This window comes from Podarcis liolepis (genome assembly GCF_965112155.1).
Source record: "Podarcis liolepis genome assembly, chromosome: 11".
Lineage (NCBI taxonomy): Eukaryota > Metazoa > Chordata > Lepidosauria > Squamata > Lacertidae > Podarcis > Podarcis liolepis.
The window spans coordinates 45,106,553-45,394,910 of NC_139565.1; the positions used below are offsets into that span (position 1 = coordinate 45,106,553).

A 288,358-nucleotide genomic window follows, 5' to 3' on the forward strand; every position below is an offset into this window, starting at 1 on the left:
ACCACACCTGGAGTACTGTGCTCAGTTCTGGGTGCCACAATTTAAGAAGGATATTGACAAGCTGGAATATGTGCAGAGGAGGGTGACCATGATGCTCAAGGGTCTGGAAACCAAGCCTTATGAAGAATGGTTGAGGGAGTTTGGTATGTTTAGCCTGGTAAAGAGGAGATATAACAGCCATCTTCAAATATTTAAAGGGTTGTCACATGAACCAATAGATTCAGGTTACAAGAAAGGAGATTACGACTAAATCAGGAGGAACTTTCTGACAATAAGAGCTGTTCAACAGTGAAACAGACTCCCACAAGAGGTGGTTCCTTGGATGTTTTTGGGCAGAGGTTGGGTGGCCATCTGTCATGGATGCTTTAGTTGAGTTTCCTGCATTGCAGGGGGTTGGACTTGATGACCCTTCCAACTCTACAATTTTGTGATTCTATGATTTGTAAGCAGGAGGTTGCAGGTCTGAATGCCTAACACCTACTGTTAAAGAAAATATGGATCAAGTACCACTTGTTTGGGAAAACTTTTCAGCTAGATGACCACCTTCCCTTCTGGGCAGCCAACCAAAGACTATATGCCAGTGACAAAAGTGAGCAGAGCAATGAATGTGAATATTACATTTGTGCAGTTGGCTGGTTTCTATTCATACTCCCTCACTCAAAAGCAAGTGGTATTTATTTTAATGGGGCTTTCTCCCAAGTATATGGGTAGTACAGGACTGTAGCCTAAGATATGATATAAACAAATGCAGCTATATTTCATCCTTGCTAATCATTATATAGCACCCAAATGTTTCCTTGTGTACTTGGCATCTTCCACTCTTCCAGCTTGAGGATATTGACATTTAAGAAAAGAAAGCTATTTCACTGTGATAGCAAATCAAGGCTTCATCTACTGTAAACATCTGCAGTATATTAAAACATTGCATTGTTCAGACCATTGCTTTCAGTGTGATTAGTTAGTTTCAAATGGCTGTTGGTGGTGATTTTCTGTTTGGAGGAGGTTCAGAGGAGTAAAATTCTGTATCTGATTTATAACTCTTAAAAGTGAAGGTTGGTCTGCAATAAAGATTGCCTGGCCCATCCAGCAAAGGGGTATTGGCTTCCTGGTGAATTATGACTTTATTATCTACAGCTACACACAAAAAAGCAGAGTCAGTATGCATCATTTCATGTCTGTGTGACATAGTTTATTTGTGTTCCAGTAGGCTGCAGTACCAAAGTTAAGTAACTGATAGGCTGTCACGGCTTCAATGAGCTTCACTAATTCCCATCTTCCAGCACAACCACTCCTATTTTCTTGGATTGTGCTTCCTAGTCATGAAGAAGTATGGGGTGATTTGGTGTACCAGATAGGCAAGTCTTTGCTTCCTTTCCCAGAAGAAAGTAGAAAGCTCCATTGGCTGGATAAGTTCAGACATTATTTAGTTAGTTGTTTTGTTGCCAGTTTAGATGACTGTTCAGCTTGGATTTTTTATTTTATTTTAATAGGGATAAAAAAGATTAGGAAGATTCTTCTGTAAACACCTGTCTGTACTGGTAGATCTCCTTCATGACTATTTAATGCTTTCATTTATCACATTTATATCTTGCCTTTTTTTTAAAAAAGTGTTGAAACCCGTTTATATGATTCTCTTCACAACAACCCTGTAAAGTAGGCTAGGCTAACAGACAGTGACCAGCCAAAGGTTATGCAAGGAGGTATTGAACCCTTCATAATATCAAGATGCATATGGAGAGACACCACATTCATTCACTCATGTAGACAAAATACTTGGTGCTAAAATCCTATACTGTGCAGTGTTTCACAATTTGCCTTCTGACATGCAGCCCTTGCCACACTGTCCTTGAAAAAGAAGCACAGGACTTGAAAAAGTGACTTTCTTACCTCACTGACTGATCTTTTAACATTTCTACAATCTCATCTCCAGACTGTCAATTGAAAATAGAAAGTTGGATTTAATTTATTTTGTTAGGATCCAATGGAAAATGGCTCCAGTATATATGCTTTGAAAGGTCATATTACTTGTTCACGTTAATACATAGCTCATGCATTCCATATACTTTATAGTCTCATTTGAGAATCCATTAAGTCTCTAGTCCTCATAAAAATGGAGTAGAAACAAAGAGACGATGAAAGGGATAGCTTTTAATCATCGTTTTTATCATCGTTTTGATATTTCCCTTTCAGGAATATCAGTTTCACTACGGAAACCATGAAATCATGCTAACGGCTCTGGCAGCTTCAGTAAGGTAGATGCCAGTCTCACAGACACTTAGTGGTCTTATCCAGACTACCGCTGCCTCTTCTTCTTCTTCTTCTTCTTCTTCTTCTTCTTCTTCTTCTTCTTCTTCTTCTTCTTCTTCTTGCAGGCATCTACTCTTGATAAATCATTTTGTTCCTGTATTGTCTTTGGGCGAGTGACAGAGAGGATTGTTGACACAAGAAGTCAAATTATAGAAAACACGGGGCATTTTGGTAAGGCTCCATCTGCATTACACGCAGGAAGCAGTATCATCATACCGTCCAACTTTTGGAAACCCAAAACCAGAACTCACATCTTCCAGGAGGCACTTCCGGGTGAGTCACCTGACCTGCACTTTTTTGGGGAGGTGAGATCTTGCATGGCACCCAAAAACACACATTTTTTGGCACCACGCAAAACTGCTTGGGGGGGGGGGAAGTGCAGTGTGAGACTGTGCGAGGCCATGGCACTCAAAATGGCCACTGCAATCTTGCATAAGAAAACAGGATGCCCCAGTTTATTCTAGGGCACTTGTACCATGTCTCTTTAAACAGGCATGGCTTCTCTTAGAAAATCGTGGGAACTGTAGTTGATTAAGGATGCTGAGAATTGTTAGGCAACTCTGATTCACAAGGAAACCTATAGTCTCCAAAGTACCTTGGGAAGAAACTTAATAGTCCTACATGTGTCCCTCTGAATGTAATGGTCAGTGTGTGTTGGACTGTGTGTTGAGCTTCTTGACAGCTGTTGTTATATGTGCAACACATCAATGTTTCTGATGCAACAGTGTCAAAACATTCATCATTTTTTCCTAGACCACAATCCCTTGGACCCCAACCACAAAAGCTTGGTAAATATTTTCAGTGGAATATTGGATAGCAAGGAAAATGTGAATGATGAAACAGAAGATATAGGAAAGACCACTTAACAGTCAGGTTCCCCCTACCAATAGTGTGACAATGAGAAAATTGCAGCAAGCTATTACAATCAAAGTGTTAACAGAAGGTGTCTGTCGCAAGCAAAGCTCACCACATAGATACATACTCGTTCAGGCAGAAAATGCTGTTGCTTCTTTCAGCAGACAGAGTTCCAGGGATCAATATAATATTTTCAGCATGAGCTATGCAAGTTGCCACCAACTGTGCTTGATTCAAACACAAAGCTAATGAGAAGGAGTGACAAGCCCATTCTAATCACTGGGAAGGTAGAGCTGCTCAGGCTGAAGGCAGAGCTAATGTGCTTATTCATGATCTAGAAGGAAGACTATTATGCTACCTAATATCATCAAAGTGGAATTGGTAGGATGGGCTTTTAGTATGAGTCATAAAAGCAGAAGAAATCCTTCAAAAATTGGGCTTGATGGGGCTTAAGCATGGGTAGGCAAACTAAAGCCTGGGGACTGGATCTGACCCAATCGCCTTCTCAATCCAGCCCACGGATGGTCCAGGAATTAGCATGATTTTACATGAGTAGAATGTGTGCTTTTATTTTAAAAACATCTCTGGGTTATTTGTGGGGCATAGGAATTCGTTCATTTTTTTCTCCAAAATATAGTCCGGCCCCCCACAAGGTCTGAGGGACAGTGGACCGGCCTGCTGCTGAAAATGTCTGCTGACCTCTGGGCTTAAGAAATGAAGGATAGCATATGAGAACAAACACAAACTATCTTAATGAGCGAACTCATCTCCTCGCAATGCATTTGCTCATTAAGGCTGCATACAAACAGGACCTTCTTTTATGAGTTCCCCATTGTGCCCTTGTGCAGTTCATATTGACAGAGGAACTGCTCATTGATTTTTGATGGGTCACGGAAGATGCCTTCCCTGCAGTACATGTGAAGAACCTGGTCAGACTGGTAATTAACTCTTGCTTAAGCTCTAGCAATGGAACAGAAATCTCTGGCTCCGCCAAACCCGAGGGCAGCAGGCTAGCTTAGGGAACAGAAGGCTGGTTTGATTTCATTTGATTATTTAATTTCTATTCCACTTTATATATTAAAAATATCTCCAAATGGTGTGCAAAAAAACCTGAACTAACAACAGACAACTTAAACAAATTATTACAAAAGTACAGTTATTTATAAAAACGCTACATTACTACAAAACTGCTAATATATAAAAATCAGTATCAACTCAGGCATACCCTCCCTCTCAGCCTTCGGGTTCTTGCTCAGGATCCAACAGTTGTGACTCATGCTTTCTAGGCACAGGGAAAAGTGGATGAGCCCTAGGCAACACAGCCAGCCAGCAAGATGAAAGCATAGCAGGTGCTAGGGCAACAAGGATAGGAATGGTGAAAATGAAGCACCTGAATGCAGAGACTTTCCAGTGGCACCCAGGAACATGCTTACGATTTCAAAATGCAAGACGTATTTACTATAAGATATATTTTCCTTTCTCAACGTGGTTTTGGACTACAACTCCAATCAGCCTCAAGCCACCATCTGGAAGGCCCCAAGCTAAGAAAGGCTGAGATATGTAAAGGTGTTATGTCACTCATGCTGTAACTTGTTACAGTGGAACCTTGGTTGTCAAACACTTTGGAAGCTGAACAATTCGGAACCCGAACGCCGACAACCCGGAAGTGAATGCTTCTGTTTTCGAATGTGCCTCGGAAGTCAAACGGCTTCTGAGGCGCATTTCTCCATTTTAAAAAAGGAATTTGCTGACCTGCAATTGCACCTCAGTTGTCAAATGTTTCAGAAGTCGAACGGTCTTCTGGAACGGATTACGTTCAACAACCAAGGTTCCACTGTTTCTTTTGGAATTGCTATAATAATTCCAGAACTTCTGGAATCATCTGGTGGGTGTTGTAACATTCCAAATTGTATTTGTTTCTTTTAAAAATCCATTGGGAAAAAATCCGATTTATATCACCCTTATGCTAAAATGGTCTCTCTTTCCTTTCTCTCTCCTTTTTTTAAATAATAAAAAAACCAACACTGTTTACCACCCAAGTGTAAAATGCAAACTATGAAAACAGCCCCAGACAAATTTCCCCTTACTTTGCATAGTTTTCTGGAAGCAGTATGGAAGGGACTTTGATCTGAAAAAAAGCAATCAAAAGGAATAAAACAAAGGTTTGTTCAAACTGACATTGTGAGCTCTGAGGCAATATATAGGGAAAACATGATTAATTTTTAAATGGAGTAGAAAGACAGAGGAAAGCATGGGAAAGTTTAGTAGAAAAGCAACCTCCTCTTGAGGTAGGCTGTGCCTGCCTCAGTTCTTCTCTCTGTGATTTTGGAAACATAGAATCATAGCACTGTAGAGTTGGAAGGGACCCCTTGGGTCATCTAGTCCAACCCCCTGCAATGCAGAAAACTCAGTTAAAGCATCCATGAGAGATGGCCACCCAACCTCTGTTTAAACACCTCCAAGGAAGAGGAATCTACAACCTCTTAGGAGACCATTTCACTGTCAAACAGCTCTTACTCTCAAACTTCTTTCTTTCTTTCTTTTTAAAAATTATTAGGAATTTCAACATAACAATTTATCAAAAATACACCATCCTCATTGCCCCCATTTTTTCCCACCCCCTCCCCCAAAAAGAAAAACCTACCCCCCCCCCCGACTTCCCTCAGCTCCTCTCTCTGGTTTCTCAGCACATGTTATTCTCTGCATATTATAAAACTGTAAAAATCCTTAATTATTCTATCAATATGTTACCAATAAAAAATTTCTGTATGTTTATTCAAAACCTGCCAAGGAGTCCAGTTCATTTTGTTGTTTCTTTAAGTACTTTGTAAAAACTCCTTTTTTGTAGCCTGATTCCATTGGTTTCATTGTATCCTATTCACTGAATCCATTGTAGCCTACCCTCCAGAACTGAAATTGTCCCCTATCCCTATGGTGAGATGGTAAAATAGTAATATTGCGTGAAATGAGTCTAGAAAGGAGAAGGGCTTTGATTTCTAGGTTGCAATTCCATTTCAAGGGGGGGGGGTTGCATTATTTGTGTGTGTGTATGTGTGTGCGTGTGTTTAAAGTGTGACTGCCAACTGGCCAAAGGCAGGAAAAAAAGTCATAGTATATCAGGATTGGCAAGCAATATTTTATGTATCAAACAATATTTTAAAACGCACATTGAACCATAGCGCTGAGTCATCAGGTGATAGGGTAATGAAACCTCTCTCCCTTCTTCTCGCACTGCCACAAGAGCAATGAAGGGAAGAGGGAGGAGCCTTGGAGGTGAATGGAAATGAGGCTGGGGAAAGGGCTTGCCCCTCTCTGCCTTGGATTAAAAATTAATCCAGTGAAGAGCATTTGCCTTCTATTTATGTGCATGCTGAGATTCATATTTCTGAGCCAGGAAACATGAAATTTGGCAAGATCTCAGGAGACATCTCACCATAAGCGTATACTGAGAAAAAGAAACACCTCGTCAAACTTCGTGTTGAATGATACAGCTAGCAGTGAGTCTCCAACACTTCAGAGAGAGGTCTTTCCTTTCCATATCCTGGAAATAACATAATGACAGGAAAATAGCCTTCTGGATCAGGCCAATGGACCCATCTAGTCCAGCATCCTGATCTCACAGTGTCCAACCTGATGCCCGTGGGAAACCAGGGAGCAGAATATGAGCACAGGAGCCCTGTCCCTTCCTGTCGCTTCCAGCAACTGCATACCCAGTCAACTGCCCCAGAAAAAATGGGACATCCCGTTGTTTCTCCTGAGAGGATGGCGGCCAAATTGACCACTGCAGTGCCCTGTAGTTTTGGGCCTCACTCTCTCGGGGCAACAATATTGCATGGCTCCCAAAAAGCCCTTTTTTTTCATTTTCATTTTATTCACATAATATACATTCTTTACAACAAACAACTCCAAAATAAGCAGACAACTCCAAAATAAAATCATATGTAACAAAACCATAAGTCTCTTGTTTTCATTTAACACTGATATCTCTGATACCTTTACTTGATATTTCTTGCTGCTTTCTGCTTTCCTTATAGAACCTTTATAAAAAAATTAATCTCTTAAATACTATACCAATCTTTAACAATTTCAATTAATCCCTTCACCTCCCTCCCCCACAGCCCAGTACATCCCTCCACCCAAAAGCCTTTTTTGTGGGGGGCATGATCTCATGTAGGTCACATGACTCATGTGGGGGTGTTGCCACAGAAGACTGTGTCCCGATTTTGGGCAGCTTTGTATTGGAGGGTATAGAGCATAGCCATTGTGACTAGTAAAGGTAAGGTAAAGGACCCCTGGACCCCAGTCAAAGGCAACTAGGGGTGCGGCAATCATCTCGCTTTCAAGCCAAGGGAGCTGGTGTTTGCCCACAGACCGCTTTCCAGGTCATGTGGCCAGAATGACTAAACCTCTTCTGGCGCAATGGAACACTGTGACGGAAGCCAGAGTGCACAGAAACGCCGTTTACCTTCCCGCCACAGCGGTACCTATTTATCTACTTGCACTGCTGTGTTTTTGAACTGCTAGATTGGCAGGAGCCAGGACAGAACAACGGGAGCTCACTCCGTCTCGGGGATTTGAACCGCCGACCTTCTGATCGGCAAGCCCAAGAGGCCCAGTGGTTTAGATCACAGCACCACTTGTGTCCCATGCAAGTAGCTATTGATAGAGCTCTCCTCCACATATTTTTCTAATCCTCTTTTAAAGCCGTCCAAGTTGGTAGCCATCACTGCCTCCTGGGGAGAGGGCGGTTCCATGGTAAATATCCTTCTTGAGATTAGGTGAACAGAGCTGTACAAATTACACCAGACGTGGTTGTACCATTGAGTTGTATAACAGCATTATGATTTGGACAGTTTTATTTTCAATTCCTTTCCTAATGCTCCCTAGCGTGGAATTTGCCTTCTTCACAGCCACCCCACACTGGGTTGACATCTTCATCAAGCTATCTACTATGACCCTAAGGTCCGTCCCCTCCAGCTCAGGCTCCATGTCCGTGTCTATGTGAAATTAAGATTTTTTGCTCCAACGTGCATACTTTGACTTTCCTTTTATGTAGGAATAGTAAGGGAGAAATAGTATTGCTGCATCTTAAATCAGCTGAAGGAACAGAAATGGGCAGAAAATCCAAGCAATCAGCTGTGAGTGGAGGGGGTGTCCTATCTGCTATCCTTGAGACCTACTGGGAAACCTATCAAAACCTGCCGTCAACTGGAACTGGGTGTGAAGAGGGCAGCTGGCTGTAGAACAGGACACAGCTGTGGGCAGTTTGAGGAAGCCGCGTCAATCTTGGTGCCTGCCCATCAAAGCAAGTCTGGAGGGAGAGACTAGGGTGAGGTTTGCAGGCTCCAGAAACCCCCTTCTTTATGATATTTTCTGGGTGAGCTGCGAGTTTGTTTGGGCACTGGGAGGCTGAGAAGAGAGGTGCGTCAGAAGGAATTGATATTGGTCTATAGTAAATTTGTATTAATGGAACATTTGAATATGCAACGGTTTGGATTTTTGAAACATCTGCTGCTGTTCAAGTTGCCTGTTGCTGCCGCTTTCAGAGATATTTTTATATATTAAGAAATGTTCCAAATAAACCGTACAGTCTGCTGGACTTGGGTTAGATATGAGCAGCCCTTTTGGCAGAGCGATCCAAAGAGGACAAGGGAGAGAAAATCTTTGCCAGTAAAACTGCCTTATCCAGAGCTGGCAAGGGCAGAAAGTGGGGGCCAGCTGGAGATTTTAAAAAGAAGATGAAGGATTAGTGTACATTTCCCTCCATCCCATTGGTGGACCTGGGAAATGGAAGGGCTTTATACCCAGCAGATCCAAAGCCTTCCCCAGTCTCTCCTCAACACATCCCTGGGAAAAGTCATTTTGGCCTTTTCTGCCCTCAGAGTATCTATGGCAGGTGGGTGATGCCCCCCAAAAAGGTGGGAGTGTGGAAAAAAAAATTTTATCAAAGATTTATTGGTTTACAAAAATAAGTTTACAAAAATAAGTTCATTGTTTCTTTTTTCAAGTTGTGTTTTTTACAGAACAGTGGTTGTTGTGAGACAACAGTGTTGCGTTCAGTATTAGGTTGGGAAGAAAAGAGGGGGGAAGAGGGGAGGAAGGGTGTGGGGAGTGGGGTGGGGTGGCAATGCTTCTATTCTTCTACTTAGTGTATGTGTAGGGTTTTGTGTCAGCGTCACTTGTGTGGGTTTTCTTTCTACTCACTTGCTATATTTTCTTGGTGGTGAGAGAGGTTGGGGTGGCCTAGGGTGTGGTTGGTTGCCTTCAGTTGGCTGTAGTGAGATGTGCTTGTAGTGATATGTGCTTGTGGGTCAAGTTAGCCAGATCGATTCATATGTAGTCGGTGGATTCTTGTTGTTGTCATGTTGGGCTAGGCCCGGAAACTAATGTCCCCACTGTGGAAGGACATGTTTATCCAGAATTGGCCTCCACAGTGACTTACGGACTCATTGTTAAAACCGTGTTTATGGAAGACAATCTTACTCAGCTACGAGTGATCGCCAAAGAAGAAAGGAAGGAAGGAAGAACATACTGGAGTGAAGGCGTCTTCTGCTATTGTCCCCGTGTCAGTTTCAGTTTATTGGTTAGTTTTTCTAGTAAGGCTGTTGCCCATACTGTTTGATATCATTGGTCCATGCTTACTCCTGACAGGTCCCTCCAGTGTCTGGCTATGATGCTTCTGACTCCTCAGAGTAGGTGGGTTATGAGCTCTTTATAATGTGAGTGGGCATTGTAATCTTGGAAAATGTTCAGTAAGGCCAGTTCTGGGGTGACTTCTAATACTTGCTTAGTTATTTTGCACATTTCTTGTATGACTGATGTCCAGAAGAGTTGGATTTTGGGACACTCCTACCACGTGTGGAGGTATGAACCTGTGGAGGTGCATCCTCTCCAGCATTTTGGTGAGGCTCCTGGGCGTATCAGCGCTAGTTTCTGTGGTGCTAGGTTCCACCTGTAAGTGAGTTTCAGGGTGAGTTCTTTTCTTTTAGCTGAGATGGATTTAAAGGGAGGTTTAGACCACATTCTAGTGCATTAGGTAAGGTTAATTTCATAGCCTATGCTGTCCTCCTATTGTTTTTAGATTTCGTCGAGCAGCTTTGTGGGTTTTTGGAGCAGTATTTTGTATATTGTGAATACCATCCCCTTGCCATGTCCCCAAACAAGGGAATTTGCACCATCAAAAAACAGGACACCACTTTGCATAAAATATGCATATAGTAATTTACATGTACAGACACAATTTGGAAATAATTCACATGAATTAAATAGAAGCACCAGACATCTCACCATGTCTGGTTTGCAACGATTTTGCAAAGTTTTTTGCAGATAAAATCACTCATATTCGGAAGGAGCTAGACACCACCGTGGGAGCAGGGCTGGGGCGGGAGAGTGCTAGAGCTCTGTCTGGTCAAGTTGCATGGAATCAATTTCAATCCGTTACCCCCGAGGATGTGGACAGGCTGCTTGGACGTGTGAAACCAACCACCTGTCTCCTTGATCCTTGCCCATCCTGGCTAATAAAAGCAAGCCAGGAAGGGCTGGGCGATGGGCTGTGCGGGGTGGTGAATGCTTCCCTCTGTGAGGGAACATTCCCAGATCCGCTGAAAGAGGCGGTCATTAAACCGCTTCTTAAAAAACCATCTTTAGACCCAGCCAGTATGGCCAACTATCGCCCAGTCTCAAATCTTCCATTCTTGGGCAAGGTGATTGAGCGAGTGGTTGCTGAACAACTCCAGGCACGCCTAGAGGATGCGGACCATTTGGATCCCTTCCAATCGGGATTCAGGCCTCATCATGGGACTGAAACTGCCTTAACTGCCTTGGTCGCGCTGGTTCATGATCTCTGGCGAGCTAGGGAGAAAGGAGAGAGCTGTTTCCTAGTTCTGCTGGATCTCTCAGCGGCCTTTGATACAATCGACCATAACATCCTTCTGGACCATCTAGAGGGGCTGGGAGCTGGGGGCACTGTTATACAGTGGTTCCGCTCCTTCCTCCTGGGCCGTGTTCAGAAAGTGGTGGGGGGGGATGAGTGTTCAGACCCCTGGGCCCTCACTTGTGGGGTACCTCAGGGTTCCATCCTCTCCCCCATGCTTTTTAACATCTATATGAAGCCGCTGGGAGAGATCATCAGGGGGTTTGGACTGGGTGTCCATCAATATGCAGATGATACCCAGCTCTACCTCTCTTTCAAATCAGAACCAGTGAAGGCAGTGAAGGTCCTGTGTGAGTGCCTGGAGGCGGTTGGAAGATGGATGGCGGCTAATGGATTGAGGTTGAATCCTGACAAGACAGAAGTACTGTTTTGGGGGGACAGGGGGCGGGCTGGTGTGGAGGACTCCCTGGTCCTGAATGGGGTAACTGTGCCCCTGAAGGACCAGGTGCGCAGCCTGGGAGTCATTTTGGACTCACAGCTGTCCATGGAGGCACAGGTCAATTCTGTATCCAGGGCAGCTGTCTACAAACTCCACGTGGTACGCAAGCTGGGACCCCACCTGCCCGCGGACTGTCTCGCCAGAGTGGTGCATGCTCTAGTTATCTCCCACTTGGACTACTGCAATGCGCTCTACGTGGGGCTACCTTTGAAGGTGACCCGGAAACTACAACTAATCCAGAATGCGGCAGCTAGACTGGTGACTGGGGGCGGCCGCCGAGACCACATAACACCGGTCTTGAAAGACCTACATTGGCTCCCAGTACGTTTCCGAGCACAGTTTAAAGTGCTGGTGTTGACCTTTAAAGCCCTAAATGGCCTCGGCCCAGTATACCTGAAGGAGTGTCTCCACCCCCATCGTTCTGCCTGGACGCTGAGGTCCAGCGCCGAGGGCCTTCTGGCAGTTCCCTCATTGCAAGAAGCAAAGCTACAGGGAACCAGGCAGAGGGCCTTCTCGGTAGTAGCGCCCGCCCTGTGGAACGCCCTCCCATCAGATGTCAAAGCGATAAACAACTACCTGACATTCAGAAGACATCTTAAGGCAGCCCTGTTCAGGGAAGTTTTTAATGTGTGATATTTTAGTGTATTTTTGGTTTCTGTGGAAGCCGCCCAGAGTGGCTGGGGAAACCCAGCCAGATGGGTGGGGGTACAAATAATAAATTATTATTATATTATATCACCATAGTGAGAAAGCCACTAGGTGACAGCTAACTGTTGAAGGGCTGGGGAAACCCAGCCAGATGGATGAGATATAAATAATAAAATTATAATTATTAAGAATCCTGCTCTCCTTTTTATGGTGCTTTATCTTTAAGTTAACTTGGACTGGACAGATTACAAATAAAGGACACCATCAAACAGAAGACTGTCTTCTGTAAAGTAGGACACAGGGCCACCCAAACTGCAAGTATAAATTGACACATAGACTGAATATGCGGTTATCGGAAAGATTTAATTAGTTTATTAGTTATCAGAAAGGTTTAATTGTTTTGTTTTATTATTGTGACATTCTGTTCCTGGGTTGCTTCTTTTATCTGTCCCTAAGCAGGCTGTTAAAACAAATTTATTTGGACAGTTACAGAGCTCCAGAATTTGCCTTGCCTTATTGTTCCGTTGCTGTCTGTTTGGGGCTTGTTTTATCGACTTCTGCTTTAACTGATGGTGTTGGCTGATTTTAATGGTGCACCACTTGGAATGCACATGTACAGGAAAAAACTTGTGTGTTAACCAGCAGCATCTGGGCTTGAACTAAACACTTCACTTACAAAAAAAAAAAAGTCTACCAACTTCTGTTCCACTTGAGTAACAGCTGCTGTTCAAAATATTATGTCTTGCATTCAATACAGATTTCTCAGCTTAGTCTACCAGTTTCTTGTATACAGTAAGGAGCAGAGTAAAAATGATTATCCATTTATTTCAGGCACTCTAGAATGAGGGTATATCCTGAGATTTAGGGATGGAAACTGCGGAGCTACATTGGTCACTTATTTTCCTGAAGCACAGCAGAGGCCCATCCATTAGGGTAAATGGGGCACTGCCCCCCACCAACCTTGGTTTGCCCTTGGCCAGCCCCACCTGCTCACCTTTGAACTCACAACCAGCCCATACCCTACAACATTTCTCCGATGAAAATAGGGACATACCATTCCATAAAGGTCACTTTACTATTTAAACCCCACACAACTTACTGGGTTGCCCCAGCCACTCTGGGCAGCTTCCAACATACCGTATATAAAAATGTAATAAAACATTAAACATTAAAAAAATGTTCTCATCCTGAAGCAAAGTTCTTAACCCGAGGTACTTTTTCTGGGTTAGCGGAGTCTGTAACCTGAAGCGTCTGTAACCCGAGGTACCACTGTAATAGTATATATACATGCAGAATATAACAAACAATGTAACAACCCAGAAGGGGAAGTTAAGGGAAGTCGGGTGGGGAGGAAGAAGATTGTAAATGTAACTGTAAGGTAGGATTGGATATTGGCAGGTGATATATGGAATTTGCAATTATAAAACCACAATAAAAAATTATTTTAAAAAGAAAAAGAAAATAGGTACTGCACATAATGAAGAGAATAGAGTTCGGGAAGTGTTTGCGCAACTGAAATTTTGCAACAGTTTTTCTTTCTAAAGATACACCAAATATGAATTTGGTCTTAGGAGTGGTCTTTGGTCAAAGACTCTTCTGAAGAAGGAGTATTTGATTTCCACATACAAATGGCTGTAATGTAAAACAAACACCCCCTGCCCCCAGGCGGGAAACCAAAGAAAGTCAAATTGGCTGTATGCAAATACTTATGAGCAAAACAGGTGGTGAACTCTTCTGCCCCTGAACAGAGCCGTTGCTGTGAGTTTGACGTTATTGAAAGTGACATGCTCAGCTTCTGCTGCACATTTGCTGATTATTTACAGTCCATCATGTTTGCAACAAGTCATAGGGAAATTAGAACGTTTGCCTCCTTTGTATTTCCTTTGCTGATGTCTTTTGTATTCACGCGTGTACTCAGTTTTTTCTCATTAAAACGATTTAAAACATTTGTTAAAATGTGCTCAGAGCCATCCTTGGAGGTAGCACATTTCCTTCACGCATTTGCTTGGGCTGTAATGGTGTCGCAAGTCAATTTCAAAGTATGAGAAGGAGTGGCAGTCAAGTGCACTTATTGGTGTTTTATTTATCAATTCATTATGTTTTTATTCCATCCTTCCTCTGAGGATGAGAGGGTGGTAGCTCTCTATTCCCCCCTTTTACCCACACCACCACCTGTGAGGTAGCTCAGGGCAAAAGGCAGTAGCCATCCCAAAATGTATTTATTTACAGTGGTATCTCAGATTAAGTACTTAATTCGTTCCGGAGGTCCTTTCTTAACCTGAAACTGTTCTTAACCTGAGGTACCACTTTAGCTGATGGGGCCTCCCGCTGCCGCTGCACCGCCGCCACACAATTTCTGTTCTCATCCTGAAACAAAGTTCTTAACCCGAGGTACTATTTCTGGGTTAGCGAAGTCTGTAACCTGAAGCGTATGTAACCTGAGGTACCACTGTATTTGTTAAATTTGCATACCTCCCTTCATCCACAGATTCCAGGGTGGCTCACGACAGAAACGTACAAGATAAAGCACAGCTGCCCAGTGATCTGCTTAGCTAAGTGGGCATTTGAACCCGGATCCCTTGGCCTGACTCTCTAACCACTGCATCTTACACTTTGCCTTGGCACAGTCTTACCTGTAGTCTCACAAATGTGAGAGCAGAGTCTGCCAACAGTGCAGCATGGGAGAAGCAGGCAGGGGTATATGCCCATAAGGCTGTTCTGTAGTTAGGCAGGAATGTTCCAGAGTGTTCCAGAATGTTCTTTTCTTTCCCTGATCGGGGCGGGGTGTCCTTCTAAACTGGAAAGTGGTTGTACTCTCATTAGGTGTAAAGGGGTAACTCATGTTCCTGCAATTGGTTATTTGCAGTGCCTTTTTTCTTTAAAAAATGTTTAGGGATACTCTCAGTGCTTTTTTCCGTGGGGGGGGGGGGGAGCAGGGGTGCACATACCCCTAAACATTTTGTGAATCTTTGTAATTTTGTCCATTTACTATTTATTTTTCCTGAGTTGAACTATAAAATGTGATTTTTCTGGAGTCAAAATGAGAGTTCCCCTAAACTTTTTTTGTTGTTGTTAAAAAAAAGGACTGGGTTCTCTCATTTTCCTACTCAAAATACTGCCCCTCAATGAGACCAAACTTAGATTCACAAAATGTTTAGGGGTATGCATACCCCTGTGTACCCCCAGAAAAAAGCACTGGTCATAAGCAGCTTGCATGTACAAAAGGACTTAGACCAGGGGTCAGCAACCTTTTTCAGCTGTGGGCCCGCCCCCTGTCCCTCAGACCATGTGGTGGGCTAGACTATTTTTTTTGGTGGGGTGAACGAATTCCTATGCCCCACAATTAACCCAGAAATCCATTTTAAATAAAAGAACACATTCTACTCATGTAAAAACATGCTGATTCCCAGATCGTCTGCGGGCCAGATTGGGCCGCATCCGGCCCCTGGGCCTTAGGTTGCCTACCCCTGACTTACACACTAGTTTATACTGATTAAAATACAGTGGTACCTCGGGTTACATACGCTTCAGGTTATATACGCTTCAGGTTAAAGACTCCACTAACCCAGAAATATTACCTCGGGTTAAGAACTTTGCTTCAAGATGAGAACAGAAACCATACTCTGGCGGCGCGGCAGCAGCGGGAGGCCCCATTAGCTAAAGTGGTGCTTCAGGTTAAGAACAGTTTCAGGTTAAGAACAGACTCTGGAACGAATTAAGTTCTTAACCCGAGGTACCACTGTACGCATAATACTTTTCAATCTGGTCTAGCAGAATGATGATGAATATTCTGGCATGATTCCTTTATCTTCCCCCCTCCCCTTGAATTTTTTCATTGAACCCAAAAGAGAGATTTTGAATTTCCAGGGGTGTTGTGGAGGTCAGAATAATTCTGTTTAACACCTAAAGTAACAGCAAGGAAGCAGAGGTTTCAGTATAGACATGAAAAGAGCTAGCAAATGCACTCTCCTTTTTTTCTTGCTCAAGTTTTCCCCAGGGAGTTTGTTAAATATATTGTTCAGATGTCCTGCGTAGTACCTTCGCATTTTTATTGTTATTACAAAGATACTGGACATCCAAGACGGAACAGCTTCAAAAAGCCATATTTTAAAAGAAAGAACAGAACCAAAGGAGATGCACTGAATCTTGGCTGTTGGATCACTTTGGAAGAGATCAGATGTCGAAAGGGAGTAATGAGTGACCCTTTTTAAAATACTTTAGAATGTTGCATGGGAAATTGATTTAGCAGCAGGGACAACAGAGTATGGCATGTCATAAAGTGTGAACAGAAGTGTACCCCCTAACCCAAGTATTTGGAAACTGAAGTCTTTTTTACTAAACGGCTCAGGAGAATTTAGTGCTTGTGCCTAGGACAAAAAAAGAAGAACTCTGGCCAGCTATTTGGCTCTATAATATTCTCTTAGCACAATTTAATGATTTTAGCATCTAGCATGTCTTTGCTTGAAAGAAGGATTGAAATTACTATCTTTGAAAAATCAAACTGTTGAGTTGCTACTGACAACTCAAGATCACACTTTGTAGGTTCTGTATAACTGTATAATAATCTTTATGCACATTAAAAGCATTTCTTCAAACACTGTCCCTTTAAAAGTGGTGTGTGTGTGTGTGTGTGTGTGTGTGTGTTTGTGTAGGGTGATTTGAAATTTGATGGGGTGGGGACAATGCAAGCACCCCTTGCCCATTTATTTAATCCTCATGGAGAGTCCCTGAGGAGGGTTCTTGTTAATGGGAATACAGAAGGACTGGAACACTCACTTGCCCCTAAGCACAATTATCCTATGCAAATATATTTCTTTGGGGTGTGAACTGGAGGCCAATGGCAGGCATCCTTGCTAAGGAAGCTGGCAAAAGGCACAATGCAGTGGAATCAAATCTGCACTTTTGCTAAATGGCTGGTTTTTTCTGTTGCTCCTGGCTAAACATGTAAGTGCCTGCAGCTTCTTTCTGTGATGTTGGCTCCAGCAAGCAGCTGCATTAAACAGAGTGCCAGAGAGTTGGCAAGAACTTGACATATCTCTCTCGCGCACCCACACAGTATCGCACAGAAGCATTCTAGAATAGCAATTTCAGTGAGACCCCCTTCACAGCTGGGAAAAAAAAACCATAATAGAAATTATTCTATAGTGTTGAAATGTGCATTTCAAATAGGACAAGCAGCTGATATAGGCTGTGTGTGTGTGTGTGTGCGTGCGTGCGTGCGTGCGCGTGTAAAGCTGTAGCCCCTCCGAATCTTGCTGGACTACAGCTTCAACCATTCCTGGTCACTGACTATGCTGGTCCTCTTCATTATTAGTGGAGTTAATTATGTTTTTAATGTGGCCTACCTCTGAAACAATGGGTGACAATGCTCTCTTTTGGGAAATCCATTCATAAAGGTTCGCTGGACAGTTTAACACTTTCCTTGTTGCCCTCTAATATGCACTGACACTGCTTTTGCCACTGCTACCTTGTTTATTGTCACCAGTTCTAATGAAATCCTCATGTTTATTAAGCCCAAGCATTTAACACCCACAGATCCAGAACAGTGATTCTCCTTTTGAAAATTCGAGAGCAAATGTATCAACAGGGAACCTCCTTTACTCATGGAATATCAGGATTCTAAAATGCATAGGAGCCTCTCTATGAGTTGTAGGAAGGTGATACCTAGTGTCACCCTGAAGACTAGTCGTAAGTAAAGACGTTGGTAGGTGGGGGGTTGGCTGAGGAGAGGCAGAGCTTGATGGGCAGTTATGCATTTGCCCTACTAGACTGGGGCTCCATTGAAGATTCAGACCAAACATACCTGGAAGAGATTCTGCCCCCCACCCCACTGGACAAAAAATATAATGTAATTTCATTCAAAGAAACCCTTCTCCCAAGAATAAGAATACAAACCCAGGCAGATGAGCTCCAAGATCAAAGTGTACTACTACATAGGTAAAGGTAAAGGGACCCCTGACCATTAGGTCCAGTCGTGACCGACTCTGGGGTTGCGGTGCTCATCTCGCTTTATTGGCCGAGGGAGCCGGCGTACAGCTTCCGGGTCATGTGGCCAGCATGACTAAGCCACTTCTGGCGAACCAGAGCAGCGCACAGAAACGTCGTTTACCTTCCCGCCAGAGTGGTACCTATTTATCTACTTGCACTTTGACGTGCTTTCGAACTGCTAGGTTGGCAGGAGCAGGGACCAAGCAACGGGAGCTCACCCTGTCGCGGGGATTCGAACTGCCTTCTGATCGGCAAGTCCTAGGCTCTGTGGTTTAACCCACAGCACCAACCGCGTCCCTGTACTACTACATAGATGGATGCTATTATTTCATTCAAAAATAGAGGTGCAGTAATCAGTATGCAGCCTCTTGGAATGGCAATGTGGTGAATGAACAGAAATAGAAGCAAAGTATTTAACACACTCGTTAGATCAGGGGAGCACATGAATGCCAATTGCCACCTAATTGCCAGACATCTGAATCTGGGAGGCATCACTGAAAAACGGATGTGAACGGTCCTGTCTGAGACAAATGAATAATCTTCCCCATCCTTTTCATTGGCAGATCGCTAATGTGTGAAAGATTTTAAGGGAACAATCTGTCACGAACTCCTACAACAGAAGCACCATTGAAATGAACACAACTTGCAAAAGCATATGCTCCAAGGCTGTTTACCGGGGGCATATTTGTTTTTCCTGATAAATCGCTCCAAACGACATATAATGCTAATATGTAGCAGGGAATGACACCTGTCCCCCCATTGTTTAATTACAGATACAGGGATAATTTTCATTGGGACTGAACATACGGGAAGGAGATTTATTCCTTCCTGCTCTAGCCACAATCCTGGCAGAAATCCCTGCCCCTTGCAATTAGCATCAGAAAAAAAGTCTCCGTTGGTGCTGATAGGAGATTCTTTTTCTTAGCCACATCTAGCCATGGAGTAGATTTATGTTGGGACTGCGGCTGTGGATTTACCAGCCATATCTGATTGGTACGGCATTGGAGTTCAGTAGTCAGCTCTCCCAACTCTTTGGGTGGTAGTCAGCTAAATTCTTGTGACAGTGTAAGGATTATCCCCAGCACAAGGGGATTCCCCCCCCCGCCCTATGTGCACCCCATGCCGCCCTGCGATCTGCTACTGAGTGATCAGAGAAAACAGGTCCGTTTGAACTGAGGCTTAATTGTAAGTAGTTACTGTATATAGTAAATTTTAAGTAGTTACAATGGTAAATTGTTACATAGATGTGCACTGCTAGTGTGATAATAGGATCAGCACAAGTACATGACAGTCCCTGCTTATGTATATGAAAACCTAAAGAGAGCCTTGTTCATATTCCCTTCGTTTTGTGTAGCAGAAATTCCCGTCAGATTGTGTCCATAATCTTCAGGAAGTTATGGAGAAGATATCTGAATGTTCAGAATGAAGACCATTCTGGGGTGGGGGTGGGGAGAGAGAATGGGAATGTATGCCTCCCCCCCCTGATTTGTGTAATAGAAACATGCTAGCATCTATAAACACTCGTTCATCAGCAAGTGAAATCTTTATTTAAAGTGACTATCTACATGGGAGAAATGAATTATTCATTTCCTTAGCTAGCTTGATAAATTCCTCTCAGCATCGTTTTTCAGATAACAGGAGCTGTATTTCATTAGAACTAACTGTATCCCTGGTTTCTTTCTTTTTTTGGAAACTACTTTATTATTGGATTTGAAAGGCGACTTTTTAAGAAGAAAAATCCTTTAAATAGCAAGTAGGGTAAGCATCAATCAAAAATGAGAAGCAGCTCTCATCTATACAGCTTTGGCCCTGTATACCTGAAGAAACATCTCCACCCCCATTGTTCAGCCCAGTCATTGAGATCCCTCACCAAGGGCCTTCTGGCAGTTCCCTCATTGTTACAAATAAGGTTAAAGGAAACCAGGCAGAGGGTCTTCTTGGTAGATCTACAAATGAAGGGCATTATAAAAATTTAATAAACAACAACAACTAGGGTGTGAAACCTGTAGCACCTTAGATGTTGGACTCCAACTCCCATCAGCCTCAGCCAGCATGTCCAATGATCAGGGGTGATGGGAGTTTCTCTATGCTTGTCACAGAAGGAGATGCACAGGACCAGTGCCAACCATGGCTCTTGGATTCTGGGTGGTAATCGTGTAAACCAGCTCTTAGAAATAACAAACAATTGCCTTTCCTACACACGCACTGAATTCCACCGTCGCTGTCACCTCTTTCATACATTTCCAGTGGAACAATTCTGGCAAGAATGATTACCAATCATCTCATGTCTTAGTAAATTGGAGCAGGAAAAAATATATATGGCTAATCAAAGAGTTTGTCAGATGAGCAGCTCTTAGGCTGCTCCTTGAATGCTAAATGGAGTTGCACAGATGGCCGAGGGAGCCTAAAGACGAGATGGAGAAAGTCATTAAAGGCTGCAGAGGGACCAGAGAGCATTAGGAAAATGCAGACAGCAGTGATTCAGCAGCAAGAGAACTGGAAGCCTATTAGCTAATTACGTTGGAGACGACAGTCGTGTTTTCTTTTTACCAAGGGCTTGATCCAGCAAACGTGCACAGGGTGAGGAAGGGAGCAGTGGGTGCCCTAGAGAACATCAGCAGTGTCAAAACATGTCAGCTGGGATGTTTGGTTTAGATGGCTGACCCCTAAGCTCAAGAGCTGGATGAGCATATATGCATCATCTCCTCCATTTCTGATGTTCAGGCTTCGAGTGACATTGCTCATTAAGTAGCCAAAGCAGCAGCATCTAAGCACAAAAGGGAGGAAGTTTAGAAGGGCAAGAGTTTTCCTGACTCAGAGTGATTCACCTGCTCTGCTGTTTTGAAGTTTCAGGCCAAACATTTAAAGTGCTATTTACACACACACACACACACACACCCAACAAATCCTGGGAATTGCAGTTTTTTAAGACCCCTGTGAGGTGACAGGGGCCTCTTAACAACTCTCAGCACCCTTAAAAGGCAACAGTATGCCCCACGGTATACCCCAACGGAGAGCCTCAAGGTCCATAAATAGCAACACCCTAGTGGTCCTGAGCCCTAAGGAAGTTAGATTGGCTTCAACCAGAGCCAGGGCCTTTTCAACACTGGCTCCGGCGTGGTGGAACGCTCTGCCTCATGAGACTAGGGCCCTGCAGGATCTGATTTCTTTCCGCAGGGCCTGTAAGACAGAGTTGTTCTGCCTGGCCTTTGGCTTGGAGCCAATTTGATTCCCTCCTCCTCTTTCTTTTTTCTTTTTCCTTTCTCCTTCTGTGATGAGGCTGCATTTTAATATTTGAATGTTTCAATATTTTAATGTTGTATTTTAATCTTGTTTTTAAGTTGTTTTCATTCAACTTGTTTTTATTATTGCTTGTTAGCCGCCCTGAGCCCAGCCTTGGCTGGGGAGGGCGGGGTATAAATTATTATTATTATTATTATTATTATTATTATTATTATTATTATTATTATTATTATTAACAGAGCCAAGGATTCTTCAGGGGAAGCCATGACTTGGATAAAATGGTATGACACTGCTTTAAATGTATGGTGCAGATGGGGTCTTCGTATTTTCTTCAGGTTACACATCCCCATCTCCTTCAGTCTTTCCTTTGTTTCCACCACAGCACCTTAGTTTGGGACTCCACCATCCCCCTATTTTCAAGTGCCCCTATTCTCTCTGGACATTCACGGAGGCATTTCCCTGCTGGAGCGGAGGCAGCGGATGCGCACAATGCTGTTGCCGGGAAGGGTGATTGTCTTCCCAGGGGTAAGGACCACTGGTAGGGCTGGGATAGTTGGAGGGAGGCGGGAGGCTCAAGCTCAGTAAGCAATGGAGGCAGTGTGACCAGGAGCATTCACTAGAAAGGGGCTGGGGGGGGCGAGGAGTGGAGTGAAGTAGAGGGATGGGGCTGGAGTTCAGCAGGGTCCTTGGCAGCTGGGAAAAGGGAGTGGGCAGCTGGGTGAAGGGGGTGAGCAGCAAATGTGGGTGCAGAGGGGAAGGGAGAAGATGGGTTGGGGGTGGTGGTCCAAATCAGGCAAGGCATATGTGTGTGTGTTGGGGGACACACACACAAATCTGGCCCTTCAAGGGGAAAATTTGATGATGGATGATGAGCTCAATTTTCATCACCAGGATGTTGGACGGTATGTTCCTCTGAATGCATTCCAGTTTATCAATCTACTTCAATTGCCATAAAGAATTGACCATAAAGAAGGCTGAATTGATGCTTTTGAATTATGGTGCTGGAGGAGACTCTTGAGAGTCCCATGGACTGCAAGAAGATCAAACCTCTCCATTCTTAAGGAAATCAGCCCTGAATGCTCACCGGAAGGACAGATCGTGAAGCTGAGGCTCCAATACTTTGGCCACCTCATGAGAAGAGAAGACTCCCTGGAAAAGACCCTGATGTTGGGAAAAGATGGAGGGCACAAGGAGAAGGGGATGACAGAGGACGAGATGGTTGGGCAGTGTTCTCGAAGCTACAAACATGAGCCTGACCAAACTGCGGGAGGCAGTGGAAGTCAGGAGTGCCTGGCGTGCTCTGGTCCATGGGGTCACAAAGAGTCGGACACGACTAAACAACAAGGGTCTCATGCAGGGGTATATCAGGAAGCCAGCTTCCTTCTATTTCCTACCAAGCTCCCCTCCATATACCATCCTGCTGCTGTCCAGAAAACTGGGAGAATATTTCATGCAGAGAGGTCAATGGCTGAAGGAAGGGGGGAGAGCATTACGTCCCTACATCTTTGCTGGGATCTGGAGGCCAGTCGGGCATATGTCTGGGTATCCAGCTTAGGCTTAGGGTGTGCAATTTCAATTCTCCCCCATTTTGTAATGCCATTTATGTAGGTTTTAAGCCATCATGTTCATTATTCCCTCGTAGAAATTGCATTTGTTTCATCATTCATTCATTAGATGCTTCATTTCTCCAATTCATTTTGTTTTCCTTAGATTCCCTCCCCCCTTTGATTATTGTTCCGTTTTTCTTTTTTCTGAAGACTGCTGTAGCAGCAGCTGGAAAGCTGATTTGGCAGGCACTCCTGGTAGCTTCTTTCCCTCTTACACACACACACACACACACACACACACACACACACACTTCCACAATGCCTCTTTAATTCACATTGGGGAAAATGTTGATTGCCAGGAGAGGCTGCCAGTGTCAGCTCCTGCTGCTCTTGAGGCCCCTCCCAGTCCTCAATGGTACATGGGTATGAATGGAATCATGAAAAGCATGCTCATTCATAATTCCATGGAAACAGTTCAGAATGAAGATATATTCAGTGAACCCATTTGGTTCAGTTTAGTCATTCATTCTAAACTGAATGCACACCTCTTTTAGGTATCACCTGCTGAGATAGCACTTGTCACATCCCACGTGAAGAAGCTAGGGCTGCTTCACATATAAATGCACATTACTTGATGATTGCAGGACCAAGTCACTACTTGCATGCGGAAATGAGTCATCACAGTTCAAATGCCGCAGCAAGAAAAATGCTCATATCCTCACACATCATCACCAACACAATGTTTTTAAACTATTCAACCATCTATTCAATTGCAAGTCGCCAAGTATTGACTAATCAACTAAGAGCCGGCCTTCTTTGTGGCTGTTTTATTCTGATGGACTTTGAGGAGTTGAATATTTTGAAGGAAAGGGCTTTTAATAGTGCTTTGCCATTTTTTACTATCTGTGTTTTATTAGATGTGTTGTTTTTTTAATTCTATTATGGTTTACTTTTAACTATTACGTTTTGTTTTGTTTTTGTTGTTTTAGCTTTCTGCGATTTATCCATTTGTTTTAATTTTGTAAGCTATACAGTGGTGCCTCGCAAGATGAAATTAATTCGTTCCGCAAGTCTCTTCGTCTTGCGAGTTTTTCGTCTTGCGATGCACGGTTTCCCATAGGAATTTATTGAAAATCAATTAATGCGTTCCTAGGGAAACCGCCTTCAGACCAGGTCCGGGGACAATCTGTCCCCGGACCTCTTCTGAAGGCTGGGGGGGGGACAAGGGCTTTTCTTACCACCCCCAGCATTTTAAAAAACCCCGGGACAGCGGAGGACTTCTCCGCTGTCCGGGCGATCTTAAAATGCTGGCGGGTGGCATTTTAAAATCGCCCCGGACAGTGGAGGACTTCTCCGCTGTCTGGGGCGATTTAAAAGCCCCTGGGAAGGCAGGCAGGGGGGACAAAGACTTTCGCCCCCCGCCCACCTTCAGAAGGTGTTCCCGCCCCCCGCCCCGCTTCGGAACAGCGTTCCGAAGTGGGGCGGCTGGGGCAGGTGTTCGCTGCCGATCCCCAGCATTTTAAAATCTCCCCCTGTCCTGGGGAGATTTTAAAATGCTGGGGGTCGGCAGCGAACGCTTCGCTCCCGCCCGCCAGCATTTTAAGATCGCCCGGGGCGGGGGGGGGAAGGCAGGCGGGGGGAGCAAAGACTTTTGCCCCCCGCCGGCCTTCAGAAGAGGTCCTCTTCTGAAGGCCAGCTGTGGGCGAAAGTCTTTGCTCCCGACCGCCAGCATTTCCCTATGGGCTTTCGTCTTGCGATGCAAGCCCATAGGGAAATTCGTCTTGCGAAGCACCTCCAAAACAGAAAACCCTTTCGTCTTGCGGGTTTTCCGTCTTGCGAGGCATTCGTCTTGCAGGGTACCACTGTATTGAGTCCTGGTTCTGGGAAGAAGACATAATATAAGTAAGTATAAGAAGGAGGAGATATCAAGCGATACAAGTGCCTGCAACAAAATGTTGCGGCAAGATTCTCGTCACTCTGTTTCCTTCCCTTCTCTTCCCTGCCAGTTTGATGTACCCCGCCCAACAGTATTCTGTCAGCATTCTGCAGCCACTGAGTATTCTATGCCTTCAGTGGGCCCCCTTTTTTTGAAATGGGGGGTGAAGGGTGTTCTTATCCCTAAAGGTTTTCCTCCCATTAGGTATTGTCATAGTCTACTTTTCACTATAGTAGGTCTCAGAGCAGGGATAAAATATTGGGAAGCAGATGCATGCAAAATCAGCTTCACAATAAGAAAAGCAAAGATATATGATTAAGGCCTCAGAGATAAATAGAAAATTCTTGGAAGTAATAAATAGGCCTGGGGTAGAATAAGAATATGTGGTAGTAAATATTAAGGATTAGAATACCAACAAAGGAGAAGAGGTTAGTAAATGAAAGGAGTTAATTTTATTAGAAACATGAACTTGGAGAACTGTTATACAGGAGATATAATGAAATTCAGTTAGAGGGAACTTGAGGAAGTCAGTTATCAATGTGATGAGAGCTGGATATTTGAAGAGATATCCTTTTTTTTGTGTGTGTATTTAGTTTGTTGTAGTGTAGTGTGTTTTTCTTTGTTGTGTGTTTTGTTATGTTATTTTTGTGATAAATGTTGAAAATTAATTTTAAAAAATTGAGGAAAAAATAACAAGTGTACTATGCCTTACAAAAAACACACCAATTTCAACAAGCATAACTGCCACCCAAAGAATTCTGGGAACTGTAGCTTGTTGTGAGTGTTGAGAACTGTATTTCTGTGACAGCGCTACAATTCTCAGAGTTCACAGGGGAGAGGGATTGATTGCTAAACCACTCTTCAGAATAGGATCTGAACCAATGGGTTAAAGTGACAAGAAGGGGATTTAGAGTAAACAGGAGGCAAATCTTGGTGCTACAAGCTTGCAGAACATGACTCCTTAATGAAACAAACCTGAAGAGTCCCACACAGTCTTCTCCATCACTGCACCTTCCAGATTTGCAACTCCCTTAAGTCCCCTCCAGTCTTGGACACTTTGCCAGGGAACTTAAGAGTTTGTCCTAAGGTGTTATAGTTACACTATAAGTGATACATTAAATAGACACGCTATTATACTTAAGTTGTGATTTTCATAATGTTTGCTATTCAGATATTTTATATTTTGGCTTATGGGATTTTATATTTCTAACACTGAGAACCACCCCTCTCCCCAGTGACTGTTGGGAAACTGCCAGGGAGATAGTGTCCATCATGAGCCCCCAAGCCGGAGTTCTGGACGATCCATCGGCCTCCCGTAGACAGGCAGATCCAGCAGTTAGCGACACGAAGCCTCTGGAAATTCCTAGCCACATTCCAGGGCTGGGTGTACACTGTTTATCAGCAGAAACACAGCCAAAAGCTTGCACCGCAGAAGAGCATAATTTTCAGACTTTATTAGCGTTTAACAGAACAAAAGAAAACGTGACCGTTCTGTGTCAGCATCTTCGGCCAACTGAGAAAACGAAAGGAATCTCAGCAAGAACATAAACATCCTGTGACTAGGACATGCGCAGACTCTGTTACTCACAAAGCCTGCTCCCTTTAAGGTGGAACGGAAATATCCTAACATCCTCCCCCTTTCCGTGTAACCTGTTGTACCTGTGGTTCACTCAATTGCAACCTTTGTACATAAACCTTATGTTGTTCTTTGTTAACAACCTTAGACAACAGATCAGCAGGAATTTCATTTCCTGCCATGTAGGACACCTGAATCAGTCCTTTCTGAATACACTCTCTTGCACGATGTAGCTTAATCTGCAAGTACTTGGTTCTCTGCTTGCAACTCTCGGAGTTCAGCAAAGCCAAACACGATCTATTGTCTTGATACACTTGTATAGGACATTTCACAGACACCCTGATGTCCTTAAACAGTTGCATCAACCATTCACAATCCATGAGTGAAAATGACAGAGCATTGAGTTCTGCTTCACAGGAACTTAGGCTCACTGTCGTCTGCTTCTTGCACAACCAGTCAAACAGGCAGTGGTTGTACATGTAGCATACTCCAGAAGTGCTTGTACCATCCGTGGTGTCACTTCCAAAACTTGCATCTGCAAAGATTTCAAGACCTCCAGTCTTCTGACTGGTGAACCTCAGCCTGTAGTGCATAGTCCCTTTCAAGTAGCGGGCTATGCGCTTCAGAGCTTTCCAATCCTGAACCGTAGGATTGTTGGCATGTCTGCTAAGCAGATTACAGCTTACAGCTATGTCAGGTCTTGAACATCTGGCAATGAAATTCAGCTTGCCTAGAATGCATCTGTATAGCGTTGTGTCAGAAAACGCTTCAGCAGTACTGTCTACCTGGTAACCTGTCACCATCGGTGTGTCTGCTGGGTTTGCATCAACCAAATTCAACCTGGTTAACACATCAGCAATTTTCTGTGTTTGGTGTACCAGAAAATTACCTGCTTGGTCCTTCTCCACCTGCAGAGAAAGATAGTTGGATACCTCACCAAGATCCTTCATGTCAAAGTGCTCCTTCAGCTGAGCTAGGGTGCTTTGGTAAAAAGCCTGATTCTTCCAAAACATCAGAAGATCATCAACAAAACATAAACAATACAGTTTGTTTTGTCCCTCCTCCTTGACAAACACACATGGATCAGCTTTGCCCTGGTGAAAACCTAGAGAAAGCAATGTCTCAGTGAGTTTTGTGTTCCAACACCTGGCACTCTGCTTGAGACCATATAAGGATTTCCGCAGTTTACAGACCATACCCTTCTGTATCTCCATCCCATCAGGTGGAAGCATGAACAACTGTTCATTCAAAATCCCGTACAAAAAAGCTGTATTAATGTCGTGGTGGGAAACATGCAGTTTCTCCTCCGCAGCGACCTTGAGCATCAGCCGAATGCTCTCATATTTGACTGTGGGAGAGTAGGTCTCGTGGTAATCCTGTCCTGGTACCTGTGAAAAACCTCTGGCAACCAATCTGGCTTTGTGTCTGACTACCTTGCCATTCTGGTCTGTCTTGGCCTTGAAGACCCATTTGCTGCCAACCAGTCTCATTCCTGGGACTACCGGTACCAGTTCCCAAGTTTGGTTCCTGTTCAAGGAATCAACTTCAGCCTTCATGGCATTAAGCCAAGGCTCAGCATCTTTAGAGGTCAACTCCTGAACCTCTTTGAAGCTTGAAGGTTCCCATACCTTCTCTGAGCTACTAAGAACAGCAGTTGCTGTCTTAGCAAACTCATCAGCATACCTCTTTGGAGGTCTGCCCTTGGTCGCCCTTTCAGATCTGCGTACTAGACGCAAGTCTTCTGGACTCATCTCCTCTTTCTTAGGAGAAAAATGACCAATGGTGAACAGTGGTTCTTCCAGTTCATTGTCAGACGCATCAGATGGTCTGACTGAGGCCTTTGCGCTCTGGTAGTCTGCTGTGTCATCACTTTCACTGACATCAGCAGCCGCGCCGCCCACTGAACTGGAATCCGAACTCTGATCATCATCATCCTCATCCTCATCATCCTCATCCTCATCATCAGCAGCTTTCTCATCTTTAGCTGCTTGCTTGACATCACCTCCATCCTCCTCTGGGTAACTCTGGAAAATTCCCACATTTTCCCCCCACTTAGGATTGTACTCAACACTCCTTGTGAACTTAATGGACTTAGAGTCAGTCATCCATACCCTGTATGCACCTTTTTCGTACCCCATGAACAAACCATGTGCCCCACGCTTCCCAAGCTTGTTGGTTTGTTGTGTGCGTACCCACATGTCCGAACCAAAGATTTTCATGTGTTTGGTGTTGGGTTTCTTGCCAAACATCTTCTCATAGGGGGTACAGCCAATGGGTGATGACAATCTGCGATTAACGGTATAAACCAAATTCCCCAGAGCCTCCCCCCAAAACTTATCAGGGAGATTGGCATCATGCAACAAGGTCTTGATTCCTTGCAGCAAAGTTTGATTTGCTCTCTCCGCAAGCCCATTCATCCATGGCGATCTGGGCGTTGACATGTCATGCTGGATTCCCTTCTCAGTCAGGAAAGCTTCAAACTGCTGAGAAGTAAACTCCCCGCCCCGATCAGTAAAAAAACAAGAAATACGTTTACCGTGCACATTTTCCAACCAAGCACAGAATTCCTTAAACTTCGGAAACGCTTGCGATTTCTGTTCGAGCAAATACACATGAATGTACCTGGAAAAAGAATCAATTAGAATCATGAAATACCTTGCTCCTCCTAAAGAGGGCGCAAGTGGCCCAACCAGGTCTGCGTGCACTAGCTGGTAGGGCTTGGAGGCCTGCCTGCTAGACTCCTTGCCTTTTGGAGCAACCTTCACCTTGTTCTCTGCACAAGATACACATTTCATGTGAAATTTACAAGGTTTGATGTTCAAACCTTCAACCACCTCTGGCATCTTGGCCAGTGCCTTCCAAGAGAGGTGACAAAATCTTCGATGTGCATCGTGAATGCAACCTGCATGAAGAACATTGTTAGTTTGTGCAACACAACAAGAATCAGCATTAGATACAACAACAGTGTCATCATAAGTTATATGGAACAAACCATCCATAAACTTTGCATGCAAATAGTCCTCTTTGCCTTTACTGATGACACAGACGCTCCTCTTGAAGGAAATCTGAAAACCACGCCCAGTAAGCTGTGGGACGCTCAACAAGTTGCTCGCCGCTCCTGGAACATATAAGACACCGCTGATGGTTGTGTGCAAACTTGCAAGTTTCACAGTCCCTTCTCCAGCAATTTGCAACGTCCTTCCATCAGCCAGGTGGATCTCACCTTCCTGAGGCTTGAAGGAGATAAAGAGATGCCTGTCCTTGGAGATGTGGCGCGTGCAGCCTGAATCCACAACAAAGTCGCCTTTGGCTGTTGGAGCAGTCTTTACAGCAAGCAAACCCTTGTTTTGCACTGGTGTGGGCTTTTGCAGCTTGCCCCCCTGCTGCTCCTGGCCAGCAGACGTGCCTTTAGCCTTTGGTGAAGCTGTGCCAGCAAGCAAAACCTTGCTTTCCACTGGCGTGGGCTTTTGCAGCTTGCCCCCCTGCTTCTGGTCAGCAGACGTGCCTTTAGCCTTTGGTGAAGCTGTGCCAGTAAACAACGCTTTGTTTTTCCCTGGCGCGGGCTCTTCACCCTCCCTCTGCTCCTGGCCATCTGCAGACGTCTGTTTACCTTTGCCTTTCCGGCCTCTGCAAAGGCGATGGCCTTGGTTCCCATGAGAACCAGAGCTCTCAGCTGCCGACTCCTTGGCTCCCCCTGGAGGCTGGAATGCTGCCTGGGACGACGTGACGGTCAGCTCCCCCTGCAGCTTGCAACTGGTGCCCTCAGCATCCCTGCACTCATTTGCAGTCAAACTCTGGGCTGGGATTATTGGCTTGTGAGCTTCTTTTAAAGCAGACCACATTGCACGTGCAGTGGTGTTGCCAGCCAGCGTCTTAATTTCCTCAAGAGATACGGATAAGACTATTACGTCAATGGCTTTCGAATTCTGGCCTTTCCATCTCTCTGTCAGAGGAACTGGGGGGGGCTCACTCACGACATGCCATACCCCAAACTGACGCAGTAAACTCTCACACCATTTTGCCCAGGGTTCATAATTCTGCCCATCCAACTTAGGACACGGAGCAGTTTCAGAAGCTTGGAAAAATTCCATTTCCAGCTTTTTGCTTTAGCCGTGAGTCTCTCTATGCCTTCAAAGACTCCTTATCTTGGCAGCCATTAATCACGAAGCCTTTCTGGCTCGGCTCCCAGGCCAATTTAGCCTTGCCGGAGTTCAAAGGCTCTTTGCCGAGGTATAACAGAAAAAGCGTCCCTTTGCTTTCGCTCTTCCCCCCTTCATACCTCAAACGCAGTCTGTTGCAGCTTTACTCTCCTGTAGGTGCCGTGAATCTGGGCCCGAAACCTTGTTGTTGGGAAACTGCCAGGGAGATAGTGTCCATCATGAGCCCCCAAGCCGGAGTTCTGGACGATCCATCGGCCTCCCGTAGACAGGCAGATCCAGCAGTTAGCGACACGAAGCCTCTGGAAATTCCTAGCCACATTCCAGGGCTGGGTGTACACTGTTTATCAGCAGAAACACAGCCAAAAGCTTGCACCGCAGAAGAGCATAATTTTCAGACTTTATTAGCGTTTAACAGAACAAAAGAAAACGTGACCGTTCTGTGTCAGCATCTTCGGCCAACTGAGAAAACGAAAGGAATCTCAGCAAGAACATAAACATCCTGTGACTAGGACATGCGCAGACTCTGTTACTCACAAAGCCTGCTCCCTTTAAGGTGGAACGGAAATATCCTAACAGTGACATCTACAAAAAATGCTACCTGGGCAATAAAAACCCCCAGCATGATCTCTACCACCCATCCATTCTACAGCAGGAGGGAAGCAAGGCCAATAAATCTTCCAGAAGCCATGGCCCTGTCTCTTTCAGTTTTTGTAAAACTCACCAGCTGTTCAGAAGTCCCAGTCCAACTGTTTGGAAGAAGCACAATTTTTACTGAGATTGTGCAGGAAGCAAATCTATTTTATGGAGCGCCTCTGAAAAACCGCTTACAGACACACAATAGAAGCAATAAACAGCAATAGAGCGGCATATTAAAAATGAAATATCCGTCCTTTCATTACAGCCCAATCCTATGTTGCCAGCTTTAACAGTTCTGTCACAAGCAGAGTTCCCTGCAACTATGACTGAAATAGCATCCTATGCTAGGGAAATGGAGCAAGATCAATGGAATCTTTTTGTTTTATCTCTTGCCATTTGAACACCTGTCCTTCTTCTGCTTCCCCTGGAAAGGATCCCAAAGGTAATCTAGTCTTAAGTGTTTCCCTACGCAGGAAATATACTGTTACAGCATCCTTGGCATGTGGCCATTCAGTCTCTGCTTCAGAACCTGATGTCTACCAATGACCAACTACCCATGGCAGGGACTCGCTCTGTGGAGAAAGAACTGGAGGCAAAGGAGATGGCAATGGATGGCAATAATGAAGCTAAATGCCCTCTCACTGATCTGCAGGAATGAAATGGAAGAGGCCTGGATGGAATGAAAAGAGTTTGTTCCCTCCTTTTGCAGACCAGGGAAAGGAACAACAACAACAACTTCTTATTTCTACCCCACCCATCTGGTTGGGTTTCCCAACAGAATATTAAAAACACAATAAAACACCAAACGTTAAAAACTTCCCTAAACAGGACTGCCTTCAGATGTCTTCTAAAAGTCAGATAGTTGTTTATTTCCTTGACATCTGATGGGAGGGCATTCCACAGGGCAGGTGCCAAGAAGGCCCTCTGCCTGGTTCCCTGTAACCTCACTTCGCAGGGAGGGAACTGCCAGAAGGCCCTCGGAGTTGGACCTCAGTGTCCGGGCAGAACGATGGGGGTGGAGACGCTCCTTCAGGTGTACTGGGCCGAGGCTGGAGGAAGCTGGAAGGGACTGGACAAACATCAACAAGCCTTCATAGGCTTATTTATTCATGTATTTATGTATATCCCATTACACAGACTTTAAAATATCCATAAGTAACATGCACCATAAAGCTACCCCATTGATACCACACAGCGATTAAAGCCCATGGAATACCAAGATGGGGCCTCACATATTTCATCAGGGAGTGCATTCCAAAACACCAGTGCTCTCTGTGAAAAAGCCCACCTCCATGTGACCACAATATGATAATCATCAGGCCATGGCAAGGCTCATCGGGTTCCAACTGTTGGTTGCAATGGTCTTACCAGGCAATGATGTGAGCTCCTTCCATCTACAGCATCACAGTGGGTCCCAAGCTTATGTATGCCATTTTGGGCTGTATCACCTGAGGGTCTCTGTAGTCCTAGAATGTGGTGATACAGCATTTTAAGACACATACAACATGACTGACAAAGAGCCAAGGAAGCTGATGATGTCCCCATAGCACCACACAGTTCTGCCAAGCAGCAGATTATGCCAGAATTGTCCATAGACAAGGAGGCATGATGTTTTTTGTTTTTGTTTTATTGCGTATATTTTGTGTTCTCATTTTGTATATTTATGTTCTGATGCGCCCTGTCATTGGCTGTATACAAATTTAATTAATTAATATTTTTTAAAAAAAAAATAATGATAGGGATGGCATTTCAATTCCAGTTTACAAGAAATGTGGCTCGATCATACCAAGTCATTAGACCTACAGCCAAATTAATGTTTTGCCATCCTGGAAAGTGCATTCTTGGCTTGTTCCCGTCTTGCTTTGGTGCTATGAATCACCTTGAAGAATATATTTCAGTGTGCAGCACACCAAAGGAAAATGAAAAACCGTCTGCGGTTGGGAGGTTGCAGGAGGGAATATTCAGACAGGCAATAGTAGCCAGAAATGAAAAGAGGAATAAATTACAGCCAGATAAAATGGGAAAGACCTATGAAATATAGACTTTTTGCCTCTTGGGTGCCAACATTGGTAGTGACTACAGGAAGGCATCCCAGGGCATGAATTTCTCTCTGAGGACAGACCTCCTATCTTTCTTTAAACTATTTTTTTAATTTGCTCAGTGACCAGTCGCTTTGCCCTAAATCCATCTCTGCCATCTATTATGGATACTTTAGTTGAGATTCTTGCATGGACTAGCTGACCCTCAGGGCCCCTGTGGCGATCACACAGGGTCCCCGGACATTTGACGGTCTATTGATCCCTGTGCCACCACTGTGCCCGCTTTCCCGCTGCCACCAACCCGTTACTCTCGGGTACACACTGAGTCCAGACAGTTGTTTAAATTGAACCAAATGAACAAGTTTATTTTATAAGTATTAACAAGTTTATGGTTTCTCAGATAATATTCTGGTCAGTTTCTTAACTTTAGCTTCTTTACTGGCCTATACCTTCCTAATACCTTCTGACTGATCTTAACTTTTTGACTGACTCCTCTTAACAGATTCTCTCACTCTCTCACATCAGACTGGCCCAACCCACAGACTTATCCTCTCTGTCCCTTCTCTAACCCCAGACTGACTACTTAACAACTCTAACTCTAACTCTAACTCCTCCCCTTGGGTTTCTATTGGTTAGTCATTTTACAATTAGTTAACCCTTTCTTTATGAACCCCGTATGATGTCACATACCTAGGAGGGAAAATGCCACAGCCCCTTCCAATTCTACAATTCTTTGCTTCTATGATGTCTTCCCTGCCTTTGGTGCCTTTGAGTGATACATATTGTTGATTTACACTGTAAGAAAGATGACCATTTTCAAGAGAGCTCATCTCAAAATATATTTGCATATTTTGAGCTAGGTAATTTTCAGTTGTGAGCCAGACATGATTAAGCAGTAATTCAATTCCTGTTTTGAAGCAAACACTCCAGTCATCCAGCCTTTGACAGATTTGGAATTTTGACAGTAAGGTGGAGAACCTTCTTGGAGGGTGCTGTGATTTTCTACAGTGACTCATATTTTATGGAGACGTCATTCCATGGCAGGTGACCCACGCGGTTGCATTCTTATCATGCTCCTTTTCCACCAGCAGGGTCACTTCATAGCTCAGTGAACCGTTCTGATCTGAGAGAGAGAGAGAGAGACCCAACACATTTGTACTAGGAAGAGATTTTCCATAGTCCAGTGGTCAAAAGACTGATTGGATCTGTTTGGATGCCTGTCATGGCACATTATGTGATTCTGCAGCCTAGTGCTTCCATGCTGCCCAACTCCACATCACACATCAACTTCAAGCAAAAGCCATATGGAAACAGCAAATCAAGGGTAATCTAAGGCCCAGGACTCAATTTTGTTGTGTGGATTTGGAGGGTAGGGTAGGGTATCATTTATTATTTATCCTTCCTCTTACTCACTTGTGTGAGTTGAATGTCTAGTTAGCAGAGTTTAAAATTACCATCCCTTTGCAGAATCAAATGTGGGGACAAGGTTGCTTAACCTTATTAATCATTATCCAGGATGCTTTAGCAGACCAGATCTCTCCCCTTTTTGTGTGGCTTGAATGTACCATACAAAGCCATTTCCATTGCACCACCCACTTTTGCCTCTGGCCCCACCTACCTTGCCCTTTGACCTCAGAAGGTTGCCCATAAGATAGCATGGTCCTCATTCTGAAAAGGGTCCCACACTGCCATGGTAAATCCAGATGAAGTCGTGTGTGGACTCTGCAAAAAATTGCATGCCTGAGCAGCACTGAGTTCACGATAAATTGCCATGTGGAAGAACCCCCAAACAAGACTGTCTGTAGACTATTCCAATATTTCAAGGTCATTATCTCGTTCCATGTGTTTTGTGCCTCCTTATAAGCCTGTATGATCTGTCAGCAGCTGGTGTTATATTCTCAAGCAAAGAAAAAGTTGTGACAACTTGTTCACATCCCTTGCATCTGACACTGGCTTCAGCTCTTGACAAGGCAGGGAATCTGTGAGTGTTGGTGTGAAGAAGAGACAAGGGTGGTTGGCAGAAAAAGTAAACTCTTTTCACCCAATTTCTCTGTCTAGTGTTATTGTACATCACCAATTTTATTCTGAAAATTAGAAGTCGGGAGAGAAGATCTGGATGACCTTGGAAATGCTCTGCTGGGAAATGAGCAATCCATAAAATTCCTTCCTCTTTTGTACATGCATTTCTGTCTAAAGTATCCTTGCGCCTCTGTGCTTGCATCCTGCTTTTGGGCTTCCCATAGGCATCTGGTTGGCCAATGTGAGAAGAAGATGCCTGTGGCTTGATTCAGCAAGATGCTTCTCAGGTTCCCATGTTCTATGGTAAGGAAAGCATCTTCCCAAGACAATACTTAACAAGAAAGTCAAAAGTTGTTCATAATTCCACATAGCTTTGGACTGTTGCCTTGGTCACGCTCTGCAGCTTGTTAGAACTTTATTTCTGGCTTTCAAACTGGAAGATTGAGCTTTTAAAATATATATCTACAGGGACTGTGCGGATGACATAAATCATCTGAATAGCCAGCCAATTGACCAACAACTAATGGCAATTGCAATGCACTCACTGGGAATATAGCAAAACAGCACTGTCACATTTGTAATGTAAATATGACCTAGATTAAGTGTTTGAGTGTCATTTAATTCTAAGGGACCCAAATGGTCTTGCTTTATTATTTATTATTTTTTTAACCTATCTCATTAATCAATCACACTAGACCTGGAAATCTTTCTACTGAAGGGCAGGTATATATTGTGAAGTAAATCAGTCAATAAATAAATAGACCAGTAATGAGCCTTTGTGAAGTGCACTGCTCTTAGTATCCTGCAACCCCTTTCTTTCCATTTTAGAGATAAGGAGTGATGAGCAGGTTAACATGGCCAGACTTGTAGTAAGTAGGCTAAGATTATGATATGGACCTCCAGCCTTATCCAGTGGACCACTGTGGCTTAGAAATGCAGCTCATCCCAGTACTTTAAGCCATTCTTTGCACTAAGTAATGACACCAAAATATACTCGGAGTTGAGTGAATTTCATGCTCTTTATTCAGCTCATAGTAGCAATGAATGAAACTTTCCCCCAAATGTCTAGCTATATATACATTATGTACACAATGGGCTAATTCTGGGCTTCTCCTGTGAGCCAATCAGGTTGTGGATTCACTTCCACCTGGAGCTGGATTGGGTGGCTCCTGCGGGCCAATCAGACTGCTGCATTCTGGATCCTGTTGTTCTAGGATTCAGCTCAGTACATAACAGACACTAAGGTGGTTCAGATGAAGGAAAATCCTCCACACAGAGCAGCACCACTGGACACAGTGGTATGGACAAAGTACACTGGGTCAGTGCATCTGGCTGTTAACCAGAAGACTGGTGGTTCAAGCCCCACCAGGGACGGCTGTGAGCAAGGTTCCTACATTGCAGTGGGTTGGACTAGCTGACCCTTCGTGCACCAACTCTACAGTTCTATGGCTTTGTAGTGTCCGCTTGCAGAAAGGGGATAGACACATTTTTCTTTTCTTTTTTGCATCTGGATATGACAGGCCAGATGCTATTTCCTCCACATAGTTATGCCCTCAGAGATGTTCTGGATGGTGAACCTTCTAAGTACTGAGTCAGCTCCCAGACAGTGGGGCTGCTATTTCCAAAGAGCAAATTTACTCTACGATCATCTCTGCTGCACCAATGATTCCTGTAGTCCAGTACCTAAAGTCTGCTGCTACTTCCCACTGCCATAACCAATTATCACATCAATAAAACACAAACCTCGGTGATTTCTCCTGTGACTGAGCCAGGCAGCTTAGCTGTCTTAACTTACTCTACTCTTAGAATTATTATGAATTTTACTCATCCATACTTCAACTCTTCTGCAAGTATTTCACAGGAAATAAGAAGGTGCAATCAAAGTGAATCTCCTGCTGGGACTACTCCAGTTAACGGGCCAGGATGGCTGATAATAAAGTTTACCTGGCTTTCCAGGACATATAGGAAATGTAGGAGAAATCCAGGCTGGCTTGGAAAGAATTTGGAGATTTATAATTCAATACCTGTGTTGGATCCTTTATATGACATGTTGCTGTCTGGATTTTAATAGCCTATGTGGTTTTATTGTTCTTACTGGGCTGAATATTGATAGCTACTAGGGTTAGCGCTGATTCTCGTTGACCATTTTCTTATTTTATTTATTTATTTCATAAAAGTTACACAGCGCTTGATTGTAAAAAATAAAGAAAGATTTATAGCCGTACTTTAAAACACAGAGAAGTTAAAATGCTAAAACAGATTAACATTCTAAGCTTCAGGATAGGTTTGTCCAAAAAGGAATGTTTTAGCAGGCGCCAAAAAAGATTAGAGTGAAGGTCCCTGCTTCATCTTGATTGGCAAGGAGTTCTGAAGTGTAGGTGCAGCCACATTAAGTGACCAAGTCCTTACAAATGTGGAACAGGTATTATGTGGCACCTGTAGTTGTGACAATTCCACCAATTGAAGCAGTCAAGTGGGCACATGTGGGGTAAGATGATCTTCGAGGTAAACTGATTTAAAGTTGTTAAGGGCTTTATGAAGGTAAAGGACCTCTGGACGGTTAAGTCCAGTCAAAGACTTTCAGGCTGAGGAAGCCGGCGTTTGTCCACAGACAGCTTTCTGGGTCATGTAGCCAGCATGACTAAACCGCTTCTGGCACAACGGAACACTGTGACGGAAGCCAGAGCACATGGAAATGCCATTTACCTTCCCGCCACAGCGGTACCTATTTATCTACTTGCACTGGTGTGCTTTCGAACTGCTAGTTTGTCAGGAGCTGGGCAGAGCAACGGGAGCTCACTTCGTCACAGGGATTTGAACTGCTGGCCTTCTGATCAGCAAGCCCAAGAGGCTCAGTGGTTTCAACCACATTGCCACCCATGTCCCACTAAGGGCTTTATATACTCATAATAAGACATTGAACTCAGTCCAGTAGCCAATCAGCAGCCAGTACAGATCTCTTAGTGCAGGTGTTATATGCTGACAACAAGGCCTTGCTCTTGTTGGCAGTTGTGCTGCAGCATTCTGCACTAACAGCAGCTTCCGGATTAATGACAGGTTGCGCTGATCTCCCTTGTTCTACCATTCCACTGAATCAAAATGCATGCTCTCTACCTATGTTTCTGGACTGGCATAATGATCAGCTGTCTTTCTCCAGCTGTTCTTCCTCATGGTGCAAAGGAAGTGATAAGTACCATTCAGTGGCTCAAGTTCAGGCTGGTGTGTCCAAGCAGGGATCTTGATAGGAAGCTTTATGTGCACCTGAAAATCAAACACTGTGAAGCAAAGACATCATGAAGAGGCATCAACAGTCACACTGGCTGTGCATTGTTCTTCCTAGACACACAAAAGGACCAGAAGGTCAACCACTCCAAATCCTGTAGTGAGACAGGATTTTAAAAAAATATATCCACAGACATCTAAAAAACAGACTTCCATGGTTGTTTGCCAAAACTAGAGCCCCAAAGCAAGCCAAGAGTAGGTGGCTTTTTATTAATACTGTAGAGCTAAAAACTCCTGGAACATCTAGGTGTGGACAGGCTTGGATGAGTAATTGGTTTGATGAAGTATCCCTCATTTTTCTTTCCTCCTTATGCCAAAACTGGCCCATTCATTTCAAGCAAGCAAAACATAGCACAAACCACAGGATCTCTTCATCCAGCAGGTATTAATGTCTGGGTAGGAGGCTCACCCTAGCTGCCTGCCTTTTCTGCCTGACTTGGATTATAGAAACAGAGGCAGCATTTTGCCAAACATCTGGCAGCTGACAAAATATAGCTGATGGGCTGTGTTAACCTTGGTGGGTTACAAGTTTGCAAACTGTTCTACTGTCAAACAGACCCTACTATTAGGATCCTTCTCCCAATACTCAGCTGGATTCCATTTCCTTGCAATTTCTACCCTTCTGCCTTTGGAGAAACAGAGGAGAAGTCTTCATACAACAAGAGGCCACTGTGAGATGCTGCAGTGATGGCTGGTTGAATGTGCCTCATGTGCTGGGAAGATATGGGCAACTGCAGCTTCTCTATGTATGTACTGTACATGAAACAGCAGAACAGATTGGGAGTGCAGGGATGTGCTAAAATAGACCTGAGGTCTAACTCAGTATAAGACAACTTCCCATGTTGTTCCTATGTCCTGCACTGAATGTGTTTTGTGTGCATGTGCGCTGTCATTTTATGAGAGGGGCGAGACTTAAGCACTTGTTGTAAATAAACTCATAAATGAACCCCCTTCCCCGGAAAGATCCGGCTTTTGCGATAGGGGACAGGAACGCTTGCTGGGAACTGGCTGTGCGCGCGCGACGCTTGATGCGACCTCATCTAACCTCATCCCAAGCAGGCGAGTGCTCATCAGCGCACCAACGTCGTCTAACGTCCCTCGCTGCGGACAAACCGGGGAAGTGAAATGCTTAATGAACTGCTGGTTCCGGGGGGAGGGCGCCCGGTTGCTACAAACGGCACCGAGCGGACGCCCCGTCTGCGAGGCGAAACCCCCAGCTGGCTATCATCTCCATGCCTGCGCAACCTCGGAAGCCGTCCTTCGTGCTAAAGGCACCGGGACCGAGGAGCGATCGTGGAAGGCAAATCTGTGCAAGCGAAGCCAGCTTGGGAGCCCCGGTCCCTTTCTTTGGGTAGCGGCGATGTGAGGAGGAAACGCTGGCTCAGGCCAGCTGCCTAACGGCGCGCTCCATCCTCCCTCCCTCCTTCCCTCCTCCCGGGCTCGTCCGGGTCGCTCAATGTCAAGCGAAGGGAAGCGGGCCCAGGCGCGCCGCTGCGGTCGGCAGAGGGCGCTCGAAGGGAGCCTGCCGCCCGCCCGCCCGCTGCCTCTGGCTCGGCCCTCCTCCCCTCTCCCGTCGGTCCCCTTGCCACGCGAGGCGCGCCAGAAGGGGCTGAGGAGCCGCTGAAGGGCGGGCAGCAGTCGCAGCAGCCGCCGCCGCCGCCGCTGCAAGACGGAGCCGGCTCGCCTGGCCGGCGCTGCCTCCCTCGCTCGCTCTCCCGCGCCACCTCCCTTCCTCCGCCTCCCGGCCGCTCGCTGGGCAGAGGCATGGAGGGCAGCAAGCCCGGCTCGTCGCCCGGCAGCCGCGACGACGGCAGCCCCAGCGCCAACGCCTGCTTCCAGGGCAAGGCGGCGGCGGACAAGGCGCTGGGCAGCCCGGGAGCCGGCGGCGGCGGCGGCAGCCTCAAGGACCATGGCAACTCGGTGTGCTTCAAAGTGGACGGCGGAAGCGGCGGCGGCGGCGGAGAGGAGCCGGCGGTGGGCTTCGACGATGCCGACGCTGCCGGGCGCCAATACGGCTTCATGCAGCGCCAGTTCACCTCCATGCTGCAGCCCGGGGTCAACAAATTCTCCCTCCGCATGTTCGGCAGCCAGAAGGCGGTGGAGAAGGAGCAGGAAAGGGTTAAAACTGCAGGCTTCTGGATCATCCACCCCTACAGCGATTTCAGGTGAGGGGCGAGCGGGGTCGTCTGGGGTTGTTTTCTGGGGTGGGTCGGGGAATCGATTTTTCTGTTGGTCACGGTGCGCGCGCGCGCGCAAAAACCGGGGCATGTGTCAGCTCTGCCTCCCCAAAGATCAGCTTGTGCTGCTTGGGCATTTTGAGTGTCTGTGATGCTCTGGTGCCCAATTTTGATGCCAGTCCCTGAAGTGGGTAGCCGAAGTTGAACCCTCTGGAAGAAATAAATATTCCTATCTCCTCTGTCTGTCTCCACTCAACCTGCCTCAACAGAAGCTCAGAGTTCTGAAGAATGACAATTTTCCTGAGCTTGATGCCCTCCAACCTATTTCCTCTGCCCGCCCCCTTTGCAAAGTCTTTGTTGGTGTTCAGGAAAAAAACATGCCAAATGCTAGCATGGGGAGCATTGAAGAGGCTCTGCCCACAGAGCTTTGAAAGTGCTCACACATATGCGTAGAAGCCCAGGTTGGCTTCTTGTTTCATTGGTAACATTGCTCAGAAGTAAGTTCCACTCCACTCAGGTGCGCTGTGCACAAGATTGTAACCTTAGACTTCCCCCAAGTTCTTGGAACCTCAGGGTCCCACAACCCTCCATTTTTGGAAGGACAGTGAGCCAGTGGCCTTCCAGAAGTTGTTGGGCGACTATCGGCCATCCTGGGTGCGGCTGATTGGCGCTGGAGTCCAACAATGGCTGGAGGACTGGAGGTCCCTCACTCCTAGACTAGACTTTCTTTCCATCGGCTGTACTGAACACCATGAAATAACTCACCCCCAACTTGTTTCCACTGAACTCTCGTCTATATAGAAGAAACACAAATGCTACTTACTGCCCAACTTCCAGTCTTGCCCAGGTGACATGTCACTGACCTTCAGAGATGGAGGTTAGATTATTTTCCATTTGCACTTAAAGACAACTCTCACATCCCTTTTCCAGGTGGAAGATATAAGGGAGCCCTCCCCTCCCAGGATGCTGCAAGTTTCATGGGGCACTTTTTGGCATTCCAGTAAAATGGAGCTTTGCACAGGGAAAAAATATATATATAACTTTGGCAAGCCAAGCATGTGAAATGTGGCTTGATTCTCTCCCCCTGGTCCCTAATTTAGGGAGTATAATTTTTGAATCTGCAAAGGAAAAGGTAATCGTTTTGGCTATCTTGGAAGAACTGCGTGGAAACTGGGGCAGGATAAACTAAAATTGAGGAATACCGTTTTCACTCAAACCCAGAAACTGCAAACATCTAAAATACGTACCTTCCTATTTTAAATATCCAAAGTCATGGTGACTTATTCCCTATCAAGCTGTCCCAGGAGAATAAACACCCTTTGCTTCATTTAAAAAATCCTTGTATGGTGCTGGCTACGGGAACAGTGCAACTGACCTTGACTAATGTCCTGTGCAGATGTTCTTCTCTATACATCGTTGGGGCAGGGGAGAAGATTGTAATCTTGTCAACTGGCTCTGCCTCCTTGGCACACCCAACGTGTTGCATTTATTGTCTCTGAACGGTGTATGCATGATTTTTGCAAATGGGGCCTATATGTTTAAGTCTCTATGTGGCTATTCTGTCCATTGTGTGGACTAGAGTTGTGTCAAGGGGGTAGGGTCATCTGGCACAATCTCCATCTACCCCTTCTATATTCAGGGAATAATGCATTCACAAGGCTTTAGGTTCTTTTATTAAAACTTTGGTTCCTTCATGCCTCAGTCTGTCTTAGTGCTGTATGTCAGAAAAAGACAAGAAAACGAGCAAATCAGAAAGACAAAAGACAGAGAGAAATAGGACGCTTTCTCTCTCTCTCTCTCTCTCTCTCTCTGTGTGTGTGTGTGTGTGTGTGTGCTGCCCTTAAAATGAAAGCTTTTATGTCTTGAGTCATGGTATATCCATGGGAAGTTTAAAAACACAAACATGTAAGATTCGGGCTCTTAGTTAAAATTTGCACTGCTTGTTATTGTCGCTCAGTCTGATATGCGTGTGAAAGCTTTTTTGTCTGACAACTGCACATTTTTAGCTCTCTTCCCAGATACTTTTGGAAAGGCTGTGCTATTAGCTTGATAAAAAAGCAGGAACCTGAAAAAAAAAGGATTACATGGATTGAGGGCAACTGGGATTTTGCTTAATGATTTTTGGCCAGAGTGGGGTTTGTCCTTATTAATTTACCTGGTGCTTGAAAGTCATCCAGAACGCGATATCTCCTTGAGCTATACTATTTTGTGCTGGAGGGATGCATGTGGGGAGAAATAGCATTAACTAGTAGAATTTATGCACCATCCTTAACTGGGAGCTATCCAGGGTATTGAATAATAATGCATCTGGAAATCCCAGCTTTAACCTTGGAATCTGTGTCCTTGTCATTTCCAGAGTATACATCATGTCTGCTCCCATATATCCTGTAGCAGATGTAGTTTTCCCTTCTCATGTGTGTAAAAGAGGATGTCATAAGGGAGAAAGCAGTGTTAAGTTTCATTGACCTTCTGAGACAGACCATTCATAGTTGGCTTGGAACAGTCTTCATATTCATGAGATCTGTCAGGTAGATGAAAAAGAATCAGTTGTGCCTTGCGTGAGATAGATTGCAGGAAGCGTAGAATGAGATGGGCATGAAGGCCATTTAAATCTGAAAAAGGATAGCTACACACAATATAATAGAAAAATGCATCTCCGAAGATTGTTGTATCGCTTTATTCAAATGTATATAGTTTTACACAAGATGCTAATACAATTAACCATTGCATATTGTTTACTAATTGCAAGGTGTCATATGTTTAGGTCATGAATTTCCATACAAACATTGTGTATACTCAGAGCACCATGGCATCTTAACATACTAAGGGATTGTTTGCTTTGGAATCCTTTCATGTAAAATGTATTTGTAATAAATATTGAGTTGCTTACAGATGCTGTGAAAAAATGCTCCTCTATAGGACCAAGCATCTCGTGGTAAATATATATATATATATATATATATATATATATATATATATATATATATGAATTTGTGGAGGTGATGTGAGAAAGTGGTGTCTAGTAAACAGTCCTTGCTTGAGCTTTACCAGTTGGTGGTAATTCAGTGCCTGTCTCTACTAATCTATGATAGTGCTGGCATTTTAATATATACTAGTCAGTTCAGCTGTCCTTACATATTATTATTATTATTATTATCATCATCATCCCAGGGTGCTTCACAACAGAAAAATACACAATGAGAATACAAAATACATAATAAAAGAAAAAGAAAAAGAAGCAAATTTGAGGGGAAAGCTTATTTATGGCCTGTGCTTTGCAGAAACAATGGATACATAGTGTATTGGCATGCTTAAGAAATTAAGGAAATCAGTACGTCCTGGTGATTGTGGACAGAGACAAATGGCCACAAAATACTATTCCAATGAGCTGCCTTACCTCTGGGAGTCTCACTGAAAAAATGGAAGTGAGCAATTATGCGGAGAGATTCTAAGGGCTGAACTATGGTTTTCATTCTGGCATGCTATTTTGAAAGTGTGTGTGTGTGTGTAGTGTTGTCGGTTGTGAATGCTATGTATGTGTATGCTAAAATGATCAGCGTTTACTGTCATGAAAATGGAATCGGTACCCAGTCATGTTCCTGATCAAGCCAGCACATCTGTGTGGTGGTTGTTGCTGCTGATCCCCCCTTCCCTTCCCATCCTTATAAGGTCCCAAAGTGAGCTCCAACAGCATAAAAATACAAGATTAAATTAAATTTGAACAATTTACAGTCAATTGAATAGGGTGGGTCAGGTGTCAAAGGCCAGGGTATAGACTTTATGTCACCACACGTATATCTTGATGGTGGCACCATGTATTTTGCATGTGTACAAAAAGGAACTGGAGTATGAAATAGTTCTGCCCTTGCAATTATTTGGAATCTGCTCTGGGCTGGCAACAATGAACTATTCAAGAAAATGAATGAATGGGAACACACAGTGAAACAACAAGTTTGGCATTGTACTTAACCTGCTCAACACTTCAGAACTGAGCACTGTCAGGAACCTGGGTCCATCTTGCAGACCCAACACTATGGAGCTTTTTGAGAACCACTTTTTTATTTGTGAATGAATCTTTTGGTATGTAGTTCCATTGACAGTTCTTGTGTCTCATATAGGCACGAAGCAACTGTGTTTGGATATAGCCTTAGTCTTCATACTAGCAAAGTTACCTTCATGCATAATCGCCAGATTAAATTTCTACACTTACTATAGAATGTAAATCAACCTGGATGCTATGTTTATGAACTAAATGAATTTTGATAGAAATGAAATGAGTTGTGCTGATGATACATACTGTGCTGAATAAAATCAGGTCCAGATCAATCTACGTCCCCTGTCTGTATTCTTCCAGCTTTCCTGCCAACCTGGTTTTGATCCACCTGAAGCTCCATCTTGCTGGGATGTCATTGCCAGTGCTAGAAGGTTGATGGGACCTGCGTATGGGTTTAATAGGGCTTCTTAGGAAATGCATAGTTTTGAGTCTGAGAGATGAATGGTGAGAGAGCAAGGTTGTATCTGGATGAGGGCAACAATATGTCTGTCTGTGAAGGGTGGAAATTTCCATGGGTTCCTTGAAGTGGCCTACTTGTGCATTTAAAATTGGGAATGTGGCTTCCTAAGAAAGACGTTCCTACACCTAATAGGCACTGGTATTATTCATGCACATGAGAAAGGATATATTGCAAAGAATAGAATGTGATCTTCGCATATCTTTGGACATTAACTGGGCTTGCAGAAAGGAGGATGTGTGGCTAATTCATGCTTCCTCTTTCCATGTTTCCATGCAAGGGTGTGAAGTGGTAACATGCATATCTTCCCTAAGCTAAATGTGTACCTGGACTTGCACAGATCCTCATGGGAGAGATGCATGACTTGTGACCTCAGATGTTACCTGGGAGGAGTGGATATAGCATAGACTTTTTGTTCCCCTCCATAGCCACAGACTTCCATCGTATCATTTGGTTTCATTATACAGTGTTAGAAACTCAGATACATGAGCTAGGCGCCAAATGGCTCTCTAAACCAGGATTACAGTTGCCAAACAGAATGTCTAGTTGCCATTATGGGGTTAGCTCAAAATTCATATTTTTCAATACTTGGTTATTGAATTTCGTTATGATTGTACAGATAAAATATCATAGGTAGAATTCTACACAATGTGTTGTGAGTATGTGAAAACAGTCAAGATCCAATGATCCCCAGGCATGTACCTCCAGATGGTGGAGACTACAGATGCCATAATGGTGTTTGGGCATCTTCACTGGTTTCATATAATATTTGAAATAACTAGCTCTGCCCCCCTGAAATTTGATGAATGCTGATTCATAAAACCTTGCAACTCATTTTGCTGTTAATACAGATTTGCTCTATTGTGGGGTATTTCTCCTGGACACTCCGTTAGTAACTCTTAAGTGAAACCACCCATTCCATCTTGTTCGGGTCCTCTTAATTGGTGGGCGCAACCCAACGAATTGCACCTACAGGAGCAAATCTATGTGCCACATATCTCAGTGGAAGATAACTGTATAAGAAGCACTGAGTCCCATTGAAACCAAGACAATTTAAGAAAGACCTGGTGTGTGCCATGCATTTATTCCCTCTCAGATGCAAATCTTGCAACACTTCATTGTTCAGGCTGAACCATGGTTAATGTTAAACACCTTGCATCAGTGCTAATCCATGGCCAATGCTTTCCAGAGCTGGCTTCTTAATCAGGTTGGGGAAGCATCTGTTTTGCATGCAGAAGATTCCAGGTAGGGCTGGGAATGTCCCTCCTAAAAAAAAAAAAAAATCCTGGAGAGCTGTTGCAGTGAGAGTCAACAATAGCTAGCTAGATGTAGAAGGCAGCTTCCTCTGTTCCACTGCTCTCCCCAGAGCCTGAAACAGCTGAGTACTCCCTCCATCTGAGCCCTGAGCAGCAGAGGCTTGCGTTGAGCTGGTGACCAGGCATGCAGGCCTGCTTCATTTGTTTCCATCAGCATAACATCCCCTGCTGTATGCGTTAGAAGTGATCCTGCTCCTGAAGAAGATGGTTAAGCGAGGGGCTGGTGGAAAGCTCATGCTACTTCATTTACCAGCTCAATCCAAGCATCAACTCATCATCTTAGGGCTGAGCCTCCTGACCACAGAGCAAGCAAACTGGTATTTAATTCATCTGCTCCTGGCTATCGCTCTCTGGGCTGGCAAATGGGATGAGGAAGAAGAAGAAGGAGCCATGAGTAGGATGAGGATGTGGAAGAAACATAGAAAATAGGGCCTATATGTGAGGGTTCCTTTTTGTGGGAGACAGTAGGAGGTGTGCCTGTGCACTGCGGGGTGTTTGGCTTCATGTGTGACAATTCACAGGGGGCTGTTTTCAGGAGAGGGAGGCAGTATTGTGAGAATGGAGTAGAGCAGAGGAACAAATGTTCCTTCTGTAGCCCCTGCCCCACCCCATTTCCAGCAAGTTTCCACTTGCTAAATTATTAGCAATTGGAAGGAGAGTGGAACCACAAAATAGTAAGAGAAAACCAAAATAATTTACATAGCACAAAGTGACCATATATAGTGGTTCCTCGGGTTACATACACTTCAGGTTACAGACTCCGCTAACCCAGAAATAGTACCTCAGGTTAAGAACTTTGCTTCAGGATGAGAACAGAAATTGTGCAGTGGCGGCACAACAGCAGCAGGAGGCCCCATTAGCTAAAGTGGTGCTTCAGGTTAAGAACAGTTTCAGGTTAAGAACGGACCTCTGGAACGAATTAAGTACTTAACCCGAGTACCACTGTATTTAACAGTGTACTCTAAGGAAACATTTCAGGCTTTCTTGGCTACAGGAGTACAGTAAATGTATGTATAACATACATATTTTATAGGAATTGGTGGTATTGAAATGGGGGAAAAATGTTGTCTAGTCCAAAATACCTAGAAAATAGTCACCTGCAATTATATGCATTTTGGTTATATATAGGCTGTGGTCCTATATTTCCTGTGTGTGGTAGTAGTAATATTTCTTTGGTTGTTTGATAAAATGTATACACTTCTTGATTGTAAAAGAAAAAAACAAACCCTCAAAGCAGTTTATTGTGCAAAGATCAATGACTAATGTAGCGGCCGCTGCTGGATTACTGTTTTCTTTTGGCATCCTGGTGGCTTTTAAAAAGATTTATAAACCACTTAATCCATAAGCTCTTTTAGGTGGTATACATAATGGGTTTTTTTTTCTTGTGTTGTAGTTCTTCTTGTGCTTTGATTTGTAGCAACTTTGCTTTGCCTATTTTGCTGCAGGGCTCCTGTGCTCCGTCACTGCTTTGTGTTCTGATGGAACAAGATTTTGCAGGTGTTATATAAGCTGCACCATCAAAGGCCAGTTTCTTTGTCCCCTGGTAGTCTGCTCAAAGGAAATATCAAGAGTCTCCTGGGGCGCCTTAAAGCCTAACAATGTTTGTAGCATGAGTTTAGGTGGGTTTCGGATGCCCGAAATAGACACCCGCGTGCATGTATGTATATGCATACATATACAGGGTGAGTCCTTTAAAAGTGGCCCCCTGGGTATAGAGTACACATGTTCCATGGGGCCTCTTTTAAAAGACTCACCCTGTATGTGCACACACCCTATGGCAGAGTGAATAAATTGATTCTATTTATTTGTTTGCAAAGTAAGTCCAAAGAGAACGTGCCATTCTACAGGGAATTAATGTCCAATTAAGAAATGATTATGTAAGCGGCCTGACAGATCTTTTGTCTGAATGGCTCCACGTATTTTTTCACAATCCAGTTGTGCCGCTGGAGCTGCGTGTCTCCGTTTTCTCTTGCACAAAGGCTCCCCTGTGATTTTCTTGTGTGACACTACTCACTGGTACATTGTGATGGTAACCACAATGATACTACCAAATTATGAATACCGACATCTCGTTATTATTATTTCTACTTCTACCTGTGCGAGTATTTTGGTTTCAGATGAGTGCTTAAACTGGTTTTGCTTCTGTTGCTGCCAGAAAATTGTAGATGTATCCAGAAGCTGACCATTGGTGGGTTCCATTCATATGTTTAAAGGATATTCCTTTAGGCAACTAGACCTTAATACAATAATAGTAATAGTAATAGTAATAGTAATAGTAATAGTAATAGTAATAGTAATAATAGTTTTATGATTTATACCCCAGCCATTCTCAACTGGACTGAAAAGCAAAATACTCAACACACAAGTTTGCATGTCTTAAACCAGGAATGTCGACCCTTTTTGCAGCTTGAGCTGCACATTCTCATTTGGGCACTTCTGAGGGGCGCATTTTACCTTCATAGTGCAGGCTGTTGTCTGCACACACCCTCCATCTTCCATCCAGGCAGGCAAGAAGCATTAACAGAATTTAAGGATGCATTCTACTCAGGCATGTGCTTTTCCACTAAGTCGTGGTTCCTCCTTTATCACAATCAGCCTTATAAGAATCAGTTTATTTATGGCTTAAAAGGAATACTTTTCTGGCTTAAACTCATGCACATTGATTAATAGCTTATCCTTAGTTACTGGTATTGGTTTGAAGAGTCTTACCAATTTTATCTGTGTTTTTAATGATGCATATTTCCTTTTTTTAAATTGCTGTGTGGATTGTATCTGTGTTTTGTCTACAGTTAGTTTTGTGCACCGCTTAGCTCTTTTGATCAAGCAGTCTGTGCATCTTCTAAATAAGTAAATAAATAAAATTTAGAAACACTTTGTGAGAATGGTTTTCCTTCGTCCTCGCACAGTCCTCATTAATAATTTCAAAATGTTGCATTCCTTATGTGACACTGCCTGGTGCAATAACTCTTATTAACCAAGGCCCAAAGAAGTGTTGTCTGTCCAAGAGTTCTTTAGATTTAGGTTTCCAAACTGCATTGTGATATGACATTGGAGCTAGCTGGTCAAAGAAAACTCAAGTTTAAATAATTACTTTGGGCAAGTATATGCACTTGTGTGAGCATAAACTGGATTTGGGCCTTGACTTCTTAAATACCTTTTCATTCATGGTGTTGTTGTTGTTTAGTCGTTTAGTCGTGTCCGACTCTTCGTGACCCCATGGACCAGAGCACGCAGGCACTCCTGTCTTCCACTGCCTCCCGCAGTTTGGTCAAACTCATGCTGGTAGCTTTGAGAACACTGTCCAACCATCTCGTCCTCTGTCGTCCCCTTCTCCTTGTGCCCTCCATCTTTCCCAATGTCAGGGGCTTTTCCAGGGAGTCTTCTCTTCTCATGAGTGGCCAAAGTATTGGAGCCTCAGCTTCAGGATCTGTCCTTCCAGTGAGCACTCAGGGCTGATTTCCTTCAGAATGGATAGGTTTGATCTTCTTGCAGTCCATGGGACTCTCAAGAGTCTCCTCCAGCACCATAATTCAAAAGCATCAATTCTTCGGCGATCAGCCTTCTTTATGGTCCAGCTCTCACTTCCATACATCACTACTGAGAAAGCCATAGCTTTAACTATACAGACCTTTGTTGGTAGTAGGTTTCTAATAGAACCATAGTGCTGGAAATGCTGGCTGCCACAGCATCCCTCATTGGTGGTTTCCCAGACTCAGGTTGAAAACCTTAAAGAAGGCCTTCCAATCTTCCAAACCTTCCAAGGAAGTTTGTTCTGCTGTCAACATATGCAGAGACTTCACAGTTACTCAGAATGTTTTGGAAAAGCAATGTTGATACACCTGTATTACTGTTACTTACTGAAATAATAATACATTCCTGGTCTCCTACTACATCAATTAGTATGCACGTAGAGCGATAATCAGAAAGCATAAAAGCACTATTGTTCAGTTTCAGAAATGACAGGGATTATCTTGTGCCTCACAACAACAGCATGTGCTGCAAAACGAATTTTAACTTAGAAAATCCCCCTTGCTCATGCCCTTCTCGCTTTCTCCCCAAGGAGAGAACAAGGAGTGAGGTCTGCCTTCAATTAACATTTCCAGCTTATATTGATTGATATTGCGCTACTAAAAATGGCCATGACGCTATAAATTAGTCTGAGACCTTCAGACAATTTATACCTGCAGAAGTCCCATTAATTTCAGTGGAATTTAGCAGGGAAAATTATCTAAAGGGCTGCAGCCTAAGTGGTTAACCTAATAGTTAGTCATAAAAATAACTGTGCGGATCATAAAAAGGGTAGGTATCAGTGCTGCTGGATCGCCATCTTTCCCCGACACTGTAAAATGTGAGAATTGCACCTTTCCTATATTACACATTCTGTATGAATGGCTCTTATATTTTTATGCACAGAAATGTGGTTTGTGAAACATGTTTCTGGACTTAGTCCACCAAGGACACAGTAAGTTTCCTTGGAAAAGTGAGTACAGCAGATTTAGTTGCAGAACCCTCTTTCTGTATGCAGATTGTGTTTGCTGGAATGGGGCATTGATGTATGTCAGTCTAAGGGAGGATGGGGAATATTTGTGGCTCTCTACATGCACATCTGAGGGATGTGGTGGCACTGTGGGTTAAACCACAGAGCCTAGGACTTGCCGATCAGAAGGTCGGCAGTTCGAATCCCCACGATGGGGTGAGCTCCCGTTGCTCAGTCCCAGCTCCTGCCAACCTAGCAGTTCAAAAGCATGTCAAAGTGCAAGTAGATAAATAGGTACCGCTCCAGCAGGAAGGTAAACGGCGTTTCCGTGTGCTGCTCTGGTTCGCCAGAAGTGGCTTAGTCATGCTGGCCACATGACCTGGAAGCTGTCTGCAGACAAACACCAGCTCCCTCGGCCAATAAAGCGAGATGAGCACCGCAACCCCAGAGTCAGTCACGACTGGGCCTAATGGTCAGGGGGTCCCTTTATCTTTTACATGCACATCTGGAACTAAATTATGTGTGCATTTGGGAACATTCATATGCATGTTCCCCAAACCTCTAGCTCCTCCTTCTTCCAGAATATTGAGCTTTCTAGATTTGGATAAATCTATATGCTGTAAATGACCTTGCCAGGAACATACGGATGAGCAGTTGACGTTGCTTTTGAGATTTGCGGCAGGTCTTTCAGAGTTTGCAGCAAATGTCGTATCCTGGAAGTTGGGTGAAAAAAGAACAACCTGAATAAAAAAAGAAATGCCTTATCTACAGCAACCTCCTCCTCATACCCCAAAATTGCCTATGACAGGAATCTACCATCAGACATGGATCTTTTTGTGTGTTGAGCTTACTTTGTATTTCAGTGAAAGTTCAATATCCTAACCTCAGAGACAGGCAAACACAGGAAGAGAGGGAGAATAACTGTTCATGAGGACTGTGCATGTCTCCTTAAGGGGGAAGAAGGGATTCCTGAGAACGGGAGCAGCTCAGACTGGTACTTATCAAAGCTAGAGAGATAGTGTCCCAAATCTGCTCAGGAGGGTGTTGGTGAGAAATGACAGCATTGTATGTTTGTGGGGTAGGACAGAGGAGGAAAACAGAGATGGCTGTAGTATCTGTGGGCAGGCCAAGTTTGTTTCAGAAAGAGATGAGGAAGGTATGAGAGAGAACTAAAGCCAAATTTGGAGGATGCCCGTATAATGCCATAATGTGAGATTTTGTTTTGTAAAACTAAAAAACAAACAAACAAGCAATCTGATCAATATTGATTTTATATTTAATGGGCAGGCCAAAGCTGAAATTGAAAAGGAGCTCTCAGTTGCTTTAGCCCTGAAACTTAGCAATATAGGAAGCTACCTTATGCTTGGGCAGATTATTTGTCCATCTAGCCCTGCTTTCCTGTTGTGTTCCAGGTGTTTTGGACTTCCAGCAAGTTGGTTGGGACTGATAGGAGTAGAAGTCAAATATATTTGGAGGGCAACAGAATGGAGAAGCCTGACCTCAGCTAATCTTTTCTATGTTGACGCGCAGGGCCTCAGACTGAGAGGTCCTCTTCCCCTATACCTTTAACTGGAGACACTAAGATTTAACCTTCTGGACTCAAAACCCATGCTCTACCACTGAGCTGTAGCCCGTTTCCTACTTATCACTGGCTACAAATCAGACAGAAACCTATGGTTTTGATATTTTGTAACCCACTGAAAACATTTCTGTGCTGCCAAGAGTTTTCAGAGAATTAATCTGATTCCTCTTTGGTCATGTGTTCCATATTTTATGATGATTATGATGTTTTAATGTTTTTATTGTACACCAACATGATTTTTTTTAAATGAATTGGCGGTTTAGAAAGACTCTCATATATAAATAATAAACAAGGTCTGCATTTCAATTGTACAGATTCTGTACACATATTTTAAGAAAAATATGTGTTCTGTAATATATGCATTCTGAATGCAATTTAAAAGTAAAGTGTGTGTGTGTGTGTGTGTCCATGCTTGTGTGTGTGTGTATTGCAAATCTGGCTAAATGTGCAATGAGAGCTGTGTCCTCATCTTCAAGCAAGTTTGGGAGCTTTAGATCGGGTTGGTCTACTACTGCAAAAAGCATGCCGAAGAAATTCCTCCTCCATACTACTGGCAACAGCAGTGATACAGAGGTCTCCTTGATGCTTTAGAGCAGAGGTTTTCAACTTTTTTGAGTCCACGGCACCCTTGACCAACTGCGTTCTTTCTGCAGCACCCCTGTGGGGCTCAGGAGCCCAGTTATATCACTCCTTGCCTGCAGGGCTGGCACCCTTTTTCAAACACCGTCCCTTGTGGAATGTTCCCTCAGCCTTTTCTCCTCTACCCCATCCTTGGGAGTCCTCTGGGCAGCAGCTGATGCAGCCCCTGCCCCAAAGAGAGGTGCCTCCTCACATTGCCCCACTGGGGCCTGGGAAGCACTCCCTGGCTTGCCCCAGAGGCATCATTTGCCTGGGGAGCTGGTAGCCAGGGCTGCTGCAACAAACAGCTGTGCAAATCTTTGGGAAGTAGCGACACAAGAGACACAAGAAAGGGAGGGAAGGAAAGAGGGACACCTGATTATCGTTCAGGGCACCCCAGGGTGCCACGGCTGACTGGCTGAAAACCACTGTGCCTGGGTTCAGTTATCATTTCTGAACACATCCATGGTGAATAACAGGCATAGCAACCCCTGTTTCATTTGAAAGTACAAAAAAGTCTTCTTCTACAGGTCCTGTGTTGCTTATGCATCGTGTTTTGACACTGCAAACACCAGTTCTCTGTTAGTTTGCTGACACACATTGAAGCATTGACACAGAAAGTGCAATGCAGCAATTGCATATGTTACCACTGAGCCTGCCCCTCTACCAACTTTTCAGTAGTGGGCGGAAAATACTACTATTGCTAATTTGTGCACACAGGGCTTTTTCTAGTCCCTTTTGCTGCTGGAGCTCCACTATTAAAACTTGGTTGGGCTTGGAAAGCAGTTTTGCAGCTCTGTGTGACGAGTCCCTTCAGAGGTAACGGTTAGCAGACCACCAACATACATATGCTCCTCCTTGATTTATTTATTTTTAAAATCACTGGCTAAGGATTATTTGATGAAAACAACCAGTTCCTTCCCAACCCTGCAGTCCCACATGCTGTTTAGAGAAATATGCTTCATATGAAGGTTTGACCCATAGTATCTCCAGTTGAAGGCTGTCTAAATCAGAGGGTGTTTTGGTGCTAAACCGGTGTCAGTAATGGACTGGATAAGAGTGAAGCTCGACTGAGACAAGACAGAGCTGCTCATGGTCAGTCAAAAGGCAGATTGGGTTATAGGGATCCATCCCATGCTGGATGGGGTTACACTGCCCCTGAAAACTCAGGTTCACAGCTTGGGTTTACTCTTCCACCACCACCTCCTCCTTCTCCCGTTCTTAATAAAAATACAGTCGTGCCTCGGAAGTTGAACAGAATCCATCCCAGAAGTCCGTTCGACTTCTAAAACGTTTGGAAACCAAGGTGCGGCTTCCGATTGGCTGCAGGAAGCTCCTGCAACCAATCAGAACCTGCGGAACCCGCATTGGACGTTCAGGTTCCAAAGAACGTTCACAAACCAGAACACTCACTTCTGGGTTTGCGGCGTTTGGGAGCCAAAATGTTCGACTTGCAAGGCGTTTTGGATCCAAGGTACGACTGTATTTGTAAGCAGTCTTGCATCCGTACGGATAGCAGGACGGGATGCAACAAATAAAGCCCCACAGAGCTCAGCAATTCAATACCTTAAGGACCACCTTCCCCCACACAGACCGACACAGACCCTGTGCTTGTCATCTGAGGCTCTTCTCTATGTCCCCACTCCCTGAGAGGTTTGAGTGTGTGTGTGTGGCAACACAAGAATGGGCCTTTTCTGTGGTGGCTCCTCAACTGTGGAATGCCCTCCCCAGAGAGATGTGCCTGGCGACATCATTAAATGTCTTTAGGCACCAGGCAAAAACATTCTTCTGTACCCATTAAATAATTCTATGTCCTGTTAAAGCTGTGGGATAGGGGTGGGGGACTGGTACTATGATTATTTTATTATTATACTGTCTGTTATTACACTTTTTATTACGTTTTTATTATTGTGTTCCATAAAATGTGTTCTTAATGTTGTACAGCACCTTAGGATCTTTTTATAAAGGGTGGGTCATCATCATCATCAAACACACCGTGAGAAACATACAGTTTTAGCAGAAGATAGGTAGCCGTGTTGGTCTGCCGAAGAAGTGTGCATGCACACGAAAGCTCATACCAAGAACTAACTTAGTTGGTCTTTAAGGTGCTACTGGAAGGAATTTTTTTTAGTTTTAGCAGAGTAAGGCAGCTAAAACCAATCAACAGTAGAACTGGTTAAACAATTAAGACAAATTTGATTAATTAAGGACACATTCCAGCCTACAAAGCAGGGCCAGTGAGGGGGTGGTCAGAAGGGAGTTTGAAGCACCATTCAAAGAGGCCTGGACCCAGCCTTTCTCAAGCTTGCCCCCTACCCCGATATTCTTGAACTGCAACTCCCATAATCTCTCTAGGGATGGCTAGGGATGATGGGAGTTGTAGTGAAAGAACATCTAAAAACCCACAGTAGACAAAGGCTGTGCTAGGCAATGGAACATGGAGAAAAACCCAAATACAGGGGCTCCTTCAGGTATTTGCTTTCCAATCCACTTAGAGGTTTAAGGATACATATTGGCACCACCAAACCTTTTGAGAGAAATGCTCAACCCAGTTTCATTTGTGCATGTGTTTGGGTGTGTGTGTGTGAATTAAATGTACAGCAGACGACTTGTTAATTGTCTCAAGCCTTTCAGCCATCTTTTCCCTGGACCTGTTTTCCCTGGAGGCTGGAACTCAATTTTGAAATTCATCGTGTGTTCAGTGCTAATTCCTAGAGGTCTCGTGCTAGACGTAGCAAAGCAAATTAAAGACAAAAATTATTGAGTGTCATTTCTACCATTCCCAATGTTACCAATAGATAGTTTTCATGAAGTATATGCTAACAGAAGATGAATTCTAATTTAGACACCCCTGTGGCACCTGCCAGCTTCTCTGTCCACCCCAATTTTATTTTTAAAGTGGGTTTTTTTTGGGGGGGGTTGTTGTCTGTCCCTCCTGCAATATTTTATTTGGATTTGAAGGTGTTTTTTTGTGTGATGGTTCTGAATTTTGTCAACCCCCCCCCCCCCGTAAAATGGGTATTTTGTGATGCCTGCAACCTTAGAATTCCAAATGTGCCTCTGGCCCCCAAAGGTTCAGGAAATCCTGAATGAAACCCTGATACAATCTATACAATGAGTAGAGTAGGTTCAGACAAAATTGCATAGGTGTGCCCAGAACATTATATTAATATACATTGCTTATGCTAAAAAATACCAGCTATAATTATAGTTCAACCATTTCCTCCCCTGTGGTGGTTTTGATGAAAATTGCACTTCCAAAGGCAACAGCAGGAAATTCCTCATTTTATTCATTTGTTCGTTCTGTCTTTCTGCCATTTCTAAAACATATAAATAATATAAAATGTAGAGCAACAGAGTCTTCTCAAGCTGACTGGTGGTCTTTTCAGGAGCTGAAGGTACAAGCTTAGTGACCTGGACATCTTGCCTTCTACCTTCCCTCAAGATACACAAGTCTTAAATAGCCTCAGGGAGGACCACATTTTCTGAGGTTTATATGTGGAAGGTGGAGAAGTTGGGACGGGATGGAGGTGGTGTAGATTTTCACCATGGCAGAGGGCAACTTCCAGAGGAGAAACACAAAGTGCTTTGGGAACTGGAAGGAGAAGCTTCTGGTAACTGGACCTGAATATCCTAATGCCTTCATACAACAATAACAACAACAAGCATCTGTATTGCACAGTGATGTTGGTGTCATTAAGAAACAGTGCACTTGTTAGGGATGCAGAAGTGGCCATATCCATATTGTTAGTGTCTTGGCAGGTCAGTAGGTGACTCTGACATATGTGGAGAAGCTCTAAACAGATGTTGCTGGTGACGACATCTTGCCTCTTTCCATTTCCCACCCACCTATGCAGGAGGCATTCGCCAATAGGAGATTCCCCCCCTCTTCAGGTGAGGGATTTTCCTCAAAACCACAGCAGGGGAGGAAAGGATTCAATTCTCCCTCCATAGCCATGACTGTTCATCTTTAGTGCCATGGGAGCTGCTCCATGGTGGCTTTTTTCCATGCTTCTCATTAACACTGGAGGTCCATGGTCACCAGTGAACGTCCACTATTAATTATAAAATTTAAAAATACGCCACCTGTACTTCTGGCATTTGATTTCCTCCTGACCTCACAGTTTACAGTCTCCCACCTCCAACCATTTATATGCGTACCCCAAACTCAAGATCATGGCATCTGATGAAGTATGTTCAACAAAAGCTAGTGCCATAAGAATATCTGTCAAGTCATTAAGTTGCCACAAGTCTCTTGGTTGATTTTGCTGCAACAGCCAACACAGCCACCTCTCTGGAACTGTGAACTCGAATGTCATGACTCTGTAGATGTGTTTTGTTGAAGTGGTACTTGGAATAGATTGCTCTGATGTAGGAATCGCAGGGGTTGCCTGCCTGGCAAGTGGGATAAATGCATTTTGGCATGCTTTGACTTGAAGCTGCAATCACATCCTGCACCAGAGCTTCTTCAGGGTAATTTTTGCCTTGATTGACTGCCCCGTCCCATCAACAAAAAAGAAAAAAAAGTTTTATGATGCTTCACAGATTTAGTGATTCCAACCAGACCCCTGTCACAATTTACTGGCTGCATTCCTCTCCCGTGCAATGTTTCAGTATCTGATTACCGTGCAGAATTGCATTCCACCTTTCTGCAGGCACAATAGCTTCGCAGATAATATTGTCTTCATTTGGGCAAGTTAGCTGTTAATTTAAATGTTGCCATGGACCAGTATTTGAAAACCAAATGCACACGCTGCAAATTTAAGTGCTCCTGCCGAAGGGTAAGGCCTGAAACTACACATTGTTTATTTTACTTGTTTACTTCATAAAATTAATACACTGATGGTAAAACAACAAAACCTCAAAATGGTTCACAAAGAGAATGAAACAATAAATTTATCAGTAAAACGGTTTAAAACAACTACAGTGGCACCTCGGGTTAAGAACTTAATTCGTTCTGGAGGTCCGTTCTTAACCTGAAACTATTCTTAACCTGAAGCACCACTTTAGGTAATGGGGCCTCCCGCTGCCGCTGCACGATTTCTGTTCTCATCCTGAAGCAAAGTTCTTAACCCGAGGTACAATTTCTGGGTTGGCGGAGTGTGTAACCTGAAGCGTCTGTAACCTGAAGCGCCTGTAACCTGAAGCGTCTGTAACTCGAGGTACCACTGTATTTAAAACAATTTTAAAAATAAAACCAAAAATAAACTAAAAGCAGATTGAAATGCACATCAACATTCTGCATGTCTGGGTAGGGTTCTCCTAACAGGAATGCTTTTAGCAGGTGCTGAAAAGAGTACAGCAGCGATGCCTGCCTGATATCAGTGACCAGGGAGTTCCAAAGTGCCGATTTCTTATAAATGCAGGTATTATTTGGCACCTGTAACTGTGCGAGTTCTGCAGATTAAAGCGGTCACGTGGCATATAGGTGTAAGGCGATCTCTCAGGTAAACTGGTCCCAAGTTGTTATCATCTGCAGTATTCTGATGTTCTATGCCAGGGGTCAGCAAAGTTTTTCAGCCGGGGGCCGGTCCACTGTCCCTCAGACGTTATGGGGAGCTGGACTATATTTTGAAAAGGAAAGGGAAAAAATTCCTATGCCCCACAAATAACCCAGAGATGCATTTTAAATAAAAGGACACACTCTACTCATGTAAAAACACTCTGATTCCCGGACTGTCCGCAGGCCAGATTTAGAAGGTGACTAGGCTGAATCCAGCCCCCAGGCCTTAGTTTGCCTACCCATGTTCTATGCTTTCCCTTCTTGTGGTGATGAAACACACCCTGCTTGTCAATCCACTGACAGACTTGTTAGCTGCCAATCAGGGAATTTAAATTAGTTAGTTAGAATTCTAGAGACTTTTCTGTCTTAATAAGCAAACTTGGAAAATTCAAGTTATGCATATCTCTGCATAATACTGCATCATGTTTAGGACTTTGATTGCTGTGATGTGATTATTTCAGCCTATGTATTTAACTCGCATGGAAGGGGAGGGCTGCTGGTGGCGCTGTGGGTTAAACCACATAGCCTTGGGCTTGCTGATCAGAAGGTTGGCGGTTCGAATCCCCACAACGGGGTGAGCTCCCTTAGCTCGGTCCCTGCTCCTGCCAACCTAGTAGTTCGAAAGCACATCAAAGTGCAAGTAGATAAATAGGTACTGCTCTAGTGAGAAGGTAAACAGTGTTTCTGTGTGCTGCTCTGGTTCACCAGAAGCGGCTTAGTCATGCTGGCCACATGGCCCGGCTCCCTCGGCCAATAAAGCGAGATGAGCGCCGCAACCCCAGAGTTGTCCGTAACTGGACCTAATGGTCAGGGGTCCCTTTACCTTTACCTTTAAGGCTGCATGGAGGAGATGATGGGAATAGGTGAATTGAGGGACAAATCCTAACATCGCATACCTCCAACGTAGTGCATTTATACAGCACCTTTCCTCCAAAGCTTTGAAGGTGACATACATGGTTCTCTTCTCCATTTTATGCTCACAACTGCCCTGTGAAAGAGGTAAGACTGAGACACTGACCGGACCAGGGTCACCCAGTAACATCATCATATCATTATTATTATTATTATTATTACCCCACCCATCTGACTGGGTTGCCAGTGAGTTTCATGGCAGGACAGGCATTTGATCTCAGGTCTCCCAGGTTTTCTGGCTTTTCTGCCTGTGGCTCTAATGAGTTGGAGTTGCTCAAGTGGAGAGTCCTGCAGAAAGAGGAAAAATTGAATGTGGTCAGATGAAAAGTCCCTAGAGGGACCCTCTGCTAAAACTCTACTTAATTTTAAACCTTATTAATTTTATTTAACGGTCTTGACTGTTGGGCTTTGTTTCAGGCTTAATGATTTATAAGAAAGAAAGAAAAATCCTTCCATGTCTCCAAGATACAATCTATCCTTCCGTTTTGTTCAGTGGTCCTGCAAATCTGACATTTAAGTGTGTTTGATATTTCTGGTTTAAAGTCTGCTAAAGCCATATTCAGTAGCGGAGGTGCACCAGTTGCTCATCTTTTAAACACACACTTAAAGTGCTGTCCTCATTTTGATACAGAAGAAAAGGAGCATAGCAGCGAAGCAAATAATCTATGTCTGTTAGACCATTCTGAGATTCGAACGTGGCACTGCTGCTGAAATAAATGTGATGCATTTGTATTCCTTTCGTTTTGGCGATACTTTCTGATACGTGTTATAAAAATGCCTTTAATTCTCCCTCTCAGCGTTCATCTCCTTTTGTCTGCCCCTGTCTTACATAAAATAGGAGCCATTTTTGGCCACGGACCTGTTTTTAGATTTTGTTTTCAGTGCTGCTCAGGCTGTAGAAAGGGGGGACCCCAAATAAATAAATGTAGATAACTAGCTCTGCTCAGTAAACCAGAAATATGCAAAGTGGCTAAAAGAATATTGTACTCAGTTAATTTCATTGTACACAGGTTGTACATTGACAATAAAGGTATTATTACTTGGGGGGAAAGCCGCTAAATATGAGCACTTAACTGAAAATCTGTGGATGCAATCGTAAGTACAAATTAGAAGCAACATCCTGATTGGGAAGCAATATATCTTGCAAGTGTCGTTTGAGGCTGCCACTGTAATTGTCCCCAGCTTCTGATAATAGTTATCAGAAGTGTCTTGGGGGGCGGCGGCGGTGGGGAGAGAAGTTAAATGGACAAGAATTGCAGGTTCTGTATGTGACAAGTTCCTAAATATTAAGAGGAAGTTGGGGTAGTCCACATGGTTCTCTGCATATGTTGTTGGACTTCAGCTCTCAGCAGCCTTGACCAGTTTGGCTAATGGTCACAGAGGATGGGAGATGGAGTCCCAAATCCACTTGGAGGTTTCCATGTTGGCTGCCACCTACATTTAATTTGTTCTACTTAATTGTATTACACCCTATCTTTCCTCCAAGGAGGTCAAGATGGCATCTGTGGTTCCCTCACTCCTCATTCCCACCCCCCAACAACCCTATGAATAGGCGAGGCTGAGGGGCAGCGATTGGACCAAGATCACCCAGTGATCTTCATGGCTGATCAGGAATCCTAAGGGCCCAATGCTCTAACCACTAAACCAGACTGGCTCTGCCAAAACAAACCTGACTCAGCTCCTTTCCTAAGCGATGAAGGTGGGCAGCTGGCAGAATAGCTGCATTTTTTCTGAATGCCTGGTGCAGGATGGGGAATCTGCGGCCTTCCAGATGTTGTTGGTCTACAACCCTCGCATTGTTCTGGGACTGATGGGAGGTTGAGTCCAACCACATCTGGAAGGCCGCAGTTTCCCCTTGACTCATTGGATAACTGTTTGCCAAACATGGAATGCAACCTACCATTTCCCCTTCGTTTTAATTTCAGCGTTATTTGCACTGTTACCTGCAAAAAGGTCCTTATTAGCTTCCCCTGTTTTCTCTCTGTGCGCTTGACGTACTGTTTTGATAGAAGCATTTTTAACGGTGATGATGATAACGATAATAAAACTGTCTGCAGAGACAAGAGACTTGAAATACAAATTTGATTTAAAGTGCAGCAACTTCATATGCCAAGATGTAGAAAAGGGAAGTTTTAACTACTGAGGATAAAGTTGTTTATCAACAAAATAAAAAGGAAGAGACGTATTGGGTCACTAGTGCCGGTGACCTAAGGTTCGCCAAGTGCTTATTTTAAGTGCAGCTTATCAGTTAGCGGCAGCTATGGGCAACTTACTTTAAGGGAAACACTTTCCACGGCCACCTTTAACCTGTTCTTTGTGCGTCTGAAGCAAAGGAACAGCTGTGGCAGTGCTGTGCAAAGTCATTAAGGAACTAGGTATACTTTGAACTCTCAGGGATCAGAGAGAATTTTTGCTCAAAGGGTTTCAGAGAGTGCAGACGGCAGAGCGGAATGCATTTCCAAAATACGTATACGTTGTGCTGGTGGAACAGGATTGTGTGAAATAATTCCGCTTTGTTCCTGGTGTATATATACATATATGAATTATTGATATTTAGAAACCTCTTTTTGCTTGAAGAGGGGATTAATTTTGGGAGGGGGTGTAGGGCAGATGGCTATAAACGTGATTGTATAGTTAGTTGCTTGAGGCATAGCTCAGTCCCCAGAGCATGAGACTCTTAATCTCAGGTTCGTGGGTTCGAAACCCACGTTAGGCGAAAGATTTGTGCATTGCACAGGGTTGGACTAGATGACCCTCATGGTCCCTTCTCTGGAACCCACAGAGGGGAATATGTTCTTGTGCTCAGATCCTGCCTTTGGCTTTCCCACAGGCAAATGGCCACTGTGAGAACAGGATGCTGGACTCGATGGGGCAGTGGCTCGAGACCGCAGGCTCCTCTGGGACCGTTCATGAGCACTGGATCTGTCTGTCAGTTCTCCCCCTCAAATGTCTGATAACACGGCTCTTAAATATTTAGCTCTGAGCTGTAAAAATTACCACGTCGCAAACTGCGACTCTAATCAGATGTAATAATGGAGCGCGTAGTGCTTTCTGCTTCTTAATGGTGTTTTATAAATTGGCAAATCAAATTCTGGTGTCACTTTCCTTATGCAAACATCCATTATTTGCCCATGCATTTTGTGCTTGATCTGATTTAACTTTGCTTCATCTTCTTCACTCTCTTCTCACAGAACTGAAGCAAACACGGAGTTGTACCCTTTTGCCCAAGCAAGTTTCAGGCATTAAATAATGCTCGATGGTGCTAATGAAGAGCAAATCCATGAAGAAGGGGAAAATTATTAATGTGCATGTAGCTACTAAGAAATTACATTTTGATTTTTGTTTTTTTTTTAAGTGTGGCACATGGCCAGTGAAGGTTGATTCTGCACTCAAAATTATGTTATAAATGATTAGCAATGAGCTGCTTCCCCAGTTCTGATTCCACTTGCTCACTTTTAAAAGACAAAAATTAATGGAAGCATTTGCATATCTGAGACTTTAGTACTTCGCTTTAGGGATAAATATTCTTAAATGGAAGCTAAATGCATTGGCAATAATGGTATTTGTAATGCTAAAGCTTGCAAGGTTAAATGGATAACCGCTGAGTGCCATAATCTGTACTTCATGGAGTGCACTGAAGGAAAGAATGGACAGACGTCCAGGTGATTTTGATTTGTTTTTATCCTTAGATTATCCTTAAGTAGAAATGCCCATAGTGGAAATTACATACAGGTGCCAGGTTTCAATGTCACAGTCCTAGTCTGATAAAGCATGGCTCATTGACTTGGGAATGTATGGTCAATGAATGGTCACCCTCCTTGCCCATCCCTCCTTGTGCCATGATCCAGGGCAGCTCATGCAGTGTTTTAAACCACAGAAGTTCATACTGAGAAACTGTGATTTAAAGGCTCCATCCAAACTAGAGCAACAGACCAAAATCATACTCTGGTTCCATATCCTTGTTTGAACTGCGCCTTTAAATCAGTTTCCCACTGATTTAGCCTATGGGATACAAGGCTTTAAGAAACAAAGAGTGTCACTGAAGTTGAGGAGGAGGGAAGAGTGAGAGTAAACTTGGGTGGTGATGATCTGTGCAAATGTGCACATTGAAAACTTGTTTGATATCTGAAAGCAGCTTCTCAACTACAGTTTGTACTCAAGTAGTGGCTCAGATTCCAGAGTAGGGCTGGGCGATATCTGGTTTTCAACATTGTGATATATCACCAGGTAAACATGTCAATATACTGGTATATCACAACGTCTATATCATGGGATGTAACTGTGTAGAGGTGAACAGCATAATATCCTGGCAACTGCTACTACTTAAGGGTCTAAAACGGATTCATTTTTACTGTTACATATTGTCAGAACTGTTGTTACATATTGTACATACATGTTACTGTTACATATTGTCACAACTGTTAATGTATAGGACAGAGCAACAGGAGCAGCAGGAATCATGAGAGAAGTAATGACTGGCTTCAGAGTTTTCCCCATATTGTAATTTTTTTTACAAAGCACATACACATTGTGCTTCGCGATATATCGCTATGCCAAATATTATGAAACCGTTAGCACAATGTGGACTTCAAACTGATTTTGGATGATGTATCAATACATCGCCCAGCCCTACTGCAGAGTCCAAGACACACGTGTTATGTGCCATGCCTGGCTTTATTTTCTATGTACCACAGCTTCTGCAAGAGCCATGGGAATGGACCAGGAAATGAAAAAGCGGTGGCTGAATTCTATACCAGAGTCATTCAGGCATTTAATATGCTTCTGCCTGCAGCCTGTTGGCTAAGGAGAAATTTCACTCTAGACCAAATAGAAGGGAGATAGACATTTGGTGACATTTTCTTTAAGATGATTTGGTTGTGCATATGTGTGAGAGAGATAGAGAATATTTGGGCAACCAAAAGGCAAAATGTGCCAAAAATCTGGTTCCCCCCTCCCCCTGTGTGACTCTACGGCAGGTAACAGGGTTGTATCTGCACACGTCTGGGCACATATTGAATTTTGTTGCAGGGACCGCAGATGAACTGCTGAAGTCCAAACCTAGAGAAAATGCAACACAAGAGATTCGAGAGTTAAAAGGACTCCCCTACAGCATGCCATGAAATACCATATTGCATTGAGATGTGAAATAATTTGATCAATATTGAAGGACAGTGTAGTATCTACAAACCCCCAGAAATAATTTGAATGTCAGTGCTGATGAACAAAGTTGACATTTTACCAGTTCTTTTTCTCTATACATGGCCTTGCAAATAATAAGCCTACATTCCTTTAAAATGCACGTTTTTAAAAGCAGAAAATTGCTTAGCGATGAGACATCTCCTTTCCCACTCTGCAATAGTCATGAAGTGGCAAGCTTTGGCTCGGAGCTTGACAAAGCTTCTTTGCATTCAGATACATGGCCCACACCATAGGATGTGCGAGTTGGCAATATTTCTGCAGCATTTATTGAGAACAGGAAGTGTTGAATGCAGCCAAGTTAAAATAATAATAATAATAATCCAATTAACTTAAAAATGTCAGCACTGGGTTGCATCCATAGATGTTGCTCAGCTAATGGCAAGGTTTCTGTCAGCGGAATAGGGTGGAAAGCAATTGCCTGCAATTCCTCTCACTCTGCAGCCCCACATTGTATACACATTCATGCAGGAGTAAGGCCCATTGAACTCAATGGATATTGCTTCTAGGTCAACATGCATAATAGCATTATATTGTAAAAGGGACAAATGTTACTGCTTGTGGAAGAATGTATGTGAAATGCTGTGAATACCTTAAAGCACTATGTAAATGTACTTTTTATTATTAAAGTAAGGTGTGAAAGACAGTTCTCTCCAGCATAAAAGAATTTGGTAGGGATAGGAAAGTGGCTCAATTGTTCTAATTCAGGCACCCCCAAACTTGGCCCTCCAGATGTTTTGGGACTACAACTTCCGTCATCCCTAGCTAACAGGACCAGTGATCAGGGATGATGGGAATTGTAGTCCTAAAACATCTGGAGGACCGAGTTTGGGGGTGCCTGTTCTAATTGGAACTTCAAGTGTAAAGATTTGGCTTTAGGAAGGAAGTAAACTATAGGAAATTGATCTGAAAACCTTCCTGCTTATGGGGTGTGTGTGTGTGTGTGTGTGCGTGTGTGCGCGCCCTTCACTAATGTGTTCTGTATTAATATAATGTCACTTGGGGTTATGTAACACTTCACAGTATAGTGAACGTAACAGCATTAATTACTTGGTGTTTGTTAAGCCCTTGACTGTTATTTAGATAGGCCCCGATTTCACATTAGCTATGAGTGGTGTTCATTGCTAAAGATACACTTGAATACTGATGAGTTGAAATTCCTGAGTTTGTGCATGTGTCGGTGCATTTCCCTTTTGTGAGAGAGCATCTTTCAAGTGAAAACAAAAAATTCACGAGAAGCAGAAGCCTTGTCTACTGACATTGCAGAGGTTGAAAAGGGGCAAGCTTTTACTTCAGCCCCTAAATGTTTTCACATGTTAATTAAAATAATGTATATGAAGTGTATCGATTACTTGAAAGGTGTTTCGGCCAATGCCAACTTTTATTGTGGAAATTATTGTCCTCCAGGATCATGAGAACAATCGTGAATTTTTGGTATAATGAAATAGCTTGTGATGGACTACTGATGCAGCAGATCTTGTTTGTGGATGGGGCAGTTTGTTATCAAAACCTTTTTTAAACCCCTGTTTCTATTAAAAATGCCTTCCATAAACTGCCCAAATGTTTCTACAATTCAGGAATTGCTTTTGTCCTGCAATGCTTTTTTTTTTTTAAATGGCTAATGTATCCCAACATTATAATATAATTTGTTTCCATGCAGTTATTCTGAACACAATTCATTATTACGCCACATTTCCCTCCAAGGACATCAATATGGCATAACTGGTTCCTCCCTCCATATTATCTTTTATTTACTGCTTGCATGCATAGATAACGTTTATTCCAGTGAACATTATCTTAATTGCTTGTTTATATTTGCAACTTTATATTTCATGGTTTGCAATTGCTTATTGTGAACCACCTCGAGGTACATCTGGGTATAGGATGGAAATTATTGAAATTGAAATTAAACAATGTGGCCCTTAGGTTTTGGTGCAAGGATGGGCAACATTGCCTAGCAGGCTGCTTCCCAGAACTGAGTGAACCTTGTCTGTTGTGGCCGTGGGGTTAGTGGCTCTTTTAGACATCATGCACATTGGCAAACATAGCACAGCAACATTATAATACTCTAAAAAGTGTGTCATACATGCTGTGTTTCACAGCATGGATGATGGCCACAACACCTTCTGAGGACAGGCCATAGCTCAGTGGTAAAGTGCATGAATTGCATGCAGAAACGTCTCAGTCCCAGCATCTGAAGGTAGAGCTGAAAAATATTATTGCTTGAAATACTGGAGAGAATATGCAAAACTAATCTAGGCAGACCACTGGTCTGATTTGTATAAGGCAGTGCCTATGTTCTCTGTAAGAGCTTTCCACTGAGCACAGGTGCTTCATTTTCTCAGTGGACAGGCTATATATTACCTACTCATGTGTTATGGGCTGGAAAGCAAGAAGAAGAAGATACATAAAAACGGGAGCAGGCTATATATTGTCCATTTGTCATTAAGCTTATTCTGGTACATTTTGGCTTTGCATTTGGAGGGAGACCAAGAGTGAATTTCATTGGGCTGCCAAAGTGTTCATGATTAACAGCAGGCACCAGTTCATTTTTATGTAAACACATTGATAGGTTTTGACAGGAAGGCTGGGGAAAAAAATCTACCAAATGCAACTCATCCTTTCAAATATGCCATGGAATGATAAGCTAATTCTACAGCACAATGCTGCATTTATTCCATATGCCAATCAACTGGTAGGAAGGAATGGCAGAACTTGCTTATACTCTCTGGATATAATAGCAGAAATTCTCTCCCTTTGTCTTAACAAGTAATCCCCATCAAAAAGATCTCTCCTAATCATATGACCAAGAAAGTGTGTGTTTTGCAATTGTGCTATTCAAGGAGAGAGTTTTACAGTGGGTGAAGAATTCAGTATTCTGATGCCCTCTGATTAGTTCAGATCACACATGGATGTCAGGGATCCTTATTTTTAAACAACAGTGTTCCTTTAAAGCTTATTTCATTGAACAGGAAATAGCAGTAGAATTCAATCCACCAACCTGTCATTCAAAGGTCTTCTGAGATTTTTTTTTTTAAAAAAACCCCACACTTGCTAAAAACCAGTGGTATTCTAAGCAGAGTTTTCCAGAAGAGCAGCAGTACTAAGAGAGCGTTGCTTTGTTTAGCCTAGTGGCTGAGTCAGGTAATTTTAGATTCTGGACATAATGTTTCTACAGGACCCCTGGACTCTTGAGATGACCACATGTTTTTTCTTCATGTGCCCTGCTGCACTTGGTAGTTCTCCTGCTCCTTCTATTGAGTGGGGCCTGGACTTGTGCTCCCATGCACATTTATACTGAAGCTAGCTACCTTCACTTAAAATTTAGTCAATGGGATTAAAGCTTGTGTTTTTTCCTCAATCCAACACAGACAATCTGATGTAAATGGCAATGTTAAATGCTAGCCTTTCCCAACTTGGTGCCTTCCAGATGTTTTGGACTAAAACTCCCATTGGTTCCAATGAGAGCCAATAATAAGATCTTATAGGAGTCGTAGTTCCATAACATCTGGAGGGGACCGCATTGGGCTATACAATGTTACCTCGGGTTACATGAACTTCATGTTACAGACTCCGCTAACCCAGAAATAGGACCTCGGGTTAAGCTTTGCTTCAGGATGAGAACAGAAATCGTGCTCTGGCAGCGCAGCAGCAGCTGAAGGCCCCATTCAGCTTCTCTCCCTGATGCTTTTTAACATCTTTATGCGCCCCCTCGCCCAGCTTGTCCGGAGATTTGGTCTGGGTTGCCATCAGTATGCTGATGACACCCAACTCTATCTGTTGATGGATGGGCATCCTGACTCGGCCCCAGACACACTGACCAGATGTCTGGAAGCTGTGGCTGGATGGTTACGTGGGAGCCGGTTGAAGTTAAATCCTTCGAAGACAGAGGTCCTCTGGCTGGGGCGGGACAATATGGGATTGAGGGGGCAACTCCCATCTCTTGCGGGGGTGCAATTAGTGCCAGCACCGTCCGTTAAGAGTTTGGGTGTAATCTTCGATACCTCCCTCTCCATGGAGGCGCAGATTGCAGCTATAACAAAGGCGGCATTTTTTCATCTCCGCCAAGCTAAGCAGTTGGCCCCTTATCTCTCTCACCCTGACCTAGCCACTGTGATCCATGCGACGGTCACCTCCAGACTGGATTATTGTAACTCGCTCTACGTGGGGCTGCCCTTGAGACTGACCCAGAAACTCCAGCGGGTGCAGAATGCCGCGGCGAGACTCCTTATGGGGTCTTCGCTGCGAGATCACATTCACCCGGTACTATACCAGCTGCACTGGCTCCCGGTGGAGTACAGGATCAGGTTTAAGGTGCTGGTTTTAACCTTTAAAGCCCTATACGGCCTAGGACCCTCGTACCTACGGGACCGCCTCTCCTGGTATGCCCCACAGAGAAACCTACGGTCTGCAAATAATAACATCCTCAAGGTCCCAGGCCTCAGAGAAGTTAGGCTGGCCTCAACTAGAGCCAGGGCCTTCTCGGCTGCGGCTCCAATCTGGTGGAATGCTCTGTCACAAGAGACTAGGGCCCTGCAGGACCTGACATCTTTCTGCAGGGCCTGCAAGACAGAGTTGTTCCGCCAGGCCTTTGGTCAGGGGGCAGCCTGACGCCCTCCTCTGGCAACCTGCACAGAATTTTGCTTAATTGGTTGCCATCAATTTGATTTAATTAATTTTTATAATGAAATATTTTTAGATTGTGTAACTATTTTACTGTTTGATTTTTAATTGCTGTTAGCCGCCCTGAGCCCGGCTTCGGCTGGGGAGGGCGGGATATAAATAAAATTTATTATTATTATTATTATTATTATTATTATTATTATTATTAAGAACGGACCTCCGGAACAAATTAAGTTCTTAACCTGAGGTACCACTGTACCGTCCGTGCATTTGACCAAGAAAAGTCTCTTGCCTTTTTGAAGGTAAGGGCACTTCATTCAACAAACATGAATGTAGTAGATATTTACCAATATGCTCTGCTGCCTAGGACAGCATGTTGATGGTTATCTGTGTTATAATCACATCTCTTCTAATTTTTAAAAACCTTACAATATACAATTTAATTATACTGCAAGAAAATAGTATTTTTTGCTTTGTTCAATTATTGTGTTTTCTATCTTCTCTTAGGTTTTACTGGGACTTAATAATGCTTATCATGATGGTTGGAAATCTTGTCATTATTCCTGTTGGGATCACATTCTTCACAGAGCAGACAACCACACCGTGGATTATTTTCAATGTAGCATCAGATACTGTGTTTCTGTTGGACTTGATCATGAACTTTAGAACTGGCACTGTTAATGAGGACAGCTCTGAGATAATCCTGGACCCCAAAGTCATCAAGATGAATTATTTAAAGAGCTGGTTCGTGGTTGACTTCATCTCATCAATACCAGTGGATTATATCTTTCTCATTGTAGAAAAAGGGATGGACTCAGAAGTCTACAAGACTGCTAGAGCACTTCGTATTGTAAGGTTCACAAAAATCCTCAGTCTGCTGCGTTTATTACGGCTTTCAAGATTAATAAGATACATTCACCAGTGGGAAGAGGTAAGATTTTCCTTTTGTATATTCATCAAATGGATGCTTTTTTAAAAAAAGAAAGAAAAGATCTTACGTTGAGATGTTGCAGCCAACTGAGACTTCATAGTTCTGATTACACATAGGAAATGGTAAGGTTACTTTTTGGGTGCGGTGTAGCATTTTATCTTGTCCACTATTGTTTACTTTGTGCTATTTTGATGATGTCTGAGCAGTATTATTAAAAACTAAATAAAGATTCAGGATACGTGTATTAAGGCTACAGGAGCAGGGTGGGGGGACTTTTCCAGAAAGGCTAAAATGAGCAGTCAGCACTCTTCAAGGCAAGAGCTTGATTAGTCTGACTGGTATTTGTTTCACGGAATAATTCTACTTTCTGTAGTGGCTTGTCCATGGTTGGCGGCTGTATGCTTTTGAACACCAGTTGCTGGAAAATGTAGGGGCGGGGGGGAGAATGCTGTTGCACTCCTTTCATCTGGTTGGCCAATGTGAGAATGGGATGCTGGACTCAAGGGCGTCAAGTTGAATAAAATATTGAGGGGAAGAGGTAAGCCCTATACATGCACCATTTGAATGGCAATACCCATCAACTGGCAGAGGGCGGCTTAAGTGTTTCATTGGAGGGGGAGAAGGGACTTTGGCCTTTAGGAGTTTACTCCTATGACTGAACAAGATGGGCTTCTGTTCTGATCCAGCAGGCTCTTCCTATGATCATATTTATAATAATAGTCATTTCAAATATCACTTTAGTAATAAGCTAGTGGCAATCTTCCCATGATCCCTTTGAACTGGTCTTGTGTTTGTGTTTGTGTGTTGCGGTAGTAGCCCTAAGCCAGTGGGGAGCACAGTCCTTTCTCATTTTCTCAGTGGATCCTCCTCGATCTCTTCAGTAAGAAAAGTGATGAGTGTAGTGAATTGAGGTGAGCCATATTATTTTAACTTAAGCAGATAGAATTGTGAATGTGCATTGGAGCAGAGTCGTGTGCAGTTGCTTCGCTGTCCCCATGGGGATACTGTATCCTTGAGGATACTGAGCAGGACCAGAAAATAATTTCATCAATACAGTGATACCTCAGGTTACATACGCTTCAGGTTACAGACTCCGCTAACCCAGAAATAGTGCTTCAGGTTAAGAACTTTGCTTCAGGATGAGAACAGAAATCGTGCTCCGGCGGCACGGCAGCAGCGGGAGGCCCCATTAACTAAAGTGGTGCTTCAGGTTAAGAACAGTTTCAGGTTAAGTACGGACCTCTGGAACGAATTAAGTACTTAACCTGAGGTACCACTGTATGTAGCCATTGTGTAAAAGAAAAGAACTGTGTAATGTATGTGGTCCCATGAAATGTAACTGAATTTTGACAAGCAACTCTAATGGCAGTAAATAAGATTTGGTGAAGATCTTGAAGAAGTGAAAAATATTCGTGTCCATTCACTAATTTGAGGTAAATGGCATTAACCAGTTTGCCATGCTGAACCCCAGTCAGCAACTTGGATCAGTTTTGTTTCCTTCTTGAGTCTCATAAATGCAGCCTAGATAATAACTACGTATGAAAAGCATGTTTCTGAATGAAAGTTGGATGAGAGGTTCAGTATGTTGTTGTTTTTTGTTTATTTCTCTATTGCTATTCCATGCTGCCTCTTTCCCTATTCCTTACATGGTTTTAATGTCTTCTTTTTTAATACATAACTTTGATCTTATGGGAGAGGAAGGGAATTTATAGGTGCTATAAATAAATGATTCAAGGTTAATGCATGCTTTTGACCAATACAGACGCAAGAGGTGATATCCAACTAAGGCCCCGTCTGCACTATGTATTTAAAGTAATATCATACTATTTTATAGAGTCATGGCTTCTCACAAAGAATGATGGGAACTCTAGTTTGTTAAGTGTGCTGAGAATTCCTTTTCTCCTCGGAGAGCTGCAATTGTCAGGGTTCCCTGAGAAAAAAGATTGATTGTTAAACTACTCTGGGAATTGTAGGTCTTGGAAGAGAATAAGGGTTTCCTAACTCACAGCATCCTTAATAAACTACAGTTCCTGGTACTTTTAAGGGGGAAGCCATGACTGTTTATTAAGTGGTATGGTACTGCTCTAAATGCATAGTGCAGATGGGGCCTAAGTCATACCTGAAGTTGCTGTAATAAAATAATAATAATTTGATGTTATTGATTTCAGTGGATCTACTCTGTTTGCTTTGGTGATACGACTCAGTAGAGAAGTTAACTTTTCCATACAACACTTACATATGTGGTTTATTTTCCTTCTCTGCCTCATTTAATATCAAGCTGTTGACAGGGGTATTCAGAAATTCCAAGGTATTAAAAAGAGCAGCCTTGAAGCCTTTCCCCTCAGATTATTCATTAGCAAAAGGGTGCAGCTGTAGCCCTCAGCATATTGAATATAAATCTGAACTGGCATAGGTAATGCCAGCCTATGTTAGCCGCTCAATCAAGCAAGTGGTTGTCAAAAGAAATGAGAGCAAAAGACATGTAAAATAAGATGTTGTGGATAATTTGGCAGGACTTATAAGTACTGATTTTACAATTTTGCACAAGGATACTCTTATGTATTAACATTATGAAGGACTAAATGTACTATAGAATATCAAACAATGATGAATTAAGGAATACATAAATGGGTATCGCTTGATCTGTCTGTTGATAAATATAACTTTCATTCTCATAATCTCAGGGTCATGGGTTCAAGTCACACTTTGGGCAAAATATGCCTGCAGTGCAGGGGGGTTGGACTAGATGACCCTTTTGGTTCCTTCCAACTATACAATTCTATGATTCTTGAAATCCTGTGGGGGTTTGATACGAGGGGAAATCAGTAATAGGTAATATTCCCCATCATTTTATTGAGGCCAATGCTCCTTTTGTATATTGCCCCTCCTCCGATGAGATCTTTTTTATTATTTAATTGATGCATACTTTCAGTTTGAGAAACTATTAACACAAGGTGTCTGTTTACTCTACTGTCTGTTTATGGCTGAATTCACGATGAACGCTTCCCTTGTTCTCTTAGAATGGCAATGGTGCTCACCTGAAAGATGCCAGAACTGAGTTCTGGTTGAAAAAAAGAAGCCCTAGTAATAACCAAATGTCACACATGCCCTGTATTTTAGCAATAAAAATGAAAACAAAGGGATTTACATTTTGTTTCCCATCCAAAAAACAAAACAAACAAACAAATCACAATGATTTGCTTGTCTGTTTGTTCTTCTTGTTAGATTTCTGTTACTTATCCACATACCTATTACAGTAGTACCTCGGCTTAAGTACTTAATTCGTTCCGGAGGTCCGTTCTTAACCTGAAACTGTTCTTAACCTGAAGACCACTTTAGCTAATGGGGCCCCCTGCTGCCGCCGCGCCACCGGAGCACGATTTCTGTTCTCATCCTGAAGCAAAGTTCTTAACCCAAGGTATTATTTCTGGGTTAGGCATGTCTGTAACCTGAAGTGTATGTAACCCGAGGTACCACTGTATTGTTCTGACATCCCAGTGTCCCTTCGGTTCTCCTGCTTTCTGATTCTGCCAAGAGTTCTGGATTATTATTTTTTTATGTTAGCAGCGGAATAGATGCTGCACATGCACCCAGCCAAAAGTTCTTGAAAATTAATGTACAGATAAAGGTGCAGTTGCAAAGTTCTGCCGAAGTTTTGCTCCCTGTGGGTTGTGTTGTTTTTGGTGTTCTGTGTTGGCTCCAGCAAATGTTAATCAGCAGCACAGCTCTGCCTGAACACAGTGCATATAATGTATCTGAAATACTTTTTTTTTGCCCTATATGTCTGTTTTACCATTATGGAACACACAACATTATTTGGCAATGTGCAGCTGATGAATCTGCTCAGAAAAAATACACATAATTAGTCCCTCAGTTAAAATCCCATATGGGTAAGAACTCTGGGGGGTGCATGAGAAATCCTCATGTTATTGTAAAGCCTGACAATTTAAAAGGGAAAAGGACACATTTTTAATGCCATCTGAAATGCTAAATAGCACTGGCTGACCTTTCACACAAGAAACGTAAGACACTGCCATATACCAAGTCAGAATTTTGGTCCATCCCACTCAGTTATGTCTACTCTGGCTGGCAGTGCCTTTCCACAGTTTCAGACAAGAGTCCCCCCCAGTGCTGCTTAGAGATACAGGGGACTGAGCCATGGCACTCTGCCAGATAGGACTTGATTTTGGCTTGTATCGTTAAGGTTGGTATTTTTGTTTTATTGAATTTTCACTGAGATATTGTTAGCAGTCTTGAATATTTCTGGCAACAATATTTTCCATTACTACTTAGAGATAGCGGGGATTGAATCTGGGGCCTTTTTGCATGCAAAGCAGATGCTCTGTCATTGAACGATGGCAATTTTATCTTGAACGTCTCCTAATTTACTGAATCAGGACAAATTACCTCCAGGTTTTCTGATTACCTCCAGGTTTTCTGCTAATAATCATTTGGAATACCTTAGTTAGTTTATTAAACAACCACCACCACCACCACAACAACGAAATATCTAAGTGTTTTTCTTTGGGCCTGTTGAGAAAGTCCGTGTTTGAGACTGGTTGAGAGCCAGTAGATTGAGCATCCACCACTCATGTGCCTTGAGGAATAGAGTTTAGCCTGTTTTTGGATGCAGTTGCACTCGTCCAGAAGGTTCAGGTGCCCAGAAGGTTCAGGTTCATAGTCCAAACATTTAGAATGTTGCCACATGTTTTAAATAGGTTGAGAGTGTCGGAGATACTGTACGTGCAAATGTATATGTGAACCCGGTCTTTGGGTGGGTGTTTGATTTTCGTTGTTGTGTATACTGTGTATATACGGACAATGACAATAAATTTATCTTATCTTATCTTATCTTATCTCTTAATCTGGTTTTAGTTTATTATTAACTGTTTTTGGATGTTTTGGATAGTTTCTTTTTTTTTGCTGATAATTTCAAATTGTGTTGGGGTTTTATTGCAATCAAGCCGTATACAAATCTTGTGAAATGAAATGAAATCCTGGAGGTGCTATTGGAGCCTTTATTTTCAAGAACCTGCTATCTAAGATTGGTGTGCCAGCTCTGACCGTAAGGGGACCAGTTATGCATCGCCACAAAAGAGGGCCTGAATTTGCATAAAGTGTGCATATGGTAATTTATATATAAATTCAAATTTTAAATGACTATAATTGAAATTTAAATAAGATATATCTCACTGGTAGTGGGGAAGGCACAAGGTGTTTTGTGCCTGCTCAGTTTTCCTGATCTTGGACTGGACAGCTCTCAAATAAAGCATGTCTTCAGGGCATCTTGAATCATTGAGTCGTAGAGTTGGAAGGGATCTTAAGGATCATCTAGTTCAACCCTCTGCAGTGCAGAAATACGCAGCTGTCCCTGATGGTGATCAAACCTGCTACCTTGCTGTTTTCAGCACCACACTCTAACCACCTGGGTTATCCAGCTGATGGCTCACCACCCTCAACTCTCAATCCATTTCCAGCCTCAATTCAAGGTGCCAGTTTTGGCCTATAAAGCCCTCTCATAGGATGGGGCTGGGTTGCCTACAAGACTGCCTTCTCCCACACAAACCTGTCTAGCTACTGAGGTGCTCCTCAGCAGAGGTGCCAACTTGTGAGGAACATGGGGAGGGGCAATGTTGCACGTGCAATGTCCTGACATCGCTTCAGGATGTCAGAGGAGCCAGGGGGTGGAGCCAAATCCAGTTGCAGCACAGATTCAGTGGCCAGTGGCTCCTCCTGCTGTTGCGGAGGCAGGAAGAGGAGGAGAAGGAGCTGGCCACTAAAGTCATGCTGCGCTTGGCTCTGTACTTGGCGCTGATTTCCCCCCAAAATTTGGGGGGCTCAAAGGGTTTGGGTCCCCAGCAGTTAGCGCCTTTGTTGCTTCTCCTTTGAGCTGCTCTACCAACTCAGGTCAGGTGATTGCTGTCCTTTCCATTGTGCTGTCTCATTCTGCAGTGCAGAAGACTCACCTGACACTGAGATTCATGTATTTCTGATGTTGAGTGAAGACTCTTTGATTTGTCTACTTCTTGTGTTGTTTTTTAAATGTGGAGTACTTCTTTAAGTCTCTTTGTGGCTCTTGGCTTTTATCTCTGCTAACATAAAAGTTATCAAATCTCATAGGTTTTTACATGAAGAAAAGTGCAGAAACACATTTAAACAAATGAGCACTATTTTATATCACCAGACTGCTGATCAGAATGAAATGCAGATGTGCCGAGGAAGGCCTGTGTTATGCAATGCTGATGCCCATGGGATGTTTCTGTTTTTTTGAGTGCAGTTGTTTTTTTACTGAAACACATCCAGAGGTTTATTCACTTCAAGAAAGCCGGTGTGTGTGTGTGTGTGTGTGTGCCATTTTGGAATTCGGTAAAGGGATTTCAAGATGCACGACACAGTTGAAAAGTTAACTCTGTGATATAGAAATGCACTGTTTGGATCTCAGTTTTAGAGCATTTCTTGTGGTTTCATTGAATTATCCATTTTCAGGGGACCATGCATTTGTTGTTGTTATTTAATGAATTTCTATCCCGCCCATCTTCCTAAAGGAGCCGAAGGCAGCTAGCAACGAAGCAGAACAAACACCAAAGTTCAAAATAAAACCGATTGTAAAGCTATAAAAACAATGAAGGACATTAACAAACATTTTAAAAAGCCACATGCCCTCACAACTAATTATATCAAGGTTGCTAGGTACAGAATCTTTCAACCATCAGATGCCTGGGTGAATTGGAATGTTTTTAAATCCCACCTGGAAGTCCATGATGAGAGAGACAGGTGCACTTCACCACTTGCCACCTGCTTGATGAAGGGAAAGCAGAGCCTGAGCATCTTTAACAGATGGCTACCCAGCCTCTGCCTGATGACCTCCCAGGAAGGAGAGACCGCCACTCCTCTTGATAATTGATTCTATTGTTGAACTGCTCTTACCGTCAAGAAGTGAATCAAAATTTATCCCCCTGTAACTCAGGAGATCTAGTCCTGCAGTTGGGAGCAGCAGGGGGGAAAGTTCTTCTGCTTTATCCTTAACCAGATAAGGGAGTTCTTTGAGGAATAATGACAACTTGCCTGAAACATAGTGTAGCGCATGGAGATTCCCATGGCTGCTGCCTGATTATACTGAACCCACAAAGTTTGTTCAGTTTGGATGTAGGTTTCTGTCGGGTTAGCTGAAGCAGTCCCACGAGTTGCAGTTTGCCACAAATTGTATTTTATTTTAGTTGCCATGCGAGCCAAAACATATTACAATCTTTTGTAGGTTTCAGCCTACCAGCTGAGAATGGTGGTTCACAAGTTAGAGCACTTGTGTTCACAGATGTATAACATTTATTTAATATATTACAAAAGTTTCAAGATGATTGTGATAAATCAATATGTATAAATTGAAGAGACCACAAGTATATTTGTACATTGGCTTCAGTACTGTTGATATTTTATAGGTTTTCTATGTGTAGATTAAAACATTTATTTAAAAATAAAAATAAAAAACACTGTATATGAGCATCAGTTGCAATCTCTCCCCCTTTTAACACATTCACTTAAATTGAGCAGTTGGGGTTCACCAAATGCTCTGATTTGTGTGTGCTGCATCTGTGTTTATATAAGCTTGTTAAGCTTGAGGATATGGAGAGGTCAAACAATTTGGTGTGAGATCTGACACGGAGTGTCACTCCTCCAGATTTCTGTCTAGACTTCCATCCTGATCCTCAGCAGTTTCCTGTAATCTTGAAACCACAAATCTTTTCACAAGCAATCTTGACAGTATCTTATTGCTGTTCTGTTCTCAGAATAAATATGGCTTACCCAATATAAGTAACACTTCAAAATACAAAATTGCACCTCAGCCACTAACCCCTATGACAAGCTGTGGCCTGATGGAAACAGAAATAGGAGTGTTGCTTTCTCCTGAAATATGTACTTAGCAATCAAAACAGTAGGCTGCATATCAAAGGCAGTATCATCAAATAGCATGAAGGGCAAATAACAATGGAGCATTAAGTGATAGGGCTTGAAATAGATAAGAACGCAAGCACTGCATTTCTGGACCAGTGCAATATTGATGTAGTCCAGGGATATCCAATGTGGGGCACTTCACATGTTGGGCTCCAGCTCAAATTAGTTAGATTCTGATTTATTTTGGCCCACAGATCCATATTTCTCCCCCAGCCCTAACTGTATGTAATGCAAAGTATTCACTGTAAGCATGTTGGTTTCCTGGCCCAAAATGATGTGTATTATTTTCACAGCAGTTTTGAGTACAGAAGCATTGACTAATAAGTATGCTGCTTGTCATCCTTATCCAAAAAGATAACAATAGAAACAAGATCATATTCCAAGGACATGGGAGTGGGCGTTTTGCATCATTGCATCATTTGCACTGATGCCCTTCATCAATCACCAATGCCGCACAGAACAGGTGAGAGCAGCAGACTGTTCAGATGTCAGAGGGAAGAGATCCTCTGCTCCCTCAGATATGCCCATCAAATATACACCAGTATAGATAAAAAAATTCCTTCCAGTAGCACCTTAAAGACCAACTAAGTTAGTTCTTGGTATGAGGAAAGACCTGTAAGACCTATTACAGTCGTTAAGAGTCGTCAACAGGCTCATCTCAGCTATCTGCCAATCTCCCATTCCCACCACCCTTCTGAGTAATACCCCTCCCCACCTTCTCACTATATAGAAGGATCTGGCAACTTCTGTTTCAGTGTATCTGAAGAAGTGTGCATGCACACGAAAGCTCATACCAAGAACTAACTTAGTTGGTCTTTAAGGTGCTACTGGAAGGATTTTTTTTTATTTTGACTATGGCAGACCAACACGGCTACCTATCTATAACTGACACCAGTATAGAGGAAGCCTAGGCAGATACAGCCCACTGAATTATGGCAGTTCTGAACCCAGGAAGATAAGAAAATCCTTGCTGGATTTTGTGTTCCAGCATTTTGTTCTCACCGCGGTCAACGAGATGCCTATGGGAAGTCCACCAGCAGGACACAAGCATAATAGCACTCTCTGTCCTTTATATTGGAGGATAGGGGGTGGCTGTAATATACAGTATAAGCATACTGATTCTGTGGAGGGAGGGATAATACTAGGAATGGATAGTCACCTGCTTATTCAGATATGAAACTATAAAATGACAAAAGAAATGCAAATATCTGAAGTGCTGGGATTGTTTTGATGTAAGTACAATAAATAGATGGAGAGAGTCCATCCAAGGCTATAATATAGAGTTTATATGAGTGATTCTGGTAGGGGAAGGACAATGTTTGACTTAATGCACTGGTGTGTTTATTTAAAAACAAGAGTTGTAAGTCCTCTGTGAATACATTGCTCTATCAAGCCATTCAGATATTGATCAGGTGGTTAAATTTAGCTCATAAAGATTAGTTCCTTATGGGCTCAAACCTTAACTTTTCTTGCACATGAATAAATCTACCAACCTTAGCAGTGGCTCACTTAGCACACTGATTAGATGTGCTTGCATAATTGACTCATTCCATTTTTCCATATTTCTGTGAAGCTTTTCTCTACAGAGTTAATTCACATTAAGCAGAGGACACAAGAAGGGAAAGGCAAAATAAATGTGTTTCTTGATTTATTTAGCTAATACCATTTCAGGTTAAACTTCAGTAAAATTACGTGACATGTAGTTTTGTTAATTATTTCACCTGCTCTGTGTACTCAGATAAGCAGAAAGAGCAGTGAAGTGCAGAGGGGACAAGAAAGCAAAACAGGATTTTCTTTTTAGTGCAACTGATTTGGACTGGTGATGCAGCTGATGCGAATTCTGAATGGCCAAGAGAGACATGGACACCCAGCGTCAACAAACGAGCCCTTGAACCCACAAAGGCCTTGTCTTTGGGGATGGGCATTGGCAACAATAGTGTGGATAAAGGGTGATAGTTCATTTAGAAATAAGCCCCACTGTGCAAAATGGGACCCATTTAAATTAATGGGCATGACTAACTTGGGTCCATTAATTTCAATGAGTCTGCTCTGAGTATGTTAGTTGGATGTAACCTAGCATTCATAGGATTATAGTCAGAGGTATTTGACTATAATGTTTCCACCCTGTTTTTTTTGAACTTCCTCTGCAGGGAATCTTGCCAAGGTTTTTTAGAATCATAGAATCATAAGAGTTGGAATAGACCACAAGGGCCATCGAGTCCAACCCCCTGCCAAGCAGGAAACACCATCAGAGCACTCCTGACATATGGTTGTCAAGCCTCTGCTTAAAGACCTCCAAAGAAGGAGACTCCACCACACTCCTTGGCAGCAAATTCCACTGTCGAACAGCTCTTACTGTCAGGAAGTTCTTCCTAATGTTTAGGTGGAATCTTCTTTCTTGTAGTTTGGATCCATTGCTCCATGTCCACTTCTCTGGAGCAGCAGAAAACAACCTTTCTCCCTCCTTCTTCATTTGGTTTTAGAAAACAGCTAAATACATTTTCCTTTAGTTGAAACTTGATTTTAATCTGGGTGTTCTATAACCTGCGCTAATTCAAATGTTGGAAACTGCTCTGATTTTGAAAAAGGCAGGTTGAAATACTTTGAATGAATAAACTGAGTATTTTTCTGTTCACAAATGGAACTTCTTTTCTGAAACCACAGAGCACATCAGCTCAAACCTTTTACATTAAGGAAACCTTTGTGTCGATCTCCAACAAAATAGAGTTGCAAATAGTAATTATCTCCATATTAGTCACATTATTATTCAAAACTAGTCATACAAGTGTACAAAAACAAGATCTTGAATTCTGCTCTCTGTAGGTCCACCGAATGTTCTATAGGCATTCCCTGTAGAAACCACTAGGATATAATTATTGTTTAATTGTATGACAGTATTGGATAATACTTTGAACTGGAATTGTTCATCAGTTCTACTCCATTTCCCCCTTTTACCTCGTTGCTTAGCTGTTTTGGGTTCTGCAAAACCTGCAAGAGTTGTTTGGAAAGTTCATACCTTAGAAAGAACTCTGCATACCAATTCCATTAGAAACTATACTGTACTATTATAGGTTGTGGTTGACATTTCTTAAATTAGGGAGATGACTGGCATGCTGTGCACAAACTCACATTGAAAACGCCAAATTCCCCAATATCTGACAACCATCACTATGGATAAATGGTGTAAATTTGGTGCTTTAAGGGAAAAGTGCACAATTGTGGTGAAACCTTGAGCTGTGCTTCCACACTAAAGCTGAAATATGTGTGGTTAATTCAGTTAAATCTATTGACTACTACATTTTGTTACATTTTGACATTTGCTATGTAGGTCCAAGCTATGGTTCATTCTAACTGCAGATATGCTTAGGTACTCTCCAGTCAGCTGTTTGCATGAAGCAAAATATGCCAGCAGACATTAATTTTGCAGCATCCTTCTGCCACCCAACCTTCCGTCCTTTCCTCGATTTGCCAGATATATCTTGGAAAACCGAAAGTCTCTTCTCGATGCTTAAAGGCAAGAGTTGTGAAATGTCAGTGCTAATGTTGAACATGCTGCTGAATTTGTTGCTCAGGGTCTTCTGATCCCTTTTCCAGGGCTGAAAATACAAAGCAAGATTGGTTTTCAGTGACAATGTCTTTTTTGACTAGCGTAATAAAATATATGCTTACAAGACATCTTCTCGTTTTGACTTTGAGGAAAGGTGACCCGTAGTCATTTAGGAAGCGTTTCTGTATGTGTGTTTAATATTTGTTGAAAGATACAGGATTGTTGGGCGCTGTATATCTGATGAAAATGACGAAATGAGTGCCTGTCATATACAAACACAAACCGACACACACACACATAACTTACTCAGTTGTACTTGCGAGACCATGAGCAGGGTGATGCTTACTAGGGGCTTCGGCAGATGAATAAATTCGCCGGACCTGTTTATTGAGCATTCATCCTAACTTGCTTTCACAGAGGTTACACTATGCCCAATCTTTGCTGAGTATTCATTCTGATTTAATTGTGGGGTGGTTATACGGCAATTAGCATTAATCCTTGTTGCCCTTCTGCCAACAGGTAAGCAGTTTCTTGTTCCAACTGAGTTTCATGTGGGAGACTTTTGCAGAGCTGTCTGGATGGGCCAAAGATTAAACTGTGATTTTTTTCCGCATAAGCTCTGATGCTGAGCTGCAGCCTTTCCCCCAATGTCACAAAGGAACAAGGTGCAATGTCATGCGTAGGAGTCAAAAATCTTTCCTTTATTGCAACTTCTATTTTGAGTCAGATTTGAATCCTAGGAACAATGGACTAGAGCTGTTTTGAGGAAAATGTGCATTCTAATCTGTCTGCCACAGTTAATGAGGATGAGAAAGACAAACTTACATGCAGTGGCGTAGCGTGGGTTGTCAGCACCCGGGGCAAGGCAAGTAAATTGCGCCCCCTAATCCGTGGATTTGTGCCCCCTAACCCGTAGATTTGCACCCCCTAACCCGTGGATTTGCGCCCCTAACCCTAACCCCCAGATGTTGCGCCCGGTGCGGCCGCCCCCCCCTGCACCCCCCACGCTATGCCACTGCTTACATGGAATCATCCATACCATTTAGGCTCTTGAATAGGGCTTGGTACTGCTTCACCTCCATTCAGGGCATTAATTCAATTTCAAGATGTTACAATAAAAAATATTTACCGGTATGGAAAATAATCCTGGATGGAACTCTGCCCCCTCCAATAGCAATCTTAACAACAAAAAATCCAATAGATGAACTTTTATTATTTAGACCAGTGTTTCCCAAAGTGGACTCTATGACCCTCTTGGGTGTGTGTGCTGGAATGATCCAGGGGGGTGGTAGTAGCCCCGGGTGCAATTGGGGGGCATTGAATAAAAATAAGGGGTCAGTGGAAGCAGAAAAGAAGAAGAGAAGATTGAGAAAATATTGAAATTGTTGTTTAATGATGCTTACTGATGTAACACAGAGTTAAAGTTGTAGTGATTACTTTATTTTCCAAATAAACACACAAAATGCAAGTTATAACCAACCAGTGGTCAAGTCTGCTGATAGATCTTAAGAAGGTTGATTTCCAGGCGGGCTCTGAGTAATTAATATTATTTTTGGAAAGGGGACAGTAGGCCAAATAAATTTGGGAACCTCTGATTTAAACAATAAGAAAACTATTGAAAAGTTCTTTTTCTTGTTAGTTGGTTATTGGGGGGGGGATTAATCCTATTGATTCCCCCTGGATGCAAAGACAGGCTCCAACGGATTGAGTGGATGAGACCAATAGTGGGTCCAATGGTCAGGAAGTGTGGTGGTCCCATGGGTTACCCGAGAGGCGAGGTCCAAGTCCAGTCCGTGGTCAAAGGTGCAATGTGGAGGCAGCTGAGCTGGGTGCAGGGCAGGGAGTCGGGTGAAGTCAGGAACAGGCTTGCAAGCAGGGAGCCAGGGCGGGTCAGGAGCTCTGGCAGTAAAGCGGACCCAGAGGCAACCTCCGCTTCCTCTGACGGGGCTGCAAGTGGAGCACCTGCAGGCAATGGGTCCTCCATCACCTCAGGAGCCAGAGCAGACTCAGCTGATGTCTGCGCCTGAGGACCCAGCACAGGTGAAGACCCTTCAGGCTCATGCCCCAGCCCCGGCTCAGCTGGTTCTGGAAGTGGGGAATCCTGTGCAGGCTGAGATCCCTCAGGTTCCAGCATCTGAGTCTGAATCCCAGGCCATCACAGGAAGGCAGTTTCTGCATGTGCTGAAGAGAGAAGTGAAGGGCGGGTGAAGCTCATCAACCTGGGAAGGTAGCCTATTTAGGAGGAGGAAAACTCTGATCCTAAACCTCCACTGCCTTGCTGGATATCTTCGGGAGAAGAAAAGACCAAGGAGTAAAGCCTACACAAATTCGGAGTAGAGTCCCTAAGACGGCTGGATGGCACCTTGTGTGCCTCTTTCCAGCAACTCTTGTAGCCAAGCTGGTGCCAAACGTATTTCTCTGCCTTCCTTTGGACCACATCATTGAGGCCAAGAAGGGGTTCTTGTCATCTGGGCAGCCCTGGACCTCCATACACACTGCCCAGGCTTGTGCCCCGGAGAAAACACTTTGGTGCTGCTAACACAGCGGTTTGACTTCACCCCTAAAGGCGCACGCTATTGTCTCTTGAGACAGATGGATGCCAGCAACTGTTTCAGTGCTAACATTGTTTTGATTGATTGATTTGCTTCTTATTGTACTCTTGTCTTTTGGCCTTTGTTGTATTTGCTTTGAGTGTCTTGTTGAGACTGTTCTGCATATGTGGGAGATGTGTAGCGGCCATTTGGAGGTGCAGAATTGAAGCATGGATGAAATCTGAAGAAGAGTTTGGATTTGATATCCTGCTTTATCACTACCAGAAGGAGTCTCAAAGCAGCTGACATTCTCCTTTCCCTTCCTCCCCCACAACAAACACTCTGTGAGGTGAGTGGGGCTGAGAGACTTCAGAGAAGTGTCACTAGCCCAAGGTCACCCAGCAGCTGCATGTGGAGGAGCGGAGACGCAAACGTGGTTCCCCAGATTACGAGACTACCGCTCTTAACCACTACACCACACATGTTGCTTCCGTCAGCATGTGCTTTACATGCAAAAGACTATTTAATTGTATGCAAGGATTGTATGAACTGAAACCTCCCTTCCTCAATCACTGTGCCCCCTTTCATGAACTGGCTGCAGGACCACATGGGGAAACAAGACAAGAAGGGATCTGATGATGGAAAGCTTGCTCTCACTTCATTGACTCATTCCCTCTTCACGGCGAGGGTGAAGTTCAACTTATGAGGGTTTCAAAAAGTGAATTGAACCAAGTCAAAGGGAGTTTGACCTTGCTAGTTTCTAACTCCCTGAGAGTTTCCACAAATATTACAGTGAAAACATGGAAAGCAGCTATTCAGGCCACTTCAGCAGTCTCTCAAGCAACATAGAAGTAACAACTATGAGAGGAGCATGATGTAGCCCAGATTTTTGGCAACATGGTCCTTCCAGATGTTGTTTGACTCCCAGCTCTCATCAGCCTCAACCACCATGGACAATGGTCAGGGCTGATAACAGTAGTAGTCCAACCAGGGGTGTAGTATGGGGAGTGCCAAGGGGGCCATGGTCCCAGGTGCACAATTTTTGAGGGGGCGCAAACCAGGCACCCCCATGCAGGTGCTCCCAGTGTGGCCTGGCCCAGTGCTCCTCTCTGACTACCAAGAGCTGCATCGGCTAGCTGGGCTCGCCCAGCCAGTCTAGAGTTAATGGGCTGCAGTTATAGGAAGGTATTGCTCAGCTGAACTTTGTGAAAAATAACTTGATGGCAAGTAAGAGCAGTTGGCCGATGGAACCAATTACTTAGTGGAGAGGTGGGCTCTCCCTCACTATTGGTCATCAAAGAAGATAGACAGCCATTTGTTGGGTGGTTATAGGTTTTACTTTGCAGAGGACAGTCCTCTATTTGAAGGACCGTCTGTTCTTCATTTTTACCTTGGTTTAAAGGTAAAAATGAAGAAGAAGGGAGAGCTAGAGGGCTCTTGAAGTTGCCCATCAACAGTCAGCACCCAGACTGCAGACTGAGGAGATTGTCAGCTGGTCACAGTCTTCCCTGCTGTGGTGAGATGCATTTCTGTTTAAATTATAGTAATCATTTCTAATTTTGCTTCTCTCTTCCCTACTAACATTATCATAGGCACACTAACATTATCATATGCAAATTTTATGTGTAATTGTGTGTTTTGTGTGTGAGTCTTTTGCGTGTGATGATGATGATGCACTCTGTCATTTTGGCGATGCATCAGTGGCCGGCTGTTGCTCTACTTTTGGATTTCCTGTTTTGAGCAGGGAGTTGGACTTAATGGTCAACATGCCCCCCCCCCCAAATTCTATCACTCTATGTGCCTAAGAATGGAAAATCATATACTGTACATATATATATTTGCAGTCTTTGAATGATGTATATTCCGTTAAATGTATATCTGTATAGGTTTTTGAACTGCCCTTCGTAAATTGATTTAAGTGGACATAGAACAACTTTAATAACTGATTTTCTGGAAGTGCCTGCGACAGTTAAAGCAACTCATTGCCTCATCTCAGATTTCTGTCTGTGTTTGGAATGGAGAAAAGGCCCGAAATGCTCCAAGTGACAGCAGCTTTTCTGTCCACGCTAAATTTGGTGAGCATGGATTCTCTATAATAGGCCATTTCAGGAACAGCTAAAAGCATTACAGTGCCTGGAACAATTATGATGCTGTTAGAGCTTTCCACATTTCAATCACTACTTCTGCTGCTTAATGGTGTTCTCATTTGGATAGCCAGATATTACCACTGGTCTTTGCTCGGAATATAGCACACAGGGAAACTCTTCAAAATATTACATTAAAAGAGAACCTGCTGCCAATTTCCCCACCCCACTCGGTTTGCTGATTCAGAGCCTCTTGACATTGGTGATTCAGGCATGGCAGAGGGAATAAGCATGTACATATGGTTCTGTAACAGACAGAGGGGGTTATTGTGAGTTTCTTAGGATAGGCAAATCTTTATTTCGTGCCTTCACTTTCTCGTTCTTACTGCTACTGAGTATGGAAGAAGAGTCTCTTTCTTTCTTTCTTTCTTTCTTTCTTTCTTTCTTTCTTTCTTTCTTTCTTTCTTTCTTCTCCCTCTCTCTTTTCTTTTCTCTCTCTCCTTCCTTCTCTCTCTCTCTCTCTCTCATCCATGCAAAGAAAATCTGGTGTGTATCATTGCAGAAAGTGGAGTGTGTATCATTGCAGAAAGTGAGGAAAATAGCAAAAAGTATATGTTAAGAAAAAATTACCACTGCCAGTATCTTTACCAAATCAATGTTGCCAATTGTAAAAGTCACTGCTACAAAAACTCTGTGCTGCTTCAGCCACATCATTTGAATGTCTAACAACCATCTCTTCAAGAAGGTATTTTAAGGAGAACTTGCAAATGGAAAAAGGCCTCGAGGTGATCAGCATAATAGAGATGGATAATCTTTGAAGGAACGGGACTTCGTTGTTTCTTTGGAAATTTATCCATGTATCTCTTATGTTAATCTCCTCAAGGTCTTTTTCTGTTATCCTTAGAATATGTTCAGGAGGAGCTGGAGATGATTATTAGGCATTCAAATGATGTGGCTTGGCTATAGCTTACAAGAAAGAGCTGGGATAAAGCTAAGATAATTTGAACATTTTGAAGAGAAATGCAAAGTGCGCTAATGCAGTTGGATATTTTGTCAAAGCTGCCTAACACTTGCACTTTAATCTCTTCAATTTATAGTAGAACATTTTGGGCAAGACTTGGACTTATCCTAATGGCTTCAACAAGATCTAGTTGAATAATAGTGTGCCACGGCCATAACTTTTGGTAGCAAAATACTTTGGTGATTATGTTTTATTGACCACTGAGCTTTCTGCTGGCTGAGTAAGTGGAATATAAATGAATATCCTTTATCACAAATGTAACTTGTACGTGGAGAGATCCCCTTTCTTGTTCTCAAAACAATCCTTCAGGGTTGATGATGCTGAGAACTATGACTTGCCCATGGCTGAACTCAAGTTAACCTAGTCCAAGCCCAGCACTCTATTTAGAGAAGGGCTTTAGCTTAGTGGTATGCTTTGCATGCAGAAGACCCAGTTTCAATCCTTGGCATCTTCTGGAAGGGTTGGGAAACACCTCTGGCTGAAACCCTGGAAAGCCACTGCTATACTCAGATAAAACTGCATCAGATGGACCAGTGTTCTGACTTCCTCTGTTGCTTCCTCTGTTGCTTCACATCATATCCTGTTGGCTTTCGTTTTGATGTAGAGATACAGATATGGATCCAAGTGATCATAAACAAGTGGATAATCAGTTACCGTATGCAGGAATTGTAGACGAGACCCAGTTCTGATCACTTGTCAGGATTTGGATTAATTACATTGCTAGACAAGTAAGTAGTGCAACTGGTTTATGCCACATAACTTCTCAAAGTTTATTGCATACTCTCCAACATATTTCTGATAAAAATAGGGATGTCCTATTTAATAATGATTGTTGTTGTTTAGTTATTTAGTCGTGTCCAACTCTTCGTGACCCCATGGACCAGAGCACGCCAGGCACTCCTGCCTTCCATTGCCTCCCGCAGTTTGGTCAAACTCATGTTAGTAGCTTCGAGAACACTGTCCAAACATCTCGTCCTCTGTCGTCCCCTTCTCCTTGTGCCCTCAATCTTCCCCAACATCAGGGTCTTTCCCAGGGAGTCTTCTCTTCTCGTGTGGTGGCCAAAGTATTGGAGCCTCAGCTTCAGGATCTGTCCTTCCAGTGAGCACTCAGGGCTGATTTCCTTAAGAATGGATAGGTTTGATCTTCTTGCAGTCCATGGGACTCTCAAGTCTCTCCTCCAGCACTATATAATGATTACAACAACAACAAAACAGCGATAACAATTTTTATTACCTGTACCACAGCCATCTGACTGAGTTGTCCCAGCCACTCTGGGCAGCTTCTAACATAAATAAAAACATAATGAAACATTAAACGTTAAAAAACTTCCCTATACAGGACTGCCTTCAGATGTCTTCTAAAGGTTGTATCTGCTCCTTGTATCGCCTTGGCTTGAGGGTCACATAACTCCGTCCAACATTTCTCTGATGAAAATGGGAATGTTTTAAGGAAAAGCGGACATTATGGGATCAAATCAAAAACCAGGATCCTTCTGTAAATCTGGAACTGTCCCTGGAAAATGTTGCCCTGATCCACCAGCCTAAAGCAGGGCTCGTGGGAGTGGTTTGGGGCAGGTATATGTAAGAAGGATGTGAACAAACGAGAGAGTGATCGGTTCTAGTGCTTTATTAGAAGAAGGAAATGTAGATTTACTGCACGGCCTGTAGAGACACACAGCTTTTACAAATGGACACTGCAACACTGAGAGGTCCACAGCCATGCAAACATTCATACCTTCTTTATACATAAAGCAGCATATGTCACTTAGGCCAGGACTTTCCATTGCTTCACCTGACCAGATGAGGGCATAGGTGGCAAACGCCCAAATCTTATAGATAGTTCCCCTTTCTGGGCTCAGAGCCCAGCACCCCAAGCCCACAGATAAGCATAGCATCAAACCAAGCCAATTAGCATGTCTTAAAGCAAGTGAATCATTCTTGCAACAACTGCAGTTAGTTTGGGGTTATCTGGACTACCAAGATGGCATTTGCAGACCTTTAGGAGCATTTCACCTTTGGTTCAACACAGCTGTAAAATTAAATCTCCAAATAATACCCTTCCCTTCTCTGACCTCTCCCTTCCACTTAAGCAATTTACTGCTTATGAGTGGTCATTCTTTGTTAATCGGCCATCCTATTAAAAACTATCCCTGAGCCTTTTCAACCCATTCATGTACAGTTGACATTCATGTTCAGAACACCATATATTTTATTCTGTTGATCAGAAAATAATAACAATAATATAGAGTATAGTTTGAGACCAATTAGGCTTATCCTTGCAATTTTGTTTCTAATATTCCCAATTTGTTTACTGTATAATCTCAATACACTGCATTTCTTTCTCCATAGCTTTAATGTTGCTATCACTATGAACAGCTGGCAATTGCTAATTAAAAATATCAATCTTTAGTTTACTGCAGTTTAGGATTAGCGTACCAACTTAACAGAGAACTGAGCGTAGCTGAATACTAAATAAACAAAAAAGAACTTTAGTGAGGAATTATTGACTCATTTTAAAAATAAAATTTAATTACAGATACATAGTTTAGATTTGTTTAAATATGCATGTGGACTCCTACTGTCAGTGAAACCAAGATCAGTTTGTGTGCTTAACTTTTGAGTGGTTATTTGTTTTATACAGCAATATAAACACCCCAGTACAAAAATAAGCCATGATGTATCCTTGAATCCTCTGTCCATGATTCCTTTTCCTTGGAAGATACCTTATAAAAAGTAATTTCTCCTCCTATTCTCCTTTCACACTGAGTTTGTACTTTATTCCCACTCCATCAGTTTCTTTCGTCCTTCCTTCCTGGTCCTTTTACTCCCTTCCCTTTCTATTTCCTGTTTGTTGTTGTTGTTGTTGTTGTTGTTGTTGTTAAATGTATGTATGTATGTATGTATGTATGATTAAATTTATATACCTGCCAGCAGGATGCCACCAGGTGGGTTCTTGTGTAATGGTGGAAAAGCACAAAAGCTCTGGCTTTCTGTGTTTTAAGAGAATAACACAATTACAAATTGTAACATAACATCCAGCCCACAACTAGCTCTTCTAAAAGTATTTGAAGATAGTGATAAAGGACCAAATATTTCTTACTGGTACACAAATATATGGGAAGCAGCCCTGCTTTTTTTTTTTTAAGGCATATAAGCTGAGAACCTCTAGAGGAATAAAAAAAGAACAAATTTACAGTATTTTTGTTTGATATGATTTTATTGGACACATTACGAACATAACCAATCTCTCCCCCACTCCTTCATCCTATAAATGGTTGTGGATAATACAATAAAACAGGAATACCTACAGAGCTTCAGAAACTTGCTGGCCCACCCCCTGGGAAATGAGGGACATCCATGCTAATGGTGCTTTTATTTTTATAGACTTGTTATAATTTCCATTATAACAAAAGTCTGGAATGTATTACTAATATCTCTGGCCTCCCTTTTATCTCTTCTTCTGTATTTGATGCCTATTTTCTGTGATGATTTTGTTCTATGCTTGATTTTGCATTTTAATATAATAGTTGTCTCCTGCCAACCTAGCAGTTCGAAAGCACGTCAAAGTGCAAGTAGATAAATAGGTACCGCTGTGGCGGGAAGGTAAACGGCGTTTCTGTGCACTGCTCTGGTTCGCCAGAAGCGGCTTAGTCATACTGGCCACATGACCTGGAAGCTGTACGCCGGCTCCCTCAGCCAATAAAGAGAGATGAGCGCCACAACCCAGAGTCGGTCATGACTGGACCTAATGGTCAGGGGTCCCTTTACCTTTTTATAATAGTAGTAATAATTGTTTTATTTTATTATTAAACATATACCCCACTCGTCCTGCCAGAGGATTCTAGTGCAGCAAACACACAAATGAGAAAACACTTTAAAAAATAATAATTCAGGAACATATTAAGCTTTTATATCACTTTCTAGTTTCCTTCAACAACTCCTTTGGCCTTTGGCCTTCCACCCCGTTCCAACTCCTTTGTCTTCCAGCCACCTTTCCTTGGAATACAAGTAATTGCTGATTCTGGCATTGGTCCAGTCAAAAGGCTATGTCATGACTTGGGAGCAGGGCAGAAGTGAAAAGACACTGGACAGACTGAGGTCTACCTAGCTGAGGCCACCCGAAAGTGGCCCAAGGCTCACTGTTTGAGCAACGTTCTTGTATAAAACAAGAGGAAATAGTATGATTCTGAAAGTGTCTGGGTGGTGGTGGTGGAAACAGAACTGTGAGTGGCAGATGGGAAAATGTTATTAACAAGGACTGCAGATCTGAGGGAGAAGAATCCAGTGGGAGGAAAAGTTAAGTCCTGGTTGAACATTCAAGCCAAAGGCAGAAAGGGATGTTTTGCAAAAGCTGCCTATGAATAAATACCCAAAGGACCTTGTTTTCTTAATTTGTCTTCTGTCGTTATGTTTTGCGTTTCTTTAAAGAAATATTAGAAAAGGAGAGAGATGCTTTAGATAAGGTTTTGTGATTATCTATTTGCTTTGGTTGTTTAAATTGGTATTTTTAATGACTGCATTGCCCGGAGTTATTGATGTGTTCAGGAAATTATGGCAAGATTGTAAAATTCATCAATTACAAAAAATTTAAGTAGCCTTGCCGATAAGTCTTTCCTGCCCTATGCATTCCTCCTGCTTTCAGTTATTTCATGGCATGTTAATGGCACCGGAGAGGGTGGGGGAAGGAGCAAGCTAAGCCTCTAACAGCTTACAAATGCATCCCTGCTGGGTCACCTTGAGGTACCCCTTGTTCACCATAAGCAGCCAGGTGAGTGGCTTTTTAAGAAACCCGATTAAGAAAAATGGGATAAGTACCTGCAATATTCCTGCAAGGAGAAGGGCAGCTATGCATCAACGAGAAGACATAACAGAACTAAGAAAGCAGCTGAGCACCTCATCAGCCTTGCATATCCCTCTCCACGTAGCAGTGACATTTACGTTCTTGCCACAGGAAAACAGCCACGTAGATACAAGAGGGTTGGTTGAAGCAAGACAAAGGACAAGATGTTCTGTTCTGTTGCTGCTTTGCGAACAAATCTCTTTGTAATGCACACAGGCAAAGTTCCATTGTATCTTGTTGCTGTGGAATTTTTGTGTGAAATGTTGCAGAAGGACAAGGATTAAACAAAGGCACCAAGTAGCCTCTGGCATTTGGGCAGAAGGTGAAGCCAGTATTAAATAGGGAAAGATCAATTGTTTCTCTGTTCTATTTGCCCTTTGAGTATATATGCTGTACAGATTACTTGACATTTTCCTCCTCATTGTACTATCAGCATGAAAATTGTCAATGTCCAGCTAAATTAGAAAGGCAGAAACCTAGATGAATGCAAGACGGAATCTGAATAGGAGGGAGTTGCTTTAGAGTGGGATGAAAAGAATATCTTAGATTGTAATTACTGTTCCATATCTTGACATCTATTGTCTGGCCTGTGTGCAGCCATTTAGGATTTCAATGTAGTTGGCTTCAATCTTGGTTGTTCTGACTTTGTATTGATTTTTGATGTGGTGTGTGACATATTTCACATTTTCTTACTAGATTTTGATTTTAAGCTATGCATATTAAATGCTTTGTAAACTGCTTTTGAGAATCTGATGGACTGGCCCCGTCAATAAAAAGAGTAAAGCAGATTTTTAAGAACAACAAAAAGCATAGGGTGGGATGTTTCATTCCCTTGCATTATAGAACTTTTCTACCCATTACTTGCCCATCCCCCCTTGCATCAAATACCCTATGAGTGTAGATGTAGTGCAGTGGTTAAGGGACTGATCCCTGCATCAGAAACGCCCAGCTTTGAATCTTACCTCACCATGAACTCACATGGACTAGGTGTTATCATAGGAACATAGAATTGTAGAGTTGGAAGGGACCCTGGGAGTCATCTCGCCCAACTCCCTGCAATGCAGGAATCTCAACTAAAGCACCCATGAAATATGGCCATCCAACCTTTGTTTAAAACCCTCCAGTGAAGGAGAGTCCATCCACAACCTTCCGAGGGAGACCATTCCATTGTCAAACAGCTCTTATTGTCTTAAACCTCTTCCTGATGTTTACTTGGGCTCTCCTTTCTTGTAACTGGAAGCCACTGGTTCGGGTCCTACCCTCCAGAGCAGGAGAAAACAAACTTGCTCCATCTTCCATATGACTTCCATGTGCTGTTGTTAAATTGGTATAAAGTGCTGTGGATATCTTCCATCATTGGTTCTGGATCTACCTGCTGTTGGCTTTCTAGCCCTCTGCCCTGCCAGTCCCAATGAGCACCAGCCACCACTGTCAGAATGTTCTCACAAGCAATGTTTTCTTTAATTTTAATATATATATTGCACCTGACTCTGGTTGGTAGATGCTGGGGTTCTGTTGAAACAACAACACACAAGGTAAACCCAAGAAGATTGAAGACTGCCTGCTCTTGGCTTGCGTAACTATTAGTTCAGATGTAGATCTGAACATCTAAGAACAGGTGGTCTAGGATGTGGATGAACAGTGTCAAAACACACATCCAGCCAGGTCAGCAGTATTAGGATGAGCATTACAGCGCAGATGGGGATGAAATTATTTATTCCTTTTGCTGTTCTCTCAGTCCAGTCTGCCCTGCCTTCCAGCATGTATACTAAGGCTAGGTCGTAGGTACCAAGAAAAGATCCAAGGACAAAAGTGGGAGTATTTAAAATGAAAAAACAAAACAAAAAACCTTTGGGATTCAAAATAAGAACAAACTGACTAATGGGTCATGTTTGTTTGATCTGATCTGGGGCTTTTGCACCGTAATACATTAAAATCCTGTCTTCAAAAGAAGCTTCAACACTTCATGAAATAATGTTGTGCATTTGTAACTGTGAAGACTGATTACTCAAGAGGTTCAGATGATGACTAGAAATAACTGTTTTCAAGAAATAATTTGTGGAATTAGATTGCACAGGAACATTGTTGGATATCGTTTAGGGCTTTTTTTTTTTTTGTCTGGATCTTTTTACCTGAAGTGCCTTGTTGAGTGATTAGATTTAGTTGAGTAGCCTTCTCAGTCTGTTTCCCTGGATAAATTTCTTTTCTTCATTTTAAAGTATTCTTGTTAAAAATTTGTCTGTGTTGGTATCTTACTTCCAACTGCCCCTTTCCCCCCAGGGACAGTCCTTTCTGGAACCTGTTTCTGTTTTTAACTGGCTGGGGGTGGGGACCCCTCTGTCTTTTGTCCCTGTTTTACCTCTTGAGAAGAGATTGGTGCATGTGTGTGCACACTCAAAAAATCCTGTTATATCTTGATTTGAGTTCCCATGCTTGTAAAATGCATGCACACAAAAGACCTGCCAGCTTCCAGTGCCCCTCATTTGAACCTGGGTCTCAGCCCAACATCTAACCACCACCAGACTCAGTGGGTCATTTGTCTGGACACAGAAAATCCTTTCTTCAAAAATGAATGCAGGACACACTTTCCCTGCTGTGCCACCTCACCTGGCATTGTTTCTGGAATTAAGTTGAGCAATAGGCATATTCATCCATCCATCCATACATTTTGTTTCGGCAAATCACTGTTTAGGATGGACATGTTGCTGCTTAGACACCACAACTCTGCTAAGTATAAGGATATTAAACCTGTGCTATAGGCAGAAATTCTGGTGTGAAAGTTTGGGATCCAGATATAGTTATGCAATTTAGCTCACGCAGCCTCTTGAATATTTTACATGCTCTTCCCTTTCAGATCTTCATTTGAAATATTGGCAGTCAGAGTCCGGCTGCATCGACATTGTGTATGCTGGCAAATAGTAGATGTGGCTTTCATAGCTTATTAAACATGGGGGCCAGAGATAAGCCTGGTTTCAATTATCATCGAGGCTTCATAAACCATGGTTTATGAAACTGGAAATGAGCATTGAGGCTAAGAACCTCTCGCTTTGCTTTCTCACTTTGTGTGCTGGCTTCAGTGTGAAGATCCTGGCTTGTGTTAAGCCAGAATTTCTCATTGTGTCCAAATGAATCCTGTCTTATTTTTCTGGGTTGTTAACCGACATGTCAAAGCTCCACTGTTAGGCTGTTATGTGTAACTTTGGCCAGGATATTTGCACTGAAATACAAATCAAGTTCTTTGTAATGGAAGTGGGGATAGGAGAAGTGGTTTGCCCTGATGCTTATTCAGTTTCATGAATCGTGATGTATGACTCTTCCAGTGAATGGGAGGACCAGGCTGCTGTTGTTTCTTCTCTAGTATTTCCTTAGGAGTGGGGAAGATGTGATTCTATTCACATTTAAAAGTGAAGCTGCCAAATCCGTATTTTCTGAAACGGTACACCAACCAAAGCCCAGCCATTGTTTGAAATTCACACTTCTCTGATTTTTTTGCAATGCAATTCTCCAGCTAAGTAATGCACACAAATATGCATATACTAGGATAAAATGTGCATAAAACAACCATGTGAAATGCATTGTATTAGAGAAAATTGCTTTGTGAAAATGTGAATATTAGGGAAAATTGCATACAAAAAAAGAAGGAATGTGTAAGAAAAATTCCACACTAAAATGCCAATGGATTTTCATAACAGCTTTAAAATGAAAGCTGATGTGGTAATGGGGAGAAATGAACTTAAGTTTGGAAAAACAAAAAACTGTCATATTCACTCATCTCTCTGTCTCCTACGTAGCATCAAGCTGTTCCCCTTGCCACTGATTTTCCCAGGAGGCTTTCGCTTGTATTAGTCACCATTCTTTTCAATAATGCTAACAGGGGGCTGAAACTGCATTTCATTTTATTGCTGGTTACTTTATTTTTTGTTTGTATTGTAACCAACTCACAAGATTGCAGCCACTCTTGGCATTCCAGCAAGTCTTTCAGTTGTTTGCAATGACCAACTAAAATGATGGAATGGAAATGTAACCAGCTGAGAGATTCTGGTTGGCTGACACGGTGTGATATCAATCTAAAAATAATAAAATGGGTACAATTGATTCTGCATGTCTTTGTGTGGTTAGAGGCTTGCATTCCTTAAGACAGCAATCCCGCTGTGCCCCATAGCAAACCATTTTTAAAACTGAGATAACGTACATAGGCAATTATTTATTTTTGGCATTCAAAGGAAGGAGTCTCACCGGGCATGCCCAACCTCTCAGAAAATGGTCACGCGAACCCTGGGAGTTCCAGGTTTTCTTTTAACACAGAAAATGTGCACCTTTTCCATTGGAAACTTACCCATTTCAATTCAATTGGTATATTTGGGGAGGGGGCTTCCTTTGGCTAAGTAGACCAACATAGCTTCCACATAGCATGGCTACATTACCATTTATGATGGCTCCAGTGTGCTGTCACCACACAAGCAAAGCACGCATGACGTTAGCCACAATCCATCTGTATCCCGTTGCTTTAGGAGTACTTCTGTTTGATGTGCTTTTGCTCGAACTTAGTTTCCATCTGATTGGGAAACAGAAGCCATGGTTCTGTTGCTGTGTGAACAGCTCAGGCTGCTTTTCTGCACGCACAGGTGACAGCTTCACTTGGCACAGGGAAAAACATAGTTGGGTGAAGGAATCCTTACCTGTGCTCTGATGTGAACCTGGTGGCAGGAGAAAGCAACTTGGAAACATAGCAGGCTGGTGGAGATGCAGGAAATGACCACACAGCATTGCAAGCCACTAGCGTGAGCATAGCCTATTATAGGTAACAATCAAACATGGATAAGGCAGTATGCTTTTGAATACCAATTTCTAGGAAACAAAAAGCATTTAGGTCCTGCTTGTGAGTTTCCTTGGTTGGCCACTGTAAGGACAGGTTGCTGAACTAGAGGGCAATTGATCTGATCCAGTGCTGCTAAGTTACTGGGTAACATATGGATTTTATATTTTCAAAACGAGGGATCATCAACAATCCTAGGGGCAGCGCTAGTTGCAACTTGAAACCTGCATAACACACCATGCAAAAGCCTAATCTAGTTAAGTTTGCACTCTTTGCCCACACTCTATTTTAAGAGACTAACTGCAGACTCTGCAGTTTCAGCCTCCAGCCACCCTTTCCCTCTCCAACCCCACTCCTGCTTTGTTTAACGTCTGGACTGATGCAGAATTCTGGAGGAGCTGAAAGCTTGCTCATTATTTTGTGGCATTTTGGTTGCTCTTTAATAAAGGTATCACCTGAACATGTAATTTGTGTGTGTGTGTGTGTGTGTGTGTGTGTGTGTTGTTGTTGTTGTTGTTGTTGTTTAAAAACGTGCATTTACCATTGGTTAAGGCACTTTTTAAATTTTTCATTTTAAATTATCTTGCACTTCATCAAGAAGCATGCAAACGCAGGCCTTTGGATTTCAATAGGTAACCCATTAAACACACATTTACGAAAGCACACAACCACTATTTTTATAGGGCGAGTAAAGGGATTTGTTTAATCTGTTCTATTTTAAAGCGATACCAGCCACGTGACACCAGGGTATTATGGTTAAGAGAACTAGATAAACACATTAGAGTAATTAACCTGCCTGGGAAGGGGGAGCTTTTGAAACTTAAACACACTGTATTAAAAGGTAGGCAGTGTTGAATTATCAGCAGCTGCTGGATCAAAGCAAATTATCTCATTATCATTTCTTGCAAGCAGTGGTGAATTTATGATCTGCAGGCTCCTGTGTACAGGCCTTTTTGGAGAGGAGGCTATTCATTCAGCTTAACAAATGTGACTATGTCAAAATTAGAGGTGTATGAGGGTATGGTGTTATTAATGTTTCTGCTTTTGTACTGTGTTGTCCCTCCCCAAACAATGTCAAGGACTGGCTGGATGAAAAGGAGTAGTGGGAAGCATCAGCTGGGAAACCCCCAAGGGAAAAAGGCTCAGAGCCCAGGAATTGGTGGTGGAATGATGATGATCAGTCAGATAGTGAAGAGGGAGAAGTCTGGGAGGAGGAGGTGTCGGAAGCTGAAGGGGCCGGAGGGTTTAGTGAGTAGGAAGAGGCTGGGGGCAAAGAGTCCAGACTCAGGGGCAGAAGAGAAGACTGGAGAAGAGGGGGCCAAGAGGCAGTGATGAGATTGGCTGCTGAAGAATCCAGGGAGTCTCCCCTTCCTGCCGCAACCAGCTTCCTTCCACCCTGGTCTCATAGAACACAGAGAAATGAAAAGGGCAGAGGAGAGGTTGGCTGTGCACAGATACAGTCTACTGCTGCTTGGAGAGGAGGGGACTTAGGTAGCTGTGGGAAGGTCCTTTTAACTTCAGTCCTTTTAACTGCCTCACTGGGGCAAGACGTACTAGGAAGAGTTGCTGTGATCACTAGGCCTGAGTTGTTTTGGTTGCTTTGAATAAAGAGTCAACTTCACTGTATTTTTATTGCTGGCCTATGCTTGACTCCAGCTCCTGACACAATTTGGACACACACACACAAAAAAAAACAGAGTGCTGTGGACCAATCTGGAGAAAAAGGTGATGGTAATAACGATGCCTCTGAAATGGATTCCCCCACCCTGCAAAATCCTTGGGAACAATCAGGTTTTATTTTTTGATATAATGATGCTGATGATGGCTCAGAACACACCCCAACAACTTTGGGACAATTCCTGCTGTATGGCATGCAGCAGAAACAAGAAAGCATTACCATATCCTCTCTCCACCCTCATATTCAACTAAGGCCCCTCTTAAGTAGCTGTGTGCCCCACATGCCGGCAGGCAGCAAAAGAAACACAGCTAAAACAGGATGACTACCGTATGTCTTTCTCCAACCCTGCCCTCACCTCACTTTTCAAAGAGTCCCTCAAACAGCTGCCTGTCACATGACATGCAGGCATCAAAATGAGTGACAGGTGATTTATGTGATTTCTTCCCACCCCAACACACACACTTTGTTTGCATGAACATCATTTTGAGAACACAGTATTGAATACAAGCCAGAGTAAAAATAAATTGCATGCACAGAATCAAATTCTGACTATATCAAATTGTGGCCTGTAAGGATGAAGATCTTGGACCAAACAAACGGTGATCTCTGGTTTGGATCTAGTTCTAAGCTGGAGATTGTGGTTTGTTTCTCCCCAGTGCTATCAGGGAGGAGTGAAGCAGCTGTGATCAGATCATAACATCACAGTGATGTCTTGCTATTCTGTCTCTCTTGATTTTGTAAAAGCCACACACAGGTTAAATAAGTGCAGACTTGTGTGGAAGTTTTTCAGCTTTGGCATTTCACACTCAAATATCTCCATGAAGGTTAAGTGCATGTCTGATGGGAGCTGATGATAACTTGCTACTTCAAAATGAAAACAAACAAGAATAATCTTAAACTCTTGGTGAGAAAGGCTATAGCTAAGTTTATTAATTTTGGTGGGCCTGATCCAAGTAAAACTTAGTTGAGGTCCACCCATATTATTATTACTCTTTTCTTAAAATGGGAGAATCTGAAGAAATATAAACCTGTGAAATGTTGTGATTATAGAATATGGTTGGAGTTTGTTCTGTGGAACTGAAAGCTGCCCTGGGCTCCCATAGAATCTCCTCAATTAGGTTAGCTGTAAAGATAACTCAGTTGGTTAGAACATGGTGTTGACAACACCAAGGTTGCAGGTTCGATCCTGGTAAGGAAGAGCTACATACTCCTGCATTGCAAGGGTTTGGATTAGATGATCCTTAGGGTCCCTTTCAACTCGATGAGATGAGGTGACATTATGATGATACTCATTCCTCTTCTTTGCTGTGCAAAAGCAGCATCTCCAACAACACTTACATATTCAACTTGTCCTGCCTAAAGTTAGGGGGAGATAATGGAGGTGTAGCTTCACAATAGCACGAATGATGGACATAGTCATGTATTCATTTGGGTCAGTGCAAGGGGAGGTACCCAGATAAACATATGCTACCCATCTGTGAGGTCTCTTGGAACCATATTCTTCCTTACTGCCCACATGAAGAAGAAACCCAAGGATGGACTGTGGGCAATAAAGGAAAACTCAAATCTTTTTGTTGTTGTTGCAATGCCTACATGCTGTGTTGTAACTTTGTACTGTTCAAAATGTCTAGAGGGCTTTTTATACATTCTTTTTTTTAGTATGAAGTCTAGTCTAAACTTTGCTCTCTGAAGAAAGTCCAAAGATTTTTATTATGCTAAAGCAGAGTTGTCATGCCACACACGATACATAGTGCCATCACCACATGTGGAGGAAGATTCCTTTCATGTAGCAGAATGAAAGCATCTAAAGGCCCGTGGTTGGATGTGTGTCTTTGCACAAGAAGGTAGAGGAAGGGAGATTGGCAGAGTTTTAAGTGGTGCGTCCTGGTGTTTTTCAAAAGGTGCCTACAGAGAGTGAAGGAAGAAGGGACTGACTATGTCTTCCCCATGATTCCACAGGAAAAGGAGAGGGTATGGCATATCAGATGGAGGAATTTGTGAGGAGGATAACTGCTTAAAGTACATGCAAGTTCTGCTGGCTCAAATGGGTAATTGGGTTGATCTAAGACCCAGTATTTGCCAGCACTGTTACACTAGATTTCATATTCTTTCACAGGATAGATAAGACTAGGAACCTGCTGTATATTGAGTCAGATCATTGGTCCATCCAGCTTAAAATTGTGCATCTCCCAGCTGTACCTGGAAGTTTTGACCTGGGACCTTGTATATGCAAAGCATGTGGGTCAGCTGGGAAACTATGCAAAAGCATCAACTGAAATAAGTCTCAGCTACTGAGCTGTGGCCCTTCTCTGTCTGCAAATGAGGCGACCAGTTTGCATGATGCCATCGTATCAGGATATGGCTTAATTAAAATTGTTTCTTTGGTTGCAGCTGCTACAAAGGGGTTCACGTCTATTAGCTCACTCTGTGCTCACCTGCCCCTTAATAGATGTTGATACAGCATGTGCAATTAAATAGCTGATGAGTACAAAACAATTAAAATAACCCTCTCACCTCTCAATAACAGCAATCCTTCTCACATTAATAGTGGGGGGAGGGTTCCCCCTCCAGGTAACTAAAAGGAGAGTTTACTTGCCCAACAGAACAATTTTAGCAAAGTGTGTTACCACTATCCATGGTGGTCACCTTTTCATGCTTGCTAATGTTGGACAGCTTCCATGTTTCATTTTATCCACCAACAAAAGAGTGCATTAGCAATTTGATAGGTATAATTGAGACTATATCTTGAAAAACAAAAGCCTTTCAGCAATAATTTAACGTTAGTGTTCTCTCAGAGCAGTCATCCAGAATGTCCTTCTCTATGTATAACTCTGTCCCTACCATGACATTGTGTTATGGCTTGCAAAATTGTCCATTAGTTTATATTTAATTAAAATAATATGCTGTTAAAACTGAACAGTTGTGATATTCCTTCCATACGGTACTGTCTGAGATACTTTTATTTTCCAGCTGGTGGAACTGTTGATTAACAAACGCCTCTCAAACATACATCTGTCAAACTCCCATTTCTGTGTTCTCCTTCCAACCTAAGTGAATGTAGACATCTGCGTATGTGCTGGGTTTTTTAAAAAAATCATAAACTGTAGTGCAGACTTTCTGAACCTGGTGCCACCCAGATGCTTTGGATTCTATAACACCCATCTTCCCTAACGATTGACTATTCTGGCTGGAGTTGATGAGAAATGGGGAGGAATTCAAAGCAGTGCTAAGCAGACTGTCCCATCAAAAGCAATCATTTCTGCTTGCCTGAGTGAACAATGCCTTCTGCTCCACCTGTGAGCCAATTGTGTTTTGGGGGGGCATGGGGGCATACGTGTGGAAGGGGGGAGAGTCCCAGTACACTAGCATAAGTCAGGCTTCCTCTACCTCGGCCCTCCAGATGTTTTTAGCCTACAACTCCCATGATCCCTAGCTAGCAGGACCAGTGGTCAGGGATGATGGAAATTGTAGTCTCAAAACATCTGGAGGGTTGAGGTTGAGGAAGCCTGGCGTAAGTTCTTCTGCAGGCTTATGCTGATGGGGCTAGTGAGTTGAACCCTGTCCACAGAGTCCAAAACATCTGGAAGGCATTGGGTCGAGGAAGGATGTTGTTTTGGAAGTTTGGGTATTGTAGGCAAAATATTGATATGCATCAGTACATGTGCTCAACACACACACACACACAAACATACACAGAAGGACTTATTTCCCAATGAAGTCTACTTCACACCTCTCTGCTTCTATCCACTTATTCCTACAGCTGGGCTAGCACTTGCTTTGTGCATAGTGTAGAGTGGGAATGGGGGAACCCCAGATGTTGTTGAACTACAAGTCCCATTATTCCTAGCCATTAGCTATGTTAGCTGGGGCTGGTTAGAGTTCAACAGTGTTTGTGGGGCTACAGATTTCCCATCCCAGTCTAAAGGCTTCATTTCTGAACATTATTCCACCTCTCAACAGCTTAGGTTTGTTTCTTGGAAGTATAGCTGCTTGACAGCACAGTGCAAACATACCTCATCAGTTGTGTGAACACACACACACACACAGAGAGAGAGAGAGAGAGAGAGAGAGAGAGAGAGAGAGAGAGAGAGAGAGAATCAGTAACCAGAAAAAGGATCATGCTCTCCCTTCTGTGAATTTCAAGGAAAAGCAGCAATTTCCCCTTCCACAAGTAATTTGCTCTATGGGTAGCGTTTCCTCTTCTTTTTTTGCTTACTGTTTTTATTCCCTCCTCCTCCTCTCCCTGAGCCTGTCTTCATCAACTTATGTAAGTCTCGGGATTTGTAAACTGGCGTATGGTGCTTATTGGCCATCTTTCAATCTCCTCCCACGCTAAGATCATCCTCCCAGTAACCGTGTAACACATCAGGCAAAGATCCCCTAATGCCATGAGCCTCTTCAATTACTTAGGTCTTCAATTATACTTCTGGGATTCTGCGACTTGCAAACTCCTTCACAGATGGTGCATACAGTGTAGGAGTTCGCGCTGCATAGAGTGGCGCAGACTTCTAACAAATTTATATTCAGAACATTTTTGTGTTAAGCGCAGTTGGAAAACTTCCTTCCAGTAGCACCTTAGAGACCAACTAAGTTTGTTATTGTTATGAGCTTTCGTGTGCACGGAGCATGGGATCACTTTGGCTCCCATTCCAACTTCCCCAGGGGTCGAATTCTTCCACATTTCCAAACTGTGCATCTATCTGTCATGGACTCGCCTTAAGTTTATGCATTAATTTTGTTTAATAAATAAATATATTAAATTGTGTATTTAATTATATATATATACTGTGTATATTAACTAATATTAACTATATTGCAAACACTTTAGTTTAGGATATAGAAATTTAATTCAAAGTGTAGCCCGTGGAGTCTCTGCCAAAATACCGTATTTTTTGCTCTATAAGACACACTTTTTCTCTCCTAAAAAAGTAAGGGGAAATGTGTGTGCGTCTTATGGAGCGAATGCAGGCTGCGCAGCTATCCCAGAAGCCAGAACAACAAGAGGGATTGCTGCTTTCACTGCGCAGCGATCCCTCTTGCTGTTCTGCTTTCTGAGATTCAGAATTATTTTTTTCCTTCTCCAAAAACTAGGTGTGTCATGTGGTCTGGTGCGTCTTACAGAGCGAAAAATACGGTACTTTTTTGTGGCCCACCTGGTCTGAGAGGTGGTACCACCCTGATCTAAGCCATCTAAGCCAGTGTTTCCCAACCTTTTTTGGGCAAAGGCACACTTGTTTGATGAAAAAAAATCTCGTGGCACACCACCATTACAGCCCCGTGACGTGAGCGCGCAGCGGCACGCCGGGAGGGACGCACGAAAGTGAAAGTTTTCAATTTTTTTCCCTCCCCCTTGCCGGGGAACCTCCAAGCTATGGGGGTGGGGGGGGAGGAGGCAGCAAAGCGAGGGACTGAGGGACGGCGGCAGCTGAGGCGGCGGTGGCTGTTGTGGTGGTGGCGGCGATAGCGGGCGGAGGAGGGGGCGGCGGCGGGTGGAAGAGGAGGGCGGCCGAGGCCGGTGAGGGAGTAGGGTTGCCCGGGGCTTGAGGAGCCATCGCCGGGAGTTGTTGCTGCTGTTGTTGCTGCTGCTGCCCGGACATGCCGGCCTCCTCCTCGTCCGCTGTCTCGCGCTCCTCCCTTTTGCACGCGCTGCCCCGCCGCCGCCCCATTGGCTGGGTCCTGTCAGCTGATCCTGTGTTATTTTCTGTGTGTGTGTGTGAGGGGAGAATGGAGAGAGAAACCTCGGCACCACCACCGCGGAGCCGCCCCTGGCTCGACGCGGATCCTCGCTGCCGCCGCCTCTCACCGCCCGACTCGCCCGCCTCCCTCCCACGGCACACCAGCCAACGTCTCACGGCACAGTAGTGTGCCGCGGAACACCGGTTGGGAAACACTGATCTAAGCCATAGCGTCTAGCTGTACAGCAGCAACTACTTGCTGTATGGATTTCTAAACAGCGGGGATTGCCAGTTTTCTGTTGCTTTCAGCATTTCTGTCTATATTTGCCTTAATAAAAACTCACCTGGTGGTTTTCTTTCTCCTCTTTATTTATCGCAGTCTTAGCAAATGTGAGAGCCATATACAGTAGCATCAAGAATGGGGTGGTGGTAATCTAAATATGTATCATTTCAAACTACAGGTGAGGTGTGCATGGAGCAGATTTTTGAATGCTCCTTCACATAAATGGCCACATGAACTAGCACTTCAGAGAGAAGACTATGCAAAGCATTTTTTTCCTGCCTGAGGGGTGCTAACTGCAAGCAGACACCTTCCTCTGACTGAACTCTGGGCAGGCTGGGACAAGTGGAGTCATGTAAGCAAGCAAGCAGACAAACAAAACCACATTTCCTAACCATAAGCAGAAGATCTCAAATACCCTGCAGCATTTCTCTGATGAAAATAGGGACGTCCTATTCCATTTATTATTATTATTATTATTATTATTATTAGCAGTAGTAGTAGTATTAATAATAATTTTACTATTTATACCCCATCCATTTGACTGGTTTGCCACTCTGGGCAGCTTCCAACATATATAAAAACATAATAAGACATTAAACATAAAAAAGCTTCCCTGTGTAGGGCCGCCTTCAGACGGCTCAGGGGTCGGAAAACTCCATACTCTCCAACAATTCTCCAGTGAAAATACGTTCCATCATTTCTCTGGTGAAAATAGGGATGCCCTAAGGAGCAGCGGGACATTCTGGGATCAAAACAGAAACCAGGATGGCTTCTGTAAACATGGGACACCCCTGGAAAATAGGGACGCTTGGAGGGTCTGATCTCATACAGACAATCAGTGCTCCCCCTCCCCCATAAAAATGATTGGGGTACTCTCATTTTCCTACTATTGAAATACTTCTCCTCAATGAGGCCAAACTTGGATGCACAAAATGTTTAGGGGTATTCGTCCCCCCTCGTCCCCCCAGAAAAAAGCACTTAAGCAATGCAGTGTGGCTTTTATAAAAACAGATGGCAAATGTGTTTCATCTGCCTGAATGCCCAGGATTTGACTCAGCTCAGGAAATGTAATGGCATAAGGCATTTGTACTTTAGTAGGGTTTGGGAATTGTCCGTTAATTAATTAGTTAAATAATTAAGTTTGTTAGTCGCTTTATCTTCGAATCATAGAATTGTAGAGTTGCAGGAAACCCTGAGGGTCATCTAGCATCCTGAAGAAGAACAGTTTGGATTTGATATCCTGCTTTATCGCTGCCCGAAGGAGTCTCAAAGTGGCTAACATTCTCCTTTCCCTTCCTCCCCCACAACAAACACTCTGTGAGGTGAGTGGGGCTGAGAGACTTCAGAGTAGTGTGACAAGCCCAAGGTCACTCAGCAGCTGCATGTGGAGGAGCGGAGACGCGAACCCGGTTCACCAGATTACGAGTCCACTGCTCTTAACCACTACACCATACTGGCTTACAACCAACCAACCAACTAGGCAAACATAACCCCATATAGATACCTTAAAACCAAGGCAGGTTGGGTGTGTGGGGGTGGGGGGGTATATTTAAATCATCCTGTCCTCTTCTAAGAGTCCACAGATAGTTAAAGGCCAAAGGTCTGGTTATAGAGAAAAGCATTTGCCTTGCGTCTAAATGTATGAAGTGAAGATGGCAGATGAGCCTCTCTGAAGAAAGCATTCCCCAAGCAAGGAACCACCAGGGGAAAGGTCTGTTCTTGTGTTGCCGCCCTCCAGGCCTCTTGTGGCACATGAGGAAGGGCTTAAGATGATGATCTCAGGGTCCAGGCTGGTCCATGTGGGGGGAGGCCTTCCTTGAGATATTGCAGTCCTGAGCCGTTTAAGGAAGTTGGCCTTCGAACTCTCTTCTTTCTTCCATTTCTATAATATATACACTATAATATGGTTCAGCTCAGCCATGTGAATTCATTGGCTGGCCTGAGGCCACCCAATGTTTGCTTTTTAAAATATTGAAGGAAGAGCACATTAAATATTTCCCATTCTGTTAAAAAGCCCGATTCTTGCCTTATGCAAGTTTCATAGATGCTCTTGCCCCTACTTTCCTATCCATTGCATATTTAAATACTTTACACTAAAACTGTCTTAGAACTCATATAGCATACAGCTTGTTACCAAACGTTCTGGGGTAGCTTCTTCTCCTCACGCTGACTTGCAGTTTAGCCTTTGTCTGGAATAAAAATTCTAAAGGGCAGAGATTTATTTATTTATTTATTTATTTATTATTAGCTTGCTCGGCCCAAAATTTAATTAACAGACCAAAATGGGTTCATAGAATCATAGCTTAAATGAAACCAGGTTTTTTCCCCCTAATCCAGTCTGTTTCCTAAAACATACAGCTAATATAATCCTGTCCCAATTCTACAATTCTGTGATTCTTCAGCCAAACCAGCTCCCAGCTTACAGATCAGTAAATAAACCAAGGCAGTTCCTGCCCTTAGGCTTATGGTCTAAAAGACACAACAATAATTTTTTTAAAAGAGTGGGTGGGGTGGGGAAAAGCGAATTCAAGCACCAGTTCTTAAAAGTTACAGTTCTTACCGTGACCAGCTAGAATGGAAATGGTTCGAATTAGTCTGATGGAATGGCCAGTGCTGATTAAAACATTTTATTTATTTATTTATTTATTTTTAAAAGGCTTGCACACACACATAATATAAAACCACCAACCAAGGAGACAGGAATAGTATCTAAAATCTTGTGTAAAACCATTATCTGACGTGTTGTTGTTTTAAAAAAGCTTGCTGGAATAAAATGGTGTTCGGTAATTGATGCAAAATAGTGAGGGAGACGTCCAGCCATGGTTCATGGGGAAAGGTGTTCCATAATCTGAATGCAGTGATAGAGAAATCCCTGGGCTCATCCACGCTAGAGTTTAATGTGGATCTGGAATTTTTTGTGTCTGTATTGGTTTTTCTTCATCCGCATGATGCAAGTGGCAGCCTGCACTCCCCCCCCCCCACTAAATTTGGATTTCCCTGATAAGCCAATAAGGGAGCAAAATCCAATATAGAATTGCATGCTACCTGATTGTGGATGCATTAAAGTGCATTGTGTGAGCAAAGTTTTTACCTGTGTGGTGACGCTTCTCTGGGTGCAATACCCTCACTTCCGTTTTGTTTCCATTAGCCCAGAGGAAAAGATGCAGCCTGCCTTCTTCCACCGGTTGTTGCTGGAGGCACACTTTTTAACCTTTTAAACAGCTACTTTGCTCTTAAAAATCAGAATAAAAACTGCCCTTGTAGGTACAGGAGGTGGGAAGAAAGACACTCGTAGCCGATCATGTGAGTGAGTTGAAATCCTCTTCTGGTTTGGAGTGATACACGGCCTTATAATTTTACTGCTTTTTTGTGATACAGTGGTACCTCGGGTTACATACTTAATTCGTTCCAGAGATCCGTTCTTAACCTGAAACTGTTCTTAACCTGAGCTACCACTTTAGCTAATGGGGCCTCCCGCTGCCGTTGCGCCGCCGCCACACGATTTCTCTTCTCATCCTGAAGCATAGTTCTTAACCTGAGGTACTATTTCTGGGTTAGCGGAGTCTGAAGCGTATGTAACCTGAAGCGTATGTAACCCAAGGTACCAACGTAATCTGGTTTGGTATGCCAAAAAACAACTGTATTTCCATTGTTATTTCTTATACAATTTCCCCCCCCCCCCTCACACATTGGACAAATACATCCCATCAAGCACTGCTTACTAGCAGGGACGGAGGAAGGGTGTGTGGTGGGGGTGGGCCGCCCTGGGTGTCACCACTGAGGGGGGTGACAAAATGCCAGATGACACTCACCGCGGGGCCTGCAGCGCGACCGAGCCACGCATCTCTCCTAGGAGAGATGCGGTGGCTTGGGTACGCACAGGCTCTGTGCTGCCCAAACGGCCCACCTGCTGCCTACACCCCCCCCCAGCTGAGTGGGAGGAGGCAGGCAGACTCCGGAGGCCCTGAGGTGCGACCTGCCCCTATAGGCAGCTTGCCCCGCCCCTGGGCGCAACGCTGCTGCTTACCAGCATAGATGGGAAACACCCAGGATGGATTTCAGAGGCATAAAACTGAAAGCACTAATGTGTAGATGAAGGTGCATGCAGAAACAGCAGTCCACATACAAATCAGCTCCCACCACTGTTCCTCATCCAATCAGTCCTTGATATGGGAGCGCCACTGCCCTGCCATGCCATCTGCTACTGCCACAGTTTAAGGAATTGCCCCTCTCTGCTTTGCAAGATAAAGAAACTTCATGCTCCCAATAACCACCAGTCTAATGATCAAACAGTAATAACTGGCAGGCTTGCAGGAATTTCACAAGTCTTATCTATCGCACAGTGCTGCCATACAGCCTTGATAAGGCAGGTAGATTTGGCCTCTCCTGCACCAAGTGGATGTTTAGTAAATAGGGCAATGAATTATTGAAAGAAGAATCTGGATATCTGATGCACTTAGCTTCCAGCCAGCAAGAGAACTGGAACGAATAATAGCATTATTAATAATAAAAACAAACAGGTCGGATTTAGCAGTAGATGAAATTACTAAGAAAGAAGATGGATTATGGTTGCTCTGATATTTGCACAAGACCTACCCTTTTGTAATTAGAAGATCAAATATCTGTGTAAAACAAAGACGTCTGGGACAGCACAATACCTTTCACCAATGTCTCTGTTCCTCATGCCACAAAATACTTCGTTTGCCTTGTAATTACCTAGGTCTCTAAGTTTTTCAGTATGTACTTCAGCTCATCAAGCAAAACTGTGTAAACAGTACCCTGCCTCTGAAAATTGAATGCTAGCAGATAAGGGCTGCTTGAAATATTAGCCCAAATCGTCTTGATGCACACTTTATTGCTAATTTGCACTTCATGCGAACCAAATTTTAATTTGCTCCTTGTCCTGTGCTGGCTCTTATTATCCTGAAAACTTCTTCAGCTTTTGAATTCTTGGGAACGGCTTATGCTACCTGCCTGTCTTACTTGCTAGCTATGTTCAGACACCACATTAAATCATAGTTTAGTGTGCAGTGAACCTTGTGCTTGTTTCTTCTTCCTCCCTTTCCTCCTTCGGTGCAGCCACAAAGAGGATTTTGGAAAGGTTTACTTCTGAATTTGATCAACCACAGATTGATATCTCATCTGAACCTGACATACTGGCTTATTTGAAACAAGCCTAATTCAAATGATTGGTTATCCGGGCGGCACACCTAATGGATCATGGTTAGGAAGCAGAGAACTTAACCATGGCCCCAGGTTTGGAACACATGCTAAGCCAGACCTTGGTTAGTTGCTCCACCATAACAATCTAAAAGGACCAGGAAGGAGCAAAATGGATGTGAGCGCCTATTCATAAGCTAGCACATTCACAAGGTCCTGTTAAGCCATTGTTTACTGTGACATGCAAACCTGGTCATTGTTTATTTTTATGTTGTAGATCATCTTGAGGCCAGAAAAGCAGTTAAAATACTGTTAGTAAATAACATCAACAACAATTTTTATAATAATGATTCTCAGCTCTAATTCAGGGAGCAGGAAATTTGCCAAATGCTGATTTTGGAGGCGGGACAAGGATTTGCTGTGCAAAATTTCCTTCAAGTAAGTTTACATTAACAGTTGGATCTGAATCCAGGAATTGCTGGTTATGGGATATTCATGGTTTAGTTTAGGAAACAGTACTACACCAGGAAAATAATAGGGGTGGGGTTTGCACAGAAGGGCCAAAGTATACTTCTGATTGAGCTATGTCTCATATATTAAGATCACTAAAAGAAAAATAACATTATATGTTAATGGCATAAGTCCAGTAATTTGGGAGGTGGCAAGTGAGGGCAGGCAAGATTCTGATTGAGAGGGTTCTGATTGCCTCTCCCCTGGTGCTGGCCATAAGTTTGGATTTTTTCCGCTTTCCTTTCTTGCTGCTTGTAAGTTTCCTGTGTCCCAGCTGCATCGTTCAAATTGTTAAGAAGAAACAAACAAAGGTTGGGAGAAGGGAGTGCAAGACATTTAACGAAAATTATTCATATATGCCCAGTTCGGAAGGAATAATAAACATTTGCAAATTACTTTAGAAAACTATACGGGGGCTTGTGATAAGTATGCTGAACAGTAGCTGGGGGGGGGGGAGAGCCAGCATTAATGCATGCTGCAGTTTTTCAATTAATTCACCACAGCATGAGTCTGCACGCATGTGACATTTGCACAATGTGTACGCACTTCTACTCTCTTTTGCCTGACTGCTTCTTTAGGCAAGTATAATTTGACAAATCAGTTTCTTTTTGAGTTCCAATTTTATTCCACTCAAAAATAGGTGCCCTTCACATACAGCCATGTGTGGTAATCTCACATGGCTTCGGTTTTGTGTGTTAAAAACAGGATGCTCCCACCTGCAGAAAGAGGAGAGATGATTTTCACCAGTTCTCCCTGCTGCCCATTGTACGCCCTGAACATAGGTTTCAGAGGGATGGAGGAAGTGTTCATAGCTGGAGGCGGTAGAGTGGCCGGTTCTCCATGGAGGGGGGTGGGCGGGAAAGATTTGCATCGTGAAAAAAGAGGGCAGAAGAAGACACCCATTTGCATGAGGCAATTTATATGCACAGTGGTACCTCGGTTTACGAACTTAATCCATTCCGGAAGTCCGTTTTTAAACCGAAACCGTTCTTAAACTGAGGCGCGCTTTCCCTAATGAGGCCCCCCGCCACCGGTGCCCTTCCACCCTTTGACTTCCATTCTTAGACTGAGGTAAAGTTCACAAACAGGGACACTACTTCCGGTTTTGCAGAGTTCTTAAGCCGAATAGTTTGTAAACAGGGCTGTTCTTAAACTGAGGTAAAGGTAAAGGTAAAGGGACCCTGACCATTAGGTCCAGTCATGACCAACTCTGGGGCTGCAGTGCTCATCTTGCTTTATTGACTGAGGGAGGCGGCGTACAGCTTCCGGGTTACGTGGCCAGCATGACTAAGCCACTACTGGCGAACCAGAGCAGCGCATGGAAATGCTGTTTACCTTCCCGTCGGAGCGGTACCTATTTATCTACTTGCACTTTGACGTGCTTTCGAACTGCTAGGTTGGCAGGAGCAGGGACTGAGCAATGGGAGCTCACCCTGTCACGGGGATTCGAACCGCAACCTTCTGATCGGCAAGTCCTAGGCTCTGTGGTTTAACCCACAGCGCCACCCGCGTCCCTAAACTGAGGTACCACTGTACAGATACAAATTTTAAAATGATCGGAGGAGGCTCCTTCATTAGGGCAAGTAGGGCACTCAAGTATCTCTCACCTGCCTGCCTTAGAACAGTCCAGAGGGTAATTCTGGCTGTCAGCTTCTTCCTCCTTAGTCTCAACTGCAATACGTGGAGCCAGAGCCAATGACAGGCAGAGCCAATTAGTTTGAGATTTGTCCCCAACCTTCTTGTAGAACTCAGCAAGGAGGAGGATGGGGAGAAAACTAAAATTTGTTGGCTCTTCCTGTCACTGGCTCTGGCTGCACCTATTGCTAGACCCACCAGTTCCAATGAACACCAGCCACCACTGGAAAGAATTACTATAACTGAAACAGCAATACAAGTTGTTGCTGTTGGTAAACAATGTCTTCTGCTCTGCCCTTGTTATGGTTCCTTATTTTTAAACCAGAACCGGACCAGCCAGCTGTCAAATACAGGACACCTTCCAATAGAGGACTGTCTCCTGGTAGCCCTTCAAAATTTTGGATTGTCCTCTGTAAAGTAGAGCACATGGCCACCCTAGCAGGAGGAGAGGGAATCAACAAAATTTTTCTCCTTCCTTCCATTCCACTGGATCCCACTCTCATCTGTGAGCAGATTCTTGAAGCATAGTTTTGATGCAAGGCAGGAGCAGATCTTGCTAATATGCCATCTTGTGCAAGGTCAACATTTGACGCCCTCCTTCCCAGCCCTCACAGTGCTGGCTTAAGCTGGGCTTTGGGAAGGAGACACAATACTCTGGCAAGGTCCTAGAGCTCTTCCACCTCATTTCCAAAGCCCAACTTTTGGAAGAAGGAAGGCAGATTCTGGGACCCTCACAGGCTTTGAGAAGGCACCCTCCTCAGCTGCATACCCAGTGCTGGTCAACCAGTTGCACTGCCATAGATCCAATAGTCCAGTAACAACTTAGCTCTACTGTGCCACCAAATACCAACCACAGCTTCTTCTTTTCTGTGGTGTGCATGCTAAGCAGAACAAGGAGGCTTTGGAAGCTGTTAGGATTGGCCAAACTCAGAAACTGGGAGGTTGGGTTTGTGGAGTCAGTACTCCCCACTCTAAAACCATTCCAAAGATTCCCTGCTGGGGAATAAAAAGAATTTGAAACTTTGGTTTGTGAGACGTCCTGAAAGCCCTCTCCCCATACCCTTTCTGAAGGTAAGAGGATTGCTGGTGGAAAGTTCTGCAGCCCCCTGAATATTCACCTTTGCAGGAAGGTATCAGGTCTTGAGCAATGCTAAGCATCCTCGTAGGAGCATCAAGTCCAGTTGGTATATAGAGGTCAATCAACAGCAGCCCATGAGTATGTAGCGTAGGTGTAATGCTCCATGGTATTTCAGTTTCATCCTAGCATTTCTGTTGTGGTTTGCACCCAGGCCTTAGGTTGGCAGACACCAAGTGTTTGTTCGTTTGTTTAAAACAATTTCTATCTCCCCTACCAGTGTAAAAACACCATGCAGAGCAACTTGTAGCATAGAACACCACACTGTAGAGAAACAATATAAAATCATTAGAACAAAGAGACAGGGTCAGCAGCATTAAAAAATCATTATCTGCATCATAAAATGAAAGCCTGCTAGAATAATAAAAAAAAGATCTTCAGTAATAGCAGGGGGGGAGGTGAGGAAGGGAAGCAGCCACACTCAATGAATAGAGGTGTCCCCATAATGTGGGTGCAGCATTTGCACCCAGATCCTTTCTCCCTTCCCTACCCAGTCATATACATCCTGTATCTTTGGGGGGAAAGTCAATACATTTATTTCCTGTGCAAACTGTAAATGGTTCAGAGTTAAAAGCAGCTTTAAAGGCTCTGTAGCAGGCATAGGCAAACCCTGGCCCTCCAGAGGTTTGGGACTACAATTCCCATCATCCCTAGCTAACAGGACCAGTGGTCAGGGATGATGGGAATTGTAGTCCCAAACATCTGGAGGGCCAGAGTTTGCCTATGCCTGCTAGCATCTATAAACCCATTTACAGTTCCCCCCTTCTTTGATTTCTTTATTGGACATTGAAGAGCAGCTTTAACCAAGGCAGAGAGCTATTTCTTTTCTTTTTCTTCTTTGCTCAGCAAGGGACTCTTATTTCTTCCAATATATTCCTTTCTCAAGACTACATCATAGGTCATGTTTTCCTTCTTTCAAATGTATAAAATGCTGGTGGTGACTCCCTCCCGCCCCAAAGACATGGGCAGAGCACATTAATATCCCACTCTCTCCATGTAGCTACACAGAGCAGAGTTGTTGACTAACATGAGAATTCGCTTCTTTTTTTAAAAAAGGACACTACTTAATCTAGCAATATGTCACTTTAGCAGTATGTTACTGTAGCTGCAGTAAAAATAAAAAATAAAATTCACTGAATTTCATTGGAGAGAGGGAGTTTCCAAATGATTTTAAGTGTTCAAATAAAGTTACTTTAGCATCTAGTAATACTTACAGCTGGAGGGATGTGAGTGGCACTGTGGTCTAAACCACTGAGCCTAGGGCTTGCCGATCAGAAGGTCGGCGGTTTGAGGAGCAGGAGGTGTGGGAAGTTTATAGGTAGTAATAGTAGAATCTGTCCCACTATGTCTGTTTGTTTTTAAAGTCTGTTGATTTGTGGCATTTCCTTACAAATATTTTATATAATTTTGCACAAACTGTTTAGAGGGTTTTAGTTGCTGTTGATTAAAAAAGTTTATAAATCATGTTAAATCAAACAAATAAATAGTTGCAATGGACATTGTAATGGCAGCATTTCTGAAGAATTCCATTTGCCTCTAAAAATAGTGAACGTCCTTCATGTTGGTGACTGTGAAGTAGGACACATGGCTACCCTAACGCTTCTGTATGTGGGTGTATCATATACATTCCATGTTTTGGAAAGTTGTTTGTTGTGCGTTTGGGGACCTCTTGAGATACTCTAAACAAATCTTGCATGATATGGTCAAAGTTTTGGTTTATGTTTGAATACAGTTGGGTACCATTTTGAATCAAGATGGTGGACTGAACAATCCAAAACTGCACACATTTCAACCACTGATTTTTAATTTTTTTTAATTTTTAGGATGCTATCCAACAAAATTTTGGCTAGCATAAGGATTTTGGCTGCACAATGAATAGGCCCTTGCCCCCATCTACTTTCCCTATGCACCCATTAAATCTGTTCTGGAAGTCCCATCTCTAGTCTTCCAGAGCTGATTTGGGAATGATATGGGGAGTGGGAGGTGATGTTGCATTGTGTAAGCAGAAAAATCCTTGTGCTAAAGGAACTACACCCTTTTATTTTTGTGTGCACAATAATATGATTTTGTAACTACCGGTCATCTATCACAGGGATTTAAGGACCCAAATGTAGGATTAAAATGTGTTAAATGTCTGAAAATCAAATAACAGGAGCTCGAAGGCAGTCCCCAAATGCAGCCTTCATTACAGTTGTGACCATGGCACTTTCTATAGTGCAGTCAAAACATAGGAACCCAGTGGACAATTGAGACTGAAGGTCAGTGTTTTGTATTTTTTTTTATAAAAAAACTCCACAAAAAACCCAGTCATTTGCTGAAAAGTACTCGGAAAATGAAAACTTGGACTGTGCATTGATTTTTTTTTTAAGCAACATGACAAATGGCTCAAATGCTTTCTTTTGACATGTATGGCACGTTTCCATTTAGTTCATGGGGGGACAATGCAATTTAGAAAGAAGAAAAGGTCCTGTCCTGTATTGTTTCCATCGGCTGCCAAACAATGCAGAATAAAGTGTGAGATTTTGTAGTGCTGCAAAACAATTGGCCTTTGCTGTCAATCTGATCCCCTGCTTTATATATGCTATCATCTATCTATCTATCTATCAATCTATTTTTATTTACCAAAGCGTGTGTGTTTATTGCTCTATAAAGCTGCTCTATAATTCTGGAATTATATGCAGTGAAGTAAAGATAAGTATTCAGACAAGCTGCAGGCAGGATGAAATTGTGGAAGATTAAATGAAAGTTAGAACTTCAGAACTTCAATTTAGGTCACTGACATCTGTTCTCTAAGGAAAAACTTAGAATTTAAGGTGGGCTATTTTTTATTTTTTAAAAATGCTACATACATTAAAACCCTACTGAGGTTTATTGCTGTGAGCCAATGTTAAAATGTCAAGCAAGTGAGGAAAAAAACATAATTTACCCCTCTTCCTAAATTTGATCACACTGTGTACCTTTAGAAATGCATAACAAGCCCTGTTGGGTATTGGCATGGAGTACTGATGGAGAACTGCGTGATAAGAAGGGGAATTGATAGAACTGAAGAATCGTAAGATTTTAGAGCTGCAAGAGATCTTGGAGGTCATGTAGTCTATCCACCTGCTCAGTTCTGCAATACAGTGGTACCTTGGGTTACATACGCTTCAGGTTACATACGCTTCAGGTTACAGACTCTGCTAACCCAGAAATAGTGCTTCAGGTTAAGAACTTTGCTTCAGGATGAGAACAGAAATCGTGCAGCAGTGGCACGGCAGCAGCAGGAGGCCCCATTAGCTAAAGTGGTGCTTCAGGTTAAGAACAGTTTCAGGTTAAGTATGGACCTCCGGAACAAATTAAGTACTTAACATGAGGTACCACTGTACTGGATTCACATGCAGCATTCCTCACAGAACTTCCTGTAAGCTTTCTTCCTCAGCCTCAAAGTTATAATTATTATTATTAAATTTGTTCAATTCTACCCTTCATCAGAAGATCAAAGTGCAGTTCACAACACAAAAATCTGAAATATGAACACAAAATACATAACAGAAAGCTAAGTAAAAAGAAACCAATACCCCCCTTCCACAAACACATTTAAAAGGCCATAGATGGTTTAATAAGCCAAAAGAAATGTTTTCATCTGGCAAATAAAGATATGCAATGAAGGGAGCATTCCACAAATGGGGGGCCACCGCAGAAAAGGCTCCTTCTTGTGTTGCCACCCTCCTGATGTCTTGTGGAGGAGGCACATTAAGAAGGGCCTCAGATGATGATTGCAAGGTTTGGGTCAATTCATATGGTGAGAGGTAGTCCTTGAGGTATTGCAATCCTGAGCTGTTTTAAGGCGTTATAGGTCAAAACCAGTGCTTAACTGGCCCTGGAAACCAACGGGCAGCCAACGCAATTGGGCCAAGATCTGTGTAATATGCTGAAGCCATCTTGGTCCGATGAGCATGTACCCCCAAGCTACATACCAGCTCCTTGAGTGGGAGTATAACCACATCAAGAGCAGGCAACCTCCCAGCCATAAGGTCCAGGGAAGAGGGATCTAGTTGCCATTCTGGAACTCAGCAGGGGGAACAAGATGGCAGAACTAGAATGGGTTGGTTCTGCCTCTTACTGGCTCTGGCTCCACCTACTGTTGGTCTTCCTGCCTTCCACCCCACCACTATTAATAGGGACAAGGTGGAAAATCGGTAGTTGGGTTGCCCTCACCTGCCCCACATCTCACAGCATTCCTGAGACCTTTAGCAACAATTTTGACTTAATAGGGAATGCAGCAGAAGGAAAAAGACTGCAAAACTCTGTTCCACAAATTACCACCCACTCTCAGTGCACTGACATATGAAATGCTATGACCTTTCCCTTATGACCCCCAGCTATGGTGGCTGGGACTCATGGGATTTGTAGTTTAGAATATCTAGAAGGCACCCATTTGCCAAAGCCTACCATAGTGCTTGAATAATAATGTCCACATATTTTGAAGAAATTCTCTTCTCTCTCTCTCTCTCTCTCTCTCTCTCTCTCATCTCTCTCTCTCTCTCTCTCTCTCTCTCTCTCTCTCTCTTTCTCTCTATCTATCTCTATCTATCTCTATCTATCTCTATCTATCTATCTCTATCTCTGTCTCTATTAGCCTTGTAAGCTTCTGGAGGTAATATTGAATATTAGAGAGCTTGGGAGTTGTCTGAATATTCATTTTGCACAATCATGTTATTATGGTGACAATAAGTCACGCTGCAGAAAATGAATGCCATTTGCCGCAGATCACTTAATAGTTCCAGTGATTTTTGCTTTGACAATTTTAGCATATAGGAGCACCCCTGATGCATTTGAGTTCAGAGATGAAAGCTGCAGTGTTTCCACAGATTGCAACTTAGAAAAGAGAACTCCAATATTAAACAGGAACTGTGGCACCAGCGGACTTAATGGAATGTCAGGTTTAATAATTTGACTTTGCAGTCTGAAACGTGATACATTTCGCAAAGAAAGATATTTATAGAACCCAGCCCCACTGATGCAGAGCTGAGGGAATTTGGGACAAATTTGCCTGGTGAGCGAGTTTTCCTCTCTTTTTTTGCATGAAAAGTTCATTAGCATTTTGGGGCATCAACAGGACCTTATTAAAATGCCCAAGAACAAATAGCGTAATACAGAAGATGCATACTTGAAATATTATTTACCTCCTTCAAAGGCAGCGCTGGGGAAATGCAGTGGACAGATGCCTCTAGATTTCTTTCACTGGCCCTAGACCACAGCCCCTCTCCCCAGCCTTCATTTAATGCTTTTGTCTGTGTCCTTGAACTGTGACCCTCTTATCTGCTTGGATGGAGGAATGTGTTTGAAGGGGTGTGCTAGAACCCTCTGGTTTTTGAATGGATGGACCATAGCGTGCCACACAAAGAAAATAGGCATAGGCAAACTTGGCCCTCCAGATATTTTGGGACTACAATTCCCATCATCCCTGACACTGGTCCTGTTAGCTAGGGATGATGGGAGTTGTAGTTCTAAAACATCTGAAGGGCCGAGTTTACCTATGCCTGGTCTCATCCATTGCTTCACCCACTTTTGCCCCTGGCTTAATCCATCACTGGCAATTATTATTATTATTATTATTATTATTATTATTATTAATACCCCGCCCATCTGGCTGGGCTTCCCCAGTCACTCTGGGAGGCTTCCAGCAAAATATTAAAATACTGTAATACATCAAACATTAAAAGCTTCCCTAAACAGGGCTGTCTTCAGATGTCTTCTAAAAGTCTGGTAGTAGTTGTTCTCTTTGACATCTGGTTGGAGGGCATTCCACAGGGAGGGTGCCACTACCGAGAAGGCCCTGGAAGAAAGCTCCCGGAAGGCGTAAGAACCTCCTCAGGCTGAAAAGAGTTCTTCACCCCTCCTCTTCTAAGCTCTACTATTTTGGCACACATAGATAATAAATTCTGGATATCACCTTTTTGGATCCTGCTGCGTTCCTTTTCTTTTTAGGAGATTAGGCCAATGGATGCTGCAAGGCTAAACTTTCATCCTGAGCCTATCAGACAAACACCAATTAGTTGACAAGTCCTTTTGAAACATGCCTGAAGGTAGGCTTTGTTTCACTTCAAGGCTATAGTTGTTAATTCACAGATTCCCTGTGCAGTGACTGAACTGCACAAACGGGAAGAATAATTGACAGCAAAGCGAATTACTTGCAGCGAGTTCCACTGTGACAGCATTAGACCTTGCTTCTTCATATTGCGGTAGTTATATACTGTAGTTTCGGCATGCTGAGTATTCTGATGTTGCTAATATTTCCGAAACACATGTGTTTTTGTATTGACTTCCTCTTCTCACCCAAAAAATCAGTTCCCCTTCTGGCAGTGACTCCACTAACTGAGATCAGGAAATCCATCACCCACCAGAGGGCTTTCTCCCCATGTTATCCCAGTTCTGGAACAGCCATCCATCAGAAATTTGGCAGGTGCCTACTCTTTTGTCTGTTTATCTTTCAGCACTGCCTGAGGACAGTTCCTTTACTTCTGGCCTTTGAACAGGCCTTCTGGAGATGGGAATTTGTTGGGCAGATATTGGTTAGAGCATGGTGCCGATAACACCAAGGCTGCTGGTTCGATCCCCATTTGAGGCAGCTGCATATTTCTGTTAGGATATTTTGGTTCCACCTTAAAAGGGAGCAGGCTTTGTGAGTCAGAGAGTCTGCGCATGCCCTGTTCACAGGATGTTTATGTTTCTATTGCTTTTGTTTCTCTCTGTCGGAGACACTGACGCAGGCAGTCATGTCTTTCTTTGTTCTGATCAACGCTGAATAAAGCTTGTAAATAATGCTCTCCTGAGTGCGACTTCTGCTGTCAATTATCTGCTGATAAGAGTGTGCATGAGCTCTGGAATGTGGCAAGATATTTTCTAGAAACTCATGTCGCTAATTGCTGATACTGCGTGCCTACGGGAGATCGATGGATCGTCCGGCAGACGGCTTGGGGCCATGATGGACTTTGTCTCCCTGGCAGTATCCCAACAATTTCTGCATTTCAGGGGGTTGGATTAGATGATCCTCAGGGTTCCTTCCAGCTGTACAATTATATTATTCTATGATATATTTTAAAAGACATCTGAACGCGGCCCTGTTTAGGGAAGTTTTTAATGCTTGAAGTTTTATTCTATTTTTAATGTTCTGTTGAAAGCCACCCAGAGTGGCTGGGGAAACCCAGCCAGGTGGGCGGGTAGAAATAATAAATTTTGATGAGGATGAGGATGGTGATGGTGATAGGAAGCTCCCTTATATTGAGTCAGCCCATCTCTAGTATTGCGTGCGCTGGCTGGGGCTGGCTTTTCGAGGCTTTCAGGCAGGGGTCTTTCTTAAGACACCAGGGATTGCACCCTGGGGCCTTCGGCATATAAAAATAGTTGCTCTAATCCTGAGCTGCTGCTCTTCCCAGCAGAGTGGTGTTAAAGGGCTGCATTGGTGAATTTTAACTGTTATGTTGTATATTACATTGTTGCGACTGATCCAGGATCACTTGTGATGAGAAGTGGGTTATAAACTTTGTAATAAAGTGGAATAATTATTAAAAAAAAATATTGATGTGAAATTAAAAGGGATCCCCCCCCCCCCGGAAGGTGCATTGAAGAGAGAATTTGTTTCATTTAACTAGGTATGAGTCTGCTAGTTTATCTCTTCAATCCTCCATCTAGGTTTCTATAGTAAGGACTGCATCATACATTATGGTCTATGGCTGCTATTAAAAGCACTTTTACATTGTGCTCTTGTAAGATTCTTAAAATGTTTCCCTGGCAAAATCGCATATAAAATCTTAATGCTGGCAGAAGCAGCCATTAGATGCATGTGGTGGAGACACAAAGACTCTCCGTGGTTGGGATGATGCACAGAGTGAGACTTACTTGTTACAAACCCTGCATGGAGCACCAATGTGAAGGTGTTTCTTGTGGCCTCCATGTGGAGTTGAAATACATGAAGTGGACCTAAGTCTTTGAAAGCGAGGCACTTCTGAATATAGGATTCCATTGCATTATTTCCCCTGGCCGTTTTGGATTAATTATCATGCAGTTCCAAATTGTGGCTTTCCATAAGCCCTCTCTGCTCTTTTCAATAGAAAGCTGCTGGAGCTAATGCTCAGTATTATATTGGGCAACGAATAATTAGGCATAAAGCACCGAGACAGAGACTTTGAAAAATGAGCATAGCGGAAACCAACATTCAGTGTGCTGTTGTTTTGAAGAAACCATGGCCACCAAAATAAGATGGTGGACAGTGAACCAAGAGTCAAGACCATTGGCATCTCTTGCACCATCCGGCACCCAGATCTTCCTAGGGAGATATATCTGCTTCAGAAGCAAAGGCACTCCATAGCCCTGGCCTTTCCCTCGCCATACTTGCAGTTCATTGACTAACAATACTGCTCTAAGGGCAGCTATCAGGTATGGCCAGTGCAGAAGGTTATTGTTGCACTTTACTCCCGCATGCTGCCCACTTACTTTGCTGGCTGATTGAGCTCTTAGTGCCTGACCTTAACTAGCCTCTGCTCCTTCCATGAGCATCTTGATCTAGTCAAATAAATGTTCAGGTTAATGGCCCCGCTTGAAGTTTGCTATGTCACTGTACCTGTCCTAGTGCATCAATCTTGCTACTGCCCCTGAGCCTTGGAGAAGATCCAGCAAATGCTTAACCTGTATGAACCCAATCTTGGCAGCACCTCCCAGTAGCATCTGATGCACTCAGAAGGCTTTCATGTACAGTTTTTAAAAGATAGTCTAGGTTTGCCTCTGAGCAGTTTGCAACTGTCCTGGTGAGTTTATTTACATATTCTTTCTTCCCTTGCTTTGCCTTCCTCTTTCTCAGGGTAGTGCACAACTTGATGAAAAGTATGCACAATAATTTTAATGCACAATATGAGCAATAACTATGCACAGTAATCAAAGCACCTGAAAAAGCAAAACAGCAGCTCATCCATAGTAGTAGGTCCTTTGCGTGGAGAGGATGACAAAATGTTATTGGGTGACAGTGAGAAGGTGGAACTGCTTAATGTCTGCTTTGCCTCTGCCTTCAACCAAAAGGAAAGCAATGCCCAACCTGGTGATAACAGAATAAATGTTGCAAGAAGGCAGCTGAAGCCCAAGATAGGAAAAGAGATGGTAGGGGAACACCTAGTTGCTTTAATCAGTGATGGCCAAACTTGGCCCTCCAGCTGTTTTTGGACTACAACTCCCATCATCCCTAGCTAACAGGACCAGTGGTCAGGGATGATGGGAATTGTAGTTACTGAACACCCAAAGTTACTGAATGAGCTTGTGAATGTAATCTCAGAGACTCTGTCTATAACCTTTGAGAATTATTGGGGAATAAGTGAGGTCCCTGCAGCAGACTGGAGGTGAGGAAATGTAGTTGTCCCCCCTTCAAAATGGGAGGAGGAGGAAGACCCAGGTAACTACTGACCGATCAGCTTGATGTTGATACCAGGAAAGGTCCTAGAAAAAAATAATTAACCAGTCGATCTGTGAGGACTTAGAAAAGGATGCTGTGATTACTAAGATCCAGCATGAGTTTGTCAAAAACAAGTGATGCCAGACAAAACTAATTTCTTTTTGGGGGTAGAGCTACAAGCTTGGTGGATCAGGAATGCTGTGGATGGAGTATATCTTTATTTCAGTAAGGATTATGACAGAGTCCCCCATGATATTCTTGTGGAGAAGCTGGTAAAATGCAGGCTGGATGAGGTAACTGTTAGGTGGATTTGTAGCTGGTTGGCTGACTGAGCCCCAAGAGTGTGCACTAATGATTTTTCATCAACCTGGAAATAAGTGTCAAGTGGGGTGCCACACTGCCACAGGGTTCTGTCCTACGCCCATTGCTTTTCAACATCTTCATAAAAGACAAGGGGGGTTTCCCATTGTGTTGAAAGTAGGTTCATGCCAATATAAATGTGCATGTTTCTGTAAATTAAATGTCTGTACATTGTTCTGCATGATGCTTTGTCCTCTTGAAATTGTCTTTATGTGCCAGAAAGAAAAATAAGTAACACCCCTAGTCCCAATATTAGAAACTCTTATGGGAACTTAAATATTTAGAGTGCTTAAGTGAATGAAGTCCATGTCTAACAAAGTGATTTTTGGCTGAAATATTTGCAGAAACTCAGGTACTTGTGGCAGAAATCTCCAGCAATCCTTCAGATGTTTCCATGACATCGTGTCCTTACTTTACATCTCTGTGTGTCTGTTTTTTTAAATAAAAAACCCTGCCGTTCTTATTATTTCAGAAATAGAGGGAATAGGATGCACATTATACAAGCCAGTGCAGAGTCTTCTGAATTGAGTGCAGAATGCTGGATATTCTACTGCGGGAATCAGTTTTTCAAATCATTCATAAATGATATCAAGGGGCAGAGTGAGAATGCAGAGCTTTGACAATTTGTGACAAGGAAGGAAAGGAGTGGTTTTGACTGAAAAGTGTCATCACAGTGTAATATGTTTGCTATTCCTGCTCAGTATTGCTCAGTCCCAATATACAGCTACATGTTTAATGAACAACATTCTTCATTTGATAGTTATTTGATTTTATCCTGTTTTTCATACATTATTGTCTTGTATCAAACGAAGGCTCTGCCCCCAGGCTTTCAAACTAAAAAGGTTCGGTGCAGATGGGAATGTCCAAAACTTGGTGAATGTTGATAATCAGCTATGAATGCTGTCAGTTCCAAATGAAATCCATGGAAGTCCAAAAAATACTTGTTTCTCCACTTTTTGGACATTAGTGAGTAGATACTGGAGCTGTGAAATTTGTCCCAAGAAATCAGCCCCTATGCATATTACTCACATGAATATTAAATTGGAGCTGCTGCCAACCAAACTGATTCCTTACCAAAATCATTGCTTGGTTTCATAATTTGAACTTTAACATCCAAATCATTCAAGCAGCAGCTTTGGTGAGAGATTGGAGTCACAGCTACTGGCATCCAAATGACTCTCCACACCCCCAGGTGTATGGGCAGGCAGGAAAATACTGGAAGTGGAATCAGGCTGGTTCATCACAGCAAAACAATAGTGGCTGCCTCGTATCTCCACATTTACAAATCTTAGACACTTACTTTTAAGACGTGCCACATGGGAATCCCTTGTAGATGACCACAGTGCCTGGAGACACACAGTCCGTTAGCAGTGACCAGAGGAGGAATGACTACTGGGAGGATTGCAGAGAAGAGAATAGCCATGGTGCATCCGTATCCAGTTCTTGTTGTATTGCAGGACTGTAGATTCTGAGACCGTTGTGAAGTGCTAAGTTCACGAAACGACACTTTTCAACTTGCAAATCCAGGAGCTGCATGCCACTGGCTGGATTAGGCCAGGGGTAAAAGTGGGTGACGCGGGTGGTGCTGTGGGTTAAACCACAGAGCCTAGGACTTGCCGATCAGAAGGTCAGCGGTTCGTATCCCTGCGACGGGGTGAGCTGCCGTTGCTCGGTCCCTGTTCCTGCCAACCTAGCAGTTCGAAAGCACGTCAAAGTGCAAGTAGACAAATAAGTACCGCTCCGGCGGGAAGGTAAACGGCGTTTCCGTGCGCTGCTCTGGTTCACCAGAAGTGGCTTAGTCATGCTGGCCACATGACCTAGAAGATGTACGCCGGCTCCCTTGGCCAATAAAGCGAGATGAGCGCCACAACCCCAGAGTCGGCCACGACTGGACCTAATGGTCAGGGGTCCCTTTTACCTTAAAAGTGGGTGAAGCAATGGATGAGGCTCTTAACCTTTGTAGAATAGCCTATATTCCAGCCGCTCAAAAGTCAGAGTGTTCTAATATAGCCCCTGAAACACATCCTTCTATCCAGGCAGGTAGGAGCTATTATTGCTTTATGGCAAGTGGGTATCTTGCCACATGAGCTGTAACTTTTTCCTTGAGCTCACATTCTGTTATTTTTGAGACAATGTCACCCAGTGTCATGGAGCATGCATTTTAAAAGTTAGCATTGTCAGGTAGAGCCAGTGTGGTGTAGTGGTTAAGAGCATTGGACTCGTAATCTGGTGAACCGGGTTCGATTCCCTGCTCCTCCACATGCAGCTGCTGGGTGACCTTGGGCTAGTCACACTTCTCTGAAGTCTCTCAGCCCCACTCACCTCACAGAGTGTTTGTTGTGGGGGAGGAAGGGAAAGGAGATTGTTGGCCACTTTGAGACTCCTTAGGGTAGTGATAAAGCAGGATATCAAATCCAAACTCTTCTTCTAGGTGTGTGGGTATATACAGTGGTACCTCGGGTAACAAACACCTTGGGTTACAAACACTTTGGGTTATAGATTCTGCTAACCTGGAAGTAGTACCTCGGATTAAGAACTTTACCTCAGGATGAGAACAGAAATCATGTGCCGGCAGCGTGGCGGCAGCGGGTGGCCCCATTAGCTAAAGTGCTACCTCAGGTTAAGAACGGACCTCCGGAACAAATTAAGTTCGTAACTAGAGGTACCACTGTATAGACAGAGGACCCTGTAGCACCTTAAAGATCAATTATGATTCACTTGCTTCAGCTGATGAAGTCAACTCCTTTGTTTGTGTGTGTGTTTTAAAAAAACCATGCCTCTATTAACTAATCAGCAGTTTACATGCTACACAAAAGCAGCAGTGAGTCACACTTTTGTTATCCACTAATGACTGCCAAGAAGACTCATGCATCTCCTCCATGGTAAAGTTCTCACCAAGATTCAGAAGGTCACAATTTGCCCTAAATGGTTCCTGCTCTTAATCAGCACATCCAGAACTGTGTTGCCATTGGCAAAGACGCAGAATTGTATGCCTTGTCTGTCTGCAGGATTACAATGAGGATAACTGGAAAACATGTGATAAGTATAGCTTTCGAGAGGTAGTCATGAAAGGGTACCAGGAATCCTCAAAAGGAGAACTCTCCTCAAGACACCTCATGGGCACATGCTCCTGAATCAGTTGTGTGTCCAGGGAGAGATGAAATACACCTTCATATATGGGTAATGAAAACATGTCTTTGATCTTCATTGGCCTTTTGGCAATGTTATCTTCTGCCACATTGAACTAATTGACTCAAGACTAGTGTCCTGGGCCAGGAGTTGGCTACGACTGCTGAACAGAAGTCTGAAGGGGGAGAAGGCAGCTGATCAGCCTTCACAGCGGAGAAGGCATTGATGAAAACCAGCTGGAATTGGCTGCCTTAAACAGAGCTCTCAGCAGCAGTCAGATGCTGGAAACAATGCCTGTAGTTCCTGGCCCAACCTTGCTTCCTGTTCTCTATCTGGATCCTGGACTCTGTGAGCATCAGGCAAGAGTTCCTCAGAGACTCCTAGCTCCTCCTTATTTGACAACGGGACTTGGACGGGGCCACAACAGCTAGAGGTACATCTCATAAAGAGTTAATGCCTTTCTCTCTCTCCTGTTCGAAGTACAACTGAAGCACCAAGCCCAGTCAGCATCATCAGCATGGCTGTGCAAATGCCAAGGCCCTTGGACTTTGATGGACCCACTTCAGCTTGCATCAAAAATGCATATTCGTTATAACTGGATAGCTAGATTTAATCTCCAATGACTCCATTGTCAGATAGGCATGTGTGCAGCACGTGTAATTCCTCGTTCTTCCCCCAGATGCCTCTAGGCCAGGCATTTAGGAAAAGAAGATTGTAGTCAGTGCAGAGATTCCAAACTGGACTTTGATGTAGGTTGATTGGCGGGATCACGACTTTTGTGACTTAGACAGCTTTGTGTCAAGAATAAATTCAACAGGCTAACTTTTTTTAATAGGATGGAAATACAATTATGGGAAAACCTGGTCATATTATATCTTTCAGGAAATTTATTTTTTGCCTTCCTCTCCTTCAAGAGAGGGTACGGATTTGCCTGTGATATAAAGCATAAGCAAATTGGATGCAAATCTGTGTGCTCTTTTGTCGTTGGGCCAGAGGACCCAATCCACCTCCTGTCTACATCTGCTTGGCCACTATGAGAACAGGATACTGGACTTGAAGGGCCTTTGGTCTAAGTTAGACAGGCCCTTCTTACTAGGCAAATTATGGCATTTAAGCCAATGCTGCCAGTTTCTGTGAAAGAAAAAAAATGCTGCCTTTTTGTTTCAGAAAGAGATTTAACTAAATTAGGCTTTTCACATTATGTAACATCATGGTGCAAAATTAATGTCATTCTCCTTCGAGAGTTTCTGCTGCTTGAGCCTTATCTTAACAATCTTAAATCCGCTTCTGTAAACGAGCAAAAGTCCTCCCAGTTTAACAGACAGCTGAAATTAAGAGTTCCTCACAAATCACCTCACATTTGCAAGTGCAAAAAGAGAAGAAGAAAAGTTCTATTTATTGTTGAATGTGCAGTTGCAGTAAGATTTGGGTACACAGGACTCCTGGGGGCAGTATGTGGCAACTGAAACTGATGGATCACAGTGCTTGCACAGTAGAGAAGAAGTCAGTAGTGTGGAAACTTGAAATCTTTCTTTGCTGGTATGAATTCAACCTGTATCCTCTGAAGTGCATTCAGCATTAGCCCTGTTCAGTCTCCCTGCATGCAAGCCGACACTCAAGGAGAAGGGTCACCTCTGCACAGTTTAGAGCCCTCCATGAGTTTGAGGACCAAGATCCATGAGCCCCCTCCACTCCTAGGAGATTCCCTGAGCAGTTGAAAGAACCCTGCAGTATCAGCCAGGAAGCTCACTGGAGTGACCTTGAGCCAGCCACCATCCCACATCAAAGGGATTCTGTAAGAGTTTAAAAAGGGAGTGTGTGTAGGGGTAACACTCCATATTGCAAACATTGCACAAACATGTGCCACAGTATGTTGGTTGAGGAGCATTACTCTTCCTTTCTCTGACCTTTTGCCTTCTTGGCTAGAAGACAGGGTTTTCCCCTTGACCTTTTGTTTTTTCGCAAACTGTTTGCTTAGACATGTTGTTTGGCTGGAGCAGGACAGGTGAAACTGACATTATCAAGTATCAGGGGAACATTTGAGGGAAGCACCTGCTGACACGTGTATTTGCTAACGCTGGAAATGTGCTTTGATGCAAATACGTTAAGTTCAGGGTGGTTTCGCTACTGTTTCCAATTGTTGACTTCTGCTAATAAAAGGAGCCTTTGCAGAGCTCACCGGCAGCTTGCTTGGAGCATGCTTGCTTGCTTGCTTTGGCACAGCTCACATGCATTCAACTCCCATGCTGTATTTCTACGGGGGGAGAGAGAGAGAGAGAATGAACGAAGTATGCTACCAGTGTGTATGCCAGTGTGAGCCAGTGTGGTGTAGTGGTTAAGAGCGGTAGTCTCGTAATCTGGGGAACCGGGTTCACGTCTCCGCTCCTCCACATGCAGCTGCTGGGTAACCTTGGGCTAGTCACACTTCTCTGAAGTCTCTCAGCCCCACTCACCTCACAGAGTGTTTGTTGTGGGGGTGGAAGGGAAAGGAGATTGTTAGCCGCTTTGAGACTCCTTCGAGTAGTGATAAAGCGGGATGTCAAATCCAAACTCTTCTTCTTCTTGAACTCACTGCAGAAAATGATTGCTAAAGATTAAATAAATAAATCTGGCTGTATCATGGTGAGGTCAGGTGTGTAAATGAGAGAAGGATTAGAGGTAGACAAGTGTTTGTGACACCCAAGAAGCAAACTATTAATGGGCGCGCCTTTTTCAGGTGGTCTTCTATCTTGGCCCTAATTTAACACAGGATATACCTGAAGATGTTTGCTAACTTCTCTAAACATTAAATGTGTCTGTAGTTGCAAGCTCACGTATTTAGGGATGCTGTGGCTTTTCCCACTTCATGATCACAGTTGCAAAGAGAGGTTGCCGTCTATGCAGAATGGTGCACTGCTCAACAATATTTGGGCCGAGTAATAGCCTGTGAAATTAAGACTGTAATATTAAGACTATTTCATAGATGTGAGATCTTTAGAGTAACTTCTTTCTTCGGGTATGACCTGTATCTTTCCAAAGAGATAGCACCGTAAAGGTTCCTTTATGGTGGAGAGAAAGGGATTGGCATATAAGCAGTTATGGCTCTTTAAATACAAATTGGTTAAAAATGAAATGGCAGGGGCACCAATTATATATCCTGAAATATCCCAGACACAGGAGGATAATTTCAGTTTGAACTCTTTTGTGTCTAAAAATAGGTTCCTGCCTGCGCTGGGGAGGATGAATGTGACCAGTGTAAAGCTCAAGAATTCTGCAGGACACTATTTGACGTTACAGGATGTAAAATATTCATGAATGATTGCATGCTTATTTTTTCCACTATTGTACCAAAATACCTGCTATACCATTTATAGCAGTAGATTTTGTTTGAGCCCTGCCACCCACCTCCTTTCAATAAAAAGCCATTTGCCTTGATAAGCAACACATTAAAGGGGATAATTTCCATTATAAATATGCAAGAATAACTTGTTATAGAAGTGCTTTTGATATTTGGGCGGGGGGGGGGGAGAATAGTCTCTGTGCGTAATTTCAGTAAGAAAAAAAATGTCGTCTCAACTGCAGCAAAACTCAAAAAGCAAAATAAAAGGCAGGGAATAAGTAGCACCATAACTTTGCTAGTATATGTGGCACTAGCAACTAAACATTGCAGTTTATTCTCCATCCTAAATGATGGTTTTTTTGAAATTTCAAAGAGAATTCCTTTATTTGTGTTTTATTTTTATTTTTATTAAAAAAGGATTCTGTTAGCAGATGTCATATGGAAAAAGAGTGCAGGGATAGCACACCCTGTTTTGCTGGTTGAGGCGAGCATCCCTTTCCTGTGTTGCATAGCGGCACCTGTGAATCGCTGTCTTCCGGCAAGATCTCACTGAGATCTTGTGCACTTTGCAAGATCTCAGCAAGATCTCACCAGAAATGGGTGCTGCTTCTCTGCTGGTGTCAGGGCAGGCAGGGCACCTGTAAGGATGCCACCTATTGGACTTCCGCCACCCGAGACAGCTATCCTCCCTGCCTCGTGTGTGGACCGGCCCTGGCTGGGTGACACAGTTGTAACCATTTCCTGTGTCCCAAAATGTTTGGAAGGACTAACTGGGAAAGAGTTTCCACTAAAAACCACCTGATATTGACCAATTCTGGGGTGCTGGGTGAGGTGGCCTGTTTTAAGATTCTGTGATTTATTATATTTTTTTATGCAAGCATTAGATTCAGTACTCCCTTAACTGGAATGCTAGAATGACAAGCTCATTGGAGCACATGCTGGCAGACTCTTAACGTGATTCTCTGCTCAAATCAGATTGCTTTTGAATTTGTTTAGAGCCATTAACTACAGGCTGTTTCATAGATTTTCGAGGCGGGAATAGATCTCCTATATCATCAGAAGCATCTCCTTGACTATGCAGCAGTGTTCCTGGCAAAGCGCTTGCGGGTGTTTTACAATTTAGTGCATTCACCTGTATAAATGTGTCGGTGAAGGCATTGTGCAGTTTTTAAAGCATAGCTCCTCCACGCTGTTAAAAGGGCAGGAAAGATTCTAGGCATTACCAGGCATACAAAAAAGGGGTGGGGTAATATCCAATGCAGTCTGGTCCATTAGGGTGAATGGGGGAACCTCAGGACTCAGCTACATTAGCAAAGAAAAAATGTTTTATATGCGTTATAACACTGTGGCACCAGATGGCGCTGTGGAGTTCCGTCTTTCGCCAACGTGATTTCTCACTTTGAAGTTTACAACGCATTTGTCTGAAACGCTTTCCTGATGTGTCTACATCCAGCCTCAGTCTATCCTCAGGCAGCCCCGACCTGCCTACTTTTGTACAACCAACTATGATGCAGCTATATAAATTTAGTAGGTAAATGAATTGGGGAAAGCAAAATGTCAGAGAAGGATCTGAAATATTTTCCTTGAAGCTTGAATGTGTTTTATTCTGGATTGTTTCATTGATGTTTTAATGTGCTGTAAAACTACTTGGAGATGTTTTATTTAAAATATAAAACAGTATATAAGTGAAATGAAATAAGAGTAAGAACAAGAACAATAGGCTTCCTCCTCTGTGCTGTTTCTGTGCCGCCACTGTAGAACTGAGCAGGGATGAGGAAGAGGGCAAAACTAGAATTTGTTGGTCCTGCCTGTCCACTTCCTAGGGGTGTCAGTGCTTTTTGCCTTACATGTCCAGATGAGCTCCCAGAAACTTGGGCATTTCTGAACTTCAGGTTGGTTGAAGCAGATATTTCTTTTTTTGTGTGGAACATGAGCATAGAAGAGATCTGTTTTGCATAATGGGGGGAGCACATTCTGGCTACTGCTTAGGGAAGGGGTGCAGAACCTGTGGGCCCCCCAGTTGTTGCTGTTGTGATCCAACTCCCATCAGCCCTAGTCAGGAATGATGGGAGTTGTAATCCAGCAATTTCTGGATGGCAATAGCTTCTCCATCGCTTCTGTAGAGACTGGGATGACGTGGAATCCTGCTCTTTCTGGAGAACATAGCTTTGTAAACATGGGGAGCTACTAGCCAGTTACCTTGGCCAGGGCTGGTCCAAGATGTTTTGGCACCTGAGGCCAACCACAAAACGTCCCACCACCACCAAGGAGGAAGGAGTGAGTGAAGATCTGCATCAGGAACAATAGGAGGATTTACACTGGGAGCAAGCGGGGAGTGAAAATCTACATTGGGAACAAGGGTGGGAATCAAATCAACCTTACCTGATGGTTGAAGTGGGAATCAAAGGCCATCACGGGGAGAAAATGGGCCCACAGTGAGTCGTGCCAGACTGGTGCAGAGCCTAGGAGACACCAGAGGGGAGCCTCCGCCATTTCCTTCCTAGGAGCAGGAGGAGGTCAGCAGTGCCACTTATTCGTCTAAGAGGCTGCTGTGGGCACATCATGGGGTGGCGCTACCCTGCCTTTGGCCCACCTGCTGCCTCTGCTTCCATCAATCAGCCTTTCCAGTCATGCCAGAGGGTCCTCCTTCCTAGTCACCATGCAGTGCTAGGTAATTAGCTCAACACCCCTCACTTCCACCCAGCACTACTGTTTATCTGAGAGACTATGGATTGTTTCACAGGCAATAATCTATGGCCACTTGGTTGGCATCTTGCATGCTAGGACTTTGTGCTCATAGTGAGGCAATTGTTTGCAGGTACCAGATTTCAAAGCATTGTGGCTTGCAATAAGAGGCAACATTTGACTCTGCACACACAAACCAAGTCTAGTCTGGTATGTGGTGGCATGTGCACATGATCAGCTTTGTAAAGAGGCATTCAGTGTTGCAGTTGTCAATTGATTTCCAAAAGCATGGCATGGCATAATATCCATGTGAAGTGACTCTAGCTTTGTCTGGTTTAAGCGCAGCAATACTACTGTGTAATCAGTAACTTTAGCAATTTATATATACATATAATCATCACAAGTTTTTGCCTAATGTATGTATCGTGCTCAGTGTTTTTGTGAACGTACGTCATCATCTTATCAATTTCTGAACAGTTTTGCAAAACAGCATGCAGCCCTTTCACAGTATCGGATGAATTGGTGCAAGCTTGTTTAAATATATATGGGGGGGGGGCGAGCCCAAAACAGAATATAAACTGTAGTCTTATAAGGGAAAAATGAATTTTCCTGTTGCGGCAATTTACCTTTTCATCACTGCATGGCACAATAAAGGTTTATATTTTGTGAGTGCAGTCAGGCAGAAAACGCTGGGGCTGCCTAATGTGTTTTGTCCAGTCCTTTACAGTCTTGAACCCTTCAAAGATGGAAGTCTACAGTCATTCAATGAATGTCCTTCCTCCTAAAAAAGAAGAAAACCATATGCCTCAGCAGTGAAGGCATAGGGAGGATCTTTAAGCTTGTGGTAGAGTAAATGCTTTGCAAACATAGGGTCCCAGCTTCAATCTCTAACATTTCCAGTTTATGGGATCGATCGCACTCCAGAGATCACTGGAAGTCAGAGAATGCAGTTCTGGGCTGGATGGAGGAATAGTTCAACTGCCAAGTCAGCATGTTATGTTTTTACACTATTTTATTTACTCTGGTACAGATTCCTGAATACAAAACATCAGTTTAAATGCCAGCGCATGTGAAAATGGTCCGTTTCCTCTTTCAAGCATCGTACTAAAAGCAGAAAATAGAATTCTACAAATGATAAATATAAGGAATCATTATTAAACATCTGGCTGAAGTTCTCTAAACACCTATATCTCAAAATTTAATATCATAAGGGGTCCTAAGCAATGATATGTGTTGAGATCTGGCTTTAATCAAAAATTTAACATCTACTTTCTGCTTCCCAGAAAAGTTTCCTATTTGTATCTACATACAGATGTTATTCTACACTGTGATTACAGTTGATCACCATAACATATAGCCAAATGAAATATTTGATCCCAAAAGTGCAGTTAAAAAAAAAAAAAGATTAAATACCTGAGGGGGAAATGAATGTAATGCTTTAAAATCCCTGTTCTTTGTACTATTGCAAAGTAATAAAATGCACAAGGTAATTCGCAGAAAAGGCAGCATGTTGGGGATTGAATTATGTGCATATGGTTTTTGGTATTAGTTATATGACTAGCAGGCAGGCAGGTTTTGAATTACTTGGAATCTGTTAATCAGCTTTTCTGGCAGATCTGCTGAGGGAGCATTAGAATCGTCCAGTCAAGACGCAAGAAAGAAAGGCCCAAATTAGCTTTGAACCATTTCTGGGGACATGCAGTGCATCCCACTGGTTAAATTTCTCATTTCGGGAGAAGCAGGCCAGTTATTCACTAATATGTTATTCAAAGATGAACTGAGAATGTCTAGCTCCACTTTCGTCTGCATCTACTGTATATACAAATACCAATTCAGATCTTCCCAGCCTTGAGCTTATGCAGCCCAAACTGCAGCACCTGTACAGGAGAGGAGGAGGAAGAAGAAGAAGAAGAGGAGGAGGAGGAGGAGGAGGAGGAGGAGGAGGAGGAGGAGGAGGAGGAGGAGTTTGGATTTGATATCCCACTTAATCATTACCCTAAGGAGTCTCAAAGCGGCTAACAATCTCCTTTCCCTTCCTCCCCCACAACAAACACTCTGTGAGGTGAGTGGGGCTGAGAGACTTCAGAGAAGTGTGACTAGCCCAAGGTCACCCAGCAGCTGCATGTGGAGGAGCAGAGACGCGAACCTGGTTCCCCAAATTATGAGTCTACTGCTCTTAACCACTACACCACACTGGCTCTCGGAGATAAAGGCAGGCTCAGAGTAAACCTGAGGTATATATGTTAAGGCAGTGCCAGCTCCAGGTTTTGGAGGGACTTTGGGCAAAAAAGCTCTCAGTGGGCCCATCTCCTCTTTGCGACTGCCACAGTGGAATGGTCTCCTTCAGGAGGTTGTGGACTCTCCATCCTTTGAGGTTTTTAAGCAGAGGTTGGATGGCCATCTGTCATAGATGCTTTAGCTGAGATTCCTGCATTGCAGGGGTTTGGATTAGATGACCCTTGGGATCCCTTCCAATTCTATGATTCTTTGCTACTCATTCACTTAACTCAGGGATAAGGAAGCTTTTTTCCCTTCGTGTCTGAAGCTAAGGATGTAAATCTGACCTTTGTACAGCAGGCTAGTTTTACAAAGACTCAGGCATCCCTCCGTCCAGGCAAGCGAAAGGAATTACCACAAGGTAAAAGTAGGGCCAGTGAGAGGTATGGCCTGGGGAGAACCTGAAGGGCCCCATTTGGCCCCTGGCCACCCCTCACTTACCTTTTCTTCTGCTCAACGTAGTCGACACAACTGTCCAGAAGGAGAAGGCAAGGCTAGAGAAGGTGGATGCTGCATCTTCTCCCTCTGGCCTTCGCATGTTTGGAGAGGGTAAAGTTGAGCAGCATCACCCCCCCCCCCGGCAAAAAAAAGATGAAACGCAGCACCAAATTAGGAAGAAAAGAGGGTACAGATGCACACTGTACATTTGCATATGCTAATATGTCTCTCGGTGTGTTTATATACATGCACATAAAGGTAAAGGTACCCCTGACCGTTAGGTCTAGTCGTGGACAACTCTGGGGTTGTACGCTCATCTTGCTCTATAGGCCAAGGGAGCTGGTGTTTGTCCGCAGACAGCTTCCAGGTCATGTGGCCAGCATGAAAAAGCCGCTTCTGGCGAACCAGAGCAGCGCACGGAAACGCTGTTTACCTTCCCGCCGGAGTGGTACATATTTATCTACTTGCACTTTGACATGCTTTTGAACTGCTAGGCGGGCAGGAGCAGGGACCGAGCAATGGGAGCTCACCCTGTCGCAGGAATTCGAACCGCGACCTTCTGATCAGCAAACCCTAGGCTCTGTGGTTTAGACCACAGTGCCACCCGCGTCCCTCCAGCTGTAAATATTACTAGACGCTAAAGGAACTTTATTTAAACACTTAAAATCATTTGGAAACTCCCCCCAATGAAATTCAGTGATGATTTTTTTTAACTGCAGCTACAGTAACATACTGCTAAAGTGACATATTGCTAGATTAGGTAGTGTCCTTTTTTAAAAAAGAAGTGAATTCTCTTGTTAGTCAACAACTCTGCTCTGTGTAGCTACATGGAGAGAGTGGGATATTAATGTGCAATGCCCATGTCTTTGGAGCGGGAGGGACTCACCACCAGCATTTTATACATTTGAAAGAAGGACTTAAAATCAGCTTCCAGGTCATGTGGCCAGCATGACTAAGCCACTTCTGGCGAACCAGAGCAGTGCATGGAAATGCCGTTTACCTTCCTATCAGAGCAGTACCTATTTATCTACTTGCACTGTGACATACTTTCAAAGTGTTAGGTGGGCAGGAGCAGGGACCGAGCAATGAGAGTTCACCCCGTCACGGGGATTCGAACCGCCGACCTTCTGATCAGCAAGCCCTACGCTCTCTGGTTTAGACCACAGCACCACCCACGTCCCATATATGCACACATATATATGCAAATTTAGAAACAATAATTTAAGCAGAAATGCAACCCATCTCCCCATTCTAGGGAAGAACTGTGCCCAGGCGTACTTGCTCTGTCTACTGTCCAAGATTCAACCTTTACATTGTGCTTGAATCGGCCACCCCTTAAGAGGACTGACCTCTAACAGCCCTTCAAATACATTACTGTCCTCTGTAACATAGAAGGCATACACACCCACCCTTAGGGACCACACAGACCAGTGGTCTGTTAAGAGCTAAAAAGCAGTAGTTGTCACTGCCATTGCTGTGGTGTCCTGGGATGAGGAGAAGCAAGGCAGTAGTGTGGTTTGCACCATGGAAACATGCCACACTGACCACATCGCTGCTTTGACGTCTCAGTCTGCCTCACCAACAGCAGCGCAGGGAGGTCACTTTCCTATGTTCCCCTCTGCTCAGCTCATTTAATAAAAATTTACCCCTCTCCCCGCAATGAATTAATGTGAAGCACGTCTAATAGTTTTTAGAATTTTTGTTTTCCAGTTCCGATAGCCATTTGTTTTATGAAAACAACTTACTGACGATTTGATCTTTGTGCCTTTTTATAAAAGCTATTGATTAAAATGGGTTATTTATAAAAACTTGCTGTTATTCTAGATTTAGCTGTTCATGTTCTGAAGGGGATAAAATGATGGAAGTATGAAATCCAATATTTCTGCTTTCCACATAATACAATTTTTTCTGATTAGAAAAAAAAATATGCCCAGCTTTCGCAAAAAGCTTTTATACGTGTCAGTTGCACCACTAGATGCAATTTTCTTCACAGTAAATAAGCAAATAAAATAATGAATCAATATTAATTAATTAATATCAGGCTTCAAGCTCATTTATTTTTTAAAAAGGAGAAAATACCCAGGGCTCCTTCAGGAGAAAAGGCAGGATGTAAATGAAAATAAAAACAACAACAATAAAGCCTTTATCATTAGGTTGTCCTTTTATCTACTTTTCTCAGATTTACATTTTCTTTCTTTCTTTCTTTCTTTCTTTCTTTCTTTCTTTCTTTCTTTCTTTCTTTGTGATGGGGCTCCTAGAATAGTACTCTGTGTTTAAAATATGACGGAAGGATAGATTAAGGATAGATTAAGGACATTAAGGTATTTTGAACCCCTTTCCTGATAATTTTTTATTTTATTGAATTATCTACCAAGATTCTGGGTTGGGTACTGCCAGTCAGAAGATTCTCCAAGCACTTAAAATATACAAAAACATCCTTTAAGATTCATATTATTGTAAATTTACAATCTATTTAATTACTGCTGTATACTTCTAGAGGCAATATAATCTTGCATAATAACATTAGTAACAGTGAAATGTACTACCGATTTTTTTCCTTTCTTATTTATTTCTAACCAAACCCTTCACCAAAGGGTCCCAGAATGGGTTACAGCCATATAATATGACATTCTAAAAGCAGATAGAAAAAAAATCTGTTCCCGCTACAACAGAACAGAAAATTCAACAAAAGAGGTTCACCCCACAAAACAAAACATTTTAGCTGTCCAAAGGCTGGGGAAGATATGTGCATATTCAGCAAAAATGATATACTGAAGATGCTAGATGCACCTCTGGGGGGAGAACTACAGTGGTCAGTAAACTTTTTCATCAGGGGCCAGTCCACTGTCCCTCAGAACTTGTGGGGGGCCAGACTATATTTTTTGGGGGGGGGGAATGAATGAATTCCTATGCCCCACAAATAACCCAGAGATGGATTTTAAATAAAAGGACACATTCTACTCATGTAAAAACACGCTGATTCCTGGACTGTCCGCAGGCCAGATTTAGAAGGCGATTGGGCCGGATCCGGTCCCCAGGCCTTAGTTTGCTTACCCATGGTTTAGAGGGTGTTGGAGAGAAAGTTCATTCTGGACCACCATTCCCCACACTTCTGAGGCTAGTGGAAGTCCCCTCTGTCATGCTACGTTATAAACTGCTGTTGAACCTGAGAGGAAGTTAAAAAGAAATAGGTAACTGCAATTCAGAGGAGAGTGGGATACTCAAAAATTCCATGGAACTAGCACAAGCCCTTTATGTGAGCTGAGCATTTCTTTAGATGGCATTTTAAAGACAAAACTGTTGGTTTAGATGTATGATTTATGATGCACTTTGAGACCTATTAAAATATGGCGAGATTTATGTTGCCCTCTAGTTACAATAAAATGAAAAGAGTAACTTTTCTGATCCTACTACAACAACAAATGGAATGTATTCTAACCTTGAATAATGATTTGTTTAACCTATGGTGACATCTGGAGAGTGCAGCTCACTTCATTTCTTACAGAAAATCAGAGCTATATAGGCCACAGAAATGATTAAAAATATGTAAGGACTTCTGTATGAGGAAATATTTAAAGGATTACAGCTTGTCAGAGAGGGGGAATAGGAGCTGGCATGATCAGAATTTATCAAAACAATGAATGGCTCCAGAGAAAGTAAACAATGTTATTATTGTTTATTCCCATCCTTAGTAATCTTAGTTTTTGTTGTTAATGGAAATGAGAGAATAGCCAGATCTAAAAAGTTATGGCCACTAGCATTTTCTTTAGATAAGCGCATTCAGCAAGATTGGGAAATTTGAGGTTGTTCAGACGTTATTGGACTACAACTCCCATCTTTCCTGGCCGTTGGCTGTGCTTATTGAGGCTGATGGGAGTTGAATTCCAGCAACATCCTGAGAGCTACATGTTCCTCATTGACAAATAAAGTTCTCTCTCTTTGTACTAAGGAAAGATGGATAAGTATGAAATGGTACAAAAAATCATTAGATTCATTCTCGGCCAAATACATTAGATTCATGAAATTCTTGCCAGCCCAAGCTTTGAAGGCAGCTAAAAGGTTTACAGGCTATTTTCTGTATCACTCCAAATGTTGACTCATGTGGAACTCTCCATAACAAGGGGCATTCCTCTGTTGCTCATTTGGCACCCAGCATATCCTTCATTGTCACAGTGAGTAGTGTTCAGGGTAATTTATCATGAACCATGTTCCTTAATATTCCTGCAGCCCTTGTAAGAGATTGGGAGACTTGATCCCTGTAGACTTGTTTAGATTCTGGCTTCACCCGATAAGATTTTTTGGAGCGACTTCTTGTTTTGCAACTCATGTTTAAACCATCCCTGGAATGTATCCATTTTCAAGACGTCTGGGTAATTAATTCTTGCAGTGCTGGTCACTAAAGTCGTTGGCATTGTTCATGCCTGAGAGCAAACGCAGGCTATGGGAGAGGAAAGAATATCATCCCTGAACTCTTGCTACTGGTAAAAAGTTAATCTGGGCTGCATCCTTCCTTGCAGTTAGATCAGAGAGGGAAAAGAGCACCACTGGACTTCACCTGGCAATTGCCCATATTATATTTACATCCATTATTCCTTTATCTAGAATATAGTCCTGCCTGGTTTGTGGAACATAATAAGATGCCTTATTCTGAAACAAACCTTTGGTGTATCTAATTCAGTACATCCTTTTTTAAATCTAGTGCCCTCCATATTATTATTTTTTTACTGTTGGTCCATCATGGTCAGTGATCAGGGATGACTGGAGTTGTAGTCCAAAACATCTTGAAGGTACCATGTTGAGGAAGACTGGTCTTCCTCTGACAGGCAGTGGCAATCAAAGGTTTCAGAACGGAGACTTTCTCAGTCCTATCTCGATATGCCATGGATTGGACCTTGGACATTTTGCATGCAAAACATGTTTTATTCCACTGAGCTGCCCCAGCCTTCCCCAACTGGGTGCCTTCCAAACTATCCCAGGTTCAATTCCCAGCATCTCCAGGTGGGGACCCTCATTGAGATCAATTTAAAAAACCAGGAAGCAGAATAAATCCTCAGTCTCCCCAGTGAAGAAATGTGGAAAGTGGACAGAGTCATATAGATTTTTTTATTTAGTTTTTGCACTGCCCCTTGTATCAGACAATTTGATCTAAGTATATTAGTCAGTTGGTTGCTAGTAGGGAGTGGAAATCAGACCAGTGTACTGTAAGGCAGCCTTCCTAATGTTTATTCCGGATGGGGATAAGATGGAGATATTAGCCAGGTTTCTGCAACAAACCACGAGGATTTGTGAATGTTATACAACAGTATTTTAATGTTAGATGCAGATTCTGTTAAGCTATTTTATTGTACAGTGGTACCTCAAGTTACATACGCTTCAGGTTACATACGCTTCAGGTTACAGACTCCGCTAACCCAGAAATAGTGCTCCAGGTTAAGAATTTTGCTTCAGGATAAGAACAGAAATCGTGCTCCGGCGGCGCGGCAGCAGCAGGAGGCCCCATTAGCTAAAGTGGTGCTTCAGGTTAAGAATAGTTTCAGGTTAAGAACAGACCTCCGGAACGAATTAAGTACTTAACCTGAGGTGCCACTGTACTGAACTTTTCAAAATTTTGTCTATATGCAAGTATATGAGTATAAAAGGGAGTCGTCGTCCCCAAGGGGGGGGTCCCCCCCCCCAAGGATAGGTACTGGTACCTGTGCTTTTTAACTTGTGCATAAATGACCTGGTGTTAGAGATGATTAATGAAGTAGCCATGTTTGCTGATGACACCAAATTGTTGTGGGTGGTTGAAAGAAAAGGGGGATTTCAAGGAACTCCAATATTATCTTTCAAAATTGGGCAAGTGAGCATTAGAATGGCAAATGCTATTCAATATAAGTATAAAGTGATATACATTGGGGGAAGGAATTCAAACTTCAAGTGTACCCTAATGAGTTCCAAACTGGTGGTGACTCTCCAGGAATAAGACCTTGGGGTCATGGTGGATAGCTTAATGGAAGCTACAACCCTGGGTGCAGCCTCTGTGAAAAAGTTGAATTTCACATTAGGGGTCATTAAGGAGGGGGTCAAAAGTAAAACAGCCAAAATCATAATACCTTTGCAGCCGTGCTAAGAATACTACGTACAATTCTGCTCAAAAAAGGATGTTGTAGAGCTGTAAAATATGCAGAGTAGGGCAACCAAAATGTTCAAGGATCTCCCTATGATGGAGGCTCACAATATTTGGGGTTTTCTGTGTAGAGAAGGGTGAGTAAAGGAGGCAATGGTATTGAAATGCATGGTATTGAAAAAGTGGGCAGTCCTCCCCCTTCTCATAATTCTAGAATCCAGGGTCATCCAGTGAAGCGGAGTGTGGGAAGAGTTGCTTACTATTATTTCCAGATGAGGCCAACATGTGGAACTCAACTCTACAGATCACTATTAACTGCCTCTATGAGTGTGGTATCCCTGTGGCCAAATGGATCACCTAGTTTCTAAATGAATCTTGTACTTCTCTCTGCATCTGTACTAACCATGCTTAATATTCCCCTTACCTCTGCAATAATAGTAGATTTGGTGAGCGTGTGTGTGTGTGTGTGTGTGTCTGTGTGTGTCTGTGTGTGTGCATCCGTTTGTTTGTTCGTTCACAGTCCATTTGGGGTTAGGAAGTCTTGCTGTGGAATAAATGAGGCCAGCACAATGAAACTCAATGCCATACTCACTGAATTTGAGTTTAGAAAAAAATAACACATTCAAAAGGAGACAAAACACTGATTGCCTTCAGCTCATGTTTTCCAGATACACGTTTGATTAAAATTAGTGTGCACTTCATTAAATCTCTCTGGTGTTTTCCCCTTCATCATTAGTTTAGCCGAATCCAAGCTTTCTACACTCATTAGCAGCTTTGCATAAACCATGTAACCAGATTTAAAAGTCTTGTATATGCCTACCCACTTTTTCTTTTGCAGAAAGATTAGTTTCCCAAAGAAATATACTGAAAATTAACCGTATATATAAGGATTCAGTTGAACAAACACTGCTGCCTTCCAGGTAAAATAAAATATTGCACTCAGCAGCTGTTTTACATGCTCTTTGTTCTCAGAATCAGCTTCTATTTCACGCCTAGCAAAGAGTTACAAACTATATAGGGCAATAGGGCTAGACTTGACTCTGCTGACGTCAATGAGAGAAGTCCATTTGTCTTCAACAGACGTTGAATCAGGCCAACAGTTTGCTATTGATCTTTTGCTGAGAACACAAGTGTCAACAATAGTTGCTTAGTTGACATGCTGCCTATCTAGAGCACAAGATGAATCTGCTGAAATGGCTTAAGAGGTTTCCTTGTTAACTTTTATAGCTTCTAGTGCATGGGTGGCAACCTGCAGTGTGTGTGATACCATAAATGGCACATGCCATGACCGATTGCAGCACACCTTGAAGAAGAGGCATGTCTGGACGGTCTCTCCTTTGCTCTTTGGTTGTCTGCTTCTTGCTCGATAGAAGCAAAATCATCTGCATAAAAGAGATAGGAAGTGTTGATTTACTTACTTGCCTGGAAAACAATAAAAAGAACCTGTAGCAGACTTGCCTGGGCCCCATGGAGACGGTGGGTCCGTACAAGATCACAGCATCTCAGACGGAACTGTCAAATTAAAACTTGTCTGTCCAACTCATAGATCAGTAATTATGGAGTGGCTACGTTCTCTGTTATTGATATGTCCATTAGTAGCCTGGTAATCTCCATTCTAATCTCATGCAATCATTATGAGCAATGTAATGGCTCACTGTGGAACACAAGAAGGACTATAGTTCAAGGGTAATGCTGATTTGATTCAGAGTCAGTCTTCTACTCTAAGCATTTAAGGAATACTTGGAGCAGAAGACTGATTCTGAGGTCCTGAAGAGGTTTGCAAGCTGCAGTAGTAGAATGCAATGGTCTGGTTAATCAGTGATCTGGCTTTTCAGATGTTGCTCCAACACGTGTAGGCTCTACTACAAACTTCAGATGGGGACAATAGCATGTATAAACCTGGCCCCCCTCTGCATATTGTTCATATGTTCAGCAGCAAAATTGTGCTAGTATTTTTTTGGGGGGTGAGGGGGTTAAAGTGCAGATGTTAAAAACTAATTAAAATGCACATATGTTTTATTCCATGTTATCTAGTTAGTTTCCACATCAGAGTGCAAGAGTGCACTTAGCTGCCCTCAAAAAAACCTGAACTAATTTTGTATGGAATTATTGGGAGCCACAAAATGACTTTGCTCATCATTACTCATATTCAGAACAGACCTGTTGAAATTAGGGGACTTGTGTAAGTTAAGTACATTGATTTTAGTGGGTTTGCTCTGAGTATGAAATAACCATACAGTGTCATTAAGGAACATGACTAATGCAAGGATATATGTCTTTCAAATGAAGCCAAACGATTAGGATGAGCTTTGCAATGTTTAAAGAATTTTAGGCACAAAGTGGCTTCCTAGTATATACCTATGAATAAAAAAGGGATTATTAATCAAGTGTGAATGAAACTGATAATAGTGCAATGAACCTCTTTGACTTCAGAGGCCAATCCCTTCTCATAACCATCAGCGTCGCTGCTGATCCATTCTCAGCTTTTGCTGAAGTTGTTTTCAGCAAAGTGATATAAAGGGGTTACAATATACAGTAACTAAGTTTATAAGAAAGGTCTAGTTTGTATGAGGAACACAATGTAAGGGGTTTAGCTTTAGAGTACCCCCCCCCAAGATTTTGCCTGTCATGAGATTGACATATTTGACAACTGTAGTGAATGGTAATGAATTATACAGGAGCCAATCTGCTGCTGCTGTTGTTGTTGTTGTTAAAAAACTATGTTGCTTTTTACAAATGTGAGTTATATCTTGCAATTTGAAAAATTAATTAGCCAAATTAAATAAATATATTAGAGTACATCAGTGTAGCTTGCAGTGTGTGTGTGTGTGTGTGTGTGTGTGTGTGTGTGTATTTAGTAGGATTTATCTTAACACTGTCTTAAGTAACCTGTGATTCCCCCCCCCCCATTTTTCTTTTTCCTGCAAATGTTCACTGTAATGCTGAACTGAACAGCGTAGGATTATTTTATAGCAACAGAGTTATCTATCACCGGGATGTTTTTATGGCAATCAGCTCCTGTTCAAGAATTTTTAAAAAAACAAAACCCATTCTAAACTGTCATTGATGAAACAATTGCTTAATACTGATCACCATTGCATTCAGAGTATGTTTTAGTTTCGATAAGTTAGGGCAGTGATGGCGATATTATATAGAACTGTATATAGAGCAGTTAGTTGACCGTTTTGGAAAATTAGAAACTTGTGAGTTTCATTAAAGAAAAATGGTCTCTTAAAACCACATTCCATGAAATTATTTATTTATTCAAAGCATTTTCACCACAGCTAACAACCAAGATTTGTTCCAGCATGATTTGAACAACCTATATATAAGTGGCCTGGTTTTGTTTTGTTTTTTTAAAGGTGCTCACCACCTGCAGGGTCTGACTTAGAGTTAAATTGGATTTGGAAAGTGTTTCTGAAATGCCAGCCAGTTATAGTTAAGTGCCTAAAAATGGACCAGACCAGACATTTAGGCTTCTAGGTTTAATAGTTTGGGCCATGAATGTCTTCTTGACGGGTCCCTTTAATGAGAAAAGATTTGGCCTCCATCCTCACTTCAAATATTAGAAAAATGTCACTATACACCCTTGGCTCAGAAGTTATTTATTTACTTGAGTTCTACCTGTTTCGGTTCTACCTGTTCACTTCTTTCTGACTGCTGCCCTACAGATTGGTTTTAGTTATTTGAGGCTATTAATAGGGAGAAGTGGCTGTGTGGAATGGGGTTAGCCATAGGACCAAGAACCACACATGGGCTGAAGTGGGTTTATAATGACCAAAACTTTAACGGACACCACTCATGGTGTTTGACATGGCATAGGGCCAAGGATTCAGGCATTAGGCAACCAGGCTGATGCCACCCCAGCCCTACCGCCGGTTTGCATTCTAGGATAATGTTGGGGCAGGGTAGGAATATCAGGCTTACCAGGCAGGGATTTGGGTTTGGTGGCTCGACCACCAGTACACTTTCCTCTTCCACCCAGTAGGATTGCTCTGTTAATATAGGCAGTGTGTGTGCATCTCTATATTTTCCTTCAGAAGGCAGGGTGTGGATACATTCAAGCTGCTTTCTCCTGAGCACTGAACACTGTGCTTTGGATAGAAATTTGAGGCAACCGCAATTGTACAACTAAGAAATAATATTTGCATGTTGTCAAGCCCCTACCTAGCTAGTGCCTTAGGGAGACCTACACTGTGGTAGCATTACAGAAGTTAGACAGGAAACCCCAACAACAATAGTATCAAATTCACAGGACAAAAAATAATATTTCTAAAAATACTTCGAAATCATCAGTGATACATTTGATAACAGCAGAATGTTTTGTAAAACAAAATATGTTATAGAATGTTGTTCTTCTACTGCTTATTCTTTTGTGTTTAGAATCAATGCACACTATCCTGCCTCCGGTATTGTTGCAACCATGTAGCGACTCAGCAAATTTTGACCGCACGGCACCCATATGAAGTTTGTGCCATTCCCAAATCGGAAATGGAGAACTGTGTGGATGGAGCATGCTGACTTGCACCTGTGCATCTAAATACTGGGAGAGATGGAAGTTTCCATTCAACCATACTTTCGTTACAGCAGGGAACTTGTGGTCTTCCAAATGTTGTTTCACCCCCAGCCCGTATGGCCAATGGTCAGGGATGTTGGGGCTTGTAGTCTAACAACATCTGGAGGGTCGCAGCGTTCCCATCACTCCTTTAGTGCATACAGAAAATACTTTCCAGGCCAATTTGTCCACCAAAGAAACCTCAAGTATTGTGAAAAAATTCTGAATGGTGGAATGGCCATTCTGAATGGAATTCTGAATGGCCTCTTGAGCTGCCTGGCTCTAGAGGATTTTCTTTATTCTCTGTTGATGAAATATGCTGCTAGACCCCGCTTCAACTGCCAAGATATCAGAGCAGCATACAAAGCTAAAGGAAAACCGAAACAGATTCAGAGTGATCACTTGCCTTGACAAGAGAGAACTCATCAAGTTGCACGGTTTTGGTCTTATTGTCATACAATTTCTAATTTTCTCTACAGATTTTCCACATGACATATGATCTTGCAAGCGCTGTAGTGAGAATCTTCAACCTGATTGGAATGATGCTCCTCCTTTGCCACTGGGACGGTTGCCTTCAGTTTTTGGTACCATTGCTCCAGGATTTCCCGCACGATTGCTGGGTGTCCCTAAATGGTATGGTTGTAAGTATTGTTCATTTTTCATTGTGTTTTTTCAAACGTCCTTTTAAGAGCTGTAATGAAGAAGCCATATATTCAGAGCCTGTTATTTTTCAACAGTATGTACAGTTTGCTAGTAAGGTTTTGAAGGTTGTTTTTTGGCTGATGATGATGATGATGATAATGGGACCAGACATCAGCAATAGATAATCAAGTGGCAAGTGCAGTGAAATGTTTCGATGTGTCCCTGGGCAACCGTGCTGGGAATTTCCATGTGTTTCCTCTGAGCCAAGAGGAAAGCAGGGGAATCTGCCAGACCTGTCAGTCAACCCATCATTTCTCTTTGTCTTGCTTCCTTTTCCTCACCTGCCCGCTGGTTCTGATTCCCTCTTCCCGCTGAGCCTGCCATTCCATCCCTTTTCTTCTCCTTCCTTCTCTTTTCTCTGCTGCTTGTTCCGATTTCTGCCTTTCCCACCCACAATGCAACTGGTACAATGTTATGGCGCAATGCAGAGAGATTCTGACAATGCATTGTGGAAGAACATTGCTGTCCAGCTGTCTGCCGGCTGCTGCTATTCCAGGGCACTTCAGTGGCTGCTGTTCCTAGGCAGAAAAAGTACTGTGTAAAAAGAAAGAGAGAGGGAGAGAGATATAACCTCTTTAGAATAGATGCAGCTGCCCTGGCCTCTCATAGCAAGTCCAAAGTGTTTTAAATCAGGGATGAGGAATCTCAGGCTCAAGGGCCAAATGCAGTTCTCCAGTCCATTCTGTCCATCCCTGCGGACTTTCTCTGGGCCATAACTCTCACTGACCTAACTATGCCCTCCTTGAGTGCTTTTGCCCAGCTGGGATGAGTCCTTGGAATCTGATAATGCCTCTATGCACCTAATGCGTAGGTGGAGGGAGGATGGGTGTAGAGACTTCAGTTGTTGTGGCTGAAACATGGCTTGCTGTGCACTGTATACTGTAAGAGTCACATCTTTTACTCTGCTCATGTCTGCTTCTGTCCCCACTCAATGCGGGGGCCCCTGGAGGGCTGCCCACGAGAGAATGCAACTCTGTTTTGAACCTTCACCTGCCTCCCATTAAAATGGAGATCTTTTGTCTGAAAGCTCCCCATCGTTAACACCAAAAACATAAAGGTGAAATATTCTGGCATGTCTCTAAGAATCTGAAGCACCTGAGGATCTGATGAAAATGACATATAGTTCCCAGGAAATTGATGACGAGAGATGTGTGGGTGCTGGGTTGCAAGAGGCCAGCTGAGAATGACAGAGATGCCCATAGGCTTGAGGAAACAATGGGTTGTGGAGAGATGCAATTGTAAAACTGACTTATAGCACCTAAAGCAAAAAAAGAAGAGAATGAGAAGCGCTGCAAAAGCAGATGGCTCAGGTATTTGGCTAAATGTGTTCTCACCCAAGGTAATTGATTGCTTGCCCCTAGGAACTGCTGACCACTGTGCCACATGGTGAGTCATGCAGCTGCAAACTCTCAGGAAAAAGACTTCTGGATCTGGTTTTGTTCCACCCACCCAGGCTGGCCAGTGAGGTTGGTTGTAGCAGCAGGGCAATTAATCAAGGGTGGGCAGAGGTGAAGGGAGCCAGGGAAAGAATGGAAGGTTCCAGCTGTGAGTGCAAATATATTGTCTGGATGTCAGGTTCATCTGCAGATGGCCTCAGGTCTATCCACTGAGAACCAATAGAGTGGTAGACCTGGAAGCTTCTCAGAGATCAGGCCCATCCAGTCATCAGATCTTCAAGAAATGGAAGGCGTGTTCTCATATTTTAGTTATGGATGTTTATGTATTTATTTGGAGTGTTTACCCACCCATCGCAGTTCAGAAAATGTCCTGTTGGCACCCTTGTCAGATGCCCATATAACTGTGTTATTTGTTTTGAGTTTTCTATGCAAGACACTCAAAAGTTTTTACACAGCTTTTGAAAAACTTGGCTGTCAAAAAAAAAAAAAATGGAAAAGGAAACTCTGAGTGGTATACAGCTTTTTTAAAAAAGAAATACATCTCATCCCCCCCCCCCCCTTATGTACTTCTGACACTTTGACATTTCTGGGAGATGACACTAAATAATGAAAGGCATGGATGTAGGGGGAGATCCTTGAAGAATTCTAAGACTGGCTGTTCTCCAAGTAGAATGTCTAATAATCAGTTATGCTTATGTGCCCAGATTAAATGCGGAGTGATTCATGTTTTGGCACAATGAGCCCTATTTTAAAAATGGGTTAAAAGAAAGTTCAGCATTTTCAAATAAGAAGTAATCTGGAAATGCTGCTTTCCATGGGCAGAGCAATGACCGCCTTGAACCTGTTATCTTTTGTCTGTAAGCGATGATCAGTGATGGATGATCAGTTCAGGAAAAGTGAAATCTCCATAACTCACCTGCCTCTGCAGTACGCTCCCAATGGACAACATGCCTTCTTAGCCTAGCATATGTGCTATGAACCATCAACATTTATGACCCTATAAGTTGCATCTGATTGATGTTACTGTTCATGCCCTTCTTACACAAAGTAATTATTATTTTATACTTCTGCAAAAAAATAAAAAACCATTTGCTTCCAAAATGTGCTAAATTATTAACTTCTCTTTCATTGGGGCATTCCCCACAATTATTCCTTTTTTTGGACAACTGAAGATAATGCAAATGATCATCCTGATTCTGCCAATGGATGTTTGTATTGCTATGAAAGTCTTGCATAGGGGAATGGGAGGCAAATTGTCAGGTTTATTTTCAAGTAGATGAAAGAGAGTTGGGAAGAGGACCTATAAGCTTGCTAGGGGGGATGTCTGAACTTGTTTCTTTGTAATGGTGTAAGAAAAGAAGAAAACAGTGTGATCGATTATGGGACCAGATTCTTCTTTGCTCTCTGCCCCATTGCTGCTGCTGCTCTGTTAGAATCATAGAATTGTAGAGTTGGAAGGGACCCTAAAGGTCATCTGTTCCAACCCCCTGCAATGCAGGAATCTCAGTGTGCTGGTCCTGGGGGCTACCGAGAGGTGAGGTCCGAGTCCAGTCTGAGGTTGATGGTCTGGTATGGAGGTTATCCATCAAAGCTGTAGCTGAGTCCAAGGCGGGGAGTCGGGTGGGGTCAGGAACTCTGGCAGAAGTGCAGGACAGGGTACAGGCAGGAACAGGCTAGCAACAATGTTGCTCCCACAACCTGGGACTGGGGCTGACTGGCTTTTATCTGCCCCGAGGCATAGGGCAGCCCCAGTCCACAGGTGACTCGCCTCCCCTGGCCTGGAGGCGAGCACTCCTCCTGCAGGAACTTAGTTCCCTCCGCCTCTCTGCCCTGAGCCTCTGCAGCTCAGGAGAGGCTGGAGGGTTACCAGACCCAGAGGCAACCTCCTCTTACCCTGACGGGGCTGAGAGTGGAGCATCTGCAGGCAATGGGTCCTCCATCCCCTCAGGGGCCAGAGCAGACTCAGCTGGTGCCTGCACCTGAGGATCCAGCACAGGTGAGGACCCTTCAAGCTCATGCCCGAACTCCGGCTCAGCTGGTTCTGGAGGCGGGGACTCCTGTGTAGGCTGGGATTCCTCAGGTTCAGCCTCTGAGTCCCAATCCCGGGCCATCACACTCAGCTAAAGCATCCATGACAGATGGCCATCCAACCTCTGCTTAAAAACCTCCAAGGAAGGAGAGTCCACAACCTCCTGAAGGAGACTGTTCCACTGTCCCAACAGCTCTCACTTTCAGAAAGTTTTTCCTGATGTTTAGTCAGAAATCACAAGCACTGGGTCACAAGCAGAGATGCTGTTCCACAGAACAGAGGCAGTCACACTGGAAGTCCTGCTGTGAGCTACTGAGGAGTGGGCTTCTGACATTTTAGAGAACGGCTTCGACCCAGTATACCTGAAGGAGCGTCTCCACCCCCATCGCTGAGCCCAGACACTGAGGTCCTCCTCCTCCTTCTGGTGGTTCCCTCACCGTGAGAAGCAAAGTTACAGGGAACCAGGCAGAAGGCCTTCTCGGTAGTTGCCAAGTAGATAAAGAACTACACAACTTTTAGAAGACATCTGAATAGATATGTTGTAAGTTGCCCACAGTGGCTGGAGAAACCCAGCCAGAAGGGTGAGGTATAAATAATAAAAATTAATTAATTAATTAAAAGAAGCAACTATCCTGCAGAACACAGTGGCCAACCGGTCATGTAAAGAGTAAGGTAGTCTCTCAAGTATCTTGATCCCAAGCTGTAGATAGCCTTGGATATTAGTACTAAAGCCTTGAACTTGGCCCAGTAACAGATTGGCAGGTACCACTGACAAGATGTTACATGCTGGCAGATTGCCCCCACCAGCTTAGCTTAGTTGCCACTTTTGACGCTAGTTACATCCTCCAGACCAACCTTACTGATAACCCCACATAGCGTGTGTTGCAGTAATACAGCCTTGAGGTTACCAAGGGGCATGCACACTTGTTGATCAGTTCCGTTGGTACATCATGACATTTGAAAACAGAGCTGTGCAAAAATGTCTGCTTGAAATTCTTTATCCTATTTGTGGGGAAAGAGACAGGACCATTTTACTTTTATTTGCCAAGGAGGAGAGGAGATTATCTTAAAGTTTCTGGAGGGAGGAGCTCATCGTTAGCAGTGGTAGTAACATAGCTTTTTTATTTGTTTCAAAGTTGTACGTACATGTGGCAGCCTAACCACCATTTTGTGTCCTCCACAATGCCCAGGACCTAGTTCCAGGGCATTATGTGTTGGCAGCAGAATTGTTGTGAACATGCACAAAAATGATGGGGAATATGTGGATAAAATGCTGTAAAGGGAGCTACTTTTTCGTGGGGTGTGTGTGTGAAATAAAATTTTAAAAACCCTCGAATGTTTTCTCTGGGAAAATGTCTCATGAGACTTTTTTTCTTCGCATTACATTTCCAACAGACTCTAGAGCTGAGCCCAACTAAATTATAGATTGGATATTTAATTGCATAATCAGCCCTCCTGATAATGGTGATCATTATAGCAACAACAACTACTACTACAACATATAAGGCACCTTTGTTCACAGACCTTTGTGAATGGAATACATTACATTGTTAAATTGCATTGACCTGCATGTAACCCTCAGGGTGAAGGGCCGGCCATAAATGTCTAGAAATCAATCAATAACAGCTAAAAACTAGTTTTATTATTAGTTTACCCAAATTGCCCCAAGCCAACTCTTCCCATCCATTATTATTTTTAAAAGAAGAAGAAGTGTTATGAGTAAAAATAGATAGTTTTCTGCACCTGCATGTTTTCATCTGCTAGTTGTTGGTTTTTTCCTCTATTTTGGAATATTGTTCCTGATGTCTCACTGTGACAATGCCAGTCTCACAACAGCCAAGTGACTGTAGACATCCAGAAACATCTTTAATGATAAATGGCATGTTTGCTGACGCTTCACAAGTGCAGCTTTCCTGACAAAATAGTGACATATCTTCAAAAATGTAATTACTCTAATAAAAAGTAGGTCACCGAGTTGCTGACTGGCACGTCTTGGCAATCTTTGTGCAGCTGCTTTTGTGGCTTCCGCTCCGCATAGATTGGAAACTAAAAAGTGCATATTTCCTGCTGAACTGCTGAAGAAACCAAGTGCCTGAACCAAAGGAACAAAAGCACTGCCAAACCAGCTAGTCTGAATGAAAGGAGCAGATTTTGTATTGTGTTCAGTAAAGAGCCACAGAAAAGACAGCAGAAGTAGGCACAGCTCAGCTACCTTTGAAACTGTGTAAGAACTCGGAGTCTAACCTTCAGTTTGCAACTCCAGGCAGACTTGTGTGAAAGGCCAAGGAAACAACTGGGACTTATTTCCATTGAATGGCCCTGTTTGCATGTAATGCTAAGCTAAACCAAACCATGGACTAGCACAAGTCAGAAAGCATGTGGACTCCTGGAAGGGAGAGTGCTGCTACTTTTCTCCTCCTCTGATCTCTCTGGTGCTGTGTTACACTTAGCTAAACCATGGTTTGGCTTAGTATGTCATCTGAACCCAGGCTTGTGATTTAGCTCTCCCCAGATAAACTAGGAGCTGCAACCACAGTTTGACTTCATGCTACATGCAGATGAGGACTGTGTCTACAAGACAGAAAAATCTCCAGCATTCAAGCAAATATCTGCACATGTGTCTTTGACTACTATCTTCAGTTCTCCTGCTCCAATGGCCAGAGCTGCTGGGCATTCACCAACAACTGGAGAGCCACAGATTCCACACACCTGATATAGAACAATTGGCTGCATATCTACAAAATGTGAGGGCAGTTATTTCAAATGTTCTCCAAGCCCTACACAATCATCCTTTCATTACTCCTGCACATTGGTAAAACAACAGGCAAACGGTATCTTGATACAACAACAACAACAACAACAACAACAACAACAACAACAACAACAACAAATTTATTATTTGTACCCCGCCCATCTGGCTGGGTTTCCCCAGCCACTCTGGGTGGCTTCCAACAGGACACTAAAAACAGAATACTGTATTTTTCTGTGTATAAGACTATTTTTTTATGTGGCCATCTTATACACGGGTAGTGCCGAGAGGGGACGGGTGATTGGTGACAGCCGCAAGCAGGAGATTGTCAGCGGCGATTGGGCAGGTGATTGGTGGCTGTGGCAAGGTCTGCTGATGATTGGCTGCTGCTGCGACAATTGGGAGGGCCATTGGCGGCAGCTGGCAGCAAGCGGGCAGATGATAGGTGGCCTCGGTGAAGCATGCAGTTGGCATTGTGGGTCAGGCAGGTGATCTCTCCGCCCCCCCCAAAAAAAGCTCAACAACCCTGGGCAATCCCACCCCCATTTCCTTAATTTGGTGTCCCTCAAAATAGGGGTCGTTTTATACACGGGGGGGGGGGCGTGTTATACTTGGAAAAATATGGTACTTTACAAATATATATTAAGGCTGTGCAATACATTGCCATATAGTTGAATTGTATTGAAATAACATTGTGATATGTGCTTCAACAAGGCAATATACTGGTGAACAAAAGGTGGAGACTTAACAGCTTCCCAGGGGGTATCTCAGCTGAACCTATACTTTACAGATACTTTGCAGATAATTTGCAGGCACGGGTGTCTCCAGCTTTGTTTGCTGTCTCCTTTCTCCCTCCTAACCATAAGAAATGAAGATAAGCCCTTGCACAAACCAGCAATTTTTTTCAGCTTCACTGGTATATTTCCACTTAAAGGTAAAGGTAAAGTGACCCCTGACCATTAGGTCCAGTCATTACTGACTCTGGGGTTGTGGTGCTCATCTCGCTTTATTGGCCGAGGGAGCCAGCGTACAGCTTCCAGGTCATGTGGCCAGCATTTTGACGTGCACTTTGACTTGCACTTTGATGTGCTTTCGAACTGCTAGGTTGGCAGGAGCAGGGACCGAGCAACGGGAGCTCACCCCGTCGCGGGGATTTGAACCGCCGACCTTCTGATTGGCAAGTTCTAGGCTCTGTGGTTTAACCCACAGCGCCACCTGCGACCCATATATTTCCACTTAGAGCTCAGCTAATTATGCAGAGCCTGCTAACAATCCAGGAGGGAACCCTGCCCCCCCACAGCTGGCTAGACAACCATAGATCCAGCTGCAAAGTAAACAAAGAACATAACAAAGAACTGGAAAGCTCTTCTTTCTTTCTTTCCTCACCCTCACCAGTGGGGGAAAAAGTGTGGGGAAGAGTTTCCATTTTCATTTTCTGGTGGTGTTTATGTTGTTGGTTCCCCCTAAATAGCTTTCCTCCATATGAAAAAGGAAGGGTTTTTTTATTATTTAAAGGAGACTATCTTTTTGCTTGCTGTGTGAGAATGATGAGGAGGGTACCATGGTACACCTGCAGCAGCAGAACCAGACAACTTCATCTGCTCCAGCTGCAATGAAACATGTCTCTCTCATATCAGTCTCTACAGCCACAGCAGGCACTGTAACTCTCCAACAGTTTGACTTCACCCTAGAGACAGACGGATGCCAACCACATCACGATTGATGTTTGCTGTATTTTAGTAACACACACATGCAAATTATCAATTATCAGAGAAGTGAGAGAACAAAAATGTGTGGCAAACTCAGCATGCCCAATGCTCTGTGAACATTCAGTTATGGAACCATGGAGAATCTCAGAGGCTTTTGTTTCATTTCAAAAACAAAACCAGCTAATGTGGATCTCCAAAATGCAGGTGGAGATTTGAAGCAGGAGAATTTTAGAAGCAGCCCTATTTATCTTGCACATATGCGCTTCAGGTTACAGACTCCACTAACCCAGAAATAGTGCTTCAGGTTAAGAACTTTGCTTCAGGATAAGAACAGAAATCGTGCTCCGGCAGCATGGCGGCAGCAGGAGGCCCCATTAGCTAAAGTGGTGCTTCAGGTTAAGAACAGTTTCAGGTTAAGTACAGACCTCCGGAACGAATTAAGTACTTAACCCGAGGTACCACTGTAATGGGAATAGCACCAATCAGTTCAGAGGACAAGGCTTCCATCACCAGAACCTTTTATATGGAAGTACTGTACTAGGTGGTTTTGGAGACGATGCTTATCCCAGTGATTATTGCACCAGAGTTAGGGTTAGCAAGATTGTTTTGCTTTGTGAAATAGAGTTGTGTGCAAATGGCCTCTCAAAATTTCCCTTTGTGTTTTAGGGGCAGAGAAATTGGGACAACTTTGCTGAAATTCCCCAGAAGCAGCATATACTTTCCAACAGTTTCTCAGGGTTGGGGCACTCGCTTGCAGTAGCTTAGCTTCACCACACACAATCTCTTTTTCTGTTGCTGTTGGCAGCCTGACCCCACAAACATGAGGGCCATTGAATTTAATGGGCTTACTCCCAGGTAATGGCTATAGCACTGCAATCAATGAGAGGAAGTCGAGTCCCTCGAATGCATTTTTCTCTTTCTCTGGGTAAAAGAGGCAGAATGATGGCTATAAAGAGAATAAACTGGCATTTTATGTACCTTCTAAGTTTCCATATATGCTCTGTTTTTCTTCTTTCTTTAGTGATGGCTAAATAGCTCCCTGTAGAGAAATGCATCAACATATGTATCTCAGGATCCTACTTTTGCAACAGTTTTGCTAGTTATCTAACACATGGGACTGGGATGTAAGAACTCATTTTGCAAAACTCTATTCCTATGCAAGTCTCCTTGAAATGAATGGAGGCTTTGCAGAAACAACATCATGATGAATTGTTCCTTAGATTGTAGGCCCGGGAGTTGTAGGTAGAATGCAGGTTTAGCAATTCTCCCAAGGCCTTGCAACAGCAGAATGCCATTTTAAATACAAAGAACAGACAGTTCCTGAAACCAAAGAGAGTAACTTACTGGTCTTGTTTGCACGTAGCACTAAACCAAATACAGTGGCTTAGCAAGAGCAAGCACGTATTTCGGTACTCAAAAAGAAATTTACAGCTGCTTTACTCCTCTGCCAGTCTTCCTGTTGCCACTGTCTGGAGCTAAGTCATGGTTTGGCTTAGTATTCCATTCAAACCTAAGCTTGTGGTTTGTTTTCCCCAGACAAACCATGAGCAGTAAACCTGGAACAAATCTGGCTTGTTGGGAGTGATACAAACCACAAGTCCAGGTTCACCCATGACACTAAGCCAAACCATGGCTTAGTTTTTGGTAGAGGGATGACAGCAATACTGGAGGAAGAGGAAAATGAGTTGTGATTTTCCTTGTCGGTACCCACATGCTTGCTTAATCCATAGTTTGGCTTAGCATAGCATGTGAACCAGGCCACTAACTGCAACTGAAATGACACATGAACACAGAAGCATAGGTACAACGGGTGCTTGCTTTAGGAATGAGATTGAATCATAGAATTGTAGAGTAGGAAGCCACCCTGAGGATAATCTAGTCCAGCCCCCTGCAATGTAGGAATAAACAGCTGTCCATTATGGGGATCAAACCTGCAACCTTGGTGTTATCAGCCCCATTCTCTAACCAGCTGAGCTATCCAGGCTGTGTGAATTTTTCCTGGAGATTTTCCAACCTATGATAGGGCATTCCATTTGTAGTCCCTAGAGATCATTGCCTGGAATCCATTATATTGTCCTTTTTTATTCCCCTGAGATTTTGAGGGGCAATTTTAACCATGCTGATTAATTTATTTATCACTGCCTGTATAGTTTTTGTGGCTTTTACCTTTTTTTAAAAAAAACTTATTTATGTACATGCTATCTGTTTTATTCTTTAAAAAAAACAAACTGCCATACGAATATGCTTGAAGAGCAGTATTAAATACTTAGAATAAACATTCCCTACCTTGTTTTCTTGCCCCCAATTTTTGCTTCCTGTGAAATGGCAGAATTAAGCAACAACATTAACATCTTTACATTTTTAGAACTCCCAATGTAGTTTTCCTTTAAAGAAGACTAGCAGGTGGATTCTATATTTGCGCTGCAGAGTAATTTTGTAGATCATCCTGTAATCAGAACACCATGGCTTGGTGCTCAGATGTGAATAGATATGCTATGTTTCCGTTCAGAAAGGTGTTTGAAATTATTGCTAAGCATTTCTGCACTTTCTAGTGGCATTACCATTATGCTATTTACACTGTGACAGGGGACCCTTTTTCTACCAGGGGGGCACATTCCTTTCCAGGCAACCTTGTAAGGGGCACATGTTAGTAGTGAGCAGGGCCAGAGTCAAATGTGAGTGGAGCAACAAATGTAAATTTGCCTGTGTATAGTAGACTAGTTTCTAAGGATCCCTCTCTCTCCTCCAACTGGGCAAGAAAGAGGCATTATCAGAATTCAAGGACACAATCCAAGCAGGTGAAAAACATTAAGGGTATAAAGCAGTGAAGGGTGTAGCTTGGAGAGAGTATCAAGAGGGGTCTAGAGGGCTGCATTTGGCCACCAGACCTGAGATTCCCCAAAGAGCATATATGCTATGTGTAATTATTGTAGAATTCTTAAGGACTGGCTCTGAGATATATAAATGATGCAAAGTGGATATTGGGCCAAGCTATCCTGTAGCCTATAATTTGAAGGGGGGAGGAGATGTATTCTTCTTCTTTGGCAATCACTCGTAGCCAAGTAAGATTGTCTTCCATAAACACGGTTTTAACAATGAGTCCGTAAGTGACTGTGGAGGCCAACGCTGGATCCACACCCCTGGAAACATCAGCAAAGTCCACCCTGCTGCCCACAGACAAAAGTAACCAATGAATTCAGGTCTACAAGGAAACAAACAACTGAATCAACATGCGCACACAGCACACACAATTATTTCAGAAACTTGCCTTTCCATGAGTCCCAGTAGCACAGGCAGCCATGACCCCACTTCTGCCAATCTCCAGGCATCTCTGTAGGCAGGAGAGGGTCAATGTTCAGTGATAGAGCACCTGCATTGCATGCAGGTCTTAACTTTAATTCCTGCCATCTCACAAGTACGGCTAGAAATGTCCCCTGCCTGAAACCATGGTGAGTTGCTGCCAGCCAGAGTAGTTAATACTGAACTAGACGGACACTAAACGGTGTTTCCATGCACTGCTCTGATTCTCCAGAAGCAGCTTAGTCATGCTGGCCACATGACCTGAAGCTGTACGCCGGCTCCCTCGGCCAATAAAGCGAGATGAGTGCTGCAACCCCAGAGTCAGCCATGACTGGACCTAATGGTCAGGGGTTCCTTTACCTTAGACGGACAAAGAGTCTGACTTGGTGTAAGGCAAGTTCCTTTGTCCCAAGGGTCCATCTCCTCTTGAGCTGCTTATAACTAGAGTAAAACACACTAAGAAAAGGGAAGAGAGTACCCACTGTACAGCACCCAGGCAGGACCAGATAGCGGACAGGTACACAGCCCCCCCCTGAGAAAGTGGTTCAGGACCCACTAAGGCAGGGAACAACTCTTTCTGCCAATCAGCCAATGCTAACAGTCAGAATATACAACAAGGTGAATGGTTACATTTAAAACGTAAAGCAGGTAGGATCACAGCATGCATAAAAACATCAAGGCTCGTGTTTAACATGCTTCCATCTTGGCTAATTTCACAAAAAAACAATTTGAGATTATAAGATTGCCCCTGTGTTCCTCTGATCCACTGGCTTGAGCATAGATGTTTACATTCAGCATCTTACTGCTGTGAATTCCTGGGGCATGGAAATGTAAATTTCCATAAAGACTGTTTCTGCACAGGAGGTGCTTTAAACTTGGTGGTTTCCACATTGTATACCGAGTATTTCTGCAAAATGCATTGTTTGCTGTGGAAAGTATGCATCAGCTGAGGGATGTCCCCCACCCCCACAGTTTTTTTGTAAACAGCTTCCATTGCCTTGGAGGTTCCATTTGCACTTCTTAGAGAGAGAACATGCTGTGGAATAGCTAGTCAGGTTTATATCACTTCACTCCTTCAACTGTCTGTCTCCAAGACTTGTTACTATATAAAACTTAGGAATCATCTGTTTTTATTTTCTTATCAGATCACCACTGTTACCAAGTCAAAACTTGGCTTGGCCATAATCTGTCAGCAGTAGTCTGTTGTATAATGTCTCAGTTACTAACCACGCTATATTTTCAATATTTTAATTAACAAAAGAGGACAAGGAAGGAGAAGCAAGCTAACTTTCTAACAAGTCACAGAGACATTCCGAGAGAAGGATTTTAATTCCAAGAGGAGAAAAAATTCTGCAGATATAAGGGACTTCATTTTCTTAATTTACTAAAGAGAAGAATTCTAGACTGAGGCTGTGCATGTTACCATTTGCACTATATCCAGAAACCCACTACTGTTTCTTTTAAAGCTGTGAACACACGTTAGCCACCATCTATATCTATTCTGTACTTTCTTGAAAAATACTACTGCCGAACCAGCTTCAGTTCAAAGGAAAACCCAGTATGCCTTAAAATGTTGCTTTGCTAATGAATATTGCAAATCCTTCTGTGAGAAAAGAATGAGGCTGCTGTGTTCAGAGCAAAAACAAAACTCAAAGCATTTGTGCTCAAAATATCACTGGAAACAGCCAATAATTTATTTTCCCTTTTGCTGCAAAGCAGAAGCATCTGCTTTGGGGCAATAATTCTGCAGACCTGCACCACCAGGCTGTGACAGCTGGAACTAGCCTGGCGTAACAAGAGAAGGAAAGCCCCATTTAGGCAATAACCTTCAAGCTTCAAAATTTCTGAATCAATTTATATCCGAATGTGGGTGTATGGATGAGTGATGATAAGCCTTGCCTAAGGGACGAAGCTGCTGTGTGGCAACAGAGCTGATTTGCTTGACGAGAGAAACTCCCAGGAATAACTTCATCAAAACTTGAAAACACCATTAAACAACAGATGGTTACCTGAGATGGTGGCTGCCTTGTAGTTTTGAGGATGGCGAATGCACATTTCTACCTGTGACGATGAATCAATCATCCATCCTCAAACTAGAAAGAGTGCGTGCCTTGCCATCTGTCCTGGCAATAAAATAAAATAAAAGGTATCAGAGGGTGAGGCTGTGGATTAAAGAACAATTGAACAACAACATCAGAGGTCACCAAACATTTTAGGCCAGTGGACACATTTGGAATCCCCAGCTGGCATGGGCAATGGTGAGGACAGATGGAAATTGTAGTTGTCAACATGCAAAGAGCATCAGGTTTGGGAAGGCTGGCTAATGTGGAGCTCAGTTGGTAGAGCTCCAGGCTGTGGGTTCAAGCCCCACGTTGGGCAAAAGATTCCTGCATTGGGTTGGACTAAATGACTCTTGTGGTCCCTTCCAGCCCTACAGTTCTATCATTCTATGAAGGGTAGTAAAGGTAAAGATAAAGGTAAAGGTAAAGGTAAAGGGACCCCTGACCGTTAGGTCCAGTCGTGACCGACTCTGGGGTTGCGGCATTCATCTCGCTTTATTGACTGAGGGAACCGGCGTTTGTGGACACATTTGGAATTTTAAGAAGGTGTTGTGGGCACCAGTCCCAAATGTCTGCCTGCCTGCCTGCCTGCCTGGCTCTCTCTCTGTAATATCAGAAAATGGTTGCTGTGGGGGTGTCACAATGGTTGCCACATGAAATAGGACTTACAAAATGGTACAGGAACATCCTATCCACTCCCCAGTCAGCCATCCCATCAATGAGGGAAGAGGCAGCTACGTCAGCCGCTGCTGTGTTCGGCAATCTGTTCTGAACAGCTGAGTGGCCAGGTCTGGCATCCAATGAAATGAGAGCATGTTCAGGGAATGCTGGAAAGGTGAAGCCACTGGAAACAGGAACTGAGCAGGAAGAGCAAACCGTCTCTTCCGTATTGTGGATTTTTGAGGAGGGAGCATTTACACAGATCTTTCACGGGCAGCATATGAGGTAGTGGTGGTCACATGGGCACCTGCAGGTGCCACATTAGTGACCCTTAATCTATGTGAAAGATGTGCATTGCCTTTGGAGATGAAAGACATGGCCAAAGAGGTGCTTTTCAGCCATTCCGGTCCTCCTGGCCTCCACTTGCTCTTCTGCCTTCCCTGTTTAACCATGTCCCTTTGCATGGTGGGATGGGAAAGGGCACTTAGGTGCCATACATTTCATACACCAATGTTTATGATGAATACTGAAGGGGGGGGAATGAATTCTACTTTCTCTCAGGCTGTGGTCAGCAACCTAGAGAGTCTCTTGATCAGAAATGTAGGTCTCCCTCAGTGTTGAGTTTGCACCTGTATAATAATAATAATAATAATAATAATAATAATAATAATAATAATAATAATAATTTATTATTTATACCCTGCCCATCTGGCTGAGTTTCCCCAGCCACTCTGGGCGGCTTCCAATCAAGTGTTAAAACAGTACAGCATTAATATTAAAAACTTCCCTGAACAGGCCTGCCTTCAGATGTCTTTTAAAGATAGGATACCTGCTTATTTCCTTCACATCTAAAGGAAGGGTGTTCCACAGGGCGGGTGCCACTACCGAGAAGGCCCTCTGCCTGGTTCCCTGTAACCTCACTTCTCGCAGGGAGGGAACCACCAGAAGGCCCTCGGAGCTGGACCTCAGTGTCCGGGCTGAACAATGGGGGTAGAGACACTCCTTCAAGTATACAGGACCGAGGCTGTTTAGGGCTTTAAAGGTCAGCACCAACACCATTATTATTATTATTATTATTATTATTATTATTATTATTATTATTATGCCGCTGAGCTGCCTTGTTTCCATGCAAGGAGGGTTGGAGGAAGCCCACTTCCCTGAACTTAGAAACCTAGCATGCCAGGAAGAAACATTCAGTTTATTCTTCTCAGTGACATACCCAGAGACATTTTTCAAACAGGATTATTTTGTTCCAGGAAAGCGTTCACACATGCAATTGCCTGCCTGCAGCCTTTAAGTGGCACAGTATAGGAAAATGACGGTGTCGCTTTAGCTGATAATATACTGCTTATTGTAAAAAGAACATATTTCCAACAGAACAAGTCAGTTACAACTAATTGAGTCGCACTGCTTGCTCTGTTAGTCGTTGAAATCTTCTGCATGTCTTTTCAGAAGTAAGCTCCACTGAGTTAGTGGATATTGGATTGCAGCTTAGCTTCATCCTGGTTATCTTTTGCTGTGTGGGACCTCTGTGTGGGAGGCAGTATTCCTTGACTAAGCAGCGTAGAAAAGACCCTTAAACACAGAAGATGCACTGTATTTAAACACTGATTACTAAGGAAGACCTATAAATTAAGGCTTAGACTTGGTAGACTAATTGCAAATAATCAGCGACCGGTGCTTTTTACAAACGTGAAGATTTCCTGACATCCTCAAGCTTTATTACATAATCAATCCTTGGATAAACAGCTTTCGTATTTGCCACAATTACTGTCTTTAATAGGTTATTTCCCCCCTCAAATTAATGTTTTTCTATTTATATCAGTTAAAATGGATTACTACTAAGCTGAAGCCAGCGATAAACTCGATGTCAAATAAGAAATTAAATGCCCCCTTTCCAAGGTAGATGGCATGCTTCTTCCAGCTCCTCTGAGGAGCAGAAGATATTTTAAAACAAAACAAAAAAGCTGCATTTTTGTAGGAGCTTTTGGCAGGAAGGAGGCTAACAAAATAACAGAATAGCCCTGTTTTAAAAGTCGACGTGGAAATAAAAGATTTACAGTTTGGATTACGTGTTTCTAAAAACCATCTGCTTTGGACCAAAGTGTATGGGGGATGGAGATGTGTGTGTGTATTCACCTGAGTCATAGAAAACCCACACTTACCTAAACCTCAGTCCATATATCCTTTGCACACCATGGTGGAAATCCATGCATGATCTCTGACTGAGTAAATTACAAGAAGGTCATCTCCTATCCTGTGCTTCAGCAGTCTGAGGCATGGGTGACTCCGGGTTGCTGCATTTAGACTCTGCACACAGCGCTAAACAGATATTCTCTGCTATCTGCTCTTGCAGCCAATTCCCTGTTCAGAGGAGGAAGAAGGAAGGGCTGGGGAGTCAGTTCACCCCTCCCTCTTTAGCCATGTAATCAGCACTGTCAGAGGTTTGCAACATATTACTTATTGCCAGCCTTCCCCATCCTGGTGCCCTCCAGATGTTTTTGAGTACAGCTTCCATCATCCCCAGCTGGCATGGGCAATGGTGAGGACAGATGGAAATTGTAGTTGTCAACATCCAAAGAGCATCAGGTTTGGGAAGGCTGGCTAATGTGGAGCTCAGTTGGTAGAGCTCCAGGCTGTGGGTTCAAGCCCCACGTTGGGCAAAAGATTCCTGCATTGCAGGGGGTTGGACTAAATGACTCTCGTGGTCCCTTCCAGCTCTACAGTTCTATCATTCTATGAAGGGTAAAGCTATATTAAAAGTAAAGGTAAAGGGACCCCGACCGTTAGGTCCAGTCATGACCGACTCTGGGGTTGCAGTGCTCATCTCACTTTATTGGCCGAGGGAGCCGGCGTTTGTCCGCAGACAGCTTCCGGGTCATGTGGCCAGCATGACTAAGCTGCTTCTGGTGAACCAGAGCAGTGCACGGAAATGCCGTTTACCTTTCCGCCGGAGTGGTACCTATTCATCTACTTGCACTTTGATGTGCTTTCGAACTGCTAGGTGGGCAGGAGCAGGGACTGAGCAACGGGAGCTCACCCCGTCGCAGGGATTTGAACCGCCGACCTTCTGATCGGCAAGTCCTAGGCTCTGTGGTTTAACCCACAGCGCCACCCGCATCCCTTAAAGCTATCTTACTAGTTATCAAAATAGTACTTATTTATTTATTTATTTATTTATTTATTTATTTATTTATTTATTTATTTAAATGCATTGATCCCAAGGCCTTGAATGTCTTCTTTTCTTTCCCTTTCACCCAGTGAGCTTAAGAATACAATATTGGTAAGGAAATCCAATGTGTGAAACAGTTTTCTGTGCGATTGTATCGATATCTGACATCCTCGAAGGCATTATTGTGACGATGTAGTGATAATGAATATCCCTTTTAACATTTCTGAGTTATGTACTGCAAGGATGCTCCTTCAAGATAAGTTATCTTCTTCTGACATAGGCTCAGATTCCTTTGTTGCCCTAGCTGACTCAAACCCTTTCTCTGTTACCTTTCTCTGTTGCAGAATGATTCCTGGGGGAAACAATACTCATATGCTCTCTTCAAAGCCATGAGCCACATGCTTTGCATTGGTTATGGAGCCAGAGCCCCTGTCAGTATGTCGGATCTCTGGATCACCATGCTGAGTATGATTGTGGGGGCCACCTGCTACGCCATGTTTGTGGGTCATGCAACAGCCCTGATTCAGTCTTTGGATTCATCACGGCGTCAGTACCAAGAGAAGGTAATTTGCTCTGAAATACGACTTTTGTTTTCAAAGCCTCTAGTTATCAAGTTGTGTTAAATCTTGTGGGGTGGAGTTTTCACAGAATCTGTTCAGATAAGAAAGAGAGAGAGAAGTGATAGATAATTGCCTGGTTCGCATGTAACACTAATCCATGGTTTGTTGACCAAACCATGAGCTAACCACAAGTAGACCGTTGTTTATTTCTCCAAAGCTTGCCTTATTTTTTAGCTGCTGTCGCCTCCCGTGTTTGTAGCTTGGGGAACTGCTGAGGTGAAATAGCCAGACAAACTATGGTTAAGGAAATTTGCACCAAGCCATAGTTAAAACAAACTAAGGTTCATAAGCCAATGACAAATCATGGCTTCAGATTGTGGCTTGTTGACAGGAAACAAAATATAGTTAAACCTGTAGGTAGAGTTTGGATGATCAAACAGCCATATCTGAATAAACCATGGCTAAATGTTATGTGCTAACCAAGAGGATAAAGCCACAGAGAATATGCTGGGGCAGGGAGGATAATACCATCTGTGAGAATTTCTTAGTATTCATAATCAAGTATTGTACATTCCAAATGCTTATTAAACCCATCCTGTGACACATAAGAAGTTATTGAACTTCATGTGCAGCTTCCTACTGAAATTATCTGTGTGATTTGATCCTGTTGTCCTGTCATATACTACGTTGTGACAAACAGTGTATATGTGTATAAGTATCAGAAAAATGTAATTTCCTTCCTTAGGAATGTCACCCTCTGTAGATTAGAAGGAGAAAAACAGCCACCAACGATTATACCTGCAATTTATTTTGCTTTAGTGTCAGTTATACAGTAGAAAATACTTATAAACAGAGGGAATAAATGTGGGCAAAAGACCAGCTTTAAAGAATAAAGTGTTTATAATACATTTTAAGGAGATTCTGCAGGGTGGGGATTGAGGCAACAGATACTGTTCGATCAACAAGGTTGCAGGAAATTCAATGAGGGAATGAACTGAAAATAGGAAGGTAATATAAAACTTTCTGTTAACAAAAGGCTCAGTTGATCTAAATGGGGAGGGAACAAAAGAACCTAAAGCAGTAGGCATTTTGATCAGCAGCAGATGAAACCTGATCATAGTATCTTCATCGGGAGAAGGATGCAGTAATGAGGGTTTGTGAAGACAGAGGGTTGATGTAGAATTGTCAATGGCAGGTAGTTGAGTTGGATGTTGGCATTCAAAGTAAATATCTGAACAAAGGAGAAGATGCTAGAGCTGAATCAAGCTTGGAGACCAGATTCATGCTTTGTTATATCACATTTAGACTGCTGCATTGTTCTCCACAGACCCCACCAGCCCCATGAAGAGTGTCTAGATCCATGGTTCCCAACGTGGGGCACACACCCGACAGGGGGTCAATTTGATTTTTAAGAGGGGCAATTTGATAATGAGTTAGACCAAGTTAATGACCTTTTAGGCTTCCTCCACGTGAACAGGAGTTCACTTTTTGAATAATAACAATCATATGTCATGGGGGGCATCAGGATTTTAGAGATGCTTAGGTGGAGCATGGCCAAAAAAAGGTTGGGAACCACTGGTTTAGATGCTTCATTTGGTACAAAATGCAGTTGCTAGACTGCTAGGCAGTATCAGGATTATATTACTCCAATATTGAAAGATCTGTGCTAGTTGCCAGTGTTTCCCAGACTCGGTTAGAGATGTTAGTTTAGGATACTGCTACCTGTAAGACATCCTCTTGATGGTGTGCATGAAAGGATTTTCTCCTGTGTGCCTCCCAGATTGTGGAATATGCTCCTTTCAGAGCTACCTTTGGTCCCCGCCCTCTCTGTTTTAGAAAAGTTAACAAGACACATTTTTATGTGTCCTTTTAAACGTTTTAGTAGTGTTTGAAATGTTTTCTGTTGCTTGTAATGTTTATATTATGTTTTTGATTTTGATTTGATAGTTTTCAGAAATGTGATGTTTCTATAAATACTATAGTACAAATGATTTTTGGCTTGAGAAAATCATGGATTTTAGAATGCTAGTATTGGGTGATTCTTTAAATTTTAATACTCATCAGCTGTTACTTAAAAGATTACGACTTGACAATATATATGTGAGTTCATAGTGTAGTGCAAGAGAAAATGTAAATTTGTAGAAACATTTATTTAGAGTAAACGGTACTAAATACTGGCTTTCCCGACTTTGTATGGAAGCTGAATTAATACCCTTATGTTCAAACTCAGGTAGCATTTAACAATTGCATTTTTTTGTACAACAGCAAGTAAACCATTAAATTAGATTTTCATTTACCCGTTTCACTCACATAAACAAAGGAAACACTGAATTAAATGGTTATTTATTTTTCTTTGTCGTGAATAATTATTCCCCCCACCCCAGAATTTTGAAAATCCTGTAATATTTTGATTTCCACAAGTCAACCCTTGGTGGCCACTTGTTGGTGGAAAGTTATCATATATAAATTAAAACAAATGTAAATCATTAGGCAATTAAGATTTATGTTTGAAATCACCCTTATGCTTTTTGAAGGTCTTTGAGAGCCAGGAGTTCGTATTAGGTTTCTCCATACATTCCCTCTGTGATATCTGGCACTGGAAGACTCTTGCTATTAAGATCTGATAGGGCAGACTACCTCTACCATGTCCATTGATTGCAAATCCAGAATTACCTAATGCATAGTCTGCCTGCAGAGGATGCCCTTTTATTTGTGCATATTTTGGCTGGGTTATCTTAAGACGTTATCTATTTTGAGTCTCTTGGGATCTACCGTTCAGATAGAAAAACAAAATATTAAAGTTGAAATTATAGACAGAAGCCATCACCTGTTTCTTTGGCTCTAGTACTGCTTTTTTTGTTTCACCCTGTGTCCCTTGTGGGCCTGAAAACTGAATGCACTGAATGATACTGAGTGAGTATCATGCAAGCCTCTGATAAGGATTATTCTCTTTTGCTTACAAAGAGGATAAATGGCTGTTTCAAAGACTAGGTTTCTTTGCTGCCTGTTCTGTCACCACATTTCTGCATGTTAAAAATAGGCTTATTTTCCTGTAAACATTTATTTGACTAAAGGAGGATATAAAATCCATCAGGAGAATTATCAGTATTTCTATGATAAAAGGGTGCTGGGATTCTTTTACATCTGGATGCATTTTTCTTGTCTTGAAATCCAGATAATTTCAAAATGTACTAAGGAAGAGTGCTGCTGTTGTTTTTCTGGTCTTGTTTCTGTCCTTCTTTTTTAGCGTTTGTATTTCATGCCACATAATAGATTTCGACTTTGACAGATACTTGAGCAAACTGATAGTAATAATCACTTTGGTGCCACCTGCTTTAGGGAAATAATCCATCAGCTGCGTTTAGTATTAAACTTCTGTAGGCTAGCTTCCATGATGCAAATGTCAGAATTGCCGAACAGCTTCAACCAACAAAATCCACCTGCCCAAGATTTTGATGGCTGTTTTCAGGACCCTTTGGTATCAGAGGTCTTCTGTTCCCAACCTCTGATATTTCAGTAATTTGAAACCATTGAACAGTCTGCTTGAACTTTTCGAAATTAGATGGTTTCAGATAGTTTGCAGAATGGACAAAAGGCTGGAAGCTGTTCAGAATTTGCAGGAGACAAAAGCAGATTAAAGGACAATGGCTGACAACTCAAATGGCCACTGAACTAGAGCATGCTGAACAAAGGAGCAGTGGGCTACAAAAACATGCCTGCGCGCGCGCGCGCACACACACACACACACACACACACCATGCAGAGTGCTCACCCCTTTTCCACCAACATTCCTCCATACCATCTCCCTTCCCCTGCTTTTTCAGATTCTTTTCATAGACAGCTCTGAACAGCCAGAATTCTTGGCAGACTCATGATAGCCTTAGTTCGTTGGAGTGAGCAAGTGACTTCTGCTATGCTTGTGGTATTCTTGTAGAAGATCATTGGTTCTTTTTCATCCCCAATATTCTCTGTATATTCGTTGCAATTCTCCAAATAACCCTCCCAAAATATGGTATAGACATTTAATACAAATAAAATACATATGTCATGTATAAATACAGTTGTTTTTCTCCTGGATTCTACCTGCTCTAGAGATGATAAATAGCACAATCCTTTCCCCACACCCCATTTTCTTTGTCATGGGAATTTACCTGTAAAACGTCCTTTCAGCTTGAGACATGCAGTGGTTTTCTCACAGTATTCCACAGGAATATGCACAGTAAGCTCATTGCGAAGACAGCAGCTTTTTCATAGCAAAATTAAATCAGTTCTGTGGGAAAGACGTTAGACAGGGAACCTAACTTTGCAGGCATCTTTCTGTGTATGTGCTTGAACCTGCTGCCTTTTACTGGGAGATTCCTAATGAAAGAAGCCCAAGGTTGCAATCCTGCAGATCTACGTGTGCACAGCCTGATCTAGTACACATTACAAGCTTTTAAAAAACCATGTTTCAGGCTGCTGAGATTGGAGGTGTTTGTGACAAGGATGGCCTATCATCTCCACCTGATAGCTCAGTTGGTATAGCATGAGACTCGTAATCTTACGGTCGTGGGTTTGAGCCCCACATTGGAAAAAAGATTCCTGCATTGCAAGGGGTTAGACTAGGTGACCCTTCTGCTCCCTTCAACTCTATGATTCTATGATGTTGGTCCCAAAAGAATTCATGGGAGAGCAATACAAAGTGATTAAGAGTTTAGAACCAATTTTCAGCTCTTAATAGGGCGGGGGAGCAATTGGGGGCATATATTTGGTCATTTGTTTTTAATGGAAAGTTTATTATTCTTATTCTTCTTATATTCCACCTTTCCTCCAAGGAGCTCAAGGTGGTATACATGATTCTCCCTGTTCCCAATTTTATTCTCACAAGAACCCTGCAAGGTAGGTTACACTGAGAGGCAGTGATAAGCCCAAGGTCACCAAGTTAGCTACATGGTTGAGTGTGGATTTGAACCTCAGGTCTTGGTCCAGTCCTCTAACTGCTACACAATGCTATCTCAAAGTTCCCCCTAAACCAATGAGACTACATGCTGAAAACTCGGTAGCCCAGTGTGTGAACAACTCTATACATAGTTCTCTGGTGTACTGCTGAATATTTGCATACTAATCGTCATGCTTTAGCAAAGTCCATCCTGAAACTCTCCAGCCAGAAATGAAATAGAAGAACTGAGTGCTCAGATATCAAACATTTGCTAAGACTGGAACCAGGGGTTCAGTTTACAAACCAAGAGTAGCTACCATGGTGCCTTTCAGATTTTGCTGCACTATAAAGCTGATGGGAGTTGTAGTCCCATACCTCTGGAGGGTCTCAGGTCGAAAAAGTCTGGAATTCACTGGTATCTGAGGCAACCTGAACATTGATAGTACAATACCGAGAAATAAAGGAGCGCTTAGAGGCCTTCAGCTCTAACCCATACATGGCATGCCTATCGTTTCATTGCTCCATGCTAGAGAACTGTATACTTCATGATTCACAAATGCATAAGTTCGAACAATGAGAGTCAAGTTACTGGAAAGAAAAACATTTGTGATAACATCGCTGAAGGCTTGATCCATATATGCAGGTCATCACCTTGCAATCATCAAGCAATAAACATGTGTGTTAACCAGCCCTCTGTGGGTTCCCTGCTGTCGTTTGACAGGCTGAGAGATTGCTGGAAAATCTTGTGTTTCCTCTACCCTTTTCCCCTCAGTGTCCATGCACATGCAAAGCAATACTGTGATCCATATCGCTGGGTTCACTGAAGTATTAATTTGTTTTTTTTTTCACTTCTGTATTTCAAAGCATTAGTTTGATCCTTGGTGTGCTTTGCTGGCTCTTGTTGACTGCTGAGACCACATAGTTAATATTTCCGGTGGAAGTGTTCCGTGGACGACTCCTTTAGCCTGTGCCTTATCTCCTACAAAGTGGAATCGAAGCTTTCTGATTCTATTGAAGATGCAAGATGAAACAAAATATAATATTGCATGATCGATATTTGTGGCAGTTTAGCGGGGGGGGGGGACACAGCAAAAGAAATCTGCTGAAAGGTTTGTTGAAAAAGTACAGTGTGTAAAAAAATTATCTCTATGATAGTCTAAAGATTTTTACCAGGGAAGTGTTTTGATGCATCTATTTTTATTTTGTGCAGTGTATGTGTGTGTAACACAGTGAGCAAAGTAACATGACCAATTTCTGGAGGTCATGTCCCATTGACGTCATTAGAAAGAGTGAATCAGATGCTAGATATTGTCTGGACCAAACCGTATGCAAATTCTGAGACACTTGCATGGAAGATTGTAAAATAATGACAGTTATTGGTGGGATTTGCCCTTTGATGTGTAGTGGACAAAATCTGGGTGACCGTAAAACACCCAGAAACAAAGGAAGCCCTAAAATCTTTCCACCAGTGGGAAGTTTGGTCCCAGGACCATTGAGCCACATGACAATGTCAATGGGAAGCAATCTCTTACTTAAGTACTGCTGCATAATACTTTATAATTAACATGAAATGCAAGGAGAGAATACAAGGAAGGTGAGAAAGTGAAAGGCAAATGAGTTTGTTGTGTCAGCTTAGTTATGATAAATTACCTCAGGCAGTTTCCCTTATGTAAAAGCCCTACTGTAAGGAGAGTGTCTCATTAATAAGTAGGAGAAAGTGACAAGATGAGTTATAGTGGAGCAATCCACACTTAATATGGTACACACGTGTGATTATAAAGAATGCGATCAAATATCCCTGGAAGAGAAAAAGTTGCTTTAAAGACATATACTATCTTAAACCAACTCTTTAAAGCATGTAGGAAGAATATTCTAAACTGAAAACTCTGTACTGTATACAAAGACTCACTCATTGCCAATAGTATCTTCCATTAAAGCAGGAGCCTTAGGTAGGCCTAGACTCAAATCACGGTGACCAATTTCTTCTAACATAGCAGGATCCATAAAGGAGATGATTGGAGTGAGTTATAGTTGTACAGAAAAAAAAATAGGTAAAATGGGCAAAGGCTGCAGCAAGAAAGTGCTGTCAACAAATCAGTTGCAATAACCTAGCTAGCACCAATCGCACAAAATGCCTTCTCATGCTAGTGGTCTGTTTCCATTAGCAGTGTGATGTTAGAGCAACTTAATTCACACTAGATTGCCCTTTCTTTTCCATGAACCAGAAAATCGCAAGTCTCAATTTTCCAGTTCACAGAAGAAGAGCTGAGATCTATTGTGAGTTAGTCACCGTAGTGTTTACAGTATTCCCGCAAGAAGGCAATCATTTGTAAGAGTGAGCTTGAAGCAGAATATCTGAAGTCACTCACTTTACGAGTCTGCCATTCCCTATGTTGGTCTGGGCTGAGAGATGTCTGGTTTTCAACATCATGATAAACCACCTAAAAGTCCTGGGCAACAGCTACTACTTAGCAATCTAAAACTGACACATTTTTAGTTACTTTTAACCCATCGTTACAACTGTTATTGTATAGTACAAAGCTACAAGGGCTGCAGTAATCACGATGACCCGCTTCACGCCTCCCCCCCCCCCATTTTTACTTGGCACACACACAGTGCTGGATGTACCTATAAGCTAAACAAGCTATAGCTTAGGACCTCACTCTCTTGGGGCTCCCAAAAAAATTAAAGGGAAAAAAACCTAGATGTACATTTCCAAAATACAAGATAAAAAACAAATAAAATAAAACCTACATACAGCAACAGTGTTTTGTTTTGTGTTGTGTAGGCTCCTATGATATAAGTAATGGGCCCCGCCTGCTAGCCTGCTCCCTAAAATATCACTGGTTTGCTCATTTCTATATATAGGGTGCCAGTGTTGTGCAGTGGTTAACAGCGGTAGATTCGTAATCTGGTGAACCGGGTTCGCATCTCCACTCCTCCACATGCAGCTGCTGGGTGACCTTGGGCCAGTCACACTTCTCTGAAGTCTCTCAGCCCCACTCACCTCACAGAGTGTTTGTTGTGGGGGAGGAAGGGAAAGGAGAATGTGAGCCACTTTGAGACTCCTTTGGGTAGTGATAAAGCGGGATATCAAATCCAAACTCTTCTTCTTCTTCTTCCAACATTCTGCATGGCAACATGTGCAAATGGCTTTAGATACCTATTAGATCCATAAATTATCATATAGCATATATTCAATGCAAAAAAACAGCGACAATTTGTTGGTGACAAAGGACAGCTGGACATATAAAGGGCCCCATTACCTGTAGTAGCTTAGGGCCTCATCAAACCTAAATCCAGCCCTGCACACACACACATCATGATTCATGATACATTGTCATGTTGGATATTGTGAAACCATTACCACGATGTGGACTTCAAACCAATTTAGATGTTGTATTGATACATTGCCCAGCAATGCTAGAGGACAAAGCTTAGAAACACAGGAAGCTACTTCATACTGAATCTTGCCAGTGGTCCATGTAGCCCAGTGTTCTCTACACAAAATGGCAGTGGTCTTCTGGTTTTTAGACAGGAAAAATTCCCAGCCCTACCTGGAGATTTTGGGGATTGGACCTCAAACATTGTTAGGATTGTACTGTAAGTGAGTCTGGATCCCAGGCCATTGCTTTGTATAACTCCGTATTTAAAGAACATAGAGAGTCACAGTTAAATGGCATAACTATACCATTTGGCCGATAACAGTCCTCCAATCAGTTCTTCATATAAAGCGATTTTACTGATTCAGCCTAAGAAATAGCTGAAATTATAGTACATGTCACTCTGGGTGAAATAATGTGAGTAATCAAAACCATTTCATGGTGTGGCTGATGCATGATCAATGTCAAAAAACCTCAGTATGATTTTAAAAGTTTTTTTTTAGTCATCTGGGTTTAATGGGTGTTCTCTTTCAGTGCTATTTAGATACAGTTATTTAGCTTGTGCCTTGGGATTCTTAATTGTACCATCTGTTGAACAGTAAAGGAAAATAAGAAGGTTGCTTATATTTATTTACCTTGTTGTTTAATAGTAGTAATAATAGCAAAAGCTCCTCCCCCCAAAAAAAATAGTTTTTGAGTTATTTTAAAAGAATGTTTTTAGAAATTTCACAAAAAAAATCAAAACTTCCAATAAGAACTGCCATACACCTAGATTTTCCTGTACATTTTAACCAATTTCTGAAAATTCCACCTGGGCAGTATTTTCAGCGGATGAATCCCAGATATGTCCAGGAAATTCTGGACATATGCCGGCCCTATGTTTAGCACAGGAGGGGTCATTTTCTTTAAACTGTGGGATATTTGTCAAGTATAACCAAAATACCTTCTACTTGGTTTGATTAACAGCTTGTTCATGACTGACTGAATGTGAAATGAGGTATGTTTTCCCCCACCCCACTAGATGACTTCATGCCATCTGATGCACTGACATAACAGGCTAACAGTTAGGCTATCACAGAAAGGCATGGTTCTCACATAACACTAAACTATGGCTTAGCAGTATGCGCGAACCCATCACAGCAGCTTTACTATGGCTTATATAATAACTATGGCCAAAAACCACTTGTCAACCAAGGTTTATAGCTGGTTTATAAAGCTTAGTTAATGTGAACTATAGTTTAGCATTATGTGCAAATCCTGACCTACTCCTTAACCATGGTGAAGGACCGTCACTGCCCAAAAGCTACAGAGATGCGAGTGAAGAGTGGCAAAAGAATTAAACTGCTCTCAGGGCTCGGCTGCTCTCATTGGCACTATTAACTATTCTGTGATGAGAGCTAAGGTTTAAGTGATTGTCTGCCAAGTGTCTCTGTTTTAGCTGTGGTTTATTAACTATGGTCGACATTATAGTTAGGCATGGTTTAGCATTATATGTGAACCTTTACCATGCGCTCCAAGTACTCCCCCCCCCAAAAAAAAACCCTTTACTTCCCATCCCTTCCCTCAGCAAAAGGGTCCATCTTACTTGGTTTATTTTCTGCCAGGAAGGCTATGCACATACTTAGAGCTATCAAGCTAATAATAATTGTAACTGTTTGTCAAAGGTGGTTTGATGGCTTCACTGCCTTTTTTTTCTCAACAGAGAAATGCAGTTATTATTTTTAGCACTGTGAGCAGCCTTCTGCTTGCCATGTCTGCCTGCTCATTCCCTCATCCAGGACCCCTTACCTTCCAAGAATTTTTATAATACCATTTAACTTCTGCTCAGTAATTAAACATTTCATCTCAATAACCAGTTTATACAATGTCTTACTATTGTTCATTTCAGTTACAATGATTGAGAAATTAATTAAGTTTGAGTGAATTTTTTGAAGAAGATTCATGTTCTCGGTCTGTTCCCATGGAGTCAGTGGTTTGCTTTATTTTATTTTTTTTAATATAGAAGACAATGCTCATAACTTAATTTACTTTGAAGTACTAAAAAACCCCACCTCATGCTGAAATTCCATGGAAGCGGGGCAGTGTCTTCAGATATCATCCTTATTAGCTTTCCCACCTTCCATAATGGCCTTCCTGGGGCCAGTCAACAAAGCTGAAATTCAGGGTTTGGCCTCTTTTTGGGTAGCCTTGAAAGAGGATAGGGCAATTTTTTGAAAAATAAGACTATCAATTGCTGTTATTCATTATAGCTAGGTATAGGCCTTTGAGCACCAGTTGCTGGGAATCACAAATGGAAGAGTGCTGTTGTGCTCATGTCTTGCTTGCAGGATTTTATAGGTATCTGGTGGACCACTGTGGGAACAGGATTTTGGACTAGACAGACCCAACAGGATCCCATACAGTCTTCTAACCCATAACCAGGCAAATAGGTGCTGTAGGTTCTATTCCGATACACCCGCCATGAAACAACTTTGGAGCCACAGTTGAACATTCAATTCTCTTCAAGAAGGAACACCTGCAAATTATGTGTAAGGTAAAGGTAAAGGGACCCCTGACCATTAGGTCCAGTCGTGACCGACTCTGGGGTTGCGGCGCTCATCTCGCTTTATTGGCTGAGGGAGCCAGCATACAACTTCCGGGTCATGTGGCCAGCATGACTAAGTCGCTTCTGGCAAACCAGAGCAGCGCACGGAAACGCCGTTTACCTTCCCGCCGCAGCGGTACCTATTTATCTACTTGCACTTTGATGTGCTTTCCAACTGCTAGGTTGGCAGGAGCAGGGACCGAGCAGGGGGAGCTCACCCCGTCACAGGGATTTGAACCGCCAACCTTCTGATCGGCAAGTCCTAGGCTCTGTGGTTTAACCCACAGCGCGTGTAGCCAACACATAAAATCAAAGCAGCCCACTTAGGCCCAGCTCTGTACAGATCTCCTTATTCCTGAATTGGGAGAAAAACTGAACATATATAACATCAAATAAACCTAGCAATTAAGGCTTTTGGGGTTGTTGTTGTTGTTTTACCAAACAGCATATGAATTTGATCCTTACCAGGTAAGCAAATGAGGGTTTGTGTCATTCAGTAATCAGGGTCAACATACTGGGTTTTAAATGCTGTTCATTGCGTGGACAGGCGGAGTCCCCAGATCCTGCACGGTCCCCCCGTCATGTGAATAACGACTCAAGACAACGTGCTATGGGATTAAATTGGCCACAACTTTATTAAATTTCAAATGTGGGTAGACCTTGGCTCAGGCATTGGGCGTTCTCCCTCCCCGGTCCCCAGCCGGGGACCTAGGGAGCATCAGGGTTATCCAGTGTGTGTGTGGGGGATGGGCCGGCTCTGGAGAACATATGTTCAAGCAGAGATGGCCGCCCCCGTAACGCCGCCGCCGCAGGAGGGAGCAATGACGACCTTTTGGTGTACGGCCAAAGCCTCCCTCCAGAAAACCCCTTTAACGGGGAACCCTGGTATCGCCGCCGCAAGAGGAAGATGGACAAAAGGATTCCGCCCAAGGCCTGATACCGCCAAAGTTGTGACGTTTTGCTACGGGAAAGGCGAAACCTGCCAATGCAGGGAAATTCCTTTCCGGCCCTTTAACAGCGACCTTAACGTAGCAGCGCCCGCATACCTGTGAAGAAAAGTTAACCTGCAAAACCTGTGAAGAATAGTTAACCTGCAAAATAAGACCTTAACTGAGGGTGGGTAGGGTGGGAGAAGCTCTGGAGCCAAGTGTGGATTCCTAGGTAAGATCCTCCCTCTATTGTGTGGGCAGGTAATCCCTCCCCTACCTGGCCTGGTCTCCTTGGCAACGCTTCCCCCAGGTGGTATTGGACAACTGACTGAGGTAGGTGGAGACCTCCAGGTATCCCACCTGAGGGAAGGCAAAGCCAAGCCTATGCTGTTGGAGCCGCTCCAGATCTAGGGGCTGCACGCGTCCACGCAAAGGGCGCCCCCCATTTTAAGCGGGGAGCGGTCATTGCGTGGACAGGCGGAGTCCCCAGATCCTGCACGGTCCCCCCGTCATGTGAATAACGACTCAAGACAACGTGCTATGGGATTAAATTGGCCACAACTTTATTAAATTTCAAATGTGGGTAGACCTTGGCTCAGGCATTGGGCGTTCTCCCTCCCCGGTCCCCAGCCGGGGACCTAGGGAGCATCAGGGTTATCCAGTGTGTGTGGGGGGGATGGGCCGGCTCTGGAGAACATATGTTCAAGCAGAGATGGCCGCCCCCGTAACGCCGCCGCCGCAGGAGGGAGCAATGACGACCTTTTGGTGTACGGCCAAAGCCTCCCTCCAGAAAACCCCTTTAACGCCTGGTCTCCTTGGCAACGCTTCCCCCAGGTGGTATTGGACAACTGACTGAGGTAGGTGGAGACCTCCAGGTATCCCACCTGAGGGAAGGCAAAGCCAAGCCTATGCTGTTGGAGCCGCTCCAGATCTAGGGGCTGCACGCGTCCACGCAAAGGGCGCCCCCCATTTTAAGCGGGGAGCGGTCATTACATTAGCAGTGAACATTACATTGCATTGCTGGCTAGCTCCTGGCCACAACAAGGCTGGTGATAGCTTGAGCATCCTGGTGAAGAAGAGGAAATTGGGAAGGAAGCGAGTTGTGAGAAAAAGAGAGAAAGAGACTTAGCTTGGTAGGGGACTTACTCAAAGTCTCTTTCTCTCTTTTTCTCACAACTCGCTACTTTCCCAATTTCCTCTTCACCGGGGTCTAATGTGGATTAAATTGCCTATTTGTGTCCATTTCTCCCAAATAGGCAACTCCCACAAAAGGTAAACAAGCGAAGCTACTTCCCTAATGTTAGGGCCCAACCCATTGCCACCTGGGCACGTTATCTCCTGAGACGGCCTAGTATCCCCTATAATCTGACTTTGTGAGACATATACTAGAGCATTTGCTCAGCAACAACAGCACCTGGCCTCACATCTGATGCTAATCCTGTGTGACATGTCCTACTTTCAGTGCAGGATATTATTTCCATTCCCCACCTAACTGATACCTGGGGTCAGTGTTCACCTCTTAAACAGAACAATAGGGATATTAATTGGGCATTAAAATATCTGACTTGTTAGCCAATTGAAGGCTATATACTGAGCTCTCACTGGGAGCTGGTTAAAGTCCTAAGTACTCTCCCCAGTGAACAGAATATGGGTTGTAAATTCTGTGAACACTAGACTTGTTAAAGCACAAATTATCCAGTGAGATACAGCTGCATATGAAGGGCATATACACCCAAGAATGCATTCCCATTTTTATCCTGTATCTTCCAAGAGCAGGAAAACAGTAGAGTTCTGATCTTTAAAAAGTGTTCTGCAAAAACTCATTGACTGAAGGCTGGAAAACTCCTCCTAAATCCTGCTGTTAACATACCTTGGTATTAAGTAATGAAAGCACCATCATCATAAACCAGGGAAGCAACTACAGTCATTAGCCATCAATACATTCTGGTCATATTGGCAGGATGTGACCTGGACTTATTGATGTGATTGTGCAGCCTCTTTGTTGTTGATTTGTCTTTGTGAACATAGTGATCCATTTAAAGTAGAAGTGGCAAACCTGTGGCTTTCCATATGTTGTTGGAGTCCAACTCCCTTCATGCCTAGTCTTCAGCAGATTGGGGAGGGGGCATAACCAATTGGTTTTTTTAAATAATCAAAAACAATAGAAGCTTATTGGGAGATTACGGTCATATGTAGCACTTCTGAACAACAGATAGTTTGGTTAAGAGAATGGTAAAAAGTGTGTGTGTGTGTGTGTGTGTGTGTGTGTGTGTGTGTGTGTGTACGCACTCACAATGGAACTTCCACCCCCCTCCTCTCGCCCAGAACAGATTTAGGGAGGACTGCAAGGTAGAGGGGGTGGGTTCCATTGATCAAGTGGAAATTGTTGCACTGATAGAACAGGTTAGCTAGATAGTGTCCTTAGTTTTCCTAGCAATTTAAACAAAAGACTTTGAACAGATAGCTAAAACTGGTGTCATTAAATCTCAGGTTAATCACTCTTAGTGTCTGAGGCTGATCAAAAGATTTTTAGGTTGGCCAACAAAATAGTAAATGAGGTATAATACCTACAAATGTCTTTTGAGACCTGGCTCCAGCAAGTCGAATCACTTAGTTCCAAGCTTTGTTACCTTTATTATTTATCTTTCACCTAAGAATGTGGGTCGAAGGCTATTCAGTAGCAAAGCAGAGCGCAGTCAAAGAAACAAGCAACAAAGGAGGATTTGAACAGGTGACAGAAGATCACAGATCAATGCACAGGGGACTGGCTATCCGACTCATGCAAAGGATAAGGAAAGGAAATGGGTCAAAGCTAGGATTGGAACTTGTTAAAGTGTATTAATTCAAATCTCTTAGGTCAGTAATCTGCCAAGAGGCAGAAATGTGGATAAGAGTACAAAAGGCATGGCTTAAGCAGAAGCAATTAATTGGACTGTCATGTACTAGAATGCTACCAGTGCAGCTGAAAAAGGCGTACATTGCCTTGTAAAGGTCAAATTCTGGGGAACCAAGCAGGAAAAGAAAAGTTATAAACACTAATTCTGTGGTCAAAGCTTGAATGTCATGGTGATTAGACCAGACATTACCTCCACCAACAGATACAGGCTTTTCCTGGTCCTGTCCTATATGTTCTCATGCTGTGGTTCACTTGCTCAGTAGACTAATTGAATAATTTTCTTCAACATACCATGTGTTTGAAGTGTTCATGTGTGTTGAATTATCAATTAATTGTTACTTTAAGCAGGTATAACCAAACTATAAACTTTGGGGTGGCATTTTGCTCGACCTTTTCTACCTGGGTATTGATACTGAGATATAAAAGACATGTGCACGCCAATATGGACACTTAAACAGAAGCAAGAAGGAATAGGTAGAAGGAGCTGGACGTGAGTAGCTGGGTTACAGCAGCAAGATGATTTTGACTAAAATTAGCTGGGTTGTTAAATGGATAGGGTAACGTGCGCAACAACCAGTGACAAGGTCTGAAGTACCTGGGATAGCTCCTTGCAAGGGCTCTGTGAATAAGAGTGGTGTTCTTGGTGTGAAGGCCAGCGCTAAACTCTGCACAGTTAAGCTGGAATTCGTTGTCAGAGGTTATAGTGATGGCCACCAACTGGGTAGCTTCAAAAGTATTTTAGGCATGTTCATGAAGGACAAGACTATTGACAGCTACTAGTTATGATGCCAACGTACTGGCTCCAGCATCAGAGGTGGCATGTCTCTGAATGGCAGTTGTGAGCTTCCCATAGGAATCTAGTTGGACACTGTGGGAACAGGTTCAGTCTTTGGTCTGACCCAGCATTGCTCTTGCTATGCTGTGTCCAAAAGAGCCTTTAAACCTGGAGCCCCAACTCCCTAAGATTATAAGGCAGGGATGGGGAAACTTGTGCCCCTCCTGTTCTGGGGTCTGATTCTGACTCCTCAGTTGGAAACCTAGGAGTAAGGTGAGCTGATGTCTCAGGGATATTAAACCAGTCTGGTGTTCACTGCTGACAATCCATTCTTACTCTGACAGACTGCACCAAGTTCTCTGCCTTGGACTCGGTTTTGGGTGGATTTGAGAATTTATTTTATTTATTTCATAAAAATCTATACAATGCTTGATTGTAAAAAACAAAAAAAACCCCAAAACCTCAAAGCAGTTTATAAAAAGATAAGTCTCTGGGGCAGGTTTTTCCAGCTGAAGATCATCTCAGAAGGATCTAGGGGTTAGGCTGTTGTAGGACCCAGTCCTTTCCTACCTGCCACTGCTAGGAACTTTTCAAGGAGAATATTTCCGGACATTCTCTGTTTGCATAGATGAAGAGCTTTGAGGGACATATGGACATACTCAACTGATTCATACAGGAAATTTTTGTACTTCTGTAGTGTAAAAGCATTCAGCTAAAGGTATTTGACAGAAGGGCTCGTAGATGAAAATCGTACCCCTTTGGTTATTTCACCTTCTCTTATATAACCTTGGTAGTAGGTCTCATGTGTTTTGCAAAAGGAGTAGGTTCATCTTCCTGAATTAGCTACACACACAAAAAACAACAACAACCCTTTACCACAAAACATGGCTCATATGTACAAATCAAAAGCAGCCAGCTATCCACCCCCGGTAATTAGTGCAATATCAGCCACAATGTCCTGACAGCAAATATACTGCTTTTATAACATCTGGTGCTGAGGACTAAACAGTGACCTTCCTCATAATGACCTTTCGGTTTAATCCCTTTTGAAAATAAATCTTATTATGGATGAGTCAGCAAACAGCTCTACTGTGTTTGCTGTTTACAGCTTGCATTTTTCAGGCAGCAGAAAATGCAGATTTTAATATACGTATATGTTTTAGCCTTTTCATTTCTACAGCATCCTTCTGTGAGGTTAGTAATTTTTTAGTAATCATTTTAGTGAGTACTGTACAGGATCTGCTTGTGATCTTCCCCTGATTCTCTAAAATCTATGATGTTTGGACTAAAGCAGGATTGCTCCTTGAAATGCCATACCTCCTATGGTTTTCAGCATTGGCATTAGGAATCTCAGATGTTGGGGGACGGTTAGGCCAGGGGTTGGGAACTGAATGCAACAGCCAGATAATCCTCCTCAGTCTTCACAGACTTAATGACGAACATTACACCTGCAACCAGCATTTAATTCCAGCTACCGCTGGGCGAAGGTAAGAATGGATAGATCAGTCTCTTTCCATTCCATAGAAATAAATTCATTCACAAATCCATGTAATCCTATTTCTACATTAAATTTAAATATGTATTTTTAAAGGATTAAATATGTATTTTCAACATTTTTGTCTCAATATACACATTTCTAAACATATTTTATCCCAGATATATACTTTTATATTACATAATTATGATACATTATTATAATTGATGCATTTATGAGAATGCAATTATCCTTTTTATACAGATCTGGTATAGCTTAGTGGCTAATGCGGTATGTGCCGAAAGGCACAGCTCAGTAGTAGAGTTGATAGGTGGCATGGAAGAGTCCCAAATTCAATCTGCAGTTAGGAAAGATCCCTATCTGAAATCCTAGAAAAAGTGCTATCAGCCAATGGAGACAATACTGTGCTTGACCTGACTTCCTTCCTATATTCTTATGAGTCAGGGCACCCCAAATTCAAGTATCACTTCAGCCATGATCACTGACATAGAGCTGCAGAGTTGGAAGGAACCCCAAGGCTTATCCAGCCCAACCCTGTTCAATGCAGGAGTCCTACCTGCAGCTGTCCCTGGGTGGCCTCGAACCACCAACCTTCTGGTTAACAGCCAGGCACATGGACCCATTGAGCCACAGGTCTCACAGACGATACGTTTGCTTGAAGAACACATTAGCCATCACTGCCAATGTTCTTCTGTAGTGGTTTCAGCTGGCGGAAAAGATAACATGTGTTCCAGGTCATTTCTAGACTTCTAGTGAGGCCCAGCAGTCGTGACTGGGATCCCATGTGAACTGTGTGGCTGCTCTAAAACATGAACATGACTCATGTGAAGAGTTCTGGCATTCAATGGCAAATATTCAAATGGTCATGGGTCCAATGCAAGAGGCCATTGTTTCCCACATGGGGAAAAGTTCAAAAGCCAGGCTATATAGAAAGAAGTTTTTGACCACACAGTGCGCTAACAAAAAGTCTTTTCTGAATTATCCCCTCAAAAATTTGTGCAGTGTCAAAGCAAGGGAGAAACCACAGTTATTATTATCCTTTCACTCCCTCTGCTAATAGCCACACATTTGCCTTTTTCTTTTATGATGTTAGTAATTCACTCATTATGGATTTTCCCCATTATATTTTAAAAGCCTATTGCATTAATATACTTTTTTTTTTACATTTCCTCTTTTTCCAGTACAAGCAAGTGGAACAATACATGTCGTTTCATAAACTACCTGCCGATATGCGCCAGAAGATCCATGATTATTATGAACACCGTTACCAGGGAAAGATCTTCGATGAAGATAGCATTCTCAACGAACTCAACGACCCACTTAGGGAGGTAAGGATGTCAACATTGCGAGAGGGTTTCTCCCTCATTCTGAGCTTGAGAACAATTCAGGTGCATGAAAAGTACACCCTTCATTTGAGGTGGGCTTTAAAGACCCCTTAAGTTTTTCTGCTTGGGTCAGGAGAACTTTGCTAGTTTGTCTCCAATTAGACCCAACAGGCAAACTAAAAAGTTATTGTGATGATATGTTTATTTAAAATATGGTTTACTGTTCTGTTTTGCTTCTCAACAACTCAGTTATGGCACTTCAATTATTATGTAATGTATTGCTAAAACCACCCTTCTTAAGAAGACGATTGAAAAACCATGAACCTGGGAAAATTCAGCAAACTTATCATCCCAGTTCCTCCACTCCGCCCTAGTACCCAAGAAAACAATATTAAGACCAGATTTCTTTTTTTAAAAAATAGGCCAGGTTCACAAATCACTTTACAAGCTTAACAGTGGTTTAAAAGTGAACATACAGTGTGTTAGTGCAGAGGGAGAAAAAAATATATTCGCTGCTTTGCTCTTTGCTTTTTCCTCTGTGCTGTGCTACTGGGAACTAAGCCATGGTTTGGCTCAGCATTACATCCACATTATGGTTTATCTCTCTGCAGACAAACCACAAGCTGTTTTTTCCTTGGCCTACTACTTGTGGTTTGTTTGGTGGAGTCAAACCATGAACCTGAGTTTGGACAGAATGTTAAGCCAAATCATGGCTTAGCTCCCAGTAGTGCTGCAGCAACAGGAGCAGGAGAAAACTAAAATGGCCATTCTTTCCTCCCTGTACATTTGCCTTTAAGCTACAGTTAAGCACAGCTGTGGTGGCTAAAAGTGATGCATGAAAGAGGTTGGGGAATCTCAGCCCTTCTTGAAGAAGAATCAGCATAGCTTCTCTAAAAGAAAGTCTCACCTTACTAGCAGGCAAAATAAAGAATTCCTTTCAGTAGCACCTTAAAGACCAACTAAGTTAGTTCTTGGTATGAGCTTTCGTGTGCATGCACACTTCTTCAGATACACTGAAACAGAAGTTGCCAGATCCTTCTATATAGTGAGAAGGTGGGGAGGGGTATTACTCAGAAGGGTGGTGGGAATGGGTGATTGGCAGATAGCTGAGATGAGCCTGTTGACGACTCTTACTAGCAGGGTTGGTCAATAGACTCTGAAGTCACAAAGTACTGAGAACCAAGTGGAACTGGGTCATCTCAACTTATCCAGCAAATAATGCACTTTGCAGCTTCGGCAAGCTCAATATATTTGCATTTTATCCAACTAATGGTGACTGCAGCATAAATTCCTTCTTTGTTTATAAGCATGAATTTGCTATTAGCATTATCAAAATGTCACGCTCATTAATTGTTAAGCTCTGATATGGAATGACAAATGCTAAAATTTCCATGCCTGATAGTGCTTAATGCCAACATTTTTTAACCTTTCCAAACTACACTTTCCATGTACTGGATAACAAATTGTATTTCTCTTGCACACAAGGAGCAACAATTCATATTTTCCCCCTCAAGTTGACCCTAGGAAAAAAATATATGAGTGAGCTAACAAAAACACATGTAAATGCTTTACTCAAGAGGTGAGCTTCTGAAAATATGAGCAAGAGAACTGAAATGATTATGCAGCATTAACTACAGTAGGTCATTGCTGTTCCTGTTGTAATTGCATTATGATTTCAGTTGTTCTAAAAAATTTCACTGCATAAAAACTTTTAAATGCAGGACTGTGCTCAGGTTGAGGACTACAGCAATCATTTGATGATAATGCATAATTATCACTGATGGGAGATTTTAATTATGTTTGTGGAAACTTGACAAAGCCAACTGTAGGAGCATGTTATGAACAGGCATGACATTGATCACATTACTTAAGAACAGGATCACAGAGAAGCTGATCTCTGATTAAGCCCTAGTTGCGTGCTGAGGTCCCCCAAAACCCCTACCCCAATAACTCACACATCACACATAATTTTTGTTTAAGGTTTTTGGCATACTTTTGGCCACAACTTTATTTTCATACAAATTGAGAGTGGTTGCTTAGGCATTGGTTATGACTATCTGTCCCCCCCGCCTTGGGGACAGCGCTGACTCCCGTGAGTCAGCGTGTGGAGGAACAAGACCAGGGACAGCTGGGACTGCGACACAGACCCTCAGCTATTCCCTGCTTGTTCCTTGAGAACTTACACGGCCCGCACCCTGCTCCAAGGGTTTGGACGAAGGGATGGTAAGCCCCAGAATTCCTTTAACGGAATACCCATCAGCAGCAGCATTGGAGGGGCAGGCACAGCCAATCCATACCCCTCCACCAACCAATTTAACCAATGCCTAACCGCCAACCTTACAAGTTGTGACGATTTGCTAAGCAGTAGGCAAAACCCAAAAGGCACACACTAATCAGCCAATTGGAAAAATTCCTACTGGGCCCCCGCACCAAGGCGAACGACCCCATGACAGGCAGAGCAAGGTCAAGGCGCAAGCCCAAGCAAGGGAGGGCGGGCGGGAGATCCGATGTCCACAGCGAAAGAGAAAGAGAAAGCTGTGGACCTTGCTTAAATAACCACTGATCCCACCCCTAAATTGGCAACATCAAATTTACCCCAGTAACACCATCCTCCAATCTGCTCCAGGCCCCTTGAATCTAATACTGCCTGGCAACCAAGTGGAGTTTTGTTCGGCCCCATCCGCAACACGTGCTCTCTTTTAGTGAGAACACGCTTTCTCACAAATAGCAGATGAGGAGTGTGATATCCACCTCCTAGGCCCCCTAAGCCCCATGCCATCTGAGGGAAGGGTGTTCCTGGCCAACACAGAGGCTCTGTTCAGCCTAGTCTCCCCCTTTAAAGAACAGCTCCCACCAAACAAGGCTGTTCCACAGGGCTGTTCCTTATCTATCAGTCTGGGGTCTCCCCAAAGCTTCTTAAGATAGTGTGCTATTATAGTGTTATGAGTTTGGGTGGGTAGGCTGTATCCCTGGGCCCCGCTTCTAAGCCTTAAATAACAGGGCTAGCTCCCTGGTGATGTGATAGCCTAGGTAATGGGCCATTAAAGGAATAAAGGAAGCGGTTTGGTGCCAGAGGACAAATGACTGGGTCCCTCTCCCTCGACTAGCTGGTAGTTAGAGAGACAAAGGCCTGAGTTGAGAGTTCTGTGTTGTGAGCTAGAAGCAGGAAGAAAAGCTACAGTCTTGGAAGTGAGAGTGTCACAGGAGGAGGAGGAAGAGGAGTTTGGATTTCCTCATCAGGTTGTTGTTTTTTAAATGAAAAAGTTTGCGTAGACCCCCAAAACCAGTTGCCTTCAGTTATCTTTGAAATCATTGGGACTTGAACTGACTTTAGAATAGTTTGTTTAAAACTGTTTAAATAATGTATTTTACATCACTGTGACCTGACCTGAAATTTTCTGGTGAAGGGTGGTGGGTGGGGTAACAACAACAACAGCAACAGCAACAGCAGCCACAACAACAATTCAACCTACAAATGCTGGCACAAATGTCTCCCTAAATTTAAAATTTCCATATGCCATCAATGATGTTTAACAGGATGGGGATGAAAAACAATCTGTTTTCTATCCCAAAATGAGGAAAACTGCACAATATGTTGGAGAAAAACGAAACAAAAAAAGGATGTTTGAGACACCCAGGTTATTATTTGAGCCCAGAAGCAACTGGCTTGGTCATGCTGACAAGTTGGAAGCAGTTGAATGAACTGCGAGTGGCTCAGTACCAGCAGATGTGCGGAGCCAAGCATTGACTGAAAATGCCATACCAAGAATTGCGGCTAAATAAATGCTAATGCTAATGAAAGGATTGATGGACAAAAATAAATAAAATAAAATAAAAGCAGATTTTTATTTCATATATTCCCTTCTGGGCTGGCGATGTTGGGAGCAGATGTGAATGTTCCCTTTGTACATTAGGTGACACACACAGAGAGACCAATCTCCATCTTTTGTGCCACCAACAGGCATTCAAAGGATTCATTCCAGCTAGGCAAAAACATTCAAGATTGGTGCGAAGTGAAGCCCGCGGGGCATGTAGTCCAGGCAGGATGTGAAGTCTTGGGAGATTACTTGAGGGCCATGACTGGTCCTGAGATTCCTCACTCCCTTCTAAAAAAGAAACCCAAACCCAGATGTGATTAGCAGTGGCACATTTAGCATCACACACAGCTAATCCCATAGGTTTGTGTGTGTTGTTGTTTTTAATTAAGGGGGAAAGCCAAGGAGGAGGAAGCAACTGTGTTCTGAGGAACATGAAAAAATAACACTGGGACAATAAGAGACTAGTGCCCCATTGCCAAGTGATAAGATTTCCAGACTCATGAATGCTAGGATAAAAAATGCCAGGAACTCTCTCTGGCGATGTGCCTTATTGTTAAACTGTCTGGAGAATAGCATTCTACTAACTGACCTTGCTCACAGGGGTTTCGTGGGCATCATTACTTGCTTCTTGCAGATAATAACAAGTAATGCAGTGGGATGGCATCGGTCGCAGAAGTGTTCTTTGCAGTTCCTTAAAGCAGCTCCAAGTTCCTGTAAAACAAAAAATGAACAGAAAGTCTTGACACTTTGAATATGATGAAAGATTTTTGTGCCTGACTATTACCCAGGTTATAATTGGTTCCATTAGTTTGTTTCATGGGGCTGAAGAAGAAACTTCAAAGCTGTGCAGGGAACCGTGTGTGCCACTGTTCCTACGGATAATAAGATAGTTATTGCATAGTACACAACACTACAGTATAATCCATTAAGTTATTGGTGGAATTGTCCCTCTAATCAGAAACGTGGGGAAAGATGTAACCTGTTTGGGGGGTTTTAAATAATTGTTTGCCCAGATTGTTTGAGTCTGCCTTGTAACTATTTTACACATTTAAAATAAATATAAAGGTCTCTCTGAGTGACACTTCAACCGTCTTGAAGGCAACAGATCTCTTCCACACCCCCACACCCCATCGCATCTGGCCATTATAGCACCAAACCATTTCAGCTACACATATTGCTTACAAAAGGTCTTCAGATCCTAAATCTCCCTTTCCAAATGAAACTTAACCTGGTCCATAATACATTGCCAGGCAAAAACATTCCTCTTCTCCTAGGTTTATCAAACAATCTATGGCCTTTTAAATTGGGGTGGATATTGTTTTAGTTTGTTAAAATGTTGTGTATTTTTGTGTTCTTATATTGTAAACCGCCCAGTGATCCTCAGATGAGGGGCAATATAGAAATTTAATAAATGATCATCATCATTTAAAGATTTTGTTATGGAGAGCCATATAGAAATGAGGAAATAAATAAATTTTTCGTTGCTATAAATTGGATTTAAGCCAATTTATATCAACGAAAAATTTATTTATTTCCTCATTTCTATATGGCTCTCCATAACAAAATCTCAGAGTGGCTTACAAAAATATATAAATAACATTTGAAATACAGAAAACGGAAACCAACAGCAGGAAGAAAATACTCCTTACAGACTGTTGACCAAATCAGGCTGTTCCCACAAGCACTCAAAGGCTTGAATGAAAAGGTGTCTCTTAAGCAGCCTATAGACCCAATATCAGGAAGAAGCCTAATGGACCTTCAGAATCAGGGAGTTCCACTACGTCTGAGAAGGTGCTACATTGGGTCCCCACCCCCTGCACACTTCTCAGGTGTGCGATTATAAGGAGGGCCTCCTCCACAGATCCTTTCTGCCAGGCTGACACATATTAGGAGAGGCACTCAGTTGGGTCCTTGGATCCCAAACCATTTAGGGCTGTATAAGACATGCAGACCCATGAGAGTCCCATGGACTGCAAGAAGATCAAACCTATCCATTCTTAAGGAAATCAGCCCTGAGTGCTCACTGGAAGGACAGATCCTGAGACTCCAATACTTTGGCCACCTCATGAGAAGAGAAGACTCCCTGGAAAAGACCCTGATGTTGGGAAACGACAGAGGATGAGATGGTTGGACAGTGTTCTCGAAGCTACTAACATGAGTTTGACCAAACTGCGGGAGGCAGTGGAAGACAGGAGTGCCTGGCATGCTCTGGTCCATTGGGTCACGAAGAGTCGGACACGACTACATGACTAAACAACTAAACAACAACAACAAAGACAAAACAAGTATATTAAAGTAGACTCCATAGCAAATAGGCACCCAGATCATGGGAAATAACTCACTCAATAACTGAGCAGAGTCGTTCTGCACCAGCTGCAGCCTCCAAACCATCTTCAAGGGAAATGGGTTGAGGGCTGGATGCACCTTGGGTCTGAGATCCAGCAGAGTTCTGTTTTCTAAGCAGTACTTCAATTCTCTGCATGTCCAAGTAATAGGAAAGTAACACTTTGATCAAAATCCAGTCTGCCTTATCAACAGTTAGATGTGACTATGGAAGTTTAAATTGGTCAATTTGGGTTTCTCAATTTTCTATCCTTCAGTTCTCCACATTTCCAAGTCAGCTGTGATTTTTTTAAAAGTCCTCATGAGAATTCATCAGAATTTTAGTGTAGTGTAGCTTTATCTTGTAAATTTTGCCAAATTTTGCCAAAACGGCACCTTTTTTTTTTTTGCAGAGCAGTTCCCCCCAAAATAATGCATTTATGTATTTAATTTTCAATAATATATGCGTGTTTATGAGCGCTTTACCCCAATGTACGCATTTATGTAATTACTTGGCTAGAGAATTACACGGCAGAATTCAGATAAGAATGGATTTCAAAAGATGGCTGTATTTCATTCCCGCTTTGTTTTGGAAAGTGCAAATCAAATGTGAACTGAATCAAATTTCTCCCCATCCTTAAGAAGTGACACACTAGAAGTTGGATGGTATTATTTCTGCATCACCATGACAAAGCCTTAATACATAGCATTGTAGGGCAGACCTATTCTGGACACCTTACACTGGATACTTCAGCATCTCCCATTGCATGCCATTGCATGCTCCATTGTAGCTCTGCGGATCAGATCAGATCAGCCCCAGAAAATTATAGCCCGGTTGCTTTTTCAAGGTAGGAGACAGCTGCAGTTCTACAATGCAAGTTGTGACAGAGCTATAGCAGCACAGCAAACCCAACTTGTGAGAAAGAGGTTAATACCCTTTCTGAGCCATTATTTAAAGTTCAGAGCCGGCCTATTTTTAGATTGTAGTGTGAGAAGACGTTGGCTGAAAATAGATACAGATCACGTCTCCTTGTAGAATATAGAACATTGGGACACTTCATTTTCAGAGAACATAATTGGTATTTGGGATATAACCTCCCTGCTTTCAACCTTTCGTGCACTGTAAAAAGAGATTTGTTATAAAAACCTCTCATCTTATGTGAGTATTCCTAAGAACACAGAGCAAAGCAAAGGGTGGGGCAGGGGGTGGATTTAGTTAAGATTCGGTTTTGCTAGCCCATTTTGGGTGTGGCTAAGGTCAAGCTGTCCCCAAGTTTCCTTTGTCTTGGTATTGTTTTGGCAGAACATACGTTTAGCTTTCAAGCAGTAGAATATATTATCCATTTCAAAAGTAGAGAACTGAAAAATGCACAAGCCCCCACCGTTGTCTTCTCCAGTGCCCTGTGGTACTCCCATCATGCCCAGAAGTTCTTTCTTAATGGTGATTTCACTTATTTATGTATCATATGCTAGCTGTACCCAGCAAGAGCAACTCTCCCAGTTGCTCATATATTTTATTCATTGATGGACAAGACGATTTCTAGGTTGTCCCTCATTACACGATCCCAGGGCAGATTGTGCGGCAATAAAAGAGCAACAGCAACAAAGATAACAATATGAAACCGGATTCAGCACAGCTTTATAAAAGCAAACAAACAAGCAGCATCATTAAAAATACCCAGGAAGCACAACCTGGGCTTCTCATCTGCAGCAGCAACATAATTCCTAATAACTTTTTTTACACAGTTCAACTTTACACAGCTGGTTAGTTTCTACCTGGACTCTTCCCCCTCCCCATCCTCCTTCAAGGCAAGAAAGAGGCACTATCAGCATCACAGAGTTGGAAGTGTTCACAGACACATCCCAACCAGACAAAAAGGAGGTGTGTGAATCAGGGCTAGTGACGGATGTGGCTTGGGAGAAGGGAGAGGCAAGAGAGAAAGTAGGGCATCAGGAGAACACTGAGGGCCAGAGAGAGAAGCTTGGAGGGCCACCTTTGCCCCCTGGGCCTGATGTTCCCCACATCTACTATAAGGGAAGGGTTTCCAAAGTCAGGGTGACACTATGCACATGAGGAAGGGTGACCCAAAAGCTTTTAGAGAAGTCAGCGTGTGTCATCTGACTTATTCGGGCCTGCTTTCTTGCTGGCCTCCTTGCCATTCCTTCCTTTGGCCAGAACTGGACAGTCCTGCCAGATTTTCAGATTATCAGAATTTCAGATTTTCAGAATTTCCAGATTTCCAGGTCAAGACCCCCTGTGTGTTGATATTGCTCTAGTGCACACATTTTAACAATTTGATTAGTGGAGGAAATAATACCAGAATGGACTTCCACTGTGCACAAAGGAGCTCAGGGTGGCAGCTTCAATCATTTTGTTTAACTCTATTTGAATGCAGTGTTTATCTGTCTAGCTCCAAAGTATTAAGTGCACTGTGCCTTGACACTTACAACATTTTTTGCATTGCCCCCCTTGGGCAGTAAGTTCGCACGGTTTGCCATCATTCCACCTTGGCTGACACCAGGAGACCTGATGTCCCCCTTCCACAGCCAGGTGGTGGCACTTTGTCATCCTGGCCGATATGTAGCATCTGAGTCACTGGCTTGAAGAGATTAGACCTCGTGTCCGGCTCTCGAAGACTGCTCAAGCACTATAAAAATCAACTTTGGTAGAATCGCAGAAGTGGTGATTAACATGCAGGCGTGTTTCAGAATAATTCAAACCGCTTCTTGGCGAAGGCAGAGGAGTCTTATTTCTTGCAGAAATGATCTTCGGCTCATAATTAATTTATAAGTTAGGTGAGATAAACGTAATTGAAATGCTCTTCACCACAAAAGACATGTCAGGCTGTAATAGGCCCGTAAATTAGCCAGCCTTGGCTTTGAGTCATTTGAATGTTCTTTTTAAGATTCCCTAGCCACATGAGTTACTTAAGGAGATGGAGCCAGGCCACATTGCCTCTTAGGCAAACTTCCAGGGCCACAAACCAGTGGTGGTGGTGGGGAAACAAAGGCCAAAGTGGGCAGGCTTCCTCAAACTCAGCCCTCCAGATGTTTTTTGGCCTACAACTCCCATGATCCCTAGCTAGCAAGACCAGTGGTCAGGGATGATGGGAATTGTAGTCTCAAAACATCTGGAGGGCCGAGTTTGAGAGAACGTGGGTTAGAGTGTGGTGCTGAAAATGCCAATCTTGCAGGTTTGACCCCTGTATGGGACAGTTGCATAGTCCCACATTTGCAGGGGGTTGGATTAGATGCTTGCCAGGGTCCCTTCCAACTCTACAATTATATGATTGTATGACTCTTACCTTTGTACGGTAGGCTACATTCCATTCATACAGAAGGCAGAGGCTTCTACCGTCCACGTATACACACCTCTCCACCCACCACCAAAGCAAACAAGAGACATTCATAAGGCTGAAGGACACAGGCAAAATCTCCTGAAGTACAGGAGCAGGGCTGGTGAGGGCTGTGGTCTTGGGAGAGTTCTGAGGACAGAAGAACATAAGAAGAAACTGTTGGATCAGGTCAAAGGCCCCTCTAGCCCAGCGTTCTGTTCTCACAGTGGTCAGCTAGATGCTATGGGAAACATGCAAGTAGGATTTGCGCACAAGAACACTCTCCCCTCCTGTGGTTTCCAGCAAATGGCATTCAGTAGCATTGCTGCCTCTCACTGTGGAGGCAGGACATAGTCATCATGGCTAGTAGCCATCAATTCAATCTGATTTGTTAGCAGCAGCAATAGTTTGCATGGGGATTTTTAATAATTCATGGATTCCATATTTTTGGGTGTATTTCTCTATCACTTTCCTACCTGCAAAAAAAGTCTGTTTCCTTTTTCCTTTTAATGTGGATTTGTTGTCCTGGGGCAGCAGACTGCATTAATCCACTTCAATTCCACAAACTTTGATTTCTGGGTATGTGCTTGAATCACTCCCACAAAAAAACTGGCAGTCTGGAAGTGCCCCAAAATGGAATGAAGGAATGAAGATTCCCAACCTGAAACTATTAGAAATCCACACATTCAGCAGTTCCTCTGGTTTCTGTGCTGTCACCAGAAATTCCGTGTACCCTTTATAGCATGTCCTTTTATTTTAAAAATGAAATCTGGGAGTCTCAGGAAACTGGCATCCACTGCCACATCCTGTGGTTTGCAGAATCATGACGAACACATTATCCTTGACCTTCCTTATCCAAGCAGCAGGGTTGTGAAAGAAGCATTATTTGGAACAATTTGTTTTGTCTTCATTTTCCATTGTAGATGTCCTCAGGATGAGTGGCATGCCTCGTCCCTTGTTGGCAACTCCATGTCCTCAACTCCATGCATTTTGGGCTTAGAATGACTTGATTCCTGTTCTGATTTTCCCTTTCATACCACTATGCCTTTTTAGCTCTGTTCTGTAGGCAAAAGGACTAAATTGACTGAAGTCCCACTGCTCCCACTTAACCAGCTTGTGGGATGCAGCCATCATCATAATTTAATCACTCCCCAGACTGCTTCTATCTTCTATCCACACAGTGGTAATTGCTAAGGTAATATTTGCTGCTTGTTTGATGCAGTTTTTTAAAAGAGAGTGAGAGTTTGCAGAGGTGACAAAATCCTGTTGGTCCTCCTGCCTTTTTTCTGGACAACTTGCTTGTTTGGATTGGCAATTGTTTTTTTGAAAAGATTTTCATTGGTAAAGTTGCTGCATTGAAATAAGTGCGCCTGCACATACACAGTCCAGGAAGTACTTTTGGGCAAATCTGAATCAACAAGGCATGCACAAAAGCACATATTTGCTCCTAACACAGCTGCCACTCGCTTCTGTTGGGTGTACACAGAAGACACTCCTAATGAATCGTTGTGTTTTTAACTTCAACTTCTTCCTTGCCAGTCAAGTAGCTGTGTGTATATAGTTTTGTGGTGCTAGATGTCTGAACTAGATTGCCTCTCGATCTTGCCACATGATTCTGTGTCTTTCTCACTTTTCCATTTAATTTCCTTCCATCTGAACATTCCTTTGTGATGACCCCAATTATTTTTCCTCCCATTTTTAGGAGATTGTCAACTTTAACTGCCGGAAGCTTGTCGCCACAATGCCTCTCTTTGCAAATGCTGACCCAAATTTTGTAACGGCTATGCTTAGCAAGCTGCGGTTTGAGGTGTTCCAGCCTGGAGATTACATCATCCGAGAAGGGGCTGTGGGGAAAAAGATGTATTTCATTCAACATGGGGTTGCCGGTGTTATCACTAAATCCAGTAAAGAGATGAAGTTGACAGATGGCTCTTACTTTGGAGGTGAGTACAAAGGAAATGCATGCCTTGAGGTTTATATATAGAGGGAGTGAATGCAGATTAAACCCTTTGGATTCAGGAAGGTTATGAAGACAACATAGCACATCTGTTGGGTATATTTTCTCTTCCTTCCTTGAGGATTGTGGCAACAGGATACAGTAACTGATCTGAAAGCTTTCTACTGCACTCATTGCTAAATTGCCAAGAAGGATGGCCTGTGCCTTGATTTGCTAGTTCACTCACACTTCCACAGCATTTTGATTGCTCATTGGTTAATGGTTCACAGAAAAATGTTTAAGTTAATGCTGTATAAAAACATTGTGTTTTGGGGGGACAGTGGTTGATACGAAATGGCTGGTTGTGGTCTTCAAAAGTCATTGCTTGATGCTGCCGTCACTGACAAATGCATGCGTGAACTCACTATGATGCTCTTTATATGCAGTCACAGAGCACATGGATGTCTATTTGGCACAAAAAGAAACATGGCAGGACCTGCACTGGGTTATTTCCAACTGTATTTTATGTACCACTGGAACATGCACAATGGCACTTCTTCTCATTCCCCAGGAAGCTCTCCATGTCCTCTGATCTGCTCTATAATGTTGGGGGGGGGACTCTCTGGAGCAGATTTGGGAGCTGAAGGGGCTTAAGAGGGAAGAGAAGAAAGGGAAGCTCCATTGCACAAGTACAGTGGTGCCTCGCAAGACGAAATTAATCGGTTCCGCGAGTCTCTTCGTCTTGCGGTTTTTTCGTCTTGCGAAGCACGGCTATTAGCGGCTTAGCGGCTTAGTGGCTATTAGCGGCTTAGCGGCTATTAACGGCTTAGCGGCTATTAGCGGCTTAGCGGCTTTAAGAAAAAGGAAACAAACTCGCAAGAACTCGCAAGACGTTTTGTCTTGCGAAGCAAGCCCATAGGGAAATTCGTCTTGCGGAATGACTCAAAAAACGGAAAACTGTTTTGTCTTGCGCGTTTTTTGTCTTGCGAGGCATGTGATGTTCAGTACAACCAATTGGCTTCTTCATGATTGTTTGTATGCAGTGACCATACTTACCAGTAATGTTGCATATGCTGGTGCGTGGCAGCAAGGATAGTGGATCTGGAAGCTCCCCAGAGCAGTAGGGAAAGATGTCTTACAGGTATTGCTGTTCTTTAGATAGTACTTTTGGTGGTCTCCTACGTCAACATGGTAATAACTTCTTGAGGCGGGGAGAGAGAGCAATCTTGCAACAACTTCTCTTTCAGTTTGATTATACTTAGGCTTAATGACAAATAAATGTTTTCCGTGCCTTAGGAGAGACTAGGTGTGCAAAGATTCAATTAGCATAATATTATTTTGCATGGAAATAGCTTTAATCTTTGAATGCTTTCATTTTTATTAAACCTCAGAGATAGGCTTGCCATTTCCTGTCAAGTCTCCTATCCATTTGTGTTTATGAGTTTCAATAGCTTCTAACTAAGAGAATGGAGCAATATAACTTATCTAGCACACGCACGCATCAAACCGCCCAATTTTGATAATGAATCTGATAAGTGTACAGTGGTACCTCGAGTTACAAATGCCTCAGGTTACAGATTCTTGAGGTTACAAACTCCGCTAATCCGAAGTAGTACCTCTGCTTGAGAACTTTGCCCCAGGATGAGAACGGAAATTGTGTGCCGGCGGCGCAGCAGCAGCAAGAGGCCCCATTAGCAAAAGCACGCCTCTAGTTAAGAACAGAACAAATTAAGTTGATAACTAGAGGTACCACTGTATGTTTCATTTTTAACTCACACAATATTAGCCTTCCTTAGAGCATAATCTCCTACATGGTGCCCATTCTAGTTTTGACCCCATCGTCTTCCCTGCTGAATTCTACAAGGGCAACACTGAGGCTGTGGGAGGAAGAAACTGATAGGCAGTCAAGGAGCTGTCAGGCGAATACAAATCATTAATAGAGCAGGAAAGAACTTGAGACATGGAATGCAATTAGCTTTTATTCGCAGAAAGTAAACAACACAGCAGAGTCCCTGTGGCTCATCTCACCTAGCTTGAAGACGTTGCTGGAACTGACCACTGACTCAGCCTCCCCCCTCTAGCCTCTCACTCCTGATCCCTCCCAAGCAGCCGTAGACTGCGGCGAGGGGGTGGACTTCTCTGCACCTGTCCTGCTTGGCCCGTTGCTCAGCAATGTCCTGGACTCTCCTCGAGCGGAGGGGGAGGAGAGCCAGCAGGACTGGGACTGTCCAGCTCCTGAGCAGCAGGGGCAACCTCTGACCCCTCCCTGTCTGAGTCGGCACTCACACTGAGACTCTCTGCCTCGAACCCTGCCCTGAAAGGGCCTCCTTCTTCTGACGCCCCCTCCCTCCCTGATCACTCAGCCCTCCTGCATCTAGCATCTCCCAGCTTGTCCCTTCTGCGAACTGGTCCCCTGTGTCCTACCATCACTGTCCTGGGTCTAGGTCGTCTTCTTCTGTTTCATCCCTGGGGGGCTCTTGGGCCAGCAGTGCCCACTACCATTCCTCATGCAGCCAGTCCCTGACAGCCACCCTCTGAGCTGCTTGTAAGGAAGAAGGTAGATAGGTGAGGCCAGCTGAGTTTAGTGGGACAGCACCCCATTTGCTCTAGTAGACCAGCTTCTCCCGCTTGGGATTCTGAGTGTCTTCACCACTAGAGATGTCAAATTAGCATAGTGCAGGTAGTACAATAAGCACAGCTTATCTTAGTCACCATAGTGACTGTTTAGGAATGGATCAATCTGTTGTTACCTTGTATGCATTTGGACTCTGCCTTGTTTTTTTAGCCCATTTACAAATTTCACTGTGCCTCCTTCTCTCTCTCTGTCAATTTGTGTATGTGTTTATTTGTACAGCGCCATCTATGAAGATGGCACTTTGCAAAGAATAGCTTTGACAGGTCGCTACCCTGAGGGGATTACAATCTAAAAATAGACACAAAGGAAACCTGAGGGAAAGGAGAGGGCCATAGAGGCCGGAATAAACAAAGGGAGGATATGTCATTATTTCAGTTACATATACTTCAGTTAGTTATACCTAAAGTAGTGAAATATATATGTATATTTGGGCCGGGGGGCAGGCAGGGTGTGTGCATCTTCCTTTGACAGCTTTGTATCTGATGGAAGTGCATTCTAGTGCATGGACTGCAATATATGCTGCAATATATTTGTTTGCTTTGTCTTTTTTTTTAATGGGTTGTGTTTTGTTTTTGCGATAAAGAGCCATTTTCCATTTACTTCCTGCTAGTTGAAATGCCCAACACATGAATACGAGCCTATCCCTCTGCATTTAATAACTGAAAGACACGTAACTATAGCAATGTTGATTTGGAATTCAGCGGAACAGCAGTCTTGCCAGCAGGTCAGCAACAGGCCCTGGTTTCCCCCCCACCCACAAGTATAGAGTGCTTTCGGATAAATACTGCAATTGTTTCATTTTGTTCCCCGCTGTGTGTCATTTGCTGCTGAATCCCCTCATTGCTTCTTCAGCCCACACTAGATGTGACATGCAGTCTCATGTATCCTTCACCTGACTATTTTTTTATTTAAAAAAACCCCAAAGCAGCCTTGGGGAGGGTTGTTGCTAATCCTTTCCCCATAGCTATTTTTCTGTTAAAAATCACCCCACTTCCTCCCTCCATCTCTAGCTTCTCCCCATGTAGGGGGAAGCAGATGAAGAAAGCGACTCTTATAAGAGAAAACCCAACAAAGCAGGTTTTATATGTTATACAGTCTGCATACATGACTACAGTCTTCATGCAGTGTAGGTCAGTCTTTTCCCATATCCTGGACCCAAACTGTTTGGGGCTTTGAACATAGGAAGGGACATAGGAAACTTCCTCATTCCAAGCCAGATTATTTGCTTACTTGTTTGTTTTTGTTTTATAACTTCTTCACTGATACTTATTTGTAGCTATACAAAAATACGAACCCATTACAAAATATCTTTTTTTAATATAATAGACTAAGATAACCAGATACTTAGTTGGAAAAAGAACAAAGTCAGAAAGAAGAAAAGGCAAGGAAAAGAGAAACCCACTCTCTCTCACACACACACACACCAAAAAAAAAAGAAAGAAAGAGAGAGAGAGAAGGGGAGAGAAAAGAGAAAGAAGGGGGGGAGGGGGAAAAAAAACAAAAAAAATGAGCAAAAGGGTCATTTGTTGATCTAGCTTAATATTGCCCACACGGACTGGCAGCAGCTCTCCAGAGTTTCTGGCAGGGGACATTTCCAGCTGTAGTTGGAGATGCTGGGGATTGCACCAGGGAGCTTCCACATACAGAGCAGGTTTTCTGCCGCTGCGCTACAGCCCTTCTCCATTATCGGCATGATAACTAGCACCTGGGACTGGGCTTGTAAGCAGGTGGAAAGCCAGTGCAATTGTTAAAGTACTGGTGCCATGAAGTCCGAATATGGGGCTGTTGCATTCAGTACCAAGTAAAACCTCTAGGCACGTTCAAGAGCAGCCCCATGTAATGTGTGTTGGATAAACTAATCTCAAAATGACAAGATCATCCTTATCTACTTGAGGGCAAAACTGGGCCAAAGAGCCTTACCAGAGAACACACCTGTTCCTTCAGGAGAAGTACAATATTTTGAGCATCCCCACCAAGCTGGGCCTTCCTTTTTACCACCAGTATTTCCATCTTACATAAAACGCTTGTTGGATGTTTAGGATTGCAGGTTTTTTAATCTGAATACATCTGCATGCTATCTGCATGCACCTTTCCAATCTAGCTAAGATGTCTGGTTTCTGTGTACAAGATTCCATTGCAGGATCAAGGCCCAGCGTATTGTAAAAGTCCACAGTGTTTGCTTATCCATACAGAAATACATAGCTAAATGATAAAGGAAGAATGAGCTATGTCTTTTAATCCATGAATGTAGCCTGCCCCCAGCCACAATGACTCAAGTCCCAATAGACATCTCCTCTTCTCTAATCTTGGACCATGCTATAAAAGGAACAAACCTCTTGTGCTGCACACTTTCATCATTATTCTTAAGGGATCATGCAGTTGGTCCAGCCTTTCCTATATGTGACTTGCTAGTTGACGGTAACCCTTCTCCTATCCAGACTTGCTAATTTATGATCATCCGATCTTTTTCAAAGTTCAATGTATGTCTGTACAAAGACTACCTAATTGCAGCTGGTTACACTAGACAGGGTGGTATGTATTGAGTTTCCCGACAACAACAGCTAATTTCTGGTTAGCTTAAAATGGGTGCTAATCTATCACAATGTTTACTAAGTTACATCCTGTTGCAGGAAGCAATCTGTTGGCAAAACTACTGGGTGAAATTTCAGACTTGGCTGTCAGTTAGGCAAGACACTAATGTCTTTCTTGAATCCCATGATTCAGAACTGCATCAAATCCTTCACTTTGGATTTTTAATTTTTTTTAAAGAAACAAGCCTGGTCGGTGCAGGAAAATAGAAAACCGAATCAGAACACATTAAGCCCTTGATGCCATTGAGGTCACTGGGAATCTTGCTTCCCCTGTAAAATGCCTTCCTCCCTCCAAACAGATGTGAACAGTGCTGTCAAAATGATATTTTCCATTGTACCTGGAACTTCTCACAGTCTTCACTGCATGCAGTACACTAGAGCAGGGGTGGCGAACCTCTGCTCAGAGGTCAAATGTGGTCTTCCATTCCTCTCACCAGCCCTTGGTACATTCCCACATGGCACTCCAGGCCTGACCTGTACCGTCAAGGATTCCCTCCCGCCATGAACTGTGATAATACCTTTCTCGGTTTGAGAGATGAAGGTATGTGGAAACCTCTGGTCTTTGCATGGCTAGAATGCAGCCTGCTGTACAAAGCTAAGAGTCACACTCATAGCTCTGCCTGCCTTGGCCTCTGGCCTCACTCTCCACTTGCACGCAGCCTCCAGAAAGTTGCCTGCGAGGAAATGCAACAATCTCAGGCTGAAAAAGTTCTCTATCCCAGTGTTAGAGGCAGAGAGCAGGAGACAGAATCACCATCTAAGTAGCAAGAAAGACACATGGGTGGGAGAGGGAGTTTGGAGGTGTGTGTGTTGATAGCAGTGGTGGCTGACTTTGGGGTCTAAAATTTCACCAGCGCCCTGTGCAGTGCCAAAATTCAGTGCACCCTCACCTCTTGTGCTCCATTCTAAATAACAATCGCAGCATCTCCAAGGCTCTGTGCCCTCCCCTAAATCCATCTCTGATAGCAGAGGGGCAGGAGTTCTCAATTTCTATTAAAATCTGAGTCAGAGCAGAACTTTTAGAGCCTCAATTCTCACCTCATATTCTAAGCCGAAAACATTCTTATTTACACAACAAGAAAAACGAAACTGTGCAACACCTGTAATCTCAGAAGTCTTCCTGAACACAGACCACTATTCATTATCTGATTACCTTATTTGCAACCCAACTATTGTTAATTGTCTTTAGGATGTTATCCTCTGTGATATTTTAAAGGATCCTTACACAAAAGTTTGAGGAACGTTTTGTTTTGTTTTTGTTTTTACAGTGCAGTTGAGGTAGACACATTAAGTAGATAAGAATTACGTTTGGATAAACAATGGAGTTAAGAAGTAAAAGAGCAGGAATGCAATGTTTGAAGGATCCTTTGCACCAGCGATACCTTCCATCTTAATAGACATCATAATGACTTTCCATTAAATATTTCCCTTTACATCACATCTTGATGCATGGATGGCTCACTGAGAAGGCTGTGTGATTAATTTTAAACAACGATGCATGTAAATTGCTTCCCTTTCTTTCCAGCTAATTTAAATGGTGTGCTGTTTTAGAGTTCATTCAGTATGAGCTTTCAGTTTCTGCTGCATCCCCTCACCCCAGTCCACACACACTGCTCTGGATAACGCAAGTATTTCAGAAGAACTTGTTCCTGGTCAGTTCCTAACCTTCTACTTTCTATGGGTGGGCAAATGGATACTTTGGGTCATTAAACCTACATCTGTAATTAATAAAGTTTAGCTGCTGCTGCTTGTTCAATTTCTAATGACAGTTACATGTGAGGGGGGTGTACTTAAATTAACACCAGAGCAGTGAGTTGGTTTGGTGGTGGTGGTGGTGGTGGTGTTTTTAAAAAAGAGCCAAAATGCTATAGTTTCAAGTACATTTTTGTACGTACACATCAGGGGCAAGAATGCTCACACAAGCTGTGTGCACCTATCACATCAGATTTCAGCTTGACCAACAGTGCAATCCTATACAAGCAGCGGTCAGTCCTACGCAGGTCTGAAAAAGAAAAAAAGTAGTAAATCTATTTTGCAGGATTTAGGAATTTGGGGAGAAGAGGGGACAAAGATTGACAAAGCTAAACTAGTGTAAAATCCAACTGTTTGTGTAGATTGCTGGAATTGTATACTGTAATTTTGGAACATTTTCCATACATAAAGGCAATGGAGGCTGGTGCATCTGCATGAATGGGCACTGTCCCACCAGCCTCAACCTGCCATCACCTGTCTACCTTCCTCCTTAAAACCAGTCAATGGGATGGCACTGACTGCCAGCTTCTTCCTTCTCCATCTCAGTGTTGCCCTTGTAGGATTTAGCACGGAGGAGGATGGGGACAAAACTTGAATAGCAAATGGATAATAGTTGAATTTTGGATTTTTAATGTATTTCTAAAATAAGCCTGGACACTGCAAGCTCCAAACTGTTTAAGCCAACCTACAGGCAACATAATTCCCTCTCCCTTCAAAGGAATGGTTTATGAATTATTACAGTTTTGCTTCCATAACTGTATTGCCTGGGTGTGGGTTGCTGACTAGGCAAAAGAGCCAAGTTTAAGCATTTTGCTGTTGCTTGCAGTATATCAGGGCACCAGCACTCCTCTTTTTGTATTATCTCTAATGTTCTTATTGTGTTTGCATGATTTCTGACAGTAATGTAGCCATATCAGAACAGGATATTGCCTTTCAGTCTGTTTAGGTTGCTAAAGACATTGACCTATCTGCTTATGAAGTTCCTCCCTGCTTTAGAGGAGCAGCTATCTCTGTTTTCTAGATCAGTACTGTAAAATTATGAACTGGGAAGCAGTGTTACATTGCATTATGTACGAGAAAATCCCTTTTAATTAGACTCTGTGTACTCTGAAGTCACCACATCATAACGCATAAGATTAGTGAAAACAAATTCAGCATTGCCTTGTTCTTTGTAATGCAATCTGCCATTCTGTGCTTCCTTTGCACAGTTATGTATTTTTACACTTTGCCATACTGCAAAAATGGATATGACGAAAGCTGTGACCCACCGTGTTAACTCTAAGCACATTATATTTTGGCTGTGTGTTTCATATCGTTTGAAATGTTGACCATTTTAAACCACTGCTCGGTTATATGAAACACATTGGATGCCTTTGCTGCCCTTTCATGACTCCCCAAATCTGCTGCCTTAGGTGGCCAGCTCACTCTGCCTAATGGTAGGGTTGGCCCTGGTGGCTCACCTCCATGAGGATAAAACAAGGAAACCTTATGTGCTACCAGGGGCAATACAAACAATATAAAGCTGTTGCACTTAAGTCCTGTTTGCGGGGTTCGCATGGGCATCTGCTTGGCCACTGTGATAACAGGAAGCTGGGCTAGATGGGCTTTTGGCCTGATTCGGCAGAACTGTTTTAGATAGTTAGATAGATAGATAGATAGGTAGATAGATAGATATAGATATAGATATAGATATAGATATAGATATAGATATAGATATAGATATAGATATAGATATAGATATAGATATAGATATAGATATAGATATAGATATAGATATAGATATAGATATAGATAGATATAGATATAGATATAGATATAGATATAGATATAGATACACACACACACACACACACACACACACACACACACACTGTATTTTCTGGTGTACAAGACTACTTTTTACCCAGGAAAATCTTCTCAAAAGTTGGGGGTCGTCTTATATGCCGGCTACAGCAGCAGCTCCTGCAGCAACTCCCCATCAAAGGACAAAACGACAGCAAATTAAATCAGAGGGCACCAAGCTCTCTAGATGAAGCAGAAATACACTTGAAAATTGGCCCCAGAAGCCCCTCCCCCAATCACCAGCAACAGAATGACCCTAACTGCTCCCGGTAGTAGACCACGTGGTCCAAAATGGCAGCCTTGCGTTGCCCCAGCAACTAGACATGTGGCCGCTGCCTCAGCCCAAGCAGCCCCCTCAGTAAAACAAAAGGAAAGGCTCACAACAAAGGCAGGGAACCAACAACAGCATTAAGTGCACCCCTGGCCACTGGGAAGTGGAGCAGATTTCCGAGCCGGACTGGCGACTGTTGTTGTTGTTTTTTATTTGGTGTGCATTGGAAGAGGGGTAGTCTTATACGGCGAGTATACCCCAAACTCTATATTTTAACTGGAAAAGTTGGGGGTCATCTTATATGCCCAGTCGTCTTATGCCAGAAAATACGGCATATTATTGTGGGAAACAGAATTCTGGACTAGACAGAGCATTGGTCTGCTCCATTTGGGCTCTTGCTCTCCCTTTCTGATGTTGATGGGTACAAATCTTAAGATTTATGAGCAAGCAGAGCTGAGAACTGGTGACAGATGCTGGAGTCCAAAGCTGCATTTCTCTGTAAGGGAGAAGGATGTGCGTATTAGAAAAGTGATTGACTGAATCCTCCAGCCATTTACTTAGTGTGAGCGGAGATCCGTTTGCTTGGAATTCTCGAGGAGTCTTTAATCCATAATGAAATGGAGGGTCGTAAGAATTATCAATAAATGATTTCAACATCAGTAGAATTTAATAATTTCTTAGATTCCCTCCTCCCACCACAAAGAACTTATAGCTTGACCAATGAACCCCACAGCCAATGGGAAGCAAGACTGGGCTGTTTGATAGATAGACCTGGCTGAGTCCTCTTCTTCCTTTGCCTGCTGAAAACCACCATATGGCCTAGATAAACAGCTTGCCCGTTTAGACAGCAACATAATATGCCTGGTACATGATGAAACACCCGCTCCCTGCTGAGAAATTAAAGCTGAAGTCAGCTTTCCTCAGCTGGAAGGATATAATTCATTACAGCCTATAATTTGAATTCTGCACCAGATGACAGAAAAGGCCTGGGTTCACTTGGAGGAGGCAGGACAATAAATACATACCTTCCCGCAGAAAAATGTATAGCAGTCTGGCCAATCCATATAGAAGCATAGAGTTGGAAGGGAACCCAAGGGTCATCTAATTCAACCCCCTGGAATGCAGCAATCTGGGATAAAATACAACAACTCCCTATGTTTCATTTATATCCTGCCTTTATTCTAATGAGAACAGAGCAGTCTATGTGGTCTTTACCCTACTTTGATCTTACAGCAACCCTGTTAGATAGGTAACTCCATGAGTTTAATGTCTGAGGGGGATTGGAACCTGGATCTTTCCAGTCCTAGTCCAGCCACCACACCACAGCAGCTCTGTAACACCCAAGAGGGAGGGGAAAACAAAAAAGAATTGTCCGTGCCATTATTTATTGGTAAACTTTGCAATGATCTGTGACAAACAGAGTTGAGAGCTCAGGTGTTCCTTAAATATCATTATGGAGTAATTGCCAGTTGCATGGACTGAGATGGCGTTCGTAGAGTATCTTTGGCTGATATGACCACTAGGACCAGGGCTGATGACGTTCAATATGTTTCTCCTTATACAAAGCTTTAAAATTAATAGCTCCATGCACCCTTTTAGTTCTTCATTTGCACTTGTGGTCTTTTAACAAAGGGCAGCATATAAATTTTATAATAAATGGAATTACGGGTTTTGTAAGGGTGATGTCTGTTGGCTTAGCAGTGGAGGCTGGTCCATAAAGGCCCTACCAACCCCAGTCTGTTCTCAGCTAGCCCCCATTGGCCTGCCTTCTTACTTGGAACTAGTCTAAGGGATGGTGCTCTTTCTCATTAGTTTCAGTATTGCTCTTGTCAAACTTAATATAGAGGAAGATGGGACATAACTTGAATTAGTTTCTGCACCTCAGATTTCCATTCATGATTTGTAGATGCCTCTCTAGAAGTCCGGGGATGTGGGTGGCGCTGTGGGTTAAACCACAGAGCCTAGGGCTTGCCGATCAGAAGGTCAGCAGTTGGAATCCCCATGACGGGGTGAGCTCCCGTTGCTCGGTCCCTGCTCCTGCCAACCTAGCAGTTTGAAAGCACGTCAAAGTGCAAGTAGATAAATAGGTACCGCTCCGGCGGGAAGGCAAACGGCATTTCTGTGCACTGCTCTGGTTCGCCAGAAGCGGCTTAGTCATGCTGGCCACATGACCCGGAAGCTGTACGCCGGCTCCCTCGGCCAATAAAGCGAGATGAGCGCCGCAACCCCAGAGTCGGCCACGACTGGACCTAATGGTCGGGGTCCCTTTACCTTACCTCTAGAAGTCCTACCCTCTTACTGAAAGCCTTGACACAGGCTTAGCTGAATGCTAATTCTACATTCCAAAGGCATTATGACTGAATTTGCTTTGGAGATATGTGATGCCATCTGTTTTAGGGGCAGCACGAATCATGACTTTTTTTCCTTTTAATTAAACCTGTAATTGTCATTATGCAGTTTGGCCTGAGGAAATAAACTGATGCTTTTTAGCATTGCCTTGCTGCCTTCAGATGGTTCTCTTCCCATTAGGAAAGTGATCAACCTTCTTGTTTTTTAAAAGCAGTTTTCATGGGAGGAGTTGTTCATAAAGACCAAGTAACTTAAAAAATAAATAAATCTGCCATTGAATGATGCTAGTACATAATTTTTAATTGGAGCTTAGCTAAATTTTTGTGTCTTTCGGTTTTAGTGTCAGATGTTGCATTTAGTGTCAGGTGTTCAGCAAAGGAGAATCTTGAATTCAACAGCTAAGTAAATCACATTGAAAATGAAGAGGAGGAGGAGAGAGAGAGAGAGAGAGAGAGAGAGAGTGCACCAAGAGATTGCATTCCTAAGATAGTTCACAGAACATCTAACAGGAGCCACTGAACCTTTTGAGGCAGGCAACTGTGCAGTCCCTGCAATTTGTAAGACCAATGTCATCAAACTCTATCCCACCCAACTGAGATGACATGCAAGCCAAAATGTATTCCATCCATATACTCTGAATCTTTCTCCCCCATCCCAGTCCATGTTATCTATAAGCCAGGTGGTGGACCAGTCAGATAGCCATGTGCTCTACTTTACAGTTCTCTGCTTGGAGAGCTCTGTTTGAAGGAATCTTCTATATAAAGACTCATAAGAAGGGTGAATATATAATCATAGGATTGTAGGGTTGGAAGGGACCACAAGGGTCATCTGGTCCAGCTTCCTGCAATGCAGGAATCTTTTGCCCACCATGGGGCTCAAACCCACGACCTTGTGATTAAGAGCCTCATGCTCCACCAGCTGAGCTACCTGGGCCCTTGAAGTTGCCTGTCAACAACTAGCAGGCTGAGCAGCCACAAGTATCACCGGATCACAGCCTTCCCCACTGCAGTGAGATATATTTCTATTTAACTTAAAGCCATCATTTCTAAATTTGCATTTATACATGTAATCTAGCATACGTACATGTTGGGTTGTTTTTTTTTTAAAAAAAACACCTCTGTCCTCATTTCTCCTCTCTTTTGGTGATGTGTCAGTGGCTATCCTATTTGCCAGTTGCATGGACTGAGCTGGCATTTGTAGAGTGTCTAACAGGGCTGTGTCTCAGCTTTAGCTCAGTTGCAAAGCTCTGTTAAGGATTGTGTGACACCCTCCTTTCCAGGCCTCAAGAGCTTCTCTGAGCTGCACCTTCTAGGCTGGCTCAGGACCACACAGTTTTCTGGAACCTTTTAAAAAAGAAGCTACCCTTGGTTCTTTCCTCCTGTTTCCTTCTGGCGTACAGGACTTGGATGAGAAATAGACATAGTGCCAGGTGGGCAACTGAGAGCACAAATGCACACACAAACAGAAGTGTGTTCCCACAATAGCAAAAAAAAAAAAAAAAAAAAGCAAAAGCTCGGCTCAAATTTTAATGAGAGTTGCATAGTTAAGTGGGCCAGGATAAAAAAAGAAAGCTAGAAATACAGTCATACCTCGGGTTGCAGCCGCTTCAGGTTGTGTCTTTTCGGATTGCGGACCGCCAAAACCCGAAAGTACCAGAACGGGTTACTTCTGGGTTTCGGCGGTCGCACATGCGCAGAAGCACTAAATCGCAACCCGCACGTGCGCAGACGCGGGTTGTGAACGCTGCGGGTTGCAAATGTGCGTGCCACACAGATCACGTTCGCAACCCGAGCATCCACTGTATAATCAAACAATACAGACCTAGAGGTCTAGGTAACCTAGTCATTTTCCTGGCTAGCCCTCTTCACTCAGGATATACCAAACTTTGTGTAAACACAGAAATCTGCCTTATACTAAGTCTATGTAGCTTAGTATGGTCTGCACAGACTGGCAGTGGCAGGATTCTTTCTGTCCTGCCTGGAGATTCCCGGGGATTGAACCTGGAAGCTTCTACATGAAAGCAGATGCTCTACCAGTGAGCTATGATCCTCCTCTTTTAATCCTGCAGACCTTTAATTCTGAAGTAGCTATAAAAGAGCAGGTGAGGCACGAAATGCAACGCAAGACTCAAAAACCAATCCATCAGGCATGAATCACTGTAGTAAATTACAGTTCTCTGTGCAGCACAATAAGCGCCCGTTGGATAAAAGTCAGATATGCTTCAGTTTAACACGGGGAATTCCAATACATCTCTCTTTAAAAGATTCCCCCTTCCAAACAAAGGAATGAACTCAGAATGCAGAGTTAAGGGCAAAATAAGAGACTGAGGGGGAAATATTTTACATACCTTCTGAGAACTTCCTGCTAGCATGCTAAAATAGAATTGTAAAATTGTCCTAACTGGGATAATGATTAGTAGGCAAAACTGAAATGAAATGAAGGCGGCTCAGAGAAGGTGTGTGATTCAATAGTGACAATGTTTATTAGTTACACAGCCTATTTTAAAAATCAGGTGTTCTAACTAAATTTTAAACAAAAGACTCTGCTCTCCAGTCTTGTAATGGGGGGGGGGGAAGACATTTAAAAAGTGGTGCAACAAAATGGAAAGAATGACCTCTTTAAATGATAATGTGAAATGCTTTGCACCCTTCACCATGTCGTGAGCCAATCCTGCTGCATCTGTGGGCCTTCCTGCTCATTCTGCTGAAGGGAACCCTGGACTCCTCCCCAACAGCACCTTTGACTCGCCAGATGTTATTGGACCTCCATCAGCCCCTGCCATCACAGCCATTGGTCAGGAATCCTGGAAGAATATCTAGAGGACCATGGGCTCCCCATACTTTCATTAGACCTAAAATGTAACATAATGGATCATCTAAATATTTGAGATAATTTTATATTTCTCATTTGACTCTTCTGTCTCGTCTAGCATTCATACTCATTGCTTATTTTTATTTATTTATAAGTATTTATATACCACAAAATCATAAAATATCTAGTTGGTGTACAACATCTAAACATTAAACACCGTTGAAAATGATATGGACAATCATTAAGGTGACTGGCTAATCAAAAATGCACACATAGAATCATAGAATCATAGAATCATAGAGTTGGAAGAGACCACAAGGACCATCGAGTCCAACCCCCTGCCAAGCAGGAAACACCATCAGAGCACTCCTGACATATGGTTGTCAAGCCTCTGCTTAAAGACCTCCAAAGTAGGAGACTCCACCACACTCCTTGGCAGCAAATTCCACTGTCGAACAGCTCTTACTGTCAGGAAGTTCTTCCTAATGTTTAGGTGGAATCTTCTTTCTTGTAGTTTGGATCCATTGCTCCGTGTCCGCTTCTCTGGAGCAGCAGAAAACAACCTTTCTCCCTCCTCTATGTGACATCCTTTTATATATTTGAACATGGCTATCATATCACCCCTTAACCTCCTCTTCTCCAGGCTAAACATGCCCAGCTCCCTTAGCCGTTCCTCATAAGGCATCGTTTCCAGGCCTTTGACCATTTTGGTTGCCCTCCTCTGGACACGTTCCAGTTTGTCAGTGTCCTTCTTGAATTGTGGTGCCCAGAACTGGACACAGTACTCCAGGTGTGGTCTGACCAGAGCAGAATACAGTGGCACTATTACTTCCCTTGATCTAGATGCTATACTCCTATTGATGCAGCCCAGAATTGCATTGGCTTTTTTAGCTGCCGCGTCACACTGTTGGCTCATGTCAAGTTTGTGGTCAACCAAGACTCCTAGATCCTTTTCACATGTACTGCTCTCAAGCCAGGTGTCACCCATCTTGTATTTGTGCCTCTCATTTTTTTTGCCCAAGTGCAATACTTTACATTTCTCCCTGTTAAAATTCATCTTGTTTGCTTTTGCCCAGTTCTCTAATCTGTCAAGGTCGTTTTGAAGTGTGATCCTGTCCTCTGGGGTGTTAGCCACCCCTCCCAGTTTGGTGTCATCTGCAAATTTGATCAGGATGCCCTTGAGTCCATCATCCAAGTCGTTGATAAAGATGTTGAATAAGACCGGGCCCAAGACAGAACCCTGTGGCACCCCACTAGTCACTTTTCTCCAGGATGAAGAGGAACCATTGATGAGCACCCTTTGGGTTTGGTCAGTCAGCCAGTTACAAATCCACTGAGTGGTAGCATAGTCAAGACCGCATTTTACCAGCTTCTTTACAAGAATATCATGGGGCACCTTGTCAAATGCCTTGCTGAAATCAAGGTAGGCTACATCCACTGCGTTCCCTTCATCTACCAGGCTTGTAATTCTGTCAAAAAACGAGATCAGGTTAGTCTGACATGACTTATTTTTCAGAAATCCATGCTGACTATTGGTGATCACAGCATTCCTTTCTAGGTGCTCACAGACTGTTTGCTTAATGATCTGTTCCAGAATCTTCCCTGCTATTGATGTCAGACTGACTGGGCGGTAATTATTTGGGTCCTCTCTTTTCCCCTTTTTGAAAATAGGGACAACATTTGCCCTCCTCCAGTCTGCCGGGACTTCGCCTGTTCTCCAGGAATTCTCAAAGATGACTGCCAGTGGTTCTGAGATCACATCTGCCAGTTCTTTTAATACTCTTGGATGCAGTTCATCTGGCCCTGGAGACTTGAATACATCTAATCTAGCCAAATATTCTTGTACTATCTCCTTAGTTATTCTGGGCTGTGTTTCCTTTGCTGAATCATTTGCTCCAAATTCTTCAGGTCGGGCATTGTTTTCTTTATCGGAGAAGACTGAGGCAAAGAAGGCATTGAGGAGTTCAGCCCTTTCTGTGTCCCCTGTTTGCATTTCACCATCTTCTCCTCTGAGTGACCCCACTGTTTCTTTGTTCTTCCTTTTGCTACGAACATACCCATAAAAGCCTTTTTTGTTGCTTTTAACCTCTCTAGCAAGCCTGAGTTCATTCTGTGCTTTAGCTTTTCTGACTTTGTGTCTACACGTGCTGCAGGTGTCCTGCTTTCAGAATGTTCGTTATCCACAAATTCTAGTGTGTGTGTGTGTGTGTGTGTGTGTGTGTGTGAGAGAGAGAGAGAGAGAGAGAGAGAGAGAAATTCACCCCTAATTGGTTTTTGGTTTTTTTAAGAACCATGCAATGCCTTTTACTAAGCTGTCAGATAAGATTGATGAGAGCTCCTCCTCATTTAAATCTCTCCTATGATACGCCTGAATTTTCTGCTAGGATTTATAAATGAAGCCAATCAGATTCTGCCTCTGGGTGGTTTAAAGGTCAATTGTGGATTGGGCCCAAAGGAAGAGCGCAAGCAAATGAGGAATTGGTGAGCCCTCTGAAAGCCACCGAGGTCCCACAAAAACCTGGAGCTGGCACTGATGCCAACAGACACACCCAAGGAATTTGTGGAATTTTTTCAACCACCCACCAATCACAATTCCAGCCACAGATTGCGCTCCCGGAGTAGCCAATCCCGGAAGATAACAACCAGCAAGTGTAGATAGTCAAATGGGCTCCTTATGCCATGCAACCCTGTGCAAATGTCTCCCACAAACACAGAGCGCATCACCAGGTGCCTTAATGGAACTATGGGTAGGAAGTCTACAAAGAGAACTCTGGGGCTTCTGAATTTGAATCCACTTAGGAACAACACCTCCACTCAGGAAAAAAAATAAAAATAAATTAAACCATGGACTCTTGTATTGATATCTTTGTGAAGGGAGCCAACATTTTTGCAGAGGAAAGTGGTGTGAGCCAATGACTAAGGACGAATGAATTTTACAATGTTACAGCTCAGAAAATTACATGAGGGCAGATGTCCAGTGTTCTCTGTTGACTCTATTGACTTAGTGTTATAACACCATCTATTTTGCAGGTATAATGTCACTTGTCAGGGGCAAGATCAACTCCTGAGCGATCACAGAATTTTGGCCAGTTTATCATCTTCCTTGTCAAGAGTCCCTCCAATATTATTTCAACTGAGTGTGTGTGTGTTTTCAAGCATTGTGTGTTCCACTTGGACAAAGGGGTTTAGAAGCAATTGTATCCCTTTATCAGGAACACAGCTCAAGGATATAGGATTGCTCTGTTAGCCATATACAGTAGCTATTTTAGTTAGTTAACCATTTCCAGGATATCAATTGCTTGCTATTTAACTTTTTTTCCGCGATCAAACTTTTAAGAGGTTTCATAGAAAAGTGAAAAGATTTCTATATGAATTCCAGAAGTTTCCCTCCTCTCTTGCAATGTTTTTCCCCCTCCAGAACCAGAGGGCGGCCATTAATATCACACAGAATTATATTGGTCCCGTGGGATCAAGTTTCCTGCCAGAAATGGCACAGGGCTCATGAGCCAATGGTTCTTCACAGCACTGTTTCAGTTGCAGGGATTCCCAAAGTGATAGTAAATGATAACCTCAAGTTAATTTAGTGTGATCCTCATATTAACGATTCACAAAATGATATATATATCCTCTTTCGCTCTGTTGATGAAGCTGTGTGCACAGGGACTTGTCAATAAACTGTTCTAAGCAGGGTTTGCCTCTACCAGAGCCTCTACCAGGGTGGTATTCAAATCTGGCAGCACAGTTCCAATTTTGAAAATTTCATTTGGATGCCATCTCTAGCTAATAATGTGATTGCTAGCATTTGGGAATGCCTCTGTATTGCTAACTGAATCCTTTTTTAAAAATATACAGTAAGTATACTAATCACAACTGGGTCCAGATTTGCAAATCCTGGAAATGTGTGTCCTTTGGAGGGAGATGTGGTGGGTGTCCATCTTCGGAACACAGTAGCTCCTAATTTTCCTCCTACAAATGGAATGGAGTTCAAGTTCATGGAAGAGGGCTTCCCCTCCTGCCTTGCAGTCATGCTGCAACCTTGAAATCTGCTGCTGGGGGTTGGGGAAACCTTGAGAATAGTGTGGGAAATGGTGCTAGCAGGAAGAGGTGGTTCGAGGAAATAAGCCTCCCTTCAATGAGTTAAGTCCCAAGGCAACAGAATCACAAGGGCAACATATGAGGGAGACACACATTTCTCCATTCCTCCACCCCAGAGCAATGAAGCCTGGGGCAAAAAGCACCTGTGTCCCATCTCCCAACACGTTCTTCATGTGTATGGAGCACATGAAGAGGTGTGTGATTGGTGGGGCAGACCCTTGAGGAAGGGAGCATGTTCGCTTCCTTTATGACAACGGAAGGAGGGCAGTGACAAGAGGAACATCCACCTAGAGCAGCAAAATAGGCTGAGCGCAGTATGGGATCTGCATCTACTGAGAGAGGTTGGTAAGAAAAAAGCTCGGAGCCTTCTGATTTAGTGCAGGTACTAAATATCTTGATTTCCATGCAGGCATTTTATTTTATCAAAATGTTGCACTTTGCTGTTTCTATACAAGGGTATGCATGGGGAAGATGTTGCTCGACTACAACTCCCATCATCCCTGAGCATTGGGCTTGGCTGGTTGGGGCTGGTGGGAACTGGAGTCCATCAACGTCTGAAGGGCCACACATTCCTAGCCCTGTTCTGGGGTAAAAAAATATAATGTCTTTATACAGGCAACCCGGTTGCTTTCTGGGCCATCATGCATGATGGCCCATTCCACCTACTTTTCCAGCCACTTCCGGGTAGTCACGATGCATGCATGCATGGTTGTGCAACAACTGGACATGTGTAAATTGGTTGTTGCCTAGATTGAAATGGCAGGAAATAAACCTAACGAAATGAGCCTGAGTGAAGAGGCATGAGGTGCTTACAAAACTGCAGGAAATATTGGAACTGGGTTTGAATTGCTGCTGTCCTCCCCACCTCTGCCGCTCACTCATCAGTTACCTTTTAAAACCATTTCATCTCTTTTCCTTCCTGTGTTTTGTTCTTCCCTTTATCCCAGAAATCTGCCTTTTGACCAAGGGCCGCCGCACCGCCAGTGTGAGAGCTGACACATACTGCCGCCTGTATTCTCTCTCTGTGGACAACTTCAACGAGGTTCTGGAGGAATACCCCATGATGAGAAGAGCCTTTGAAACAGTAGCCATTGACAGGCTGGATAGGATAGGTATGTTTTTGGTGTTTTTTCCCCCTTTTCTGTTCATATAGCACCAGCCACAGAAGTATTTGTCTTTTAGGTCAAGAAAACTAAAACAATGTGCTCTACTAACATAGTGGTATCTTTCAAGGTATGGAGGGATAAATAACTACAGTAAATAAATGCAAAAATAAGGGCCAACCCAAGGCATTTGGCGGCCTGAGGACAAGATGGCTTTCCCATACACTGCACCTGAGGGGAGCGGAAGTTAGCTTGCTTAGCTGGGTAAAGGCAGACTGTGTGGCACACGCACAAACACACCTCTGTCCTCTTCGCACTTCGTTACCGCTCCCCAACTTCCCAGCATGTGCTATCTGAGGCAGATACCTCTCTCTGCCAAATAATAGGGCCAACCCAATAATGATAACTGTTTGAAGAAGACTGGGCATGATAGCATGTGTATATGTGTGTGAGGAGGAGGGAAGGAAGCAAAGCCACACTTTTCTGCATGTTAAAAGCTCCCCACCCCCAGGACTATTTTGGCTGCCGCACCCATCCTTCTGAAGCTCCAAGGTAGGGTCAGAAGAGGAATTCACCAAACTCAGATTTCCAAGCAGGCACAACTGATTCAAGCTGGGCAGATCATGACTCAAATCAGATCATGGGTTCACTTCAGAATCCACTGTTCTGAGGGTCCCTCTATGAAGCAGTCCAAGAGGCTGCAGTGTGGTCTCCATTCCTCCAAAATTTATTTCTTTCCACACAGTCTGGAGTGGCTAGCATTTGGTGCTGCTGCTTGTTGCTGTATACCGTGAATACAATACAGCAAGTCCCCTGGGGAGCAATGGGACCTAATGACATTCTGTTGCTTTCAGAAGGAATTATAAGGAAGTTTTCATGGCTGCCACCATGTAAACACAAAAGGTGGTGGATTACCTGTTTTAAAAGTTTAAAGGAAAGAAGTATATTTTAGATCAATGGAGCACCCTTGGAAGTACTTTTTTAAAAAAACAGCTTTGTGTTTCTTTGTGGATTTTTAATAATTTTCCCTTTAAAAATCCACATGGAAATTTGAAGGACTTAGTTCTGTTCCCATGGAGAACTGATGTGGACCAGACTTTAATGGGTCCATCCATCCCTGCTCCAGGGCGACATGAATTACTACTTTGTTCAACATTGCTTAGTTTGCATACTTCAGTTTGCACAAATGAGCCATCCGTTGTAATGGGTGAAATAGGAGAACCCTGCAGCTCTCTGCATCTGCAGCCCCTGCACCCCCTAGTCCTTTGGTACATGACTCTCCCCACATGTTTGCATGTTGCAGTGGAAAGATGAAAACAAGGAAGGACAGCTCACTTGCTTTCAGATCTTCTTGTGACCTATAAAAGAGTCTTGCTGAATCTTAACCATTTGAGTTTTTGCAGAATCTCTAAAACATTTTGCAAAGGCAAGAGTAGCATGCAAGAAGCATTGGAGACACTAGGAGAGGTAAGGGTGAGAATAAGGAAGGTACAATCTTTTGCATGACTCCAGATATATGCAGAGTTGGTGCCAGGCCCACAGCAAAATGTAGCAAGTACCAAAGTCTGGGGGCCACACCACTGTCCCACAGAGCTCTGAGAGCAACCTTTCAGGTATTTTAGACCCAATTAATTTAAGGCTTTATATGTCAAAATTAAGGCCTTTAATTGGGCCCAGAAGCAAAGAGGTACCTAGTGCCGTTCTCTCAATATGAGTTCTGTTGGCCATTCCAGTCTGGTTGCTGCATTCTGTACAAGCTGCAGTTTCCGAGTCTCTCTCCTCCCCACCCCGTGCATTGCAATAGTCCAGTCTGGAGGTTACCAGAGCTTGGGTCACTGTTGCCGAGTCATTTCTCTCCAGGAAAGGTCGTAGCTGGCGAACTAGCTGTAGCTGGAAGTTGGTGCTCCGAGGCCACCTCGAATGACAATGCTGGATCCAGGAGCACCCCCAAACTATGAACCTGCCCTTTCCCAGGGGAGAGCAACCCTAGGACAGGACACCTCTCCACTTCCCGGACTCAAGAACTCGGCACACAATACCTCCATCTTGGCTGGATTCAATTTCCATTTATTGGCGCCCATCCACACCATAACCACCTCTAGGCTCTGGTCCAGAACTCAACAGCTTCTGATTCAGATGGAACAGAGAGATAGAGCTGGGTGCCATCAGCATACTGATGACATCTCACTTCAAATCCCCTGATGAAATCTCCCAGGAGCTTCATATAGATGTCAGACAACATGGGTGACAAGATGGAGCCCTGTAGGACACCACAGGTCAATTCCCATGGCGCCGAACAGTGGCTCCCAATTGTCACCGCTGGACACAGCCCCATAGGTAGGAGCAGAATCACTGCAATGCAGTGCAGCGCATGCTAAGTTTTATGAGAGTGTCATGATTATTCTGCTGTCTTTTGCCATTCTTATTGTTTTTCCGTTCCTTTTATACACCACTTTGATTCCTTTTAATAGTAAGGTGGCTTATAAATGTTTTAAATAAAGAGCCACGGATACCGCAGAGAAGTGGCCAAAATCAAATATTAATACTTTTAAAACCTTAAAAAAATAAATGCAGCCCACTATCCCATTCCATTCCATTAAATGGCCATGTTGATTTATGAATAAGAGATGTGTTGCTATAAAAGAGAAAGTGTAAGTGAAATTTAAGTAATCCGAGGCTCTCACATATCCCCTGAGAATCTAAGTTTGGAAGTCATGCTTATTATTGTTTATTAATCATGTATAGAGGCTGTCAGCAGCATTCTTAGGAAAGGTCATTATTGCACAGATAGTGAAGGGGGGGAGGGTCTCTGAGTCTGTGAGCCAAAATGATAGGACCATATTTGTGTATGGCTTAGATTTAGTGAATTATGGCTAGCCTAGTGAATGCAGTATCAAGGCTGTTTTTAAGTTGGCAAACGTGGCAGACCTGCGCAGTACATCACCGATTTGTCAAAAATATTCTTCGAACCACCACAGACCAGCAGCATGGAGACAATCAGCCAGGCCAAAATTTGAGCTGGAAATTCACCATTTCACTATCCTCAAATTATCCAGATGATCACCAAGGTTCATAGACATGTACCAACCCCCACCCCACCTGTAGGAATTTTTATTAGTATTATCATTCATTGCAATTGGTGGGTTACTTCTTTTTTATATAACAAAAAGTAACCCAAAGCAACTCACAAAAATAGCACGAAGCTTGAAATGCATATAAAAACCAAAACAAACTGAAAACCCCAAAACACGGCATTCTTGGCAGTGGTGCTCTCCCTGTGGAATGCCTTCCCTTCAGATGTTAAGGAGATAAAGAACTACACAACTTTTAGAAGACATCTGAAGGCATCCCTGTATAGGGAAGTTTTTAATGTTTGATGTTTTATATGTGCTGGAAGCCCCCCCCCCCCAGAGTGGCTGGGTACAAATAATAAAATTATTATTGTTATTACTAAAAAGGCAGGTCAAATGCATCCCAGCTGCTGAAAGGAGGCCACAAAAATCTAAAACCCTCCAGTTTAAGGGATGAAAGCCTAGGTAAAAAGAAAGATTTTTGCCAGCTGATAGTGGTGGCGCCAGGAATGCCTCCCTGGGGAGAGCATTTCATAAGAAGGGCTCATTCTCATGTTGCCAGCCTCCGAACCACCCTTGGAGGGGGCATGGAAAAAAGGCCCTCAGGTGCTGAATGTATCTTCAGTTTCCAAAGCAGTGCTGTTTATTCAAACTGCAGATTAATTCAGGCGATTGCCGCAAATGCATTCAAATGTATGAGATTTTGCTCTGCTGCTTAGACTGAAGCTGTAGGGCATTGTTTCAAGAGTCATGCAAGTTGTTTTTGAGGCCTGTAGACTTACTTTGGGGGCAGTGGATGATATAGATCTCACGTTCCGCAGCACCCAAACCAAGTATAGTCAGTTTTCATTGCAGTGACTTGTGTTACACAACCAGGTACTACATAATATCCCCTGAGTTCATATTAGTTCACAGCCATTTGGAAAGATTACTACTCTCAATCTGGTGGTCACTACTTAAGCAATGTTTAATAATTAGTTCCAGGACATGTGTTAAATGGACACATGTATTTATAACTTACATAACACATTGGGCATTTCAAAAATTAGGGCAGCTCAACAAGGAGAGGGAGAGAGAGAGAGAGAGAGAGAGACTCTTTTAACACAACCTAGTTACTTCATTTCCTTTCCTTTCCACTGCTGGCAACCTGTCATGATTGGATTGCAAAGTATATTTGCACGTTAAGAGTCAAACCAGTCCCCACAATAATAGGAGTAAAATGCTGAAGTATTAGCAGGCACCAGCCTTTATCGATAGCAAATAGTAAAATGCTCATCACGATGGTCGTCAGTGTGTTAAGTGGTTTTCTGGGGACAGGACTGCTAACCACAGTTCATAGGATGCTTCAAATCCATGTAAATATTCATGCAAACATTTCATAGGATGCAGAGCAAATCAGACGCTGGCATCGTTTGGATTCTGGTGCACCTTTTTTTTTCCAGCAAGCATTTCCGGAACATTCTTTTTTATCTGGCCACTTTTAATACTCTGCTTTATTTTATGACTATGTCGTTTTGTATTTTATTTTGCTGTAAGTTTCTTAGAGATTTATGGTTATAGGTGATTCATAAGTAAGTGTCTGCTCGCCCTGTGCATAATTGGCTGTGCATTCATGCTCACTTGTGCACACACACAAACCCTTGCCAGCGAGGGCAAGACAGGTTTTTGCTTTCATTTCATGTGCATCATGCCTGTGAGTAGTAGTATTATGAACAGCATCATCGACTTATTAATTTCCTTGTAAATAGCCATCTCAAGGAGATTTACACATAAGATAACTAAAAGCAGTTAACATAGTGTCTTTATATGCACTATGGGGCATGACACTGTCATCACAGCAGTGACCCATGTTCCTTAAAAGTGGGGATTAATGACTATTAGACATGAACATCTGTGTTAGGAGGCAGCACGCCACTGAATCATAGTTGCTGGGAAGGAAAGGCAAGAGGAGTCTATTGCCTTCATGCTGTGTTTGTGGGTTTCCCAGGAACCTGAACTATAGAAGTGAATGGTTGCTATTGTACTTCCTATGGGGGGAAATGAAAGGATGTAATGGAAGACATAAGTGGGGAGGGGGCTAAACCTGCCCTGTAGTGATGATCCCAGTTACTCTAGCATCTGAGAATTGTGCTTATTCCCATTTTGGATAGCCTCATCTATCTGCCTGATCATCCCCCATGTTATTTTTCTTATAGTGTGACGTAATCTGAGGAATATAAAAAAAGAATGTGGCTGATGTTAAGTCTTTTGGCTATTTTAACCATTTCCCTTATTGCCTTGGTGCAAGAGACAGACAGACAGCTAGATAGATATGGTATGATCTGCCTGGTGACCAGAGAGATGCTAACTTGCATGCTATGTTGTGTCCGTTTCGCCCACAAAGGAAAGAAGAATTCGCTTCTGCTGCAAAAATTCCAAAAAGATCTCAATACTGGTGTCTTCAACAACCAGGAGAGCGAAATTTTGAAACAGATAGTGAAACACGACCGGGAGATGGTGCAGGCAGTCGGGACGGCAAATCTGCAGCAAATGCCAGCCCTGAATTCGAGTCCTTTGACCACTGCCCCCTCGATGCAGATGAGGACTCAATCCCCGCCTGTGTATTCTGTGATGAGCCTGAATTCTCCAACGCCGAGCACACAGACGCCTCAGCAAGCTGCCGTTTTCTCCCCCTGCTCCTACCCTTCCGCAGTCTGCAGCCCACCGGTACAAAGCCCTCTAGCCGGCCGAACTTTTCAGTATGCAACGCCTACAGCTTCACAGTTGTCGCTGCTGCAGCAGCAACAGCAGCAACTGCAGCAGCAGCAACAGCAACAGCAGCAAATGCCGAGTGGGTCACAGAAGAGTGATATCCACAAGAGTACGCAAGCTCTTCACAATGCTAGTCTGACGAGAGAGGTGAGACCCCTCTCTGCCTCACAGCCTTCATTACCCCACGAGGTTTCCACTATGATTTCTAGACCTCACCCGACAGTGGGAGAATCTTTAGCCTCCATTCCACAGCCCGTCTCCGGTTTCCAAAGCACAGGCATCCAGGCTGGGAGCAAAGGCACTGTCCCCCAAAGAGTGGCCCTCTTCCGCCAGATGTCTTCAGGAGCAATTCCACCTACACGAGGGCCCACGCCACCAGCTGCCACGCTGCAAAGGGATTCTTCCGCAGTCTTAAGCACGGAACTAGAGGGCGATAAACCGCGGTTTGCTTCAAACTTATGATTCATGCAGACTTCAAATAAGCAGAGACTGACATAAAACTGAGATCACTCCCAGGATTTCCAATAGATCCCAGCTGTCTACAATGAAAAGGAGCACTTTGGACAAATTGAACCCTTGAATGTATGGAGAGAGACAGAGAGACAGATGGACATCAGAGAGAGAGAGAGAGAGAGAGAGAGAGAGAGAGAAGAGAACTCCAAAATGGCCTCTCATGTCTTCCTTTCTTAGAAATTGTTAAAATGAGTCTAAAAACAGTGGTTGTAATGTTATTTATTTTTAACCTGGTTAGAAATATAAAGAGATTTCCTGTTTTTATTCTACATTAAAAGGCAGTATTAATAATTCCAGGAACTAAGCCACACAGAAATAATAATAACAATAATAATACTAATAAAAATCCATACATAATGCACCCATTAGCTTGGAATTCGCAAACAGTAGTTTTTAACTTTTCTTAAACAAAAATAATTGAGACACATTTCCCATTTTAGAGGTCCAGATTACTTTTTGGTGCTTTTACATTCAGGTTTTTGATTGAAGGATCAATGAAATTCTTCCTGTCTACAGAAAAAGGTCTAGCAGTACTGCTTGTTTTGGATGAAATCTAACCTCAGAATCATTCTCCTCTTTCTGAAAGCTGGGTGGACTTCTATCTTCATATTGGGGGGTAAAATTAGTGGAGACTCATTAATCTTACTGTAAATAACTTTTTAGACCCAAATAACAACAACAACAAAAACAAAAATAGCTCCTGTGTGGTGTACCATTGCAAAGTATTTGTTTAGAGATTTAGTTTGCAACTCTTCACGCCAAAATATAAAAAAATTAAAATTTTACGAAATATAAAATGCAACACAACTGTAATGCAATGGCTTGAGACCTACAATGCTCCTTTTACATGCAGTGTTTTTATGCAAAATTATATGCTTGATCCTGCTCTGTGTATTTCACCAATGCCATCACCTATTTCTTCATTGCCCTAGGTGGTGTCTGAAAATATTCCACGCATGCTTGGATTCTTAATTTTTTTAGCAGAAAACAAACCAAAAAAAAGGAACAACAAAAGCACCCTGCACCCCAGTACAACTCATCGCTTCAGTCAGCCGTTTTAGGGAAAAGCCCAAATGTGTCTTTTTAAAACTTGGAAAATGATAAATGTGAATGGATGGTTTCTGCATTTCATTTCCTATAATGCTGACTTCAAATCTGTAGTTAATAACTAAAAGTGATTTTGTTTTGATTTTTTTAATGAATTATTTTGTCAATCACTGCTTCGGTTAGGCTTTCAGGTGTGTTCTCTGTCCTCACTGTAGTTCTGTAGTTGACTGTGACGATATTTTACAAACAAGAAATAAGTATACTATAGCATCCTGTTTGTTTGGGAATGCACGACTTGCTCAGTGTGTACTATAATAATTTGGACAGCATATTCTACTATGGCATGTATTGTCAACCGTAGAAATGAGGTTAATTTTTTCTTCTTCTAACGTCTGCACAAAAGGGAGGGAGTCATTAACAGAAGGCAGGGTTAAAGCATACGGTTTTGTAAACCTTTTCTTTCCTTTGCTTCCTTTCTCAAGTTAACATACAACTTACAAGTGCTTCCAGAGGAAGGATTTTCCAACTGACCAGTGTTCTGATTCACACCCCAGTCAAACGTTGCCTACCATGCTCCTAGTGCTTGTCGCATTGGGGATGGGTTTGCTAGCATGAAACATAACCGTACACTTTTCTCTTATTGTGCGGAACAGAAGCTGCAGACATTCCTGCAACTGTAGCTCAGTGGTTCAGCATCTTCTGTCTAAGCAGAAAGTTCTTGATCCCTGGCATCTCCAGACAGGAGTAGGATTGCCCCACATCTGGAATGAAGATTTAGAGAGCTGCTGCCAGCCATGCTCAGCTAAATAGACCAACAGTCTGGTTCACAATAGGACAGAACCTATGTTCCTGCTGGGAGCAGCTGTCCCGGCATGGTGAACATCATGTTGCTGTAAGTAATATGTAAACCAGGGCGTGATGTGTTGCTGCCTGCCCACATAAGCTATGCTAGAAAACTCTGTCGATCCTTTCTGATCCAGGTAGTTAGACTGGGAGCTACAAAGTTCAGCGTAAATAAGAATCTGATAGAGCACCTGTTGCAAGCAAATCCCTTGATCCTTTTCCCTGGAACATTCTTTCCTTCTGATGTGATCCTCCATCTCAGAAGCAGACATGGAGGAACTTGTACAAGACCTGTGCCACCATCCCCACAAAGGAAGCCCCTTAGCAAATTGATAGTGCCTGGAGAGGGCCACCGTTAAGCTGACCATGCCGTAACTGAACTGCATTCTGAATGGCAGTGCAAACAACACTGCCCATCCCTTCAGCCCAAAATGGGTAACGCCTGGTAAGAGAACATGCCCATTAGTACTGACATCACTGAGCAGTGGAAGAACAAAATGGCACCTCACAACTGTGTATGTTGTTGCGCTTTCGTATACACTTGAAGGTTAAGCGTGTCCTAATTCCAGTGAAAAACACAACCCACCAGGAATGTTTTCCCTGTGTGAGATGCATCCATTCCAATGGGATTTATTCTGAAGACACCCCAACGGATGGTGTTCAAAGTTGGTGGTCTTTGAAGTGTACAGAGTCTTTTCTCTACAGGAGCCTCTTTGTCTCCAATGAGGCCACTGTAGAAGGAACGGTAGCTTCGAGAGTGCCGCCCAAAGTCATTCTGCCTGTTATGCCTTTTCTCTGATGCTATTTCAAATGCCTACATGGATAAACCACACTTAAAGGTTCTAGCGAATCCCCGTTCCCAACTGAAATAAACTTATTGACGTAATTTATTCCGTGAATATGATGATGGTGGTTAAATGGGAGTGGTCATGAATCACATACAAGGAATGTAACGCTATGGATAAACTGCAAGACCATTTATTTTTTGGTACAATAGAACCCTAACTTTATTTTAATACTGATAATAAATTTTATCCAATTTAAGACGATCATATTCTGGTCCTTAAAACTATTCAAGGTTTACATTTGATAGGAGTATAATGGAGTTGGTAGTGAACTATTTTTATACATATGTTTATTTTATTTTAAGTACTATAAAGAAACATTAACATACATGGTCTTTCAGTGAAACCATTAAAAAAAACCTTTTTAATGACTTTGTAATAGAGTGGGCAAAATCTAAGATTTGTAAGTTAACTAAAAATGGTACAGGGTATAAAATGATATACATATATGTATGTATGAATGTGTATATATATATATTTAGGTTACAAATCAAATGACTCTCATTTCTGTAATACTGTATAAAGAATATCCATTGCTATTTTGAGAATCAACCTATTTTTCTCTGTATATAACTAAGCCCTTAAATATGGAATCTTGCATCTGTATAGGATGAAATGTATTTATGATGAGGTTGGATCATGTTGCTGCTGAAAAGACAATATACATCAAACTGATTCTTACAATGACTGTGTGATCAGGGATGAGTTAGACTTTTTTCTTTTGTCTTTGCTCAAAGCCATAAATATATATATAAATATAAAGATTATTAATAAATTGAACAAAAATATAAAACAATAAAAAACATGAATATTTTATTTGATCTGTGGTGTTTCCACGAAGGTATGTCATGTTATTTCGATGTGAACCTAAATGTTTTCTTACATTGTCAAATGAATGTGTGGCAAATTTTGTAAAACACATTCTGTATTATAGAATTTCTGAGATACATAGATTTTCCCCACCCCTGGAAAAATATGTTATTTGGTGGCCTAAGATGGGGAAATATAACTGGTTCAATTATGGAGAGTCATGTTACAATGATAAAGGCCTGGGTAATTTGTATACTCTAGTTGTATGCATACTTAACAAGATATGTACAGAGGTACCTCAGGTTACGAAATTAATTTGTTCTGGAGGTCCGTTCTTAACCTGAAACCATTCTTAACCTGAGGTGCGCTTTTGCTAATGGGGCCTCCCGCTGCTGCCATGCCACCGCTGTGCGGTTTCCGTTCTCATCCTGGGGCAAAGTTCTCAACCCAAGGTACTACTTCTTGGTTAGCGGAGTTTGTAACAAAAAGTGTTTGTAACCCAAGGTACCACTGTATTGGTTACGAATCATAAACTTAGAAAGTTAAAACAACCAAGAGTCTTGTAGCATGGGAAGTCAAGGAAATATATTACGGCATAAGCCTGTGTAGATTACCGTTGCTGCAACAGACTAACATGGCTTTTACTCTGAAAGTTGAGTTAAATACTTCCTGTTCTAAAACAGTTACATCTGATTTGTGAATTAAGAAAGTATCACTTGTCTCATCTAAATCTGCCTACAAACACTTCCAGAATCATAAAAGTAATTACCCAGTCCACTGAATTGCAGCAGGTGCTTTGAAAATCACACCAAGGAATATATCCATTCACTTCAATGGATGGGACTGGTCTGCACATAAATCCTTTTGAACACATGGGTATAACTTCATTGAAACAAGTAGGTAACCTTACATGTTCCTATCTTTCACGTATCCTATATATTTTTCAGAGTGCACGCAACCTTGCTTTCAAAGAACTCCTAGTGAAACATTTTGTGCTAAAACATGAATTAGGCTGAGTTACCTTCGAGATGCCCCCTAATATGTTTCACGGCTGACTGAGAATTGGACCTGCAGGTCTACCAAGCTAAAACTTGGCTAGGTAGTAGCTGACAGGGTAACTACTATTTCCCATTAACAAAATACTGCAGTTTGAGCTCCAGGGAAATGAAGCTCTAGCAGAAGCTCCACTTTCTGGCTCCCTGATGAGATTCACTCATGTATTTGTCAAATGTATTTGTCCAAAGAGCTCTGAGGAGACCCACTGGAATTAATGGGCATGACTAAACAGTAGTATCAATAGGATTGCTCTCTGTAGACCTTAGTTGGAAACAAACCTAAAATGCCATTCTCACATATCTGGAGACTTTGGGCCCAACCTACCTATACATGTGAAACTTCAATATACTGAGTCAGAGCATGGGTCCCTCTAGGATCAGCTCTGTTCACTTAGACTGGAAGCAGCTCTCCAATCCCTGAGGCATAGATCACCCCCAGTCTTGCTACCTGTCAGGCTTTGGGGAATCGGCTCCCCCCCCCCCATGACAGTAGATAAGAAGATCAAATGAAAGGAATGTCTTACCGGTTAGAATCTTTAATAATCACAGCAAGAGAACAAAGAACACATCTCCTAGAAATGGCAATACTCCTAATTAAGGGTCACTCCTATGTCTTGTAATCTGAGCTTGTAGCCTCTCCGCTTTCTGTTCTGACATTTTCTGAGCTCTCCATGACTTTGTAGACAGGGGGTGAATGTTGTCCAGAGACTGTGAATCTGTTAACTCTCTCTCTTCCAGTGTTTCTTCTCCTAGCTGTTCCCCATCGAGTATTTCCCAGCTTCTGCCTTCTGAACTATGCCCCTCTGCAAACCACTGTTCCAAATCTATACTGTCCTCCTGCTCCTGGGAAGATTCAGGATCAGGGGGAGGGGGTGGCTCCCACCATTCTTCCTCAGTGCAGCCCTCCTCAGCACAGTCCCTGACACTACCTGAGATCGTTGATCTATAATTGCCTGGGATATTAGACCATCTGCTTACAAACCATGTTCTCTACTGACCTAGGGCTCAGGTACAAGTCGGTCATGAACAAGAAGATGTGTCCTCCTCCACAGCAAAAGATGCCAACAGCCAGTTTAGTAGACCCATCTAAGCATTGCACATCTTTGTTGCTTACCTCTGGCTCATACTTTCTGAATTCAAGTGTTTGGTTGTAACTTTGTGTACAATTTCACTGCTTACATCTCATTGTAACCAATATTTCACATAACCGTGGTGGGAAGACTGTTGACTTCCAACACCCATCACCCTGACCATTTGTACACTGGCTAGAGCTTATGGGAGTTAAAATTCAACAACAATTGGAAGGTTACAATTTCCCCAACACTGTAATAGAAAATGGGAGAGAAAAATATTAACTTAGTGTAGCATATCTGGAATTTGAGATAGGTTATTTAGAAAGGCCATTTTCATGTATTTTTGTGGTGCACCCAGCCTACCAAAGTAAAACCATAACCATCACCACCACCACCACCACCACCTGTAGGTTTAGTTTTGGGGGATCTTTGGGAAAAACTGATGTTTCAATATGAAGGATGGTAGAAAGGTTGAGAACCAAGCTATCTCACTGAGACATAATGATTCATAAAGTCCATTACCGTGATGCATGTTGTAAATGGAAGCATTTGTCTTTTCTAATAACCATTTCCCATAACACTGGATTGTTTTGCTGTCATCATGCAAAGTGGCTTCTGCCCACCCCACCCCCCACCCCAAGTATCATTGCATTCTAGAAGCCTGATTTTCCCTGGTTTCTGATGTAGGGTATCTGTGTGTGGAATGTGTGTTGAGAGCCAATGGATTCAGTAGAAGTGCAAACAGCCTTCCCATATCTTCTCTCCTGCAGCCCCTTATCTCCCCGGAAAAGCCTATCTGGATGGTCGGTGCACCCCTGAATAGCCTGGGCTGGAGCCCACGAGGACTGCGGTGTGAGGGGGGAACTGGAGGTACTTTGTGGGAGCTTCTGCTCTATTTGAGGCCATTTTCATCTCCCACTACTACAACTCCTGTGACTAAGGTTGGGGGGATCTGTCAATTTCAATTTTTCATTTCCCCAGACTTCAGTTCTCCACATCTCCATAGCAGACTGTGATTTTTTAAACGACCTCATGAAGATTCGTCAGTGAATTTATCCTGATAGAAATGTGTTTCTATGCAATATATGCATTTCTGCAAAGCGATTTTACACACCAAATGCAATAATGCATTTTGATATTATTTCACTAATGTGCATTTCAATGCAGAGATTACCCTAGTATATGCATTGTTGTAAAACATCAGTTGGCTGGAGAATTGCATTGCAAAATTCAGAGAAGTGAAAATTTGAAAGGATGACTGTGTTCTGGTTCACATATCGTTTCAGAAAGTGTGAATTATGTAGATTCTCCATTCAGTGTGAACTGAACCAAACCTCTCCATCTCTACCTGAACCAAACCATCTCAATCCATGCAGTTCAGGACAGTACTTTGAACTTTTGGGTATGCTGTTCTGAGGAAGTGAGGGGAAGGGGAAATTCACGTCCCATACAGCCTTTGGATCCAACCAACGGTGTCTAAAGTGATCAGTAGCAGGCGATGTGGTACATTACCTCCAAGCTCCTTGGCCTACTGCACAATCATAGAATTGTAGAGTTGAAAGGGACTCAAGGGTCATCTAGTACAAGCCCTTGCAATGCAGGAATCTCAGCTAAAGCATCCATGACAGATCCACGTGGAGATTAGTGATCCAGTGTGAATATCGCTTTCCACAGCTCTTGCAGCAGGCACAGTGCTGAGGAGTGACAATTCAGGAGTTCAGGAGCAGTGTAAGGATTTGAAAAGTGGATGGAATCACCTACAATGTCCCAACAAGTTTCCTCATGCCTCCCACCAAGCTTTTATATACCTGAAGTATACCTGAAGGAGTGTCTCCACCCCCATCGTTTTGCCCAGACACCGAGGTCCAGTGCCGAGGGCCTTCTCACGGTTCCCTCGCTGCAAAGTGAGGTTACAGGGAACCAGGCAGAGGGCCTTCTCGGTAGTGGCGCCCTCCCCGTGGAACGCCCTCCCACCAGATGTCAAAGAGAAAAACAACTACCAGACTTTTAGAAGACATCTGAAGGCAGCCCTGTTTAGGGAAGCTTTTAATGTTTATTGTTTAATAGGTTATTGTATTTTAATATTCTGTTGGAAGCTGCCCAGAGTGGCTGGGGAAACCCAGCCAGATGGGCGGGGTATAAATTATTATTATTATTAATGATGAGGCATGGCACGGTCACTTGTAAGACTCTTGCCTTGTGGGAAAGCCAAGACTTCAAGTAGGGGGCAAATCCACTCCCATCTGTGAAGGTGGTGTCTGGTTCTAGGTGACAGCATGGATAGCTCAGTTGGTTAGAGCATGGTGCTGATAACGTCATGGTTGCAGGTTCGACCACCATATGGGACAGCTTCATATTCTGCATTGCAAGGGGTTGGACTAGGGGATCCTCAGGGTACCGTCCAACTCTATGATTCTAGTCATCGCCACTTCCTGCTCAGTCTCTTTCCCCGCCCCGCCACCCCTGAGCTCATTAAAGGCCTTCTGAGCCTCAGCTGAAGCTCTATGCTAGCATCCCTGCCCCCCTTCCAAAGTCTGGGTGCAAAGGGGAGGCCCACCCTCCTCCAACCCAGGTCCCCACAATTCACACACACACACCATTTCTTCCTGCCAACTCAAGCTTGATCCCAACAGCACTGCATGGCTCACGAAATCAGGTGCCAAAACTGGGGACAGGGCATGTTGGCTCAGACCTATTTCAAAAATTCATTACAGCGTCACACATTGTGACTGGGGAAATTAGGTTCATTAATTTTAAGCAGTCGACTTCCAATTTATTATTCTTCTGTTTGTATTAATGTGTTCAAAAAAATAATAATGAACCATTTATTCTTAATCGCTTTCTGCAACCTGCTCATAGCTTTGTATGTTTTAAGTCTTTTGCCCACACTTTGTGTTTCACATCTTACTAAGCCCTGAATGTTTCTGCCCTTTCTTGATATGAATAGCTCACACTGTCATTTTTCAATACACCAATTATATTATATTATATTTAAATGTCTGAATAGTTATTTAAAGGATGCGCAACCTTTTTGTGGTCCATTCAAAGGATGCATTGGTGAGATTCCCAAACTGACCTGAGGCGAATGGCCTTCAATATGTCATTAAAATGACCAGCCTGTAGCATCAATGGAACATGTGTATACTTCGTAATTAATGGAAATGAAATGTTATAATTTTTTATGGGTTGGCCATATCATTTATTAATGAATTACCTTAAAATACAAAAAATGAAAATGAAACTCCTGCAAATGCCAAGGAACCATATTTAGGAAGACTTTTCTGGTAAATGATTCAGTGAGTGGCAGTTGAAATGCAAAGGAATAGAGAATTTTCTGCAGCTGGAATAGTTATTTCATGCACCACTCTCCTTTTTTAATTAAAAAAAAAACCATTTTAGGGCAATATATTGTTACATGGGGGTTATTTATTTGAAGCTAAAGCAGTGGGAGTTAATACCACAAATCAAAAAGAATAGGTTAATGTCTGTATATACCCCCCCAAAGGCTGTGTGTGTGTGTGAGAGAGAGTGGATTCCTGCTTCTTTTTTGAAGATCTACTCCTGAAAGTACACCTGGATTAGTAAATCTACTACACCATCATTAAAAACAAATGAACCAAAGCTATGACAATGCAAGATTTTAGCTCTCTCTTCTTTTCACAGATGCACAAATGGAGCTCCTTCATGCTCAGGTGCTATGTTAAAATACCTGATTGCATTTGCATATTTTTAATTTTCTGAAGTTTGCCTTCTGTGGCAAAGAACAAGAAAATGAGGCCGATGAAAGGTTTAACCACTCTGTCCATCCTCCTGTGATTTGCAAGGAAGAGAGGGCTGCAGGTGTTGAATCCATATTTTCTATTCAAACAATTCTATATTCACATACGATTGCATATTTAATGGACCATCTAATTTGACTTTCAAGGGCAGAATAAATTGTGAATTCCAGCCAGGCACAAGAATTTGACGTCACAGCTAGCCTCCTACACCCTCAGGCTCTTGTCTGCCAATCACTCTTCTAGCATCACCTCCTTCGATAGTGTTTTCTTGAGTTCCAATTGGCATGCCCCATTAAACTGGACTGCAACTGCACTTCGGGGGGGGGGGGGGCAAGTTTTCATAATATCCATGTACTCTGGAATGACTAAAACATGCAGCGCTGCCACATTCCCTCATCTGCAGACTTACACATGTGCCCCATGTAAAACTGAAAGTACATGCATACATGGAGGAAAAGGATTGCTGTAATTTCCGCCATTTCAATGGCTTTTTAGGCAGCTGGAAGACTGGGAGAATGTTGGTACAGGTACATGCTGGTGTGGTAAGACTTTGGCTGTGGACATACTAAACCTTAAGGAATTCTGGAGACGGTAGTTTCACCCTCATGCAGTTACAATTCCCAAAAAGCAATAACTAACTCTTTGAGGCGAAGAATATATAGTAAAGTTGCAGTGTGTACCCAGTCCATTTTCCATGGTGGTAGACAATATAAGCAGAAAACAACAGTAATAATAAAGTATTGGGATAAAACATTAAAATGTAAAGCAAACAAACCCAACAACATGTTAAAATAAAATTTAGCCAGTATATAATGTGCTTCTAGAATGACAGGAATAAAATTTCAATAAAGGAGCAGTGTGAACATGAAAACACATTACAGTGGTACCTCGGGTTACATACGCTTCAGGTTACATACGCTTCAGGTTGCAGACTCCGCTAACCCAGAAATAGTGCTTCAGGTTAAGAACTTTGCTTCAGGATGAGAACAGAAATCGTGCTCCAGCGGCGCAGCAGCAGCAGGAGGCCCCATTTGCTAAAGTGGTGCTTCAGGATAAGAACAGTTTCAGGTTAAGTACGGACCCCCGGAACGAATTAAGTACTTAACCACTGTAGTTAAAAGTACAGTTCCCAGATTTCCCTAGGAACCTCTCTGAGAACTGTGTGGGGAATAGGGGTCTCCAAAGAACTCTCAAGAGCTTAACAAGCTACAGTTCCCATGATTCTTTGGGGGAGATTTGACTGTTTAAAGTGGTATGATGCAGCCCTGAATGTTCTGTGCAGATGGGGCCTAACTAGGACCAGATCTGCTCTGATTAAAACTGAACTGAATGCTGCCCAATGTTATCTTGGTCTCCACAGGTGGAGCTCCTCAACAAGCCCCTGTTCTCCATATGCAGGTGCAGTAAATAGGGGGTTTGGGAGGCTAAAGTTGGTATCCACCTCCCATCCAGGGCTAGTCCTATTGCTGCTATCTGCCTGCGTGAATGATGCAGTCATACATAATACCTCATGGTATCTTCCCTTGGGCTTTCACTGAAGCACAGACACCTGGGGAGGCTGCAGAGTGCAGACCACTAGCGAGATGATTTGTAGAACGAAAGAAAGGACACTCAGAAGCACCCTTCAGCCACCTCAAAAGTAAGGTAAGCACAGTAGAAGCCCTGCATCTCATCCATAGGACTTTCGCCTTCTCTTTTGATAATGTTTGAATGAAATTTATTTTCTCATTAATTGATGGAGAATGATAGGGAAAGAAACAAGAGAAATTGTCCATGTGGTGCTAATCTTGACTGTATTGCATCTTGTCTTGTCTTCCTCATGGCAAATAGTGGGTTCAGTTATTGAAAAGCTGAACCTTTTTTAACTTTCCCATTAAAAAAAGCCCTCTCCAATCACTCCATTGCTAATCATTTAACACTTTCTGTACAGCAGGGTCGGTGCAGCCATTAGATGGGATGGGACCACCAGCTCAGGTGGTGGAAGCCCTGAAGATGCCACCCCCATGGGTGTCCTGCCAGCCCTACTGCCTCCACCACTTAGGGAGAAGTGGCGCTGGCATCGTTGCTGATTTGGGACAAGACCTTGCCCAAAATTGCCACCAAAGCTGGTGCCGCTTTTCCAGTGGCAGAGGCAGTGGGCTGGGTGGGGCAAGGTGGTACTTCCTGCTTTGCCTCAAGTGGTAAAATGCTGCATAATGTTTAATTTCACCATTCTCATTTAAAATTGTGAGCATAGTAATAGGAACACTTGGGAGTTTTCAGTGGAAGTAGGAGAAGAGCTATCGATTGCTACCATATTGGAGAGAAGGTGCATTTGTTTTGTAAGAGAGTATTTTCCTAATATTCACTTCATCCTAGTGAAGGGCTAATATCCAGTGGTAGAGTCTCAGTCTTGCATGCAGAAGGTCCCAGGTTCAGTTCTAGGAGAGACTCCTATGTGAAACTCTGGAGAAGTTGCTGTCAGTCAGTGTAGACAATACTGAACTAGAAGGACCAACCCTTTGACCCAACAGAATGCAGCTTCATATTTTCCCATGATCATTGATAGGATCCCCTAATTCCATGATCCCATGGTTTCCAGGCAAACAGGCGTTTATTGTTGCCACTCTGTGGTAGTATATCCTCCAGTAGAGAAATTCAAGTTCATGCAGGCAGTTTTTAAGACACAGAAAATATAGAGTGCCATAGTGACTGACTAGGAATTTATAGCCATGGGGATTTTTTAAAAATCAAGTAGTAAGTACAGACTTTAAAAAATAAATTTGGTGCTACTGCATAGTTCATGGGAAGGGGACGTTCTGAGATCACACTTAACTTGGTAAGAAATGGAAGGATCATTAAGTACGCTAAAAGCCTTGAGCAGAAATGTGATTTTTTGTAAAATATATAAAAAATCTAGATAATAGTCAGTCTTTTAAACTGTCGCCTATTTCTATAACGAGTAATAAAGTTAAATGTAACAGGTGAATTCCTAGGTGCCTATACTTTTCCCCATTATTAATCCTTAGTAGCAGTTCTATATTGCTCAGCTGCTTACTAGGTGCTATGTAGGTAAGTGCAAAGGGAACGTTGACCATGCATAAGCTTCCTTGTGTCCTGGGGCTCCAATTGCCCAGAAATGTTCAAGCATAGATCTTTCCTTATCAAAATTCCAGAGGGTGGGGCCAGGGGCATCATGCAGTGGCAACAGCATAGTCTCCCTGTCCCCCTTTCCATGCTTAGGTCTTACATATGGGCCGTGGTGGCTGATGCTAATTGGGGCTAATAGGGTGGAAGGCAGGGAGACTGACAGTAGGTGGCGCTAGAACCAATGACAGGAAGTGCTCTTCCCTGCTGAGTTCTGCAAGTGAGGACACTGAGACTGAAGAGGAAGTTGGTGATAGCTCAGTGGTAGAGCCTCTGCCTTGCATGAAGATGGTCCCAGATTCAGTTCCCAGCATCTGTAGGTAGCGCTAGGGATGGCCTCCATCTGGAATCCTAGAGAGCTACTGCCAGTCAATGTGTATGGCACTGAACTTGATGGAGCCTATGGTATGAAGTAGCTTCCTGTGTTTTTGGCCGGCAGTGCCACTCTTGGGACTGGTTGTAAGATAGCAGGCTGGCTGAGGGCAGAATGAGGTTGGTGGGGCAGCGCCTCATCTGCCCTAATGGAGCAGCCTCCACTGCACATGGAGAATGCTTCAATAGGGCTATGAAATGGGGAAAGCCACCCCTTCCTAGATGCTAACTAACAACCAAATGTACACACAGAATTTCAAGAGGCTGAACTCAATGAATGGTCTAACTTGGCTCAGTGAAAGCTCATTAATACCTTAATGTACTAAAGTTGCCAGTGAACTCATTACCTGGCAAGAAGAGCAAGAAGGACCACATGTTGTTTCAGTAATAAATCCAAAGAAGAAGCTGCTGTTGCAATGTTGCAGCCTCACTGATTAAAAGAATAATTATAACCCATAGTCATTTTAATTGTCTGTGGCAGTGGTTCCGAAGACTTCGAAAGCTGAGAAACATACTTCCCCGCCTCCATTAACAATTATGTTAAGCTATATGAGAAAATCTTGAACCCACATTAGGGATCTATCTACCTTACTCAGGAAAATCTAAATATTACAAAGTAGTATTCAACTCTTCATCAAACTAGATTGTAAACAAAACAAAGGACTGGAGGAAAGGGTTGGCTGGTTTTGGAGGCATGGATGGAGGCTGTTCTGTGACTTGGGTATTATTTCCTATTTAGATTTTAAATTTCTGAGAACTTAAAAGTAGAACTCACCTGCGTGAAAGTCGTCACAGGTTTCCAAATGCAACCAAGCACTTGATTTGACACCAGGTGAGAGGTGGGTTGGGATTCTTGCATATGTCATCAGCTTTTATATATTGTTTGTTATATCTTATTGGCTGGGGTGTTGTATACTGGTTATACTGTGATTTTCTTCGGGAGCAGAAGAGTTTGATTATAATTGCTTATAAAGCAATAATAATAATAAAGCACTGAACTTCTCTGCTATTTCCATTTTTCTAGTGAAGCTACACCAATCTTTTTTTTATGTTTCCAATAGTGAGGAGTGAAAGGCATTTCCATACACTGAGCCACAGTGGGGCCAGTTAAATGCTCTTAGAGCTGCCCATGTCCCGTACTTACCTGTCTGTGAAAGAACGGTGCTTTTCTTTATGAAAAGGTATAATCTCTTAATGCCCAAAGTGTATTGTACAATAGTTATTAACTCCCATCGAACTTTTGCATGTACATGCCTTTGATATTATAAAACCACTCAGCAGTATAAACTGCAAGCCTGCAAATATATTTTAGTACATAAAATAAGACACATTTGGGACTCTACAACCTGGATGATCTATGTATTGTACATGCCGTGAGCCTCTCAAACAGCCACACTTGCAAAGCTAGTAACAGAAATAGCTCGTGATCTCTGGGGATCAAAATACTTCCAAAATAGTCAGGTAAGTAGGGAAATGTTTTAGTGATTTTATTATATTACATATATAAGATCTATCTCACTGGGCACTTATTCATGAGCTTATCATGCTAGTTAGGTGAACTCATTAAGCTGTTGCCTGAAAATCAATTGGTCTTTTGTCACTAAACTGGGGGCGTAACACAGCAGACTCCAATTTATTTTAAAAATGTACTTCCTTTTGCAATTCAAAAAATTAGTCGATTCTATTCAAGTCCAACTGAAGGTTTTGTTCAGGATGTGGGTGTGTATGGAATGACCTGACAGTACTCAGATGTGATGTGTCAGGGACCTACAAAATGCAGCTGTTAGGCAACCTGATCCCCCCCCCATGCACTTTTTTCAGCTCATAATCTGGAAGGGATTAGCACCATGTCTAATTAATCTAAATCAAATGGACAAATGTAAGCTAAAACTCACATTGCTTTAAAAAGTAGTACACTGGGAAAGGACACGGACCAATAAGCAGGTATAATTATGAGAAGTGATGAAAACAAGTCCCCACCTGGAAGGGCATCTTTTGACTCTGATATGCTTTTTCAGGCCCTGAGAGAGAAAGGGATAAGTTTGCTGCATATAGAAGACACAGAGGAAAATCCTGGGCTGTGGGCAGTAGTCTCAGCAGAGTCAAGAGAATGAGTCTGGGGTTCTGGGACAAGCCAGTCATTAATACTAAAGGGAAAGTCATGACCAATGCCAGGAGACAAAGTGAAGAAGCCAGCCAAGGGCTGCTTCCTTGTTTGACTCAGGTCAAACAGGGAAGCAGGATGGAGAAGGAAGCCATAAAGTAGGGTCAAAGGACACAAGAACACACCAGAGTTCAGGAGGACTTCATAGCTCAAGTAGAAAAGGAAGCCCTCTTGTACCCCTTCCCATCCAGAAATATCAGTGACCACTTTGGCTGGGTGGAGGCAGCCCAGGACCTGAAGGTACTTCACTGAGAAACTGCCACCTGCAATTCAATAGTTCACCACCTGGAGCTGCTGTCCGCAGATGCCAACATTTCTAGACAAAGACAAAGCATAAATGAATATTCAATAGAAAGACCACACATGAAAGAGCTGGGAGATTTTATTTTTTTATCCCAGATGGTTTTTATATTGAATTTGATATGTGTGTGTTTGTAATGGTTTAACTGTTGTTTTTTTTAAGATGCAATTGTTTATATATGCCTTTATTGCAGTGTGAAGTTGCTTTGAAATGCTTCATAGGAAGCAATTAACAAATGGATTAAATAATAACAGTTTCCAAAAAACAACAACCCCCCACATCTTTCTGGGATATTTATGTGCAGTCTGTTTCACTGATGCTGAGGAAGAGCTGTCTTGCAATTGCTTTATTTTATATCTGGCCTTTCTACCTGCACAGGACTCAAGGTGGCTCATAGCATAAATTAAAACAGATAAAAAGGTGGGATAAATCTAAATATTTTAAAAACCAATTAAATAAGTAACACTATTTTTAAAACCAATGGGAAAACACTTAAACCCATTTAAAAGCACACACACAAACCTCCCTCTGGTCAGCAATCCAGCCGCAGAATCTTAGACCAGCTTAGGTTTCTGAACACTTTGCAAAGGCAGCCCCATGCAGAGTGTGTTACAGTAATCCAAATGGGATGTAACCAAAGCATGTATCATTGTGGCCTTTCTTGCAACGATGACCTACTCCTCTTCTGTCTATGCCATGGGAAGGCAAACTAAGGCCCAGGGGCCGGATCCGGCCCAATCGCCTTCTAAATCTGGCCCGCAGACGGTCCAGGAATCAGCGTGTTTTTACATGAGTAGAATGTGTGCTTTTATTTAAAATGCATCTCTGGGTTATTTGTGGGGCATAGGAATTGGTTCATTTTTTCTTTCTTTCAAAATATAGTCCAGCCCCCAACAAGGTTTGAGGGACAGTGGGCCGGCCCCCTGCTGAAAAAGTTTGCTGACCCCTGAGACTCTATGGTATCCTGCAACTGGAACAGGTGCATAACTTTGCAAAACTAGGGAACTTCATTATACCATGTGTTTGAGAGCCTAGTCCTTCTGGACGTAGGTGTTTCCACACACAAACCCGCAATTGTTGAAAGAAGGGCTTTTGGGCAAAACCCAGTTTGATGATGGCATGGCTATATAGTTTTACTTTCACAGTGGTTTTGGAAAGTTTCCTCTTCTGATTGCTCAATACCAGGTTGTTATAATGCAAGGCTATAGATCCATTAAAATGAAATTGCAAACTTTAACATTGCATTTCCCATCTCCTGATCATTTTCAATCTCCTGGAACATGTGCTACTGCGATTTCTCATCAGCCGTACCTGTTCAGTTTTAACACTTTTGGAAATGTGGAAAGGAAAGTTGAAAACGGAGATGTATCTGATACTGACCCACCCTTTCATCTTCCAAGAGTCTAGTCACAAGGGGAAGATGTTTCTCTGCCCTGACTAATTCATCTAATTTCCTGTTTCCTCCATCCCATTACTAACTGCCCTTTGTTGACTTAAATTGATTTCTAAACTTCCTGTTGTTTGGCAAACCCTTAAAACATGCCAATATTAGAAATGTGCAGTCAATGGATGTCTAAATCCATTGGGGGGGAACCACACATTTTATTTAGCAGCAGAACATGTTGAAATAGTGGAATATTATACACAATTTTGTACACCAACATCCTAAAGCGGAGGTGTTTTCATGATAGGCAGCACCTAAATATTTTAAAGCAATAATTAGAAGAAAGGAAATAGAATACTGGATATCCTAGGTAAGCATAAGACACTGAATTTTTTTCTGTGGCAAGGCAGCTAATATAATATTAAAGATAAAATGAAGCTACAATCTTCGTTTTGTGCAGGGGTTACATTCCAGACCCTCGTGAACACCAGTGGGGCCTGCATAAAGCATTCCACCCCACCCTGCCACTAGTCCTTGCTTTTACACCAGTATGGTGTAGTGGTTAAGAGCGGTAGTCACGTAATCTGGGGAACCGGGTTCGCGTCTCCGCTCCTCCACATGCAGCTGCTGGGTGACCTTGGGCCAGTCACACTTCTTTGAAGTCTCTCAGCCTCACTCACCTCACAGAGTGTTTGTTGTGGGGGAGGAAAATAAAGGAGAATGTTAGCCGCTTTGAGACTCCTTAAAGGGAGTGAAAGGCGGGATATCAAATCCAAACTCTTCTTCTTCTTCTTAGTGATGTTTTAGTGATGTTTTGGGGTCACTTCCAGCTTCGGCGCTGTGTGCACCTGAGTGATCGCCCATCAATTGGACATTTGTAAATCGGTCGTTGCCTATATTGGCAAATATTTGCTTACAAGATTAATAGGGTTAATAAGTATTGAATAACACATTATGGCAGTAAGAGATTATATCTTTTCATAAAGAAAAGCACCGTTCTTTCGCAAACAGGTAAGCATAGGACATGGGCAGCACCAAGTGCATTTAACTGGCCCCACCGTGGCTAAATTTTATGGAAATGCCTTTCATTTCTCACTGTTGGATTTTTTTTTTTAAAAAAAAGGAAAATAAAAACTGAAATTATGACATGCACACCCCCAATATAGAATAGGAGAATATGACGAGTTGTTCAGTGTTGGTGTAATATGGCTTTTAAAAATCCATTTTCCCTCCACCTCAAATAGATTATTTGTTTTAACAATTTATTTGCAACATCCAGGGCCGTCTTACCCATAGGCACTAGGGGTGTGGGGCACCCAGGCGCTGGGCTCTCAGGGGCGCCAGGCTGAGAGTAGAACGTGCTATAGGATTTTTCCAGACCCAACAAATCATCCTTTTAGTTGCTGCTAAAAGGGAAGCTGTCTTTTCAAACACACTGAGGTGTGATATTCCCAAGAGACATGTATAAAATCACAACTGGCTCCCTTGCAAGTTCACAGCCTGGGTTGTTCCTTATTTCTGCCAGAACAGATTCCTCAGCAGTGTTTATTACAGGGCATTCCCACAAAGCACAAATTAGATTATTTACAGGTCCACCATTGATCACTGACTGTTGGATAAATTTTGCTCAATCTAGCTAGTGTTCTACCGATGAATACTATTTTAAAAATAAGATTCGTTCTCAGATTAATAAAAAATGGAGATATATGGAGGGATTAGAAAAAAAGGCTTCTCAATAAAAATTATGAGAAAGTCCCATCAGCTGTCCACCTCACATATTAAGACTGCACATACACCATAGATTTAAAACACATTGTTTTCCCCAAAGAATTATGGGAACTGTAGTTTGCTAAGGGTGCTGGGAATGGTAGCTGTATTCAGCATGAACTACAGTTCCCAGGATTCTCTTTTTGGGGGGGGGCAGAGATTTGCTTTAGATAGATGGTATGCTTTAAATGTACAAAAAGATAATAGAGAAATTAAGGGGTGCTTTAATATGCTGTGGTATTAATTCAAATATTATTAGCATACTTTAATATGTAGGTGTTCCCTTTTCCAGGGACCATTGGGTGAAGTAGATACCATAAGTATCTAAAACAAACAACTCCCTACATAATCCCTTCTTTATCGCTTCTTTAAAAAAATTGGGAGAATGCATCATGTGCCTTCAGACCACATCTTGGTACATATGTGTATGTGCGACTTATTGGCCCTAAAAACGATTCTTCTTTTTCAACATATAATTCACTGTTGATAGCATAATATCCTATATCCTTTGTCTTGCCATCAGGGACCACGTATACAAAACAGAATTAGTTTGCAGCAAAATCCTGGATTCCAGAGCACAATCATAAGTATTGTGATTACTTATTGCAAGCAAATTTGACTTGAAGTACTAAAATTGTGACTTTGGGTGGAGACATCCAAACATTTCCTAAAGTCAGAGGAAAGTGATTTTTAAAAATTCCACCAATCTGAAGAAGCGTGCATGCACACAAAAGCTTATGCCCAGAACAAACTTAGTTGGTCTCCAAGGTGCTACAGGACAACTTATTTATTTATTTCCTCTGCATCAGACCAACATGCCTACCTACCTGAATCTGGAACCAACAACTCCGTTTCACTTTTTCCAGTGCATTTTTCCCAGGACAGATTCCATTTATTCAAACCACTTCCATGATGCTTAGAGTCTTAGACTGTTTGCCTGTCTTTACCCAACAATTTCTATGGTGCACTCTAGATGTTTTGGACAACAACTCCAGCTGGACTGGGGCTGATGGGGATTATAGTCTGAAACATCAGGAGGGCACCAGGTTGGAGAAGGCTGGACTGGAAAATAATGTAACAGCAGCTAGTATAATGACTGTAAATAGTCTTGGATTCTGGGCCATAGCCAAGATGACATATCTTGCCCATTTGGATTGCTGCAATCATTTTTCTCATTCATGGGTCAACAGCTGAGCATTGAGCTCAGCGTTCATATTGATCTTAGAAAACTCTTGCAATTAGCTAGAATCATTATGAAGGAAAATTTAATACACTGTTAACATTAGCATTTATGCCCACAGGGAGAAAGGCAGATTTAAGATCTGCTTATATCAAGGACAGATAAAGGACAATGTGCACAACTCTTTCAATGCATTCATGAACTTGTATCTGAGAAACATGATGATAACTGGGTGACCATGGATGGTAAGAACAGGTCTGGTTACATGGCCCTTCTAGAATTTTATGATTATATTTTAGTGACTTACCTCTCCTTTGAATGCTGCTTGTTCAAGGGCACCACCTAAGATTTCAGTGGGAAGGATTTTAATAATGGGGGCAAGATTTAGCAAATGCCTGATTTTGGAAATCATAAGGTTTTAAAGAAGCCGTGAGTTGTATTCAAAGATACTGTACCTTCTTTGAGGAAAAACCAAGACCCACTTTTGTTCAGAGTGAGAGTTAATGCATTCCGTCCCACTATGTCCCACTCTGCTCCAAAGAGTCTGTTTCTGGGGGTTGGTAGTTATGAGATGCAGCCTGGTGGGAAGTCAGTGCCGACCCCCTTTTACTCACACATGAAAATCTTTGGATCTGACTCAGGGTATTTAATGAGGCTTTGTGACTAGTAAGAGCCAGGGCCAGCACCAGAGACTGTATTACTATTTATGATTTTTCTTACCCACCCTTTACCATGAGATACTAGGCCAGGTTGTTGTTGTTTAGTCATTTAGTTGTGTCCAATTCTTCATGACCCCATGGACCAGAGCACGCCAGGCACTCCTGTCTTCCACTGCCTCCTGCAGTTTGCTCAAACTCATGTTCGTAGATTCAAGAACACTGTCCAACCATCTCGTCCTCTGTCGTCCCCTTCTCCTTGTGCCCTCCATCTTTCCCAACATCAGGGTCTTTTCCAGGGAGTCTTCTCTTCTCATGAGGTGGCCATAGTATTGGAGCCTTAGCTTCACGACCTGTTAGGCCAGGTTACAGCACTTTAAAAATGCAATATTAAAAACATTTAAAATCGATTATGAAGAATAGAACACAAGGATAGCTTTGTTGGATCAGGCCAAAGGCCCATTTAATCCAGTATCCTGTTCTCACAATGGCTGATCCTGTCCTGTGTAACTGGTAGCATTTCAAAGAAAACGACCTTGATGCTCCTTACATGAAACATCCTACCTACCTTCTGGGACATCACAGTTACACTTTCCCATGCCACTGACATACACCAGCACCAACAACTCCTCTCAACCATCAGGTGGCGGAGAGGCTCCATGCAGCTCGCCCTGCCCCCATGGGCAGCTCGCCCCGCCTCCAGCTGCAGGATGTGCGTGCCACTCTGGGCACCTGAGCGGCTAGCCACGCCACTGCCACCATGCTATCTAGACAGTAAGTATCATTTACTAACCTCACACCAAATGGTTGGCACAGCTGCCCCACACCCAGCTAATGATTGAATCACCAACGGCTAGGCTCTCCCCAACCCCGAGATCTCAGCTTGGGGAATAACTGCTTGTCCCTCAAGGAATGGGTTCTTTCTTCCTCAGAGTGATAATCTCCCTCCCCAAGATACTCATTCTCCATAACAGCCATGGTTGCAGATGAGCTTTATCTGAATCCTCTGTTTTGGGCGGCTGCCTGCTACTAGCCATTCTCGTAGTATTATTATTCCCATTCCATTTTGTCTCACAGTTCTATTTCATGCTCCTGCCACCCTTAGCAGAAAGGTATGATCTCATTGAAACATCAAAACTCACCACCACCACACTTTGCTCTTTGGTCTGGTTCCCTCTCAGCTATCGATCTCTCCATCTCTAAGATGTCCTTTCTCTTAAATGTCCCCAAATGCCTTACAAAATTAAATTCATTCTTCATCCACCAGCTTCGCACTCATAATCCATAAAAGTCCATGTGTAAATGCTACTATATTAATAGATATAATGACTCAATAATCACTCCTGTTAAGTTTATAGCATTAAATGCACATTTTGACTTATTTTCTTTCTCTGTGACAAGTATTTAAAAAACAGCACTTTTTTGGGGGGGGCTAACATTCTCTATGGAACTACCTTACCGCACAACGGCGATAAAACATTTAAGAGGCAATTTTAAGAGATCATCACCTACTTTTGTTCAACACATTTATTATAATTATTGTTCCACAGTTACCTAGCCAGGTCTCAAGAGCGGGAAGATAAAGATGAATTTACACATTAAAATGTTGGCAAGAAGCCATAATGAATTAATTGGGAGCAGGAGACTTTTCTTGAACAGAGATCATATTGTTAAGGAGTACCATTAAAGGGGGGAGGGATAACAGCCTGTATTATCTTCAGTAAGGGTGGGGAACCTGTGGCCCTTCAGATGGTACTGAAATGCAGCTCCTATCATCCCTGCCACTGACCATGCTGGCTGGACCTGATGGGAGTTGTAATTCAGCAGCATCTGGAGGGCAAAGATTCCCCAGCCCCATTCTTCAACTTTTAGGTTTCCTATGTGCTAGAGAGCTGGTTTAACGTAGTGAGTGCAATTACCAGGGGGTGCTTTCCATGGGGACACCCACAAGGGTAAAAAGGAAGTCCATCATCTACAGTGCACCCATGCAACTGGATTAGGGCCAGATTACCACCACCAGAAAAAGCTACTGTTCATGGGGCAAAAGTGAGCGGGTGTCATGACCCTGGAGTTGGACTCTTCATCGGCAGGGGATGTGGGGCTCTGAAGCAAAAGGGGAGAGCATCAGCCCCAGAACTGTTCTCAGGTGAACCTGTGGCGTGTGTTCCCCAAGCCTGTGGCCTGTGGATGTAGCTCTGACTCAAAGGATTCCACTGCAGAAGAACCATGGGCACCCAGGAAGGCTGCATTCTTCGTGGAATAAAAGCAAAGATAAAAACACACATGGGGAAAGGTCATAGCTCAGTGGCAGAGGATTTGCCTTTGCATGCAGAAGGTCCCAGGTTTAATGTTGTGAAAAGCTGCAGAATCATTTAGCATGCTGCATCACTGAGACTCATCTTGAGGATGACTCATTCTCTCTATAAGTACAATGGTACCTCAGGTTAAGAACTTAATTCATTCCGAAGGTCTCTTCTTAACCTGAAGCACCACTTTAGCTAATGGGGCCTCCTGCTGCCGCCGCACCGCCAGAGCATGATTTCTGTTCTCATCCTGAAGCAAAGTTCTTAACCTGAGGTACTATTTCTGGGTTAGTGGAGTCTGTCACCTGAAGTGTCTGTCACCTGAAACATCTGTAATCTGAGGTACCACTATACAGTGGTACCTCTGGTTGTGAACGGGATCTGTTCCAGAGGCCCGTTCGCAACATGAAAAGAGCGCAACCTGCAGCAGCACATCTGTGCACACGCGGGTTGCGATTTGCCGCCTCTGTGCATGTGCGCAATGTCATTTTTGTGCTTCTGCGCATGCGTGAGCAGTGAAACCTGGAAGTAACCCTTTCCGGTACTTCCGGGTCACAGTGGGACATAACTTGAAAGAATGTAACATGAAGCGGATGTTACATGAAGTATGACTCTATTGTATCTGCTTGCAGGCAGACTCAGTCTGTGTCTCTCTCACGGTCTGTGTGGTGGATCCTTTGCTCTGTGAAGCCTGTGCTCAGTGGAAACTCTGTGTATGCTCTGAAGCTAGTTTAATCTTCTGTTCACTATGCTGTTATTTGCAAACAAGTTTATTTTAACCCAGTAAAGCTTTTATTCTTTTGCTGAAGAAGTTTCTGCGTTATAAATTTACGCTGTGCGTCAGGAGAGACTCTGCTTGAAACTCCAGACAGCTACTGACCGTCAGTGTAGACAGTACTGTGCTAGATGTACCTGTGGTCTGACTTGGTCTAAAGCAACTCCCTATGTTCCTATACATCGGCCGACACAAAAGTAAGGTAAACTTAGCAGAACTCCCGCCTTCCACCCATGACAATATCACTGTAATGCTCCACTCCCACTGATAATTGCTGAAAATGCAATGTCTTTTCTCATTAATTGGGAAGCAGTCAGAGGGGAAAATGCAGTAGAAATTTTCGGCATGGCGCTAATGTATATATTACACATTCTTATTGTTAGCTGGAATCAATTATTTCACTAATTCTAAACAGGGTGCTTCTAATAAAGATGCTAATGAGAATCAACCAGTGTAATGTTTTTTTAAAACTGTTATTGTTAGTGAGGACATCATAATACCAAGCTGATTTTAATTATGATAATGGTCTGAAAACTGACATTTATTATTCCAGTTGCTACTTTGGAATCATGTTAATTAACCGAAATGTTTCAAGATGCTATTGGGATCATGCTCACTTTGTTGGCCTGGTTTCATTGAACACCATATAATATGGCTGTGAATGTAAAGAAAATGTGATTGAGAATGGGGTTGAGAAAAAACAGCCAGCTTTGTTTTGAATGGTACTTAGAACTGATTCACCCTTGATGTCTCATCAGTGGTTTAATCAGCACTGATGATTGACAGCAGTGATTCCCAAGGTACCTGCCTCTGTGCAATATATACCATCTATTGTTCCTTTCAGTATTCTCACTTTTCCTGTTTTTCCCACATTCATCCCCACCACCATCAAAATAGCTACTGCCATTCAGTATATTTCCTCCTCTGCTGGGGGTGGGAGGATGACGCCCCAAGGGCCAGGTCCCCCCATCTTATACTAAGAAAAGTGCGGGGGGGGGGGAGAACAGTGGTAGAGGGGGGGTGTATCTTTAAAGACGTTTTCAGGAAGAGTTAAGATCGTGCCTTTATATAGACATGCCAAGGGTTGTGGCCAATGTCATTCCTACTCAGAGTAAACCCACTGAAATGAATAAACATGGCTAATGTAGGTTCATTCATTTCATTGGATAGACTCTGAGCAGGACTTAGTTGCTTACAATCCCAATCAATTTTTAAAATAAATATTAAGTCTTTAATATTTGTGGAGTTGCAAAGGGCAAGTTGTGGAGTTGCAAAGGGCAAGGCGAGTGTCACATGCCTCTCAAGGTTCTTGTGGGAAGAATATTAAATGCTGCTCTCCAAATGATCTGAAGAAGAGAACTGAAATGTAGGTACCAGTTCAGTCCTCAAGTGATGAGTGCACATCTGTGAATTCATTGTATCTCTAGGTTTTATGGTTTAATTAAACTAGGAGACCGATGCCAACAAAAAGCAGCAGGCACTGAACCAGACGATTATTCCTTTTAAATTTTTATTTACTTATTACTGGAAAGTACATCCTGCACATTGTCATTCAACAAGGGGTGCTCTAAAAACCAGGCAAAAATATTAATGCTGCACAGATTGGGGGACTTTTTTTGTCTGAATGCTACTCACATATAACACCCACCCACCACAAATACTGATACCCATACATACATGCATGTACATGCCACACAAATACACACATGCATGCACACAGACATGTATAAACACACATGCAGCACACACACACATTCAGAGTTTCACTCTCCTCCTCTGTCCAGCAATTAGCACTGAAAAAGCATTTTAGCTCTGCATCAAGAGCTCTGTTACTCAATTTGCTACAGATGTGATTTCCCTCCCCTCCCCAGCATTTAAGGTAAATTATCTATTTGAGCGATAGCTTTTAACCCAGAATGGTTTAGGGGCAAAGGAGCATTTGGTCCTTCTGACTAAATCGGTGTTCTTCTTCGCTTTGAAGCACAGCAAAATCAAGAAGGAGAGCAGGACGACATGCAAATCTGCCAGAGTAGAAACCTCATTACTGCAGGAAGAGATAATCACATTAGGGAAATTTCATGTATGAGAATTAATTATATGGATGCCTTTAGGGCCATCATTATTCTAAACAAAGACATTGGAGGAACAGAGTGATGAAATTGAAAGTAGCAGGACATTTCTGTCTTCTTGTTATAAAAGTTTTAAATGTATGACAAAACTGAGCTCTAATGTGTCCAGCATTTTAGATAACTGGTCTGTGTTGACTCCTAGTTGTGCTCCCTCAAGGAGATATGAATCTACTAAAGACAAATGCGTTGAACAGGTTTCTGAAATATGAATTCTTAATTTATGCCTCAGATGTGTTCACTAGACAATGGCCTAGGTTAGAATTTAGTAGCAAATAGTGAAGCACAGTCAGATCCAGAATGACTTGCTGCTGAATAACACATTGGTTCTACTTTAGGGTGAGGAGATGGCCACATTGTAGGCAGACAGCATAAGAGATACTGCGATTAATACTTTAAAATCAGGAATTGTAAGAGCATATGAAGAGCTGTACTGGAGTAGACCAAAGTCCTACCTAGCTGTCAGGGACTGGTCCGAAGAGGGGGAATGGTGGAGTCCGCCCCCCCCCTGCACTTCCCAGAGAAGAGGGAGACAGTATAGATTTAGAACAGTGGTTTGCAGAAGGTCATAGTTCAGAGGCTGCAGAGGGGAGAAGCTGGGAAATGTTGGAAGAGCAGCAGGAAGAAGAAGCACCAGGGAAGAGACAGATGACAGACTCAGTGTCTTTAGACAGCATTCATGAGCCCCCCTCTCCCAGGACATGGCATGTATTGAGAATAGTAGAACAGAAAGCTCAGAGGCAGAAAGTATGGATTAGCCGGCACAGCGATGATGGAGAATAGAAGAGACAGAGGGAGTGGGACTTTACTTGGAGCAATGCCATTGTCTAAGAGAGACGGTATTTCTCTCTCTCTCTCTCTCTCTCTCTCTCTCTCTCTCTCTCCCCCTCCCTCCCTCCCTCCCTCTCTCTCTCTCTCTCTGAATACTGAATGAAAGACGGGTAAGAATTCTTCTTGTTTTTCTACTTCTTGGCTGCCACCATGGGAGGGACTGGATTCCTGGAAGCTGTGACACTAGCCCAGCAATACGTTTCCAACAATAGTCAACCGGATAACCCTGGGAGTCCAACTTCAAATTGGCCGCCACCTCAATTTTGCTTACAACCAACCCTGTCGTACACTGTATGTTAACCCTTTCCACAGCCCAAGTAAAAAGAAACAAACAGGGGGGCGTGTCTCACCTTGCAGAAGGGAATAGCAGATAGCCGAGGGGTCCAGCAAAACACAAGGGAAGCAGGATGGGCCATTTCCCAGGTAGTAAATGACAGTCTGAGTGCCTTTTCCATCTGGAGCTACAAGCACCATGATTCCAGGTGATTACAGCAGGCCCCCAAATAAGGGCAGAAACATAAATGCTTCAAAGAAGGACTGCAAAAGCAGAAATTTTGTTCACTTATCTTTCATCCATGGGGGGGGGGTACTCCATTTATTTTTAAAACCATTTCTAGGCCAACTACACAAATATAATTTCCAAAGTGCTCTGGGTGTACTTCAAAGGTTGGCGGCACCTTCTTGTCCAGTGCCAACATTTAGTTAACCTTATAAAGTCCACTTTCAGGCTGGAAATAACCGTTCTCACTTAGGAGAACAAATGGCTCGTCTTCACATTGTTAAGAAGATCTAAGTCAAAGGATCCCTTGGGACTATAAATGACCGGGGAGCATTTATCAAGAGCTGCACAGCCCCCTGGTCTTGCTTTCCTATTACAAGATGAACCTCTTTGCCACAGATCCCAGAGAATAAGGAAGGCCAACCCATATTCTGACCCACAAAGTGCCCTTAGCAACCTGGCCATCTACCCAGACAAGCATACCAATCACTTTGACTTTCATACTCAGGAAATAATGGAGCAAGATAATATATTACCTCTCCATTGACTGACACTCGCTGTCTCCACGTGGGCCAAATTCCTGTCTCATTTTCTTTTACATAAATTGAAAAGGAATAGCAAAGATATCAGTGGGCCACAGGAACTATGATTATGTTCACTGACAATATTTTTTTGATCATCATATTTATTCCTTCATTTAATTTGGTATTTACCCGCTACATTTTTTAAAAAAGAAAACCATCTATATCTATGTAAAACTTTTCATGTTATCTCGGTGCATAATTGTTTGACCTTCACAACTTGGGACATGCATCCCTAAAGAACTTGTTCTCTCTGTATTAGTCTACATCCTTGTTGCTGTTAGATGATCATGCCAATCTTCGTATGTGTGAAGGAACTGGAATTTGCTGACCTGGACTGTTTGTATGGACTTTTCCTGTAGGGACTATTGTGTGTTATTTGAGAATGCATATCTGTCTTGTCTGTTTTGGGATTATAAGGCTAACTTGTGAAGCATGGCATTACCCCAAAAGCTCAGTTGGGAAGAGGGAATTTCATTGCAGATGAGAAGTTTCTGAAGGACTCCATGACTTCCTGTAGCCTGTTGGGCAGAGCAAGGTAGCCTATATCTGCAGTTTGCCAGCTTGGAGGTCCTTTAGATCAAGGTATATCTCAGTGTGATAAAGAAAAAGCTTTGAATACCTGGGAGAGGCAAACAAAGAGGAAGGGGTTACTACTCAAGAGTAAGATTCTTCTGAGAGTTTGGTGAAATGAGGGACTGCTTAAATGGATGGCATTTGAACCTACAGTGGTACCTTGGTTGTAAAAAAAAAATCTGTTCCAGAAGTCTGTTCAACTTCCAAAAAAGTTTGACAACCAAGGCGCAGATTCCAATTGACTCAGTCGGAAGCTGCGGTAGCCATGTCAGATGTTTGGCTTCCAAAAAAGTTCACAAATCAGAACACTCACTTGTGGCATTTGGGAGCCAAAACGGATGAGTACCAAGGCGTTCAAGAACCATGGTACGACTGTACTTTATTTTCTTATTTTGCTCCAAAAGAATATAATGTGTTTCTATACACTCTTGCATATCTTTCTCTTAACACTCTTTTTTTTTTTAATTAGCTGGATTTCTGTAACTTTTGCATTGCATATCTTTTTCTTTAAAAATCTACATTTATTCCAGCTTAACTCTTTATAAACGTGTGGTCTTAGGTCATTTGAAACACCCTTGCCCTGTGTGCTGTTTTGGGGTTTCTACCAAAGGTTGTGGGGAATAGAGGGGTGACCCTATTGTGCTAGGAAATGTCCTTGCACAGGCTTTCACCAGTGGGACCAGTTAGTTGAATCTCACCCCCATTAGCAGAACCGTCAATGTCCATCAATGTGTTTTACATTTACAAAGCAGTTTTCATAGTCAGAATCACTTAACGGCTAAGATATAACTAATAAGTGATTTAGGCTATGCCCACTTGTTTAAAGAACACAAGTTATTTTCTTGGTCAGATCAAGGTCTACCTAGGCCAGAAGTCTTTGCAAGAATCCCACGAATCAACTGGCAGAGATTGAACCATCAGAAACTGCCTAATGGACCATCAGCATATCATGAGTCTATGTTCTGCCCATACATGTTGTACAGTAAAAGAATCTTGTAGCACCTCCCTCCTGGTAATGGCACCTAACATGCTCTAGAAAGCCCCATCATAATTGATTGAAGGGTTTTTCAACATTATGACAGCAATGTTTTTCTAGAACAAGATGGAAAAAGAGAAGCAGTCTTTATTTAGGTAGTGATACAGGCATTGGAAATGATGTAGGAACCTTGGGAATGTGGGTTGTAATGCAGTAACGCCAGCACTGTGAAGCATCCTCATTGTGGGACATAAAGTCAAATTTAAGAGACCAAATCTTTCTCTAATCTTCTTACCAAGTTTTGCAAGCATGGGGTGTGCCAAAAGAAACTATGTGACCTGACCTATTTCTAAATACAGTAATTAAGCTACAAGATCAGGAAACAGTCAACCTTCTTATCTAACTTCTCTTTAATTGGATGTTCTGTTACATAGCTATAGGCTGTGTTTTTCTGCTGATCAGCTGTCCATCTGGAACATGACAGCATACATTCTGAATGTATAGCTATGTCAATAACAATCCCTTGGCAGAACCCAACCATTGATTAGTACAACATTCAGCTGATGTGTATTGGCAGTACCGAGTATCGAATACTGAGTGTTGAAATAATAAGCATTCTTACTAAGTAAGTGTGTTCAGTGGGACTTATTAACTACTAAGTGTGTTTAGGATTGCAGCCTAAGTCTGTGCAACTGAGTAAAACAATTCACATTGAAATAAATGGGACTTCAGTGTAAATACATCCAGGAATCAGGATGTAAAACAGTTTCTTGGTGCTTGGGCAGTTAATACAGTCCTAGCAATTTGAGTTATCTCTAGAGCCTCATTGTTGTGGTTGTTAGACACAATTCAGCCAAAATTAAACCCCGGAAAGTTCCATTAATTTCAAAGGGAGAGATTAAAACACATGTTTAAATGGAAATCAACATGCTGTAAGGGTGCTTGGCTTTGGCCAGATTGCCACCATTTTATTTATGCTCTTGGTTTCCGATATGTAAAGCAGTTAAGAACTGCTGAGGGTGGGGTAGGATATTGTCTTATGCACAAGTTCTTTGGGATAATAAAATCTGCCATCATTGGAACCTGAAGAGTGAATGTTCTTCCTCTCTGTAGTATCCTAAGGCTTGGCCAACATCTGATGTGAAAATATTCATGCAACCTCCCCCCCCCCCCATTCCTTCTGATGACCATTTAGATCACTCAGAGGTACAAATAAACACTATGCCAACAGTAATTCTATTTCCCTGTGACTTTAAATGATCACGGGAACCTTTCCCCCCAGTGGCACATGCCCAGGGACAACAGTAAAGAAGTAATTACTCATGCAAATGCAGGACGTCTTGAAGGAAACACTTATATATAATTTACATTCATGTATAATGCACATTTCAAGTAGCTCAGAAATGACTTGCCAGTGGATGCAGTTTTCTGAGAAAATACAATTTGTTTTGTCTGCGCTCCAAGCATCTGGGATGACTGAGGAATTGGATCTTTTTGAACCAAACAGAGTTGTGCTTCCCAGAATAATGAGTGGACAGAACATAATTAGCATTTGACTTTTGCACTGTTCTGAATTTTGAGATGCAGCTCTTGGCTGAAAAAATATCAGAAAGTGTCTTAAAATGCATGTTTTGAGACAAAACACATCTACGAATGTATACTTTGAGTAAAAATACAGTTGTTGGTAATGCCGCGACTGGGTGTTGCCTGGTTGACACTGACCCATGAAAGGGCCTTCTTGGTGGTGGCTTCCCATTCATAGCATGCCCTCCCTGGTGAGGTGTGTCCCTTCCCATCATTACTAATATTTGTGAGGAATTTGAAAACATCTTTGTACACCCAGGCTTTTGATAGCCGAATGATACTGCTCCTCGTAACCTTCACAATCTCTGCTGTGTGGGGATATGACTGCTTAAAATTTCTTCCAGATATTCTACAGGAGTAATCCTTTACACAAGAAGCTGTCTTAAAGGAGGCCAGTGTGAGCTCAGCCAGTGTAAAGTTACACCAGATCCAAACTCTGCTCAGCAGTGGATCTGCACCTGTCTGAACTGGCCTAAGTCTGTCAGAGGGAAAACACGCCTTTAAGATGGTATTGAGTTACATCACCCTTTTTCCTGGCTTACCTTATGCCATGTCTGCCCACCCCTATGCCCCTAGAATGTTCCTTTTTCAGAACTTACACCCAGCTCAGCCAACTGGGTCCCAGGATGGGAGAGAGATGCCAACATATCTTGCTTGAAACCCAGGAGAGTTAGTGTCAATCAGTAGAGACAATACTGAGCTAGATGAAATAATGGTCTGACTCAGTATAAGGCAGCTTTCTATGTTCCTAAAAGCAGTGGGGACTATTTTGTTCACTTAGACATTTCGGATATGTTGTTGTTTCTAATGTAAAGGTAAAGGTAAAGGACCCCTGGACGGTTAAGTCCAGTCAAAAGCGACTATGGGGTTGCGGCGCTCATCTCTCTTTCAGGCCAAGGGAGCCGGCATTTGTCCACAGACAGCTTTCTAGGTCATGTGGCCAGCATAACAAAACTGCTTCTGAAGCAACAGGACACCATGATGGAAACCAGAGTGCATGGAAACACCATTTACCTTCCCACTGCTGCAGTACCTATTTATCTACTTGCACTGGTATGCTTTCGAACTGCTAGGTTGCCAGAAGTTGGGACAGAGCAACGGGAGCTCACCCTATTGCGGGGATTTGAACTGCCGACCTTCTGATTAGCAAGCCCAAGAGGCTCAGTGGTTTAAACCACAGCGCCACCCGCGTCCCTGTTTCTAACATAGCACTGCCTTAACCACTTTATTCCACTTTGTCTTACATTCAAAAAATGTGTTTTGAGGATCGCAAAATACCTGCCATATGTTCCATTTGGAATAATGTTGGGATTTATTTATTTTAATACCATAAATTAAAAAGCAAACCTTCTCAGTTCCAAGTATTACTTACGCCTTTATGATGATGAGTGATGAAGAACTGGATGGACACATTAGATGTTCTTACCATGTTGGTTTCTTTGTCTGTGCTCAAAACAGAAACTTCCATTCAGCTGCTTTTAGTGTCATACCCATCTACTCTTGAGTTGTATCATCTGTCTCCCGTAAGCCTAGATATAGCTGCCAGGCAACCTCCTGGTATTGTACAAACTACAGTAGGCTATTTTTAGTTGGGTGATGCTTTCTTTATTAACTTGCGTAGATGGTTGGCATTGTTTAAAATGATGCTGTGTCTCTTTAATGTGGGACATGGCTAAATTTCCCCCCTTAAATATAGTTTTGTGTCACTTCACTTGCTGAGTGAATTCCTATCAAGACCCTTTCCTAGTTTGCCCATCTAACTCTTTGTGACATTTCAGGGTATCTGGATGTGATATATGTAGTCAGTGAAGAAACTGCTTGCTTAAAAATAGAAAAATAAAGGTATATCCCATTCCTGGATTACTTAACTCTTCTGCTTGTATCAAGAAAGGTTGGTTGTAGAATAATTGGTACTTCAGCTCTTTAATACATTCCCCCCCAAAAAAAAAAGAGTAGGGGGGAAAGGCAGAAAAAAGAGAAATATTTTAAATTTAAAATTAGATTGATCCTATCTAGACTTCCACTGGCTACAGCATAGGAATAAGCAAATCTGTCAGTTTTGGCTTCTCTCTGTTGCTAATTTTTCCATTTTTAAATTTAGTTCTCTGTGTTTCCATATCAATTTGAAACTTATTTTTGAAGTTCTCATTAAAATTAATCAGTAGTTTAGTGTGGATTTTTCCTAATCTTTGTAAACAAAAGGTCATATTTTTGCCAAGCACATTTTTGCAAGGCAAGGTTTCACCAGCAGCAGATTGGTAGATTGTTTCCTGTTGCCTCTAATGTTTGTGCATTCATACACCCTTGCAGGGAAGTTCTGATACACACCGAAGCATGTTCCTCTAGACGCCTGTGTATTCAGTCATCAGTTAATCACATCCCACACAACAGCTGTAGGCTCTGTTTCAGTGGAAAACTAAAACGATAGCCCATTACACAGCAAAACAAAATATTTTTGAGGCAACATGTGCTACCAACATGTTTTTGTAGCTATTTGACGGAAACAACATCTAAAACTGGTATAGTGCATTATTTAAAAAAGGATAGTCATGATGGTCAAGTTTTAACACCAAAAATATGTTCAGATTTTAATGACCGCTGGTTTCAATGGAAGAGGTGTTAATGAATTAATTAGTATGCCAACAGAGATGTCTAAGTGATTTATAGACATTTTACACTGGTGAAGGTGGAGCTGATGAGTCAGCATCTTATGTGTTGTCTTTATACAGCAATACTTACTATATACAGCAATACAATGGGACTTGCAGGTAAGTGTGTTTCAAGGTCTGGTTGGACACAGAGGAATTATGGGAGGCACCAGCTGGGAAACCACCATGGGAAGAAGGCTGGGGATTTGTGGTGGGATGACAAAGAGTGGTCAAAGGGAGAAGAGGGAGAAGACTGGGAGGAGGATGTGTTGGAAGATGAAGAGGTAACAGGGTTTAGTGAGCAGGGAATCCAGTATCAGAATAAGACTCTGAAGCTGAAGCTGCCAATGGGCAGAGATAGAATCATAGAATCATAGAATCATAGAATCATAGAGTTGGAAGAGACCACAGGGGCCATCGAGTCCAACCCCCTGCCAAGCAGGAAACACCATCAGAGCACTCCTGACATATGGTTGTCAAGCCTCTGCTTAAAGACCTCCAAAGAAGGAGACTCCACCACACTCCTTGGCAGCAAATTCCACTGTCGAACAGCTCTTACTGTCAGGAAGTTCTTCCTAATGTTTAGGTGGAATCTTCTTTCTTGTAGTTTGGATCCATTGCTCTGTGTCCGCTTCTCTGGAGCAGCAGAAAATAACCTTTCTCCCTCCTCTATGTGACATCCTTTTATATATTTGAACATGGCTATCATATCACCCCTTAATCTCCTCTTCTCCAGGCTAAACATGCCCAGCTCCCTTAGCTGTTCCTCATAAGGCATCGTTTCCAGGCCTTTGACCATTTTGGTTGCCCTCCTCTGGACATGTTCCAGTTTGTCAGTGTCTTTCTTGAACTGTGGTGCCCAGAACTGGACACAGTACTCCAGGTAAATGAATCAGGCTGGTGAAGAAGCATGGGGTCTCCCCCTCCTGCTGTGACAAGTTCCCATCCTCCTGAATCTCCCAGGACCAGAAGAGGCATGAAGTGGGAGGAACAAAGGCAGGCATGCCAGTGCAGTCTCAGATTGCTTGGGGAAAACCCTGGAGACTTATGCAGCTGTGAGAAAGCAGGGGCCCTTAGGCCTTGCCCCTTTCAGGCAGTTGCAACGACTATCGAAGAACAGTTGCTGTGCTCAATAGGCCCTGAGCAGATCCTGTTTCTTCTAATACAGAGTTAACTTCACTCACTCCCTGTGATTCATGGCTGCCTGGCTCCTAGCAGTGCGTATAAGCATGCAGCCTCTCTTACTTAAAGCTAAGGCTATAATTGCCACCTGAAGCCACACGGCATCATTCCATTGCATATATGTATCAAATCACACAAGGATTGCTGAACTACAACTCCCATCACCCCTGACCAATGGCTATGATGGCTGGTGATGATGGGAGTTAAGAGCCCAACAATGTTTGGAAGGCCGCCAGCTCCCCACACACAACTCACAGAATCCATGGCTGAAAAAAGAACAATTGTGCATGGTGGAAATAAAACATGGTGAGAATTAATCTATCTCCATTCCGGTTAAATGTGGGAACAATTCTGCAGCATCCTTGCCCTGTGCTCCACTGAACGTCTGGATCTGCCCTGAGGAAGATGACCAATTTTCAAATATCTCCAGTAAAACTTAAATTGGGTTTTCTTTCTTTTCATTCATTTTTGTGGCTTCGGCTCCCCCCCCCTACTTTTTTTAAACAGTCAGTTTCTCTGATAGCCTGACATACCCTTTCATGATAAGAGGATGCACGTTATGAATATTTCACATGGGCTGAAGCAGCAGCAGCAGCAAAATAAAGATTTTTCTGATATGATAACTTAGGCAATCCACCTAGGGAAAGCATATCTGTGGGTTATAGGAAGCAATGAGCCAGTTTGTATGATAAGTGCTCTGCAGCTCTGAAATGAATAGGAGGATCTCTTTAAGTCGCAGAGGGCTGGACCATAGACTAATTGGTTGGGATCTGCACTGTGATCATATTTGCTTGTTTGTTTGTTTGTTTGGAATTTAACCTCAGTTTTGTTTCTGGTCTAGCACAGGCAAATGAGGCATTTCTGCATCCTAATACGGAGCCTGGGGGCGGGGATCCATTTGGTTTATTTCTGTATACATTTTGCATTTCAGTTTTGGTTTCTGGCCTTTCAGATCAGAATATGACAAAGTGTCACATTTCCTTAGCATGATAGGGCTGATGAATAAAACATTTGTGAAATGCATTGATTTAATTCACAGAAGTGTTACCATGTTTGCTTGCTGGGATAAACGCAACAGAATTGTCTTCCAAGACCTTTATTCATCCATGTCATGCTATCAGAGAAGAGAGAAGTGGGATTTTGCATGCAATGCAAAGACACAGGCCTCTCTCTCTCTCTCTCTCTCTATATATATATATATATTTGGGATCTGGGGTGTGGTTCCTGTCCGAAGCCAGGGTGTAAGCTAGGGCCATGCCACGACCCCATTGGTGACCCTGGGGGTGCGCTTAATTGATGTATATCATAGGGCTCCCCCTATCGGTGGATACATTTGCAGGGAAATCTTCACAACCATGGTTGTGATGGAGCTTTGATATAATTCTCTTGTGGTCGGGAGGCCCTTCTGATATTTTGAGGCTTCAACAGCTCTCAGGTTTAATCCCTGGCCTCACCAGGTAGACCTGGGAAGAACCTCTGTCTGAAACCCTGAAGAGCCGTTGCCGGTCAGTCCAAACAATAATGAGCTAGATGGACTAATATTCCAACTCAGTACAAGTCAATTTCCTATGTTGCAAGCAAGAAACAGAGTTTGTCAGAGAAGCTAACTCTTTATTCAAAAAAAAAAAAAAAAAAAAAAAAAACAACCCTGCATACATCTCAGCAACACCTCCCAGCAAGTCTTGCCCCTATAGAGCAGTTGCCAGGGCTGACTGTCCCAGACTTCAACCACAGTGTGGTGTAGTGGTTAAGAGCGTTAGACTCGTAATCTGGTGAACCGGGTTCGCTTCCCCGCTCCTCCACATGCAGCTGCTGGGTGACCTTGGGCCGGTCACACTTCTCTGAAGTCTCTCAGCCCCACTCACCTCACAGAGTGTTTGTTGTGGGGGAGGAAGGGAAAGGAGAATGTTAGCCGCTTTGAGACTCCTTCGGATAGCAATAAAGTGGGGTATCAAATCCAAACTCTTCTTCTTCTTCTTCTTCTTCTTCTTCTTCTTCTTCTTCTCTAAGTCTCCTCCTCTGCTGGATGTTTCCCAAACAGTTTCAAACTGCACCTGGGCACCTGTAATCTCTGTTCCAATCTATGCATCATCCTGCATGCCCTTAGAGATAATGGGGGAGGGGAGCATGTTGCAGCTGGAGAAACAGACTCCTGGGATTCTTCTGCAGCCTCTTGTGCCTTCTTCCTACTCTGCTTCAGCCTCTGAGTCTGAACGATTCTCTGTTACAGGCTCTCCTTGCTCACTAAAGCCTGTTGCCTCTTTAGCATCCAGTAACTCCCTCTGATCTCTCCTCAGTGTCTCACCACCAGTCTCCTGGCTCCTGACTTTCCACCTCTGAGGTGTCCCATGGGGTTTTGAAGCTGGTGCCTCCCATCACTCCTCATCATCCAGACAGTCCCTGGCAGAACATAAGAAGAGCTTTCTGGATCAAGCTGGTGGCCTGTCTCATACAACATCCTGTTCTCACAGTGGCAAATGGGAAGCCTGCAAGGAGGACATGAGAATCTCCACTTGAAATTTCCAGTAGCTGTTATTCAGAGACAAACTGTCAGAGATTATGGGAGTTGTAGTCAAACACACTTTGATGCTGTTTGAGGCTTTCACTTCTCTCTGTATGCAAACCAAGCAGTACAAATCAACTCTGTCCTATGGAACAGAGCCCAGGTTAGCTAAATTTCAGTCAAGGTTTCTTTCTGATTCTGCAAATATGTCTACAATCTCATGTTCTCTGGAGTCAATGCGACTTGCTTCTAATTAAACATGCATATGATGAGACTGTAGCATCGCTAAAGTGGATTCATACAAACATTGTGTTTTTTTAAATAGAAACCAAAAAACAAAATCACCATAGTACAGCACAGTCCTGTGCATCAGTGGCGTAGCGTGGGTGGTGCAGGGGGGCCTGGCCGCACCGGGCGCAACATCTGCGGGGGGCGCGCTCGCACTCGCAGCTCTCTGCCCTACTAAAATCCACGGGTTAGGGGTGCAAATTACTTGCCTTGCCCCGGGTGCTGAGAACCCATGCTACGCCACCGCTGTGCATCTTCATTGTAAATTACAATTACAGTGGTACCTCGGGTTACATACGCTTCAGGTTACAGACTCCGCTAACCCAGAAATAGTACCTTGGGTTAAGAACTTTGCTTCAGGGTGAGAACAGAAATTGTGCTCTGGTGGTGCGGTGGCAGCAGGAGGTCCCATTAGCTAAAGTGGTGCTTCAGGTTAAGAACAGTTTCAGGTTAAGAATGGACCTCCGGGATGAATTAAGTACTTAACCCAAGATACCACTGTAGTTGTTACAAAAATGATCAGTCGTGCTGCTGGGAAAGTTGAATATATAATCAGACTTACACATACAAGTTAGAAAGTCTCCCTTGGATTTGTGTCATTTAACAGGAAAGCCGAACTGAATCATGCCTTTAATGCTTATTTTTGGATCTGCCTTCCTATACCATCTGGGATGGGAACATTCTGATCTTAAGCTCTGATCTCCACTGACCCTTATTAGTTACTGCCGTAGTAGCTGAGGGCACTGACATTGCTTTGCCTTGCAGTGTCTCGTGGGCAGCAGCTTTGCTGAATAACCATCCCTGACCTTTGCCCTCTTAGCTTCTTCTGCTTTTATATCATTAGAAATCAATCGGTCTAACTGATGACTCACTGTAGTGAGATCACTTGAGTGCGCACTGATCGATCATATTGGCTCAGCCTTCTGTTGGGAAGAGAAACTAGCATCCTCATGCTTTCTGAATCTCTAGTCCAGAATGAGACTCATATTTGGGTCAAAAGCAGCCCGGAGCTGATTTTCTTTTAAGTGATGGTGGGGAGGGGGTGGCAATCGATGGAAATATTTCCCAGAACTGAAATACAGCCACACTTTTGCCAATTTTTCAGCCATCATTGTGAAAAGGCTGATAAAATCAGAGGGTTGTTGTGAAGGGGATTTGATTCTTAGAGGTTTTGTCCCACCCCGCCTCCCCTAGGATCACTGAAGTAATCAGCACAGGTCTCTCTCTCACACTAGGTTAATTTGACCTGGGTGATCTTAGCTGGCTAGGGGCTACATAGCTATGTCACAGCATCACATCCAGTATGTGATGTCTGATTGGCTGGGATCATTTGGAATATAGAAACAGAGGGGAAGAGAGACTTACTGCTGCAGCATCAGTGAGGAACAATGGCTGCAAACAGTTGCTACCAGACAAAAAAGAGGTAGAGTTTCATACTGTGCGAATTTCTGAAGCGCCCCCACAGGGAGGTGAACAGCACGCAGGACCCTGGGAACAGCTTCAGTCCTGCACAAAAAGGAGCAAAGCCTACAGATCCCACTCCTTAGAATAGTTTGGGCTGAATTCCTGGGGAAAGGTGGTAGCTCATTAACAGAGAGCACCTGCTTTGCATGATAAAGGTTCCCTGTTCAAGCCCCGGCATCTCCAGGTAGGGAAGTGAAAGATTCCTGCCTGAAATGCAGAGAGACAATGTCAGTCAGTGTAAATGATACAGCACTGAGCTAGATGGATGAATCGCCTGACTCAGTGTAAGGCAGATTCCTATGTTCCTGTTGTTTGTTTAAATTCTTTTTTTTAAAGTTTTTCTTTACAGAAATGCATAGCTGTTTTTAATCACCCGCCCTCCTAAAAGAAGCTCATCTAAACTGTGGATGCTGCGAGAATGTCAGCAGTAAGGAAGCGGGGAAATGATGTGTATGATTCAGCTGTCTAGGCAAATTTTGTTCAAAATAGATCTCTCGATAAAATATTCATTCTGTGAAATGCACGCCTTCCTCCATTTCTGTTTTGCAACAGCCGCCATCTCTTGCAGTGAGAACAGAGATCCATTGAAGCTTTTTATTCAGATAAGATCCACCAAAATTAATGGGCCTCGCTTGGTCATGCGGCATGCCCTATCAATATCAATGCGTCTACTTTGAGCATGACGAACATTTGGTACAACTCCAGCAATGCCTCTTTCTTTAATCCTAATCACAGGAGTCACTTGCTGGTGAGGTGGATCTGCGAGGTTTATTTCCCGGCTGGTGGGTCACAGTTGCTTCCCGGGATGGAGACCAGAAGCTGGTGAGCTGCTTCTGCCTAACTGCTTAAGGCCCTCTCAAGATGTGGCTCACTTTGGTCTGCCCTAAAGCTGTGAAGCTCCTCCCAGTTGCAGTAGGAAAGGGAGGAGCCGAGGAGCTTTGGGGTGGGGCTAAACACATGGCCCCACAGCCTCTGTCACAATGCTTACATTCTTCATGGGAGTAACAAGTGAAGAGAGCTTATGATCGATGCTGCCCTTATAAGAGAGGGAGGAGGGAAAGGCAGACCTCGCCAAATGAAATATCACCTTAGGTACAGGTGCACTCTCAACATCTGAGCATCAGCTGACTTGCACTACTAGGTTTCCACAGCTCCACAAGAAAGAAAACCATTGCATAGTGGTAGAGCACATGCTTTTATATGCAGAAGTTCCCAGGTCCAATGGCAAGTTCAGTTAAAAGGATCTGGTAGGTGGTAGATGGTACTGTGAGGTCCTTGAAAGACTTCAGTCATGTCCTCAGATTTGCATAAATTCTACATGTTTATATATGCCAATTTAGGCCAACTTTCAGAGGGAAATGTACCATGTGTACCACATTTTTTCCAGGTTTCAAAAAGGTTGAGAAACTTCAGGAGATCCAGGTTCTTGTCTGGCTCTATCAGGCGAGAAAGGAGAGAGATCAGCTACTGCCTTTCCCTCACTGCAAGAAGTGAAGTTACAAGGAACCAGGCAGAGGGCCTTCTCAGTGGTGGCACCCGACCTGTGGAACGCCCTTCCATCAGATGTCAAAGAAATCAACAACGATCTGACGTTTAGAAGACATCTGAAGGCAGCCCTGTTTAGGGAAGTTTTTAACGACTGATGTTTTAACGTATTTTTAATCTTTTGTTGGAAGCCACCCAGAGTGGCTGGGGAAACCCAGGCAGATGAGTGGGGTATAAATAAGTTGTTGTTGTTGTTGTTGTTGTTGTTGTAAAGGTAAAGGTACCCCTGACCATTAGGTCCAGTCGCGGACGACTCTGGGGTTGTGCACTCATCTTGCTCTATAGGCTGAGGGAGCTGGCGTTTGTCCGCAGGCAGCTTTCGGGTCATGTGGCCAGCATGACTAAGCTGCTTCTGGTGAACCAGAGCAGCACATGGAAACGGTGTTTACCTTCCCGCCGGAGTGGTACCTATTTATCTACCATCACTTTGATGTGCTTTCGAACTGCTAGGTTGGCAGGGGTAGGGACTGAACAACAGGAGCTCACCCCGTTGCGGGGATTCGAACTGCCAACCTTCCGAACAGCAAACCCTTGGCTCACTGGTTTAGGCCACACTGGTACCATTAATCCCTTATATGCAATAAACAGAAATGTCAATGAATTTATGAATCCATTTTTGCAGCAATTGATCACGGGTTTGGCAATATCTAGTAACCGAAACAGCTGCCTTGAGTCAGTCCATTGGGCCATCTAGCACAGTTATTGTCTACCATGATTGGCAGAGGCTCTCCAGGGTTTCAAATAGGGGTCTCTTCTACCCCTACCTGAAGATACCATGGATTGAACCTGGGACCTTTTTGGACACCGCACAGGATCTCTGCCACTGAGCTATGGCCCTATTTCATCCTCCCATTCTACAAGGGCATCATTCCCAGCACAAAGGATTTGCTTACGAATGCATTTCTTAAGGCGTAATTTTTGACCCTTGCATATTGTACTAGGATACACATGTAATGATATAATGTTATTTGAATCATATTGCTCTGCCAACACATTGTATACAAGGAAACAGTGGTGATTAGAGTTAATAGGATTAGCCCTCCCTGATGCCTGGCTTGTCTAGTCATTGTTCAAATGCTACCATAAATAGCATTTTAATTGTATGCCTTCATATTGCATCTAGAAGTTGGTCATCATTTAATCCATGGTTTGTTATTTAGTTTTCCTTTCAATAATTATGCCTTTCCACCCACTTCAAAACATTCCTTGAGCAAAAGAATCTGCGGTGCATTTCACTATAATAAAAAAATTAGTACATTTTTCCCCACAGTAACCTATCTAATATTGCCCATTGGGTGATCTGAAGTCTAGCTCACTTAGGTGGAATTACTTTGTTTTGTTTTTTTTTAAGAAATTTTTGTTACTAAAGATAAAGAGCATAAAGAAATACTGTTACAGCAGGCTGAAAGCAGCATAAGGCTGGGCAGCCTCACTGAACTTGTTGTTCCAAAAGATTACAAAAATGTCAATTTTTCCATAAACCTGTTAGGCTGGTTTATATGTATTCTTTTATAATAGGTTAGTCATTTTTTGTGAAGCAAATTTTCTCAATCCATTCAGATATAATAGGAGATATGCTCCACCCCACCCTAATTTTTAGCTGTTACAATCTTTGCAGCAGTTATAAAGTTGAACACTATTTATTGCTCATGTTACAGAATAACATATTTTAGATAACCAAGCAGAAATATTTTAGGTTCCAAGCACATATGATACCCTAACATATCAGAGATATGAGTCTGTATGGATTTCCTGAATATTTCTATTTGAAAACAACTCCAAAAGATATGTATATAATCTGCTTTATTTAATCCCCACCTCCAACATTTATCCAATCCTGATTTATATATTAAATTCAATTTATAAGGAGTTAAATGCCATTGATAGAGGATTTTAACATAGTGCTCATTTAGGCCTGTTGAAATTATATTAGAATGGAAGTAGTCCCAAATCCAGTGCCATTGTTTCCTGGTTATTATATGATCCAAATCTCACACTCATTTTCTCATATATGTATCCTGGTTCCAATCCAAGTTTAGCCAAAGGTCATAGAATCTTGCAATTATGCCTTTCTTCAAATGGGAGAGTCTCTTTTTTTGTATGAGAGAGGATATGATGGCTGAATTAAGTACTTAGTAAAGACTAGAATGGGATGCGGGTGGCGCTGTGGGTTAAACCACAGAGCCTAGGACTTGCTGATCATAAGGTTGACAGTTCGAATCTCCACAGTGGGGTGAGCTCCCATTGCTCGGTCCCTGCTCCTGCCAACCTAGCAGTTCGAAAGCACATCAAAGTGCCAGTAGATAAATAGGTACCACTCCGGCGGGAAGGTAAACAGTGTTTCTGTGCGCTGCTCTGGTTCGCCAGAAGCGGCTCCCTCAGCCAATAAAGCGAGATGAGCGCCGCAACCCCAGAGTCGGTCACTACTGGACCTAATGGTCAGGGGTCCCTTTACCTTTACCTTTTTTAAAGACTAGAACATAACCAATCGGAAGCGAGTCTTCAGATTTCAGAGAACCCATGGCCAGCTTAACTGGCAATGCAATGCCAGTGGGAAGTTATGTTCCAATAGGTACTAGGATGCACTGGAGCAATTTTGTGCCGTGGGCATTGTGGGGAACTAAAATGGTACCCTCCAGGGGACCCTGTCATTTACATTTCTCACCATGCATCTAACTATCTTCAATGCATTTTTCAGAAATTAAAATGGTAGCGTTCAGACCCAGATGTCCAGAACATATGAAAGAAATCTGGGAGGAAGAATTGTTTAGTGAGACCCGAGGCAGGATGGTCCCTGTTAGGACCCAGCAGGATGTTGTGCCGCTGGCGCTAGGCCTGGAATATACTTTTCCTCAGTTTAATTGTAATGCAACGACCGAAGAAAGAAGAAAGGATGGCAGGCATAATGCTGTAGCACAATAAAGATGTGCAAGTTACTTAGTCATGCTGCTACGTGGTGTGTTGGACTTAGAAAAGGAATAGACAAATCTGATTGTCTGCTTAGCCATGAGGCTCAGTGGGTGAACCTAGGTCATCCCCACGCCATATCAGCCTCCCCCTGTCTAATAGTTGGCACAGTAATAGGCCCTGAATTGGAACCAATGTTGTCATCCAACTGCAGTGAGACTGGGTTGGGATCCAATGGATCCTGGACCAGTTCAGCCCCACCCACTTCATGTCCCCTGGCTTTTGCTGCAATACACATGCACTCACAAAATAAATTACAGTAACAATATAATATAACAAAAAAATCAATGGGCTCTTATAGATTACAATGAAAATTCTAGAATTTGTATGATTTAAGATTGAATCACAGATAATGGGCAACATTACCAAAGGCTTTTTCTTTGTTAATTACACCACCTCATTCACAAACAAATCATATAATGTGTCTTAAATACACACACACACAACTATATATATATATATATATATATATATATATATATATATATATGCAAGCTCTTGTTTCCAATACTTTGTTGTAACTGATGGTTTAGGCTTGGGTGAAAGCCAGCCTTTACAATGCCTTGCCACTTGAATAATGGAAATGATCTCGCTGGCAAACTCTGATGGGCAATGAACAAATTGGCAAGCTTTGTCAGCCTAAATTAGCATGTCAAGCGAAGGGAACATCCTTGCTAAGACAACTGGGCAGGGCTGTCACACTTTCCTATCAGATGGATGTTGCATCTCAGAACTGAGCCCCATTGGTGTCAATGGGATTTATTCCTTCTGCAATGAAAAATGATTGTTGTTGCTGTCGCCGCCATGTGGTTATTTGGCTAAGCTGCTGTTTGGAGGATGAAAACTACCGTAAGCCCCTTGATTCATCTTGCTGCGTAACTTTAAATATATATTTCTCTACAAAGGACATGAAGATGACTACGTGGATATCTGAATAATATTTCATTCAAAAAGTGTACTCACAGATACCTCCAATTGTGATTTTGCATTCCACTGCTATTGAAACAAAAGGAACAAAAGAGACCTCTCTCTGAAGTAGTCCTATCAACTCACCACGGTTTTAAAAGTAATTACGGTAGTTGCCACATATTTCTCTTTGAAACGCATCATTGCTCTATTGTAGCTTGCCTTTTCCCATTGCTGAATGAGCCTGTCAGTGAGAATTAGCAACTGTAATTCCACCCCATTGCTTCACATGCAAGAAACTTTTCTAACTTAATAGGTTTGCGTGAAATGAACCTCCCTTGATTAAATCATTCCTGGAGTGGGATATTCCATTTTAGTTTTGGGATGGGTGAAAAAGCTTCTTCAGGTGAATGAGAATATTTTAGTGAACTGCCCTTTCTCCCACCGAAAACCCCCCCAACATTTTATAATTCTATTGTTTAAAAAAAAAAAACCCTGGAACAAGCTCAATTGAGATTTGAAGGTCTATTATCTGAACTTTTTCCGCTTCTCAATACAAACTCTCCCCATCCCCATATAAACTCCTGAGATCCCATTTGTTCAAACAGAGGCAGCCTTGGGGGAACATAACAAACATAGGAAGCAGTGTCATTTGTAATACTATGCAGTTTCATTATCCATCCTATTTTTCAGAAGATTACACTTGAACTACAAAAATTCCCTTTGGGCTCAAATGTAGTAATGTTGTAGGCTGCTTTTCAGAATTATTAGACTGAAATGTACTTTCAGTTCCACCTATGAGAGGTATGCCCTTTACACAAATCTATTTATTGGATTTGACATTTGTATTTTTCCAAGGAGCTTGCGGCTGTTTGAAGGGAGTCCTCCTGTTCTGTCCTCAAAGCAACTCGGATGGCTATTTATGTATTGCCAAGAGAAGATTTGCATCGTATACACACACAACATTTGCATAAAATGTGCATATGGCGATGTAAATCTACAGACACCAATCTGGAAATAATGACTATAATTTAAATAGAATTTTAATTCTACATCTCACCGTAGTGAGGAAGACAGACCTCCCTATTATCCCTGTTTTCTAGTGACAATCCCAGATTCACAGAAGCTTTTCCTTAGGATGTCCCGGTTTTCATTGGAGAAATCTTGGAGGGTATGGAGTTATGCGACCCCCAAGCCAAGCAGATAAGTAACTATACAACCTTTAGAAGACACCTGAAGGCAGCCCTGTACAATGGTACCTCGGGTTACATACACTTCAGGTTACATACACTTCAGGTTACAGACTCCACTAACCCAGAAATAGTACCTCGGCTTAAGAACTTTGCTTCAGGATGAGAACAGAAATCGTGCGGTGGCGGCGGGAGGCCCCATTAGCTAAAGTGATGCTTCAGGTTAAGAACAGTTTCAGGTTAAGAATGGAACGAATTAAGTACTTAACCCGAGGTGCCACTGTATAGGGAAGGTTCTTGAGGGTTTTTTTAATGTTTAATGTTTTGTTATGGTTTTATATGTGTTGGAAGCTTCCCAGAGTGGCTGGAGCAACCTAGTCATATGGGTGGGGGTGATGATGATGATGATGATGATGCAATAGGGCACCCCTATTTTCATTGGAGAAATGTTGGAGGGTATGGGAAGAGACCAGGTGATTTGTGTGCCTGCTCTGTCTGCTTAAAGGGAAGTGATAGGGAAGCTGCTTTGGAACATAGGAAGTTTACCATGTCAGACCATCAGTGCTGCCTGCATTGACTGGCAGCTGCTCTTCATGGTTTCAAACAGGGTTCTCTTCCAGCCCTGTCTGGAGATGCTGGGGATTGAACCTGGGAAATATATGCATGTAAGACAAATACCCTACCACCACAGACCTCCCTCTTTGCATGCTCAAGGAGCAGGTTTGGAAAACAGTGGGAGAACAGAGTTCTTTTCTACTTCTGCAAACTGCAAAGAACCCCTGAGCCTCAAAGGCCACCTTCTTCTCTCTCCATGTGGTTCTCTCTTGGCTAGCATAAGGGTCAGCATTCAGAGAATGGAAATCTCTGTAAGTAAAAATGACTGCACCTTGCGAGAGAGAAACTTTAAGAAGCAGATAAATATGCATTCAATAGCAGGAAGCTGGCGGGGGGCCCTCAGACTGGGCACAGAGGTGGGATAAATTCCCTTAATGACACATCTTTTATATTCTTTTCATGGAAGGCCATAAATATCTCCCTCACCTCAGGCCTTGAATCCCTAGCATGTAGGGTGTTTACCATTTTCTCAAAGTGGGTATTTTTCAGTACCTCACTTTTAAGTTACACAGCAACCAGCTTCGGTTCCTTTGTATTGCAGGACATTTAATGATAGTCACCTCTCTCTCCTTCTTTCTATTTCTTTCTCTCTCTCTCCATCTTCTTGGAAAAGAGTGAAGCAAAAGCCACCACTTTCAGTACTGCTGAGATATTTTTGCCCAAATAAGCTTGACGTTTTATACTGTCAATATAAGTCTCACTTGGAAAACCGTGGTGCCTCGTGCTCCTTCGACAAGGCCTCCCAATTATGTGAAGTGGAGCTCTGCCTCTGGCCCTTCACCTCTGGAGAATGAAAAATGAGCTGGTGCATTAAGCGAGTCACAGGTGGGAAATTGCAAGTGCACCAGTTCAAGGTTCTAAGTGGAACAGCATCGGCACTGATGCTCTTCATAAGCACCAGCACAGGTAGAACGTCACGATGGTAGCCTTCATTTTCGCAGAATGTAGGCCATGAACACTGTTCGCAAGTAACTTCAAGTTCCACAAAACTTTTCACGCTCTCCGGTAGTCTCTGTCTACCACAGCCATCTTGGCTTTCCACTGTTGTCTGGTAAAAATCACTGCCCATGTGTCCCTCTCTGCGTTTGACTCTTGGGAAGATTTCGCAGTCTTAGCTCCAACCCATAGTTGGAGACAATATTTAACTACCATTCCCAATTACTATAGAGTTGTTCTCCGAAACATCCAGAGGGCACCAGGTTGGGGAAGGCTGCTCCGTTGTGTAGGTCCAGAACTACTAGGTTCAAATTTCAAGAAAATGGATTTTGAATGGGCCTATTGATGACACCTTTTAATGAGGTGTCATTTAATGAAGAACCTTTTAATGAGGGTGAAAGAGGAGAGTGCAAAATATGGTCTGAAGCTCAACATCAAAAAAACGAAGATCATGGCCACTGGGCCCATCATCTCCTGGCAAATAGAAGGAGACGAAATGGAGACAGTGAGAGATTTTACTTTCTTGGGCTCCTTGATCACTGCAGATGGTGACAGCAGCCACGAAATTAAAAGATGCCTGCATCTTGGGAGAAAAGCGATAACAAACCTAGACAGCATCTTAAAAAGCAGAGACATCACCTTGCCAACAAAGGTCCATATAGTAAAGCTATGGTTTTCCCAGTAGTGATGTATGTAAGTGAGAGCTGGACCATAAAGAATGGATGCTTTTGAATTATGGTGCTGGAGGAGACTCTTGAGAGTCCCATGGACTGCAAGAAGATCAAACCTATCCATTCTTAAGGAAATCAGCCCCTGAGTGCTCACTCGAAGGACAGATCCTGAAGCTGAGGAGCCAATACTTTGGCCACCTCATGAGAAGAGAAGACTCCCTGGAAAAGACCCCGATGTTGGGAAAGATGGAGGGCACAAGGAGAAGGGGACGACAGAGGACGAGATGGTTGGATAGTGTTCTCGAAGCTACCAGCATGAGTTTGACCAAAGTGTGGGAGGCAGTGGAAGACAGGAGTGCCTGGCGTGCTCTGGTCCATGGGGTCACGAAAAGTTGGACTAAACAACTAAACAACAGCAACATTGATGACACAAACTGTTTGATGGTGAAACAGTCTGCTTTGGAAGGCACTATAGCAGTCTATCAGAGATGCAGTAGTAGAGGATATTTGCATTAGTTGGGGTCATTGGCTTGGATGATCTTTCCAGGCCCTTCCATCTGTGGGATACTATGATTCTAAGCAGAATGTAGTGTCTGGATGCAATCTGCCACATTTCCCCCCACAAAGCTGGAAAAGGCAGCCCCATATCAAAACTATTCTCTTCTTTGTTCTGTTTCTCTTCTACTTTCAGGCAACAAGCATCGACCTAGCAGATTGAGTCAGAAAGCTTTTTACCACAAACAGAGTTAAAACAGCGCCTGCTAAAGGATCACAGTTTTTCCTCTCTCTTTTTGGCATGTTGGGGTCCTTTGATGCGTTTTTCTCTCCTTCCTTCCTGTCATTTTTGGCAAGTGACAGGAAAAAAAACCTTTGCATTAATTCAGAAGCAAAGGCAGTATGCCTTGTTTTTCCCTCTCCTCGCTTCCTCCTCCCCTCTCAAAAGCACAAACTGAGATGCTTGTTGAGTAGGGTTTCCAATTTAAAAACAAATCATTTGAAAGGAAACAGTATTGATGCAGGTTTGGAGGGCCCATCTGCTTCACGCCCGAGTCCCTTTCCCATGAGTAACTTTCCCATTCTTGGGGTCTTGTACTCAGCAAGGGTTAAAAACTGATGGAAGATTCCATTGCTTGGACAGGCGGAGTCCCCCAAACCCTGGGTGGCCCCCGTGTGGAATAACAACTCAAGAAAATGTGCTATGGGATTAAAATTGGCCACAACTTTATTATATTTCAGATGTGGGTAGACCTTGGCTCAGGCATTGGGCGTTTATCCCTCCCAGTCCCCCACCGGGGATCTGGGTAACATCAGGGTTATCCAGTGGGGGGGGGGAATGGGCTGGTGCTGGAGAACATATGTTACGCCGCCGTCGCAGGGGAGAGCAATGACAACCTCTAAGCATATGGCCAAAGCCTCCCTTCAAAACAACCTGTTAAACGGGGAACCCTGGTATCGCCGCCGTAAAGATAGACTAAAGGATTCCGCCCAAGGCCTGATACCGCCAAAGTTGTGATGTTTTGCTGCAGGAAAGGCAAACCTGCCAATGCAGGAGAATTCCTTTCTGGCCCTTCAACAGCGCCCGCATACTTGTGGAGAAAAGGTTAACCTGCAAAAGAAGTCTTAACTGAGGGTGGGTAGGGTGGGAGAAGCTATGAAGCCAACTGACGATTCCCAGGTAAGATCCTCCCCCTATTGTGTGAGCAGGTGTTCCCTCCCCCTACCTGGCCTGATCACCTTGGCAACACCTCCCCAGGCGGGATTGGGCAACTGGCTGAGGTAGGTGGAGACCTGGGGAAGGCAAAGTCAAGCCTGTGCTAATGGTGCCACATAGGGTCCAGGGGGCTGTGCGCGACCATGCAAAGGGTGCCCCCATTTAATGTGGGGAGTGATCATTGCTAACTGGACAAGTGTAAGATGAAGGCTTTAGCTTGTCACTTAAGCACCTTCGCCAGCTGGGCTACAAAGGCTACAACTAAATGAGTTTGTCCTAAAGTGCTCTGTTAGGTGGTCTTGGAATAATCAAATGGGCCAGTGACCCATTATCTGTTATCTGTTTATTGATAACCAAGTGCTGTGAATGTTCATGGGGGCTCCTTGCCATTTAATTTGAAATCATATGTTCCTACTTTCACTGTTAGCTCTGTGATACCTACTAGAATGCCCTTGCGTTTGTAATCTTGTAAAACTTAGCCCTACTTATCGTCCTGGTCAAGACTTCTGGCACTTCGGTAATGCTCTTACGTGACTTTGCCCAGATTAACAAATAATCTCTAAAGAAACTGAGCAGAGTTGTGTGGCAATCTTGGCCGAAAGTAGGGTTTATTTAAAAGGAGAACTCCTTAGGAGCAGAAATTCTCCTCAGAATTCAGCTTCAGAAACTAGGGTGATGAAGAAGTCGTTTGTTTGAAGGGCTGTCCAGTCCAAGTCCAGTTCAAAGCTAAAACATCGCAAGAGGGGAGAGCAGCAGACCCAGTCTTGAAGTTGCTATCAACCATTGGTACCCAGACTGCAGGCTGAGCACAGGCCAGCAGGTCTATAGATTTTAATTAGCAGGTGCTAATTTTATGCAAGCATGCATACACGTCTGAAGTATTTTCTCTGTTTTGGCAATGTGTAAGTGACCCACCCCCACTAGAAATAGTGATGGGTGTACTGCACATAAAAGGTTGTAATCCTCTAACATGAACTCAGACTTGCATCTGAATTAACATACATAGGATTACAAAGTTAATGTAGTGGCCCATCTGAAACAGGGTCCTGTTATTTGATTTTCAAGTGAAGGCCGAAGTTCCTTTCAGGTATTTAGCGCATACACTGAAGGAGCATGCTCTTATCAGGGTTCGTGTGCAGTAATATACACAAATAGTTGAACTGTACACTTGTATAGCTGTTCACGCATGACACTCCACATAGGAGTAAGTGTATGTGTGGAAAAGCGTGCACTTGTTTATTTGTGCAGCTCAACTATTGTGTACACAGGTACACCGTCTGTACACTTGTTGAACCTTACATGTGAATAAACGTACAAATGTACTGGTCAAATATGTGTACACAGGTGCACAGATTGTACACTTGTCGAATGCAATGTTGTTTAATATTCAGTGAGTCTAGAGTCTGTGCAACTGTGTACACAGTAGTTGAGCTACACAATTCAACAAGTGGACACGTTTTAACACTAATGTGTGTGTGTGCTGAGAGAGAGAGAGAGAGAGAGAGAGAGAGAGAGAGAGAGAGAGAGGGAGATGGTGCCTGTGTTCCATGTAACATATGAACATTCCTAAACTCATGCCTCCATTTAAAACCAGGGAGAGAGGAAACAAAGAAAGTTCAAGAGACAAACAGTGAGTTATCAACCAGAAATGAACTGAAAACAGCCAAACATCATAATGTTTGGTGTGATGTCAATGAATCCCAGCCCAGCCTAGATGCGTTCTCCATGCCACAAGTTTTTAGTGACAAATGTTGCTGGGATGCTTCTCATCTCTGTATTGTTGCAGCAAGCCGGTTGGCTGGCCTTGTAACAAGATTGGGCACACCTATTGGATCATTTTGCCTTTATAATCAAGTCGGAAGTGCCTTGTCTCTAGCTGTGTTTTTATTAGTATTTTCGCCCAACTAACTCACAGGAGAAATAAAAGCAGAATTATTATTATTCCCGTCCGAGTGGAGAGCCTGGCATTCAGCTAGGATGATGGTAATAATAATAATCCTGCTTTTATTTCTCCTGTGAATTTGTTAGGTGACAATACCAATAAGAGCACAGATAGACTTATATTGTAACTTGCTCTGCTCTCAAGGCCAGGCAAGTGTGGCAATTTACCGATTAAAAACCAATTCCAAAAGTTATTACATTTTGATCTTTCAGATACCAGTGCCCTTCCCGTAGTATCTCATAATATTCTGAGCTTCAATTTCATTAAGCCTTTCCTTTACTGAGATAGACAGAACAGCTCAAAACTGGGAAAGTCAGAGAGTGCTTCTCAGCCCCAAAGCCTCTGTAATGCACAATAAGGTGGGGTTTTTTTGCTAAAACATACCAGTTACCATCAAAGAGAGCATTAAAACCTATTCAGCCATTCAGTACCTGTGAATATCAAACACAAGAAGGGACTTCCCAAGAAAGCATTGTTTGGAACAACAGGTGCAAGAACAAACAACTCTCTACTCCTTATTTGAAGACATAAATAAATTATAGAAAACATTACCTTTTATTGCAGATTAAGTACTTTATTGTGGTGATATAAATAATAGAGAAATATGCTTTGTGTTCTTGTATTCATATACATTACACTACTCCAATCAACATTTATCTACCTAATTCACTAATTAATCTGGAACGGACTGCCTCCAGAGGTAGTTAACTCTCCTTCATTGGAGGTTTATAAACAGAAGTTGGATGGTCATCTGTCTATAATTATTTAGTTGTGATTCCTGCTCTGCCAGGGGTCAGACTAGATGACTCTTGAGCTCCCTTTCAACTCTGCGATTCTATTATTCTACTTGGAAATAAGTGTTATTCTTGTATTATCGTCCTCCTCCTCCTGACTGATTTATCAATCACATTCTAAACAACTGTCTCAAGGTAGTTAACATGTAAGATGATTACAAACAATTAAAAAGCAAAAGCAGCAAATATATTTGAAACAAGACTAAAATCCTAACAAGTAGCTACTCGCGATAAAGATCCGCTTGTCCTGGTGAGAAAGCCTTTGTGTATGTAATATTTTCTTCTTATTTTCACATTTGAAATCTACCTTGAAAACTTAATGATCTACAGTCATCATCACCATCAGTGTATCAAACCCCTAAACATATTACTGGCAATTAGTATTGTGGATTAGCATCCCACTTCACCAAAATACCTACATTGGAATCATGGGGAATACCAGAGTTTTACTACCATATGTGATAAAATTAAATACCAGTGTGCAGACTGGAAGCACCCCATTGGTGATGTGAATAGCATTTGTCTTAAATGACACCCCCCCACACACACACACACCTTAATATGTCCCTCTTGCCTTTCATCCTTTCTTTTGTAGCCCTCTTCGATACTCCTTTTAAAAGGTTACAAAGACCAGGAGATTTGAACTAGGGATGAGATATGATTAGGCTAAAACTGGAGGGAACCTGCCTTATACTAGGACCCACGTACCTACGGGACCGCCTCTCCTGGTATGCCCCGCAAAGGACCTTAAGGTCCACAAATGACAACATTTTGGAGGTCCCAAGTCGCAAGGTGGTTAGATTGGTCTCAACTAGGGGCAGGGCCTTTTCAGTACTGGCCCCGACTTGGTGGAACGCTCTGTCACAAGAGGCTAGGGCCCTGTGGGACTTGACATCTTTCTGCAGGGCCTGCAAGACAGAGCTGTTCCGCCTGGCCTTTGGCTTGGACTCAGTCTGACCCTTATGTTTCCCTCCCCTTATGGTTGTGATCTATGGGCTACTTTTAAAATGAGGCTGCATTTTAAATTGCATTTTAACCTGTATTTAAATTGTCCCCCCCCCTAAAATGTTTTTATTGTAATTTTACTGGTGTTAGCCTCCCTGAGCCCGGCTCTGGCTGGGGAGGGCAGCGTATAAATTTATTTATTTATTTATTTTTATTATAATTATACTGAGTCAGACGACTGATCTATCTGGGACTTTCAACTTGCAAGGCAGATGCTCTACCATTGAACTACAGCCCTTTCCGAGACAACTGAGTACTGCACGCAATGCAGCCCAAACCATTCTCATTGGAATGTTGATGTGGAAGTCATATACCAATTGCAACACTCCCGTGGCTAGTGTAGCAGTGATCAAGCAGCAGTTTCCACAGCTGTGGTGACTGTGTGGATAGTGTCATTATATACTTTCATCACTAAGTGGCAGTGGACTTAGTTGAATTCGGGTGGAGTGTTTTCTGTGTTCTATCCTGATTCTTGTCTTGGTTCCTGATGGGTGTGTCCTCTAAGCCTTCCATGACAGCAACTTTTCACCCTATCCTTAAACATCTGTGGCTGTATCTGTTGATAAGTGAAGTCACACATTTACATGCAAATAAAAATAAATCAAAATGCCATTCATATGAATCATAGCGAGAGAACACACAACATGGGCGTGATTCTTTTAACATGCAAACCAACCCGCTAATATCAGCAGCCGGAATACAATCACACACAGAAGCAGTGGTGATTTTCGTCCTTTCCTTTTTGCTTGCGTGATTGCTTGATCTCCTGCTTGTTTACCGCCCCACAGTGAGATTTCTATTGAGGTCACTCTGGTCTGCCAGGAACAGGAAATTGGAAAACAGATGTTGATTGAGATTGTGTGCCTTGCCACTGAAATGGCATTAAGTTAATACTTTTCTGAGTTTCTTTTTTGCGTCTAGAATATCACTGTGAGGATGACAAAATAGAAAGTGAACAGTGGACAAATGCATTTTAAGACAGAATTATGATTAATTTTGCTGGATTATATATTGTTGCACACCACTCCCAATCTCTAAGCGATGCAAGAGTCCAGGGATTCTAGGTACTTACTCAGAGTTCATGTTTCCTTTTGGAAATGAGGCACAGTGGAGACCGTGGGGTATTTATGGTATTTGGTTTATTTATCCATATATACAACCTGAAAAGAGGTTCAGAGCATCAGCACACCAAGAGGTTCTTGCTTCTCCCATATGCACAGCCCTGGATTCAAAGAGACATTAGCTATGCCTCTCTGCCTGCCTGTAGCTTTGCTTTGGCTCTGAGTTCTTGGCTTTATCTGTAGGGAGAGACCCCACCCATTTGCCATCTCACCCTGAGTTTCTTTGATTCTCTGTTGTCCTAATGGCCCATTACCCCAGGCTTGTGTTCTTATAGTATGTGATCCAAATAATAAACACCCAGTGTTGTGAGCGTTATTTCAAAACACTTTGGGTTGGTGATCACAGACGCATGAATTATCAAAAGATGAATGACCCATCCTTCTGAATTTCTCCATGTGCACCTTTCACTATGCCAACTGCTTTGCCTCGTAAAAACAAAGATCAGTGACATTTAAGTGATTAAACGCATTGCTCTTTTGTTATTGAAAAATCTTCAAAGTACACCCTCCTTCTACAGCTTACACAGGCTGAAGATCCGTCCCATGGGTGACATGCTCATCTGGCCTGAAGATATGACCATTTGGTTCGTTTCCACTTCCATATGTCTAAACTTCTGCTGACAAGAGGAGTTTAGGGCATAGTAGGGAGAGGCAATTCATACATGTGTCCCTGTTTGACACAAGAGAATCTACGATAACAAAGCTAAAAAAAAAATATTAATGATGCAACAGTAGGAGTAAGCAAAAGTGAATATTAGGATGATTCTGAGGGAGTCTTTCAAGGGCTGTATTCATATGGCAGTTAATTCCATTTTCTTGATGCTTCCACATGAGGTTTCACAAAATGTAGAAGCCACTTCCAAAACTAGCAGAATATAGTGGAACTGTCATGGAATATAGCACTCATTTCCATATTATTTGTGAATATATTTTTTTCTTTTATCCTGGAAGCAAGTAACATAGAAATTAGCACTAAACTAAACTATAGTTGCAGAAGTGGCTTTTATGTTGTGTGAAAGCTCAAATACAATGCAGAACCTAAGAGTTAGGGGAAAGTCATGAAAACAGAATAAATCCATGTGAATACAGATATTATGATTATCTAGGGAGGGTATTATTATGTCACTAGTTGCTGGAGGGACTAGTACTTTGTGCTTGGGTCCTGGTTGGAGCATCCCACAGGCATCTGGACTAGAAGGACCATTGGCTTGATCCCTCTTCCCCTGAGAGAGTAACAATTCCCAGGGCAGTTTAACAATCAATCCCTCTTCCAGTGCACTCTGGGAGTTGTAGTTCTCTCACCCTTAAGCTTTGGCTAGAACCTCAGCTGTCTGAGATTACTACCTAGGACAGAACAGTGGTGTTGGTTTTATGACACATTTAGCTCAGCTAAGCACTTGGTGAGGGGGCACCTCTGAGTGAAGCAAACAACTTCAGATTGAATACAGTCCACAGTAACTGTGCTATGCTGCACTGGAGCGACAGCTGAGGGGATAAATCAATACTTCTAATATTTCTTGTCAGCATGACCGTGACTCCAGAGGGGGCGAAATGTCTCCCACGTTGATTCTCCTCAGCACAAAGTGACAAGCAATGAATTCTGTGGTAGATGTGCACCTGTAGTTCTGGTCCGGATCAAGATTAATAATGTTCTGAGGAGACAATGTTAAGCAAGGCCAGGTAACAACAATTCACAAGTCTTCAATCAAGCCAGTCATCAATCCTGTCATGAAGAAACCCAGTTAAGGTTCAGAATCCTGCTGGTGGCAGTCATCTCTACAGTATCAGGAAACCTTGGATAGAAAAAAAGTTTATGGAAAGAAAGACAAGGGCGTCTAGGAGATTGGGGGCTATGTAATCCTCCAACCCATTTCTTCACAGATACATCCCTGCTGAGGGTTTCTGCTGAGCTATTTCCTGAGGACTAAAACACATCTTAAGCATCATTAAACAAGGTCCAGCAGTCCACTCTTTGACTCATTCAAAGGGTGTGTGTGTGTGTGGTAAGAACATTCCTTGTGATTACTTTCCCATTCATTCCTCATAGAGCAACGTCAGACCTTCCAAATGTCCCTATTTTCCAGGGACGTCCCTGATTTAGAGAAGCTGTCCCAGTTTCTGATTTGATCCTGGAATGTCCCATTTTTTCCTTAGGATGTCCCTATTTTCATTGAAGAAATGTTGGAGGGTATGGAGTTATCCAACCCCTGAGCCGTCTGAAGGCAATCCTGTATAGGGAAGCTGTGTTTTTTAATGTTTAATGTTTTATTATGCTTTAATATATGTTGGAAGCTGCCCAGAGTGGCTGGGGCAACCCAATAAGATGTGTGGGGTATAAATAGTAAAATGATCATTATGGGATGGGACGTCCCTATTTTCATCAGAGAAATGTTGGAGGGTATGCAATGTTATCAATGCAAGGCAGCAAAGGTATTTGTGCTTTTTGTACGCATACTTGACCCCCACCTGCACTACACATTTAAAGCAGTATCATACCATTTTGAACAGCCATTCTCCAAAGAATCCTGGGAACTGGAAATCAGAGTTTGTTAAAGAGGCTTGTTTAGAAACCCCCATTCCCCTCACAGACCTACAATTTCCAGATTGGTTTAACAATCAATCCCTTTTGCCAGGGAACTCTGGGAACTGCAGCTCTGTGAGGGGGATTAGGGTTTAGATTTTAAAAACAAACAAACAAAAAGCAAACAAAATGGCATCTCTATGAAGGCGCAGCAGAGACTGTACTTTTTGAGAATACTAAGGAAAAACCATCTTCCGCAGAAACTGCTGCTTGCCTTCTATCACTGTGCCATTGAGAGCGTGCTCACTTATGGCTTATGTGTGTGGTACGGAAGCTGTACTACCCGGGACAGGATGGGGTTGTGCAGGGTTGTTAAGGCAGCAGAGAGCATTGTTGGCTGCCCACTCTCCACCTTAGAGCAGATTTATGCCACAAGGTGCCATAGGAAGGCACTGGGCATAGTAAAAGATCCATCGCATCCTGGTCACTGTCTCTTCGAGCTCCTGCCGTCGGGATGGAGATACAGGACGATGAAGACAAGAACGAGTTGTCTTAAGAACAGCTTCTTCTCCAGAGCGCTCTCGGCCCTGAATGGGAAGCCAAGTAATTTCGTTGTCCCCGAAGGGGGCAATGACAATAAAGATATTATTATATTATATTATATTATATTATATTATATTATATTATATTATATTATATTATATTATATTATATTATATTATATTATATTATATTATATTATAATTATTATTATCTATGTGCTATGATACTTGTGGTGAGATGAGCTTTCGAACGCAGCATTCCCTCCTCCATTCTGTCCCAGGTACTCAGTGTGATGGCCTGGGACTCGGGCTCAGACTCGGAACCAGAGGGGACTCAGTCTGCATCGGATCCTTTGCCTCAGGCATCATCTGAACCAAGTCTGGGACCTGATCCTGAAGAGTCCCAGTCTGCACAGGTTCCCCTGCAACAAACACCTGCTGGGCCGAGTCAGGGGCCTGAGCCTGCCCTGGCTCCAGATGCAGGGAGTACCTCATTGCCTCCAGCTGGGCCATCACTTACAGCTGCTCCACTACTGGTTTGGTCAGGGGAGGCTGAGGCGGCCCCTGAGTCTAGTAACCCACTGACGTCTCCTGAGCTGCAGAGACTGAGGTCTGAGAGAAGGAGAAACCTGAGTACTCACAGGAGGAGTGCTCACCTTCGAGCAAAACAGGGAGGTGAGTCGCCGGGGGATCAGGGCCAGGTAGGTTCATATGGAAAGAGGTGGTCCTTGAGGTAATGCTGTCCTGAACCTTAGACTGCTATCTGCTGTCCACCCCTTAGCAGCACATTTCTGGGGGGTTCAAAAATGTGTCTAAGACTTGTCTCCAGTTTAAGCTCAGCGCTAAGGGAAGATGAGCGGTATTTGTAAAGTTGGGGGGGGGGGGAGCCAGAAGACATAGTAAAAGTTTTAGAAGCCTGTCCTTGACCTCCTTTTCCCTCGTTGGCATCTTCCAGGCTTTTGAATGATTAAGAAGTTCATGATCTCATGCTGAGTGTCTCTTTGGTTTTACTGGAGTGTTTCAAGTTAATATACTTAAGCAACTCCAGTAAAACTTTAGAGGGAGAGAGAGCAGTAGCCGGTAATGAAGACAGATGCTTAGCTGAGGGAAACCATTTGGCTTCTATCCAGCCATCTATAGCTCACTTGCTTCTTTCAGTAGAGATGTCCAGGAACGGTTCCCATCTTCTGCTTAACCCCAGGCTACCCTCCACCTTGTGACGCTAATAGCTCACAAATGAAAAATGTGCTGCAATCACAATGATGCTTGTCAATAATGTCAGCTTAATCAGTACTAATGGAACTTTATTTCATTAACTGAGATAAACAGCATGGTCACTGAATATAATTTCATTGGCGCAAAATGGCTTTGCAGTAATAAATCTTTCTTTCGGTTCTTTAAATAGAATCTTATGGAGATTTTTTTTAAAAATAAAAAGAATTTTCCCTCCTATTGTATTTCTTTGTGTGCTATGTCAATGTTGAATATTGTTATTTAGCCCCCGGGAGTAAACACTTGAAGAATGAAATGCCAATCTCTTTTCATCTATGGCAAGGGTAGCCAACCTGGGGTCCTCTAGATATTTTATGGACTGCAAACCCCTCTCATCCCTGGGAATTAGTCATGCTGCCTGGGGCTGATGAGTGCTGTAGTCCAAAATGTCAGTAGGGAACTATCCTTGATCTAGGGTATCTCTCTTCACTATTGTGCTGGTCCCGTGGGTTACCTGAGAGGCAAGGTCCAAGTCCGATCCGTGGTCAAGGTGCAACGTGGAGGCAGTCCGTAGTATCTGAAGCTGGGTGCAGGGCAGGGAGTCGGGTGTAGTCAGGAACAGGCATGCAAGCAGGGATCCAGGGCGGGTCAGGAACTCTGGCAGAAAAGCAAGACAGAGTTCAGGCAGGAACTAGCAACCAACAATGTTGCTCCCGCAGCTTGGGACTGGGGGCTGGCCGGCTTTTATCTGCCCCGAGGCACAGGGTGGCCCTGATCCTCTGGTGACTCGCCTCTTCTGGCCTGGAGGCGAGCACTCCTCCTGCGGGAACATAGTTCCCTCCACCTCTCTGCCCTGAGCCTCTGTAGCTCAGGAGAGGCTGGGGGGGGTTACTGGACCCAGAGGCAACCTCAGCTTCCTCCGATGGGGCTGAGAGTGGAGCACCTGCAGGCAATGGGTCCTCCATCACCTCAGGAGCCAGAGCAGACTCAGCTGGTGCCTGCACCTGAAGATCCAGCACAGGTGAGGACCCTTCAGGCTCATGCCCCAGCCCCGGCTCAGCTGGTTTTGGAGGCAGGGAATCCTTCAGGTTCAGCATCCGAGTCCAAATCCCAGGCCATCACAACTATAAAGATGGTTAAGTTTTAGGCCACTTGAATTGCTGTGGCTTCCTGTAAAGAAACCTGGAAACGGTAGAATGACGTCAGGGATTGGGCAGAGGAGGAATGGTGAAGACTGCCTCCACAGCCTGACCCTTCCAGAGAAGAACAAAACAGTTCAGAATTACAACAGGGGTTTGAGGGAGACCACAGCTCAGAGGGGAAAAGCTGGGAAATAATGGGAGAGGAGGAGAAAGAAGAAGCACCAGAGGGGGGGGGCACAGCTGACAGACACAGTGTCTTTAGAAAGCATTCCAGATCCCCCTCTCCCAGAACCTGGCAAGCATTGCAAGTACGAGAGCAGAGAGCTCAGAGGCAGAGGGCACATCTCAGCACCCATAGTGATGACGCATGAAGAGAGAGAGGGATGGGATGGAGTCTCACTCGAGGAAACACTATTATTCCAAAAGGCGGCATTTCCAAGCCTCTCTCTGTGAATATTTAGTAAAAAACAGTTGATAAGAACTTTTCCTTGTCTTATCCATTCCTGGAGACCTGCCGTGGGGGTTGGATCCACTGCTGCCTACCAGATAAGTGCATGGAGAATTTTCTGCTAGAGGTCCCAAGCCACTCAAACAGAACTACAGCTCCCAGGCTTCTCTGAAAAGATGAAGTGGCTGTTAATTAGGTCAAGGCCCAAACAAGATGGAAATGAGGTATCCTATTCATTCATTCACACTTCAAAATGACCTTGACAGATTAGAGAACTGGGCCAAAACAAACAAGATGAACTTTAACAGGGAGAAATGTAAAGTATTGCACTTGGGCAAAAAAAATGAGAGGCACAAATACAAGATGGGTGACACCTGGCTTGAGAGCAGTACATGTGAAAAGGATCTAGGAGTCTTGGTTGACCACAAACTTGACATGAGCCAACAGTGTGACGCGGCAGCTAAAAAAGCCAATGCAATTCTGGGCTGCATCAATAGGAGTATAGCATCTAGATCAAGGGAAGTAATAGTGCCACTGTATTCTGCTCTGGTCAGACCTCACCTGGAGTACTGTGTCCAGTTCTGGGCACCACAGTTCAAGAAGGGCACTGACAAACTGGAACGTGTCCAGAGGAGGGCAACCAAAATGGTCAAAGGCCTGGAAACGATGCCTTATGAGGAACGGCTAAGGGAGCTGGGCATGTTTAGCCTGGAGAAGAGGAGGTTAAGGGGTGATATGATAGCCATGTTCAAATATATAAAAGGATGTCATATAGAGGAGGGAGAAAGGTTGTTTTCTGCTGCTCCAGAGAAGCGGACACGGAGCAATGGATCCAAACTACAAGAAAGAAGATTCCACCTAAACATTAGGAAGAACTTCCTGACTGTAAGAGCTGTTCGACAGTGGAATTTGCTGCCAAGGAGTGTGGTGGAGTCTCCTTTTTTGGAGGTCTTTAAGCAGAGGCTTGACAACCATATGTCAGGAGTGCTCTGATGGCAGGGGGTTGGACTCGATGGCCCTTGTGGTCTATACCAACTCTATGATTCTATGATTCTATGATTCCTAACCCACCCCCTGACACACACTGAATCCCGGTTTTCCTTTAGTGCCATCGCCCTAAAAAAAAAATTATCTAGCTCTGGCTTATTTCCAGTGAAAGTTCCAGACCTGAAGTATGGTGAAGGATAGACTCCACCAGCGTTGTTTTTCATCATGAGCGATGAAAGCTCAAGAGCAGCTGTGCTGTCGTGTCTAATTTGGGTCTTGGGCTGTGAAAACATTATGGCTTTAAAGCACATTTAGAACACATTCACCCCCCCCCAAAAAAAAGAATTATGGGCACTGTAGTTCATTAAGGGTTGCTGGGCATTCTAACTCTATGAGGGGTAAACTACAGTGCCCAGAATTCTTTGAGGGAATGAATGCCCTCCAAATGTGCTTTAAAGGCATACAGTGGTACCTCAGGTTACAGACGCTGCAGGTTACAGACTCCACTAACCCAGAAATAATAACTCGGGTTAAGAACTTTGCTTCAGGATGAGAACAGAAATCATGCGGTGGCGGTGTAGCAGGAGGCCCCATTAGCTAAAGTGGTGTTTCAGGTTAAGAACAGTTTCAGGTTAAGAACAGACCTCCAGAATGAATTAAGTTCTTAACCCGAGGTACCACTGTATTGTGCACACTCATGTTTGGCTCTGTGGCCCTCCAGAAGTTGTTGCACACCAGCAAGAGAGAGTTGGAGTACAACAACAATAGAGAGCCACAGGTTCCCCGTCCCTGCCATATGCAAGATTTTATCATCTTTTATTTTAGTCCTTGCAGATGAATGGCCATTGGTCAGGGTTAACTTTTGCAGCAGGGATTTCAGCTTACTTGGCTTTGGAAATGCAGCACAAGGGGTGGGTAGGGGACATCAACTGTTGCTGAGGCCACATGCTGGACCACTCTGCAGTCTAATGCATCATCATACCTAATATTTCCAAGAGTGTGGTAAGAAGAGGGTTCTGCACCTGGGCTCCCTTGAGCTCTGTAAGAATGAATGGTGTAAATGGGATCCTCCTAAACTGAGGGTCCTGGTTGCGCTCTGGCCCCTTAAGCCACCCCCACGGGGTGAGTTGTTACTAGGCGTGACCCAAGCCTTGTCAGTTGGGCATCGGGATCATGCCTGGCTGTTTGGGCCAATTGGGGCAGGTGGTGTGATCCCGGGGTCCTTGGCCTTGCTTAGGATTGGGTCGCCTGCTTTGGAGCAGGGGCTGGGTAGGAATTTTTCCATTTGGCAGATTGGTTTTGCCCACTTGGTTTTCGCCTACCTCCTTAGCAATCATCACAACTTTGTAAGGTTTAGCGATTAGGCACTGGTTTATAGAAATGTGTGGGAGGGGAGGTGTGGCCATCACCTGCCCCTCCAGAAATAGGGTATTCCAGTAAAGGAATCTGGGGGTCCTGGATCTTGTCCGAAGTCCGTTTGAGGGGCTAGGGCCATGCCAGGACCACAGGAACCCCAGGGTGAGCTTCAATCGATCTTCATCGATGTTCCTCCCTCATTTGGTGTTTAGCCTTTCAGACTGCCAGCCAGAGAGGCAGGAGTCAGTTATAGTCTCTGACCAATGCCTAGGCCCAATACCGCTCAATTTGTTTTGTAATCAATAAAGTTGTGGCCAAAATTTTGCCCAAAAGCTTAAACTAAAATTATGTGTCCGTTTGAATTTATTTACTGGGGAAGGGCTTGGGGGCCTCGAGGCGCAAATGAAGGCTACAAAAATCTAGCACATTCTGCTTTGGAACCTGCCATTCATCCGATGCTAGATGCCAGTTAGAATAAATGGGAGGAAAAAACCACTGCAACTGGTAGAGCTTTGATATGGAAATTTACACTTTTGTGCTATTTCTACTGACTACTGCGCATTTCGTTTACATATTTTTTCAATGAAAGCTAAGAGGAAGAACCTAATTATATCAGGCTTCAGAACTATTCCTCCTGTCGAATGACAGCCTTTTCTTTCACTTTGTTTATAGCAGTACAAGTCATACAGAAAGGATGTGCTCTTACTCTTTAGGTAGAGTATAGCATAAACTTTTAATGATGTGACTAATTAACAGTTACTAAGGAGACCTTGCTGCATTGCACGATGAGCAAAACACCATGATCAAAAATCAAAGGGTTTTAGAAGACCTCAGTGGTCATCAAATCCCACCTGCTCCATCAGCTAGAATCAGATATGAACCATCCATGTGATCCAGCTTTCTGAACAGTGATGCACATTGGAAGCTATCCCAAAGAGATAAAGACCTTTGCACTTATTTTTTTCCCCTAGCTGGTCTTTAACCCATGCACATCCCCTATAAATAGATCCAACTGCCATACCCTTCCCATTACCAAGTATGTCAACTTCTTCTACCTTAAAGTGGTATGAAACTGTTTTAAATGCATGGTACACATGTGGTCTGACAGTGGCCTCCAGGGTTAAGGCATGGACTTTCTGCATGCAAAACAGATGCTCTCCCTCTGACCTATGACCCTTTCCCCAAATTACTGGGATCTGAGAAATTTGGATGGGAGATGTTGCTGAACTTCTCCCCTCAATGTTTCTTCCTCCAAATGGTCCTTGCAAATGCATTTGAACACCTTTTGGGGGCAGAGTGAGGGGAAGCTCCTTAAGGGATGCTTTTGAAGGGGAATAACATCAGGCAGTGAAAGGATCAAGTAACTTATTCTATCCCCCTCACTTACCTCCCCAAGTGGTTCTCCTTGCTATCTGGCTACCATTACATGCATTTGTGTGTTGTAAGGAGTTTTACCCAAAAACTCCAAGCTCACAAAAAAAGAGTTATTAAAGGCAAGGACAAGACTTGGACAAGACAGGTTTATTAGAGCCCAACACAATTTTGGAAATACAATTTTCCTCTGGGGCAATCTAGGTTTAATTAAGGAATGTCCTATAGCTATGAAGTTTCCTGATCTGGATTGCCCCTGTGGAATGAAAGTTGTATTTCTAAAACTCATTTGTTTCTGACGGGTACCTTTGAGAATCTATTTCTCTCTTACTGTCTGGCCATACTTTGTAGCTTTCTTTCTTGCTTCCCTCTAAGGATAAATTGGGACCAGTCACAGAGAGGAGGAAGGAGGGGGGTGCTAAGATTTAAACAAACAAATGAAAACAGCCACAGCAGCCCAAAATAAAATCCCTTAGGCATAATAAATCTAGCCCAATGGCTTTGCTGAAATGCTGTTTTTCTGCCTGCATGAGGCAAAAATCTCACAGTGTAGCAAAATACCGCTATACATCTTTGTTTGTAGAAATAAAATTGTCCCACCTTTCCATTTTAACAAACTGTCCCTCCAAACCTTTCTGTCTGGCTTCTGGGACTTTCCCCAGCCGTGGCCCTTACTGCCCCTGTTTCACATCCTTCTCCAGTGTTTTTGCCTAGCTGGAAAGTGTCCTGGAACTCTGATCGTGTCCCTTGCTTTCCTGAGTGAAGGTTAAAGAGGGGTATACAAGTGTTTGTGTGTCAGGGACTGTGCTGAGGAGGGCTGCACTGAGGAGGAATGGAGGGAGCCTCCCCCTCTCCCTGCTCCTGATCAGGATCCTGAATCTTCTCAGGAGCAGGAGGACAGTATAGATTTGGAACAGTGGTTTGCAGAGGGACATAGTTCAGAAGGCAGAAGTTGGGAAGAACTGGATGGGGAACAACTAGGAGGAGAAGAACTGGGAGAGAGAGTTAACAGACTCACTGTCTCTGGAAAGCATTCATCCACTCAGCCCAAGGTCAAGAAGAGCAGATAAGGTTGCAGCACAGAAAGCACAATGGTTACGAGATCAGGTTACAAGACGCAGTAGTGACATGGGTGACTAGGAAGGAAGTGGGTACAACCCTTAATTGGGAGCACCGCCATTCCTAGGAAATGGATTCTTTGTTCTTTCACTGTGATCATTAAAGTTCTAACTGGTAAGAAGACTCCTTTCCCTATATTCTACTTATTTACTGCCGGCGGGGTGGGGGGAGCCGATTCCCTGAAGCCTGACATTGTGGAAACAAGCCTGATATGGAAAGGTAAAATTTTACATTTCTTGCTACATCCACTTTTGCCTTTGGCCCCCACCCACAACTGGGATGTGCCCCCACAAAGGTAATGTAATCCTTGGGCTGGTACAGGTTCTCCGCTCCTGCTCTGCACTGCTCCAGAGGTCCCATGAAGCCTTCAGAGCAGGTTTTCAAGGGACACTGGGGGCTTCAGGGTAGGAGAAGCATCAGTGAAAAATGCCTTCCCCAACCCAGCTGGAATGTTCCATGCATAGAGTTCTGCTCATGGCAATTCTGGATCCAGGCCCATAACAAATTAGCAGCTTAAAAACACAGGAGATGGAAAGCAGGAATTCAGGAGCAGTGTTTGCATTTGTATTCTACAGGTTATATAACTCTAAACCGTTTCCTTGTTTAATAGTAAAAACTTGGGGCATCAGGCTAAGCCAAATGATGCATAGGTGCTATGAGCGCCTCTGTTTTAACAATCAGACTACAGCGCCAAAAACAGAAGATTGGTCTTGCCAAATTTTGCAAAGCTGGCTTGTCAGTTTGGGTTTGTTTTGTTTAGAAGGATATCACCTCCCATTTGTGACCTTCAGATGTGCAAAGTGGATTTTAGTGACAAATGAATTAGGCAACAGTCTTTTATCCAGTGAAGGCTAAGGTTATAAGAGGACACTTAGAATTACAGGCTAGATACTTGGAAACGGTTCTGGTATACAGAAAACAATCAATGGAATGCTGGAAATAAGACTAGAATTACAAAAAAATGAAACGAAACAGTTCAGTAATATTTATAGTTGGTTTAAATTGAACTGCAACAAATCATCATAAATAAATCCATAACTTGCTTGCCTTCTGTCTGACAAATGTCCCTGCAAATATAATCATGTTAGGGAAGGTTTTCATTCATTTCAAAAGGAGAAGAGGGAGGGGAATGTTTTATGCCAGAAATCACATAACTGGGAACATAGTTTGAGGTTTTCAGTAATACTTTTATCTGAAGGTAGCCTATCAGTGTTTTGAATTGGGGGGAAATGGGAAGTATTTTGGAATGTTGTTCCAAGAACTCATATTCATATTCTTGAAGACTCATCTATATCTGCAGCTGTCTGGGCAATGGCATATGCATATTTTTTTTTTCTAGTTCAATTCAACCACCGGGGCTGCATGCAGGGCTAATTCCAGGCTTGAGGGTTCTATGAGGTCTTCATCTTGAGCCTTCCAGTTTCTGGAAACATCATAGGTCTCTGGCTCTTTGTTCTGGTTTCCACTACATGCTGAACTCCCAGTGATAGTGACCTGGGACCCGACCTTGCTTCTGAGTCACATTTTGGACCTAGATTGATTAGTTGTGCTTGACCCTGGCTTGTTGAGACCATTCTGCACTTTGAACCCCACTCTCTTGGGTTAAGTGTTTTAGTTGAAAGCTTTTGCTTTCTTGGAGTGAGAGTCTTTTTCCTTAGGGCAACCCCTGGATCACAATACAGAGGCACTCATTGCAGAATTAATATGCACATAAGCAGCAGACCTTGTCGAGTGATTTTAGATGGGATTGTAGAGGCCCCTATTCACCTACATATAGTGTACTAGGCACAAAAAACTCTGTTGGCAGCCCAAAGCTCAGGGTAAGAGATGGAAGACAGTGTTTGTATCTTCCTCTCTGGAAGTTAGCCTAAATTCGCACCTACACATATAAATTAGCATAATTTAATTGAAAGAATTGAAATACTTTATTGTCACTTGCACAACTTGTATACAGTGAGATTACACATGTGCCAATTTAGGCAATGGACCTGTGTGCCCTGCTTTAAAATATATATATATATATTCAGAAATGCTGCTGGCTGTCACCAAAGTTTGCCAATACTTGGTTTGAAATGCAAATTCAGCTCACATTATTCAAACGCATTGTGAATACGGTGATATTTCTCCATGAGATTCCTCTGTGGCCAAGAATGTAAAATGTGATTATTCACATGTGTGGTCAGCACTCAAGCCGACCAGGGTGTTTTGTAGCATGTGTGCTAAGCAGGTTATCCATTGGTAGCCCCTTACCCTTAAAGGAAGTCTTACTTACTGCTGTACTGTAAATGTAGTGACCAGACCATCTGACTAAAATGATGATCAGATTCTGGGGACAAGAAACAAGGACCATTTGTTGCTTTCTTGCTCTGCTTTTGCATTCCCCAAAGGATCCCTGTTGCTGAACATTGTTAAAAAACAAAAGGGCTGACTAGATTTTCTGATTCAGTCAGGACCAAATTCAATCGGAAGAATAAACACAATGAAAGGGCACAATTGGAAACTAATAGGAAGTTTAAAATCTCAAATAAGGTTGGAAAATAATGTTAGCTTAACCTTGGTTGACCTTATTGTCTAACATATTTTTATTTATTTTTTAGTTTAGACACACAATATTGGCCGGTGGAAGATTACAATCTGAAGATGTCCTTCCCCCTCTTCTGTTGTTTTCCTAACATCTATTTTTAGATTGCAAACCCCTTGAGGTAGGAACCTGTCGAACCTCTCCTTTGCAAAGTACCAATTACATAGCTAGTGTATACTATCTGTTGGCCCTCCAGATGTTTTTGAACTAAAACTCTCCTGATCCCTTGCCATTGGCCATGCTGCTGTGGACTGATGGTAGCTGGAGTCCATAAACATCTGGAAGGGCACATATTCCCCACCCTTTTGCTATACACAGATACCATTTGCTATGGTAATAGCAAATCAAGATCTCTGTTCAATGCACTATTTTAAACAAAGTCAGGTATTAATTTCTGGGTTTAAACGCGGATAGTTTCTCTGTGCAGTCTGAACAAAATCCAAATAAATAAATGCTGCTTTTACTCTGCCTTATGGTGATATACATATGTTATGAAACGCAAGGCTTTCCAGATCTTTGCGTTTGTGCCATGGAGTTTGTTACCAGTGGAAAGAGAGTCCTCTAAACCCACTAAATGACCTGGCAGTGTTAGGTAATGGCAATGAAAAGTTTAGGGAGATAAATGTCTCTTCCATACAATAAACAGCATGTGCTTGAAAATGGAGATGGGGGGAAGAAAGAAAAATGCTTTTTCATTATTAATTTGTTTGTATGCTGTTTTTCTGTTAAAAAGAAACACCCAAGATGGCAGTGTTTCAATGAGTGACATTAAAACATTAAGACAAATCCTTTTTTTAATGTAACAATACAAAGATAATACAGAAAAGAGAGCTGGTTAAGTTTTTGGAAATGAATAAGCCAGGGAGAATTTTTAAAAATTGCCAAGAGCAAATGGCTGTTGAAAGATAAACGTTTTCATGTACTGGCAGAAGTCTATCCAAGTGGAGGCAAACCTAACCACGCAAGGAACACATTTTCAATGCCAGGACGTGGCAACTTAGAATATGCTGTCTGAAACCTTTCTCCTTATGAGCTATAAGTTCCAGTATCGGAAGTCTACCCATTTTAGCCATGTTTGAGTGCCTTTCACACTTTTCCCATTTTAGCCAATATTCCATCTTATGGGTGTACATCACTGGACACCTACCAGGGTTCACTCCCCAACAAGAGGCCCCTGACACACACACTATTATTCCTCTCTTCAAGCAAGCAATGATAAGAGAGAGCGTAGCAGGCTCCACTTGCCTTGTCTTCATCTAGATAGTGGCAAAGATCTAGCCCAGTGGGAGGAAGCAAGTCAACAGAGAGCTGTGATAGTGACAAGAATGGAGATACTCAGAGGTGGGCATCAAATGTGGATCCGTCACTGCTAAAAAGGGCTGGGGAAGCAGGACTGGCCCAAGACCTTTGGGCTCCTGAGGTGAACCACAAACCTGACATCCCTGCCAGGGAAGAAGGGGTGAGTGAAGATCTACATGGGGAACAAGG

General features: G+C 43.0%; 1 protein-coding gene across 1 annotated transcript; it reads left to right on the forward strand.

The window, feature by feature from the left end:
• The first annotated feature begins 40,180 nt into the window (after positions 1 to 40,180).
• Positions 40,181 to 223,006, forward strand: HCN1 (hyperpolarization activated cyclic nucleotide gated potassium channel 1). Its single transcript, XM_083465833.1, has 8 exons — positions 40,181 to 40,773; positions 70,031 to 70,454; positions 146,092 to 146,253; positions 163,735 to 163,953; positions 182,112 to 182,258; positions 193,433 to 193,673; positions 212,960 to 213,124; positions 218,570 to 223,006. The coding sequence occupies exons 1-8, from the start codon at positions 40,373 to 40,375 to the stop codon at positions 219,397 to 219,399; spliced, it is 2,589 nt and encodes an 862-aa protein (XP_083321959.1). The 5' UTR covers positions 40,181 to 40,372; the 3' UTR covers positions 219,400 to 223,006.
• Positions 223,007 to 288,358: the final 65,352 nt, after the last annotated feature.

Bases quoted from the DNA above. Each gene is read 5' to 3' on its own strand.
- HCN1 (XM_083465833.1), top strand. From the start codon at position 40,373: ATGGAGGGCAGCAAGCCCGGCTCGTCGCCCGGCAGCCGCGACGACGGC. The intron at 70,455-146,091 runs GTAAGATTTTCC...TTTTCTCTACAG, and splicing joins ACATTCACCAGTGGGAAGAG to ATTTTCCACATGACATATGA. The intron at 213,125-218,569 runs GTATGTTTTTGG...TCGCCCACAAAG, and splicing joins TGACAGGCTGGATAGGATAG to GAAAGAAGAATTCGCTTCTG.